General features: G+C 28.1%; 1 protein-coding gene across 1 annotated transcript; it reads left to right on the top strand.

The window, feature by feature from the left end:
- The first annotated feature begins 62,791 nt into the window (after positions 1-62,791).
- LOC107454446 (glutamate receptor ionotropic, NMDA 2B-like) lies at positions 62,792-219,040 on the top strand. Its single transcript, XM_071184913.2, has 17 exons — positions 62,792-63,066; positions 129,837-130,752; positions 169,919-170,106; positions 171,097-171,347; positions 176,413-176,596; positions 177,866-177,989; positions 179,022-179,242; positions 189,767-189,914; positions 198,629-198,815; positions 203,025-203,150; positions 206,327-206,344; positions 209,136-209,356; positions 209,884-210,044; positions 212,015-212,196; positions 214,080-214,315; positions 216,554-216,753; positions 218,630-219,040. Exons 2-17 carry the CDS (start codon positions 130,270-130,272, stop codon positions 218,796-218,798), a joined length of 3,099 nt encoding a protein of 1,032 aa, XP_071041014.1. The 5' UTR covers positions 62,792-63,066; positions 129,837-130,269; the 3' UTR covers positions 218,799-219,040.
- Positions 219,041-288,358: the final 69,318 nt, after the last annotated feature.

Below are 288,358 nucleotides of genomic sequence, written 5' to 3'. Positions count from 1 at the left end.
ATATATATATATATATACAGGGAGAAAGAGAAATACTTTAACATTTTGAAAAGCAGTGATAAAACAGAAATTGTGTTCCTGAAATGTTACAGTTTTGAGTCAATAAAAGCGTCATGAATTATTATTTTGTTACATTTTCTTTTGTTTCCTTTCTGTGTTCTTTTGCTTTAAAGTTAATTTCAGGTATCCTATATAATCTTTAATATATTTAAAAAAGTCCATTGATAAATTTGCTAATCTCTGAAAGTACCTAAATATTGTGCAAATCTTTAAAAGTATTTAACATCCTAAGTGGAAACTAATTATTCTGAGTGTTTTATAATACTTCGAAGTCTAGGGCTTATCACACCCTTGAGTAAAATTACTACTTCTCTTGGGAACTATGCAGTCGATTTCAGGTTAGTTATGAAGACTATCGATTAAAATCGTAATACTCATAGATTTCTCGAGGCGTATAATTTTATGCTTCCAAAACTATTGAATGTATCTATACTCACGGCAATTCTAACCTTTAAGCATTGTATATTATAAGATCTGTAATATTCTATCAATATGGAATAGTTCGCTTTACTATTGTTTATAACCTAGTTCAATGAAGAGATAACTTACATTTACATATTTTATTGATAAGAATAGTAGAAATTATGAATAATGCAAGGAAATACTTTAAAAATATATCATAAAAAACTTTTACGAATGTTTTTGATAAAAAAGAGAAAAAAATAGTGTTTGACTTATTAGCATGTCTTTAATTCCGGATATTCTCGCTTCGTTGCCCAGTCCACATTTCTATTCTTTTGTCCATTAAACAAGATAGAGTAGCAATATTCTACAACTATAAACTACGGGGAATTTCATCATAAAAAAATTCATCGTTATAAATATTTGATAATTAATTTCACGAGTAAAATATTAAAACTTCTTTTCTTCCGTAAAATGTCACGTAGCTGAAGATAAGCATATGATTTTTATTATCAGTGCTTTATACATTTTATATGTTTATTTTATTTTGCCAATTTCAATTTTAGTACTTTTCAGAATTGAAAATTTAATGAGACATTTTTATGTTTTTCATAATGTATGGTTATGCTAAGTAAGCAAATTACAGTTTAATAATCTCAAAGTGTAATTACTAAAATACTGTCTCCATTTATATGGAAACCACAGAGTGCCATATTTAATGTCAATGTTTAATGTTATTTGTTTTAAATATTATTTTAAATATTGTGTTAAATATTATGTTAAGTTGATTACCAAAAAAGATTAAAGATGAATTACTAAAATGGCAATAAATCACATATAATGATTAGTCATTCATTCCGATTAGAATTTTGAACTAAAATACTGTAATCAATCTATTTATATTCATGGAGAAAAGCTATTAAGCGCTTACGGGTGAAACAAGGTCAAAAATCATATAATGAGTACAAATTGTGCTTCACACAAATATAATTCGTTTCCAAAAAACGAACCTTCTCGGGAACCTAGCCTTGAACTCCGAGAGGTAAAGGTATAGCTTTCTGGCTATATTTTCAGATAAGAATGTGTCTAATATTTTTGCTAGAAATACTTAGGTTTAATTTTGAAAAGTTAATCTTGATTTTTTTAAAGAGCATTAAACTTATATTATAGAATATTGTGTGTACTCTTAATGGTATTTAGTATATCTTGTTGGAGCTTACTAGAAAGAAATCCAAAATTCTGGAACTCAATTACTAGTAACTACGTCTGGTAGCAAATCAAAGAAGAAAATTTTAGTCAGGCTCCGTAGAGCTCTCAGCCATCCTAACATTAGCTCTACATCAGTAAAACTGTGCTTCAAAGACAAATCTTTAAACACCAAAATGAGAGGTTTCTGACTACCTAAAGCAAAGCAAATATTTGTTTCTGTCCCCCAAAGATTTAATACATAGTGCAAAAACTATTTTATTAGCCAAAAACAACTCAATCTTGACAACAAGATTGAAAGCGTGGATGACTAGTACCGTGACTGGCACGTTGCAAAATGCGTCGCCACAGGTGTTCCAAAGTCTTGCGCTTGTATGACTTAGTTTGAAGAGGAAAGAATAAAATTTGAATAAGGGAAGGTGTATTTATTATAAAAAGACCAAGAAAAGTTAAAATTGGTCACGCCTATAAAAAATTTAACTTCCAATGAACGTAAGTAGTGAAAATTGATTTCTTTTTCGTAAAACAAACCTACATTAAGAAAACTGACGGTCGCCGTATAGTGAATAATATTATATAAATTCAAAGGAATGAAGATGCAGAGCTTTAACTAAAAACTTGCTAGTCATTCTGACAGGTATTAATAAAGATGACATAATTTGAATTTGAAATCCGATATACAGGGCAAAAGGGTTAAATATATTCAACATGAATCATTTTAATTTAAAAAAATTTGCAAGTTTAACAATAAAAATGTTTATTGACATAACCATTAGATAATAATATAAACAGGCAGCCGCCACTCTGGTAATGCTTAATAGTTAGTTTTGTCCCAAGTGTAGTTTTCTTCTTATAGGGATCTTTTAAACACAGTCCAAAAAATATTTTCATACATAAATTTAGAATTTTACAAATGAGCTATTTTTTTTGTTTTTAGTTTAATTCAGTGTCTATAATTATTTAATATTTTATGGCAGTTTTTGAAAATTGAAATAATTTTTTTTAATTTTTCTCTCTTATGAAACATAATTTACCAAAAATCCAATTTTTTATACACCGATAACAATAGTTACTATTTTAAAAATGATAATAAAAGGTTTTTGTTTTATAAATTCCAAATTTGATTTCAAAATTCTGAAGTTAAAAATATTAGGTCAAAGCCAACTGTACTATTTTTGGAACTTAGCTGCTTTTAAATAATTATATTTTTAGATTTCGTAGAATTAATTAAATTATGCTATGTGAATTCAATTCAATTGCTATTAGGACACACTTATACACCGAAAATAAAGTTGAAATTCTGAAAAAGGTATTAATGGTTCTAAGTTAAACTTTTATGGAATTCACTAATAGTGTGACAGTGGCAGAATTTAATGCTATACTAGAGAGGTTAATTCATATTTCATTTTCTAATTTTTTCTCCCATCCTTTTATTTATTTATTTCTTATAAAAAAAAAGCAATTTGTGCAAAATTTTAGGTTCCTCGGACAACTGCAAGGTAAATCTAATCGATGATGAATTTTTTAATTTTTCTACAAAGAGATATGCTTTAGTTTTTTATCTCATTTTCTAGCCTATTTTTATCTATAATGACTTTTATTCCTGGTTTTTGTTATATTTACCAAAATTATTCCTATCTATGACCATGTATGTTTTTTCCATGGCTCTTGTTTGAGCAATGAATTTTTAATAAATTTGAGTAATGATAGAACATCAAAAAGCTATTTAACTAACGAAGTTAATTTCGACTAGCAACTTCAAAATTATCCATGAGAAATATACGTCCGAATCTATCATCTCACTTTTAGAATTTTCCTACAAACTTAATCGAAATCATATTAACTGTATCAAACTATTTTTCATTTAAGTTTTTTTTCTAAAAAGTGTTAAGTCACCTCAAACAAGATCAATGTCGGGCAAATTATTTAACTCTTTAAATATTATAAAAATTTATTTTAAATTCAATTTCAATTTTTTTTCTCGAAATTACTTCTTTTCAAAGAATCAAACGTTTTATCAAACATTAACTGCATATTTATTGCATAAAATAACACAAATAGCTTGATAAAAATGGTAATAGCAGCTATCACAGATTTTAAAATCTATTTATTGCACAAAATGAAAATTAAATTTTTTTTTTTGCCTGAAGTAGGTACCTTGAATTGTAAAGATTAGTTTTAAAACAATGAGAAGAATATATACCTATAGGTCAGAAATTCAGCCGAATAAAGCTATTTTCATTCAAAAATATTTTTAACTCCTTTGCTAAAGTATTTGGCAAATGTAAAATATAAAATTGCTTACAAAATGAATTTTTTTTTACATTCTTAAACAAACTATAATATAAAATATACACTTTTTAACGGTGAAAACGTTAAGAATCTAACTACATGAACTAACTTGCGAAAAAAATTGTCTGAACTCAAGACACAGTCCGTATGATAGGTACATATGAACTTAGTCAAGTAATATGCATTAATATATATACCATTATTTTCCTAATATTTTCTAATTTGCTTATCTAACTAAGTAAATAAATGCAAAGATTAAATTTGATTACAAAATAAAGCATTTTTATAATCCATGAATAAATTATAAAATGAAGTATCTCCTTGAATACTTTAGAACTATATAATGCATATTTTTCAAATAATGACATTCCATGTCATGGTCCTTTATCAGTGACTGGTGTTCGATCATCAAATGATTGATTATCAAAAACTCTACCGTTCGATGTACAATAATTCCAAAGTGTTGCAGTGTTGAGACACGATCTACACTTCATTACTTCAATCGCAAAATCAATATTTAGTGTCAAGATAACTTCAAGAGTCATCTGTTTGCACTATCTGCTCTTAAATGTTCCAAATTTGAAAGCTCTTCAAATGGTATGAATTTAATGTATTTTTATCAAAAGGAGTTACCACAGTGGATTTATTTCACGTAACCAGTTTCATGTAATTGATGTTAATTCATACCCAGTCGTTCATACAGCAGTCATGAAGCTGCAGTAATAATTTTTTTAATAATTAATATTATTATTGATGAATTTTTAAACCCAGTATATATGCACCAAATTACTAAAATTGTTGAAATGAGCTTTGTTCGAACAATGTTTAAATATTTCTGCTCAATAATATAACATATGAATGTCGATAATTATTTCAAAAAAAATATTTATCGACAATATTTATATACATATCGACAATTGTCGATCTCGACAATTATCGAGATATATAAGAGATATATACACTGAAGAGCCAAAAAAACTGGTATACCTGCCTAATATCGTGTAGGGCCCCCGCGAGCACGCGGAAGTGCAGCATGTCTGGGGTTTTGGTGGTCAGCGGAAGTGTCTAAATTCAGAAGAGTGTCGCTGGCCACCAAAATCTCCAGACCTGAACATTATTGAACATATTTGGGATGCCTTGCAACGTGATGTTCAGAAGATGTCCTCACCCCCTCTAACTCCCACTGGTTTACGGACAGCCCTGCAAGATTCATGGTGTCAATTATCTCCAGCACTACTTCACGCATTGATCGAATCATGCCACGTGGTGTTGCTGCACTTCTGCGTGCTCGCGGGGGCCCTACACAATATTAGGCAGGTATACAAGTTTTTTTGGCTCTTCAGTGTAATTGTCGAACTGTCGATGTCTCGACAATTATAATGATCGATAATTATATCTCCGTGTAATTTTCATACGTAAGTTATTTTATGCAAATGATGTCAATTTATACATACTTTAGAACATTTAAGAAGCAATGAATCTTAACCAATATTATTTTGTTTTATGAAAGTCTGTTTGTATGAAACAGGCTACTAACATTGTTAAAATAATGTTTAATAATTTTTGTCTGGAATTAAGAATATAACTTTTGACTATGTATATTAATTCAGTGAGCTGATTTTGAGTTGTATTGTGAAGAAACTTTGAATGTCCGTGAGTGATGCAGGTAGAGCTTCATGACTTCATTTGCCGCATGCATGACTACGTTTATACATCTATAGTTTGCTGTAACTCCTACAAATTTCTAATTTAGTCAAATTAACACATTATATTATTTACTAAATGATTTAAAAAATTTAAAAAAAACAAGATTTTGAAAACAGTTTTTGAAAATGAGCCCTTTTCTAAAGTGTTAAAGCGTGATTTAACGATATCGAAAATCGGCTTTTAAACTTCACAAAATAATTTAATTGTTTCTGTAGAAAAAGTTTTTAAACACGCGAAGAAAAAAACCCGAGTAAAATAATCATGTTAAATAGTTATGACATTTTTAGTAAAAAAAAGAAAAACCGAATATACGATATATAAGCTATTTGGTAACTTTTCTCTTCATGTGGCAACGGTTTACCAGAAATTCTGATCTCCAAATTTATTGGTCTTATTACCATACAATTTGTAAAAAATACAAAATGGAAAAGTAAATTAAAATAGATAAATGTATGATGATAATACTAATCCCTCTGACATGAATAAAAAAATGGTTTCAATGCCATGCTCAAATGTATTTCGATCGATTATCAATTTTTCCCTCATTTACCAAAATTTATTACATATTTATAAAATCATATTTTGTTGTTTATTTCACCAAAATCATAACCACATGACTTCGGTAAAAATCACTGAGATTTTTGGAGTTTTCAAGGAGACGGAAACACGGTAAAATTTACCATATTCCTGCAGTTTTGACCATACTCTTTCTTTAGTTTAACGACTCAGAAAAAAGGACATCACATTAAACACGACTTTTTTCAGTGCTGCAGTGGTATAGCAAAAGCTTAAATGTTTTTAAAAGCGATAAAAAAACAGATAAGGGAGCATTTAATGCGTTAAATATTTTTTTCTCAGTGTGGACAAAAGTTGAAAACCGAATAATTGCATGTCTAAAAATAAATGATGCTTAACAAACATATAGAAAATTTAAAATTTTTTTGCAACTTTAAATGGTACAACTCATAATACTAAAAAGACATTTATGATAAAACGAAGTAGATAAAATTATAAACATACAAAATGTATTTTCCCCATGGAACAAATTTATTTCCTTAAATTTTATAAACTAGTGATGTTTTGTTTTATGTCTTTAATTGATCACTTGATCTAGTAAAAATGTTAATTATATAATATAAATAGCGATTATCTATTCTAAATTTTAAAAATATGACTCCATTTATTCCATTTTCTTCAAAAGATAAAAATTCATTTATGCATTTCAGCTGTAAAATTTGTTATGAACAACTCAATTATCCAGTTATATAAGCTGCATTTAATACAAATATTTGATTTATTCATACAGTTCTCGTTCAATAACCATTAGATTATCAACTTTTCAAGTTCAAAGATTTCACCTTTGATTTCTCAAAAGTATCTACTTAAAAGGGTTTTTTAAAGTCTCGATATTAAGATCATAACTATGCATTCCTTTTCCTTAATGCATATCATTAACGTTAAGTTGCATGAAAGCATATATTTGAAGTTCCTTGCAGAGGCAAAAGTCTTCCTTTTATGCTTTTTCAGGAACATGAAAGCGTTTAAAAGCTTAAAAGATAGCTTTCTTTTATAAGTGACTAAAATAAATGTCTGATTGTTTTATTGCTCTGAGCCAAACCTTAAACTAGAATTAAAAATCAACGTGACTTCTGCATAAACTAAGTTCACTGTATAGAGAAACTGAATTTGTATTTTACCTATACTAATACACAAATTTATTCAAAATCATTTTAAGATATTAACAGAAAAATAAATCATAGTGAGAGTAAGCATTTGCAGTAAAATTGTTTTTTTTTCACTTCCAAATAATAAATTATACATTGAAAAATACAGCGCTTGATGCAACAGCATCCATCTTTAAATATAATTTAAAAAAAGAAAAAGAATTTGCGTGTGCGTGTGTTTCTGTATACCGGATTGCACGTATACCGTACGTTCTAAAATTACGACATTCTATATGAAGCTAAATGTGTACAATTGTTAAAAAATTACGAAACCAACCCGATTTTTGGATTTTTTAAAATTATATTTTTATCTCAGAGACATTTAAAGAATGGAAATTTCTCAATGGCTTAACGGTATCCAATGCTTTAAAACAAATTATAGACGATTAAGTTTTGTCAAATATTTTAAAGATAGCATCAGTGATATTTGCTAGCTTGTAGCTCTAATCAAAAAAGTTGCTTATAGCGCGTTCTCTAATACTTAATTATTTTTTATTCGTTAGTCCTGGCTGTCTGAATGATCACGTGTTTATTTTGCTTACAGTTAAACGCGTCACTATAAAACTAAATAATTTGAAATAAACAGTAATAGAAATTTAAAAATAAAGTTTTGCATTGAAAAACGAAATTAATAGAGAAATGGAACTAATTCCTTGATGATAAACATATTTTTTAAAAAATTTAATTTTGACGCCAATGATAATAATTTTGTTAATGGTTACAAGTATAAGTAAAATAATAAGCTATGTACTAAAAGGTAAATTGAATGTAAAAAAAAAGTACTAATTTGGCAAACAATTATTGACGTCAATGATGCTTAATTAATTTTGGTAAGAAGTACTAATTAAAATAAAAAACATATTGCATGAGCTAAATAGAAGCATATTACAGCTGAAACAAACACTGAACATTTTTTTAGTAGATTTTGTACGACCCCTCTTATATATATGTACATGGTAGAGTAGCTTGATTTTGTTAAATTTTAAGTATCTTGAGTTGCCTCAAGCAACAGCATTATGTGAGATGATACTGAATACAGTTATTATTTGTTTTGAGGGAATGAACTACTAAATATGTGTATTGCTTAATTTAATAACGTAAAGTCACCGAGAAGGGCGAAAAATAAAATTAATAAAAATGAAGTTTGGAATTATTTTAGCTTTATTGTTTGTGTCGGGATCTATATTACCGTTTTGAGCACGATTTTGAGGTGTTGTGCAAGACTGATTTATTAATGCTTATTTTTTTCACCCTGTACAAACAATGGGTATTCAGCTGGTATAAAAATAGAGCATGACATTTGAAAAAAACTAAAGTTACGAAAATTTTGCCAGAATAATTTGATAATTGGAAAAAATTTCAAATCATACGCATATTAGTTGCCAATTGAAAAATTTATTTATTGCTGTTAATATTACTTCGTTTCGCCTGAGGTCTTCATATGCCATATTTATAGCAAAAATTGCAGTATCAAACAACTTATATCTTTTCGTTGCATTTCTTAAGAATATTTATGAGTTGTTGTATCGGAAAGGAATTAGATTTCGAGAATGAAAGGAAAATAATTTGAAGTGTTATTTGTTGTCAGGAATATTTCTATCCAAACTAATGACATACTAAAAAAGATCAAAAGAGAAAACAGTAATCATTTACAAAAATAATATATTAGTATAAACATTTTTTATAAATATTTATAAATATAGTGTTGAAGTTTCGTGATTTTCTTCCGGATATGTCTACATTTTGATTAAAACTCCTCATGCCTTGAACTAACTCTACATATTCCCATTTATCAAGAAGAAAACTCCACCTAAAATTTTCATTTCTATCCCAAAAATACATAGTCGTAAATTTTCCAACTTTTTCACCTTATTACTTTCTTTATCTTTTACGGCCGTAGGGCAATAGGAATTCTCGAAAGCAAATGAAAAGTAAAAGTTGTAATATATTCTCTCTTTCTCGAATGCAAGCTCGTATGTTCTTTTGGCGAGATACTTAAGTCATAGGTAGACGTATTATTGACGTTTTGATTGTAGAAATTGCCTCGTGGGCAAAAACGGATCCAGGTGGTGCAAATTAGAAAACTTGTTGCTACTTATGTTTTTGAGTTTTGAAGCAAATTTGAGAAAACAATTATTGTTGCATTTTAGCTTTAGAAATCGGCAAATCGTAAAAAAAACATGTTAAGGTAAAGTTTAATGTATTCTTTCATGGAAATCTTTAAGTCTCTAGATAAAAGATTGAATTCAATTTGCATATTATAAAACGTGCTTTAGAGTTTGAAATTTGAAACAGAAAATAAATCTCTCTTCAGTAAAAGATAATTTATAGTTAGTAGAAAAATAAGCTGAACTTGTAAATTAAGAAAGAAGAAAATCACGGAACAAAAAAAAAATCATGTTAATGTAGCTTATTTTACAAATCTTTTCTTTAGAATACAAAAATTAGTTTTTTTCCGTAAAAGTTATCAAGAAAATCTATTTTCAAAACGGTTCTTTACCAAACCGGAGCAAGTTTTTCCCGTAAAACTTATGGAGAAAATCTGTAGCCTCTACGGTTTTTTACCATATAAAAGCAAGTTATTTCCTTAAAAGATAGAAAGTAAATCTATTGTTGCATCAGTTTTTAATCTAACTATTGCAAGTTTTTTCTGTAAAAGTCTTGAAAATCTGTAGTCAAAATGGTTTTTTATTATTAAAAAAAGAGTTTTTTTTCGTATATGTCACAAATTAAATCCGTTGTCACAACCTTTTTTTTTTACCTAACTAGTACAAGTTTCCTTTGGGAAAAATTATGATGAGAGTCCGTACTCACAATACCACAAGATGACGTTAATAATTTCATTTTTACAAATTAAATTTTCTATTAATATTCGCATTGTTTTCGCCGAGGTAAGTTAAAGTCTCCATGCATTGGCTAATAATTGATTGAATTTAATGTCAAATCTCTTTTTCTTAGACTTACGCCTTGATATTAGTTGACAGGAAACTAAGTGTGTGACCAAATAAAGAATTTTAATGAAATCAGAACATCAGCAACCTTATAACGTATTTCGAATTTTATACTAATATGTTAAGCAGATGTAGTGGGAATCTCTAAAAATAGATTTTACTCTGCATTCCATTCAGATTTGTGGTATTAAAAAGATTAGAGATTACATTAAAAATGTGAGTCTTATGTGTACGTCGACATTCTTTTCTCCAAGGAAAGTTAAGGAATCATGCATTGGATAATAATTGATTAAATGCAATGCCGAAGCTCTATGGTAATGTATTAAACAGATGTAAAGGGAATCTCTAAAAATAGATTTTAATCTGCACTAAATTCAAGGTTATAATATTAAAAGGTTACACATCATACAAATGATTTGTACTTATTGAAAAAGGAATAAATAAGATAATAATTTGGTTTTCAAATGTTAGGAAATATGTTATCCATATTTTAACATGACTGGTTTCTGCGGGTTCGAAACTTGCTTAAGGCATGGATGTCACCATGATTCTCTGTGTTAGTTCTCTCTTGTGAAATGCTTGAATGTGGTCCACTCAGTGTAAGCCATTGAGGAAAAAAATTCCGGTCCAGTAATTATAGTAACAAAAAAAAAATGTATTAACGAAAAAATTAAGTATCCAAGGTATATTTTGGCAGAATGCTTTACTTGGCAGAATGCTTTGCTGCAAATCTTATGTTGTTTATGTTTGTGTTATGTATAATTATGTTATATAAAATTCGTTTTTCTGAAGAAAATTCCATGCAAAAAATATATTTTAGTAAGTATTTAATTTTTTTATCGTTTTATTTAATAAAAGTCAGCAAAATTTTGAATTGTAAGGTATAATATTTTTTACATCACTTTTAAGTATGTAATTTTATACTGCAAAATACAAAATTTGAGCAATATACGACGTTTTTTTTTTTTTTTTTAATTTGATTTCTAAGGAGCGGATTTCACCCAATTTTTGTATTTTATAGTAGGAATTTTTTTTATTTATGAGAATTATTAAAAAGTATGATAGTTTTCGAAAAATTAGCTGCTACGAAAAACTATATTGAAAAAAAAAATAAATAAAATATCATAGGGTAATTTACATTAGGAGTTAATAATTGATATTTCCCTGAAAAATCAAATGATAGAAGAAAAATATGCAAGTAACAAATATCTAAGCAGAATGATATATTGTTCTAAGAAAGAAATTTTAAATCAAATTGACTTCTAACTGCTATATTAACATTTCTGAAGAATTTCCAAAAACAAAACAGTTATTAAAAAATTTTACTTGTAGATTTTGGTAAATAATAAAATACAGCCATGTGTATTTAGTAAAGTCTCTTTTATAGTAAAGTCTTCTGTGTATCTTTTTAGTTGAAATCGCTAAATCTATTTATTTAAGACGAAATTCAATTTACATTTTAAATCTTGGGATTTACTGTTGAAAAAAGGTTTTGAAAAAAAAAGTGTATTTATTTCTCTAAAATAGTGTAACGTTTAATAAGAAGAATAAATTGAACTAGCAAACTACGAAAGGGAAAAAACAAACAAAAAACAAACAAAACTTATATTTTCTTATAATATTTACTAAATGTATACAAGTTAAAAATAACTAAGGAGTCATATATATATCTTTTGAAAAAAAATCTTTCAAAAGCAGTTTTTCAAGCTCTCAAAGGAGTAAAATGCATATGAATTTTTTTATTTGAATTTAATTTAAGCTGGAATATATATATTTTTTTGATGAAATTATTCCCCTAAATTGCATTATTTATCATGCACAGAATTCCAAAAAAAATATTTTATAAAATATTTGTTTTTATATTAGCTGTTATGATTTATTTCCTTTTAATGGAATTTTATTTAAGTCGGAATGAACCTAAAAATACATTTCAAAACAAAAATATTAAGATAAATTTTTATTTTTGTTTACGTAGTTATTGATTTGTTACAGTTGGTAAATAATTTTGTTTTGACGTTTTAAAGACCAAGATTTTTTGCATTAAAACGCATGTATTGTTACGATCGTAGTGCAAAACATATAGTGCAAATTAAGGTACGCAGAAAACATATCTACGATAAGACATCGCTCCTAGCGACGTAAGACGACATTTCCAGTCATGGGTTCCCTTGTAATTCTTAATCATTTTTCCCCTATCCCTATCTACTCTATAAGTTTGTCAAAACGTTTACGGAACATCTAATATACATAATTCTCTTAAGTGGGTCCCAAATTTTGGCTGTATTTCTTTTCCACCGGTGGCAACGTTTGCTTTGTTTTGTTTACGCTACTATTTCTCTTACACGGCGAATCGACCAATGATTGCCGCCAAAAATGTCACATGCCAAATCAAGCTGAGGTGGCTCAACATATAGCGCTTTTAAAAACGGAAACTGAAATAACCAGAGAGCATCAGCTGCGGCAATCTCATACTATTAAGCTAGGCAGAAGTGAGTTGTCTTTGTCGATAGATCTCTATTTTAGTATTTTGTCGAAAGCGCTTTTTTTCACGAATTTATATATTACGAATTTATTTGACGATTTTCGATTTATATCACGAATTATACTACAGCACATTTCTAATAGGTTTAGCGAATTACATGCCATTTATTTGAATTCAAATTTATATTAATGACTTAGTATTTACTAAAAAGATGTAATTTTTCTTTAAAAAAAAAGTTTTTATATGGATTTGAATGATTGTTTTGAATTCTTAGAATTTTGTGCATTTGCAATGTACCTAAGTTAGTAGCGAGCTTGGTTTGCGAAGCAAACCATATAAGATTGCGTAGCAATTTTCGGGAGTTGGCGATCGTTAACGAGCAGGGGCGCAGCCCACTAGTTCTTTATATTGTCACTCTTTTACAAAAGTTTGTCTGCTGTTCTTTCTTTTTGTTTTCTTCTTTTAGTCTTTTTAATAAGATAAATATTTACTTGGTCGTTTCATAGTACACGGATGACAGCCGAAGAGTTTTTTAGTCTATCGATTGTCAGTTCTCCAAGCTATACGGACCATTAATTGAAATTTAAAAATTCTCACCATATAATTAAATTTTTTAACTGTTGTCTTATCCATGTAACTTGCTTTCGGTTCTTTCCTCTAATTAGAATACTTCTACTCCGAAGATATTCTACTTCAATCCTAATTTCGTTGCTTTGTCAAGAAATTTAGATGTCTAAAAGGCCGCCGTATTTCTCAGAGAAAAAAAAAAACTATATATATATATATATATATATATATATATATATATATATATATATATATATATATATATATATATATATATATATATATATATATATATATATATATATATATATATATATATATATATATATATATGCATATATATATATATATATATATATATATATATATATATATATATATATATATATATATATATATATATATATATATATATATATATATATATATATATATATATAATGAAATAAAACATTAGTAGAAGTTAAAAATTGTGCTTAGCATTTATAAAGTAAAAAATCAAGGAAACCCACTTACAAAAGTGCTATATTTATTACCATATACTACAGCATTTGTGGCCCTCTAATTAAAGTTAAATACAGAGGTTGTAATGTCAATTAGAGCGAAATCAATTTATAATGAACTGAAACAATCTTAAAGTTTATCTAAAAAAACTACCAATTTAAAATATTACTTCAATAAAATACAATATTACTAGTAATAACTACAATAATTTAAAATATTACTAGAAATGTGATTTCAGAATTATATTTAACTTTCCTCCAAACCTTTACTTCGGACGAAATAATCCTTCAACATAAATTCCGGAAGCATAAAACAAACATTAAATGTTAGCCTTATGCTGCTAATATGTTCTTATCAAATGATGCATTTTTTTGCTCACGTTCGATTCCTCTAATCGCATCGCTTAAGCAATTGGATAAATTTTTTGTTCTTAAGTTGCAAGGCGGAATTTCGGTAAAGCTTAATGTGTTGGTGAAAGTAAATCTAAGTAAGGAAATAGCCTGCAAAAAAAATTTTACCATTATGGCTGATATCAGAACATGTTTTTAGTTTTCAACGTTTGTTTCCTCTTTTTTTTGCAGCCACGTAGGGAAAAACTACAATTTCTCATACTAAATTAATTTTATTATTTTTTGAGTGATCTATATTATAAACTACCATATAGTGTACTTTTGACACTAGTGCAAATACTTTAGTGCTCCGAAAATAAAAAGAAATTCAATTTTATACAGTAACGATTTAATTGCATCAAAATTTTTTTTTACCATTATGGCTGATATCAGAACATGTTGTTAGTTTTCAACGTTTGTTTCCTCTTTTTTTTTTGCAATCACATAGAGAAAAATTTCAATTTCTCATACTAAATTCATTTAATTATTTTTTTGCTTGATCTATATTATAAACTACCATACAATGCACTTTTGACACTAGTGTAAATACTTTAGTGCTCAGAAAATAAAAAGAAATTCAATTTTATACAGTAATAATTTAATTACATCAAAATTTTTTTTTACCATTATGGCTGATATCAGAACATGTTGTTAGTTTTCAACGCTTGTTTCCTCTTTTTTTGCAATCACATAGAGCAAAACTACAATTTCTCATACTAAATTGGTTTTATTTTTTGCTTGATCTATACTATAAATTACCATAGAGTGCACTTTTGACTCTAGTGCAAATGCATTAGTGATCAGAAAATAAAAAATAAAATTGAATTTTACACAGTAAAAATTTAATTAATTTAAGATTGTGAAAAAAAAGTAACAAAAGTTTAAAACGTATAAGCAATTCATTTGAGAGGGGAAAAATTGTAGCGGAAGGCGGGGCATATTGGCATAGGGGATATATTAGCACTTTACTTATACACTATAAATATTGTTCTTTAGTGGTTTGGTAAACAAACTAAAGGATTGAGTTAAGAAGCACTTTATCTCAAGTAAACTCCAAATTAACGTTCATTTACAATTAAAAGAGAGTACTCAAGCTACAAAACCAAAAGAGGAGAAATGATAAGTCAAGCTCTCCGCATTTCTGACAAATACAAATTATTTTTGCTTTGTATATCGTCAGGAAATTGTTTATAGTGAGGAACAAGGCGTTAGCATGTTGTTCTCATCAATGCTCCTGAACATCCAAAGGTTCTCCGTTTCAAATTGTATGTATGTGTTTAGTAGTGCAATAAGGAAAATTATATTTTAATTTTTAAATATATGTTAATTGTATTAAATAATGTTTAATTTATAATCACTTTTGTTCTGTCTGGTCCAACTAAATTCACTTTACGTTTCTCTCTGCAGTATGTATGATTGATTAACAAACTAATATTATTTTTTTTTAAAATTAGGAATTATATGCATCCTAAATTAATGATATTCATGATGTATCAGAAGAATGATATCATGATGTATCATGTTGTATCATATCCAAAGAAACAAAAGTTCTCCGTTTCAAATTGTATGTATGTGTTTAGTTGTGTAATAAGAAAAATTATATTTTAATTTTTGAATATATGTTAATTGTATTAAATAATATTTAATTTCTAATCACTTTTGTTCTGTCTAGCCCAGCTAAATTCACTTTACAGTTCTCTCTTTTCAGTATGTATAATTGATTAACAAACTAACATTATTTTTTTAAGATTAGGAAATATATGCATCCTAAATTAATAATAAACATGATGTATCATAAAAATATCTTTACTTACTCTTATGTGCATCATATCTTACTGTAATTATAAATATTAATGTAACCAAATACTAAAAACGGTGGCATCTGCTTTCATGCCAAGTAAGCGCAATTTTAAGAAATCATAACATAAACAGATTCTCTATGTTTCTCGGTTGCTTAGGAGGAAATTTATCGCCATGTTGCGTCTGATATCTGGACACGATTGCTTGAATAAACATCTATGTCGCACCAACATGGTTCCCGATCCCTTCTATACCTTTTGTGATCTCCACAAAGACAAGGACTTTTCTCCCCTGCTTAGATGCGTATCTCTTCCACGGACATCAATCTGGGAGCGTTATTAAGCTGCTTTCATTTAGAGATTTACTGTTATCTTTTTGATATTCAATTTTCTTTTAATGTGCAGTTGGAAGTAAAAAAAAAACACTTTTTGCCAAGTAGTATAATTAACTTTCTTGGTGTGGAATTATTAGTTCCTAGTGTAGTGAACACCAAGAACCGAAAGTTATTTGTGGTGTTTCACAGCACCACCCTTGCGTATAGAAGGGGCAGTCATCTTTGGTGGGAAGATATAATAAAATATTTTAGAGTGAAGTTTCTACCAGAGTGTGCACTGATATCAAATCTCAGAATAGGATTATAAGTTTTGGGATATTCTCACTGTTAAACCATCTCATGATTCTTCATAATCTACTGAAGTTTCACTATGGATGCAAAAATAACGTTCCATCAAATCTTTATTAGATTTTTTTCAGACAGTAGAGAGCAACTTTTTTGTAAACTTATAACATTATCTTCAGTTATGGTTTTATTGAACTTTCATCTATACTAAGTTCAATTATGATTTGATGCACTAAAATTCTTTACAGATTCATATTTAATCTGGGTTTTTTTTCTTTGAAGCCTTACGAAGGAAATATAAGGTATAAACATGTGAGTTCTTCTGACTAATGTGTTAATCCATTTAAGTCCAAACTGAAAGGAGGATTTATTACCTTTGTATTTTTAAAAGTTCCCAAACTTATATGATTGATGACATAATCTTAATTACGTAAAACTTTTAGGTAATAGGGTAAGCGTTAATGCTTTTTTTCCATTTTGATATTGAAATTATAACGCTAAAACTGATTTTCCTATAAAAGATAGTCTTAAAAACTTAACTGTGGGTTCTGATTTCTTAAGTTGACTCCCGAGTTTACACTGGTGCTAAATAACCTAATCTAACATGCTAAAATGATATGCATTATCAAATCTTCTATCAAATAAATAATTTAAAAATTCAAACATACCACTTCTTATTAATATGCAAAAAATGTGTTTGCTCATGGAATTAATTCTTTTATTTATTTAATTAATTATTTTTCAATTGAATTAATTCCATTTAGATACAATTAGTGCAACAAAGATTGCTAAGATGTACGTTTTCGCATTGTTAATCTGATACTAAGTACTAAGACTCTGGATGGACAAATTTTCTCTTATGGATTTATCCATTAATATATCCAAGAACAATAAAGCTTTATCTCTCGAACACAAAAGAACTCTTTGGACACATATATCACATCCAACAATAAGTGGGAGTTGACAGAACTAACCCAGCGTCACATGCAGTGCAACGGCTATAAATGTCTTCTTTTTCAAGGTAGAAAAGCTAATTTTTCAGATGACTGATTTTGTTTTCGTCTCTCTTGTAATTTGTTTCAGGTATCTATCGAACAAGGATTAATTTCCTTTCACGTTGTATGAGAAAATAATAAACATATATGGGTTCATTAGTTTTTAACTTGTTACGAGTTACAGTACAAGTACTAGAAGTAAAAGTATAAGAACTTGAAGTAAAAGTGCAAGTGCTTGGAGTAAAAGCATAAGTACTTGAAATAAATGTTCAAGTACTTCAAAAAAATTAAAGAAATTGTAGTAAAAGTACTTGAAATAAAAGTAAAATTGCTTTAAGTAAAAGGACTAGTACTTGAAAAAAGTACAAGAAATTGAATTTTAAGTAAAGTAACGCTGAAATAATACAACACTCTTAAAGCAATACTGAATTATAGAGATACATTGTACCTCTGAAATTTAAATAAAAATTAATTCTCATTTTACTCTTTTGTACCACTCATTGAGACACACATCTCACTGATATATGTTTGAATTATTCTATCGTTTACTTAGCATTACTTGTAATTGCACAATGAGTAAAAAAATTATCAACTTAAGAGATTTTGATTTAACGTTTATATTTTCAAGCCTAACCTTAACTCTTTTATCGTATTGACTGCCAAGCATACGTACCAGTGTGAAACGTTATCGGTCAGACTAAAAAATATGAGACTTGTTTTATTGCCAAATGTTGCCAAAGTATTTCTTTCGCAGTTTATTTAATGGCGGGGTAATAAAAGTTTTATTTATTTTATTCATCATAATCATTTCAAAATCAAAATTGTATAGTTTCACTTTGAACTATCGACAAATAGAAATGTTAGAATTAAAGTGAATTCAAAAATAAGTCTGTCAAATTAACCATGCTTACATTTTAGCTATCGCTTTTTATTTTTTCCCATCCTGATTCTCAAGACTGCAATTATCACCCATCCGTCTTGAAGAGGTTAAATTTGTTAATTACGTCGTACAGACGATATCTGACACGAAAACGTACATTCGCCGTATAATAGTTTTTTAAATCATTTTTTTTGACGTAACTACTTTCTGGATCTTCAAAATACGACCTAAAAAATGAAAACAGTTTAAGCAGGAGAGTCGGGTAACGTTTGGACAACTTTCGAGAAAAAAATGTCACTTTATCCTTGTTTTCCAATCGCAAATAAGTAGTATTTTTAAATTTTATTTTTCCAAGAGCTATTCAACTCATTTCTTTTAATTTGCCAGTTTTGCCGTTTTAAAATTAGTACATTCAATTGAATTAACGACTTCTGAACTATACTATTAATATTTTTTCGACTATTAATAAATTAAGGCCTAAAAATGCACATATCTTATAAAAAAATATTCAGCATTTCCTATTATTTTTGGATTACCTAGATTTTTCTTTTTTGAATCATTTCATTATTCATAAAAGCGGTATTATTATAAAAAGCAATATTATCATAAAAGTGGTAGTATTATCTACTAAGTAATTTAAAAATGATTAAACCTTCAAACAGATAATTTGTTGAGTTTATACAAGTACGTGATCTCACATAATTCGGGTTAGGAAATTTCAATTCTGAAATTAGTTTATTTTCGTCTGTATGTACAAGTTTATAAGGAACATATAAGTCCCAAATACACTTTCTACAATGCACCTAATCCTCCGTCACTTAATTCGAAAAATACACGTTTGAAAGTATTTCACAGTTTAAACGTCTCTCCTCTTATCTTCACTACAACGATTCGACAATCAATTTAAACAGGCTCACGATGTCAAATAAATGTTATCATGGTCTCAAAAACAAACTAAAATCTCGATTTATAAGTTTAAAAACAAAAAATAACATATACGTGACACTAATTGGACCTATTTTGCTTTAATAGTGAATATACTTGGCAATAGCCAAATTATATTAAAGTAAATTATCCATCTTTGAAAGGAAAATCTTAAGAGGAAAAATATTTAGTGCAGTCCATGTGGATAATAGCTGGAAATTCATATTTAACTTTGAAATTTCCTAAAAGAACTATCAACATTATATCCGACAGGCCTGTGTAGGGGGAATGGAACTGCCCTTGCATCAGAAAGGTTCTGGGCTCGATTCCCGGGCAAGGCACGGATGTTCTTTCCTTCTCTGTACTATCTGTACTCACTGTGGGAGCGATGTTGACCCACCTAATATAATGCTCCTGAAAGAGAGGTCGACAAAATTGCCCTGTAAATGCCTGAATTGACGGACTGAATTGACGGAATTTTTTCAATTATCATTACCGTAAACCGGGGCGAGTCTACCCATTTTAGTTTTATTTAATTTTCACTATTTTAAATTGCAAATAAAAAAAATTTTACCGACGGAGGACTTAGTTCAGACTCTAAGGAAGATGGCGCTGTAGTAGTTTGATCCGTTTTTATTTATTTGGTGTCTTTTTAACCGACCTGTTCAAACGTCTTTTGAGAGATTTGTATTGAAAATCAGCAAACTTTTAGTTGGTGCTCCGTAAGTATATTATTATTATTACTATTTTCACTTTGGTTAAGTGATAAACTTATCTAAGACTAAGATTACGTTAATTTTATATGAAAAAAAGCAAAAAGAATGTAAGTTTTGCTGTTGTAAACAAAAAGCCAAAATTCGCGGGGCGAGTCTACCCATTCGTATTTAGTAAAGCATAATAATATAATTTAGACCTTTGTTTATATTAAAATTAAGTCATTTTAAATGAATTTGAGTATATTATTTTAATTCTGCATTGATAAATTTATCATTAATAAGAAAATTTATAGTTTAAATATAAATGTAAATATAAAATATGCTTATTTTACCTATTTTTTCAATTTGTATATTACAAAATTAACTTTTTTTATTTAATGCAAGTTAAATAAATTATTATTTATAAATTATTATTACCTCCCAAAAGAGTGGGAAAAGGATTTTTCCTGATTCCCAATGTTTGAATTTCGATTTTGTTAATAATCTTTAATTATTATTATTTATTAATTATTTAATTGTAAATTTATATTAATTTTAATTTATTTTTATCAACAATAATCAGAAAAAGTGTTGTTTTATAATGTTAATGATTACAAAAACAAAACTGTGATCAAAATGTGATAATCGATCAAGTACTCAATTTGTGTTATTTTATGAATTAAAAAATGGAATATATAATAAAGTTATGAATTTTACTTCATAAATATCCTGTATAGTTACTAAAATAACAATTTAATAGTAAAATTTGATTATTTACAATGTTAACATTCATTTTAGAAGAATGGGTAGACTCGCCCCATGCGAGAGATTTGTCAGCAGTTCTATAAAAATATACAGTAACAGCGTAACTGTTAATATTTTCTAAAATCGATTTCACAGCTTTAAAGAGGGATAAATAGCGATTCCGAAACACCTATTAAAAGCCTTTTTTCTTTAATATTTACAAAAGTTTGACCACTTGAAAGTTGACAAACTGAAAAAATGGGTAGACTCGCCCCGGTTTACGGTATATAAAATATTACGAAATAATAAATATTTACTAAGATTTATTATTTGCATGGAAATATCCTTGGAAAAACAAATTTTATAATAATGTGCAAGCATCTTTCAATTCGCTTAAAAAGTTCTCGAGATATTTCGGAACATGCAAAGCGTAAAATTAGAATTACTGGTCCAAACTTGGGACTTCTCTCCTGACTAAACTATTGCGACCATATTCCCAAAAATTGCAGCTAACGTCTATATTTTGGAGCACAGAAATCTGAATCCGTCGAAAAAAGGTATGCTTATTCAGAGAAAGCACGTTTGTTTTGTTTGATTTCGTACATTTAAATATCACCTGCTCGTATTAATTAGAATATTTGAGGTCACGCCCTCGAACTGTTTAGATTGAGTCCTAGAACAGGAAGATCCGATTATTTGATCAAAACTTATTCAAGATGGTCAAATTTATTTGGTTCAGATGGTCATTTTGGGTGGTCCGTTTTTTTTTCTTTGCTACACTGCACATAAACAGATTAACAAAATGCGTTTGGAAAAATGATAATCCTATACGAATCAATTGTAGATAGTGATAACGAATCGTTTCATAACGTTTAATTAACTATTCAACTTAACTAAATCGATAACGTTTAATCAAATATTTATTTTAAAATACAACTTAGACATTCAACTACAAATCATCTTCTATAACAACTATATTTTTAACTATATTTTAGGTCTATTATATTGAAAATAGGTATGGGAATAACGAAATAAAATCATTCAATATATCATGATTAAGAAAAAGGTAATTAATATGGAAAAAGTGTTCATTGCAAAATTTAATAATCTCTTTGTAAAGGAAGTTTTAGAAAATAAGCTTTTTGCAAATTTATATGTGAAAAACCAATACATGATTTCAATCGGAGTATTCTGCTTGTAGTGCAATGCAGTGTTTAGAGATGATCCAATTTTAAAATGAATAATTAGACTAAATGGGATAAAATCAAGCAAAAAATACATATTTAAAAAAATAGAGTTGTACCATTTTTACAATGAGCAATGCATTTACTACTAGATAGATGTATTATTATTATCGAGTACAAGGATTGTACCTATCAAGGATTTTACTAAGTCTCAGTCATTCATTAAGGAATTTTTCTAATTTGGACAAGTCCTCGTATAAATCTTCCTCATGTACCCAAAAGTACTCTCCTCATTTTACAGTTATGCAAAAGTTATTCTATAAGAGAAATTGGTAGGGTGTTTACCCTTTTAATCAATAATAAAGTTGTAGTTAAGAAAAACACAACATAAATAGCAGAAAAGAGCATGTGCATGCATGTTGAAACTTGTCACGAAAGTATCCGCCTAATCTAAGCGGTACATCTCATGTACACATTTGAAGGTAAATTTCTGTACCTCGATTTTTTAACGACATCCTTGTTTAATGAGGTGTGCTAATGATTGTTACAATTCTAAAGAATGATTTCAAAATTACTTTTATTAACTCTTTCTCTCCTAATTTTGGTCATTCCGATTTTTGCAATGGTAAAAGTGAAATATTTCTGAAAACTGCAAGCATGAGCCATGTTAAATCATTCAAAACAATTGCAGTGATATTTAAATTGTTTACATAGAGCAAATATATATCTCTTTCAATAATTTAATATAAATCCTGTATTTTTACTTGATCTCGCATTTCCCCTGTTTTCTGGATTGGGTTTAAGCGTACAAAACTACGAAAATGAACATTGGTAATCATAAACTTAAAATTTGTCGGTTGTTCAAAGACGTCTGTAAAATAAAATAAAAAGCATGAAATTTTTCATTCAGTAAAATATTTTCAAAGATATTTTACAGCATATTTTATTTGGCTATTTAATATAAAATATTCAAGCATTTCACTAATTATAAAACGTAATGAAATGCAATAAAAATATATATGAATAATATATATATATATGTAATAAACATATTATAAACATTTTAATTGTTGAATTTTCTGCATTAATGGTATCAATATAAATTTGAGTTCTTCAGAATATTCTTTAAAAAAATACTCTTTTTCACTTTTTTCATACATTTTTTATAGTTTATTATTTTCACTTAGCAGCTTTTACAGTATTCCAATAAAGATTCTGGGATCGGAATTCTTTCTTAAAACAGCATAGGCTTTTCAGATCTGTTATTTATCGCATCATTAACCAGGCAATTACCCAACATTTCGTTTTGTTGTTTATATCCACATTCTATTAGATTGGCTTTCTAGATTCTCTAAAATGAAATATTGTACCAATGTAAGAGTAAATCTGAGTCCTTTATCTTTTTCTTTAGTTGAGTGAAATTTTTCTTTAGTGTTTCTTTTTATAATTAAAAGTCAATTTTGCTACTTAAAGGTGTGACAATAGTTTTTTTTAAAGTAAATGCAAGCAGTATTGGAAACAAAATTGCTCGGTCTATTTTAGCTATATTTTAAATATATATTAATTAAATACTTTCTAACATAGAAACACAGGAATTAAGCACAATTATGGAACACTTTTATCTTAACTACACTCTTTAATAAAAATTCGACGCACCAAGAAGGAAATGTTCGATTGAAACGAAAATTGATGGATAGGAAGACAATGTACAGAATAGTAAATGATTAAAATTTCAGAACAATTGAATAATTTATTGCAGAGTTACAGTAACAAGTTCAATAAGATGTTGACCCGCCTCTAGCCTGGAAACAAGCTGCCACACAGCATGGCATAGACCGATAAAGCTCCCGGATGGTCTCTTGCTGTATTTCCTGCCAAATTCGATCCAATTGTAGATCCCATTCCATGCTGGATGCAATCGCCTTCACATCATATCCCAGACATGCTAGATGGGAGAGAGATCTGGTGATCTGGCAGACCAAGGAATAGTTTGACAAGCTTGCAGACAGTTCACAGCATCACATGCCGTATGTGGTCTGGCATTCTCCTGCTGAAAAACCAGCCCAGGGCGCGGCAAAAGGAACGGTAGCAAAACAGGTCTTAGGATGTCGTCGACGTACCGCTGTGCAGTGAGTGTACCTCTAATGACGACCAAAGGGGTCCGGCTGTCAAAGGAAATGGTACCCCAGACCATAATGCCTTGTTGAGGGCCGGTGTGGCGTGCAATAGAGAAGGTAGGATCTCCCCTTTGCCCTGTGCGTCTCCAAACACGTCTTCGATGATCGTCAGGACACAGTTGAAAGCGGGATTCGTCGCTAAAGACGTCCCCAGTCGGCATCATTCCAGCCATTTCTGTTCAAAACATTCATGCATACGAAATTTCAGAGCAATCGGATGATTGCTTCTTGGTGTGTCGATTTTTATGTTATAGAGTGTATATGTAAACTAACATTTTTTTAACTGCAAATATTTTGGAATATTTCATAATTCAAAACTCTCGGAATTCAAAAGACCATGCTTTTAGAAATATTATTTTTACTCATAGAAATTTCTTATCGACCAAAATGAAAAAAAAAAAAAATTCTATTTTTAACACAAGCAATTTCGAAACTGTTTTATAGAATTGGAATATTTATATCGGAATGCTTTTTTAATTATAATTGTATAGAAAAAGGAAAGAACTAACTCCCTATACGCTCATTATGGTCGATGTAAGTTTTGCATGGGTAAAAAAGACGCCAATTCTGAAAGCTTTAAGGATGATCTTTCGAATTATATGACCAACTTTGCCATGTAAAATCTCCCAAAACATTTGCTGTGAAACGAAGTTTGTTCATTTTTAGTTCGTATAAAACTGCTTCCTAATTTTTTCTCTACTCTTTCTACTTCGAAATGATGAATGGGCTGTAACAAATACGACAAAATCTAGATGTGCAATGAAAAAACTCAAAAAATCCTGAAAGATGAAACATCTGAATTTTTTAAAATATTTTGAGGTGTGAAACATAACATATAATTTTGATAGAAGCGTGGAATTTAAATATTATAAAAAATATAAAATATAATAATAATCATAAACGCTTATCACAATATAATAATCATAATATCATAAAAACTTTCTATCAAACAAAATTTTCTAAGCATTTAATTCAAAATTTAAACTATTATAATGTATTGATTTAAATTATGGCAATTATTTTGCGACCGTCTGAAAAGTTCCTAATTGATTTAACAAACAACATTCCTTATTGCACAAAGAAATGAAGATTTTGAGTTGGAATTTTGAACTTAATATGCGATTCCAATCGTTCAATAGGAAAGCGCGTGTATCATTCGTTCAAGAGATCACCTGTTTAAAACCGATTATTTTTTTCTTCTTATTCTGCTGTCTTCTTTTTAGATTTATTTATTGAATTTCCATATTTTTTGTTTTTTCCCCTTTAAAACATGTAGTGCAATTTTATTAATAATATGGCGTAAAAGTCTATTGCATGGAAAAAACAGAGTAATTCGTGAAAATTTACACATTTTATGAATTTTTTGCATGATCATCTGTAATTATAGTTTGTTTTAAATGATCAAAAAATAAATAAAATCAAACACAAATGAAATTCTTCTAAAAAAACTCATCTCTGACATTCTCAAGTAGTTTTCTTTTCCAGGCTTTATTTCTACCTTCCAGTTGGAGCGCAAGTTTTCGTAAATTATCTAATTTAGTTTATATTTGGGTAAGGTATATTTGTATTGGGTAAGGGAGTGTCTGCAGTTTCTACAACCATGACAAGAAAAAAAGTTTTTCTGAACTATTTCATTATGTATTTGTTAGAAAGCGAGGATAATAATTGTTTGCCTTATGCTATATACGAGGGTTTCTATTTATATTTCTGGCCTTGGCAACAGCAAGTGTTGCTAGGCGACCCCAGACGATTTTAATCGAAAGTTTGATATTTTTAAACATAAATTCAGCAGACGATTTACCATTATAGCTTCATTTGTGCTGTTGACAGTAAATTGAAAAGTTCTTCTCTTTCAAAAAATGGAGTTGAATCGTGAACATTTTCGTGCCATTATTTTTCATAACTTTCGACGTGGATTGTCAAGACAAGAGTGCTTCGATGAACTTAATTCTTTATTCAGCGATAAAACGCCATCCTACAGCACCGTAAAAAATTGGTATAACGAATTTAATCGTGGTCGATGTTCGATCCAGGACGAATCCCGTGCAAGTCGTCCAAAATCCGTTGTTGTGCCAGAAAAGATCGATGCTGTGCGTGAACTGATAAAGCAAGATCGTCATGTGACATACCGTGAGATAGAGGCGTCTTTGGACATTAGTATGACTAGCATCAATAAAATATTGCATGAACATTTGAGCGTAAAAAAAATTTGTTCGTGTTGGATCCCGCATAATTTGACTAACGCTCAAAAAAAAGGCTCGTATCGATTGGTGCAAGGAAATGTTGGAAAAATACGTTCAAGGTACATCAAAGGCTGTGTATAACATCTACACAGGTGACGAATCATGGATCTATGCATATGAGCTGGAAAAAAAACAGCAATCAACTGTATGGGTCTTCCAAGACGAGGAAAAACCATCAAAAGTTGTTCGAGGAAGAAGCACATCGAAACAAATGATTACCTGTTTCTTCGGCATTAACGGTCATGTGGCAACTGTGGCGTTAGAGCAACGCAGGACGGTCAATTCTGAATGGTACACGACCATTTGTTTGCCAGAAGTCATCTGAGAAATTCGAAAAAAGCAGAAGAAGAGGCGAATCATTCTTCATCATGACAATGCGAGCTCTCACACATCGACTCAAACAAAAGCATTTCTGACGGAGCGAAAGATCAAACTGATTTGGCACCCAATGACTTCTTATTCCCACACATCAAAAATAAATTACGTGGACAACGATTTTCGACCCCCGAGGAAGCGGTTGATGCATTCAAAACGCATGTTTTGGAGTTACCTCAATCGGACTGGAAAAAGTGCTTTGAAAATTGGTTCAAACGCATGCAAAAGTGTATTGAACACCATGGAGAAAATTTTGAAAAACAATAAAACCAATTTCGATCCTACATATTTGTTTTTTCATTATTAGGCCAGAAATATAAATAGCAACCCTCGTACCACTACTTAATGTGAAATAAATTTATGCAATCATACTCAAAACTAATGTGAATATGTCACTCTAAAATTAGAGTGAAGGCGAAAGCAATTCTATATTAAACATGTGCATATTGATGCTACCACTGTACGTTATTTTGTACCCCCTTCATGTACCCCTTGTCCTCTGGGCCTTCTTTATATATGTCGTAGTCTAGTTAGAAAATTCATTTTTTTTTTCTTTTGTAAAACACTGACGTGTTTTTTTGTTTTATTGCAGTGAACATTTAAGCTCATTGCAAACAGCTTTTGACAGTCAACAAAGAGCCGGAATTTTTGATTAGCCTAAGACGTATACATGATAAAAAATATTCTTACGTAATTTAGTAAACTACGAATCGAGTATCTGCCCAGGCATTCCCTGAACATCTACTGGACTGCCTCGGTCTTTTAAACCAAGACCCTATAGAAAGACCCTTACTTATTTTAGATTTTTTTAAGGTGAACAAACTCATGGACCTTGTCTAGACAGGCTAGAAATGGGGATTTGAAAGAAGAAAGAAGAAGACTTTTAAATCCTTCAATATTTTTATGTTTAATCGAAAATCAAAATAACACTTCGTTTGATATATGTTCAGAACCTCTTTTAAAAAATCAAGCGTTTACGGTTTATCTTTTTTACCTCACTAAGTAAAATCTGTCTGATCTAAATATTTTAATTGAAGTTATAACAAATCATTTATAAACTTTTTTCTGTGTTTATATTCATTATACATAGAGAAAACTTTAAAAGGAAACGTTCAAATCAAAATAGCATTTCATTCGATAAAAATAGAAATAAGATTCTTCTTCTCTTCTATATTTAGAACTTCCCTCATTCGCCGTTTTATCACAACAATGTCGCTCAAAGGTTACAGCAGATAATTTATTAAAAATGCTTCTATTATACAATTCCAGAGTGTTTCTCTGTTCAGATATGATGCACAGCCCATTACTTTAATCTTAAAATCAATACTCCACGTCCAGATAGCTTCCGCGAGTCATTTATTTGCGTTCTCTTCTCTTCAACTCTTGAAAGCTGATCGCATCAAATAAGAAGATTACTCTTGCTCACAAGTTGCCACGACATGATGAAGCCTAGCCTATATGTTTAAAGGAAAAATTATAAGAAGATGATTAAAGCAAAGATATTACATCAACAGATTGGATGTTACGTCGACGCATTGGACAACTTGATAAAATACTTTTTATTAAGCGATTTAACGTGATATAAATTAATATTACACTCAAGTATTTAATCCAATAAAAAAATTTATCTTACCCTTATAAAAATAAAGTGTTTTTAAGTTGTTTCGAGGTTGACAGGTGAAAAAAAATAATCCCAAGATAGAAAATGTGGTTATGCTTTGTACAAAAAAATTTATTAATAAACCTCAATTTCAACTTCACAAAATCAACCTCATATGTGCTACTACACCCTGGCTCTACAGTCCATGAAGGACCTTGGCCTTCTTCACCACACAACTTCATTTTTTCCGGTCCTTGGCCTTTATCCTCCATTTTTGAATTTCATTTTTTTTTCAGATCAACCTCATCAAGTAATATTTTTCTAGGGCGTCCGACCTTTCTCTTTTTCTTTAGTTTTCTGTAATAGATTTTCTTTGTTGCTCTTTCTCCACTAATTCGCTCCAGATGTCAGAGCCACTGTATTTCTTTTGGTTTTATTAAATTTACTTTACTTATTTTTACTTAATTATAAATTATTCCTGATTCTCAAAAGCTCTCCATCTTTGGTTTGTCGATATATTTTCCGGAGAGCCTTTTTCTCAGAAGTAATAAGCATTTTTTCTTCATTTTGAGTGATGGTCCAAGTCTTTTACGCAATGGGTCTAATTATTGTTTTATATAATTGTTGTTTCAATTTCCTTGAAAGCAAAGAAGATTGAAACAACTTAAGTACAGAAATGAAAAAACTGTTTTCAACTGCCAGTTTAGCCTTTATTTCTTAAGTGGTGATTGAGACAAGGTATTTGAATTCTGTCCCCCTTTCTCTTTTTTAAGTTCAGTCTTTACTGCACTCGCGGTTGGTCTGTTTTCTCAATCCATAACAATGCATTTAGTTCTTTCCCTATTAACCAAAAGTCCCACAGTGTTTTCCTCCTTTTCCAAATCTGTATATGTTTTTATTAATTCATATATACCTCTTATATAACTCAGCAATATATATTTTTTGTTGAGAACAAGTAAAATTATTCGTATCTCAGATATAATTATTTGCTTGAAGTGTCGGAAAAATATCCCTAAAATCTGAAACAACCTTCCTAAGACAGTTGCCTTAAAGTGGATTTCAATCAACCTCAAGAGTGAAAAAAGCAACTTTATACATCTTTATAATACACCTTGGGAGGTTGATCTCTTAAGCTTCTTTTTGAAGTCAACGTCAAATAAACCTCAAATCAATCTTGACTCTTTGAAACAACCTCTAATATACCTCGAAAAAACCTTACATTTTGCAAGGGGCCATCTATACAGGCTTGATGAAATTGGATAAAAAATAAGATTCAGTTCTAGTGTTATTGGTATAAAACCTTTAGATTTTTCTAATCAGACAACAAGATTTTTCTGATAAATTCAAAAATTTTAAAGTAACTCCCTGGAACAGTGGTCCCCAAATGGTGTTCCGGAGTACTTTAGGGTTCCGTGAAAGATTTAAAGGTGTTCCGGGAGTTAGTACATTTTTTCTATCATTAGATGAGATTTCTAACCTCTGATAATACTTAGATACAATCTGTATTTCGAAATTTGCTTAATCTTTCTGCTGCCCTTATGAAATTATTTAAAGTCAAATACTAATGGAATAGAAAGGGAATTTTGGAAAAGAAAGTATATTTCTAATAACTTTAATATAACTAAATTATAAAAAGAAAAAAATATATATAAACTATTACATTAGTATTTCCAATCGCGCTTTTCAGATCAAAATAAAATGGCTAAATTTTTTACGAAGAAATATATATTTTTAGTAACTATTTTCAACATTTATGCCTGTTCCTTTAAGTTTTTAATAGAAAACCACAATTCAGCTTATTTTATCAATTTTCATCTTAAGTAAATACACTAAACACAAATTCATAACTTAACTAGATATAGCACAAGAACTGGAAATTTAACTGTCGGGCGTTAAGCCAAATTTAGGGTTATTAATGATAAAATAATGAAAACTCTTCATTCCTCATATTAAGTATTTTAAAAATAGTCTTTTATAGATTATACCGTTTACAATGACGTTAATAAACTTTATTAATAAAGTTTGGTATCCTCGGAAAGAAAGTTGATTATTTAGAGTTCCATAGACAAAAAAAAAATCATAACCGCTGATAAACTATACTAAGGAAATAATTGAGGAAAAAAAACATGAATTTAAAAAAAAAACTGTAAATATATTTTAAATTTCATTTTAAAAAGCCACTATTAATCTGATAATGTTTACGTGTGCAAATATGATACATCACACGGTTCATTAGTTTAATTTAAAAATTTTACGCCGTATCAAATTACCTATCACGAGTAATTTATTTACAAGCTTTTCTCTGGAACTCTTGAAAACTGATTGAGTCTAACAAGAAGACTAAATCTTGCTCACAACTTAGCATTACATGGTGAAGCCAAGTCCTAGTGTGTCCATATTCGTAAGAAAATAATTAAAAGGAGGTGCAAGCAAAGTTAGTACACAAATTAGAATCGACAGAGTTAAATTTTCTCGATTAAATCATATGAAAAAAAAAATGATTCGAATAAACAATACACGCTACATTATGTCCATATTAAAAACTTTTAAAGCGCAAAAAACCCCGAACACCTTAACAGCTTTTGGATTAATGCTCAAATTTTTACGTGACAGGAATCAATTTTAGTAGTTCGGAGCCTTCAAATAGATCTTAAGATATACCATTTAGTTACTTCAGACAATATTTTAAAATATCAATCACTAAAATTTAGCTTCTATGAATAAATTACGAAAATTTTTCCTTACAAATTTGGATTCCTTGCAATATATATATTCTATACAATATATATAATACATATATATACGACATACAATATATATAAAATTTTACAATATATACAATATACAATATATATGCAATGTTACAATATATACAATATACAATATATATAAAATTTTGCGATATATACAATATACAATATATATATGCAATGTTGCAATATATACAATATACAATATATATAAAATTTTACAATATATACAATATATATTTTATACAAAATGTAGGGGATAACAGTAGGATATGAAAAATGACCCCAATAGAATGAAGGCATCCCCCACTCTTAATATTTATTTCAATTTTTTCGTACTCTGGTATCTAAAAAATGTAGTGTTTTAATTTTCATGTCTCAAGAACTGTACGACCTATTCTCTTCAATTTCTTTTACATTTTGACTTTGAGAATTGGAGTAAAAGTCTGAATATCTTACAGTTCAAAAATGTTTCAATCATTAGAAAATTAAATGCTACAAAATTATAAATAATTTTAAAAAAAAATTATTTTCTACAAGGAATTAGCTTTGAACAAATACATTTTATAAATGTTTGTAAAAATTTATTAAAGTTACATTATTATTTCTAAAGATATGACAAAATATGAAAAAAGGTGAAATTAATATTAAAAGGTTCTAACTTCTTACAGTTCTCTTATTTTAACTATTTTACCTCCTGCCGAAATTAACAATAAAAACGAATAAATTTAACAATGGATCGAAAGCTTAAATTTTTTTTCTGAAAAATATACAATAACCCCCTTTTTTCTGTTGCAGTTAATCTTGCTTCAGAAAAACAGTTACATTATAGCAGTTGCATTATTGTTAGTTTAAAAAAAAACAATAAATATTTTACTGTGTTAGCAAGAAAGTCGGAGATATTTTAAATCTATACAATCTCCAGTAATGAAAATTCCAAATAAAACATCAAGAACTGTCTGAAAGTTTACATTTAGAAAACACTTTAAAACAATGAGTTTTCTAAATTTTACAAATAAATAAAAGAAGATAAAATTTCTCTTTCATTTTTAACCATCTAAAGACGTGGAATTTTAAAATATTGACATTTTGCAAATTTTGGTACCATTTTTTTAATGTTAGTGGAATATATAATCTTTAAAACTATTTTAAAACATTTTTATTAGTATTGTGAAGAAAACTATATCAATTTCTTTACCATACAGGCAATGTGATCAGCATTGCGCACAACAACGCCTTTACTTTCCATATCGTTGTTGCCTGGTTTGGCTTTAGGCCAAAACCAATTAACTTTCCCCTGTTTCTTACAACAATTGCTCAGTTTCGTAAATATTGAGCCCTCTCGGTGATTAAGTTTCAATTATTGAATTTTTCACACTAAGTCTAAAATAGTTAAGTCTGGATTAAATCAAACTGTAATTAAAAAACAGTGATAATTTTGCTATGAACAAAACTAACGGTATAACTAGGTCGAATATAATATAACTATGTACCCAAAAAACATTGAAACGAAAGTTAAAATTTCTTTAGAGGTAAAAAAAAATACAAGTTTAAAATTCAAAACAAATATTTCTTTTTTGAAGTTTCAAGAACGAGACACAGAATCATAAGAGATAAGTGTCAAGGGTAAAATAAAAAACACGTGGCTCTACTCGCAGTAATATACTAAATTGCAGTTCCTGAAAGCTATAAAACATAAATAATTCAGATACGGCTATTTTCTTACCCCACGTGAGTCAAGTTTGCTAAGCTAAAGATATATGAGGTTAAATTATAGCAGCATACTTTCGTATGATATAATTCATAACAAAATCTTTCAAAAAAGGTTTTACTGTATAAAAGGCTTACATTTTGGGAATATCTAAAGGCGTTATAAGCATATTTAAAAAATGAAATAATATATGAAGGAACTATCTTGTGATTGTTATACATTAAATAATGTAATGAGATTCACCAAAATTAAAATACTATTAATAATTATAATAAGCATTTGTATGATATAATTCAAAACAAAATCATTCAAAAAAGTTTTTACCCTATAAAAAGCTTACATTTTGGGAATATTTAAAAACTTTACGAACTTATTTACAAAATGAAATATATTATAGAGGATAATTATCTTGTAATTATTATGCAATAAATAATGTAATGAAACTCACCAAATTAAAATAAATTGCAGTTTCGTGTTTAGATTTTAAAATACGTGATATCATCAAACTTTTCTTCCTTAACTACTTTTATCGATATCAGTTAATTAATGAAAATTTGTTACTATAATTCATTGAGTTAAACGTAAAAAGAAATACTTTAATAGTTAAATAGAAATTTTGATCATGTATCAATTACTAAAATTAATTATGGCAAAAACTTTACAAGACAAATAACTTGCCTTTCAAAATAAAAATTAAACTATGATCTATTGTTTGGAAAAACAATTATCTGTTTTCAAAACGTTTCTAAAAATAAATGACAGTTAAGAAACTATTTCCTTTCTGGAGAAAAATAACTTTCCAAAAGCCATCTTTGAAATAAATGAGGCTACTATTTACTGAAATGTGTTATTAGTTTGCCTTAATGTCAATAATTTGGCTACGTTTTGAATTTCCTATATAAAACTTTTAAATGTATCAGAAAAAAAGAATATTGCTTGTTTTAAATTACTATTAAAATTCAATTATTGTTCTGAAATATGTTTTATATATGTCATGTACAGTGCAAGAAAGAAGACCATCCTTTAAAATTTCTGATCTAATGGTTGGATCTTCACGTTCTGGAACTCAGGATTTTAATAGCTTAATAGTGTGACTTCAAATGACCTGAATAATAAGAAGAGAAGATATTTTAAGTTCTGAAATCAGACATAAAAACTTACTTTTTCTTAGTAGACATACCTTTTTTTACCGATAGATTCAGATTTCTGACTCCCAAAATATGGGGGTGGGGCAGCCGCAATCTGGATGACATGGTCGCAATAGTTTGGTCAGGAGAGCAGTACAAAGTTTGGACCCCTTAAGGTCAATTTTACATTTTGCGTATTTTTCTAAATCTAGAGAACTTTTTAAGCAAATTGAAAATTTTTAACACGCATTCAATTAGCATAACCAAAGATAATGCAAAAAAGAAATTTTAGTAAATATTTGCTTTTTTTTATTATTTTATTCAAGAATTATGAAAAAAAATTGAGTTGTAAGATATAAACTTTTATGCGTAATTTGAAAGAATACAATTTTGCATGGCAAATTTGCTTACAAAATCTGAGTTAAATCGGTTGATTAGTTCCTGAGAAATTGAATTTTATGCATCTGACTTATTTGCTATTCAATTTCTCACGAACTAATCAACCGATTTCGTAAAACTTTTTTCTTTACCATGTAAAATTATAGAACAATTTAAAACTTTTACAGCCGCAATTAAATAAAATAATAAAAGATAATAAATATTTGATAAAAAAAATTTTTTTCGCGGAGATATCTTTGGGTAAATGATTTTCATAAGTGTGTGAATTTTTTTTTTTATTTTACTTCAAAAGCTCACGAGATATAGCGAAATAAACAAAAATTAAAATTAAAATAAAGTTGTTCAAAATTTGGAGCGCTCTTCTAAACAAAGTAAAGGAACCATATTTCCCAGATTGCGGCTACGCCTATATTTTGTGGGTCAAAAATCTGAATCCGTCGAAAAAAAAGTTATGTTTATTCAGAGAAAGTACAATTTTGTGACAGATTTCGTAACTTAAAAACTCGAAATATCGTCAGCACTAATTATTTCGCATATTTGACGTCCCCCCCTCAAACAATTAAAAATGAGTTCTAGGCGGTGAAGATTGGATCATTGGATCAGAAGTTATTCAGAATGGTCCGGGTTTTTTTTTCGTGCACTGTACATAATCTGGAACTATGAAAAAAGGTTAAAGTTAATTGTAATTAAAGAGATAACTAAAGTTAAGAATAAACAACTGAAGATAGTAAAATATAATTATAAGTCTATGAAAAGAGTATTTTAAATATACATTATTTATTTATTCATTGTTTTTTTACTGCAGAGTTTTAGTTCTGAATGTTGTTATTTGAGTCACTGTAACCTAAAAAAATAACAATTAGAAATACACTGAGAAAAAAACCGTATTAATTGCAACACGTCAAAAACATATAAAAACCGTTTTAGATGATAATGAATAACAAGAAAATAATAATAAATAAATAATCTATTTATTAAATAATCTAATAAATATCTCTAAATTCTAATACATAGGCCATCTCTATATCGCATCTAATTTTAAGTTTAATTCTATCTAGCTACAGATATCGCTAAATCCTATATTTTTCTTGTGTATTTTATAATTAAAGATATTTTAAAACAATCTTTAATAATAATGATTTCAAATAGGCGTCCTAATATTTTTTAAAGTAACAAATATAATATTTTTCCATGCTGAAATTAATGAACTTATAATTATTAAGAACTTATAATAAATTTTGTTATATAGTCAGGGTAGTTTAAAACTTCCAACATTATTTCTGCGATTTTAACAGAGATGGGTATAATGGATATCGTTAAAATTTTTGAAATTTATCATAATTCATATAGTTTAATGTGTCTGGAATGTCGTCTAGCAGAATTACGGGAACATTTCAGGTTATACTGATAATGTCTTAGCTTCATAAAATCTTTAAGCATTTACTGCTGAACTTTTATCAAAACAAATAATATCTTTCAAACTTTAAATATTTTAAATCTAGAAAGCTTGCTTAATATACAAGAAGACAAGTTACCATTTCATACGGATATGCAGAAAGAAAGATTTAGACATAAGATTGGAGAATTCATGAATATTAATTTAAGTGTGCTTGGAGAAATTTAAATCCAAAATGAAATTTTGAATAAAAAATTGCTTTTTAAATTACGTTAAGAACTTTTAAATACCACAAGCCATTAAAATTACAATTCACACTGTACTTTAACATTCCACTTTTAATTCCTTATTTTGATCTAGCAAAAGTTAAAATATGAAAAATACACCGAATGTGAAGAAAAGAACTAAATAACACAAGTCATTTAATATTTGTTTCCAAATCCATATTTCTAGCAATATCTTATTTCATTCCATGATCGATAAATTACAGAATTTATATGTATGTAAGTTCTCGAATTTAGATAAATTCTTTGTGGGTCAAAACTTAACTAAACCTGGCAATATATACTCGAATAGCTTGAGAAAAATAATTAACAATATTTTTAAAGATAGTTTTATTTCTATAACTCTTAATATTAAAACTTTTTTTAGATTTTTTAACTTTATAGCAATCTATGACTTGCAGAATCTCTTTAATGATATTCCATTTAATAAACTTTAAGATGATATTTTTAACTACAATTAAAAAGATATCAATTATTGTGATTGTCAATGTTGGGAAAATTTTAAATAATCTACAACCACTTGTTAATTATTTTATAATGAAAATAAATATTTATTTAAGTAGATGATATGTCACAAAGATCTAATTATTCTTCACTTTTAGTCAAATTTTTTCACAAAATATAAAAAATGCACTCTAAATGAAAATGTTGTTTTAGATTTACTGGCAACTTAATCATTTTTAACTTTTTAAGTTATATATAAACATAGACATTTAAAAAAAATATAATATTTCCGAGGAATTAATCTTGCTTCGTAAACGTAAGTAAAACAATTAAATTTTTACTATTTTTTTGGAAGATATAATCTGCATTGTTGACTTATATTACAAAAGGAATGATTTTAAGTTAATAAAAGTATGCTCCAAATTTTAATATTTCTAAAAACATTTATTAAAATACTATTTTCAGCCAATTTTCTGAAATTGAAATAATTTTGTAGTATTTTTTTCTAAAAAGCAATTTGATCCATTTTTCTAAAATATGATTTAAAGCAGCCATCATCCAACATATAATTTAATTAAATTCTATAAAAATTATGCAATTAAAATCAAATATAAAAAAAAAAATTTTTTTTAAATAAATTATTTCTTCTAGATTAATAGAACTGTTGTCATCTGCAAATCCTATTCGGGAAAATCCCCTACAAATATTAAATAAATTTAATTCTTAACTTCAATGTAAGTACTTATACATACGTTTTATAACTTTCTATATCCTCAAACATTTGGTTGAGATAAATATTATTCAATACATGTTATCAAATTATCTAAAAATCACTAAACTTGATAACAAATTAGTTTTCATTAAAACCACATTAAACGTAGAGCTCACGGAACGCAAAAATGCTCACTTAAATTCTAGGTTAGTACGAAATATTTAAGTTACGTAAACAGTTAAGATTGATAGCTTCAAAATAATTTTAATTAGAAAGTAAAAATGTATTTATCTACGTTGAATGTTTAGCTTCACAAAAGTGCTTTAATTGAATTTTCTTCGTGAAACATTTAACGCATTAAATGCTCCATTATCTGTATTTTTATAGCTTTAAAAAACAGCTCAGATATTGCTATACCTCTACTGCACTAAAAAATGTCGCGTCTCTTTTCCTGAGTCATTAAACTGAGGAAATAGTATGGTCAAAACTACCAGAATATGGCATAATTTACCGTGTTTCTGGCTGTATTGGAGTACCAAAAGGTTGGGTACTTTTTATTGAAGCACTTTAGTAATGATTTCGGTAAAACTAACATTAAAATATTGTTTTATAATCTGTGATAAAATTTGGTAATTTTATCATGATTTCACTTAACGCATGTCACATGAGCTATTTATTCGAATTTACTTTTTCGTTTTGTATTTTACAATGGAATCCAATTATGTCAGTGAAAAAATAAATAAATTTCAATGCATCTTTAAAAGGTACAGAAAATAGACAGCTTCCATGCGAATTCAGTATCTTTAAAACATTTGAAAGCATCATTTAGGCCCACTTTCCCACCATTATATTTGAGAAAAATACTCGGAAAATAAATAATTAACAGTCACTTAACTTCTATTAGTCATTTAAATAAACCATTACGTGTTAACAGCTAATTTAAATTTTATTTGTTAAAAAGACATAGACGTCAAATGGTTAAAATGACCATATAAATGGCAAAATGTATGATAGACTATTTTGGTAATTTTTAACACGTAACCTTAACAATGACACTAAATTAGTTTAGAATTTTGTATTTTTACTAAATGTATAGTAATAAGAACTATAATTTTAAACCCTATGAACATTACCATATGAACGGAAAAAATACCAAATGAATGATGCAAATACCGTACATTTTGGTTTCGTTATCTTGAATAATGTTTCTATTTTTACAATGTTAAAATACATTACGGTGATTTTACCAGATTTTTTCCGAGTATATTGAATTACTTTATCAGGTACTTTTACTCTTCGGGATGATAGATTCACTAGGAAATAAATAAGACGTTAAGGCATATTCACCAACAATAATGTTCTTAACGATGCTTAGAACAACGCTAAACTGGTCACTGATATTTCGTAGCAAACAGTTTGGAAATGACTGACCAGTTTTTCCCTTATGTCACTATGGCTTTTTTCAATCCAACCGAAATATATTTCACATTATTCATCTCCTGAATAGAAGAGCCTGAATAAGTATACTGAGTGGTGTATACTGAATACTGAATTATACTAAAGATACTGAATTAGTGTACTGAGTGGTTTTTGCTTTTAAATTGTTTTCATTTCTAAATTTATTTAATGCTTTTTAAATTACTTCCCGTGTTATATCAAATACAAGTATGTGATTGGTTAAATAGTACAGTTGAATATATTTAGGGTAAAAATGCGTGCAATTGAAAAATTAATTTTTTTTAAATGTAAAAAAAAACATAAATAAAAACAGCCAGGAATTTGCCTAAATGATAATAAGTATATTTATTTTTAATTGCATAAAAATAAATTAAGCTTATCTACTATACAAATTGAGATATAAAGTTATTTTTGAAAGACTTCAATGGGGTAGGATGATTTCAGTGTGGGGTAGATAAGCACTATCATAAATACCTACTGAAATTTAAAGTTAAGTATTTATGATCTTGGTCTTCGCCACACGATTCATGGAATCAATGAATACTGCAAGTTTAGCATACATACCATTTTTATTCCTGCTGCCTATGTGTAAAAGTGTTTATTTTCATTACTATCAGTCTATTATCTTGTTTTAAATTTTAAAAATGCCTAACTTATGTTAATATTGTTGCGATCGGAAACCCAGTTTATTAAAAATATTTCTATAAAAGTTTGGATTTGGGAATCAAAACTCGCTTACACCAACTGCCAATCTAGGACAAGATCTAGAGTGATTTGTAAGAGTTAACACTCATTAAACAATAGTTGTAATACTGTCGATAAAATATGGTAAAATAACCAGCAGCAGGCTATCTATAAGATACACCGTAAACGTAAAGGTAAAGAATATTTTTTACCTTTACCATTTTGAAACTGTTTACAACTAGTATGGTTATAAAACCAATAAAAACAAAACTATACGATTTTCTAACCATTTACATCTAATATGTTTTCAAAACCATAAAAAAAAGTAAGCTGGAACCCATTTCATAAACACGAATTCAATTTTTCTTACTTTTATGAAGGAAAAAGCATCTTTCGAAATTTTCTTTGACCATTTAATGCATTGCAATTTCAAGAATGATCTTAAGCAAAAGTCAAAGTTTTTTTTCGAAATGACCAATGTTTCTTGTTCATCTGAGGCCTTTAATTTCTAATAGTGAAGCTCTTATTGGAAAGATTGGCAATGTTAGTTTTAAACCAATAATACCATGCATGTTTTCCGGCTAACGGAATTTTGATTGTATTGCATCATAAATATCAACATTGTTGCAAACACGTGATTGCTATAAAGTATATAAAATTCGATTTTGATCTCCGCCGATATTGCACAATATACATCATGGTATATATGTTATCAAATGTCCTCAAAATTTAATGAAGGGATGGCATTTTTTTTGTGTTGTTACTTTTCCTTGCAAACATTTTTACGTTGCTATTTGCATGGGTAACTTAACCTTATTTTTACAACCACTATGTCACTACCCAATGTGTTAAACATAAACTGTGTGGGTGTTTCCATTTTTCCTATAAACATATTTTACCATGATAATATCTATAATATTTGATAACCGGAAACTATAGATTGCTATAAGTGGGTTTACTTTATATTTGTAAATTACTTAAAGGTAAGAGTGGTTCAATTTATTTTAAATAAAACAAACAATAGTTCTAAATAATAATTAATTTTTTTACCGCATTAAGGTGAAAAGAATACAAATGGGACAATTGCATCAATAGTTTAAAGAATTTTCACGACGTGTCATTTTTGTTGTATTCTTGGAGGAATTTATGATTTCAACTTCATAAAAAAGTAAAAAAGAGTTTTACAAAAAGCATTTTAATTTAATCTCAACGTAAGCTAATTTCAAATTGGAATTCTCTTTTCAATTGCATTCTTTTTTTTAGTTTACTTTGATACAAAGCACAATTTTTCTTTTTCTCGTAAAAAAATAGAATTTCATTAATCTTAACTTTTTTAAAAATCTTGTATTCTTTGCTTCATTCGAAATATATAAATTAAATTTATTCATGCTTTATACTGCAAATAAGCTGTTTCTTATCCTAAGTTAATAATTAAAAAATTTTCACCAAATAACAACTTGAAAGGCGCCGATAAAAATGAATTATTACGGCTTCTTTTGAGAACGAAATCATTTGCAAAATAAATTTATAGCCCTTTTAGCTGCTTTGTTATGAACTCATTAAACATTGTGATAAAACATTATAGTTCAAAATTGTAAATTTAATTAGAAAAAGCTTGAAATAAAGGCATTTGTTTTTATTTAGATCTTTTATGTTAAAACTATTATGCGTATTTTAATCCAAAGTGTTAATAAATTTTCTAACTGAAAATTTATATTGCATATTATATGGCTTTTATTATAAGCTCTGTTTTCAGAGTTCTTCTTTTTATAAACATAATATATAGGGGAAAGTCGGGTAGCCCCGCTCACTTAAGGAGTATTGCTTATATTTCTGTATAATATTGAGTAATAATCAATATTTTTGTATGTTTCTATTGTTTTATCATCTAATTAAATAATGCAAAAAGAATTAACCAAAAAAAGAATAGTTTAGCTTAAAAAAAAATCGAAATTTAAAAAAACATGTTTTTCAGCTCTTTTCAAACTGTGTCTGGTAGCCCCGCCCAGTTACAAAAATTATGTTTTTTGACAGTTTTTTCAGGTGTAAATGAAAATGACCAATGTATTGACAATAGGTAAACCTCGTTTATCATTTTTATCACAAAATTATTTTATTTATTACATATTTATATGCTTTTAGTGAATTCTATCATTTAATAACAATCATTTAATAACAACAATATTTGTTGTTAAAAATGCATCTAACATTCAAATTTGAAGCAATAAAATAAAAATCTTTGCAACCGTACATTTATCGACGAAATAAAATTGGTTGTTGATACCCGACATTCATGTGAGCGGGGCCCGAAATCCAATTTTTTTGTAAATTTGTAATTACTCGAACAATTTTTCACACATAGACTTTTTTCTTTGTGCAAATTAAACTTAAGACAACATACTTTAATGCTGTATGTATGGAAAAAATTATTTTTTTAGTATTAAAATGAAGTTTAATCGAAACATTCAACCAATTTTTCTTAAATTCAAGACTACTGTATTCAACATATTTTTAAAACTATTGTTTACCACGTTAACAGCTGCATAAATGCTTGAATCTTGGAAAATTATCTTTTTTTTAATATAAAAATTAATGTCCGATGGCCCATTGACTTAAAAAATTATTCTATACATCTGAAATTGGGCAGGGGTACAGTGGGCGGGGGTACCCACTGGGCGGGGCTACCCGACTCTCCCCTACACAATGTTTTCAGCAAGTTATTTTAAGTTTAACATATTTACGAAATACTGATATTTTAAAATTTGTCATGAAAACTATGACTTTATACATCATGTAAATATAAATAGTTCATACATTGTATAATTATTGAAAAAAAATCTTATTTTTATTTAATTATTTCAAAAGATAAACGCATTTGCAGTCCCAATATTAATAACGGCTCAAAAACCCTAGAAGAACAGAATAACAGAATAGAATAACTGATAACACAAATTAGGGAAGGAAGATAAATATGTACTTTATTTACGTCACCCTAGAGTTGCTCTATGAGCTAATGGTGACGGTCTAGGAAATATCCCTGAGGATGATCCGAAGACATGCCATCGCAATTTTGATCCTCTGCTGAGGGGACGGTTCCTCTTCTTTGGTAGTCCGATGACCTGCTCGTGAATTCAAGCACTTTACGGTAGAACAGTTTAACGAGGACCTATACCGTGCGCCTTCATTTCCTACGCAAGATGATGAAAGTAGTCACCCACCCGCTTACTGACAGCAGCCTGTGGAGCTTGAATTATGTGTTCTACTAGGAACCGAGTGTGTACGATCAGTTCACTGCGGGACGAGCAAATTAGTGATGGCAGCTGGAAGACAAAGCTAGGGTTTCGGAGAGGTTCGAACCCTGTGTCTCTATACTTTCGTGCTTTTGACGGAGCTGCGATACCGCTTGGCCTGGGATGTCCTTTTAAAAATTCTTACGTAACTTTAAAATTAATAATTTGTAAGAAGTAACAAAATAGTTAAAGTATTGTTATTTTTCCACATATGAATTGGCAACAAAATTGTTAAGCGATATTTTAACTTAAATTTTAAAAACCTGTGATACCGATTTCAGTTTTGAATCTTGCCTTCATTGTTTTGTTGACGGAGCTAGGCACTTGAGCACTCAGGGCTTTCCTCTATATGTCTTGAAATTTTGCTTGAATTAGAAATTAAAGTTATTTGTTAAATTTTTAATTTTAATCCAAGAAGAGTGTAGATTCCGTTGAATGCATAAACAGCTTTGCTTGGATTATGATCTATGTAGTGATAACAAGTGAGTTACGTGTTGAAATTTCGTCAAAGATGGGTTGCTTTTTTTACAGTTAGAACTATTTCATTCAAAGAAGCTAGTTTTTGAGAGTATTATTTTTTCTCTTCTGATTTACATATAATTTACATTTCCCAGTGAAGATACGTTTTAATTTCGATAGTTTTATTTGGTAATTTTTCGAGTTCTACTATTATGATCCTCTCAAATATTCTTGAAGCCATAGTTGAAAGTTAGTTAAAAATAAGTAAATAAATAACTATTTTGCAAGAACACTACCTCGTGACATCCTAGAAAACCTAGATCTGAAACTGCAGTATGAACTCAAAAGCGAAAAAAAACGCGAAAAGAAATTTTCTTACTTCTGCTAGGCAATTTAAAATAAACAGCTAATCTTTATAAAACAGTTTTAATTCGAACTTTTCTCATTTCATTGTTTTATCATATTGTCCCCAATTTATTAAAATATTTTTTTAATTTACTTCATTTTAAAATCGGTGTTGAAAAGCCAATTTGATTCGAAGTTTACAACGTTCAATGTCCAACTCTTATGTCATGTAATTTTGAGCCTAACGCAGAAGACAAAGAAACTGTTGTATTAAACATTGGAAAGAATAGACTTCATGGAAGACTTTTTGATGCAGCTAACCAGCATTTTCTTTACATGGAGAGAAAAACCACGAAACCTCCCACGGTTAGCCAGACAGCACGGGATCTCTTACTCAGGATCCGTCAAACCCTGGGGATAATTTACGTCTGCATTGCGGCTGGCACGAGCCTGTGCAGAGTTCATATCGACCAGTCATGGTTAGGATTCAAATTTAGGTCACCTCATTGAGAAACGAGTGCTCTATCCTCTGAGTCCGAAGTGCTCACACTGAAAGTTTTATAACCGTATTTGAACAGCCTATACAATTTTAAGTATACGACTACCAATGTTCAGCTCTACAGCCTTGTAAGTATAGACCCAACCTAAAAGAAAAGGAAACTGCTTTATCAAACATTGGGAAAAACTAGCCTTCATGGAAGATTTTTTGATGGAACAAAAAAGCATTTTCTTTACATGGAGAGAAAAATACGAAAACCTGCCATGATTAGCCTGACGGCAGGGGAACTCTAACCTATAATCCGTCAAACACTGAGGATATTTCACGTTAGAACTGTGGTATGTGTGAACCTGGTGCGGAATACTTATTGCCCAACCGTATCTGGGATTAGGACCCATGTCACCCCATTGGTATATGAGCGCTCTATTCCCTGAGCCACCATGGATATGGTAGATGTTTGAATGAATTTAAGTTTGAAATCATTTTCCTCTGTAAACGAACTACATTTCACCTACCTTAAGGGCCCTATTATTAACATTAATAGCTGAGATATTTATTACATTTTTTTTTAGTGAAATCTTGCACATATTGGATAAACTATAAGCAATTGTTTTTTGACTAAACATAAAAGGTATATAAAAGATCTGGATATTCCACAGCTCTACATAGATTTAATTATTAATCATAGGTTTGGGTTTTCTTCCTCTTTAATAATTCAGCAATTCGTTTCATCTACTGAGCTCGGTATCTGGGTATCATTCCATATTTTGAAAAATTCTGATAATTTTTCCTCATTCTTTTTCAATGTTGGTAAATCTATTATATTTTTTGGAGCTGTTTAAACACTCTGAATGTGTTTTTCTCTTTACTTTTCTACTTTTCTCACATGATTTTTTTCTCTTCAGCCAGTATTAATTATTAATTTTAATATTCTAGAATTAATTCTAATATTTTCAATTTTCCTGGTTGTATGCAAGGGATTTGAAAAGGATAATTAGGGATGGCTTATCTTTCAAACTTAATCAAAAGGTTTGTATCCAGATTAGAGAAAATTATAATTGCAATATATTTAATTATTGTTAATTGCTTTTTAGTAGTATCAAAATTTACACAATCCATTTTATTCGTCAAGTATAAGTGACAACTTGAGTTTTAGATCACGTTTTATTACGTTTTTAAATAACATTCAAAAGGCTAATTGTTCTATATTTGATAATGCGGAGTTGATATTTTCTACTTTTCGGAAAACTATGATAGCTGCCATATTCCATTGATTTAGAAAGTATAGTTAAGTTTGAGACAAGTATTGAGTGCAGTATGTTTGATAAGGAATGTGTATGTTTGATAACTATTATAGTGGCCATATTCCATTAAATTAGAAAGTAGTTGAGTTTGAGACAAGTATTGAGTGTAGTTAGTGTGTTTGATAAGGAATGGATAACTTCTCAGGTAAGAAGTTTGTTATTTAGAGGACAAGAAAGATTTTCTTCTTTTGAGTTTAGTCATTAGTGAAACTTTCAAGCAATTACTTTGTTTAATTAGATAGTTAATATATTAATGTGCCTGAAAAAAGTTTGTACTGTTTCGGTGACTAGATATTCATTACTTGAACTTGGCAAGAGTTGTACCATGGTATTAGTACACTACAAATACTATGGTACTACATGGTAAATTCAGAGCTTGAGGACGGGACTATTTTCCTGTGAAATTTTTGAACTGATAATGACATTTCTCGAAAAAAAAACATAATTCTGACATATAAAGTCAAAAAACAAAGTAAAACCATTCATTTGGTATTTTTCTGTTGATATAGCAATGATTTAGCAGAAATTCTGTTTTTCAAAGTTGTAACTCTTATTAAAACAAATTTAGTTCAAATACGAAACAGAAAAGTAAATTTAAGCGTATAAATTATTTTTACGAAATGCTCTAGGGTATCAATAAAAGAACCAAATTCTATTACACATTATAAAACTTTATTTTATTATTAATTTTATTAATATCATTCCCAATGCACTTCTGTAAAAACTACCGATATTTCTGAAATTTCCATACAGCCAGAAATCGAGTAAATTTTATCATATTCTGATAAGTATAACCATACTTGCTTTTCAATTCATACAATAATTCATTTCCGGTCTTAAATTGTATTCTTATCTCTTATGTTTTTAAATATGGATAAATAAGGTACCTTAAAGACTAGTTTTGCACATCAATTTTAACATGCATAAGTTATAATATAAATAAATAATCTATGTGCTTTTAGAGTTTAAAGTATTTAGTGTCATTTTAAGTTAATTATAAAATTTGAAGAGTTTTGAAAATTTTTGGTAAGTATTAACAGTTCATGAAAAAGAGTTACATCAAAATATTTTTATTCTTAAAGTTATATAGTATTTCCAAAGAAAATACATCAGCATTTTTCAGGTCTTCATCAGTGTTTCATGCTTAAATGTTAAAATCATATTATCTTATATTTTATGCTGATTGCATTGAATATATATATCTCACATTCCTCGTCTAATTTAGAAAATAAACTAAAAAAATTTTAAAACTCAATTAAAGCTATTTGTTTGTATTTAAGCTTGATTTTTGTTTCATTCGAACAAGATATTTAATTAGAATTTTTTTTCCATTCTTGCTTTAAAGGTAATAAGATAGATGTAATTACTTTTATTATAATTGCTTATTCATATTAAAAATTACCATACATATTTAGAAAAAAATCATCACTTATTTCGATTTTTCAAAACTGTTTAAATAATGCAATTAAAAATATAAATTCATGTTTCTTCAAATATTCATGTTTCTTGAAACTTTGCAATATTTGAAGGAAATACAAATATTTTAAATTTTACTGAAGAGTTTCACTTAATATGTTAAAATGCGTAGACATTATAGTGAAAAGAAATATTTCTTTTGCCGAATATAAATCAAATCATAGATTTTTATAACAATTCACTTAAGCGTCAAAAATGAGACTTTTTTTTAAATTTATTTTTAATAAGTCTAAGCCAAAATAATTTAATGCTCATATTTTACATATAATGATAAAATGGAAGCGAAGCACTTACCAATTCTAGATTTGAAGAGAAACTGATGCATATTTGATATTTGTTCAAAAAGCATTTTAATTGGCAGACATATTTGGAAATTTGTATTTAATTTTTTAAAAATGGTGCTCAGACAGTGAATATTTATGGTGTTATAAATAACACATTCAAAATTGATGTATAATGGATGAAGATAAAATGTATATTCCTTTAACTAAATTGAAAAAAAATTGTAAACTTAATATAAGAGTAAATAATGTAAGAGTTATTTTGTCATGTACATTTTTCTTCATTCTTGAAGGCGGTTTCACTTTTCTCCATCATTTTTAAAGTCAATTTAAATTATTAAACTCTTTAAAATTATACAAAAAAGGGGTTATGTTGGGAATATTATTATTGGAGTATATTAAATGTGATAGATGCAATGTTTGATTTTAGAAGTGTAATATGTTTATGAGCGTATTAATGTGTTATTAGCGTAACTTTATTGGTTTAATTTAACTTTATTGGTTTAAAATTTAAAGGAAACAAATAGTTACACTTGATTTTATGCTATTAGGTTTCTTCAGTGATACAATGTAGTGCCTAAAATTGCTTGACCTTGGACAGCTTTCTCATATATATTTTGTCTCAGAAGTTGTGTTGTAACTTGCTGGGGTTAATAGAGAGCAACAGTTTTTTTAAAAGCTAAGCCAATTAAGAAATTTAATTTTTAAAGATTAAATTTAAAAAAAAATAACCTTTGTGTTTCTTTAGAGATATGTTATTAAAATACAAAGTACTTAATTCTGCGTAGCTCAAAGATTGGATGGCAATAAGTTTGTCAAATGACAAAGCTAAATCTAAATTGTTTGGAGCATTTAAAGTTATTAAGAAAAGGTTGAGGAACTTATCAGCTCTTATAAGTGTTCATAATATTTGAAAAATCGACTCATCTAAAAAGTTAAATGTATGTTACGTTTATTAGATTCCATTTTAATTTTCTTGACGTTTAATTCCAGCTCAGTCAGATGAAGTTGGCAAAGAGCAAATTTAACTGAACACAAAGTTTATCGCGACAACATTAGCCACATTGTCGGTAAGAAAGATGTGAACGCCAGTATCTATGTTGATTATGCCAATCTAAATGACAGAATAAATATAACCGAATTGCCAATTTTAGATGAAATTCTTCCCAGATTAGTGAAATTGACTGTTTTAAAAGAACTTGATCAAAATTAAGGGTTTTTGAAAGGAACTCTAGCTGAAGAGCAGCAGGTACTCACATTTTCAGCACTATGTGGTCACTAGTATTTCACCAGATTTCATTTGTAATCAGTAGTGTTCCCGAAAACAATCAAGTACACATGAAGAAGGCACTAGAAAACTAAGATTGTATCATTTCTCTATAAATTAATGCAATTGTTGCGGGAAAAAATATAAGTGATCACGACGAGAAATTAATGTGGGGATGATATATTTAAAGGAAGCTTGCATAAAACGAAACAAGAATAAATATGAGATTTTCTTAAAAAATGCAATTCTTAGGACAGTTATTTAATAAAAAAGAAATTTGTCGAGATTCGGGAAAGATAGCTCCTGATATAAGATTGCTACGCAATCTTATATGGTTTGCTTCGCAAACCAAGCTCGCTTCGCCCACTACTAACTAACAAATGCACAAAATTCTAGGAATTCAAAATAATCATTCAAATCCATATAACAACTTTTTAAAAAAAAATTAAATCTTTTTAGTAAGTACTAAGTCATTAAAATAAATTTGAATTCAAAGAAATGACATGTTATTCGTGAAGCCTATTATAAATGTGCTATAGTATAAAATCCTAAGATAAAATGTCTAAAACTGATATCTCTATAAAAAGGTTAAAATTTTGGCTATAATTAAGTCTATTAAAAATTTAAATAAGTGAATTGCAATAGAAAAACCTGCATAAACAGATAAATTCTAGTAAAACAAATAAGTCAAAAATTGTCAAATAAATTCGTAATATATAAATTCGTGAAAAAAAGCGCTTTCGACAAAATACTAAAATGGAGATCTATCGACAAAGACTACTCACTTCTGCCTAGCTTATGCTCTTTCTGGTTATTTCAGTTTCCGTTTTTAAAAGTGCTGTATGTTGAGCCATCTCAGCTAGATTTGGCATGTGACATTTTTGGCGGCAATCACTGGTCGATTTTCTAGCTTTGCCATTCGGGGAGTTGTAGTGAAGCTTTTTTTGTCGTCTTTAGGAGAAATATATATATATATATATATATATATATATATATATATATATATATATATATATATATATATATAAATATATATATATATATATATATATATATATATATATATATATATATATATATATATATATATGTATATGTATATATATATATATATATATATATATATATATATATATATATATATATATATATATATATATATATATATATATATATATATATATATATATATATATATATATATATATATATATATATATATAAATGTCTTTACAACACTCTCTCTTGTGATATAACAACTAATGCGTCGTTAAATATTTGTCCGTTCTTTGATGATATTAAATTTTTTCAAGCCTGTTCTCTAATAATGCCGAATTGTGTTTTCTAGATCAGACTAGTCGTCTGTTTATCCGTTAATTATTCTACAATAATTGAAGACTTTAGTGGTAGAAGATGATAAGAGATATTTATTTAACTGCGCTACATTAACAAGTATCATTTATTAAGCAGACTATATTAAAAAAAATTTTCGAAGGTATAATAGCATAAAAGTATAAGAAATAACCTATATAATAAATACAACATATTAAAAATTTGAAAATCAATTTATCATAAGATTGTAAGCCGATCGAGGAAAGTCCCTTTTATAAAGTATATTGTACTGTATATATATTCAAAACTAATTGCTAATCTCAAATATAACTTCAATCCCGCTCTAAAAAACTCAGAGTTTTGAATTATAATTTTAAGCACTTTATTACTCGTGGGTTCACTTACAAATAAATTATGAATTAACAATTTATGGAGGAAACAACTGCGCGAATGTTAAGAGACTCGTCAGATTTCAAAAGAAACTTATTATTAAGAGCGATTCTATATATAATCAATATTTTAATTTTTTTTTTAACATTTTCCCACTTCTTTATCCATATTTCTTGTTAAGAATTTTTGATTTTATATTTGAACCCAAATATAAAAAGTTGAGAGAATCCTTATTTTCAATTAATGGTGTCGAAAATTTATTAATTACAATAAACTCCTTTTTGGTCGTTTTCAATAATCTAAAAGTGACTGCGAGATGGTCAATAGGTTGTTGTCCCCTACAATTGTATACATTATTGTATAAATTATTGCATAAATTGTATAAATTGTATAAACTATTGTATAAACTGTATAAAATATTGCGCTTTTTTGAAAAGGCATTACAAAACATGTATATTCCGCTTTTATGCGAAATAAAACATACAAACTTTAACTCAAATATCCTCTTTATCCGTAATTATTGTCTTTTTATCCGTAAACTGCCAATCACCTGTTGTCACTATATGAGTGACTCAATTGTTTCATTGAATACTCATTAAACTAAAGGTTACAAAATACACTATTTATTCCAAAATGAAATTTACATAAGACTGGTTTAGTTTAAGTTCAAAAAAAAAATTCTTTTCAAATGAATAATTTGGAAAGAAATATTACTTTATTAGTCTTCTATAAAAATGTCTAGAAAGAGTGCATTGATGATGACTCAATCATTTTTGTACTAATTGTACTGTATCGTAAATATTATTTTAACCATAAATTTCAATAAGCTGTTTTCACTATCTGAATGACTCATTTTTCCACCAAATGATTATGAAACTAAAGTTTATAAAATATTATTTTCCTTCCAAATCAAAATTCACAGAAGACTAGTCAATTTTCAGTTCAGACATAAATTTCTTTTAAAATAAATTATTTGGAAATAAATAGTAGTTTATTAGTCTTCTCTAAATATGTCTAGAAATAATAGAATGCCTTTATAAAGGAAAGCTTTCGTACGTTATTAAAACCATTTACGTTGTCTCAGTTATTTTTGTACTTTAAGACGGAACTTAACAAACGCAATAACATATTTTTTTTTAGAATTATCAAAATCAGATACAATGTATGTCTTGAAAAATGAACAATATGAACATAATTATGACTGTCAGAATCGTCTGCTTATGTACCATAAAAAATCCATTACTCCGATGATAATATAAGAGGAAATTTTCTTCTTTGGATTAATGAAGCAGATATTTAATTTGACAAATTCATGCTTAACCATTTATAACTGTATATTATAAATTTTAAGCTATATCATTTAAAAAAAATTAAATTTGCAGCTTTATATTTTGTATCATGTTACATTTGAAATATTGTATTTTATAGCAAATATAATGTTATGAGCATGAAATTTAATTCTAACTTGAGTGATAATCTGTTGAATAATATTTTTTTTGGATCTTGTAAACATGTCTAAGTGTCTTACTTTTCGTCTTTGGAAGATGCGAGCGTTTTTACTGAACACTGTATACTATACAGGCATTCAATCTAGAAAGCTGTGCTTCAAAATTTTGACAGACAAATTTAAAATAAATATTAAAAAATAATTAAACATACTGTCAACGAAAGTAATTATAAAGGACATTTGAGGGATAGAGCTCAAAAATTAAGTAAACTAGGTTCAAATCCTAGTGATAGCTGGTACAATCCAGTCCTCACTCGTTTCGCACCAGCCATAGTGCTGTCGTAAAATATCCCCAGCAGTAGACGGATCATGGGTTAGAGTCCCCTTGCCGTCAGACTAACCGTGATAGATTTACGAGGTTTTCCTCTCCATGAAATGTAAATGCTGGTTAGTTCCACCAGGCAAATTTTTCCCAATACTCGATCCAAGAGATCACCTTGTCTTCTGGATTGGGTTCAAAATTACAAGACTACGGAGTTGAACATTAGCAAACCTAAAATGGGTTGGGGTGTTCAACGGCGGTTATGAAACAAAATATAAAGGACGTTTTTTTTTGCACAAAAATAATAACAGATTTGAAATCTACAAACTGTAATAAAAAAAGATCAGTTTCTTGTATAAACTCGATGAAGAATACAGTTGTTCAGCAGCGGCTATGATATAAAACATTTTTATAGTTTGTATCAAACGTGAGAATATGTAACTGAAGAAACTTGTTTATTATAACGAAATTATAGTTTTTTTTAATAAATATTGACTATGTGGTGGCGTTTGCACAACTTAAAATTTGACCATTTATGTTACGTGTTTGGAAATACTAAGTGAGGTGAGTATATTTCTTGAACTTATTCGCTTTAAGTCAAGCAAATTTGTATTTCATCCATTTAGGAAAAAAGTATGGTACTATCAATATATGGTTGAATTTTAGGTGTTTCTGGCTCTATGCGAACACCAAAAAGCTGAGTTTATTTTACGGAAGTGCTTTGCTAATGATTTTTGTAAAATGTGGTTTTATAATCTTTGATAAAAATAGTAAATATGAGTAAAATTTGGCACTTTTATCTTGATATGTTTAAACATTACAAAAAACGATTTAATTGGTTAAATTTACATTTAAGTTTTGTAGTTTCCACTAATTGTGAGGTAATAATGCCTATAATTTTAAATACCCAAATTTTACCTACCCAATATAAACCAAATAATAGCCAACCCAATCCTATAAACCGTTACGGTATGACTAAAGAAATAATTAAATAAATGGTTTATATATCGTATATTTTAGGTTTTATTGACCAGAATTATGTTTTTTTTTTTTTTTTTTTTTTTTTTTTTTTTTTTTTTTTTTTTTTTTTACCAAAAACCATACTTTTTCCAGGATTTTTTTCTGAGTGCAATATTTATGTACTAAGAAGTCATTATAGAGATGAATATTTTGAATTTAATTAGCGAAGAATAGTTTGAATTTCAAAAAATTGCTCTTCGTAGGGAAACTGATTGAATATTATCGAAACATCATCCAGAAAAAATGATGCTTTGAAGTACAAAATTTGAAAAAAAAAGTCACTAATTTATAAAAAAAAACCTAATGATAATTGGCTTAAGAACATCAAAGTGGTTTGTAATGTTTTTATTTTGTCTTAAACTTATTAAATAAACACATTTACACTGAGAAAATTATGTACATAATTTTTCGTTAGAATTGACCAATGTTTGTACTTTTATCTGACACAGTTGTTCTAAATAAATATTTTGTAATATTTTTTTTCTCATTGAAAAAACAGAAACATGTTTTAACATTTTTTTACTTGCTTAAGTTAGATTTATTTTAAATCAACTTACAGACGCAGCATATATTTTCTAACACCATGTTAGTATCAATTAATATTTTAGATTTTGTAGACTTTTCTTGTCGAAAAGACTTTATATTATAAAATTTCAAGACCATAGAGTCACTTCACCAATCTTCATCCGAAAATAACGCAGCATTTCACGACATCATAGAGTAGCCACTTCCTTCAGCATTACGAAATTATTATTTCCTCTATTTTCGGAAAGCTTTGAAAATATCTGCTATAAATACCCTTTTTTATCAACACAAATTTATTAAATTTCAAATGTCATGAACTTATTTAAGTTTAAATTAAAAGTTTTAGACGTATTTTTGTTTTATTTTTACTATTTTAGAAAAAATATTATATTTTATTTTTCACAAGGAGTTTTGAAAGCTTTCACTCCACAAATAAGGTTGTATTAGCCCATTTTAATGATATAAAAATTACTAAATTATATTGAAAAAACAAAAAGAAATCTTTCTTCTACTGCCGTTTAGAACATATTCTTGTATTTTTCATTCATCCAAAGGAATTCTGTAAAGTTTTGATCTTCAGCCAAAATTCACAATCTTAAATTCCATCCTGATTTTTTTTAAATATCTTCACCCTAAAGGCATGAAGGTTCGCTCTAAAAGAAAATAGCGTTCTAAATTTTCTTCTCTTCTCTCGCTGGAATGAAATCTCTTGTAACTTGGGCTTTGTTCTGCAGAAACGGTATGTGGTTTTTTATTTCAAAAAAAAAAATATTAAATAGGAAATTACTCTTTTTTGTGTGATCTGATGTAAAAAATAAATATTATAAAATTTTATCTAAATTTTGTTTTAAATATATAAATAGAATTAAATTTATTTCAAACGGGTCATAAAAAAGTACCTATTAATATACTGAAAATAATATATCTATTGATTTAATAATGTAATGCTCTAACGTGGTATGTGGTTTATTATTTAAAAAAATGAATATGGAATTGCTTTTTTGTGTACGATTTGATGAAAAAAATAAATACTATAAAATTCTGCTAATATTTTTTATAAAATATGAATAGAATTTCAATGTATATTAAATGACTCATAAAATTATACTTGTGTTTATTGACTTAATAATGTAATACCGTAACGTGTTTTCTTCAGAAATTATATTACATTATGATTGAGTGATGCTTAAAGAATTTTTGAAAACAGATAGATTGGTGCCGAAAAATAAAAATAAATTGATAAAGCATTGCTGTAAATATATATTTTTTTCTACAGAAATCGTGTATGTTTCATTATATAGAAAAAAGGCGGGATTAATTTGGAAACTGACCTTTTCTGATCGAGCAGAAACAATACTATTATATTGCTTTTAAATTGCATGTAAAACATAAATGGGATTTATAACCAGACAAAAAATTAAAAAAATAAAATAAATGAGATTTTAAATGGGACGAAAATAATATCTATATCTATTAACTTAAAATGTAATATTGTACCTTTATTCTTGAAAATAGGTTGTATTTTATACAACTTAGAATAAGTTGTATATATTAAATAGGGAATAGGTATAAATGTATGAAATGTATAAACTTATAATTGTATAATGTATAAAGCTTGGCGAACAAGGAGCTAGGGGCGAGCTCATATGAGGAGAAAGTCGTTTCCCCTATCGTGGTTGCCGCGAGAAAAGTGTTGAACCAAGCAGACTCCTCAATTCTGCTTTTAACATGTAAAGTCTATGGCGGGCTTGTCATACTTTGAATCGATTTTTCTTGTTTAAGAATCGGAGTGATCAGTACTCAAAAAAATACTAATAATTTTTTCAATCTTTCCTATCCACGAAAACGTAGGTCAAATTTTTTTTATCTTTATTGCTTTTTGTTGCATTGCCTTTGAAACTCAAGTCACTTTCTACCTTTGAGTAAGCGAGGAAGGCAACTTCCACCCCCAAGTTCATTCTCCAAGACAGGGGTGAGCAACCTTTTTAATCAACGAACCAATTAAAATTTTAAAATTTTTCGGCGTGCCGAACATAAAGTAACACTTATGAATAATTTACAAAACTTTATTTATAATAAACATTAGAATAAAAAAATATATGATTTAAAAAAAAGTTAAGATTTCATATACAAATTTTAAGGCAAAATAAAAACAAACAAGAAAAGAACAATAAAACGAATTTACTTGAAATTTTTAATGAGAAATTTGGCACTGTTTTTTCGATACAAGCTGATCAATATCAGCCGGAATTAATGAGGTAGCTACACGTACGCAGCTTTCTAATAGTGCATCACTCAGTCTTGATCGGTGGTCATTTTTGATTAATTTCACGGTTGAAAATAATTGTTCCCAAACATACGTACTTCCAAACAGAGACATCATTTGCTTTGCATTTTTCGACAAAAGCGGAAATTTCTCAGGGCTCACATACGATTTATAAAAATTTTCTATGTTTACTGAGAAAAATAAATTTTTTAAATCGGTCTTATTCTGCATGTCAATCACTTTCATTTGAAAGTCTTCATTCCATTTGCAAGTATCCATATCGATATTAAATGGCAAGGAAAACATTTTCATGGAAACCACTGTCTTCTCAGCTTTGAACATTTGGAATCGTAATTGAAATTCGTTGATTAAAATGTCTATATAGCGCGTATTTTTGAGAAGTAGTAACGTTTTCTTTTTTTCAAATGTGGAAAGTGAGACACATTATTCTGCAAAAGATGCTGTTTCGACAATTTTAATTTACGCTCAAAGCCCTGAATTTTATCATACAAATTGTGAATAAACTGTCCTTTGCCTTGAAGTTCCACATTAAGATCATTGAGATGCTGAGTCATGTCGATAAGAAACCCAAAATCGTCACAAAAATTTTTTTCGGTTTAGTATGTACTACCATTTTATTATAATTAATTTTATGACAATACGATGGGAGAAAGTCGATAAAATAAATTCAATTTTAGAAATGCTTGGCGGGCAGCATAAACTTGTTTAACGGGCCGCAAGTGGCCCGCGGGCTGCGTGTTGCTCACCCCTGCTCCAAGAGATGATTGCGGTCTAATCTTCTAAATATTACCCTAAATGTTACCCTTTTCAATTTTATAAAGCAATGTTGAAATTTGTTTTTCATTCTCCAGAAATGATGTGTCTTTTATTATTTAAAATGAGAACTTAATAATATATTACCCTTATAAGTGTGAGTTTATATGAAAAATAAATGCTATTATATTCTGTTATTAGACTTTTAAGGTATAATATTGAAAAACGATCTATATGATAGTTTTGATATTAATAAAAAAAATATTTTAAAAATTTTGTTTAATTTGACTTAAAACAAGGGTTTTTCAAACAAACAATTTTTAGGGACAATCAATTTGATTCATTATCCCTATCTCCATCAATATTTAAGCTAGGTTTCCGAATTTTTGTGCAGTTGTTTCATATGATAATCAACGCAATGGACATGAGTTATAAACTTATGACTGCGTTTTTGGGCACAGGGTGTTCAAAAACAATATTTGTCGTTCGCTATTTTTGCCGGTCCCTTAAACTTCTAAAAGCTTTAAACTTTATTAATCTGTATAAGAAATCATATCACCAAAACACTTCTAACTTTTTAAAATAATAAAATAATTTAATATTTCAAGAGAAATATGAAAAAAATTAGTTAGCACAGAACCGTTTCCACTATTTTTCCTATCCCAATAATAGAGCAGTGCTTTTTAAAATAAGAAGTGATTGCCAAGATTTGAAGAAAATTATTTTAAGTATCGCTTATTAGCTACTATAATTTTTTTTTTTTAAATTCGGAATATAAGTTGTATGTGTCTTTCAATTTTTATTAGTAATGGATATATCAACAGTATCATCAGAAAAATGCTGAAGAAATATCTTAGCCATATTTAATTTTAAAAAAAATTAATATAGATACGATAAATTTTTTCTGAGGACTACCATTTAAGTCACTATTTATGAGTAAGTCATCGTACTTTAGAGCTGCTAACTTTGCCCGACCAAAAAATTATTCTTTTCATTTTTAAATAAAAATTAAATTCTATGATTAATTAAATATAGTTTTAGTTAATTTGAATAAACTAATTTATGCATACGCATATCGTGCTACTATGTTCTTGTTATCGTTTGTAAAAATTTAATCCATTATAGTTTCGCGTTCGAAAACTAGCCAGTTTCTTTATCCAAAAACATAAAAACTTGAAACACAATTATTTATTTCTTAGATTTAGTTTGGAGAAACGAAATAAGCCTACCCACAAAGATATTTCAGAAATTTAAAGCTTGAAAATTTAATCTATAATTTTATGAATTTCAGTATACCTACAGTCCTTAAAAATTTAAAATTAAGTAGTAATTGTGTGATGTTACGTATTTACCACTACGCTTACTATTTCCAAATAAATAAATCTTATTGTGAAATCAAAGGTTTTGAAATTTTAGTACTAAATTAAAGGCTAGCAAAAAGAAATTTATAACCACTTTATTAGAATATTGACATTATTGTTTTAGAATTTTAAGGACAGCATGAAGCCTGGACTTAAGAATTTTTTTAAAAATTATCGACGAAATAGCTAAAGTAAGAAACTTCTCATACTTTCTGCAATATAACTTGTCTAATTATTCCAACATGAAAAGACTGACGAATATGGGTTTAATTGTTGGAAAAGTCAAGTCCGCAATTAAGTTTTTTTTCCAACCATAACCATTTTGTCTGGTCTTTCGTAGAAAGAAACACTATAATACAATGACATTATATTAAATTTGAGTTCAATTCCTAAATCGGTTTTCAGAAATACATATAAATAGCGACCATCTCCTTTGATTTTAGAGCAGCATTGCTTTTATAACATTGAAAATAGTAGAAAAAAAAGATATAAGTTTGTGCAATCAATTTTATTTAGCAGAGCAATATTTGCATACTTCAATTATTTTATTAAACTATTTCTTAAATATAAGTGTTATTAAATAAATAATTTCAAGATGGAAGAAAATGAAACAACTATTTCAAAAAGAGGGCAATAAAAATGGAAATGTTTATTAGTTTCACCAAAATAAGTTTAATTATGAATAAAAGTTTTGATAAGGGCGAAGAACTGATTGTAAAGTCGGTTTGCATTTAGAAACCAACACGCTTCGAGAAAAATACTTTTTAATCCTTTCAGATAGATTCTTTTTTTCTTGAGTGATTACGTGGTTGAGAATATTGATTTTCGTATCATTCGGTCTACGTCGGTTATCTTAGAAGAGCGTGACTTACATTTAGACAAACTTTGCATAATCCTAATTTATGATCACCATTCTAAATTTTGAAGTTATAAATTAAATTATGAAATCGTGTCCTAATTTTATTTCACTGCAAGATAAAAATCACATACATTTTCATTTAACTAAAGCTTTATAGTGTTTTCTGGCTATTAGGAAATTTATTTTTATTTGGAAACAAAATTCTTATTTCATATTACCATTAATGTTGTTACTTTAAAAAAACATATCATAAGAATATTTAAACAGAAAATTAGTTCCATGAAAATCAGTCATATTAAACACTTAGAGTAGTGAATCGCAACCTTTTTAGTTGTGCAAGAAAAAAGATAATTTTTTTAATTTTTACATACTTTTGTTATAGTGTACTTAAGTAAGGTATTTTTGATCTATTAGCCATTTTAATGAGCTTAAAATAACACTTAAGTACCTAATATAACGTTTCATTGTTTTACATAATTATGAACCTGTTATTTAGAAATAATTGTTTTATTTCATGAAATGGAATTTAATTAAATGATATTAAAAAGAAAATAGAATAATTTTTTTTTAATTTCATGAAATAAAAGAGCCTTACATATTAACATATAAGCTTATAATCCTTTTTTAAAAATTCCAAATTTAGCATCTTGGCATTTTTTTTCTAAACTATTAAAATTTAGATACATTTCTTTCGATTTAAATATTATTTCTCTAAAATTCATTAAAAATTATTGAATTTTTAAATGTATAAAAATGCAAAGCACACGTTCTGTGCAATGTGCAAATTTTTTTAATCAGTTATAAAAGTTATTTGCATTTCTAAGGATGTTTGCGCATGTTTATATATCAAGCATGTGTTTTTATGCTATTAAAAACTACTTATGTCAAAATTTCAAATTTTACTTCATATTCACTTATTTACTACTTATTTAAATTGTTAGAGTAGATTTTAAATATTTCTAATTAAAAATAAACATTTATAAACATAAAGCTAAAAACTTTGTAAAATATTAATATTTTCATATTTTATTTTCATCAAAAAACTTATAATCAATTTTAATCACATTATGTTAGAACAAGTTGTGTAGATTTTCTGTAAAACAACCCGACAAAAATAATAAAACGATGCTAGCATAAGGAAGTATTTTACTATGAAATTTTCATGAAAAAGGTGACATTCTCCCAATTGATGATCTTGAAAGATTAAGTTTCTTTTGATTTTATTCATTTTTAGGAATTGTTGGAAGTGGGTGTTTCCTTCTATTAGAATTGATTATCCTCCCGTGAACTTTAGAGTACTTTATTTTAAATTTTTTGCTGCATGTTGTCCTTTTTTCTTACAGACATTGTCATTCAAACATGTTAAATGACTCTAGAATATATTCAATTTCAATCTTCTTTTATTTCTTAATCCATTATTTTTTCAATTCTTTTATGTTTGTTTTAGTAAAGTTAATAAATGCTAGGATCTACCCAAATTTTTAAAAATATTTGTACATTTGAGCTGCTGCTTCAAAATTAAGCTGACTTCATAAATAATAATTGCATAAATAATTAAGTGGCAGTATCGAATATATATATATATATATATATATATATATATATATATATATATATATATATATATATATATATATATATATATATATATATATATATATATATATATATATATATATATATATATATATATATATATATATATATATATATACTCAAGAGCTAAAACATTATGACCACCCCTACATTTTGCAATGAACTCTTCTGGATGACGTGGAAGGCAAGTGATCAGGTGGAAAGGTGGAAGTGGTATTTAACTGTTGCTGGAGTGTTTGAAAAATAATTCTTTCACTTATTTCTGTGTGTGATGGGAAAGGCTGCGGATCTAAGCGACTTTGATAGAGGGCAGATTGTAATGGCTCGAATTCTCGGAACAAGTATTTCCGAAACTGCACGACTCGTGGGTTGTTCGCGATCAACAGTTGTTAGTACTTATGCAAAGTGGATGATTGACAGTGAAACCAGCAGTAGACGACATGGTTTTGGACGTTCACACTCTATCAAAGGGAAAGGTTTTCGAAGATTGTCTCGCTTGGTGAAGCAAAACCGGAGCCAGACAGTGACTCAGCTGACAGCCCAATACAATGCAGTTTCACGTAGAATAGTATCAGAGCGCAATGTTCAGCGGACACTGTAGAATATGGGGCTACGCAGCAAACGTCCCACTTGTGTACCTTTGCTGACCAAGCGTCATCGCCAACCACGCCTTGAATCACGGTTTGTCATTAATCACGCCGATAGCCGTGTCAGGATACACCGTCTTCCAGACGAACAGTTGCTCCCTCAATGTACAGTAGGTCATACACATGGCGGTGGTGGCGGTAATATGCTTTGGAGGACGTTCTCTTGGGCATCTCTGGGACCCGTGGTAATGGTAGACCATGAATGCTGCAGGTTATCTGAACTTCATTGCGGACCAGTTGCACCCTTACATGGCCTCTGTTTTTCCAGATGGATATGGAATCTTCCAACAGGACAACGCCCCTGACACAAGGCTCAAATTGTGTTGGAGTGGTACCAGGAACATGATGCTGAATTCCCGTTATTGACCTGGCCTCCTAACTCACCGGATCTCAATCCGATAGAACGCATTTGGGATGTCATGGAACGGCAGCTCAGATTTCAAAGACCACTAAGTCGCAATATTTCGGATTTGCGTGACCGTTGCTTAAACATCTGGTACAATCTTTCTCCGGCCATCTACCAAGAACTTGTGGCACCCATGCCAAGGCAGGTTGTAGCTATGATGCGGGCTAAAGGTGGGCCAACTCGTTATTAAGAGGTGGTCATAATGTTTTTGCTCTTGAGTGTATATGGTGATATATGAGTGTATATCTTGAGTGTTGAGTGTTAAAAAGCACATTTTTTTTTACAAATATAAACCCATTTGTGCTTTAATCACATATCATCAGCAGCTGGCTAGAGTATCATTAGCCTTTCTATATAGTACAACTTTACTTCTGTCTATCAAAATCCAAAGAATTCAGAAAATTTGGGGTATACGATATAGGGTATCCCCTACAAACTGAGGAAATCTCATCCACAAAAATAAAACAAAATAGCCTTTTAAAAATTCACATTATTTTTAAACTGAACATAAACTCAAATGTACAATAATCGCATTTTAACTGCATCTGACAAAAGTATCATTGGCTTTTCTATGTACAACAGCTAATTATTTTATATCCAGTTATCGAAATCCTAAGAATCCAGCTAGTTTGGAGTATCGGAAATGGGAATTTGTTTTCGTCTACGAAGTCTAAAAATTACTTCTATAAATGTTTTTGTTTAAAAGGAAAATAAAATTAATAAATTAAAAAAAATAAGTTAAAAACTAGTCCTTCAAATATCTATATTTTTTTCAAAATTACTATAAACCCAAATGTACTGTAATTACCCTTTATCTACATCTGGCTTGAGTATCAGTAGCCTTTCTATGTACTACAGATTTATTTCTATTTATCTAAATCCAAAGAATCGATTAAATTCTGGGTATCAGCAACGGAAATTTGCTTTCCTCTTCGGACACCCGAAATCTCTTCCACAAGAATTCAGGAAAATGAAAGAAAATTGAAAAATACCCTTTTAAAAATCTACAATTTTTTTAAAAAATTAATACAAATCCAAATGTACTATAATCACATTTCATCTACATCTGGCCAGAGTATCATTAGCCTTTCTATGTGCTACAGCTTTATTTCCATTTATCAAAATCCAAAGAAACCAGCAAATTTGGGGTATCCGCAACGGGAATTTGCTTTCCCCTACAAACTGTAGAAATCTCTTCCGCAACTTCCTATTCGACGATCGGATGCGGGACCCTCATGGGTCCCATGAGATCCCTCCTTTTTTTCTTCTTCACATACCACCACACATTTAGAGGGGGTAGTGGAGGTCCGGAAGCTCTCCTCAGCATAATGCCCAGCAATCCGAGGGTGCCCTTTCGGGGGTCAGATGCGCATGCGCTTTGAATAGATGCTGGAAGTAGGGCAATAGCTTCCCCGATCTCTCTCCACTCAATTCACTTCAACAGTTCCTCTTTCGCATCCTTTCGTCCCAACAGCTGATGCGGAGGAGCAGGATGCTATTTCTCTCTTTTTAGCATCTTTTCCTTTTGTGTGATATCATGCATTTTTTTACGCTTCACGCTTCAATTTTTTTTTCAAATTTTAGAGTAGTATTAAAATAAAAATTTCAAATAAATTTTGTGTTATCAAATAAAATTTTTGAAACTTTATGATGATATTCAATTAAAATTAAAAAAAGGGGTTTTATTGAATTTCAGATAAAATTTGGACACTAATGTAAGTAAATATCTAACATTTCTGTATTATTTGATTTCATGATAGATATAAGGCATTTTATTTAAAATGTATGTATTTTATTAGTTTTAAATATGTTAACACCATTGTTAATCAATTTAATGGAAATATATTTAATTTATTGAAATGCTTGTAAAATAAATTCTAATTTTTTTTCTACAATATATATGCATTAAACTTGAAAGTTTAGCAAATTTTCTTTGTAAATTCTTGCATATTTTTAATTATTTTAATAATTCATTTTGTGGGACATTTCAGATTTGAGGTTCATTTATCAGAAAATCATATTTGCATGCATTAAACTGTGTACTACTTTATTTTACCAAAAACTGTGCATTCTGATTTGAATTCTTAGTTTTGCTGAGTCAATATTTTAATTAAAAAGTAAATAAATAAATAAAAAATAAAGTTTTTATACATTCTTTATCATCATTTAATTTATTTTAGCAATTTAATAATATAAATAAGCTTGCATTTAAAACTTCAATATTTTATGAATACGTTTTTAAATTATCGAATACAAATTACTAAAAAAATTATCACAATTTAAATTTTTATAAGAAAATATCAAGTCAATTTCTATTGAAAATTATTTGCATTGCAGATTTCTATAAAATAAAATTAATTCTGAAATTTTTGAAAAAAAAAATTAAAATTTAAGAAAATTTTTGCAACAATACTAGATATGAAATATACTATTTGTGATTTTCAATAAAATACAAAATTGGAAATAAATAAACTAAATTCAGTCGAACTTTGGAACTATCATTATGATGCGTTATTTGAGAGATACGATGGTTCAGTTGCGGAAATTCGAGTGATATTGCGCTTCAGCGCGTTTTAAAATTTATATATATATATTAAAAAAAAAACTTTTCATTCTTTTTTAATTTCCCAAATAAACTATGATAAAATTTTTCCAATTGAAGTTAAAATAATTTAAATGTTTATAAATCATTATGAATTTATGTACAGATTAGTTTTTTTTGCTATATATTAATATTTTAGAGTTTTATATTTCTCTATAAACCCGTAATAAAATCAATAATGTGCGTGAAGTAATATATGTTAATATCACAATACTTTTCAATTTAGCACTGAGTTAAAAAAACAACTTCATATGTTTTATTTTACATTCACTCACCAACAGTTATTTTAGAGCTTTGCGTAAATTTAATCTACAAAAATATTATCGTGAAAAATCGTTTAAGAGCTTTGAAAACCGTTTATTATTGTCAAGGTTTGGTTGGTATGTTTAGATCATTTTATTGTATTATCTTGAGTCTTTTTTCTAGCAAATGTTCACACTGTTTAGTGCACGCACACCAATTTCAAAAAACTAGCTAAAAAAGCGCATAATATAAAAATCACGATTTGCCGAAGAGTACAAGTACTAATTGGATATTTTAATTAATTAATAATTTATTTTTAATTTAATTAGAATATTTCTAGAATCTAAATTTTTCGAAAATTAATAAAGAATTGAAACTAAATTACGGATAATATATGTACTGAAAATTTTATGGATTTTTATTTCAAGCTAAATCTAAAATTTTTACAGCATCACGTCAATAATAAATAATATAAGTTGTTACTGGCCATCTCAGTTTTCTTGACCTTGGGTTCTAGGATGCAGCAGATGTTCCGGTTAGGTGGTCAGCCGAACACGAAACCCCCAGTGTTTAATTCCCAAGCATGCTTGGTACTCATTTATCGACCCAATGAAGGGATGAATGGCTGATACAGCCTTGCCCAGCCCGAGGATCGAACCCAGGACCTGTGACACGGAAGCGTGAATCGCTACCACTCAGCCACTGGGCGTCATAAGCTTTTGCGTGATGTTAAATAAAATTTCAGTTATTAAGAACACGCAACATAAATTGTATTAAGAACTGTTTCCGTTTAATAATATATATTTAAAATTTACTTTGAGATATACTTTGAGAACAAGTACTGAGTTCGGGTACTGATATATACTTCAACAGAAAAAAAATGTAGATTGTCGCTCATAAACATAAGCTATTTTACTAAAAGATGATTTTTGCTTTTTTAACTGTTAAAATTTTTTTTCTCCTTTTTGCCCTTTGTATCTTTTTGCGTTTGAATTTAATAGTTTTTTTATTATTTATAAATTTTTAATGCAATTTTTGAGATATCGTGTTCAGACAAAAATGAATTATTCAGTTTTATAATAGTTTCTTGAAAATGACCCGATTCGTCTATTTTTAGAATGAATCTTGGAGTACTATAACATGGACTATCTGCATGACGTAATATTATATACCCTACTACATATATAGAATACGTTAAGATGTATGTAGTATTAAATATGTTCGAATGTTTTTAATCAATCAAAAATAAATAATTGGTGAAGGCATGTAAAAACATTTTTAAAGAATCTAACTATTAACATAATATATATATATATATATATATATATACATACATATATATATATATATATATATATATATATATATATATATATATATATATATATATATATATATACATATATATATATATATATATATATATATATATATATATATATATATATATATATATATATATATATATATATATATATATATATATATATATATATATATATATATATATATATATATATATATATATATATATATATATATATATATATAAAATGGCACTCTGGGTGCATCTTCCTTAAAATCCATTTTGCGGTATAATTATTTTCAGCTTAAAATTTCATTCGGTTGCAAGCTTTAATTTCATACAAACTTTAATTTAATAAACTATAATGAATTTCACAGTTCTTCTGGATTCATGGTATCATAGATGGAGCAAAACAGTTTAGCAAAGAGCAGCAGCTTTACCTTGATTCATAGATGTTACACCCAACAGGTGTTAGAGAAAGAGATAAGCCAGATCGTAATTTTAGAGTTCATTCTGAGAATAATCTGTAACTGCAACAGTCAGAGATAGCTGTAAAAGATTCGTAAAGATTATTTAGCTCTAAAGAGGTCAACGCAACTTTGGACAAAGATATCTTTCATGAAAACACTTATTATTAAATTAAATATTCAAATAAATTTGGTTTCAGAAATCATATGAAAAACATAAATAAATAGTGCAATTTCTTTAGGACCATTATATGAACTGTTCATATTTTATAGTTTGCAACTTCTGCAAAAATTTTTGGTGTGCTACTTATTAAACGCAAATTTGAAAATTATTATTACAATTTTATGCATATGACTACCGATTTTCTAAATATATCTATACACATTTTGACTTGCTGGTATAAATATTAAATTATGTTTTATGAGAAAAAAATTAATATTCTTTTAAAATGGCTATCCTAATTTACGATAAGATTTTATTCTGCAAAAATCAAAAAATTAATCTTTAATGTTTTAATCCAATTTTTAAAATAATCGTTTTATAAATAAAGTGTTTTAATATTGAATATTTTGTTATTATATAATAAAAAATTTAAAAAGAAATATTCTTCTATTTTTTAATATAACTAAAAGTCTTATACTTCAATGTATAATATGTTTCAGACTTTTAATGATGATATATGTATTTAATTTTGATATAATTTGCATTGGATACAATCATTTAAAGTTTTCAAATGTACCCAAAAGATTGAAATTGTGTGCTCTACCTGTTTTTTCATTATTTTCTTCAAATGTAAATAATATCTCTTAATATAAAAAATTTATATATTTTATATTATATTTAGTTGTCTTTTATCGTTTTTAGGGTCCTCTTTCTTTTAAAATTGCAGAAAAAAATATTTCTGAAGCTAATATAGGATAAAGAAAAATTATATATTACTTTATATATCAAAGCATTGACGTTAAAGAAACCTATAATGGCATTCATAATAACGAAATTAATGCATACTAGTTGAACTGCTACAAATGAATTAAATATTACTTTTCTGTATCAAAAAAATTCCCTGAAACTATTGCATTATTTCAAATCCCAGATTTCATTAGATTAAAATAATCCTCAAAAACTGCCCTTTAAAAAATTAAAAATTAACTTAAAGTTTAATATAAAGATAATATTGGTCATATTGAATGTCTTAGTGTTTAAAAAATAAGAGTTTAAATGAAAACGTCTTTTTTCCATTAATGTTTATCACTAACATTGAATAAATTCATCTACTTTACATGCTTTATAACTGATTCTAACTCCCGTTCTATAATTGCTTTCATCCTTCCAGACGTATGGTTTTAAAATTTGAAAAATATTGCATTTTTCAATTTATTAAAAACTGATTTACCGTAAACCGGGGCGAGTCTACCCATCCAGGGGCGAGTCTACCCATTTTAGTTTTATTTAATTTTCACTATTTTAAATTGCAAATAAAAAAAATTTTACCGACGGAGGACTTAGTTCAGACTCTAAGGAAGATGGCGCTGTAGTAGTTTGATTCGTTTTTATTTATTTGGTGTCTTTTTAACCGACCTGTTCAAACGTCTATTGAGAGATTTGTATTGAAAATCAGCAAACTTTTAGTTGGTGCTCCGTAAGTATGTTATTATTATTACTATTTTCACTTTGGTTAAGTGATAAGCTTATCTAAGACAAAGATTACATTACTTTTATATGAAAAAAAAACAAAAATAATGTAAGTTTTGCTGTTTTAAACAAAAAGCCAGAATTCGCGGGGCGAGTCTACCCATTCGTATTTAGTTTTAATAAAGCATAATAATATAATTTAGAACTTTGTTTATATTAAAACTAAGTCATTTTAAATGAATTTGAGCATATTATTTTAATTCTGCATTGATGAATTTATCATTAATAAGAAAATTTATAGGTTAAATATAAATGTAAATATAAAATATGTTTATTTTACCTATTTTTTCAATTTTTATATTACAAAATTAACTTTTTTTATTTAATGCAAGTTAAATAAATTATTATTTATAAATTATTATTACCTCCCAAAAGAATGGGAAAAAGATTTTTCATGATTCTCAATGTTTGAATTTCGATTTTGTTAATAATCTTTAATTATTATTATTTATTATTTATTTAATTGTAAATTTATACTAATTTTAATTTATTTTTATCAACAATAATCAGAAAAAAATTTTATTTTATAATGTTAATGATTCTAAAAACAAAACTGTGATCAAAATGTGATAATCGATCAAATACTCAATTTGTGTTATTTCATGAATAAAAAAATTGAATATATAATAAAGTTATGAATTTTACTTCATAAATATCCTATATAGTAACTAAAATACCAATTTAATAGTAAAATTTGATTATTTACAATGTTAACATTCATTTTAGTAGAATGGGTAGACTCGCCCCATACGAGAGATTTGTCAGCAGTTCTATAAAAATATAGAGTAACAGCGTAACTGTTAATATTTTCTAAAATCGATTTCACAGCTTTAAAGAGGGATAAATAGCGATTCCGAAACACCTATTAAAAGCCTTTTTTCTTTAATATTTACAAAAGTTTGACCACTTGAAAGTTGACAAACTGAAAAAATGGGTAGACTCGCCCCGGTTTACGGTACCGATTTATCGAGAATTACCGATGCACAAAAGTCTGTGTTATTACATGGCTTCTCTAACAATTTCTACATCCAAAGCAGTCTATCTCACTCCTTTGAATTTAATTTTCTTTTTTTTTCAAGTTCTTAAAGTCTCTCTCAATCTCCCTCTCGAAATTCCTGTTTTTTTAGTTGATTTTGGAATTTATTATTCAAGTTTGTGTTGTTCTGTCTGTTGTGTTTCTCATCTGTGCTTCGGTTGTTATATTTTTATTTAGAAAGACTATAATTTTGTTTTTAAATTTCAGTAGAAACAGATGTAATCGCAACGTAAAGATAGTTAAAAAAACAGTTTTGAAGACATAAGTTTTTTTTTTCATCATGTACATTGTGAATGATTTCGATTAAAGTTCTGTAAAAAATTCCGGTGCACTGACAAGGGAAACTAGGGAAGTGTGACTCGCCAATTTTGAAATAAACTAGTGGGATATGTATGCCTTATGTGGAATAATTTTAGGAGACAACATTCGTTTCGGCCCATAGAAGGTCCTATGAGAGATAAAAAATAATTCAATATATAGAAAAATCGGTATTTTATTACTTGTTGTTGTAGTTCATTTGCATTGCACTATAGGTGCACAATGGGCTATTGGCGACGGTCTGGGAAACATCCCTGAGGATGATCCGAAGACATGCCATCACAAGTTTGATCCTCTGCAGAGGGGATGGCACCCCCGTTTCGGTAGCCCTACGACCTGCACGCGAAGTCGAGCATTTTATTACTTCAATGCAGACTATTAGTTATTGTAACTGCCTCATACTCCAATTAATTTGTTAACTAATTGGTTAATTAATTAATTTTCTAATTAATAAATTAATTGGCAAATTTATTAATTAATTATTAATTAAGTAATTAATAATTAATTATGTATTAATTAATTGCTAATTAATTCATTTATTTATTTGCAATTACATACTCCAATTAATTTAGAAAAAAAAAATTCAAATTTTTAAAAAGTTTGATGCCAATTTTTTTTTAAAATTAACCTTACAGGTTTTTCTGAAAAACTACAGATATATAAAATTTTCGAAATCAATTTTGACAATAAATATGCATTATATAGTACGTGAAAGTACCACAAAATTAATTGGAGTATGAGATAATTACAATGACTAATAGTCTGCATTGAAGTAATAAAATATCGATTTTTCTATATATTGAATTATTTTTTATCTCTCACAGGACCTTCTGTGGGCCGAAACGAATGTTACCCCCTAAAATTATTCCTCATAAGGCATACACCCCACTAGTTTATTTCAAAATTGGCAAGTCACCCTTCCCTAGTTTCCCTTGTGAGTGTCGTATCCATAAAATACATTTTTCAGTAAAATCCATGAATATTTATTTATTTGCAGTTATTCAGTGATTTTACAATTTATATTACTGTAAAAATACGATATATCAATTTATTTTTGCTCCATAAAAATGCACTATAAAAATAAATTCAAAAGTAAAATGCACCGATGTTCAGAGTGCTGGTACTTTTTACAGTAAATAAATTTTGAATTTTTACAGTGTACTGCAATTTTTAATGTTTCAATGACTTAGTTTAATTGTAATTTATTTTGTTTGAGATATATATTTCAAAAAACATTAACATACAATTTATTCTTTATTTTTGGGCATAAATTAAAAAACATTTTTAGAATATTTCGATTTTCTTTAAGAAAAGTAAACTTCATGCAGTGTCGATGATTTTCTTCTATGCATTTAAATGAGTTTTAGAATCAATTTTCAAAAAGAATTTCTGGCAAAATTTTCAAAGCTATGAGCAAAGTTAGTGTAATATATCCTTTTCATCATTTCTAAAGTAAAAGGTCAGGTTTATTACATTTGTTTGATTAAAAGTCAATGATAATTTTTGAAAACTCACCATAGATTTGAATTCATCATGGAGAAAAAGATTTCAGGTGAAATTACGACAGTTTAATTTAGTAATTTCACCTTTCGCTATAGTAACTGTTTGCGGAATCCTAAGTTATCAAAATTATAGTTGTTACTGCCATAAATTTAGAAACAAATTACAAACTGATAGGTATTTTTAACTAAATAAATGATTTTCATACCATATGCTCTGAAATATAACAACGAAATTACCAAAATGTTCTTTCGAGCAGTTACTCATTTTACTATTTAGTTGATAGTTCTTACTTTTTGATGTCTACGCCTCTTACCAAAATGAAATGGTAATACTTTGTTTACACTTCTATGGTCTATTTATAATAATGGTTTACTTAAACGCTTAATATGAATAATCGGATGACAAAATATTTCTTTTTGTAATATATTTTTCAATTATAAAAGGAGATAAAGGGATGTGAATGATGACTTCAAATATTTAATAACATTGTTTTTAATATAACAAGCTAACATTAATCCAACTATGGTGCCTGTTTTATCCTTCCTGTATGGGGAATGAGGGATAACATTCTCTTAGAAACTGTTTTCAGTTTAGAATACAGATAACACAATTTTTCCAAAATAGTAATGTTATAGGGGGAATCAACCCCACTATATGAGACAGAGAGGTTAGCGGAACAGCAATACTGCACGGCGAGGTGCAAATAAACATCCATATTTTATTGGGGTCTCATTTGCAGCAGGGTGTAAATCATTCCGCCAAATGCTCTGAAGTGTAGAGGTATCGAATTTAATGGCTTTGAGTTGTTTTCCTTGTTTTTGTGATACACATTCTGCACAAGGAAGAGACAAATCTTTCATTATATTAAGCACGTGAGCCTTTACATGTATTTGAACGAAATTTATTTCATTTACAGTTGCCCACGCGTTAATTAGACCCCACTACCTCCATTTTAATTTCCAGGGTTTGACAGAAAAAAAGAAATTGATGCAGAAAAAAATTATTGGTAAAAAGAATTACTGTTCCAAGTATTTATTCATTTATTGTTACACGTACATATACAGGCTTGTGTGCTCATTAAAAAACACCGTTTGCAAAAGTTTAGCATATTGCTTACTTTAATTTGAAAATGGCATTACATGCATGTATCTATTGTTGAGGTTTTGAATCCCACCATGCCCTTGGATATACGTTTGAGATGTCTTTTTCAAACCTGTTCCATCTGTACTTCAATTTGATAAAGGTGTGTAAGCATAACCTTGTAATGAGTACAAAACCTTTCTTATGTGTGAGTAAAAATGAAGTTATGTGTTATAATATAGTTTAGACTTGTCCAGAGATTATTTTGACCAATAAAAATTTCTTTTATAAATTTAAAATTTGGTAGTTGTTACCTTATAGCTTACATAGGAAAAAAGGCAATTAGCCAACGAAAAACAAAGTTAACAACTGTTTACTGAATAAAATCTGGATTATCAAACTGAACATCCAACTGAACTTTTTTGTGTTAGCTCAGATTTTAGTAGTAATGTTTAAAATACCAAGCTTTGGTAAAAATTAACAGATTTTACCAAATTTACTATCAATTAGCATGGTATTAAAACCATACTTTATTATAAATTTCACTGCAAAGCAATTACCAAAGTACTTCGGAAAAAATTAATATGTTTTTTGGAGTTCCCATAGAACCAGACATGGTAACATGGTAAATTTTACCAAATTGTGATGGTTTTTAACACATTCTTTTTTCTCATTTTACTGAACTAAAAATATACCAAAAATGAAGAGAGAAAAAATATATCTTAGATTATATCTCAGGTTTCGTCATGGAAAAGTTACTCGATGATTAGTTGCACTTCTGCGCTATATTATATCAGCACCAGCATTTGAGATTAATGAATCGGGAACTTTTATGTAATATGCTTGATGGACCACATACAGAGATCTTTAAGGGTATGCATAAAGATAATTTCACAGGTCATTGAAGTTTTCAATCCATTGCTGTAACTCTACAGTTTATCTATTAACGGTAGGAATTGGTCAGGATTTAAATTTCTTACATTCTCATTATTAATACTTTTTATGATCTATTTTTATTTCTATTGTCCCTAAATCCTATCATAATTTTTATTTGTGAAATACAAGTCTTAGATAATATTTTCAACAGCTTACACAATGAAGACTTTATTTTAATTTTATAAATTGTTAATTAATATCAAAGAATTATTTCCATTTCTGACAATTGTCACGTCTCATAAAAATTAAATTATCATTAGTATATAATTTATTTATTGTCAAAGACGTAGCAATTATGATTAAAAAAATCTTTTTTATTGATAACAGATTAATAAACAAAACCCGTTATACGCATTTGCCCTCACCGAAGTTTAAACCACTATCTCCAGAACATGGTAATATTATTTTAACCACTTAGCAATCTTCGATACAGTATTATTAGCAACGTATCATTTTCTTAATATTTTTTTATTCCTTTCATCTGCCTGTCTAAAAAGACTATAAAATTGTAGCTAAAATATACTTTTTAAATTTAAAACGTCTCGAAATTCATTATATTTTGTTCAATATTATAATATATAAAATTTTAAGATAACATTACCGGCATAGTTCAAAGAGTATATTAAAGTTATACACATATTTTGTTTTAAATATTGCGGTTTAAAATGTTACTATAATACAAATATGGCGTATTTAGCTGAATGGTAATGGTCCAGTTGAATGCTGGTCGAATAAGCATTTAAAGTGGTGATAATATGAAGGCTAAGGCATTTTATGAAATTCTTTAATATATTAACTTTTTTCAAAATTATTATTGATTTCACCATCAATTTTTAATTTTGCATAACATGATTCGAAATCATGATGTTTTAAACAAACTATTATTTGGTGTGCTAATTCATAAAACTATTATTAGGTAAAGATTTTGATTGTGACACTGATTATTGGCTACTAATTGTGACTGTCATTAGGAATTATGAAACGACTGCAATTATAAGATTCTAGATGATTTGGTATATATATATATATATGGGTCATTCTCACAAAAACAGTCATTTTCATGTCCCCAGTATACTTTATGTTTGTTTTACAACTTACGAAAAAAATTTTTTCAGGGAAAGTGTCCTTCAGAATGCAGGCTAACAAAAGAATAAAAATAAAATTATCAATTTTTATTTTTTATTTATTTTAGGTAATTAAAATAAACCAATATGTCATTCCCTCACTTGTCCCCACTGCTGATTTAGAAAAAGAAAAAATTGTTTCTGAAATAAAAATAAAAAAAATTACAAATTCGTGTTTTTTATTTCAGAATATTGAAATATAGAATTCAGAAAATCGATTTTAAATTTAATTTCTGATAAAAATATTAACACAGCACTATTTTAAACTTTGTCCCTAGTGTTTCGCGTCATTCCCTCACAACAATGTTTTTATCACCTGCAATCTTCTTAGAATAAAAATATTTTAATAAAAACTTTAGCAGTAACATTCCCTCATGTCATTTTTTAGAGTAAAATAAAATACAACATCGAGAAAGTGGATAATTATATGTTGCTTTCTTGTATGAATATAATTGTATGAATATAATTGTATGTGATTGACTTAAATGATGTGATTGACAGAAATTAATTAAGTCTAACTGTTATTTTTAAATCTTATTAAATTTGTCATTCCCTCACTAGTGTATAAAGTGAGGGAATGATGCTGAAGTGAGGGAATGATTCAAGATGAGTATATTATTGCATTTTTTTTTGTTCAATCGTGCCAGCCAATTTTATTTCCCAAACCTGTAAAAACTATTAAATATATAAAACTAAATTATAATAAATATTAGATATACTTAGTATGTTATCATTTTCAAACTTTATGTAGATGTAACTTAGATAAAAACATGTATTAAAATAAAATATCATTCCCTCACTATTAGTGTCATTCCCTCACTTTTTAAATAGTGAAATTAATTAATTTATTTATTAACTAATTTTAAAAAAATAATTAATAAATTAATTTATTAAAATAATTAATTTATTTATTAAATTAATTAATTATTAATTATTATAAATTAATTAATTATAAATTAATTATTTAAAAAAATAATTATTTAAAAAATTAATTAATTTAAATATTAAGTATAATTTATAGGATATATACTTTCGTTATAATGCCATTACATATTTCTATTAATAAAAAAGGTTTCAGAGCTTTTTATACACTTTACTTTTTTGGGATTTTATGAACTGAAAAATGACAGTTTTCGTGAGAATGACCCATATATATATATATATATATATATATATATATATATATATTAAAAAGGTGGAAAATAAAATAGTAAAAAGATATAATTTTTACATAAGCTCAGACGATTATATTCGCAAAAAGGAGTGCTTTCTAATATAGTATCAATAAAGCCAAAGCAAAATATATCGAAACAATAGCTTGTGAGGAGCACTCAAAAAATTCAAACGAAAATAGAAGACATTAAGTAAAAATAAATACGAATTAAAACTTATCAATCAAAAAGCACAAAAGAAAATACAAAAAGACTAATTTTACGGTAAAAGATAACTCGCTGTTCAGAAAATTGAATTTTTGTATATTTTTATAATTCTCGAATGAAACAAACTAATTAATCACCTACGATGCTTTTGTTTTTTGTAATTTCTTTGATTTTACTTTCATTAAAATATAAATGACATTCATTAAACATTAATTATTACCTTCATTTAATTATCTTCATTAAACATCTATTATCTCTACGAATTCAATTACATGAAATAAAAATAATAATTTATTTTAACAATGATACATATTTTTTTCGCTATATAGAAAATTTATAGAACACTAGAACTTTAGATTATTTCTCACCATAATGATTAAAAAAGGACAAATTTTTTTTTTAATTTTAATGTTTTGACATCAGGATGTTTTTCTATTATAAAACAGAGATTTATCGAGAGCCACGGGTTAAGACAAAGGCGTATATACATTCTTTACGACATAGTGTTGATTTGAGAGTATTTTATATGTGTTTTATGTGATATGCATCTTGACATTAACATATGTAACTTGCGCATTTTATTTATATTGAAAAATATTTTATTGTCCCGTTATTTGTTTAGATGTTTTACTTTATTCTTTTTTTATTTTAAATCAAAAAATAATTATGGGCAATTTCGTAACTTATAACTTCCGCGCTTAATAGTATTATTACACTCTTTGGATTTTCTCACACAGACTCAACGAAGTAAGTAATTTTTGTCAGAGAGATCTGATACCAAGCTGCATTTTCTTTATCTTATTTTATTCAAATTTTTATTATATACAAAAACTAGAAATAAAATGTTTTGTAACAATGATTAAATTACGTATCGGCGCGTGACGAAAGTGTAGTTTTTCTTTAAATCTTGAGTGCAGACAATTTCGTTTTATTAGACAGTTTATATATTTGGACAAATGTACAGTTGGAATTAAATAATTTCACTTCGAACATAGTCTTTAAACTACTACTAACAATCATATGAAACTGTATAGAAATTTAATTGCTTGGCACTTAAGTTCAACAAAAGATTCAAAAATTGCAATGTACTACCATTTATATCATAACAATTAAACCATTTATTACATTGTACTCTGTTTTAAAATCAATAAACTGTATACTTCGCATAAAACGCATAACAATTTAACTTACTCATTTAAAATATCTAAAACACTTAGTACATTTAAAATACTCATAAATTCTTTCGAAAACTATCCTTTATCATAATAAATAATTACGAATATAATAATTTGGATGGAAAGTCACGAACCGTAATAAAAATGAAACATACATAGAAATCGTCCTTCTGTAAATTCTTTAGTATGTACGATTTTAAAATTTAGCAAGTAATTAAGAATGTAGGATGAACTTTTATTATCCTTTAAAAGAAGAAATTATGAAATAAAATTGAGGCAGTATATTTTTCTTGGCCGCTAAATCTGGGAATTTAATTTTTGAACCATTTAAATAAATATGGAATGCGTTACTTTTATTAATTTATTTTTATGTTTTCTAAAATATCTTAAATAAATTTTGTCGTGTAGATTTAATGAAATACAATTTTACGTAAGTTTCTTTTAAAATGTTTTTAAATCAGTTTCTGTTGATATAGAAATTGTTAAAAATAACTTTATCTAAGTGTGGTTTAATCCCTTTAGATTTTGGTTTAAAATTAAGAATAATTGTAGATATTACTGTTGACTTTATGAATTATTTCTACTTGAATATAATTGAAAGTCCATCTGAATATATGTTCTCTAAAATCTCGAGTACAGGAACATTGATTTGGATCGCCATTTTTTTTCTACAGTCCGAAAATTTTTATGGGGAAGTTAATAAAGATTAACGATTTCACTGCTTCATTTAATGCCAGCATAAAAACAAAAATATAAAATTTTATTGTTAAAACTATTGTTACAGAAATATTCTTGCAATATTGCTCTAATTGTCAATCAATCTTATCATTGTTGCAATTTTCCCCATTGTTTTAATCCCTTCCTAAAATATTTTTAACAAATTTTGTCATGAAATTATTATGTATTACAGTTTTAAGTAATTTCTTTTAAGTTGTGATTTAATTCCGAGTCTGTTGACTCTGGAAAGATTTGAAACTGACTTAATGTAAGCGTGATTAATTCACTAGAATGTTCACTTCAGATTTCGGTTTAAAATTAAGAATAATTATAGAGATGTCTGTTTACTTTATGAATTATTTCTACATGAATCAAATTTAGAGTCTATCTGAATATATGTTCCCTAAAATCTCGAGTACGGGAGCACTGATTTGGATCGTATTTTTTTTTTTTACTGACTGAAAAGTTTTATAGGGGATTTAATAAGGAATAATGATTTTACTGCCAGCATAAAAGCAATCGTTTAATGCCAGCATAAAAGCAAACATAGAAAATTATTTTGTTAAAACTATTGTTACAGAAATATTCTTACAATATTGCTCTAATTGTCAATCAATCTTATCATTGCTGCAATTTTCCCCATTGTTCCAATCCTTTCCTCAATTATATTTAAAAAATTTTGTCAAGAAATTTTTATGTATTACAGTTTAGAGTAATTTTTTTTAAAATTGTGATTAATTCTAATTAAATTGAAACTAACTTAATGTAAGCGTGATTAATTCACTAGAATGTTCACTTAAGAATTCGGTTTAAAATTAAGATTAATTCTAATTAGTTAACGCAGATGATTTTAGATGGAGAACCATCTCTTTTTATATAAAAATATATATTAAAAGATCTAGATGCATGGTCTATATGCATGTTCGCTAATAACTCGCGAGCAGGAACACCGATTTGGGCTGTGTTTTTTTCCCCACAGTTTGCAATTTTTTATAAAGGGGAGAGTAGTAAAGAATAACCACTTCCCGGCGTCATTTAATTCAAGCAATAAAGAAAAGATGTATAATTTTATTGTTGTTTATTTCAAATGAATTCATTCCCTAATATTTTTTGAATGACTTCACCGATTGGCTAGGCGTTCATGTTATACATTGCTAACATCTTTTTGGATCATTTTGTGATATTTTCAGTTCCTCTGTGCTTGAGTTGCTCCCATTCATTATTAAGAAATGGGATTTTTACAATTTTAACGTTGTGTTGTCTCATTGTCATGAAAACAACATCGTTAAAAAATATAAGGAAACGAATCTCGAAAAAAACGCAATACCTAATTAAAGCTTATTAAGCTCATAATTCAAATGCCAAAGTAAAAACCTTGTGCTAGAAACAATTTCTCAGGCACACGTAAAATATCAAAAATTAAGGAAATATTATATTTAACCAGTCACCAGTAAATTTAGACCTAAATATTCCAATTCTTATTCGCTTGCAAAGAACATTTCCTTTTCAAGTAGTTTAAACATATTAAATTCTCATATTAAAACTATTTGTTTCTAAATATTAATAATGATAAATATTTTTTGACGTCTTCACTAAGCACATTATTTGTAATTTTTTTATTAACGTGCATGAAAATAAAGATCGATTTTAGTTCTTCCATTGAACTAAATTATTTTCTTTAAATTTATTTTTTGCTTTAAAATGTCTGTTCACTGTTTAATATCGGTGTATTCATTTAACCCCTTTACGATCGGTTAATTTTCAAGAAAACTGTCATAAAAGTGCCTATTTTGCCAAATACACGCATTTGATTAGTGATGACATCTAGTTTGAAATAAGCTAACTATCTACAATTACCTTAAAAATATCCTGGTACAGCCACCTGTTGTGTAAATGAGAAATGAAATGCTTTCCGTACAAAAGAAATGAATTAGTTTTATTCTAACTGGAGAGCTACTACTGAACTCTCCTGCCCAGAAATTTCATGGGAGCGAGAAATAGAGGGCGAAACCTCACCCCGTCATTTTCACGGGAGCGAGAAGGAACTGGTTAAATAAAAAATTGTTAAAATAAGTTCCGCTTTGGTGAAAAACTTTGCAAAGGAAATCCATTGACTCAGATAAATAATAATAGCTAAGAAGTGCGTAATTTAACTTGTTCAAAGTTTAAATTTTTTTGGAGCGTCTATTAACTAAACAGTCAGTTTAAAAAAATAATATGCTATTGTGTAGTGAATTCCGACCTATCACATAGTGTGTTCCATTCTAGTAAACTTTTGTTTTGCTTATCATGAGTATGACGGCTGCATTCCTCATTCTGTGGGATCATATTTCTCTTCTTATGAAGAATTATAAAGATTTTATTTAATTTTATAAATTATATTTATTTCCATTTGAATTGTTTTTATTAATTAGATTTGAAGTAATATATTAAATTCTATTTGAAATATATATAGTTTCCTTCTTCAATTTTAAACATTAAAATGTTACTGCACGGTATACATTTACCCAGTTTGCTATACGTTACAGTTTTCTTAAGGTTAAGTGCCACTACGAGTCATATTGCATTAGGTCAAATGCCACTGTCCGGTAAGTATATGATATTGCATAAAGTTGAGCGTTACGGCCCGGTATGTATTCGCCCGGTACACTGATTTTTTTTTGTTTTGTTGTTAAATTGATTTATATTTGTTAATTAACACTACCACTATCGTACCGAACCACAAAAATTAGTTTAATTACAATACCTCTACCGAACCGAACTAATACTTATAGATTATGTTCAACTAATAGGCATTATTGTCGGCAGCATAGAGGTAGAGATGCATTACCGATGATCGGTGCAATAGCCACTTTGTTGTATTATCCATCAAAAGCGTCATTGAGTGAGTCAGCAAATTATTTTTTTTTAATGCTGATATATGATATACTGAACATTTTAATACCAACTTCACCACGATAACCATAATACCATGCGAACATTTGAGAGTAAAAAATTAAATCCACTCTCACTCGAGCAAAATGATTTTTTACTTACTTGTCTTGGTTTTTGAATGCACGATTTTAAACCTCGAAATTCTTGAAATTTTTCTTATTAAAAAGGCAGACCAGCTGGTCACCGGAGACAGCTAGTAAATTTAAGTTAAAATATTATGCGCTGGAATATTCTTAGAGTAATCCCATTTTATAATTTCGTTGGGAATCATCTTATAAATTTTAGTTTGTTTAATTGAGTTGGAAATAGGTACTTTTCACGCAGGCATTTTTAAAAAAAAAATATATATATTAAAATTGGCTATCGACTTTTGTGCATTGTAAAAAAAGTTGCTTCAAACTATTATTTAATATTATTTCAAACTATGTTGAATAAAAGTGCTAATGAATCGTTTAACGTCATACATTTAAAAATAGAAAATTTGAAACAAACTTGTAAAATGTTACATTAGTAGAACTTGTTGCTTAAAAAATTATGTATGGCATTTTTCTTCGTAATGATAGTTTTTTAAAAAAGAAGTATCTAGTTTATTACTATTGTATAAATTATTCTACTGATGTATTTTAAGTTTAAGAAATTTAATGAAGAGTGCAGATCTGGTTTAAATGTTATATAGTGATACCTAAAAATACATTATTTCTTATTGGTTTTTTATCAATTCGACTAAAACCATTTTCAGGTGTTAACATCTGTAATTGGAGAGTTCAGGCACATAGTTGAAAAACTATTTTTGTCAAGCATATTAATAGATTTTACGCGTCACATGTTGCTTAAAATCGTGAAAAATCCATTGTAAGCTTTTTTCTCTCAATAATATAACAACACGAGGATAAAACCAGATCTTTATATTTTTTAAAGATGTTTTAATAATATTTCGACTGCTTTATTACTAGCTAGAACAATCTGATTTACGGCATTAATTCGAGATAGCATTGATTCATCTGATACAATGTATCTGTATTTATAATCCCCTTATTTTATAGGAATACTGAAAAAAAGTGCACGAATTTTTTCCCCATTATATCCATGGTTCTGTATTGTCTAGAACAGAAACGTTTCTTCGTCACAAAAATACTATTTTACAGATATTTTCTAAACATGATCAAGAAACACAGAAAAACATACTTTTTCAAATTTTTTATTACTTCCAAAAAAGTTTTTTCCATCATATATCATTGCAAAATTTAAATGGTAGAATAAAAAAAATTAAAAAAATATTCTCATAATTTGGTTAGAACAGTATTTATAGAAAATATAAACCTTGTAAGTCGTAAAAAAATATTTATTTGGTCGATAAAAGAATATTAAAAAAAATTAAAAACAGCAAAGAATTTCATAATAACAATCTTAAAAAATTGACAAAAACAGCACAACTTTGCCTAATACAATAACAATCTTATAAAACCACTATTGAATGAAAAAAGTGTTGAAAAATTCAATAACAAACTTACAAAAAATTTTGAAATGAAAACTTTAGAAATTTTTTTTGATATAAAAATAGTGACATTGATATGAAATAATTATAACAGAAATAACTAATTACAAATCAAATAAAATGGTAATTGCAATAAAGTTACAAATTTGCATTCGCATAATAACAGTAAGATGGAGCGATTTACATTTTAATCTAAATCTTAATGTAGGAGAAACAGAAATGAACAAATCACAATGAAACAGATTTTAATTAAAGGTATACAGTCGTACTCAAAATTAATGATATGAGGAAACAACATGAATTAAACAGTTTCCAAATTGCTGAAGATAAGCAAAAGATGCAATGGCATGAATTAAACAATTCACCTCCAAGGAAAATCTTAATTCCATTCAAATGAAACGATGTTTGTGGAACGTTTTTACAAACATAGATATAAATAATGTAATTCATTAATTAATCTATTATTTTAATTCATTTATTAAAGGAAAACATTCTAATTATTAAAAATACATTCATCATTTCGATATGAATTCTATTGGGGTATGTTTCACTTGTTACAAATTGTGGGATGTTCATAATCATGATAAAAAAAAAACGTTATATAAATAATAACACAACAACATTCAATTATTTTTAATATTTAATAGCTATATTTTTTATATTGAGGAATTAGCTTATTTGCATGAATAAATCTTAGTATTTTAAAATCAAATCACGTAAGAATATCTTAATGAATGAAATTCCTTTTTATCTACAGTAGAACCAAGTTTTTAAATATAAGAATGTCTTAATACTAAGCTAATTAAATCTATATATATTAAATAGATGTATACTGATTTTATAGATTTATGAATAATTTTCAAGAGTATTTCCAGTGTACACTGTAAAACAATTCCGAATCAATTATTACTTCAGAAATAACGTATATCACATTTTTTCCCTATCATGTGCGGGTCAACATTATTTATTAACACATTCATGTTCATAATGTTTATAAATCATTAATAAAGTATAAACATACAAATGTTGCCTAAGAAGAAATGAATTATTAAATATTGACTTCAAAGGCTCGACATAAATCAAATAAAAATTAAATAATAAATTCCCATTCTCTATGTGCTTATTTTTGAGTCTGTAACATTCGAAAAATAAAAAATAAAAATTTTAACATTATACAGTACAATGAAGGGAAAAAAATATGGTGTTAAAGGAGAAGAGAAAAAAAAATAAATTAAATACATTAGCGCATTATTTATACATTACATGAAAATTTCCAAATTATTTTCATTGAGCTACCAGAAAGCGCAAAATGTACTAGTGATAAATCAAGTTTGTGTTTTTTATGCTAATTGCATAGTAAAAACTAGTTCTTGGCTATTTTTCTGTCTTACTTAGGTCTACACTGAGTCGCTGTTAGAAATATATTTCGTCTGATGGCACTCGAAATTTATATATATTAAGTGCATTCAAACAAACACATTGCTCTGATTGCAACTCTGCAATCAAAAATAGACTTTGAGACAAAAGACTTCATTTTTTTCAAAGACTTTAGACTTTTTCCTTGTAACACCTGATTTTCTACATTGCAAAAAGTTTCTTATAAATTAACGGTAAAAAGTACTAACACTCTGGGTCTATTATCCGTTAATTCCATTTTACAGCAAATTCATTTTTGAAGTAACATTTTATACTGTAATTTAGTATTTATTTATTTAGTTAGTATTATTTATTTAATTTCAGTGATACAGAGATTTTACTGTAAATAATAGCACACGTATTATACCGTAATTTTTACGGTAATATTTACTTCATTTTAGTGATTTTATGTATTCTAGTGATTTTTTAGTGATTTTATCGTACATTTTTACATTAAAAAGTACCAAAACACTTACAGCCGCAACTTTTGACCCAAATTTAATGCAGAATATTTTACAGTGAACCATGATGTTTGCTTCGATATTACTTTTGAACACTAATTTTGCAAATATCTCTGAAAGAACAAAGTAAAAAGTTAGGAGAAATTTGAAAGTTTAAGTCAAAAGTTAGGAGGGCACAATATTTTATAAAACAATTAAACTATTTGTTTGTAACCCTTTTTTCTTGAAAAAAGGGTTACATACAGGATTCTGAGAATAACTTGAGCAGTTTTTATAAATGATAATGTATGTATGTTCCTTTTTTTTCTTTCCTGCGCCATTCTAAATCCTTCGCGTTACAATTAAATATATGATATATAATTAATTAACTTCGAAAGTTCATTAATTTAATTAAATTTAATTAATTTAATTTAAAAAACATAGATATTAAACATGTCTTAAAATGATTTTTTAAAATAAGTACTTACATTACCAGTAATTAGTTTATGTAAGAACATGGGGTGATAGCATATATTTAGTTCAAATTTCTATCAATAGATAGCACTAGTCAACATAATCATTTCACAATAATGTGCATACAAGTTTTATGATAATTAACGCTATTCAGAGATTCTATTAATGCGTTTGATATATTAGACACAATATCAAGCATAATTAACTACGTAATACATAAATTTATTTCTAATATTTAATTCGTTTGACTAATAATAAACTAATATATACGTTTCTAATATATACTAATAATAACGTTTCGTAAACTAATGAAGTTTTTGTATATAATGGAATATGAGTTCAATTTATCAATATATACTGTTTTAGAATGAAAAATACGAAAACAATAAACATCTTTTCATAAAATAATCTCAGGATAATAAAAAGGGAATGTATTTTTATTAGATTCTTCAGAAAGTTTTTTCCTTAATTTATGATCTACAGTTAACTAGGTTCAATGAACTTTTTATAGATAGAACTGGAAATAAGAGAGAGAAAAATGACGTATGATTCGGTATTTCTTTTTTTTTTCTCCTTCTTCTTCTTTGCATTCTTTCGGTTACATAATTATGGACATGCATGCATATTTATGAGGCTTATCTCTGCAGCATATTTTTATTTTCTCTTGAATCATATAAAAATAATCAAAATCTACAAATAGGATTAGCAATTCAAAGCAGATAAGATAATGGTAGTTAGTTGAGCTTTACTAATTTATGAAAAAGAAGTAAAAGAATATTACTTGGTGTACTTATGATATTTTTGCATAATTAAGTTTAATATTTTTATGAGTTTTTGTATACATTAACAATAAACAGATGGACTGAATGCATATACACAGGAACGTAAAAAATATGTTTGCTATATAAAGTTTATTATTTTCTTACAAACAGAACCATTCATATCGAAATCTTTGTATTCATGATAAAATTATTTATGATTGAATCTGATAGCATATGAAATAATTATTTTATTGAAGAAAAATATTAGCAGATAAACGAACAATATATCTACTTAGTAAATACATAAATATTTTTTGCATAATGCTTGGTTATTATCCCTGTTTTGTTAAATACCGGTATTAAGTCAGTTAGATTCACCATAAAATCTACTGTAATCGTTACTAGATCATGTAATTATATTAATAACTTAGTTTTCCTTACAATTACATTAAAAATATCTTATCTTATGAATTAAGTGGAAAATATTTAATTTATTTTCCGATAAGTTTAGAATACGAACATAACAGTAAACTACATGTAGTTATTTAAAGTTATGTCTTTTACTCATGAATAATAGCAAATATTGAAAAAAAATTATTAGTCTTTCAATATTAAATTGGCATTTCTTAGAATAAAATATGGGTGTCCAAAATTTTACTTTTAAATTTTACTTCAAGTTCAAAAAAAAAGATAAATAGAATTTCCTGCTTCAATAGCTTCTCTATCGTTTGCAAGGGAAAGACAAGTTTTTGCTCTTAATTTTAATTCTTAGATTTAATCTTAAATTAAAATTTCTTAGAATAAAAATTGGAAGCCTACTTTTTTTGGAAGTCCAAATTGAGGGTCAAAACATTCGGTTGTTCGTTTGAAAGAAGTACACAGCAAGGGTGAAAGTACGTTTCGGCTGAGAACCCTACGGATGAATGGCAGTATATATATATATATATATATATATATATATATATATATATATATATATATATATATATATATATATATATATATATATATATATATATATATATATATATATATATATATATATATATATATATATATATATATATATATATATATATATGCCTGACATAATTGCCATGTAATAAACGATATATAGAAAATTCTCTTTATAGAAAAATATGGAATTGGTATTTTGGGAAGATCAATTGTAACAATTTTAGGTTATTTTCATAACTAATATCATTGTGCTACATTTAAATGCTGGTGATATCTATTTTTATTCATTTTATGTGTATTATTTCCATAAAACAATACCTTCTAACTACATTATATCTATTTTTCTGATGTTAAACGAATTTTTCCCCTGAATAATAACATATATAAGAATGTGTATTAAAGTTTTGACAAAAATATAACATTAATGAGTAGCATAAAAATATTATAATAATAGCATATAAATAATAATATTAGCATAACAATATTATAATTATAATACATATACAATTCTATCTCAAACTACTTTTTTTCTTGAAAAATGGTGCGCTGATTATTTAAAAGAAGCATTAAATTAATGTGCTACATATAACATAAAACAATCATAACTATAATGGAAATACAAAGCTAATAGTTAAGTAGTCAAAGTAACTATGAAATGATAAATGAGTATTGATGTTGGCGTAGTTCAGGATTAGATAAATTCTAAGTGAGATAATGTTGTTAAGGCTTTTTGTTTCATTTCTTTGATCTAGATGTAGTGACAGACATTGTTACTTTTTTCATATCTGTGTTTATTTTTATTATTTTACTTAATGACACCATGCTTTTCGTCCTTCTCACTTGTTGTAGTCAACCACGCAGTTTAAAAATTATAAGCAAAATGTATCTCTTTAAAATAATTGTTTCATTACATACAGTCCAATTTATCGGCATGCGTCATTGTGTATAAATTGTATCTAGCATTTAAAATAATATCCTTTAGTCTACCAAAAGTTTGGAGTGGAATTTCCAAAAGAGTGAGAAAAATAAAATCGTTCTTTTCAAAATCTATTTATTAAATATAAAACTAAAAATATTTATTTTTCATTTTTAAAAAAATGTCACAATCCATTAACTATAAGAGAACAAATGAGTAAGTGAATATTTTATTTAAAAACAGAGTGGGTTTTAATTTTTTGAATATTTTATTGAAAAAGTGAGTGGGTTTATTTTTATGTGTTTCATTATAGTCTAACTATCTCTTTCAGACTCATGAATTTCCAGCTATTAAGAAGGAATTTACAAATGATGCTTTAATTTATTTAAAAATGAGGAAATAAGAAATAAGTAAAAAATTCCAGCATCAATGTGGCTTTTTTATGTAAAATACTATGTATAAAAGTAGTTAGAATTCAAAAGATGCTGATTTTTGCATTTTAATTTACATTTGAATTGATAAAAGAAGACTTTATCTTGTTAAAAATGACTTTAATCATGTTACTTTTATAAAATTAAACATTACATGCGGTTTAAAGAAATCAATAGAAAGTTTCAAATTCCAAAAAAAAAGTAGTTTTAAACTCAAATACAAATTTCTTGTAAACTGTCAAAAGTAATGGATTTATAAAAAAGTTACATTCAATTAAAAAAGCAATCATTATTTACGAAATATAATTTATTTCATCCTTCATATTAAACGTTGTATTTATTCTTTTTGCTACCAACAAGACCTCATTCCGTTCCTCCTAAACATGGTCCAGATATTTCTGACAGCAGCAAATATTTACGATTGTTCGTGAAGGCTAGTAATTTAGGTTCTTCAACCACTTTCACTTGCTGACCACAAAAAGCTATCACTTTTACGTTCTTTCGAAAAGAACTTTTGTGTAACTGAAAGAGTTATTTCCGATAAGCTGTTAATACTATGATTTATGTCGATTATTTATTAAGCTTTACTTTGAAACGCATTAAATGTTATAATGTGCTTTTGAAATGACGTTGTAAATAAAAGTAAATTGCTTAACTTCAAACTATTAAATTAAAAAAAGTTTCGAAGATTGTTTTTATTTAAGTTCTTTTATGCTATCACTTAGTTTAAAGGTATTTTTTTTATTTAACAAACGATAGATTTTAAAGTTTTCAATTTTAAGAGTTCAAATCTTTAGGCTTGTAATCTTGAACCCAACTCAAAAGATGAGGGAACTTCTTGATCCACCAATGGGATATTTTCTTGATCCAGCAGAGGATATTTTGATATAACTAACTAAGATTTAACTTACATGGAGAGATAATATATGGAAATCTCTCCTAGTTAGAGAATCAAACCTACTACTCAGGAAACTAAACGTCACCACTGTAGCTCATGCTGGCCGTAAAGCGATTTTCCAATCCAGTGGCCTTTAACGACCAGTTCTCCTGCTTGGCATTTTCTTAATTAAAAAATTGAAAAAAATAGATCTTTGACTTTTTATTTAGTTGGATTAAAAAATGTTAAAAGAAGTAAAAGCTTGCCTCATAATTCTTTTAAAATTTTATAAAGCTTGCCATACAATTCTTTTAGAAATAACTTCTACCAACTATAGCGAAGAGGAAAGTTTCAAAAAAGAGAGTAAGTCGTTAAAGGATGTTAGATTGTAAATTAGCATCAGGTGAACGGAATTAAGTTTGACCAAGTATCTCTGGAACTTGAATTTGGGTTATCTTGCTGCATGGTGATTGCCCAATGCCCTGAGCCACAGCGAATCAGTCTAAATATATGAGGGAAATAATCGGTAAGAAATCTGATTTTATGAAGAATTGTTATCGACTGACTTTAAATTCGAGTCCAGATAGTCTCAGTCTGAACCTCACACAGGCACGCAATTTTTAGCTGAAAGACCATATAAAGCCTGAAAAGGGTAGAGCTTACGATAATGTCACAGATTGTTTATAATTCACTTTAATCTACTAATTTAATTCAATTTAATCATATATACTATGAAAAATGTAAGGTTCAATTGCTCAGGATGGGCAAGTTAAAAATATTTCTAAAAAGAAACTAAGGAAAAATTATGTAAAAATAATATAACAGTTTTAAAAACACATCAATTCATAATATAAGGTGCTAACTTAAACCGAAACAATTAAAAAATATGTTCTGTTTATTACGGAACTATTGAAATATTCGGCTTAAATTTTAAAAGTGATAACATAGCTGAAAGAAAACATTAAATGCATTTTAAGCATACATTATTATATATCTAAGAGTCTTTTAAGGTAGTTATCGCATGGAATTGTACCTCTGAGCCTTTGGGATTAGGCCAAAGCATAACAGATTTCTTTTCCGTCCAGATTAAGTGATGGATTATCGAAAGTGTCATCTTGCACTTTCATTGTACGGAAAAAGGTACGAAAAAAAAGAACAGCTCACTTTTTGATTAATTCTGCAGAAGCTTCATTTTTCCGCAGTCTGTTAAGGATAGGTTACTATAAATAAGAAGATAGGATGGAATCCAACGACTTATTTATTCCTTATTTTCTGTAATGTAACTTGAATTCGTTCTGTATAAATAAAAGCTTGGATAGGAAAACTTATGTAAATAGTTTTCAATGTAAAAGCTTTATTAAAAAAATAATAATAAATAAATAAAAAACATGTAAATTTGGAATATTTTTTATTCAAAAGAAGAAAGGATTTCAAGTAAAGGTGACAAAAATCTGTAAATTCTACATAAATTTGCCTTCAATTCTACTATATTTGATAAATAAACAGATACTGAGATTTTTCCTCAACGAAAGTATGTGGACTTATAAATTAATAGCCACTATTCAAATTCTACAGAGATTTTTAGAATTTAATAAAATGGGTACTTAAATGGGTCTTAATACGGGAGGAAATTAAGGTTATTTAATTAAATATTTTTCTAATTACGTTTCTTTAATTTGATTGAAGTTAATAAACTAAAATTGTTGCAAAGCAATGGGAGCAGGTCTCTAGCATAATGTAAGAAAAATATCCTGTCATTTTTCACAGCAATGTATCTTTAAACATTATCCTTACCACTATAAACGGTTTTATTCACTAAAGGCATATTAGAATGAACAAAGCAGCGTTCCGTTCCAGATTAACAATCACAATCAACTGTGTCCTCCTTTTTTATCTTTTAATCCTATCAAGACGCTCGCTATTTAATTGGGGAGTATAAATCCTAATTAGAGCCTCATAATTTCTTGATGAGCCTTCCACTACACTTAATTCTTAGAGGCCAAACGACCAAGTGAAAACGACCGCTATACTGTTAATTCATTTACTCATGAAGGAAGGTACTTTTGATTTCAGAAAGGAACAGGAATCTAATTGTACTTATTTCCGTGACGAATAAATAAACAGTTTTTGAACTGTTTTACTTGTTTTTCTTTTCTTTCAGAATCCTCTTTAAATCTTTTTTGTTAATTAAAAAAATAAATATATATTTTTTCTCGTAAATATTTGTATAATTAATTCTGAGAAATCAAACGATCTAATGAAAACGACCGCAATGCTGCTATATCATTTGCTCATGAAAGAAGGTACTATTGATTTCAGGAAGGAAATTTAATTGTACTTATTGCCGGGAGAAATAAACACGCAGTTCTAAAACGTATTTTAATTGTTTTTCTTTCCTTCTAGTATCCACTTTTAGTCTTTATTTTGTTAATGTGAAGAAAAAACACAATATCATGTATATTTTCGCGCCTACTCAGAAATAAAACTCTAACACAAATTTTCTATAATTCTAATAAAACTCTAATAACTTTTGACGATTTATCAGTGATTGAGCTGTACTTCGTTAATTTTGAGAATCAGTTTGTCCCGAAATCACGTGATTTGCAGCGAAATGAGAACTCTCAAATGAAGGAAATTTAATTGTACTTATTTCCGAGAAAAGTAAACATGTAGTTCTAAAATGTACTTCAATTGTTTTTCTTTTCTTCAAGTATCCACTTTCAATCTTTTTTTGTTAATATGAAGAAAAAAAACAATATTATGTATATTTTCTCGTCTACTCAGAAATAAACCTCTAATACAACTCTTTTATAATTCTAATAAAGCTCTAATAACTTTTGACGATTCATCAGTGATTGAGCTGTACTTCGTTAATTTTGAGAATCAGTTTGTCCCGAAATCACGTGATTTGCAGCGAAATGCGAACTCTCAAATGAAGGAAATTTAATTGTACTTATTTCCGAGAAAAATAAACATGTAGTTCTAAAACGTACTTTAATTGTTTCTCTTTTCTTCAAGTATCCACTTTCAATCTTTTTTTGTTAATATGAAGAAAAAAAACAATATTATGTATATTTTCTCGCCTACTCAGAAATAAAACTCTAATACAACTCTTTTATAATTCCAGTAAAACTACCAATACAGCTCTTTTATAATTCCAAATAACTTTTGACGATTCAGCAGTCATTGAGCAGTACTTCGTTCATTTTGAGAATAAGTTTGTCCCAAAATCACGTGATTTGCAGCAGAATGCAAACGAACTTTAATAGTTCTAAATGAACGAAAATGATTATTCAAGTAAACCCTCATTGCAGAGCATTATTGGAGATTGTTAACTAGAATGAAGATTAGACGATCGGAACTAGAATAACAAAATAAACGAGCTGAACTGTATGGTGGCCAGGGAGTTGGCCTCATAACAGGAAGAGTTCGAGTCCTGCTTCGTGCATGGATGCAGTTTATCGATCTGTTCTGTTATCCTTTGCGTTATTAGGGAGACGTTGATCTATCTATATGATGCCCATGGAAGTGTGACGAACAATATCATCCGTTAGAACCATGAGACACTACGAGTTGCTCGTGGTAATTTTTTTGATAAAACATGAAAGGACCGAGGTATTTCTTTTCATTTGTTGAAATTCGTGTTCTTGAAGGAGTAACGATAGTTCTTTCGTTACTTTTACCAAATTTTTGGTCCTTTTAGCATTCATTTTCTACGGTGCGCAAATAGTTACAGATTATATCTATTGTATAACTATAAAAAATAATTATATTATGAATTCTAAATTTATATTTATAATTTTAAGACTTATAATGAAGCTCGTTTCAGAAATTAGAAATATTACTTTTTAATATTATCAATGTCAAGAGCCATGAAAAAAAAGCAGTTTTTACAATTTCAGTCAAACAACTCCTAGCATTAATGCTACCAATATTTTCCTTCAAAAAGATAACATTTATTTTCCATTCAGAAATATGCATCTAATATGTATCTAAAGATAATTTTCTTTCAGATAATTTTTTTTTAAATAATGCTTTATTGCAAATCACACATTATATTTTCTTGTAAGAAATTTTCTTTTGCCTCTAATGTAAAATTGTAAGAAACGGTCTGTGGGATAAAATTAAACCTTGTGAAAAATTTTAAATGAAGGGTTGCACTACAGCACTGCATATTTCGATTATTAAAAAATTTGAAAAATCTTCCAAGAAAATTTTGTTTTAGAAAAAGTAGATTTATCTGTCTTCACTCATTTTTATTAGTTAAGTTTGCTCTTAATATTTAACATATTAAGGTTATATTTTAAGATTGAAACATCGAAAATTGTTCTTTTGATAGAAATTGGCTCAAAATAAAAATAAAAAATATTAGCAATTGCAAAATAAAGTAACTATCAAAATTGTCTTTCTTTGAAATTCTAAACAAAAATGAAAATGTTTTCCCTTTCCTGAAATTCTTTGGATGAAATTTCAATAAGAAATTGAGTAATCGCGATGTTTCAATATTCATTAGTTATTGTAGACACTATCAAAAATTGCGTCAGTTGAATTAGCAGTTTTCTGATCAGGTTTAAGACAAAATTATTGCGTTTTTAAAATCTGTATTCAGCATACAAATTTTAAATATTTTTGAATTGCATTTATAATATTAGTAGTAAGCATTTCAATCTTCTTAAATTCATTTTATACTAATCTAAACCAGAATACTGAATATACATGAAAAACAAGTAGTAAGAAGCCAGAGTCCTTAAAAAAATATTGTCAAATATTTTCCTCAAGATAGTTTGTTTTGTAAATTTATTTGTTTCAAAATGATAAGCCTTCAAATAACTCATTTTTTGTGTACATGTTTTATTTTTATCGTCTTTATATCGTAACTAACTTCTCTACGTTTTAAGTCTCAGCTTTTTTGTGACATTACCAGTCACACATACATGCGTCTTTAAACAAGGTCAACAGCTATGTGACACCGGTAGTTATTTATGAGGCTTGCTGGCACCTTATAATTTAGCTTCTTCAGCTACTTACTTGCTGACCACAAGACTTCCAGCAACTTTCAGTAAACACCTTTTTATTACTGAAAGCTGGGATTGGAAAAAAAAATTCCCTTTTTAATCAACATAAAAGTTGCTAGATATTTATTTTTCTTTATAATTCTGTAACTACTGCAACTACTTATACTATAACGATTATTGAAAAATAATTTCCGATTTATGTTTTTAATTGAACTAGTTTTGATTAAAACAATTAATAAAAAAAAGAAAAACTTTTATGATGAAAAATTAATGGAAAGCAATGGTGGACTACGAAAATTTTGCAAGGAGAAAAAAAGCATGGTCGGAGAATTAAATTTTACCCGATTTAAACCGCGTTTATTTATGTAGCATTTAATAATTTATTTAACGTGCTTCTGTATCGATGGAGGCACTAAAAAGCTCGGTATTCTTTACCGAAGAGCTTTCATAATTATTTTCATTAAATTAACAAAAAACTTCTTTATATTATGTAATGAAATTCCATTTGGTAAATGAGGCAGAATGTGGTAGTTAATCATGAAACCTTAGAGAACATAAAAAAATATTAATTCGGTTAATTTTACTTTTCAGTTTTTTTATGTTTTACTAAATGCTTGTTAATAGGAATTAGAACTCTGAAAACCAGAATTTCTAGTAAACCGTTGAATAAAGGGAAAATTTAAATACTGTAAATGTTGGTTTTTATCACCAGAATTATACATTTACACATACATTATACATTACACATAAATGTGCCTCCATGTGATAAATTTACTTTTATTTATTTTTTTCGAATGCTTTTTTCAGTTAGTTTGATTAAGTAATGGTGACCACATTACGTCTATCACGACTTTGGTCATAAAAATTATGCAGCCTTAACCTTCATGACACCGCTGATTCCTTACGGGTGGTTGCGGGAGTGCTCTACTTTAATATAATTAAATATAGTAAAGCAAATCTAATATAATAAAGCATTAATGCAATAAAAATAAAACTCTGAAATAATTAATGAATTGAAAAAATATTTCTGAAACCATTTATTTGATAGGCGTCCCAAAGTTCTTGCAAGGTGCAAATTTAATGAAAACAAATTGATGGTTTTAATCAAACAAACTGATAAACAAATTTTAAACAAATTGCCGATGGTTATTTATAATAGCCTTTTTTAGTAGCCTTATTATTAAAATTTTCTGGCTTTGCAAAGTTTCAAGCCAAAATCTATTAAAGAAAGCAAAAATAAAAACAATAGAAAATGAAATTAAAAAACGAAGATGGAGCTGGCTCGGACATATCCTTAGAATGCCCAAAGAAAAAATTGCATCTGTTGCGCTTACATGGGCCTCTGATGGTAAAAGAACAAGAGGAAGACCCAGACTTACCATCCAGCGCATGTTTTTGGTCGAATTAAAAGAATGTGGAATATCTGGCTGGGAGGAAGCAAGATTTATTGCTAGAGACAGGAGGCGTTGGAGGGATATGCTAGAGGCCTTAAGTGCTCAAAGGCACGTAGAGGATAAGTAATAAGTATAATTAATAGCTTATTTTATGATTAATACTTATTTTGGGCTTAAACCTATTTCAAGTAAAAAAAATTAAATTTATTTCTCAACTTTAAAAGTTAAAAAAATCAGCGGAAACGTTTTATTTAAGAAGCTGTAAACGTTTTTCAATTTAAATAAATTAAAAAATAATACTTTATATCATATTAAAAACATATTTTATACTAAAAGCTGTAAAACAGTTTTATTTTATCCGAATTCTTTTTTAAAAAAAGCAATAATACTTATTCATATACTAAAAAACTGTAGCATCACTGCCAATGATTCTGAAGAACTCTAGACAGTTATTAGAATTCTGATTGTCATGTTATTAACTCTGTTGGGGGAAATATTTTATAAAATATAAAAGTATTTCAGAAAACTTGTCGATAAATTTAATATAAATTAAGAATAAATTTGTGAGAACTACTAAAGTATTAAAGAACTATTAAAGTAAAATAAGCCTAAATTTCATTTATTCAATCAATGGAACTTTCCGAATAGACATATATGCTCATATGCATATGTTTGTATAAATAGGGAGACTTATAGATACACAGACATATGTCGACTTGTATATAAATATGTAGATATGCGTACTCTTCATTAAAAATAGAAAAAATTCTGCTTGTATAATTTTCTACAAAACAATAATATCCTAAAAATAGGAACTTTTACGGGTGTTTCCTTTCTCACAATTTTGTTTGAAATGAAGTTTCCTTAAAAATAAGAAATATGAACGTAAAATTCTTTAATATCTCACTAAACTGTTTTGATACTAAAATTTAAGACTTGCATGTTGCTGTAAACGTTTTATTTTCAATATCAATCACTTTTTAAGCTCATGTAGACTCTAGTTACAATTTTAGAAAACTGTTTTATTTGCTGAATATAGTGTTCCAAAGCAATAACTTGCAAGAGTTTCAACTTTATCACCAATAAAAGTTGAAGCAAAACATAAAAGAGAAACGATATAAAACTCATTGAATGGAGAAGTTGTCTAGCTACCTTCTCTGAATGATACACAGCATTAAATTTTCGATTTCTTTAAAGAGAAATTTGAAGTGTTCTTTTCTCATTTGTGTGCAAAATAATAAAATTCAGTTTTTACACATGTGATTCTAAATAAGCAATTAAATTTATTCTAAGAGAAACGTTAAACAACAGATACTAAAACCAATTGACTGATTTTATGATTAGTATATTTCATTATATGAACATTCCATTTATTTCTTATAGATGATAAAGCTATTAAAAATAGAGAAAATATGCCATAGAGCTAAATCATTATTGTAAAAAAGTTTATAATTTTTCTTTTTTTATGTGTGTGGTTCTTGTATGAAACATGTCATGGATTTTACTTCTTAAAGGAATCTAACGAAATTAACAAAAAATAATTTTTATTGATTATATATATATATATATAACTTTTTTATAATAAATAAAGGAAATCAAAGCTTCATTGAATATAATGAAATATATAGTAGTTTTCTTTCAATCGTACATGGCATTATTTATTAAATCATTTTTTTATTTCTGCAAAAACCAAACACACGTGTGATTTTTCTATGTTTATGCAAGTTAAAATTAAACATGGGGATTTTATTCAGTTTTCTGAAATTTGGCAATTTAGATCTTCCAATAGGTCTGTTTACTTCCTATATATATATATATATATACATATATATACATATATATATATATATATATATATATATATATATATATATATATATATATATATATATATATATATATATATATATATATATATATATATATATATATATATATATATATATATATATATATATATATATATATATATATATATATCGTCCCGCAGTGGACTGATCGTTAGGAGACGGTTCCCAGCAGATCACTGATGTCAAGCATTACTGGCTGCGGTCAGTGTGCCGGTGGGTGACCACTTGGATGAGTTTAGGTAGGGGCCTATGGGTGTGCGGTATTGGTCCTCGTTAAACTGAGTGCTCGACTTTGCGTGCAGGTCGTCGAAATACTGAAGCGGGGGTGCCATCCTCTCCGCAGAGGATCAAAATTGTGATGGCGTGCATTCGGATCATCCTCAGGGATGTTTCCCAGACCGTCGCCAATAGGCCATTGTGCAGCTCTAGTGCGACGTAAATGAACAACTACGTATATATATATATATATATATATATATATATATATATATATATATATATATATATATATATATATTATAACACTTTTTAAAAGCTTCAGTTATAAGACTTTATTAAAAATGTTAAAACAAAATTTATTCATGGTACATTTGTAGGAGATAGTTTTTTTAATCTCCCTTTTAAACACACACTACTTGGTTACATTTTAAAACACATGGCCCCATCTCAGTCACTTGTTGCCACCCTCAGCAACAAGTGAAGGAAAAAAATCACTATGGTGATTTTGGTTGGTTGGCGCGGGGCCGGAGGCCATAGCGACCAACCCGTTTGTGATACTCTCCCCCTCTGATTCCGAGGTTACGTCCCGGGGAGGAATCAGAATTCATCTTTGGTCTGCCTCTCCTTCGGAGAGGTAAAATAGGTTCTGTTGCTTGTGTATCAGAGTTGCATTGTCTCAATGCTGATGTGTGGTAGGTCCCAACAGGAACACGTGGCTTATCTGGGTGGGCAAGTTCATAGGAGGTAGGCGACTTCTTTCGAAGTATGAGATACGGCCCATCTCTTTTAGGTGCAAATTTGGCAGTAATTCCTTTCTTAGCATTACTGAGTGGATGTAGAGTCACCCACACTTTCGAACCTACAGCATAAGTGGGGTTTTGCTGGCGTTTTGAGTCGAAATATGTTTTATGCCGATCTTGGGATTTTTCTACATTATCTCTAACAGTCAAGAGGATAGAAGAAAACTTTCTGAGATACGGGGTTATCTCAGGGACAAAGTTATCGTTTTGGATAACCGTTCGAATATCATGCTTTACCTCTTGAACTGTCCTGAGCTCTCGTCCAAACTGAAGGTATGCAGCAGTATACCCTGTCGTTTCGCACTTTGATGTGTTCATAGCGAATCGGATGACTGGTAGGTGGTCAACCCAATTTCTATGCTCTTGGCCAACAAGAATAGCCAAGCGAGGTTTCAGGTCCCTGTTCTTTCTTTCTACAGGATTTGCTTGGGGATGGTATACCGGCACCAAACATTGCTTAATATCAAGCAGAAAACAAAGCTGTTGCATTACACTGCTCACAAATTGTGAGCCGTTATCGCTGATAACTCTTCTAGGCAATCCATATCTCAAGATCACCTCCTCCAACAGAGTGATTGCACACTCCTTAGCTGTGGCTTGGGCTAAAGCGAATAGCTCAACCCATCTAGTTGAACAGTCCTCAACGATGAAGATCCATTTCTTTTTATCTTTACCTTAGGGCAATGGACCAAATAGGTCTATGGATAGGCTTTCAAATCTTTGATTATGTACAGGAGTCTGAAGAAGACCAGCTGGTTTTTGAGTGGAAGCTTTATAGCGGTTGCATTCGACACAGTTTTTAATATATTCGGTGATATATCTTCTCATACCAGTCCAAAAGAATCTTTTGGAGATTCTATCCAGGGTACCTTCTATACCGTAATGGCCAGCAGTTGGCGCATCATGAAATTCTTTAAGGATTTGACCTCTTTCTTGCATAGGGACTACTAGTTGAGCTTCGTCCGAGTCACTATCATGGGAGTATCTATAGAGAACTCCCCTATTCATGATATATCCACGTTCAGTCCATCGATTAAGGTCTACTTCATCTGAGCGATCTTCAAATGCTTCTATAATCTTTCGTAAATCATTATCCTTCAGCTGTTCAGTGCGTATATCACTTGGTGATCGAGTTGGAAGATCAATTGTAACTGAACAGAGACAACAAGGATTTCTCTCTTCATGAACACAAGGTGGGCGAGACAGCATGTCCGCAATGACATTGTTTCTTCCTGGGATGTACTGTATATTCAGGTTGTAAGATTGTAGTTGCAAGGCCCATCGGGCCAACCTTCCTGATGGAGATTTAATACTTAACAACCACTTCAAGGGTTGATGGTCAGAGGATATTGTCACCTGGGCACCATCTATGTACCCTCTAAATTTATTCAAAGCCCAAATAACAGCTAGAGCTTCCCTCTCTGTAGTCGAGTAGTTTTGCTCTGCAGATGTCAAAAGACGGCTAGCATATTCTATAGGGTGTTCATTTTCATTTTCCCCCTGTAAGAGAACAGCACCCAATCCATAACCACTGGCGTCAGTTCTTATTGTGTAAGGTTGGTCGGGATCAGCTTGTTTCAGAATGGGAGAAGAAACCAACTTCTCTTTCAGGGCAGCAAAAGCTTTTTGTTCCTGCTCAGTCCACTTCCAAGCAGCATTCTTTTTTGTAAGTTCACATAATGGTTTCGACAGGGTAGAAAAGCCTTCTATAAACCTACGATACCATGAACAAGTTTGCAGGAAGGATTTAACCTGCTTTATATCTTTAGGGACAGGAAGCTTGGTTATAGCTTCTACTTTTTCTGGATCTACTTCAAGTCCTCGGGTAGTTATGTAGTGACCTAAGTATTTTACCTTAGAGCAAGCAAAATTGCACTTTAGGCGGTTAGCTTTCAGTTGAAATTGGGCTAGTCTTTTGAACACAAGAGTTAGATCATTTAGATGATCTTCAAAAGTAGGTGACATGATGATTATATCATCTAAATAAATGAGAATTTTTACTGAGGGGAGTCCATTTTTAAAACGGTCCATTAGTCTCTGAAACGTTGCAGGGGCATTTTTTAACCCAAATGCCATCCTCTTGAATCTGTAAGCACCCAAAGGAGTTACAAACGCTGTTTTGTCTTTATCATCATCATGAATTTTCACCTGATGATAACCGGACTGGAGATCTATAGTGGAAATATAGCCTATGTTTTTAGCATCATGCAAGAGATCATCTAATCTTGGCAAAGGATAGGAGTCTGTGACAGTCACAGCATTAAGCTTTCTATAGTCGACACAGAGTCTGTGTTTACCATTTGGTTTGGGAACCAACACAACGGGAGCTGCATAGGGAGATTCACTCTCTTCTATAATTTCTTTTTTTAACAAATCATCCAATTCTTGTTTAAGAATTTCTTTCTTGGCTGGTGACAGTCTGTATGGCGGAACTGATATTGGTGCATGATTTTCAGTCTTAATTCGATGCTCGGCAAAGGGAGTAGGGTCTCCCCCTGGTTTAAAGGTATCTACAAATTCACTGAGAAGTATGGAAATCCTTCGTCTTTGCTCTGGGGTCAGAGGCTCTCCTTCATCTTCTCGTAGGCTACATTCATTTGCCACAACGTTGCTTATGGATAAACCAGGTTTATGGATATCCTTCCGGAAATAGATTTTATGATGAGGTTCATCACCAAAGTGCCATCTTTTACGTTGGATATCTAGGACGATACCAGTCTTTTCCAGAAAATCATTCCCCAGTAGAGTTCTATTTCCAGTTGCCTTGGGCAGGGCTAACAGTTCATGATTGAATTTTCTACCTTCGATGTTAACCAGCACCTGGGTGGCGCATGCTTCCACTGTAGTCTGACTTCCATCAGCTAAAGTCATGACTACCTCTTTAGTTTGGAATTGGGCTCCTTTTTCTTTCAGCATCTTAAACAATGTCTCTCCAGCAATGGAGCGGGTTGCTCCTGTATCAGCACAAACTCTGGCCTTGATGTCAGAAATCTCAACATCAAGCAGTGCTATGGGAGAGGAAGAAATATGACAAGCGTGCAGATTGATAGCACTTGCACAAACATTTGGAGAGCAGGTAGGGCACTTTGCCTTGATGTATCCTGGCCTTCCACAGCCATAGCATGTTAACCTTGGTTGAAGTTCAAAATTTTCCGGCCTAGAACGTTCTTGAAAATTCGGTCTTGTATCAGGGTATCCCCTTCTACTTGGTTTCGAATATCTTTTATAGTCAACTCGGGCAGTGGAGCTTGAAGTGGCGGGTTCCCTCTTCACTCTTACAGCTTCGTAGTCGTCAAGCCGTTTGACAAGCCCTTCCACAGTGTTCAACTGGCACCACTCATCAATAAAATGATCTTTTACATCTGCCGGCACTTTGCGTTTAATTTGGTCAGATATGATCAATTCTCCTAATTGACTAAAAGTGGTTATTTCCAAACCACTAACCCAACCTTGGAAAAAGTTCCTAAGTTCATAGGCAAAATCTTGCCAAGACGATGAGTTAGTCCTATTATGTTTCACAAACAGCTGGCGGAACTTTTCTGCCGTCAATTTAAATCTTTTTAGAAGTAGTAGTTTTACTCTGTCATAATTGCTAGCAACCTCGTCACTCTCTCTTGCAATTAGCTGCGCAACATCATAGGGCAGCAGTCCAATAAGATTGGATGCCCAAAATTCTTTTGGAACTTCACTGAGTTGAGCTTGGCGTTCAAATAGCACTAAATATAGGTTTATGTCGTTGTTATTTGGGTCAAATCGGGGCATTAAGGACAACAAATCAATCACAGGTTTTCTTCGGAAACCATCAGTATTGGTGGAGGGTCCACACTGTCTTGCCTCTATCTCGAGTCTAATCTTTTCCAGTTCCAATTTCATTTGCTCTGTCTTGATTCTTTCGTTGCTCTCGATGCTGGCCTTTTCTAACTCAGCAGCTCTCTTCTTCTCCTCAGCAGCATCCTGTCTTTGGGAAATGATCGTGTTAAGCATTTCTTTTACAAACTCCTCTTCATAGTTATCACTAGAGGTAATAACTTTCTTCAAATCAATAATTTTTAAATCAGGGGTGACATCTTCACCCAACTCACTAGCAAGGAGAATTAAATCCTCCTTACGAGCTTTTCCAAAGAACGTCATCTTTCAATAAACAAAAGAAAACGTTTTTATTTTCAGAGCACAGATTATAAATGTGAACACAGGGGCGATTCTTGCACAAGGGCACACTTTGTATGTAAACACTGGGACGATTCTTGCACAAGGGCACACTTTAGATTAATAACACTTAATGTAAACACTGGGGCGATTCTTGCACATGGGCATACTTTAGAGAATTAAAATAATACTGTAATTGTTATGGTAAAATGATATTAGAGAGGTAACTTGTATAGCATACTTGACAAACTTTTACAATACAAAATTTAATCAGAATTATTTTAGTAAATATAATACCTTAATCATATAAATGAAATACATGAGCACTTTTTAAATTATTAACCAGTTATAAAACATTTCTATAGGTAATGCAAGTAACCAAAATTATTTTAAAATATATTACTTAAAACACTTAAATAACATGACAATTACTGATTAAGTATTCTTATAAATTGAGAGCACTAAAACAAATCAAAATATTTATGTTAAATCATTGAAAGAGCTGTAAAAGTTATTATTTGCAACCACCGAAGAAACATTTTTCTCTCCCCAAAGGCGAAAGAAAAAAAAAGAATCACAGTTATTCAATGTCAACAACACGAACAAAACAAAAAACACACACGCACAGCTGCAGCGAACGGAAGAAGAAACAAAATAAAAAGAAAAGACCGTTGAAGAACGATCTTTCGGGTGACGCTATCACACATAAAATCGGATTATCGGGGATCCGGGCCTCTAGTTGGTGCGCCATTTATAACACTTTTTAAAAGCTTCAGTTATAAGACTTTATTAAAAATGTTAAAACAAAATTTATTCATGGTACATTTGTAGGAGATAGTTTTTTTAATCTCCCTTTTAAACACACACTACTTGGTTACATTTTAAAACACATGGCCCCATCTCAGTCACTTGTTGCCACCCTCAGCAACAAGTGAAGGAAAAAAATCACTATGGTGATTTTGGTTGGTTGGCGCGGGGCCGGAGGCCATAGCGACCAACCCGTTTGTGATAATATATATATATATATATATATATATATATATATATATATATATATATATATATATATATATATATATATATATATATATATATATATATATATATATATATATATATATATATATATATATATATATATATATATATATACATTGTTTTTTTTAGTTTATTTTATTCTGTTTTAATGACTGTTTTTTTCTAGTGTTGACACTCTTAAAAAACCGTTAAACCAAATTCTACGAAAATGTAATGCATCACAAGAGATCTGATTGGTGTGTGTTCAGTTTCAAGTAATTTTTCCTTTGATGAGGAACATTTTTCAGAAACATGCAATAATAAATCATCCACTGCATCGAGAAAAATACCCCTGCAAGTTTGTCTAGTGTGCATTGATAAAACAAAATTAATTAATTACTTACGTGTTTGTTGTTTTTATTTTTATTTCGTTGTATACTCTGTAATTTAACTTTAAAATTTCTTTTTTTGATGCAATTAAGATTTTGCTAAAAAAAGGAATCTATTGTTTAAATTAAAAAATCAGTCTTTAATATGCATTGAAATATCAAGGAAATGTATTTTTTACCCAGGAAATAAGAAACCTGAATTTTTAATTAAAATCATATTAATTACAATTCCACAGTTTAAAATTTGTTAATGAATAAGCAAGTGAAAGAAGCTCAATTGAATGCAGAGAGAAATAATGAATGGGGATTTATTTAATAGAGCATGAAGAAAATTCTTTTTTTATCTTTAAACTCTTTATTTTTTTCTTAATATTTTTTTCTTTCAATCTCTAGCAATTGCTCATTGAATTAAGTCAAGAGAAATTCGTTTAATCCCATCTAATTTTTTTCCTTCTTTTAAAATGAATCACATCTCATTAAAATTCTATGAATTACTTTCGGAAATAAAACTTTGTCCAAGCTTGCATTATAAATACTAAAACTTTTCAGAACAAATCAATATGCTGAAGAATCAGACAGAATAAAAAAGTACAAATTAAATATATTTTCCATCATTTAATCTCTTGATATTAAATTTTAAAATTACCAATACTATGCTCGTTTAACCAAATTAAGAATAACTGTTTTTATTTCTAAAGTATTTTATTTATCGTATGATAATTTCTTTTCGTAAATTGAACTTTCACAAAATCAAAGTTTAGATTTAGTTTAATCTCCCTATTTTGTTAAATCATACTTTGCAAGGGGGTCTTATTTTCTCATAAAGGTCTGTTTCGTAGAAAACAACGGAAAAATATGGCAATGACAGAGGACAGTAAAGAGTTTTTTATACTCTTCTTAGTCACTTAGTAACAAAAATATTTTTTTAAAAATTTCCTTTGAGAAGTGGATTATTTGATAAAGTTGACTCAAAACAATATAAAGTGTTACAGCTAAACCCTTTGTGAGTGTTTAAAACAATCTAGTTCCATTGCTTTCAAATTATAATTTTTATTTTATAACAGTCGTTGAACAGCCGTCCCAATTTTTGGGTTTAGGACAACTAATGCTTAACTCCGTAGCCTTGTAATTTTGATTCCAATCCAGAAGGCAAAGGAACTCCTGGTTTAAGTATTGGAAGAAATTTGCTTTCGTAGAGTACTTTTTAGATATGACTACCCCGAATTTGCGTTACATGGAGAGGAAGTCCACGAGAACCTCTTACGGTTAGCCTGACGGCAAAGGGAATCTAACCCGTGATCCGTCTACCACAGGGGATATTTCACGTCAGCACAGTGTGTGGTGCAAGCCGGATGCGGCTTTGTATCAACCAGCTATCACTGGACTTCGAGCCCGGTTCGCCTCATTAGAAGGCGAACTCTCTATCCTCCCAGCCATTCAAATTGTAAATTAGAAACGTAACATTATATGTTAATAACGTGTTGTCAAACATGAATACGTTGCATGCTAATTGAAACGTACGATTGTTTGCAAACTTCCGACGCCATCTGTTTAGCGTACTACGGTGAGTTTAATAGACGTATTGCATATGTAATTTGCACTGTCATACAAAATGTTTTTTAACTTTAATGATTGAATGAGTGAGTGGATGACAACGTTGATCAGACCGAGGTGCCGCAACTAAGAGAACGAGGTGCGCAGTACCGATTCCGTTAAACTGTTCTACCGTAAAGAGCGTGACTTTGCGCTGCAGCTCGCCGGTCTATAAAAGTGAGAGATCCAATATTGATTGCACGCCATCAGATTTTCCTCTGACATGCTTGCTATACCATCTCTGTAAAAACAGGTTTCGAAAAATTCAGCTAAAATAGGTCAAATTAGATCCGAAGCAAATATAGATGAATTTAAAAACACCATGCATTATTAAGTATAATAACATGCTCAAAATTGAAACATCTTAGTATCCGTCTTCATTTATAAACAAACTTGATAGCAAGATTGAAAAGTGATGATTACCGATCTGAATACATTCTTTATTCGTGAAATAAATTTGGATTGAAGGTAAGTGCAGTAAACTCTTGTTTAATTAAATTTTCTTTTCGAATATTTTATGACTAAAAAAATTAATTAAGTTTGAACTTTGCCATATTTAAAGGTTGATATGTCATTTCGACTTGTTATGTCATTTTTGGACTAATCAACTTGGATTTCACACCTATACTAAATAATGAGTACACGGGTTTTAAAATTTGATTATATTTGTTTCGGAATTAAATTTTCATTTTCGTTTCGAATATTTTATGATTATAAACTAATTAAGTTAGAAGTTTGCCATATTTGAGGATGATGTGTCATTTTGTCATATTATGTCATTTTTGAGACTAATCAATTTTGTCACTATATTCAATAATAAGTACACGGGTTTACAAATTCGATGATATTTATTTTAGAGCTAAGTTGACCTATTTCTGCTCAATTTTGTGGAATTTTTTTTTTACAGTGATAGCCAATAGTGCACAATGCGGCACACTATGCTCAGATTGGTGCGACGATAATAAAGTACTATTACTAAGTAAAGTAGTACTACTACTGAAATAGTACTACCTATCTATAATATATCATTTCTAATAATCGTATTTGATCAACAAGTGGCAACAGAATCGTAGCTAAAATTACTATACGTGGTTAGTAGTGCGGCAAAAACAATAACTTTTATAGGACATAAGATTTATGCATTGCAAAAAAGTTTTTTCATGAACTTTAAGAAGCATAAAAAATTTATTTGTATCGAAATGATGCAATAAATTTCCATATTGGTGTTGTTCAATAATTTTGATAGTTTCTTATAATAGGTGGAGGTTTTTACAATTTATGAAAGCCATTATTTATCCAAACGTTAGTTAAACCACATATTTATTCCTTTAAAAATACAGAAAACAAAAGATAAATAATATTAAAAATTAACCTAGTTTATATGAAATATTGCAATCGGAAGCTGTAGAGTGATTTAGATCCAAGAGAAGAAAAGAAGAAAATTTAATTTCTAACTGCTCTATAATTATCCCTGTTCCCTTACGGTTATTTTGTCCATTAGCTACTTATTTGTTTGATTATTATATTGACTTTTATAAAATAAATATTGTAAATATTGAAAACACACATTAAAAAATGTATGCAAACTTTAACAGACTTTTTTTTCTCTCAAATAAAATTTTAGAACCGGTAATTTTGACAATGAAAATTGAAAATGAATCAACGTTACTGTTTTTAATAACGTAAAATAATCGCAAGTTGAGTTTAATCAAAATATTTTGTTCTCTGACAGTTTTTTCTAAATTTTCTAGATTATGTTCCATTTGATAAAGCGTAGCCAACTATTACATCGGCAAAGTCATACAACCTAACAAACCTATTTTCTCACTTTCCTTTTTTTTTTTAAAAAAACTTTAAAAAAAAAAAAAAAAAAAAAAAACTTCAACTTCTTCATTATTTTTCTATTAATGCATGTTGCATTCGTATTACATATGTATTTCTAAACATGGTGCATATTACGTTTATATTTGTTTTCTTTCTAAATAACGTTGAAACTTTGAGAATTATGTTGAGCTAAACAAAACCAATTTAAGTGTTTCAATGTTGAGAGTTAATACAGCCATAAATGCCAATGGCAGTTTCAGACTATCGAAAAAGAAAGACATTTCTTCTTTTTTTCAGACATCTGGCTCAATTGAGAAGGAAGTGATAAGACATTTCTTTCCAATTTCCGATTTTTTTTCTATATATTTTTAAAATCTATTTCTTCCCGAATTCCTTGAAGGATTTTTAGATCAGTCCTATAAAGAAAGAAGAACACACATAGATCGAAATTTTTTTTTTCAGAAATCGTATGAGCGAGAGAAAAATACAAGATAATCATTTCATTTTTACCGATACTTTAGTCAATTGCTAATAGAACTTTATTTTCATAAAGAAGATGTATCGATTATTGTTGAACTCTTGCTTTTCTTTATTATCTTAGATGATTTTAAATCTAAATAGGTTAGTACAAACAATGCCTTCAAAATATTTGCCAGTTTCGTTCTTCTTGTATCAAAAACAGCCAATCTATTCCTTATATTGATCATGAGTTAAAAAAATAATTATAATGAAAAGTTAAAAATAGAAAATTTTGGCTGATTCTTCATTTATGCTTAAATAAACGAAGTATCTAAAAATTGGAATTATAAATTGTATCACTAGCATTAAACAGCCAATACTTCACCGAAGAGCCATTACATTATGACCACCCTTCGTCTATAACAATGGGCTCACCCAGGTATTCATGGTTTCTTGCCCAGGAACAATGTTATCAAGGGGCACATTGGGACCCATAATTCTCATAGAACAATTCCTGACGTCTGTAAGCTACTTGAAAATAGTTGCAGACCAGGTTCACCCATTCATGACAACAGTTTTTCATGCGGGGGATGGTGTTCACCAACAGGATAATGCGCCATGTCATAAGAGTCGAATCGTCATGGACTGGTTCGAGGAACATTCCAGTTACTTTCAAGTCATGTCTTGGCCCCCAAATTCACCTGACCTTAATCCAATAGAGCATTTGTGGTCCTACTTGGAAAACCATATTCGTGCTGCCATGCTACCCCCTCGCAATGTGAGGGAATTGCAGGACCAATTGCTGAGCGCTTGTACCAGATACCTCAGACTACCTATTAGCACCTTGTGGAATCAATGTCACGGCGGGTGCTAGCAGTTTTGAGGGCTAAAGGTGGTCCTACATGATATTAGCAGGGTGGTCATAATGTAATGACTTTTTTGTGTATATCGATGTAGAATAAAGCCGACTTGCAAATTTGAGTAAATTCCGGAGGACAAGGAGACTTAGGAACTAAGAAAAAGTTTACAAATATTGCGTAGGGGAAATTAGCCAGCATTTATCCTGAACAAGGAATAAAATCTCTGAAACTTCTAATGGTCAACTTAACGATAAGTGTATCATGATTTGCTAATTAATTGGACGTCAGCTCCATGGTTGGAGTCAACTGAGAGCAGTAAACGTTTTTGAGTATAGTTATCATCGGATTTGACCTAGGTTTGCTTCATTAAGAGGTAAGCACGATAGTCCCTGAACCATCCCTTTTTTAAAAACCATATGTAAATAATATGAGATGTTAGTAGCCACTGAGAAATGTGGAATCAAAGCTATTTTTTTTTCTTTTTTGGTGTAAGGTGTACCAAGTCTAGCAAATAGTTTTAGTTAATATTTGCTTACAGATGAAAATTAAAACTGTATGAGAGAAATATTTAAAAAATGAGCAATAAAATGAAATAGGGGACTAAATGCATTTGAATCATTTATATCTTAATTTATGTGTATATATGACTGAAGTAAATGCAGACTATTTTCCATATAGTAAAGAAATTTTCTCAGATAGAAATCTCTTTAAAATTCTTGTATCAAGATTTTAAAAAAAATGCAAAAAACACATAGTTTGTAAGGAAAGGAAAAATTATTTTGGTGCACAGTGTGTTTATTTGATTTTTAATTCCATTTTTTGTCTACTGCTTACATAGTATTAGCAATATTTGTCTTAGTTGTAATTGAATCATCATCATCAGATAAAGGTAAAATCACAGTTTCTTAACTGTGATTTTACCTTTATCTGATGCCAAATGGCCGGAGTAATCTAATTTTTTTTCAAGAGTCCTACAGTTTTCCCGACCAATATCCTGATAATATATCAGTTTGCGCATGACAATGTAATAATAATTAAAAGGCTTTGAATTTTTTTTTTGTTTATAGACTCAAAACTCAAATGTACAGTGCGCAAAAAAACAGACCACTCTAAATAACTTAACGGACCACTCTAAATAACCACTCTAATAAGCAATTAATGCTGTCGATATTGTAAGTTAGGAAATCAGACACAAAAACGCAGTTTATCTGAATAAACCTAACTTTTTTTCGCTCGATGGAATTGGATTTCTGATCCCTAAGATACAACAGCCGCAAGCTGAGAAATATGATCACAATAGTTAATTGAAGATGGTGGTCCAAAGTTTGGAGCCCTTAATGTTAATTTTACTTTTTTTCATATTTCACTATATTTCGAGAACTTTCGAACGAATCAAAAGAAAAACACACACAATTTTAAAATTCGCTTATCCAAAGATAACTCCGTGCAAAATATAATTTTTTGCAAATTTTTATTATTTTTTATTACTTTATTTAATAATAGTCAAAACATTTTGAATCATGAGTAACACAATTTTAAATAGAGAATACAAAATACAAAATTTGATTAAAATCTGCCAAAAAGTTCGTGATAAATCAAATTTTAAAAAATCGCATTTTTAAAATTCAATTTCTCAGAAACTATTCGACAGATTTCGCTCAAATTTTGTTTCTCGTTATGTAAGGTTACATTCTCTAAAATGATATAAAAAATGTTCACCTTAAGACCTTAATTATTATTAAATAAAATACTACAAAAAATATAATATTTTCTACGAGTTATTCCTTCTATAGAATTACCTTTAAATAAATAAATGTTATAATTTTTCAAAAATGTTTCGATTCGCTTGAAAAAATTTCGAGATATGATGAGCTAAGCACAAAATAAAATTAACATGAAGGAGTTCAAACTTTGGACAGCTCTCCTAATCCAACTATTGGAACCATATTTCCTAGATTGCTACTAAATCCTGTATTTTGGGAGTCAGAAATCCCAATCAGTCGAAAAAAAGGTATGTTTATTCAGAGAAGGTTTGTTTTTGTGTGATTTTTAACGTAAAATATCAGACCATCTACACTAATTTTCAGCATATTTGAGATCACCCATTCGAACCATTGAGATGGAGTTCTAGAACTTCCAGATCCGATCATTAAATCAAAAGTTACTCTGAGTGGTCCGTTTTTTAATTTGCGCACTGGACACATCAACAAAAAAATTACTTCATATTTGATTTCTTACCGCATTTATAACTAAAATTTATCTTGAATTTGGTGAGCACATAAATTACCTATTCTTATAATCCACCTGTTTTTGAAAATGATATGTATTTTTTTAAAATTCCATCAAATCATATTTAACTTCATAAATTTTTAGTTATCTTTTCGCAGAAAAGTGGTAATAAAAAAAAAAGAAAACAAAAAAAAAACAGGAATAGTAAAACTGATATCGTTGATAAATCTGTTTTCATCAATGACGTATAACTTTTTGTTACTTTTTGCCCAGAATTCCTTAAATTATTTATATAACTTTCTGTCACAAAACAACAATCAAGAAGTTGAAATAGGTCATTTAAAATAAAATTAAGTACATGATATCGGCAACAAAGATACAAGTTGAAGGAACCATTAATTTGATCTGAATTGCGTAACTTCATACTTTGAAAAGTGTCTGAATTAATTTCATATGTTACCTGTTATATAATTTATTCTTATATGTTTAGTGAACAACAATGACATTTTCTCTTTGCTGACTCTAACGATTTTTTAATTCACATAGAAAAAATTATTATTTTCCTTACTAAACACATTCAATGACAATCAGTAGTAAAACTGCATATACGTGTTTCTAAAAAAATCCTTTAAGCATTTGATTTAAACCTTTCTAAAATCATTTCGGCATATTATATTGATTAAGCTATTTAAAAAAAGATTCAAACAGATTTCTTGTCATTCAGTATTCGGCATTACTTTCCAAGCTATATCTTTACAGGTTTTTGGTAATATACCAAAATAAATAAAAGTGAAACAAACGCAACAACAGTTGCATCTTTAACTGAAGCGTAGAAATAAAGTTACAATTACAGAAAGTAAAGTAGTAATTCTTTGGGGAAATACGAAATAATGGCTTTAGTTACGATTAACTTTCTCTCGAGATTGAGTCAGGAGCGTAGATAAGGGAACTGTAATTTGTTGCGATAAAAAAAGACTCAATAAAACCTCCAAATGCAATTAAATATACAAAAAATGTTTTATGTACAAGATGTTACATTTTAGCTCCCTCTACTTCGTCTTGATATCTATAAAAATATTTTAATTGCAGAATGGCTTAAACCTACTTTAATTTCTCTAATATGATTAAAATAAATTTTAATTTTTGATCTATGCTATTACAAGCATTTTAATTATTTCAAAAATTAGCTCACTTGGTAGCGTCATCTATTGACAAAATTTATAAATAAATGTGAATATTGGTGGGAATCATTTTTCTAGTTTCTTTCGCAGAACTCTCCAAACGGAGTATTTTACTCTGCTTAAGATTTAATTAATTATTCAAAATAGCGTTAATAAGATTATTTAATTCCCCACTATATTACTCTACATTCCCCAATATATTACATATTTCTCTTTTGATCAAGTATATGTAATTTCTTTTGAAATATTTATTGTAGTTTAACCAATTATTCAAAAGACATGAAGAGAAACGTGATATATTAGGATAACATTATACAAACACTTTTTGGGCCGTTATAGTGGTTAAACAATAAAAGCTAAAATTTTGTCTTATTTTGGAGGTGATAAATTCAAATTAAACAGAAAAGTATGTTCATTTTTTGGTCAAAATGAGAAAATTTAGTCTTGGTTACAGTTAACTGCTATACCTAGGCTAAATGATTAATTAGAGATATTACCAAAGCACTTTGCAAAAATCCGCAACCGAATTACCAAACCGTATTACCAAATCAAAAATACGACCAACTGTCCAAAACTTATCATAATGATCCATTTTTTTTTGCTGATTGTCCATGTGACTTATAATGAAATCTGTTAATAAATTCGGGATTTTCGGATTTGGGCATCGTTACATAATTACTAAACTTGATAGAGGATGGAGATTTCTAGAATTTATCCCTAAAAGACTATAAGAAGTAAACTAAAAAATTCAACAGAGTATTAACTCAAGTATATTTTCTTACAGAACTAAATAATTTTATAAGTGTTCTGTCGTTAGTATTTAATTCAAAATATGCTATTTTCTACTCAAAATAATTTTTTTTTGTTTCTCATGCTCTCTAAAACAATATACCCTAAAGGCTAAAAATAAAATAGAAAGAATATAATGTGCTTAATTTGAATCCCTTAGCACAATAAGATAGATAAATATAAGCTTCAATCGAAGTGAACTGGGGTATAAATTTTATTTTATTGTTATATTTCTTGCTTTAGAGATTGTTAAAGATTTGATGCATTTTTGTCATAGGTTTTGATTTAATTTTAGAATTCCTTGGGACTAATTTTTTTTAAATATTAGAATGGGAAAAAAAATCTGGAATTTATGCAGGAAAAACCATTTTTTAATTTTAGATTAATATTATTCTCGATCTATATACTTTTTCCTGAACAAAATAAATAATATACTTTGAAAACTTTTATTTTGCCTTTTTTTATTCTATTATTCTTTAGACGGATTGAGTCTTAGCTGAAATCTCCGCAGCTCGTATTGACTAAGTTTGAAAAGGAGAAAAAATTAATCTCATGCCAAAGGAATTCCTTTCATCTTTATGAATGCCTCTCTTTTGTTCAGTTAATCAGGTTTTCTCAATTTCTGATCGAATACAGCTTAAAATACCTTTTAGTACCATTTTAAAAGTTATTGAAAAATGCACATAAGAAGAAAGAGTAAAGAACTAAATTAACTGGACGATTTAGACTAGCTTTCATTTAAAATTAGTCAAATTTGGACTTTTTATTTGAGAAGGATGATGTGCCATATTTTCAAAACAAAGAACCTTAGGATACTCCTAAAACATATTTTCCATATTTTTCATTTAAATATAAACTTGGATAAGTTAAAATTGTAAGGCTTCGATTATGTTTTACGGTTAAATTTTATATGATTAATTAAAAGAACAAGTAATTAAGCAGAAACGTAATGAACGAAGTTTATATAGTGAGTTACATAACAATTTTTAAATAGAATTAATTAAATTTTGACTCTTTGTTTAAAATTAGATGATAAGTCATATTTCCGAATTTGAGGACTCCGTTCTCTTGATGGAACTTATTTTTCATATTTTACAATAAATAAACTTTAGGAAGTGGAAAGGAATTGTAGAAAAGCAAACTTATAAACTCGAAAACTCTTTAAATCATGTTTTTAATAAGTAAACTTAAATGTTATTTTAGTTCCTTCTTAATGCTTACTCTATCTTAGCTTTTCTCTCAATTAAAACAATTTTTTCTCATTTTACAGTTAAACACAATATCGTATAGAATTTTAAATTCGAAATCTGAATTCATAATCATGCACCAATATTACATATATTATTTTAGAATTTTATTTATCATACTCGTCTTTGGATTGCGACAAATTGATGATTATTTTTGGGTTAAATTTAATAAATTAATGCACAATTACTGGAGCACTTTATGAATGATATATAGTTACAGGTACAGTTTCAGCTAAATCATTTTTAGGGAAACACACTTATTAATCACTCTTCTTTTTGTATATTTAAGAATTTGAAGAAAAAAAAACATTACAATTAGGAAGCAAAGGAAGCTTAGTTAGCTTCAGATATTAATAGGGAATTCTATGAATAAGCAAACATCCCAAATAATATCCTAACATACAGTAAGCTACCATAATAACATAAACAAGCTAAACTTATCAAATCTCTTTGCTGATTTTTTTGTGAAAAAACCTGAATATTTATGTATGGGTTAGATTTATAAACTTCTGCACAATAACTGGAATACGTAGTTAGGATATTTAATTACATCGAAATTAACAAGACATTGTCTTTAAACATTTATTCTGAAACTTATTACGTGATGTTTGTAATATATAATGCTAACTAATTTGAGATAAACAAAAGAGAATGCACATTCGAATTCGCTTAAAACGAGCAAAAAGGGACCGTAATAACTACTCGTAATAACCAAGTGCCAGTAAAAAACTGCTTTGGGAAAAATAAATGTATGTGAAATGTATGTTGTAAAAACTGTACGTGTATAAGTATTTCTCAGATGTACATAATATGTATAAAAGTATGAAACATTCGTTATGATGTATATGGTTGATACATCTCACCTTTAATGTATAAAATATTCGTAAGTATTAATATAGTTCATACATACATATGAAATTAAAAATATAGTATTTACTTATTTTATTTAATTTCTGTATAATACAGAAAGTTTGTTAATTTGCTTCGAATTGTTTCATTATTTCTTTAAACTGTGTCCATTCTTCAACTAAAACTCGTAGTCCGAAAAACAGATTCGGTATAAAAAAGTATTTCATCCAACCAAATTAAAAAAAATAGGAAATTTTCCAAGAAATGATTAGCTGAATGGTTAAAGTGGTGAAATTAAGTAGAAGTTTTATGCATCCCTGAAATACTGTTTGTTAATGCACAAGTTTTCTCGTTTAAAGCAAGCTATGCTTAAATAGATTTAACGTTATACCAACCAAGTTTTTTCTGATTTTTTACTTAACTCTGAGTTCTAAAGCAGGATTCGATAACTGAGTTCGACTTTGGTCCAAACAGTAATATGAACATCATTTTGATCTTTTTTAAGGTACTTTCTCTTTAGTATATAATTTCAATACAATTCCATATCATTTTAATGTAATTGAAATGTATAAATTGTCTTCATTATGAATTTCAATTTTTCAATAAATAAACAAAAGTAACATATTATTCGAGAAAGAATCTTATTTCATTGTTGAATCATTATTCGTTCGGTAACTCTCTCTTCCTTTTATCAAACTACTTTCAGAAGCGATGATCTAGACCCATCTTCTCGATCCTTGTATTAAAAAATATATATTTGAATACTAAATAATATAAATATATATTAAAATATTTTAATACAAGTCCAAAAAACAGAGAGTTGATGTAAAAAAATATTTCATGCATCCAGATGAAACAAAATAGGAAATTATCCAAGAAAAGATTAGCTGAGCTGTAAAAGTGATGAGATTAAGTAGAAGTTTTATGCATCCTAAAAATATTGTTTCTTAATCCAAAGGTTTTCTCGCTTAACGAAAGCTATTCTCCAATGGATTTAATACTATACAAACCAAGTTTTTCTAACTTTTTCCTTAAATCTTAGTCCTTAAAAGCAGGATAAATTATAATCGAATTCGACTTTAGTAAAAATAGTAATAAATTCATATTACTATTTTTACTAAATGCTTAGTATGCACAGTAGGTACTTAGATCATTTTTAAAGTGCTTTCACTTCATTATATAATATCAATACAATTCGATATCATTTTAATACAATTAAAATGCGTAAATTCCCTTCATCATATATTTCAAAATTTTCAAGAAATAAGCAAGTAATCTTTTATTTGAAAAAAAATTCTATTTTGTTGCTGAATCATTATTAGTCCGTTAATACTTCCTTTCGTCAAACTAATTACGTTTAAAAGCAATGGCATATACCTGTTATCCCTATCCTTTTCAAGATTTATTAAACAATACCTAATAAATAATTTTGAAGTAAATCATTATGTTTTGCCAAATTAATTCCATTAAATGTTCATTAAAATTGAATGCTTCAAAATTTAGCAAAAGTATTGTTTTTTTAACTATATAAAACCACGTAAAGTAGTTGAGATGTAGTAATTTTAATTGCAATCTTAAATAATTAATTATATGAAAATTTTCGGGACATAGAAGAAATTTTATGGATTAAAATGTAGCATATAAATAAAGCTCCAGATTTGCCACGAGTGATTTATTTCGTTTTTCATTGTGATTTTATATAATTAAAATTGATTTTAAAAGTGTTTTTATAAATTGCAATTTCTATATGTGTATATATTTAAGAATTTTGAAGTTATATTTTAAATAAGAAATGCTTTTATAAATATAGTAGAACTAAAACCAGTAGATATATAATTAATATTCACCGTAACGCATAAAATAAATTAATTAATTAGATGAGGAAGGCATAGAACATAGTCAAAAAATGGTTTACAACATAAATTACTACTGTTTAAAATGTTTAAAACTACTTAAGATTCTTTTAATCACTTAATACAAATAATAAAATAGTTTAAGTACAAAATACGTAATATTTGCCAAGTATTTTATTTCGATGCGAATCAGTTTTTATTTTTTTTATTTCTTCTTGTTAATTTATAATTTATATTCACACACACAGGCAAAGATTTAGCTTAAAACTTTAGGTTTCGAATTTAAGTTTGTACGTCAGGAAATCTTTGTTTTTCCATTCAATTCCATGAAAGAGAATATGTAAATAAGTAAACATTCAGAAAATATCTGACTGCACTTACAGCAAAAGTTATGAAAACACATGTTTTGTTGTGAGTACAAACATGTATCTGAAATTGAAAATTTGATTAATTTTATGGACATAATGTTTATCTAGTCAAAGGAGATAATTTTATTTAAATTTACTCAAAGAGGTAATATTTATACTAGGGAAGCGATAAGACACTGAACGCTAAATTGATGTTAATTGATGTTATTTGATGTTAATTAAATAACATTTTAAGAGGCATGAATATTTATTATGAAGTATGAGGTGTAGTGATGTTAATATGATAAACAGGCAAAATATGAAGTAAACTAGCAAATACATTGTTACACTTTATTCAACTTGTTTTGTTCTAAATAAAGGATTTTATGATGACTAAGGCAAAATTTAGTAACATTTCTAAAAAGATTAAAGATCTTAGATAAAATCTGGCAATAAAGGGTGAAGCAAGAAATATTTGCGTATTTTTTAAGTTTTTAAAATTTTTATTATAGTTAAATTAACTAAAAGATATAGAGGTATCTGTCACAGAGAAGATTGCTAAAAGGCAACATCACGCTTATTAAGTACTTACATATACTTCAGACACTGCTGTTCACTACCTACACATCCCTTCAGTGGTTGTAGTTAACTGTTGTAGTTAAGCGTTCATAGTTAACTATTGGTATCTCAGAAAATAATACCCGTAAAGATGTGAGCACCACTTTTTGTGCGAATTCAAAATGTGTGTTGTTTTTCGGAATCTCCAGATGAAAAATAGCAAATTCTTATTACCAGTGCAAATTTCATTTTCTAATGCTGAATTCAGCAAAACTGCAAACTGAATTTGACAAAAAATAATTTTAAAAAAGAAAAAAAATGACGGCGAACTATCACATACTAAAATTTGCAGATTTTGGTTATATTTGCAAGCTTCTTGAAGCGCTTAATATGACTTAACCGTAAGAAAGTACCGTATCACACAAGAATTTGAATTATATTGAAATAGTAGTGAATATAAACCCTATAAATCGAATTTATTATACCACAAATGAAGCATTAAAAGACTACCACTCAAAAATGTTCACCAGCTGCCCAGAGAAAGTTGGCATCTCAGGTTTTGTATGCCTTCTAATGTATGCATCTTCTGTATGCATTGAAGGGTTTAGTTATTTTAGATATGAATAGATTTGGGGATTGCTGATGCAGGCGTAAACTCAGTGGCGTAGCGAGCTTAACTCGCGCCCGGGGCACAATACCCTTTTAGCGCCCCCCCCAATCGAAAACCATATAATATTATATGTAAAATATACTCGCAAATTAATAAATAAATAACGTAAAATAAATAAAGTCATAGATTCAAGCTAGGCTTTAAATAGAGACAAAAAATGTAGTTGAGAGAACAAGACTAGATTTTGAAATGTATATGATCATCTAGAATTAGTTCAAAAGATACTTATAATTTATTTTACATATTTATAGAGAAATATTTTAAAAACTCGCAGTTTTAAAACAATAAAAAAGTAAATATTTATTATCTCTAAGGAGATACATATATTTAATAATCATATGATTATAATACATTAATAAAACTTATTACTATGTCTAAATTTTCCGTGCTTTTGATGAAGCAAATGTATCAATAATATCATCAAAATTAATCATTTAAAATTTTTCTCTTTCCACACTTAAAAATGCTAGGTCACTTAGGCGATCTGTGAAAATTAATTTTAATTTGCTGAATGAACGTTCGCAGCTAGCAATTGATACTGAGATAGTCAGGAGTATTTGAAATTCCGCTCTCAGATTTGGGAAAACATCTTCGAGATTGATTATAAAAGTAAGAAATTCTAATGGAGTTTTAGGTTTAATTTCTTTTCTACTGCGGAGTAACATTTTGCTGTAACATATTTTGATAAAAAGTTCTATTACATTGAAATCTGTATTATAAAATTCATCCAGATTTTCACAATTTTTTTTCAAGGTCGTTATCAACATTATTCTTGTTTAATAAATTTTCAACGTCTAGTAGAAATCCAAATTTGAAATTAAGGTCACTTAATCGTGTACACATTTCTTGTTGGAGACGATCAAGAGTGCTTTTCATAACGCGAGAAATTTCACTTTCTGCGGAAAGACCACCATAGCCAATTCTCCAGGCACGTATTGTTCTATCCATATCCTATTTTTCATAAAGAGACTCCGCTTTTTCTATTGCCTCTTTACAGAGCTTGTCTCAAATTTCGGCTAGTTCAGTTGCTAATGATTCGAGATCATGGAACACTTCTCTGAAATTCATTCTAGGATCTTGTAATCTGAGCTGCACACGATCAATCCTTCTTAAAATTTCATACCAGAAATGAACTAAAGTTATAAAACTATAGGTTAGTATATTTTGCAACAGAATTGTAGCTTCACTTCTGTTGTCACTTGTAGTGGTAGTGTGCTCTGCTAATTTTTCTATTAGTTCTTTTATATTCTCTAAGCCCATAGATGATAACGATAACCGCTTGTATTTTGGCGCTCTATCGCGTTTCAGATGTGTGACCTGCCATCACAGCAGCATAATCGTAACATTGTGATCTGCAGTTTGTTAATGAAATTTCATCGTAATTTAATTTCTCTAAAATTGTATTTTCGATCGAGGCTGCATCTTTAGCATGTATTTCAATAAAACTCAAAAAAGATTCTTTGATGGAAACTTTTTTATTGATAAAATCAGCATATGCATACCTAGCAACTTGGGACATTTGTTCTCGATGAGAGATATCAGGAGTTGAATCAAACAAAAGTCCATAATATTTATTTCTTTTGATATCGTTTATTAGTTGATTTCAAACTGTAGATGCCAGAAGATGAATAAATTCGTTTTGAATCTGTGGTGACAAATATGAGAACAACAAATTTTTCTGTTGACAAATTTTTTCATACTCTATTCACTTAATAATAGAATCGTCGAGTAGATGTAGTAAGTAATCTTATTTGATTTATTACTTATCAGGAATGTCTTGAGCTTGAAAGGTAGTAACATAATGAAATATACAATATAATTTATGCTGACATTAAACTTATATATAACATTTAATAACATTTCATTTTTATTCCAAGCAGAGCGCGATGGCAAGGACGTGAATTAAATATTGAAATATATTTAATATGAGTAAGAATTTAATATAATATTTATTATGAATAATATTTATGAATTATGTAACATTTATTGTAATACACTGGCACTAATTTAAAATATATTTTCCAGAAATTAACTATAATAAAAAAAAATTATCCAGCAATTTTTTGTTTTGCGGACCATTTGGCGCCCCTTTGTGAGTAGCGCCCGGGGCATGATGCCCCCCCTTGCCCACCCCTCGCTACGCCACTGCGTAAACTGTCACAGAATAAATTATTAAATGTTCATCCCATGCCTACAAAGCACTTAAGAATTTAGGCTTTTTAGATACGCATAGATTTAGAGATTAATGAGTTTAGCTATCATAAAGCAGATAGTAAAAAGTCCGTTTAATGCATACTAAGTTCTGAAGAATTCTGTTTTCTTAGACTCGCATAGATTTAGGAGATTATGAGTTTAACTGCCGCAGAATAGGTTTTCAAATATCAAAATATAGAAATTCTTAGACTTTTGTTGATATGGAAAAAAAACAGATAAGGAGGCTTTTGCTTCAGAGTAGGTTGTTAAATGTCCATTTTACATCTTCTAAACAATGTAGATTTCCGTTTTTCTAGACATGAATAACATATTTATTACAGACATATTTATATTCAAGACGTGAATACATTTATGGATTGCTGAGTTTATTTATCAGAGAGTTGGTTGATAAATGTCCGTTTTATGCCTTCTAAATAGTAAAGGTTACATTTATTATTTGGTGGGTGATATTTAATAGCAAGATTTATAATATTTCTAACACAACTATTTATAGGCATTTAGGAAAACTAGAGTTTTGTTTTCAGGAGTGGTATGCATTTTATAATATTTTTTTTCGAAGAAGGAGTGAAGGATCTTTTTTCCAGAAATTTTTATGCCCCATGCATGTAACATCGTAATCTCAATTAAAGAAAAATAATCATATTTACAACCAGACGTTTGGAATGGAACACAAATTATGCAGTTTGGTTGACGTGTTGGCAGCTGGTTCACAACTTTTTAGTGGACCCCATGTAATAAAACAATATCCTGATTCCAGGGGTTCACAGTCTCAAGCACCTGGTTAAGGGAAACCACCGGTTGCAACCCATCAGCAATATGCTAACACTGGCCACGTTCCAGAATGCAATATGCTATCTTTAAAATATAAAAGAATAGTAGAAACTTGAGTGGTTCTATGATATGAGTTGATGCACCCACAAAACTTCTGAGCACTGGCCACGTGTGCACTGAGCACTTCCAAAAATAATGTTTGTCATATCAATCAATCTCGTGTGAAAAAAAGTATCATTATTCTAGTTATTGCGATTCGTTTTCTCTGATATTCGTTTAAACTTTAGTATTAGTATTTTACAAAATACTAACAAGGATGCGACAAGGAGATTTGTATTGAGTTTACATAAATGTATAAAGTTTAACATCAAAAATCTGTGATCTCGTTATCAACCCACACGATTATATCCACAAAAACAAGCACTTTCTGATATTGCACTAATGCTGCCAAAACAAAATATATTAATACATATGGCAAAATATATAAATGATTCTTCTTATTTTATTAATAACAATATTAAATATTTTTTCTGCTTTGTTTTTCTTTGCTCTTTTCTTGTTTCCTTTGTGCAATCATCTTATATTGAAGGGTCTTATATACTTGCAGTCTGTGTAAAGTTATGACCCTTATTTATACTTTGCTTCTTTGTATATATATATATATATATATATATATATATATATATATATATATATATATATATATATATATATATATATATATATATATATATATATATATATATAAATAGATCGATAGATAAGGAGGAGTGGGAAACGACCGTGTATCGAAGTTTCGAAGGCTTGGCGGTAATAAACTGTTCGACCAAAAACTTGCCACACTTAATCAAGATAACCAATTTTGCTTAGTTCAAGCTGTGTACAATATTTAATTCCTGAAAATCTATAGATGAACTATTTTTGTAAATGACTTTTTTCCTTAAAAAAGTCAAATTTTTCGGTCTTACCCCACTGGTAAAATGAAACCGGGCACACAGGGTAATTTTATAAGAAAATTTGAAATACTCGAATTTAAGTGAAAAAAGTAGGAAACATATCTAATTTTTATGACAATTTAAGAAATTATGCGTGCAATTTATTTATATGTGATATGGTCAAAGGGGGCAATGGTCCCTGGGTAAGGAACTGCTGAGAGCCTGAACAAAATTTCGTACAAAAATTATAGTCTTTATAAACTACTTTTTATGATTAAATTGCAGAGAGTTTGAACTGGGAGAAAATTGCATTTTAAAAACTGCAATTATTTCAAAGGGGACTTTCAAAAATTCCACAAAAGAAAAAGGAAAGGTTTTTGTGTTTTGACGAAGGAACCTACAATAAATTCTGTTCTTGTTCCCGTAAAAACTTTAATCAGCAATTGCGTGTAGTTATTGTACATTTAGTGGCACTTAATATTTAAACAATAATAAAATCATCAAACTATATGAAATTTAAGATTAAATTAGATTATAATATTGGTCCTTTGTTATCCCATTCAATATTTGACAGTTAAGAACATTTGCATTGAAAGATATACTTAACATTCAGAGCTATTTAAACATTTGATTGTTTGCAAGCTTAATATATAACCTAAACACAGCAAAAATATTTTGAAATATTTAATACCGTATAAGGAATATTTGCTTAAATCATTTGCCTAGGGAAACATTTCACAGTTTTACTTGTTACTTAATGAATGTTCTGGATATAAATCAAAATAATAAAAGTAATTACATTCAGTGACAAGTTCTGCATTCATTTCTGCAGTTTATGGCCTGAAGTGCCATCGATCTGGAAGAAAATCTACGTTTAGTTACAATAGTTGACAAATTAATTAAAAACTTTCTTCTCGCTTTTATAGCACTTCTAATGAGTGGGATTAAATTGGGAAATATTTACTTAGGGATTGAAAATAATCTCGGATGCTTATGTGAAGTATTACAATAGAACTATGTGCTATGAGTTTCCAATTTAAGACAAATGGATTTTTCAATACTCATCTTCCCCTCAGTGGTGTTACGGATTATTTAAATCAACCATTTCTAAAATGTATATGGGCAGACTGCATTTCTTAGAAAAATGGAGACATAAAATTAAACAAACATTAGGTGGGGCACAATTATGTAACAGGCCAATATTTTGTTGCTTGATTCTAAGAGAATATTCTGGTGAATTGGATCCAGGTTAGGAGTAGGAAGCGAAATTGTATTTTTAATTTAAATACCATAATAAGTTATAGAAGTAGATTCTTTAAAACATAGAAACGGACGTTTAAGTTGAGAAAGTATTTAAAAACTTCTCATCCACATTTTTATAACAGTTCTAATCCGTAGTATTAAATTAGGAAATATTTGCTTAAATAATCTTAAATGTTAATGAGAAATATCAGAATAGAAATATGCATTGTGAGTTTTCAAATTAATAAAATAAAATTTCCTAACTCATCTTTCACTCTTTAAATTAAGTAATACTTAAATTTTTTAGTTTCTTAAATATGTATAGATAGTATTATTCGGAAAGATTGATGTTTAAAGTGAAATAATCATTCGTAATACAGAGATGGAGTTGGTCAAAAGTTTGTCCGTTTATTTTGACTTGAACCTGTAAACGATCTATCGCCAATTCAGTACCCCCAGAGGTATGATTTGTTATGGGAACATGGAGGACTTTATTTTGTGCTTTAATGAGTAGAATATCTGTGCACAAGTCACCATTTACTACAAGGGGAGTTTTCGGCCTGTGGTGATCGAACTCACGACTTTTGGGCATAGGCCCAACGCTCTAAAGATCAGGCTTTTCCGGCTTCATTAAAGGAAGTTTCTCTAAAACGCGTTTAAATGTCAAATTAATAAGAACTTCTTATTCACATTTTATCAAAGTTCTAATAAGTAAAGAATTAAATTGTGAAAGCTTTGCTTAAGTATTCTAAGGAGTCTAAAAAAGTTTCGTGGATTATCAAAATAAAAATACGTGTTACGGGTTTTTAAAATAAGCCAAATAAATTTTTCATTACTCAACTTTCACCAGCATTGTCACGGTATCTATAAATCAATTATTATTATTTTTTTAAATGAGTAAATGTATGCTATATTTCTTAGAGAAATACCTGATAAATCTAAGAAATCACTAGGTGATATAAATATGTAATTGTTCAAAATATTGTCTATCTCCTCTAAAACAAAATATATTGGTAAATTGGATCAAAACTAGGGAAAATGAATATTCTATTTTCAACAAAATATCACAGAGAAAAATTTAAAGAAATTATGTTAATTATATAAAACCACGTTCAAGTTGAAAACCAAATAAAAACTGATATTCCCGCTTTTATGCTATTTCTAATGAGCCATAAGTCTTAAAATATTTGTTAATTGATTTTAAATATTCTTAAATATTTATGTGAAGTATCAGAACATAAAATTGAATTACATGAATTTTGTTTAAAGATATACAGATTTGTTGTTAATCAATAATTTACAGTCAATCTAAGCTAGCCAACATTTAAACTAATTCGGTACATACTTTATCTGTTAAAAAAAACTTATACATAAATTTGATCAATTTATAATTCATACATATATGTAGTAGACTCGAATTCGGTCTGTTAATTACAAAAAGTATAACTATTTGGTACGATAGTAGGAGAAATAAATATTCTTTCTTTAAAAATATTGAATCAAGAGAAAAAGGTTAAAATGAATTCTTTTTAAATATGAAAAGATCGTTCAAATTCAAAAATTAAACAATCACAGTTCGTTTACGTTTTCAATTTTATACCGATTCTAATGATCAATATTGACTAATTTAAGAGAAGTATAAAATTTTTTTCAATATTTATCTTCTGGACATTAAATAACCTTTAGCAGTATTAAGGTTTATATAAATATTTTTTTTAAGTAATTGAAGAACACATAATACGTATCTTTTTGAAAGGAAGACATAAATTTGATTAATAACTGGGTGATATAGACAAGGAATATGTCAAACTTCCATTAGTTTATTCCAGAGGGACAGGCAGTTGTATGTGATTAGAACACAGAGAATAAAATATTTAATTTGGTTAACGTAATTAAAAAAATAAAAAAAAATTCTTCCAAATAGGAAACAAAACCATTTAGTAATAGACTTAAAAGAAGAAAATTACCTGTTATTTAATAATGTATATTTTTCTAGAAATATAGACATTGTAAAATACATAATTAAAAACAGGAATAGCTTTTTTTTCAAAATAACAAACAGAAAACTTTTTCAATAAATAAATTAAATCAAACGTTTAAACAATTAAAATAAAAAACAAATCAATGTTCAATCGTGTTTTACAGTGTATTTTTCCATAAATTCAGGAATTGTAAAATACATAATAAAGTTAAATATTAAATTAAAAGAATTTTTTCTAAACTTAAAACAGAACACATGTGTGCAAACATCATACTTTAAAGGGGAAAATTACGTGTTTTTTAATATTGTTTATTTTTCTAGAAATACATGCAAAATATTCTTGTTGGACACTTTCTTTTTGAAATGAAAATATGATCCACACATGATTTGTTCTTCATATTCTTCTTATACCGTTATATATATATTTAAAAAAAGGTTTCTGTCGTCCACCAATATTTCTAATTTTGCATGAATAAGTTAATCGATTCATATCTCTTGCGAATAATTCTAGCATTCAATAAATTGCCTCTACGAGAATGTAATGCACGAAAAAATGTAAACATACCGCAATACACGGAATTTTCTCATGTTAAAAAAAAATATATAATTGCTAAAAAAGGTAAGTATTTTTAACAATCAAACAAATTAAAGAATCGTAACAAAACTGTACAATATAAATAAGTAAAATCACAACTGCATTAACAGAACAAGTTATAAAAGAAAATTATACTGATTCTAAGAAACGGAAATTTTACACTACTTAGAACTGTGTTCTTTTAATTTGTAAATACTAAATTTGAGCACAATTGTTTGACTATCTCTATTGAGAAATAAAAATGCATATATATATATATATATATATATATATATATATATATATATATATATATATATATATATATATACCACAATGCAATAAGCAATATTTTCAATCATACACTCATATTGAAAATAAATTGTAAAATAACAAATAATATTAACGAATTATATTCTGCGTAAAATTATTCCTGGATAAATGAGCTTCTTAATTTGGTATCAGAGAGCTTTCATTATTGTACGAAATTTTAAAGGTATGTGAAATATAAAATTTTCATTAAAGAGACAATAATTCAGATCTATGAAACAATAACAATTTGAGTAATATTTTCCAGAATACAAATACATGTTGATGGTTAAATGTAAATCCATCTAAAAGGCACGCTTCCTTAAAAGAAAATATGTTTATGTTTCTGACTTCTTAATTTAAAATGAAGTCTATATTAATATTTAAGATAATCCCAAAAAGAACCATATTTTTACTATCCCTTTTTTATTGCATGTCAGTGCGTAATAGTTAATCCAACCATTAATTAAACGTTTTAAAAATGTTCCATTTTCATTTAATTATTTACAAGCTGTGTATTGCCAGTGTGCGTTCCTAAAATGCATTGCAAGAATTTAAAAAAAAAGGAACGCAAAATATGTATAAGCTTAATTACTGTTTTAAGCATATATAAACTATCAATTCATCTCTCTTAAAAAACGAAAAATTTGAAAGAAAACATTCCATGATTAAGTTAACATGGAAAAAGAAACTATCATACTTCATTTCGTTCGAAACACGTGACGAGTTTACAAAATCATGGAAGAAAAGCATTTATAAAATGAGCTTTCTTTATTATCGGAGAAAACAAGCTCCCCTTCTTATCTGAAAAAGCGAAATAGTCGAAACGAAAAATGCATTATCCTTATTTTTTAAACATCTGTTTACACTTTCACATATTTTTAACACTAGGATTGCATTTATTTCACATTCAGTAAGAAATATTATTTTAAATAAGTTGGGGCTAGATTCTAAATTGCCTTTCAGTTGTATTGTGGAAGATGTACTGCACTTAAATCTTCAACTTGCGTAGAAACTTAACGTTTTTGATACGTAATGTGCAAATATTTGTGTCAGAGTTAGATTACTTTAATAGATAAAGAAAAATTCTAGTTTTTTCGAGGCATTAATTTTAAATTTATCTCAATACCCTGTGCATTTAAATCCTAGAAACATTACAAGAGTTATTATGAAAAATGTTTCATGCTCCTTGCATTTTAAAATATTTATTTTCTGTTTTTTATTTATATCTTGTTACACATACTTATGCAGGCTTGCAATCATATTGCAAAGTAGGGCTATAAAACCCTTCTCACGAAGAAAATATAGCAGAAGTTAGTGGAGAACATCAAAAGGGTACCTTCAGGAGTAACGCGGGACTCGCATCCGCCACATTCACGCCTTGGAGCATTTAGTGGAATAATGAAACCATACCTACAGGGAAAATACTACTTTAAGAAAATACTAGTGATGAAGTTCATGATAAAAACATTTATTACAAAAATGAACTAGAAAAAACGTCTCATAGGGGAGAGTGGGGTCAATTGTAACAGGGTACGATTGTAACAGAGCAAAAATTTCGAGTGTCGGGTTCTAGATTTGGTTCCTAGGTGGCGCACAAGATGTATTTAATAAATCTACATGTACACACCTGCGGGCAACCATTTTTATGTGCTTTTGAAAGAGTTATATCACGAAAGATATTTTCCCGCTACGTAAGTACTTTTTTTGGTATTAGAATATTATATTGTAACAAAGTAATTTTCTTTATATTGACCGAATATGTAAGTGGACACCTTAATTAACATTTCAAAAAAAGATTAGTTTTGTTAATTAACTAGCATTGTTTTTAACAAATGAAGCTGAAATCGCGTCTTGGGGACGATTGTAACAATAAGTAAACGGACGATTGTAACAGCTGAAAATAAATAATCTTATGTTTACACACCATTACTTAACTCTTTAAGGACCACCAATAGTTTCCTATATCATTTATGTTATGTTGCATGCGCATTATTTTATTTGTCACCTTTCACAGCATAAATTAAAATTTTTAACCCCTTAAAGTTAAAAGTTTAACCCTTTAGGTGTCTGCTCATTATTATTTTTACTCCTAAAATATCACTACCATTTTGATCAATAAAAAAATATATCACAACTATGATAATATGTATAATTAACTATGTTTTAGTTGATTTTATGAACTGTTACAATTGACCCCGTAAGGGAGGGCAATTGTAACAAGTGCACGATTGCCAAAAACTGATAATAACTAATATAATAACATTTAAAATAAGGTATTTATTTTTTTTTCTAGTTGAGGATAGTCTACTTTACTCGTCTGTCAATTAATACTAATAATATATTGGATTTTTTGTTAGTTAAAAATAATTAAGTAAAAAATTTTACAATTGACCCCACTCTCCCCTACACTTAAAAAATTTTGCTTTTTGATCGAAATGTTAAATCATAAATTGTAAGCTTCGAAAAGCTCTAAAATAATTTTAATTTTTTATTCTACGTTTCTAAGAATACCTTTATACCTTTTCAAAAACTCGTGTGCTAGTTTTCCAAAAAAAATCATTATACTACTTTTCGTAATACGAATTTTCCAAATACTTCAATGTTTAAATATATTTTGACTATTTGATACTGAGTTAAAATAACCATTAGTAACCATTACTAAAATTTCAACCACAAATCTAAAATTATACCACATACTAACTTATATACAATATTACCACAAAAATTTCTTTTTGCTCAAATATCTGAAATTAACCAAATAATTATTTTTTTAACTAATTGATAAATTTTTTATTAATTAATTTTCTTTAAACTTCTTGTTCTTGAGGTTCTTTCAACGTCTTAAAAGACCGATGTAACTCAATATTTACACACAAGTCGTGTGGGGCCGTGTATTTTTCTGTTACCATTTATATATATATGGGTCATTCTCACGAAAACTGTCATTTTTCAGTTCATAAAATCCTAAAAAAGTAAAGTGAATAAAAAGCTCTGAAACTTTTTATATTAATAGAAATACGTAATGGCATTATAAAGAAAGTATATATCCTATAAATTATACTTAATATTTAAATTAATTAATTTTTTAAATAATTAATTTATAATTAATTAATTTATAATAATTAATAATTAATTAATTAATTTAATAAATTAATTTATAAATTTTTTAATTTATTTTTCAAATTAATTAATAAGTAAATTAATTATTTTCACTTCTTAAAAAATGAGGGAATGGCACTAATAGTGAGGGAATGATATTTTATTTTAATACATGTTTTTATCTAAGTTGCATCTACCTAAAGTTTGAAAATGATAACATACTAAGTATATCTAATATTTATTATAATTTAGTCTTATATATTTAATAGTTTTTACAGGTTTGGGAAATAAAATTGGCTGGCACGATTGAACAAAAAAAAATTTAATAATATACTCATCTTGAATCATTCCCTCACTTCAGCGTCATTCCCTCACTTTATGCACTAGTGAGGGAATGACGAATTCAATAAAATTTAAAAGTAGCAGTTAGGCCTAATTAATTTCTGAAATCAATCACATACAATTATATTCATACAAGAAAGCAACATATAATTATCCACTTTCTCGATGAAGTTGTATTTTATTTTACTCTAAAAAATGACATGAGGGAATGACAAATGTAAAAAATTTTACCTGGTTTGATTCATGCAAATTTATTCCACAGCAAAGCTTCTTTAAGTTGAAGATGGAAACATACTGCAATTTTGTTCTATGATGCCAGTTGTAAACTTCAGAAGTTTTTATTAAAATATTTTTATTCTAAGCAGATTGCAGGTGATAAGAACATAGTTGTGAGGGAATGACGCGAAACACTGGGGGCAAAGTTTAAAATAGTGCTGTGTTGATATTTTTATCAGAAATTAAATTTAAAATTGATTTTCTGAATTCTATAATTAAATTTTCTGAAATAAAAAACACGAATTTGTAAAAAAAAAAAATTTTTACTTCAGAAACAATTTTTTTCTTTTTTTAAATCAGCAGTGGGGACAAGTGAGGGAATGACATATTGGTATATTTTAATTACCTAAAATAAATGAAAAATAAAAATTGATAATTTTATTTTTATTCTTTTGTTAGCTTGCATTCCGAAGGACATTTTGCCCGAATTTTTTTTTTCGTAAGCTGTAAAACAAAGATAAAATATACTGGGGACATGAAAATGACTGTTTTTGTGAGAATGACCCATATATATATATATATATATATATATATATATATATATATATATATATATATATATATATATATATATATATATATATATATATATATATATATATATATATATATATATATATATATATATATATATATATTATGATTTCATTTAAAATATTTTTTCCTATCACAGAAAGTTCATCTACTGGAGTGGTCTTTTATTCATTTATGCTTTAACTGCTCATTGTATTCGAATTTTGAACAACGGTAAAAATAACGAATAAACTATTTAATTTTTTTAATAATATAATATTTACACACATTTCCTGTAGACCACTAAGTAGTTTGACATTTTAAGTTGTAGGTAATTTATAGGTAACCTGAGGTGCCTGAGAGGCACTCTTGGGGTGACTAGGGTTAACATAAACTATTTATTTTTCTAAAAAAGTAATGCTAAAAATTTAAAACTGGGTTCAACAATTTACAATATTTTGAACAGAGATTTTCATAAATCTAGATTTTTAAAATACACTTTGGAATATAGCTTTAAAATTTCTGTTTCAGCAATAATTTATATATGATGTTGTCTTTTATGCATTGATGCTACTATAAATAATTTTTTGATAATTTTTATATTTATAACAGACATAGGATTAAAAATATTAATTAATATTTTTTTCTTTCATTTAGAGTCTACAAGAAGAAGTGGATTATGAAGTTATCTTTCAAATCATTATGGAGCAGTGTCTGTGTTTTGCAAAAATTGTTACAGGAAATATATTAATTGAGAATAAATAAATGTAGAGTAATAAAAAACCTACCATAGCTAAAAAATAAATATAGAACTCAATTTTATTTCCGGCAAATAAGAATTAAAATGATCTTAGCAAACTTATTTAACTTAAATGATGCGATGTTCAAACACAAATGACTATAAAAGAATTTTTAAATACAAAAATGTAGAATCTAAATTTATTCTTCTATTTTACTTTATAATTTATTTAAATAAAGTATTATGAAGAAAATAAAGCATGACCTGATCTTGTAGTTAATAAAAAATATCGATTGTCAGTACTAGATAAAAAAAAAAGGGTGTCTTTTCTTGAGAACAATTGTCGACATCATGTTTCAACTGAGAGTTATTGTTGTTGTACTAACTCTTATTTCGGTAATCCGATGTTCGACATTCCGTCAAAGACAAAAAACTTTATTGCTTGAAAAAGAAACCGATGACAAACGAATTCCAATTACAATAGGTGCGATTTTGCCCTTATTTTCATTTTTAAAATTTCCTCGAGCCTATAATAAATCTTTGGACGATGCAACAAAAAGCATCAATGAAAATAAAAGATATAAGTTTGGATTTACTCATAAATATAGATTAGAGGCTCGAAATACTATGATGGATTTATCGGCTAGCCCTCTATCCGTTCTTAGAACTTTATGTGATTCTATATTAGCCCATAACGTATCTGCTATCATGTATATGACGAATGCCCAGGTCTATGGGAGTAATGCTGCAACAGCACAGTATATGCTGCAACTAACTGGCTATCTTGGATTACCTGTGATTGCATGGAATGTAGACAATGTTGGTTTAGAACAGGTAAGAAGTTTTAATTTCAGATATAGCTTTTAAATATATTATTATCATGGAAAAAATTATTTTCATGTAATAAAAATCATTAGAAACATAGGTGTTTATAGAGTGATTATAATTTTACTGAACTATTTTTTTTATTTAATTGTGTATTTGTCTGTAATCATATATCACAGTTTCAACTTGCCATAACACTATAGTTCACTATCACTGCATAGTAAATATTATTATTTTTTATTTATTTTTTTTTGAAAAACAGCATATAATTAGAAAGCAGTAACTTAAAAAAGGACAGCTATACAATAGTTCAGAACACAGCAAATCTTAGATTATATTATTATCTTGCAAAAATTATAAATCGTGTTGTTTTACGATGAGGCACCTGTATCTAAATTTTTCCAAGAAATATTTATTTATACATTTATTTTGATGTTATATTTCTCAAGAAATAAAACAAAAAAATAGGGTCGTACGGAATAGCATGCTGTATTTTGGTAACACGTACCATTTTTTAAGTGTTTCTTTAACTTTAAATTTTTGGTGTAAAAAAATAACTAATATAAAATAACTTTAATCCTTTTCGGCCAAGTGTACCCAGTCTAGCAACACTAATTTAAAAAATATTACAAACCACTCGAAATGTTAAACGAAGTTTTAAGCATTTAGCAACTACTATTCTTTGAATAACAAAGAGCTAAAATAGTTCACTTCACTTAGAATGTGCTGTCAAAGGTTGCACTTACTAATGAATTGTCTGACTAAAGGTTTCGATCAAAATTTGCTGTTCCGGGACGGATTAACCCCATAATGGTTGCATAATTTTGAAGAAAACGGTAATTAAAGTGCAAATTTTCTTCATTAAAAAAATTATACAAGACCAAGTGTATATACAATATGTGCTAATTTGTAATGTTTCGGTTAATTTTAGGCTTGTATATGTTTGATGAGTGCTGACATCTAGTTTACAATGAACTATCTCTAAGTGTATGGCAAATAATCTGGTGCTGCCATCTAGTGTAGAGATTGCGAAATAAACATGATTCTGGGCATACGAAATCGAAAGCGTTAATGTTTTTGCCACGTTACTTCCGAGCACATCAGCCCGGAAATTTTATAAATGGAAAGAGAGATAGAGGGCAACAATTTACCACGTCATCTTGACGGGAGCGAGAGGAAAGGGGATAACCACCACAAAATAAAATATTAAGTTGAAATATAGAGAAAAACAGAAAATGGTGCAGTTGAGTTACTGAGTAAAGTTGTATTAATGCCAAGTACCACTGTCCATGTAAAAAATATTTTAAAAAGCTTTTGCTAAAAGTTGACAGTTATGATTTGAACATTTAAAAGAACGTGACTGAGTATATTGCCCTGAAAACAACATCAGATAATTTAGTCATTTTTACATTTGTAAAAGGTGGCTAATATGCTGCGAGAAATGCGTAGAATATAAATACAGTATTCTTTAAAATAATTTTAGTTTTAAAAACAAAAACTGTGTATTTGTTATATATTTACTGCAGTCATGCGGTTTCTGCCAGTACTTTATGCATAGTTGTATAGCAACTTGATTAATACTCAATAATCGAATAGGTTTTGTTGTATTTATTTATTTCAAATCATAATTGGAAAAAAAAATATTTACTTCTTATTCTTATTGTGATGCGATACATATAATTGAATTACTTTTGAATAAAAGTATTTTGTTAATGTATAATTGTCGAAAAAATATCTAGTTGCATTTTAGTAATGGTATAAAGAAAGTTATTAAAATTAATTCTTGATGAACTAGATTTTTTTTCTTTTTTCATGAGATTATTTTATGTCAATCCAAATACCGATTTATCATAAATATATTTTATCCATGAATTCCTTAAAATGAATTTTGAGCTTTAATTTACTTAATTATCGAAAAATATTTATTTTTTCCGACCAACAAACATTTATCTTTGTACATGACTGTTTCTAAGTCATTATAGCAAATATTTCTTCCCCAAACATTCTAAAAATAAATAGCTTTACTGTCTTAGCTGTTTCTTTAAAAAAAAAAGAAATTATAACAGTACCATTATACTTAATACTGTGGATTAGCTATGACAGAACTAAAATGAAAATAAAAATGAAAAAAAAAATTATTCTTATTATTTTGTAAAATCGTTGAAGATTTTGGCACACATAGCTTTGTTGCTTTAAATGGTTAGAATAGCAACTTTTGACTAAAAACAGGGTTGTTATTGCCAGGAAAAAAGAAAAAGGTGATGGCAAATATTTCATGACAATGATCGAAATTATGATTATTCCGATTTTTCAGAAACTGTCCATCACTTTGCAACTTTTTTCAGCATTGTAGTTGGCAGCCCAGTAAAAATATTTTCTTTTACGAATATTTAATTTTTTTGAATATTTCATTAATTAAATGCTATATTTAATACAGTGTTGCTACATCTGCATCTACGTTCTTTCTATCTATCAATAAATATTTATGTTTCAAATTTCTTAAAACAAATAGAATTTTAATTAAGATTTATGAATAAGAGAACTTTTCAGTGCGAGGAATTTATTTAAATCAAAAATCTTTAAATAAAACTTATTTCCCTACTGTCGTTATACTAAGGGTTGAGAATTTTTATTCAAGTCATTTTTTGAACAAAAAAAAAAGGCTTGCAGATATTATTTTTAAATTGTTGACAAAACATTTTCCTTCAACAAGAAATATTTGCTTCTAAATATATTTTGACTGATGGCCAATATTCTATCTTATGGTCATTCCATGAACTTCCATCGTAGTATAGTCTCTTTGACTTGTTTTCAACGAACAGCAACGTTTTTTTTTTCTTTTTTTTCCTAGTTTCATATACTGCTGTTCTAATAAATAAACGAATATTTGGACAAAAAAATAATATTACTTTTTTATTATGTAGTTGTATCTTCGATGTAATATATTTATAGTTTATATATTAGATTTAATATCGAAATGAAGTCAAAATAACTGTTCTAATAAAAATCATATTTTCCATCCATCTATCTCAGATCGCCATTTATTTCATTTATCATTGCAATTCAGCGAAATATTGATAAATTTGAATAATGATTAAAAGTATTAAATAATGATTATTTATCAACTGTTGAAGAAAAATTTTTCTCACGAAATTTTCCTTTTATAAGCTCGAGTTACTGACAAAAAATAAATAAATGTGAAAAAAAATGAGAGAAAGAGATTAGATATTGTCAGTTAAAATGTTAACAGTTACACAGAGATGCCAACTTATTCCGGACAGCGAATAAATATTTTCGAGTGGTAGTCTTTTAATGTACAATTCTAGGTTAATTAATTCGTTTCATAGTTTCTTTACTCGCCGATAAGTCTAATTAATTCAAAGGCCTGTGTAATACGCTACTTTGTTACAGTTAAGTTCTTCTTGGCCCAGTGGTATCGTTTGCCATGAGTTGTGCGAAGCGTGAAGGTTGCGGGTTCGAATCCCGCATCTACCCTAGATGTATCTTCGTACTATTCTTCTCTGTATTGTGTTATCAATCATTCTACTTGAATAAGTTATTACAAATTTACTTGTTTATGAGTCTTAACTGAGCACACAAGCCTGCAAATGTATGTTTTACCAATAAATAAAAATACTGTTAAGTCAAGTTGAGCTTTTTATGAAGGTGGCATAATTACCGGTAAACCTGCTAATTTTACTTAGTGGTTCGCTACGATTTAAAAAAATATATTTTGTTAAATCAGCAGCAATTGGCATTGAAACTTTTAGAAATACAAAGACTCAAAGATATCTTAAAACAGTTTCCATTTTGCATTTTTATACAATGCAAGGTAATGGCTACATATTCTTAACAAGTAAAACTCCTTTTCGTTTATAATGCCACAATTTCTGCTTTCATAAGTTTAATTTTTTTTTCATGTACAGTTGATATTTATTTTTAAATAAATATCAACTGATATTTCAATGGTCCATTTTGTTGCGACTAATATATTGACAGAATGATATTTTTTTTCTTCTTTCTGACCAACACCGGCGTAAAAACGATGAATAAGAGGTGACTAAGGAAATTAATTAGCGGAAACAGATTTTATTCAACTAAAAGGAATAAAATATTTTTCCCTTGGTTGAAGCGTTTACTGATAGAGTTGATTAATGACTTTTCAATGCGGCTTTTGAAGGAATCGTTGAAATATTGTTTCTATATCTTTACTCTTAACGACATAATTGGTCATATCCAGATCATGCTTACTCTATCAAAATATGCTCAATTATAATTTAGACATAATTCATTCATAAATTCCTTCATGTAACTTTGAAACCAATTAGACACTAACTTTTATATTAGAGCAGGTTATCCAGCCCCAAAAATTTTATAAATAACTTGTGGTTATGTATAGTGATAAGTATCGTTTTTAAAATGTTCAAGAGAGAGTTTTCTAGCCGCGTTTGTGTTGAAAATACCACACGGAAAAAAATTCTGGCAAAATTACCATACTGTATGGTGATGATATATCTGGTAAAAAAACACAATTATGGTTAATAAAAAACCAACATATGTGTTATTTAATATGTTATTTTTGTTATTTGATAACTTAATTATTATTTGCTAATTTTTCCGTTTAAATGGTAATGGTAAAAAGTGCATTTAGATACATGTCAGGCTTTTTATGCCAAGCTCTAGGGTAAAATGATAACATTACCAAATTTTTTTGACGAACAACATTATATTGTTGATTTTACAGACTTCATTAAAAAAATACCTCGGAAAAAATTACTGACTTTTTTTGGTGTTCCAAATTAAAAGATTGTTAAATATGTTTCTACTATCACAGGGTTCCGATGACTTTAAATATTTTATAGTTGCAGCAATTTTATTTTAAAGAGAGCAGGCATTTTTTTTTTTATGATACCTTCTTAAAATTTTCGCAAAATGAAATCAGAGGCTCTGCTGGCAAATATGTTTCCTTAGAATAATACAGAGTATTAGATGCAATTGAATGTTTGTTAAATACAACAGGTTGTTAGATCAACCCCTGAAGACTCGAAGTCACAAAGCAATACAGGGTCGGGAATACCTAAAATGGGAGGTAGTTTTTCATAAAAATTGCGAACGTCCTTTCGAGGAATCAGTATTTCTTATATATTCGGATTTCAATGTCAAATAATAAAGAATAAAGTAATAAAAAATAATAAAATGTGGAGTGAATCGGTGGAAGAAATATTGAATGGCGCAGTCAGTGATCGAAACTTCACACAATTTCTTCCACGCATGTTCTTTTTATTTAAGCATGTGCACTATTAAATCGAATATTCACTTAAAATTGTTTTTTCGTAAAGTAAGCCAAAAAAAACTGTCCATCCTATCTAACCTTTGATCCAATGATCAGATCTTCACGTTCTAGAACTTGTTCTTAATGATTCCAGGGAATGACCTCAAATATGCAAATTAATTTGTGCCAACGATATTTTAAGTTATGAAATCCGATACAAAAACGTACTTTTTTTAAGAAATGCACTTCTTATTTAATGGATTTGGATTTCTGACCCCCAAAATTCAAGGGGCAGCCGCAATCTGGGAAATGTGGGCCCCTTAGTTAGGTCAGGAGAATGGTTCAAAATTTGAACCTCTTAATCTTTTCGCAATATCTCGTGAACTCTTAAAGCAAATTGAAAATGTATTGCGCACGATTATAGAATTTGCTTCTCCAAATATAAGTCTTAATGAAAAATATACTTTAGTATATATTTATTATTTTTTATTATTTTATTTAGTAACAGTGGGAAAATTTAATTGTAATTTAATTGTAATAACGCAATTATTTAAATAATTTTAAATTATGTAATTTTACGTGATAAAATATATAATTTGAGTAAAATCGGTTGAAAAGTACCTGAGAAATAAATTTTAAATATTCTACTTCTTTAAAAAAATGTGAAATATTACATACCTCACAACTCAAAATTTTTTAGACTATAATTAAATAAAAAATAATAAGTATGAACTGAATTTTATTTTTTTGAATCTTTGGATAAATGAATCTGATAAGTGTGTGCCAAAATTATTCCATTCGCTTAAGAAATTTTCGAGACATGGCCGAATACGCAAAAATAAAATTAACATTAAGCAGTTCAAACTTTGAACCGCTGTCCTGGCCAAACTATAGGAATCATATTTCCCAAATTGAATATTTCCCAGAGAATATTTTTCCAGAGAATATTTCCCAGAAGAATTTTCCCACAGGAATATTTCAAAGATTTCGTCCACTCCCTATATTTTAGGGGTCAGAACCCCGAATCCGTTTTTAAAAAAAAACATGCTTATTCAAAGAAACTACGGTTTTTTGTCTGATTTCGTAACTTCAAATATCGTCTGCAAATTAGCATATTTGAGGTCACCCCTTAAACCATTAAGAACGAGTCCTAGAACGAGATGATCTGATCAATAGATCAAAAGTTTTTCTGGATAGTTTATTTTGCACACAGTACGTCATCACTTACAGAAGATACTTCCGATTCAGTATTGCTGCGGGATCTCGAATCGTCAGGATACACTATACCCCTTTCAGGAGTTCTAAAACGCTTAGCAGAGACACCTTTTATGGTGGTCTTATAAATGCATAAACGTATCAAAATGCTATTCTCTTTAATGATCACTTTTTGAAGACTCGTGGGAAACTTGTACTAGTTTGCTTTTTCAAACTTACATAATAAAAGTTTATTTGACATATGTCAGGTTATTGACCTTAATATCATTAGGCAAAAGGTGATGGGTAAATATTGGAATATTTACCAAAGCTGCAATAAAAATAATTTAGAGCAGAACTCACATCCCGATAAATTTAAAACAAAACACACATCTGGATAAATTATGACCAGATTTACATAAATCACAAGCAGATCAGTTAATGAACTTAAAATGGAGCAAATAGATGCTGGGGAAATCATCTCCAGTCAAAAGTTCGAAAAGAGGTGAAAAAAATATATTTTAGTGAAAACCATTTTATTTCTTTTTTGTTTTCGGGGGGTGCCAGCATTTTTTTATAGAAACAGTCTTATATGAATATTATAAGAATATTGTATGGATTTTATAACTATTAACGAGTTGTCACAAATGCTTTATTTCTCCCAGGAACAATCTAGAAATAAATAATTTTTAACTGCCTGTTTTTTTTTCCTCTCTTTGCAGGAAATTAAAAAAAAAACTTACTTATCCAAAATGTTTTTGCAAGTAGGCAGTTTTATGCATGTATTCTGACGAAAGTTTAATGTTGCTTAATTAATTGTAATTCCATTGCCACTATAAATATTGTGGAGAGATGGAACTTAAGTGCTCGAGTTTATGGCTTGAAGTTCTGTAATTCATTAATTCTTAATAGCAAAAACGCTCAACTTATTTTATTTAGTCTCAGCATGCTACTTAAAGTAATTAAGGCTCTTTGGTAGATTTTTAGGATAAACTAATATGTATTTTCCACATAAAAAAAATTGCAAAAAAGGAATCGTAACAGTGTGTGTGTTTTTGTCATTTCTGAAAAGAAATATCTTAAACTATCCGAGAACAAAAAATTAATTTAAGAAAAATCTATCTTTATTTATTTTTGATATATTACTAAAAACGCAACTATTTTCTTAGCTTAATTTTGCATTTGTTTCTGAGATATGGATTCTTACAAAAAATATTACGATTAGTATCATGGTTACTGTTGAATTGCTAATTTGTAGGATATCTAATGATTTTTGTTAGCAGTTGCAGTTAATTTCATAAGTGACATTGTGAGCACATCATTTATTATAATAGCTCTTTTTCTAGAATTTATCAGAATAGAGCGTTTATTTTTTTTAAAAATATTTCAAATATATAGTAATGAATGTTTCTTATCTGAAAAGGTTTCTAGTAACAAGCTGAAATAAAAAAAATGTTTTATTTATCGAATATTTTGTTTGAAACAATTTTTAATATGGTTTTATAAAGATTCTCATAAAACTAATTAAAAACGTTCGTAACTAAGTCATGACTAATAGTTACATAAAACAACTATTTTCGTCCAGAGGAAATTTTAGCTGATTATTTTCCTCGCGTTTTGTGATTGCAGCAATGCTTAACTTGGGATTTTTTTTCTTTTTTTTTAAATGATATATTCTGTTTCAAAATAAAAGCTTATGTTTTTAATGATACACTTCAGTGAAAAGTTTGAAATTCGGAATTTTATCTTTACGTTTCATTCTATTTTAGTTTATCAGATGTTTAATTATGCAAATCGTAGTTTTTAATCCTGAAATGCATTTCCTTTAAAAAAAGTTTTGATCTTAACCCATATTAATTAGTTTTTTCGCCGCATTATTTTTGAATTATTTGTTTCACCATTTTAAATTCATATTTTTTTCATATACTTTCTTAATCTACATTTGGAATGAAACAAATTTTCGCAATATAATTGCAATTTATTAAAACAATTAAAATAAAAGATAATAAAATATTAGAAATATTTAAACAAAGGAAATAACAAATATAATGAGTGAACAAAATAATGAAGTAAATAAAAGAACAATAATAAAATATTTAAAGTAAAATATGTTATTTTTTCTTTGTATTTTTAATACGTTTTATTTTTTGAATAAAATACGTTCTTTTTTTAATTTTTTGAAATAGTTCTTATTTAAGATTACATTTAAAAGCTAATTATTTCATATGGTATTACCATAAGGATTTCTGAATTTGATAATTTTTGTCTTGATTATTTTAATATTTCGGTCTCATAGTGTCTCCACATAAGAAGTTACATTTATGCATTAAAGTCGGTAAATATTTTCAAAACTCAATATAAACTTCGATTATCACGATTCGATTTTCGCATTGTTATTCATATGTAGCAAAATTTCTCTGTATTTAAACAGTCCATAGAAATGAAATATAAAAAATTTATTTATAGAGAGAATATATGGGTGATTCTCACGAAATATGACAATCCACTGTCCCTTGCTTCAAGATCTAATACTATAATACTAAAAGAACTTTTAAAAAAAAAATTAATAAATAGCATTGCTGTTAGCATTTTAAAACGTCTTTGCACTAGCATTGACGGTTTTGTATAGTTAAAAAATTCAATTGAACTTCAAAATTTCATGTTTCTGGCATGTCCCAAACATTGTTTCCAATAATAACTATAGCTTCAAAACTTCCTATAAATTTTTCTATAGGCAATTTTTTTTTATCTCAACCGGTGTAAGCATTTCTATATAAACGTGTCTTGTTGCGTGTATAAAGAACCACTTTTCTGGTTTACAATCTATTTCAAATATTTTTCAAGGTGAGAAGGTTTTTGTGTTGTCATTTTCCTGGCTTCTGGAAATCATTAATAACATAAACTACATAGATTTATCTGAGTAATTTAAGAAATACTGCTGTTTTCTGCAGAATATAAACGTTTCAGGCGAAAATATTAAAGTAAAGTTATACGCTATAAAATGGCGAACTTGTCATTATCCTGGCTGTCATTTTCCTGACCTATGAATGCCAGGACATTGAAGTGTTATCAGAATTTTTTTAAATGCTAATACTCTAAGGAAGGAAAGCAAATATTAACCTAATTCCAAGTTTATGTATGATTGTAATATGCCTGGATGTTAATTGCAATATGTAATATGCAAAGTTATTTATTTATATAACGATTGATTATCATACACAATTTTATTCTGTACATATGAGCAACAAAAATATTTTTGATTCTCTCTACAGTGGATAAAAAGAATTAATTTAAGCAATTTATCATCCTTCTAACATAAAGGCTGAATTACTTACTATTCACTTAAAATGACTGTTTTCTAAACTGCTAAGCTAATATGTCTTTTTCCTGGCTTTCAAGATTTGGTGAATTTCTATTTTATTTTTTTTTCTCGAACAACTGTAAATAAACTGCCCTGCTGCCTGTAAGATATTAATAAGTTTAACTAAAAAAGTATACAAAAAAATTTTTAGATTGTTTTGTAGACTTTAAATTTGAAGAAATTTTTTGGTCCGAATTGTCATGTTTAAAAAGAATCACCCATATATATCTATATTTAAATGAACATATATGATGTTTGGTAGAATCTAAATACCTAACGACGACAACAAACTTAATCTCGGCCCATCTTTCACTACACTCAGGGGACGAGACCCAGGAAGAGAAATACATAAAAAAGAAGAAAAAAATACTGGAAGTCAGACTCCTTCATTTTTAGCTTAATATCGAGAAGAGTAAAATAAGCTCTTACTATTCTAAACTATACTGTTCATGACCATTTACTTTTACGCGATAAAAGAACAACATTTCATACATGACAAAACTGAAAGAAATCTAAGTAGTCATGTTTGTTTTGACCATCAAGGAAACCAAAATGTCTTAAAAATATTTTCCTTCCCATATTAATCCTTGATTTAGGGAAGAATGTAACGTCATTACTTAACCTGTTTTGTCCCGACTTTATATATCGAAATGATACAAAAAGTGGTTTTATGGAAAAGGTGGAATAATATATTATCGAAATAATTTTTTTTTTTTTTTTTTACTGTTAGGGCATTCAAAGAGTCTTTGATAGATCATAAAGTACTTGCTCCTTTTAATTCTAGATCTACTCAGAAATAACTAAATCATTGTGGTATCTGAGAATCTTTTACTTCACCCAGACAAATGAAAATTCTGAAAAAAAGTTTCCCACTACAATGTCTTTGAAAAAAGGAACTGTCCTAAATATATGATGCTGGGCGTTAACCGGTTGAGTGAACAAATGTGACTATGCAACGCCTCCTATAAGTGAGAGCCTCCACACGGTTTTTTAGACGAAGTCCGATCAGACCACTATAAAGGATATCCACTTACCGAACGATTCATTTAATACAGAAAATAGTTAAAGTAAGAAAGTGGTAGCAACTATATGATTAAAAATTTATTTTATTTATGAATATTATTGGCTTGCCTTATTCACTTGTCAACAACTACTGATTCAATTCTCAAATATATAAGATAAATTTATCTCAATTACTTTTATCAAACGTTTTAGGTTCATGCGCACAACTGGTTCACTTTTAACTGTCTGCGCGGACTACTTATAAAAGACCGTGTGGAGGCTTCTTGATGTAGGAGGTGATGGACTATCCCGATCATACGTGCATTTCACAAGATGTATTTAACAATGTTTACAACAATTTCATTTTCATAATATATCGCTATCTGAGAACCAAACTCTGAAGAATTGGGAATCGAATTGGAGTATTTTTGTCAAAGATGTAAATTTGCCGAAAAAAAAGGAATTTTGTATTTAAGATTTTGATGTTTCTCTATGCCCGGTGGTTTGAGAAATGAGAATGAGTCGGGTATCATTTATTTTCTTTTTGGAAATATTAAACACGTTCACATACAGCTTATTCTATCGTTGCATAAGTACTTAAATTGGTCGCAGGATAAGGATTTTTTTGTTTACTTTTTCAAGTACTAAAAATCATCTCTGTATGATTATCGGGTTATACATAGTCCAGTCACATTAATGTGACCATCTTTCAAAAGTAGCGCACCGATGCGAGATGTTCTCTGAGATTTTGAGCTGAGCCGACTCCAGTGCCGTTGCCAGCTGAGCTAGGTTGCCACTTGGAGATCTATAGAACGAAATATCCTATCAAGGTGGTCCAACAGATTAATGATTAGGCTCATATCAAGGTAGTTTGGTGGTCAGGTGAGAACAGTAAATTCAGCTTGGTGCTCTTCAAACCTCGCAAGTGCATTGCGAACTGTATGACACGTCTCACTGGTAGAAATAAACAGCTAAAAATAAACTGCAGAAAATCTACAAAAAATGTAGTTTGACGACTGTGGTGAACTGCACTACAGAATTTTTGTGAATTTTGGTGAACTACCCTACAGAACCCTTACACTACAGAACCACTTTTAAAGTCGAAACACTGCAAAAATTTTTACTGTTAATGTACAAAATGTCTGTACTTAGCGGTGCTATCTATCGTGAGCGATAGGAAATACTACAGTTTTTGTTAAAAAAAATTCCTTTAGAAAAAAAGTTTTTGATGCAATTCTTTTTATCTTAATCTACGCTGAAATTATTATCTAATTAGGAAGTATAGTACTTGTGAAAGTTTTCGTTGCGAAATGTCGACACATTGCATCCTGGGACTCAAACTCGCTGCCTGTCTGGCGTGAGATTGACCGATTAGCCCTCTCGGCTACAAGAATGTGTCAAGACGGCTGCAAAGAACTAAATAGTTTCAAGAGCTGGGTCTTGTTGGCGAAGATAAAGTTTTTGTTTGTTAAATCAAATAAGGCGAAAGCACAGCTAATAAATTTTCTCAGAGTTAACAATTTAAATAGCTTCATTTAAAAGTTATCCTATCATTTTGGTTGTATACGGTAAAATAACAATTAAATGAATTATTACTTAAGTTTAGTTATTTTTCTCTATGTTTAGTTATTTTTCTCTATGTTTAGTTATTTTTCTCTTATATTTAATTTTTAAGAGCAAGGAGCTCTAAATGAATTTTTAAAGTAAGCAGTTTTATCAATATTATGCTCATTTAGGTTCAATTGAAAATACTATGAGATAAAATTTTTTTAAACAAAATTATTTCTTTAATTTATAAAGCTTTATTTTCAAGCAATAAAAAAGGTATATTGTTGTAAATTGCCTAAATTTATTTAAGACGAATTTCTGAAGCAAAGTGAAATTAATAAATTTTTGAAGGAGAGGTTTGAAGCTAAAAAATAAATTAAATATCCCTTTATAAATTCAATTTTGTAAAATCTTTTGATATCAATTTTTTTAAAATCCAAACTAAATATTTGTTTTGATTCGAAAAAATAAGTATAATTTTTTGTTCTGTAATAGTCATAGCTTAGTATGAATCCGAATTAAAAAAAATTAACTAATTAACATTAACTACTTGCCTTTACTTTAATATTGTTTTTACCATAAGACATCAAACTCTTTCAATTTTATAACAATGCAAAGTAACTGCAGTTTTTCTGCAGATTCATCAGAAAGTATGCTTCTGAAACAATGGCTGCATAATTACTTCAAATTTACTGCAGAATAACCACGGATTTAAAGTTTCAGATTTTTCTAAATTTATGATTTTAAAGTGAAATCACTTAAACTACCGTAACTTTGTAGACAATAGCTAAGGGTTTTTCAAAATAAATTACTGAGAAATGAGAAAGTACTTCACATTAGCTGCAAAATAACTGCAGTGTTTATACAGTTAAGATTGCGCTACAGAAAATATGCAGTTAACTCTATAAAAACTACAAAATGACTTCAGTTGTGTAGAAAAACTGCAGTAAGAAAAAGATTTCGCATATAGGGGTGGGCAAGATCAGTAGAAACAGCCACGTACTTCTGTCGATCCATAGTGCCTTCCACAATGATGAGTGGTTCCAGAGAATACCGCGAAAAAGTTATTCAGCCTATAGTGCTCACTACTCCAGTTTGGATAATTTTGGCGAAATTCGCACTCTGTCCGCGTTCGTTATTTGTCAGGAGCATAAAACGGAATTCATCGGAAAAAGCCACCTCTGTCACCACTGAATAAATGTTCAGTGCCAGTAATGGTTTGCAAATTCCAGCCTTCGTCGCCGGTGAACAGCTGTCAGCCTAGAGACATTAGATAGACTTCCGCTTGGAGGCATCTGCTAAACGTAGAAAAATTCCCGAGAACCATCGTTGAGGAGATATTGTTGTATTGTTTTGTCTGGGCTGAAGTTAGCTCAACGGTTTCATGTTAATTTGCCAAAACGCATCTCCGTTACCGTTGTTCGCCTATATGAATGACATTTATAGGGACCGAGGGTATTGGTCCTTGTTAAACTGTTCTACTGTAAAGGGTTCGACTTCGCGTGTATGTCGTCAGGCTACCGAAGCGTGGTGCCCTCCCCTCTGCAGAGAAGCAAAATTGTGATGGCATGTCTTCGGATCATCCTCAGGGATGTTTCCCAGATCGTCACCAATAGCACATTGTGCAGTTCCAGTGCGACGGAAATAAATTACAACAACAACTATGATCCACGGGGTAACAAATTTCATACGTCGTGAGTTTTGAATAGTGTCATCCTGCCATGGACGATATACTATTTTCCCAAACAGCACTCAACCAGTTTAAAAAATTGTTTCGGAAACACTTCCCCCCTTGGCCTAAAACCAATGATCATGGGTTCTGCACAACAATAACGATTGCGAGGTTTTCGATTCCCTCGGACATCCTTTATACACTCTCCGCATAAGCTATCACCTTCTTTCTTTAAGTTGTTTAATTAGTATGTTATGTTGACGTAAAAATAGGTGGTAGTCTCATTAATGTGGCTGGATTGTGTATATACATACTAAAATTGTTTTTGTATACTAAAGCTATAAATTCAGGTAATGAAATCGGGTGTATTTCAAATTTGAGGCATTTTTGATGTCCAAAAAAAATATTTTTTTTTACATTAAAGTTTAATAGCTCACAGGCTTAGACATTCGCGTTCACCAAAAATACATTTGATTGGGATTTATTATGTATAGCATTATAAGAATTTACCGAATGCTTCATTTTATGTAAAATATAAACAAATAGTATTCCTAGAAAATGAGCTGTCCAAAATAGAAAAGTCATTTTTTTATATTTTACCGATTTCCATTATATAAAAAAATTAATTTAAACTTTAAAACACGTACCCAATTTAAAACACTTATGTATTTAAAAAAAATCAAGTAAAACGAACTTCAAAAAAATAATTTTTTCATCTAGAAAAACCAGAAAAAAACATTATAAATATTTTTTGTAATTAATACTATTTTTATTATATTAATTGGTGTTCTTTAATAATTACTAAATATACTAATATCTGTACCAAGATAGCTGTGCGAAATTTTTTTTTACATCCTACCGAAAGGGATCTGTACAAAGGAAATTTGTTGCTTATGATAATTTTTGACTATCAAGAGTTGACGTCAAAAATGGCACTACACCAAAAGATACTGAATATAATAGTTTATTTTTTGAAAAGATGAAATTAAAAAAACATGATATGCTTAAAATGATAAAATAAAGTGAACGAGAAGGACACAGATAAGGGAAAGGTACCTAAATAGTTTATTATGCAACTTCATGACTGTCACGAGACTTCAAGCAATATGTCAAAAGATACTGACAATCTAAATTTTTATGAGTTGAACTTCAGAAAACATGTCTAAAACAAGCTGAATCTGTAAACATAAAACTAGCGAGAAGGGCAATAAATAATACAAAGAAAATAAATAAAAGAATCTGCAACTGTAAATAACTGAATCAATAAATGTCTCTAAATTTTAACATGTTCTGGTAGTGTTGGCTAATACGAATTTATTAATCATTTACTTTTTTTCATCCCGTACGAAGAAGTGGTATACAGCTTGTCAAAACCAAAAACTAAAGACATAAAATTTAGTAAATGAATCTAAAACTGAAACTCAATATTCATGCAATTACTTTGTAAGTACCGTAAGTTGGTTTCTCAAGTCACGTAGACGTATTTTTCAGCAATCTGAAATGATAAATAAATGTTTCAAAAATTACACAGATGATAACCTAACATGTTCAATTATTTTATTTCTGTAAATTGCTTTTGAAAGAAATAATTTAAAATAATTCATCTAATACTAATAAAAATTTACATTGCTCTAAAATTTAATTTCCGTTGATGCAATTATAAATTCCAAGTAAATATTTGGGATATATATATATATATATATATATATATATATATATATATATATATATATATATGTTATTGCAATTACGTTGAAAGTTACACAAACATGTCACGAAAGAGACGTGGTCACTGAAATGACAAGAAAACATTTCATAATTAACAAGATAATTCGAAGATAATTAACAAGACTAATTTTACCACTGTGAAAATTTTTATGATAAATTTATTTATAAAAGTAAATCTTAATTTAATGTAAATGCTTATTGTTTCATTTATGAAACTCAGTGTTTGATTATTACACAACTCTCGAGCTCAAAAATGTCAATGATTTGAAAAGTCATTAAATCAACATTTGCTTCATTTCCATTCACTCCCCATTAGAAATTTCCTTCTAAATAATGAACTGTAGACTCATTAATTAAATTAAAAATACTGTTTAATATTCTAAAGTCTATCCCGTTTGTTACATTTATCTAAGTTACTTCAGTCATTGTTTGTGTCATACAAAAGCTCCTTTATATCTACTTGAAATTCAATAGCATCAAATAAATTCCATTTAATTTGTCCCCTTTCATGTGAAGATGCGTCTTAGACCATTTCGAAATTATTCTTCTGAAGCAATCATTAAATTACTTCATCTCTAGATGCCTAATCACATTTCATCCGTTTTGAACAATTCCATTTAAATTATTGTCTAGCAAAGTCATTACGAATAAATTCTCTCAGAATAACAGGGAGAGAAATCATTACGCGTGAGAGTTTCCAGTCTCATTCTTGTTAGTTGATTTCTACAGTACATGTATTATCTGTGCTGAGATTAATCGATCGCGTTTTCAAATCTGTAATCTAGTTAAAAATATTCCTTCAACAATTGAACAAAAAAAATCCCTTTGGAAAAGATTGAGACTGATAGCTTCATTATCTCATTCTTGAAATTTATCAAGGTACTCGTATTCACCTACTTTATTAATAATTTAAGTACCTATATTTCGATCTAGAATTGGGCCATTGTGATATTTTAAAGTACTAGCTGACGCTCGAACATTTTGAATTAGTCTAAACATAACAGTGCCATTTTTTCCCATAATGTGCATTTGACTCCACATCAAAAATAAATGTTGCATTTTCGCAACAGTAGTCTAATTTTACTGGCATCTGGCTAGGGATAAAAGTTTTAGACTTGTCTATTTTTTCAAACTTCTTCCCTATGTAAATGAATTTTCTTTACATGTGTAGAAGGCCTGCTTGCAATTTTTTTTAACTAGTACAGCATACAAAATTTATTTTCGGCTTCTGAATATCGAAGCAGTTACTTTAATTCACTCTCCCCAGACTTGATGTTGGCTGAGAATTTCACACTTAGAATAGTTAAGAGAAAATTTCAGAATAGGATCTTAACCTTCAACCAAAACCTTTTTCGGGCAATAGCCCACAAATCGGTTAATCCAATAATTATTGATAGTAATTACGCCTTTCGGTAAATTTGATGAAAATTCCACTATAATCATATTGCGCGACATACATTTTCGTATTATTCGGGGCATTGGTATTCCATCTTCGCGCAAATGAATAAATAATTATGTAGGCAAATAAATAAATTACTCAGATTATATATATACTAGTGGACTGCGCCTCCTGTTCGCTAACGCTTGCCATCCCCCGAAAATTGCTACGCAATCTTATATGGTTTGCTTCGCAAACCAAGCTCGCTTCACTCGCTACTAACTTAGGTACATTGCAAATGCACAAAATCCAAAGCAATAATTCAAATCCATCTAACAACATTTATTTTTACAAAAATTACGTCTTTTTAGTAAATACTAAGTCATTAAAATAAATTTGAATTCAAATAAATGACATGTAATTCGTTAAACCTATTAGAAATGTGCTATTGTATAAAATCTTTAGATAAAATTCCTAAAACTGATATCTCTTTAAAAAGGCTAAAATTGTGGCGTGAAAAAAGGGCTTTCGACAAAATACTAAAATAGAAATCTATCGACAAAGACAACACACTTCTGCCTAGCTTAATAGTATGAGATTGCCGCAGCTGATAGGGTGAATTTCGGAAAAGATCACATTTGATGAGAATGCTCTCTCTGGTTATTTCAGTTTCCGTTTTTAAGAGCGCTATATGCTGAGCCATCTCATTGCTTGATTTGGCATGTGACATTTTTAGCGGCAATCTTTGGTCGATTTTCTACGTTGCTATTCGGGGAGATGTAATGAGGCTTTTTTTGTCGCCGTGTAAGAGAAATATATATATATATATATATATATATATATATATATATATATATATATATATATATATATATATATATATATATATATATATATATATATATATATATATATATATATATATATATATATATATATATATATATATAGATAGATAGATAGATAATATAAGAAGAGAGTGAAATGGCATCACATAGCCAATCACAGAAAACTTACGGTTAGTAACGCACAAAACAGCCAATCAAAATTGAGAACGCATGAGTGTGAAGAAGTAATAATTTTAATAATGCTGTCTGCTGAATTGCTAAACTTACTAGCTAAAGTTTGTTGAAATTATTACTTTGTTTTGAGTATATCTAATGATAGTGTACCAGTTTTACATTACTGACCATGCATTTTTATTGGCCGGAAAATCACGTGCTAGGATCCAGTTTTTTCTCATTCATTTCCTTTTTTGTTTCGGTTGTCATCAGTATAAAACTAATATAAGTCGTAGAGATATCGCTTTTCTATAAGCAGTTTTGTATACCTAATTTAAAGTTATTCTCCTGCATAAGTATTATTACGTTTTTAACTCAATTTTCGAGTATAAAACTAAGAGAATAGTTGTATGTTTCATCATTATTATAATGTAATTATGAGCTACATTTTTAAATAAAATTAGTTAGAAATGTCGTCAAATCTCATTAACCGTCTTACAATTATTATTGTTGCGCAAATAACGTTAATATACTGTTATAAGTTACAGTTAAAGAGATCTGTTAAATGATTTAAAACATAATGATCAGCTTCATGCGCAATGAGATGCAAGCAAAAGTAATCTTTAAAATATCCGCCCAAACTGATTGCTTAGAAAAATTACTCCTGCTAAAAGATCTAAATATTTATAATACTAATAGATTATAATATTTGAACTTCTGAAGTAGAGACACAAGAGTTAGCAAACAGAATTTCCTTTACAACATATATGTTAAGTGGATAATTTTAACTTTAGTGGAAAAATTGTGTTCTGCCAAGAAACGACAATAATTGCGAAGCAATTATTGGAGTTGGTGAGCGACAGCGAGAGATCGGTGGAACAAAATCCCTTAACCAATAACTATCGACCTAAAAGAATAACATATTAAATATATGTACTATAACTGACCTACTGATTTCCAAAATTGACGTAAGATTAAAGCCTATAAGATTAACATAAAACATCGTCGACTCTTGCCAAATTGAGGGCACCAAGTTTCTGTTTGAATAGGTAATTAATTCGAAGCTACATTGAATAATTTACGGCAAATTTAATCTTAACGATTTTATTCTTTATACTTTCGTATGAAAATTTAGAATTACTTCTAATCCAATGCCTCAAAATAAATTCCTCTTAATTTTGTCTTTTATCCAATTTGCAGCGGCGTCTTAGACAATTTTAAAGTTATTCTTCAAATGCAATTATCGGTGTATGTCATTCGAGATTCCAATATGGTTAATCACAATCCATTCGCTTTTGTTCCACTCCAAACTTAACGATAGTCGACCATCATCATTACGACTAAACTCTATCTGATCATCAGTAAATGGAAGACAAAATCGTTTCCCGAAGGATTCAAGTCGTTTAGCCAAGTTGTTTCGACGTGCTATTGTCTCACATTAACGGCTTACGTTCTATCGCACCGCCAATATACTCTGTTATTTAAACATTTACGTTCATACAATGTTTCATGTTTTAAACATTTTCAAGGAAAGGAAGAGATAAAATAATATATGAAATACTTGTAAATTTAATACCAAGCATTTAGTTGTTATTAAATTTGCATGCTCAATTTCTTTTTCTTCAAAAAACAAAATAAACTTCTGATTGTGTGAATTTATTTATAAACATCATAAATTTCAAAATATTATCTATTTCAAACATTCCGCCATATTTTGCATACTATGTATGTAAGAACTAGTATAACGTTCTCACATTTGAGGGAACCAAAGACAACATGATTAAAATCAGAGGATTAAAATAAAAGATTTTTTTTCCGGAAAAAGGTACAGTCACAAAACTGAATAACTAACTTGTGCATAACACACTGAGTAGTAGTAAATAGTTTGTGATTTCACACAGTTATATATGCTGAGAAAAGTGCGCCATAACAAAAATGACAACTGTATCTTGCAGTCGGTTGCAGCTAATTTCCAACAGTAGATCGATGACAGGTTGCAGGTTTGGTTTGCAATTTATTACCTTTGGTTTGCAATTTATTACAGGTTGCAATTTATTACCTTCGATCTAGCGACGTGGAACTCAACACACTGTTAAAAATTCCGAGCCACGTTCCACAAAAAATTGGTATTCATTTTCTGGCTACATAAAATGGAGCTCGATTTACCATATTTTGGTATTTTCAGTAGCTTTAAATACCAGTAGAAACAGAAGGAGGTTGCAGAAAAGCGGAGGGAGGTAGCAAATTTATTAGGTACTTTTAAAACGCTCAAATGCAGGCAAGGATTGCTATTCACTGTAACAAAACTATTTACCCTGAGTAGGTTATTTTATAACATACCTCTAACGACTTTATACCGCCAACCAAATTTAAAAAGGCAACATAGAAGAAATGAATTTTAATTAATGCAAATAAGACATTTACCTACCTTGAAAAGTTGATATTTGAAACAATATGCATTAATCATTCCCGATACATCGTGACAGAGTTCAGAAAAGTAAAATATCATTGCGCCAGCCGAGAATCGTTCAAGTGAAAAAATCATGGCGTCGTAAACATATATCGTTCAGTTTGAGACTGTAAAATGAACAACTGTCAGTTTACGACGGTCAAAAATTTGTGTCTTTTTCCAAATTTTGGTGCAGTTATTTGCTCCATGGAAGTGTTTCTCGATCATACTTCATAATTGTAACTAAAATAACCAAAATAACTAAACTAAAATGTAATGCGTAACTAGAACAAAATGATCCAATCCTTTTTGATGATTTAATGATTCCAAATCGTTTTTGATTCACTTGAATACCATGGGTATAGTAAAACATTGGAAAAGTAAATAGCATGAAGTGTCGAAATTGTTTATTTCATAACATGCGCTAAGCAGCTGATCCATTTTTAGGGACACCTGAATCAGGCATTGGAACTAAATAGTCTACATGGAGAACTTTTCGATGTAAATTTAATTCCCGTTACATCGGGTGGAAAACTACGAAATTTTATTATGATTAACCTACTGACAATGGGGATTCTAAACCATGATTCGTTTATGACTGAGGATATTTTACGTCCGCTTTGAGGTAGGAACGATTCGGGAGCCTAATTACTATTGATTAGTCTGTTTCAACTCATTGGGATTCAAAAGCTCTATCACCTGAATGACCGTGACTCGTGACATTTACCACTTTTCTGATAATATTATTAACCATAACACCAGAGAGGAGACTTTCATTTACCACTGTAAACTATAATAAATACCACTCCGATTTTTTTTAATTTTATATTTTAGTGTTTAGTTACTGCTTTATTTAATGACTTCGAAGTAATATATTGTAAGAAGGCAAACAAATGAATTTTTTCGTATAACAAAATGTAAGATAAAAAAAAAAGAATCAGAACAGCCATCTGCTGGAAAAGTTTCGAACTAAAAACAAATACTCTGCGAAAAATACTGATACTTACTGACATGAATTTGCAATGATTGTGTTTCTAACCTTAACTATTTTCCTCTTATAAATTTTTAAAAACCATTACTCCATTTTAGGATATTATGCATCAACTTGAACTTTATTTTTAAATACTTTATTTAATTAAACGTCATTAATTGTGAACATTTATTCCAAAAATATCTCAGAAATTTTGCTTAATTTTATAATTTTATGTCACAAGCTGTTAAATTTAATCAATAAAGGTAGGTTTCTTAAGAAAAATTAGAAAATGCAGAACACTTGCTGCATAACTAATTAAATGTCTGAGGGTGATTAAATAGCATTTATCCCGAGGGACGTCTCAAACCATTTAGTTTGATAAAATCTTTTAATGAAGTAATTAGTAGTTTAACTTTTAGGAACTCAGAAAGAATAATTAAGTATGAAATTTTTGTTTTAATTTAATAATGGTAAGAGATTACTTAAGCCATCATTTTGTTTGAAAAATTCATATTAGCACGATACATGAGTACTTCATAGCTGCCAACAAGTTAGGTCGTTGCAAAAGATTTTGCGTAGTAGTAGTTAAATAATAATTAAATTCCAAAGAATATTCTAAAAATTAAATTACTTGACTCAAAGTTAAAACGTAACGTCTTAGCTATGATATTTTATATAAATATGCTTGATGACAATGATTTCGCAATTTATATTCAGATCATTAAAAACCTAGTTTATAAATTAAAACCTAAGCATTGCATCCACTATAAAAAATCATTTTTGCTAGTACCAGTTGGCAATTTTAAGAGATGAAAAAAAAATTCATTTAAGAATGTAATAAATTGTTGTATGGAATAAATTATTAGCGTAAATCCATACTTTTTAGCTACAATCAAATAAATTTCTACTGATTCAGAAACAATTTTTATTATTAAAAGAACAGGTAATGTACTAATAATTTGATCAGTATAAATTAAAGGAATTTTTTTCGGAAATTAAAATGAATAATTTATGCAGATATGTAATAAAGTCCAGGTGAACTAATTGTCTTGTACTTAAGTTTCTATAAGAAAATGTTTAAAAAATCTTATCTTTTTTAAAACATTTCTGACTTATTACATTACTGATGGAAACGAAATATTTTGCTCAAACCTCACAAGTTAGGGGGTATCTATATTTTTTTTTGTAAGATCGTAAGTAGAATATGGTTAGTCGACTCGACTGTTATAATGCAATACCTTACAATTTGACAACCACAATAAATTACAATAAATACAGTTACAAAAAAAATAACAATGGCATTAGAGTACAGATGATTTCATTACAATAAAGACAGCTGAAGTAAAAAAGCATGAAAATAACTCTTCGAAAGGTTTGATGGTTAAAATTAATTAGAAAATTTATAATTGTTTGCCAAAATACAATAAAATTAATTTTAAAAGTAATAAATTTAAAAATAGGTATACAGAGCAACAATTAAAATATCCAGAGCAATTCAGGATCCAATAAATATAAAAAAAGCACCAAAAATAAAAGCATCAGTGCCCAAAATCATTAAAAAGGGTAAAAATAGGAATCTAAACCAGAGTATAGGTATTTAAAATCAGTGAAATCAAAGTCATTTAAGCTAATTACAAATTTGAAATTTAATAATAGAATAGTCTAAGCAACAGAGAGATGTAGGTCCAATACTAAATCTGATAAATTAAAATACTTATGGGATCGTAAACAAGAGGTCCATGAGGTCGTTTGGGGACATTATGTTTTCGACACAGTATTTAATGATATTTCTTCTGGTTTGTTTTTGTCTCTCTGTTCTGCACCACGACCTCGTGTCTCCCTGGTTTTTAAAAGCGATGTCACTGAGTGTTGTAAATTTATTGCATTCCGTTTATTAAATTAAGATCGCAAGTATTTTGATTTTAAGTGTTTGGGTTTTTGAAACGTAATTTGAATTTAGAAAAATTATAAGAACGGCAAACAGGCTTACTCTTATGCGGTATGTAAATACATATTTTTGGAACTTTCAAAAATATTAGGGGAACCGGAAAGTTTCGGTGCATTTGATATTTGTTATCAAGATTTTATTTTTAATCTATAATGTATTCACCCTCGTTAGCTACAACCTTTGAATCCCTGATCGAAAATGAATCAATATGGATCGAAAAATATTATCTGGTTTTTAAGACTTACGAATATTTATTGCTCCCAAACGACATTACTTACCGGTCCCCCAATATCTAATAAAAATTGTTATTTTTAGAGCGTACTTAACAATTATTCAGAAATAAACTCATGCTTATGTAACTTTAGGACAAAAAAAATGTTTTGATTTGATTGTGCTTAAATTCAACAAGTGCATCACCTTTAAAAAATTATTTTAATTTGTTTAATTAGTATATTACCATTCAGAAGAAAAAAACTCACAGTAAAGATTCAGAAAGCGCATTGAAAAACTCGCTAATTTACCTTCCTAATTACAAAAATACTTTCCGTCAAATGTTCCTTTTCTAGAGATTTTGAGTTAAATAATATAAGCGTTAAGTTTCCCAATATAAGTCTCCAAATTTTGCAAAGAATTATTTTAGTTTTCTCAGGAAAATGACAAACCTAAATGTTAATAGCGCCCACTTCGTTGCAGTTGTATTAATATTAGCTGCATATTCATTAATTAATTATATTTTAATTTAATTTAATTTTTTTAAAATATAGTTATTTTTTTTATAAGCAATATCAATATTCAAAATATTTACTGTAAAAAAATCCAAATCAGATTACGGTATAAAGTATCCAGTTACAATGGATGTATCAGCCATAACATCCTTTTTTACAGTAAAATATTAGGCCTTAAATTTTACACCAATATTTATTTAATTAGAGTGATTCACTTATATTACGTTATTTATTACTAGAAAATTCACAGTATGCAATATTTTTTGTTCCACAACATGTTCCGGTCAAAATGGATTTTACGTTAGAACGTACCATCGCCCTGAGTACCGGTACTTTTTACCGTGATATCCACCTTAATTTAATCTGGAATACTTTACAGTGTATAAGCATTACACAAAAAGGAAACGGGTGTAGTTTTTACTGGCAACGTTGAGTTTCACTAAATTATAGAAAAAAAGGATTAAAACAAAAATTTCATTTCCTTCTCTTTTATATATATTAAATACCGTTGTTCAAACCATCATAAATGGTACTAAATATATAAGTTGAAAGAAAGCATAAATATTAACTAACAACATTAACATGAATATTAACTAACAATGTATATTTTAATTGTTATAGTAGTTTTAATAATAAAAAAATATAATAATAAACGAATTTTTAGATTTAAAGTTTTGGATGAACCCTTAGGCATAAAATTTCTCCAAAAGGCTGAAAAAGGAAATTATGAAATAACTTTTAGAAATATTAATTTAGAGCTCCATTTTCGTAATTTAAGTTTTCGTCATTTTTTTTTCTTTGTTTAGTTAAACTTGCATTAAAAAACGAGAACATTTATTTCTGCACATTTTGCCGTGAGATATTTCAGATTTTTTGACTTATGTATAAAATACAATTATCAAAATAAAATACAGATCTGCGACAGATTAAATTTCGTTAAAACTATATCGTAACGTGTTTTAAATTTCCAATTTTTAATAATAAGTAAAAGCGAAGTATCCTTCACCTTTTATTATTATTTCATTAAAAAGGATAATTAACTGAAAAATTTTGCAACAACAATGAATATATTATAAAGCGAAACAAAATGTTGTAATTAGCAAGTGCTACAGGTTAAATAAACCAATCATGTATGTTTTTATAGTTACGAAAACTTTTTTATAACTTATACTAAAAGAATTTGAAGTTTTAAACATATAAACTATTCTTTAGATATGGGATTCTGAACAGAATACTCAAAAGAGAGTTGAATCAAATTTGAGAAAAATAGTTTTAGAGCTTTCGATTCGTCATTCAATTTTTTCCATCCATTTTTCACTTTTCTTCTGAAAAAAAGTACGAAAGAATTTTCGATTTATATGCTAATACTTTGGTTGGAATGATAAAATGCAAACAAACTCTGTTTTATGAGAAAACAAAATGGTATGGTGTTTACTCAATTCTTTAGTTATATGGAATTTAAAGAATGTGAAACAGGACGTGAAATGAACAAGAATAGAATAGAACATTATAGATTTTAACAAAGTACGTTTTTTGTCTTAAAAAAATTGTTTAAAATACTTTACTTACTTATATTTTAAAGTATTTCAAATACGAAATTTAATCAAAGAAAAATTGTAATATGACAAACTCCATACGCTGTTTATGGAGATATTTTTAGTATTATTTTATAACAATATATTTTTTTCAGACAAATACTATTCCAATAGAAAACAATTAATAGTTTAAATATTCTGCAAAAAGACATAAGAGAATTTAAAACGCATTTTTTAAATTTAGGTTTGGGTGACATTTACTGAAGCAATTAATGTATCATTTAAAAAAATACAGATCTAATGTTTTAAGCAATTGAAAAATAGAGTATTTAGATATAAACATCTTTTACGGATATTGAAGATAAAATCTATGCAGAGCTTTGACATGTAATTACTAATAATTGCGAAAACTGACATTTTATTAAAACTCAGAGTAATTAAACTTCGTACATCATTAGTATGTGTAAATATATTTATATCTAAACTTAACACTCTTTAAATTATTTCTCAAACTCTTAATTACACTACTGCAAAGAAAAATTATTTATTGAATAAATTAATTATATTTCCTTCAAAAAATGATTAGAAAATTTGAAACTGTCATATTAATCATTTTAATTTGTCATATCACGTCATAATATTTAGTTAATTAAATTTATTAAATTTTATTTTCATTATGATTTTTATCCAGAGTTAAATATTTTACTATGAACTTCAATATCTTTAATTAAAGGTGACGCAACCTGTTAATAATTTCAAAATTCAATTTTGAAACCCTTACTACTCTATTATTATATTTTATTTTAATTTTAATCTTTTTCAAAGTTAAGTTATAATGATAACAAAAAGTTTTGCTAACAATATAGCACGTTTCAGTCTTCAGACTCCTACAGCGTTTTCTTGGAAACCATAGTTTTCAACTTATGTAAAACAATTAAAATATCATAGTTCAATGTATTAGAAACATTTTCTATGCTTAAATTGAATTGAGTGCACCAATAGACGTATCAGTTTAAATAAAGTAGGCATTTCTCTGTTTTTAGATAATAAAAATTTACGTGCATTGCAAATTGTTAGGAAAAGACACATTTTTGAAATAATTTCTGATAAATAAGTGTTTAACTGGGTAAATGTTTGGGTTAATAACATTTGTATAATCAAACAGGCTCTTTTAACCTAATTAGGCCTAGCATTTTCTAAATTGAACGGCTCTTTTTTTTAAAAAGAAAATGAAAAAGAAAAGAGTTGTGACGCAAGTGTCTGTGTATAAGGACTTATTATGCAGAAGAAAGGCAGTTAAATCTGTCATAACTTATTAATAACATACATATGTTTATTTGGATCTAGAGTCTAACCAAAATTTTGTTTATATATATATATATATATATATATATATATATATATATATATATATATATATATATATATATATATATATATATATATATATATATATATATATATATATATATATATATATATATATATATATATATATATATGACATTAATATATTTATATATTAATGATTATTTAAAATTTTTAATCACTTAATCAGCTGACGAAAATCAGAGTAAAAGTAAAGTTGTTGTTGCTACTAATGACGCTTGTACAAGCAAAGGTCGACAGCCTTTGGCATTCTAATTTAATTTCGGTGGATGCGGAAGAGCATCGTAAGAGTGAGAGGGCGTCTCAGTTCTGAATCCCATGAATAGACGGAGGTATCACTCATTTCTGAGGCCGCTTCCTCCATTTAGACGTAAATCTGAAGGGGAAGGAAAGTGTCTCCAAATACCTGCACTTCATGGTACCGATAAACGACCAACCACAGGACTTTCGATTCCACAGATTTTATGAGGACGTTTATCACATGTTCTTGGTGGATTTAGAGGAGTCGAGGATCGATTTGTGGCGTAACTACCACTACGAATATTAAACATCAATTCACTGGTATATAAGACATGCAAACTCGATTCTATCATGAGGTACCTTTTGATAGATGACGGTTGGTATTGTCGATTATCTCCGCCCCCACATTGGTGACCTTCGGAAGTGATTTGTTCACGCAAGTAACACCCACTTCGCAATCTCTTAACGGTAACGCCTACTTCGATGGATAACGGTTGACTTGCTATTTGTGAATGCATCATTCACCCTCCTGCGCTGTTGCTCAGTCTCGTCTCAAACTCACACACAACGTCAGCCAGCATACACTCGACTGCTAAAGGTAACACAGGAGCGACCACGTCTGTGTAATACACCTCTCACATTCAGCACTCTAAAAATCCGGTGACACTCTCCCAGTCTTTTACAAGTACAGCAACTAGTGAGATCTGTTCATCGAATTATATCTCTTATAAAATTCTGGTGGGGGAGTACTGTAGCGTAACTACCACTACGAATATTAAACATCAATTCACTGGTATATAAGACATGCAAACTCGATTCTATCATGAGGTACCTATTGATAGATGACGGTTGGTATTGTCGATTAACTCCGCCCCCACAGATTCCCGACTCGATCGGACTGATGTCTTATTAAATATCTAATCATATCAATAAAAAATTGCATAAACTCGTCAGCACTACGTACCTGAATCTGGAACTGAGAAGTTTTGCTCTTACAACTTTATGAACGGCTAAATCTATCGTCCATACTGCGTATGAATGTACCTTGCACAATTAACTGAAAACAAGAGCACAATAAACATACTAAAATTTTCAAAAGAAATTTAAACACGGAGAATTGTTAATGATTCTTCACTTTGAGCCAGAAATTTTTCTGATCACTTAACAAATAGACTACAACATCAACAGACTTCCTTCGAAATTGTTGAATTGAATATATCGTATCATATGTATATACAAGTGTCGGTTTTAGTTAATAATTCTGCATCGTGCAAATCATGATAATGCAAATGCAAACCAAAAAATTACGAGAATTTTATTTGAGCTAAAACTCTATTTATAGAAAAGGATTACAATTGTATTGGAGATTCACTCAGTCACCAACATAATTGTAGATTTATTGCTGTAATTACACTTAAGTCTATTAATTTGAAAAATAGTAATTTATACGAGCTCTTTAATAATGATGCAACTAAAATAGTTTGCCAGAATAAAAATTTTAATTTAAAATCTTTAAGTTCATTATACACAGAGATAACGGTCACGTGGCACAATATCATATGTAAATATAGAAAATATGCAAATAAATTTTAAAAAATTTCAGTAAATCGCCTTAATTGTTCAGATGATGTTTACACAATTCTTAGCCAACGATTAACCCTAAGGCTCCTATACTATGAGAGCTAACCTATCAAGCAATATTGGAGCAAAAAAGTTCACAAGTTAACGTTATATTAGTATTGTGCTTATGTTAGCTCTTTGGAGCAAAAATAGATGATGAGTCGGCCTGTCTAATTCAGGGGCTCTAATTAACCCAATTAAAAGAGGGCGGACATATTTATGAAATATTTATTTATAACGGAAAGAATTTTTGTTTGCACAAACAGTAATGAATATTAGCATGTGCAGTTCAATAGCTTAAATGTTGGTAAATATTTAATGTGTGGGTTGCAGAGTGTTCGTTATCTTTGTAATACTGTTTAATATTGTAGCTGTTGCACGAATATTGCTGTATTTAAATATAAAATGCAATGGATAGCTACTAATTTTAATATTCTTGCGACACAGTAATGCTGATGCATTTTGGAAAATGATATTGGATTTTGAATGTGTTGTATTTTGTTATTTATTCAATATGTTTTATGTTTTGCTTTTTTTACAGAGTTATTTTTTGTAAATCAAGAATTACCCAATGGTTATTTTCTCCTTAGAGGGATGTGCTTCTTAAATATTTTTTTCTCAAATATTTTTTTTACCGACTCCCGATATTTTTTTAGTAAAATATAATGAAAATTTGAACATATTTATTTTCATCTGTAATTTTATTTTGGCCAATATTTTGACTAATCGAATGTATGTTCTACTGTAATTTTATTTCTTTTAAATCTTAGATTAGTAACGTTTTCCATGAAGATTTAAAGGAAATTTAATAAATGCATTTTACACATTATTGCATTTTGTTTTTAGTTGCATTAGAAATCTAGTGGATCGTATATACGGAAATATTTCGAGATGGTTCAGCAATAATAAAAACTTTAGCATTTTTTGCATGGATGAATATTGATTCAAAATATAAATTTTTAATCGTGATCTGTAAACTTTCTCTTTTTTTAGGTAACCAATATTACTCAAAAGTGAAAATACTTGATCAGATAGTTTCCATCAATAGGCAAATATCTAGCCTGCTTACATATTATCTCATAAGCGAAAGGATGCACCAGAAACTTTAAAAATTCCGTTCCATATCTAAAACCTTGTCCTTATATGAACTCAGTAAACCAACCACACCAATACGTTACATTAAAATATTCAGTCATTATTTTAGCCATTATTCATTCAGTCATTACCCTGATTAGCAGGCAGCCATACGGCAGCCGTTGTATTTCAATTTTCCTTTTGTTGGCATAGAAAGGTTTACTAATTAATCATGTTCTTAAACTTCGAAGAAATATTAGTAGATGAAGCTTGTTCTCTTAAATATCGAATAAAGGCATGCAGAAAACTTTTGAACATAAAAGAAAATTAATAACTTCTTTTTTGTTTTTACACTAAACCTTATTTTTTATTTTCCTTATGATGGTTTTGTCCAGGCTCAAAAAAGCAAAGTTTTTCTTTCGTTTAAAACATAATGATCAGGCCAACCTTCACAATAAAGGTGTTAAAGAAAGTACGCCTAAGCAAGTGCAAGTATACCTTGTTTCAGAGATAATCATTAAATCTGAAATAAACTTTGAGAAGGTGAATTTATTTTCGGTTTCAGAAGGTTTTATTTTTTTGATTTGTGAGTAATGATTCATCCTTGATTTTAGAAGGTTTTTCTAGCACTAATTAGGGAAGGCAGATTCAACCTTTATATAGAATTGCTGTTGATGCAGGCTAAATACGAACCTTATGGCGCGTAAATTATCATAGTTAAATTTAACATTATTTCAAACTTGCATTGTTTATTTGCTAATCATTTATAAACCTTGTTTTGCTCTCTGAAAAAGATTGTTGCTGATATTAAAATCAACCTTACACTGATATATGAGTAGTATTTTACATCTTAAGTTTTGTTCAGTCATTATATATTAACAAATTTTACAAAATTTTTTTTTGTTGGCTCTTATTAACCTTGCGTTACAATCCTGGAGTATAAGATAACTTAACTTGAATAAATTAAATAACTCTAAAACTGGTTGATCTTTAGGAGTGCGACACGAATAGAAAGATTATATTTTTAGGTGCGTCATCATTAAGGGAAGTATATGAAAAAGTGGAAATTATTTGATCAAGATATATTGATGATCTTGTTATAATTATGACCTGTTTATTTACCAAGAAGTTATAAAATACATTTTAAATTAAAATAAATTTACTTTCAGAATTTTTTGTAGAGAGTGCATGCTTGCATAAATAAGTTAGAATTCTGAATTTAATATGATTTCGAATTAAACATTTTAATGTTTTTGAGAAAATGTGTTGGTTTTGAGGATTTTATATTTTTCTGAAGTAACCACTTATATTATGATGGAACTTTCTTCTTACATGAAGGATGAGCAGGAAATAAAACGATGTATGAATAACGAGGTAGAACATTGTATAGCAAATGCAAAATTGTCGAATCAGATGTAAGTAAACTGGAAGCCATTCCTGTAAAAATACAAAATATTACAATATTGTAAACATTTTATAGTAATTCTAAAATTATTTTTAGAGGAATTACCTTGTTTAAAGAAATAGGAGGCTTCTTTAAATTGAGGAAACGTAAGATTGATGTAAAAAAATTTGATTTTTGCAAAACTTTTAAAAGAAGAAATTTTTATTTATTAAAGGAAAAGTTTTACACCAATTTAAGCTTCCATTTCTCTAAAGAGAATTTTTAAGAAGATTTTTTTTAAATTTTATGATAGTTCAATATGTTTTTTTCTCTTAAAAGTATTCAGAAATTTTCCATTAGCTGGGTACTAGGAATATATCCCTATGGGATCTTTTGCCAAAGTGGTCACCAATTTACGGAAAATGGTGAATTCATAAGCACTGCCAAATCAGGCTTATATGCTTTTTTTCTTTTTTCACATATTTTTTTCTTTGGCTCATACATCTTTCTTTTAATTTTATTGAAATTACAGAGATTGTGCAATGGCACTTAATCGTTTACAAGTGATCTCTGTCAGAAACCAGAATATGAAGATGTTTTCAATTAAAAATTTCGCCTTCCAATGAGGTGACACGGGTTCAAATCCCCGTGATGGCTGGTCAATAACAACTCCGCATCACACCACAGTACTGACGTAAAATATCTTCAGTGGTAGACGGATCATGGGTTAGAATCCTCTTTCCGTCAGGCTAACCATAGGAGGTCTTCGTGGTCTTCCTCTCCATGTAATGAAAATGCGAGTTAGTTACATCAAAAAGCCCTCCTCGAACACAAATGTCTACCAATACTTGATCCAGGAGTTCCCTTGTCTTCTGTGTTGGATTCAAAATTACAAGGCTACTCATCTGCCTTGTAATATTAAGTAAAATTGGTTCGGTTGTTCAACGACGGTTATAAAATATAAAGTATAAAATAAAATGATACTTAGTCGATTGCAATTGTTCTCTATTTGAATCTGAAATATGGAGAAGTTCAGCTTAAGATTTTTCACTTGGCTCACATATTTTGGTACTCAGCTAATGGAATTAAGCGATAACAAGGAAACGGAAAAAAATCCATACTCAGCATTAACTGCCTGTCTATAAGTTTACAATAAATAAATCAACAAGTAAATCCCGTCATAAAAAAAATCATAAAATATATCAACATATATCATATATCAACATCCAATTATATAATAAAAAGTAAAAAATTCCTATTGGACACATTAGAGTATTAAAAATAAAAATCGATCAACGAATCTTTTAAAATATTTATGCTTAAAAAATTTAAATTTATTTTTTTTATAATTTTAACTATCTTTTTTAAAAATTTTGATCAGATTTTTAAAGCAGTTAAAAATCATAAAATATAGCATAACTAAAACGGCAAACAAGTGTTTTATTTCTTTTGAATTTTCCGATAGTTTGTCCCTAAAGAAGTCATTATAGAAACCTACAAATTACTTAAAAGTTCTTAATTCCCTCTGCGTTCTCTAATAAAATATTTTCTCATGAAGAACTTTCCTCTTTTTTGCTGCCAATGAACAAATATGGATGCAGAATCAGGTAGAAAAGCACAGCTTTGCACTCTTTTTCGAACTAAAATGTACTGTGTTTTCAAACTTTCGATGTTTGAATGAATTTCAATTTTATTCCCCTTAGAAAGCCCTTGTTGTGTAAAAAGAGGTATTGAAAAGTATTACACAAATTTAAAAACTTATATTTAATATATGTATATACATTTTGTAAGTTTCTAGACATCGCGATAGATTAAAAACGCTTTGGAAGTTTATAGCAAAATATATTGAACCAGTAATTGTGACACCTTGATAAGTTGATGTTATTTTTAATTTTCCTACAAAAATTACCAATTTCTGGTGGAGTGATTATGTAAAATAATATAATTAATAGTAAATTCTTTTCCAATGTTTAGAATAATATACAAGTATAATATTAAAATTACACTGGTAAATATACAAATGCAATATTACAAGTACACAAGTGAATATACAAGTATATTATAAATTCTTCTTATAATATTACTTAGTTGAAACAGGGATTTATATATGTTTCCAAGAGACAGACTGGAAGCGTGAAATTCGTAGCTATTTCCTGTCAAGTTACCATTTACATGCTTCAATTAAATAAAAGTTAAAGAATTTTGAGGTGGAATTTTGGTAGCTGTAGTTTGTCTCTAACATGATCCGACACGGGTATATCCCCAGTAAAAAAATCTTCTGACACAAATATCTTGGTACCCAGTGAATGGAATAGAATCATTGCTTCATATTCAAAACTTCAATGAAAACTACCTGTGAGTGACTTCAATATTTTGAGACAACCTATTTTATATTTCATTCATATAGGATCAATAATGAAACTGAAACAGTGATACTTTATGTTTGGACATTTATAAATTGAAGTTAATAGCATTCACTCAGAATAATAGTTAGAAAGAACTTAATTTAATTTAACCTAATAAATAATGAAACAGAAGCAGCGATGAATAATTAAATAAATAATACCAAGAAACTTAAGTGGTGAGATATCATTTGATTACAGAACTCCACTGGCTTCAAATATATGCATATGGAAACAAAGTCAACCTGTATAATGCGCTCAATTACAGGCGCCCATTCTCATGACTTGCCAGACTTGAATCAGAAAAAATTCTGATGTGATTTGCAATATTAAACTTTAAATTACTAACAAAAAAATTGATAATAAAGGAGAGAACCAAAGTTAGAAACACCGCATTAGCTATGAGTGAAAAAAATAAAGATGAGGAAACAAAGCATGACACTCAGGCCAAGAAGGGCTGTTCAAAGTAAAATGCATTTTCACCCCCTATGGAAAAATGGTGAGGAACTATTGTCGTTAACAAGTGAATCAACATTCATATGAATAAAACAAGATTCCAAGGCATCGAGATGAGCTAATGTGGAAATGAATGACTGAGGTGGAAATGATTTTGACAATGTTGAAATTGAATTTATGCCAAAGATTCCAACAATGTGCAGAAATTGATGATTTCTTGTATTCTTCTTAAGTCTAAATTTAAAAGCAAGTCTGGTTTGTCTGAGGTAGACAAGGTAAATGGCAAAAACCTCAGCGATTTCCTAAACTAAAAAGATCTTTAAGAGACGTAAATTTAATTTTATTTACAAACCAAAAAATGATTTTTAAACCAAACCGGGGGTAGATATAAGATATAAGCAATTATATTACAATCAGGAGAAAAAGACGGTTAAGTAGCAAGTTGACTGTAAGGATTAAAAAAATGAGAGACGTTTAAGTTTAACGAATTTAGGAATAGGTGAATCAACTATAATTGGGGTGAAATTCAACTATAATAGGGTTAGCAAACGGTAGGAAGTTAAATTCGGAGTTTAAAGAAGAAGAGTCAGAGCGTGTGCGGAAAACAGAAGCATAGACTGCAGAAATTTCCTGAACACGAGGGTGATTAGACTTAACAGAGGGTGACAAAGAGACGGCAAAATGCTTACAATAAACATAGGTGGAAAAATGAACAGGATGTTTAGTTACAAGAATATCTTAAAAAGGTAAAGTAAAGTTTATTCCCGCATCTAATGTAAATTGAATATTGGGATCAATCGAGTTGACTACAGAAAGTAACTCTTGAATATCTGTATCACTGCTCACTAAAACAACCGTACCATACATATATCTTTTCAACCATAGAGAATTTGAAAATTTTAATTTTTTTCTCAAAATAATACATTAATATGTCGCAAAGAATGGGATAGAGGGGGTTCCAAACCTTCAATTTGTCTATAGAATTTACTGTAGAATTCAAAAGCATTTTGCTGAACAAAAGAATTGACGAGAGAGATATTATTAAAGCCAATGAAATCTTTTAATCAAGCAACAACTAATTATTGATTACTTTGATAGTTCTGTAGATGACTATCAAAGTAAACTTAAACTCGCTAATAATGATGCAGCATTCATTTTTATTGTAGAAAATGCTGTTCAAGCGCGCTAATTCTTCGCATAACATAAAGATGTAAACGAGTTTCATATTTTTAATGACAATGCGTATTTTTAAAGTGCATTAAAATCTTTTATGCCTTTATAATGCTGCAATGTTTATTGTAAGAATGTATAAATTTCAAATTTCAAATCATAAATTTAGTTCAGTTATGCATTGATTTTAAGATTTTGGTTCTCGAATTTACAATTTGTGATTTAATGTGCTAGCAATCGGAAATCAAGGAAAACGTCAATTAAATTTCTTTAATACCTCTTTTGAATAGCGAATTTTTTCTCCTTTTTGTGATTTTTTCATGTCTCTGTACCAAATAATCTGTTGCAAGTTTTTGGGTTTTCAATTTTTAATTTTTTCTTAATAAAAAGAGAATTTTAAAATTTTAATGATTTTTATTTGGAGTTTGTTTTAAGAAACAATAAATTTACATTGTAGTAAAAAAAATTTAAATTGCAAAAATGAGATAAATAAAAAGACACTTAGTTGAAATAAAAAGTAACATCATAAACATAAAGTAAGCATGTCTTAAAAAAATCCCATTTCAAACTGCATGATTTTTGCTTCGATGTTTTGAAGGCATGTTTTTGCACAGTTGTGATTGAGGTTTCTTACAAAGCATCGTGTTTTTTTTTTCTATTTTTGTCTTTTTTGCATACTGTATTTTGCATGCATATGTAATTGCATGTGCTTGTTTATAAAGATGGTCAACCACACGTTTTATAAATTGAATGATCCACACTTCAGCCTATTTTAACCAGTGTTTAGATTTCCCTTTACTTATAAGCCAGAAAACCAGCCGTATGAATTTTTTGAGAAATTTTTTCCAATGATATGGAATTTTTGCTAATGAATATATTTATATATTCCAATGCTCATGTAAGACGATTCCATTCCTTTTCTATGTTATATTAAATATAATGTTTAGTGTATTATTATGTATACAATACTGTTGTTTCTTTATTACAAGAAGTAAATAGAGTGGTGAATTAAAATAATTTACTTTTTGTTAATTAAAAGAAAAAACTCAATAAATAATTTATTATTAAATAAGACTTATTCAAATACAACAAATATTAATAGTGATTTTAAAAAGAAAGGTATACATTTCTGTTATTTTTAAACGCAAATCTGAATATTATATCTTAAAATAAAAAAAAAGAACAAATAGTTAGAAAACAGTAACAAAACCTATTTAACGAAACCTAGTGTAATATTTTACTAATTTTGATTCATATTTTATTGCTATTGATTCATGTTTTTAATATTACATTAATTTTAGGTTCAAAATTTTTTTGTTCAGTTTAAAAAAAAAATTTATGTCGTAGTATATAATAAAATACAACTGTTTACACAGACACAGTTTTTGAGCCATATTTCTAAGCAATTAACAAAAATGCTGGTTAAACGTTAATGTTTTAAAAATAACTGATTAAGTGTTGAAAAAATTTAAAATGCACTAAATATTATGTTGCATTAATAGTTTGAGTTGAAACCGTTGTTTGAAACTTCTATTGCTTATGAAATAGGGCTGTAAATCAATAATAAATTGCGAATCTTTATGTTTATTTGTGAATGTTAAGTTTTACACGCTGCTTGTGTTAGGCCGTAATTTTGATTACAATATTGAAGCAGGCTGCAAAATGATAAAAATCACAGATTTAAGACAATAAAAATCATTTGTTGCATTTTATTTAATATTTAAGAAGTTGAGATGTTAGCATTTAAATAATTGAAGTAATAAAAATATGCAGTTATTGATAATGAGATTATTGATTTTGATAGATTTCATATTGCTGGATTATTACCAAATAGATTTTTTTTTAAAAAGAATTTTACTTTATTTTTTTTAAATATTTGCTCATATTATATGCAGCTTAAACTGAAATCTTTGATTTAAGACACTCTAAAAACATATCTCAAAATTTAATAAATAAAAAGCATAGGGTGCAAGGAAATTTTAACAAAATCTAAAAAAACTGTGAATAACACTGTGAATAACCTTTGATCTAATGATCGGATCTTCTCATTCTAGGAATCAATATTAATCATTTGAAGGAGTTACCTCAAATATGTTATTTAATTAATGCGGACAACATTTATATTTACAAACTCAGGCGCAAAAAAACCTACTTTCTCTGAATCACCCAGAATATGAGTCCCAAAATACAAAGGGTAGCTGCAATTTCAGAAATATGGTCCAAATAGTTTGGTCAGAAAAGTGGACTTCAGTTTTGACCCCTTAAATTAATTTCACTTTTTACAAATTTCGCCATATCCTAAATAACTTTTTATGTGAATTTAAAAATACATTTTTGCACACAATTAAAACATTTGTTGATCTAAAGATAATTCTATGAAAAAAACTCCTTTTAGTAAATATTTCTCATTTGTTAATATTTTACTTAATAATAATCGAAACAATTTCGAAGTGTAATGTATACAATTTTTACATAATTTGGAGTGAAATCGGACAAATTGTTCCCGAGAAATTATAAAGACGAAATCATGCATTCAAATTTCAATTTTTCAAGAAATATTGATATTCAGGGAACTAAAAGCTACTCAAGGTGATCAATTATTTCCCGCACAGTGCAACAATGCACAATTTTTATAAAATTACTGAAAATAGGAGTTTTTCTTAAATAAATCTCATTTGTTAGTATTTTATTTAATAATAGTCTAAACAATTTTGAACTGTAATGTATACAATTTTTTATATAAATTGAGTGAAATCGGACAAATTGTTCCCGAGAAACGGAATTATAAAGGAAAAATCATGAATTTAAAATTAGATTTCTCAGGAACTATTTGCTATTCAGGGAACTAAAAGCTATTCAAGGTGATTAATTATTTCTCGCACAGTACGGCAATGGGCAATTTTTATGAAATCACTGAAAAGAAGAATTTTTCTTAAATTATTCTCATTTGTTAACATTTTATTTAATAATAGTCGAAATAATTTAGAACTGTAATGTATAAAATTTTTTATGTAAATTGAGTGAAATCGGACAAATTGTTCCCGAGAAACGGAATTATAAAGGAAAAATCAAGAATTTAAAATTAGATTTCTCAGGAACTATTTGCTATTCAGGGAACTAAAAGCTACTCAAGGTGATTAATTATTTCCCGCACAGAGCAACAATGCACAATTTTTATGAAATCACTGAAAAGAAGAATTTTTCCTAAATAATTCTCATTTGTTAACATTTTGTTTAATAATAGTCGAAACAATTTAGAACTGCAATGTATAAAATTTTTTATATAATTTGAGTGAAATCGAACAAATTGTTTCCGAGAAACGGAATTATAAAGGAAAAATCATGAATTTAAAATTCGATTTCTCAGGAACTATTTGTTATTCAGGGAACTAAAAGCTACTCAAGGTGATTAATTATTTCCCGCACAGAGCAACAATGCACAATTTTTATGAAATTACTGAAAACAAGAATTTTTCTTAAATAAACTGCAGTAAAAGTTATTGAAATAGAAACTATTTATAGGGTATATTGCGAAAATCTTCAAACATTATTCAAGTAAACTTTATTCACCATTCTATTTTAAAATATCGCTTTTTAATAAGAATTAAACAATTTAAATTGTATAAAAACATGTGTAGGGATTGATTGTTTCAGCGTGTTTCTGACTCAAGGATTCTTCAGTTAGCACCTACAGTAGAGCACCAGGCACAAGTAATGCTCAGTATACTCCGAAGATATTCTTGGCATACTTTTGCCGTCGTAACATCCCGCATTGGTGGCCATGACAACTTTATTCGAGCAATCAGAGATCTCACGCAACGAGGATATATAAAGGACTTCAAGTAATTTATTGTATATTATTTGAATTTTATATTGTTAATTTATTTCCCATTTCAAAAATTTATATTCTTAATACGCGTGTCCAATTAATAAAATACCAGCGTTAACCTCATATGGGTATGGGTACGAAAAGATGTTAATTTTTCTTTTTCAATCAAGCATTACAAAGCATGTGGAGGACCAAGTAATTAAAAAAACATTTTAACTCCGTAATAAATAAAAAAAATATTTTATCTTTGAAAATATAGCAATGATACAAACTTGGAAATTTGTAGTATATATTAAATATATCTATCTTATAATACAAAATATATATAGTTGGTAATTGTGTATGATAAAATACTTATTGCAATATTTTCCAAAAAATAATTTTGTCTTATCTGCTTTTTTAAATTTTTTGTTAGACTTTATAGTTGCTAAGATAATTTTTTAAGCATTTACGTAGTTATTTTTTTAATTTGAATGCAATTAATTACTGAGAATTAATTTTTTGAGAATTAATTGTCTTATACCATACAAAATAAAACGAAATTTTGACTTAAATTTAGGTAAAGACACAGTATTCTACTTAACACGTAATAATAATTATTAAATCTGTTTGACATATAACGTTTGTTTACTATTCAAAAAATAACTTTTACTTTGTTTCAGTCTACTTTAATTAAGAAAAGGGTGGAATATATTAAATATGAACAAAAAGTATGCAGTTTTTATTTGTATTTTATTTGTAGTTTTAAAATCTTAAAAGTAATGATCTTTTTGCTATCTTATCAATTTTCTCAGAGATTCGGGTAACAAAAAATATTTCAACAAAATAAATTTTTCAAACCAACTTAACTAATTGATTAATAATAAATGTATACATATATGGTGAAATAACTAATGTGTTATTTCGTAGCAAGACTCACTTATTCATGTGAGCGCATTAGACCCGAATTGTTGTAATTTAGACTCTCTCTCATTCATATACTTATTTTTGTTGTATATTTTAGATTCGACATCTTAAATATTGTTACACTGAAGTCTGAACATAGAGAAGGTTACGTCAGTGAGTTGGAAGATGTAGCTGATTCCGAAGCAAGAATATTTTTATTATTTGCAACAAGAGAGGAAGCAGGAGAAATAATGTTAGCAGCGAAAGATTTAGGAATCACCGGAAAGAATTACGTGTGGATTGCATCTCAATCTGTTGTAGGAACTGAAATTGAAGTTAAAAAAGATCAATTTCCCACGGGAATGTTAGGTGAGATAAATCTTGAGGAAAACTTAAAAATGTCAGAAATTTTATTCGTCTTACTTTTTTTAGGTGTTACAAATTCCAAACTTATCCAATACCCAAAACAAATATAGCTCTTGAATATAATTAAAAAAATAAAAATTCGAAATTACATCCTTCTTTTTAGAAAGATAGGGGTTCAGTTTTAGATTAGAAAGTGAAATTCTAATACCCAAAAAATGACCGAAGTTTCAAAACTTTTTTATTGCTTATTATAAAACTTAAAACTATTTCAAACGCACTGAAAAAAATTCATCTCTCTATCTACAGTTTTAAAAAAGTTATGAATGATTTTAGATTATCTTAATATAGAAACTTGCACAGCAGATAGACTTTAGAGCGCTTTTTCTCATAGTTGATAATTTTGTGTTTTAATCTTATTTAAATCCCTAAGGAATTTTTTCGATTTAATATAAAGCTTTGAAGTAAAGTTTTTATCTTAAGTATAATATACTTATTTAAACTGCATATGGAATAAGCATTTTATGAGGCATTACAATTTTTACAGCATGTTATATATACCTAACAGGAATTTTTAACCTTTTTTTTTCTACATTTTTACAAAATAATCTATCAAAATTATTCTAATTAATATATCAACAAATGAATATACAAAATTGTCATGATGAATATTGCAGGAACTAAGGGAATTTTTTTTGAAAATACTATATTGAAATAAAAAAACCTTAGGAATTTAAAAATTTTGAATTTTTTCAACTTTTTTTTAATTTAAAAAAAAAAATAATTCGAAGATAAACTTTTCGAAGATAAACTATTGATTATAAGTTAAATGAGCATGTAAAGCATCCACAAAATGAATGATTATACCTTTATTTTAAAAAAATGATGCAAAGGTACTGTGACTCCTTAAAAAAGATGAGTTTCCTTATGGAATGTTACATAATATCTGAAAGTGATGACAAATTTATTCGTTTCGCTATTACAGTTAATTTAATCTAAAAATCAAATTCGCAAACAAAAATGACTTTCTAATATAACAAAAGAAGTAGAAATCTAACATTACATTATTGACAAGTTTATGCGTTTTGATATTTGAGTAATGTTAATTCAAAATTTGATTTAAATTTAAATTTAACTTCAAAAGAAAATTTGCTTAAGAATATTTTATTGGGAAAATAATAGTCTAAAATAAATTTCTTGTTTGAAAAAAATAGGCCTTCAATTTTAGAATTGAAATCAATAGTAAAAAGGAGATGAGTTTCTTAATGGAATAATATACAAGATAATTATCTGAATTTAAGAAACAAGTGGTTAATAAATTTATTCATCTTGCTATTTTTTCTATTATATTTAAACTAAAAATCAAATTTTAAAATATCATTTCTGTTGAATACAATAAGAGAAATAAGAATTCAAATATCACACCTTTCATAGTTTGAAAAACAAACATTTATTTTTAGAATTGATGGTGAATGTAAAAAAGAAAAAGATCACTGAAATGCTGCGTAATATAAATATTTTAAAGCAAAATATAAATTGTAAACAATTTTACATGTTTGTTAGCATTTTAAATACAGAATAAAAGAAAATTCAAATCCTGAAATTAATTTCAAATTGAATTGAATTAAATTGAAATAAATAAAATTCATATTCTGAAATAAATGTATCATCAAAGAAATCAATTTGTGTTTAATGGAGTCGACTTCATAAGATTCATTAAATTTCTACCATTGTGTGGTAAAAAAAAAATCTTGTAAAAATGTAGGTTGTTACGTTTTATCCTCAAGATCAAGCACTTTTTATTATTGTAACGCGAACTCCTCAATAATTTAAATATTTTATTACATAGCAATTTGTACTGTAATGTAAAATTGTACTCTTTTTAAATTTGTCCATTCATCTTTATCGAACATTTTATCTTTTTTTATCTTACCAAATCTATTGCATTTTTTTAGTTAACTAAAATTGAATGTTATTTCATCATAAAAACATTACAGTATTAGAAAAAATACTTTTAGTAAACGAATTGTCTCTCAAAGCCGATTTCGATTTTTTTTTCGAAATTCAAAGATTATCTGCCGAAACAAAAAACGAAATAGGATGCTCTTGAGATTGTCCACAAAAAGGTCTCCTCCTATTTTCGTATTTGAAATTAGAAATCCCTCTCGATTTTGTAAACGGCAAACGGAATGAAAAGTTAATGCCTTTACTGTTGTCAATAGACACTTTTTTTGTGGGCAAAGCATTGTAAAGTAGGAATAAATTCGTTTAGCCTAGAATTCCTTAGACTTTATGTCTTTTAATGCTAGTTATTCCCTTTTTTTCTCTGAAATTTCATCAAAGATCGTTGAAAACAAGATTGATTGTAGCAAACACTTAGGCATTTTAAACTTATGTGCAAACTTAAATTTAAAGTTTTTGCAATCTCCTGTTTATATTCTTTAATACTTTATATTTGAACTATTCTAAAATGAGTTATTTAATTATTTAACCTCTGAATTATTTAAATATTTAACCTTTGAATTATTTAAATATTTAACCTTTGAATTATTTAAATACTTAACCTTTGAATTATTTAAATCATTTTACCATTCTTCCAATAATATTAGCTGTTAGAAGCATATAATCGTACTTTTATAACTTAATTGCACAATTATATGATTTAACTTTAAGTCAACGCCATATTAAAGAAACATAAAACTTGTACCTTATAACAATTTATGTACTTATATTAAGCATCAGTTTTTAACTGATTTCTTTAAAATTGTAATACAGTATACTTCAGATATTTTTGAAAGATCACCTTTCATAAGTTGTTTTTCAGCATGATTAATTAACAAAATATAAGCAAAGAGAGAGTTAATTAATTTGATTTTTTCAAACACTCAAATTTTGAATTAGCTTGTTATTAGCTTAAAAAGTAAATGAATTTACTTGTTGGCCAAATACTTAATGTTTCTGTGCTTCATTTGTTAGTTATTTATAATTCGTTCCATGAAAACCTCAACCAGAATACAATTTTACCAATATTATTTTTTTAAAGTAATATCTGTTACAAAGTATTCATTCTAATTCATGGTGTATCAAAATGATTGTAATTTTTAATACTTTACATTGCTAACTTTGCTAAAGGCTCTTTCTTTATTTTTTATTTATAAATTTTTTTTTTTGGTTGTTTGCCTGTTTAGGCAGTGGGGGTACCATTGCTCCTGTTTTTAGGTGGCGCCATCTATGGCCAGGAATTCGACTTTTGCCAAGCCACTCACACAACCGCAACCTGTTTATAGGGCGGGTCACATTCACACACAAAGGAGAAAGAACATAGAGCACACACCGAGAGAAAGAGATATTTATGCCTTGCCCGGGATTCGAACCCAAGACTTTCTGATGCAAAGACAGTTCCCTGCCCCCTACACAGGCCGGTCGGCGTAAAAGGCTCTAAGCACTATAAAAAAGAGTTTTTTAAACAAGAGCAAAAATATGTCGAAATAATATAATCTAACTTATAAATAATATAATATAATCCGAAAATAATACAATCTAAATAAAAAACCTATATGTTCAAATTTGAAACAACGCTAAAAATTGATGTGCAGGAAGAAATGTGGGACAAAAATGCTCATTTGATGCTGGCAGGATTTGAACCTAGGACTTCCAGAATCATAATTGGACGTTCTTACTACAATAATAACACAGCATCCCAGTTCAGGGAGAGTTAGGAAGCTTTATCTGGTGGCCACAGTGTTGCATAATGACGTACATTCCATTCGCTGAAAAAATTTTAAGATCTAGTGAAATAAGCAAAAATTAAATTTGAATTATAGATCTCCTGACGAAACAATCAGGTCCATATTTTCTAGATTACTATCCTTTGTAGTATTGAAATTAAAAACTGGATTGCGGTGGCACTAAATAAATCTTTCTATCTCTCCCTGGATTGAAGTGAAAACTATGGTGTTAGAACATCCTATTACGAACCGGAGGTCTTTGGTTCGCATTTTGCTGGCTGCAAAAAACTTCTCTCTCACATAATTCTCCATCCACTCCCCTTTTGAGACTATGATTTATGCTTAAAAATGAGTATATGCTGTTTCAATTTTAAATTTATGGGGTTTTCAAATTCGAATATATTTGTCTCAATGCTATTTTGAGAAATATTTTTTTACGGTATGTATGTTTAAAATTTTCTTATTTAATTTAGTATAACTATGCGAAAAAAATTAGAACACTTTTAATTCAATTAGAGGGTTGAATGAAAGAGACTAAATAAATAAAGAAGTCTTTAATAATGGAGGCTACATCAAAACATTTAATGGGCAGAATTTAAAATTCACATGCTAATATTTAAAAACTTAAATAGCTTTTATTATCGTATTATTTGGTTTGAATATGTAATTCTCTTTTTATTATTTTTAGCACGCTAAAAAGAGCGATAAAAATTTCACTATAGATTTTAGAAAATAATTTTTATTGCATTTAATTTCTAATTTTTTTTTTAAAAAAAACTAAATTTCAGCTAAAATTTATCCCAAGAAAAACCAACACACGGTAATAGCCATTATATATTATATAAGCAATAGCATTCTTAAAACACTTTTTTTTTCTGCTCAAAAATTTCAAATTTCCTTCTTTTTCGAAACAAATGCACACACATTTTAGAGTACACTAATCTAACCAGTTCTTACAAATCTTAAAAAAAATTCACAGAATTTTAAACATAAATTTTATAAAAATACGTCAAGTAAAATATTGCAGATATAATATGGAATTAAAAAATACAAGAACTCTTTAATATAATTATTATTATTTATTAAACGACTCTTTAAAATTTTTGAAACCAATATAACTTGCATAAAAAAAAATTCAATAATCAGTAGTATAATATTTTCCTCAAAACTACTTATGCGTTTAATAAAATTCTACTAACTGCACTTCTATTTCCTGGGTGACTGATATCTAACATGGAATTCCAGAATTTAATTCCATCCGTCAATTCTTTCTTCATTATCATATATCATTCTGTATTACGCGGTGAACTGAATCCCTCCAGCAATTCTTTCTTTCTGTCCAGGCATCTACATCAACGTAACGATGGAGAGATGCTACTTAGAGATGGAAAGGGCGGTCAATATATTTGCTTATGGCCTCGAGTCATTTTATCAAAGTCCAAGGGATGCTAACGTGAGCCTTTTTCCTGATCTCAGTTGTAATGGTAATGAACAACCAAGATGGAACAGAGGTGATGTCATATTCAGGTAATCACTTGTTGATATTCTATTATGTAAGCTTTCTAGTATTGGTTATATAAATTATATATGGAGATAAAGATGCAATAATTTGAGATAATGAATGTAATAATTTGAGATAATGAATGTAATAATTTGAGATAATGAATGTAATAATTTGAGATAATGAATGTAATAATTTGAGATAATGAATGTAATAATTAAAAACTGGTGACTTTGATGGATTTCAATCTCAAAATATAATTTTTATACGAAATTCATTATAGATAGTGGAGTTTAGGATGCAATCCGTGATCAATTTTCAAGCGTTTATAAAAAAGAGTATGCTGAGCTCTCATCAATTCTTATTTTCATTATAAAAAAATATTAATTTAACTCAAAACCTTTTTTAAGAACTAAAATTATTTTTAAGTGTTAAAATAATTTTCTATACTAATGAAGAAAAGAAGTGTATAAACAAAGATTACTAACGCGGATTTAGTTGTATCCTGGTAGAAAACTTATCTATTATAATACAAATTATTATTAAGGGATGGACTCTGATTATTTTTTTATTTATTCAAACGTCATTGAACAGCAGACCCGATTTCGAGTTTACGACTACCAACGTTCAACTTCGTTGCCGTGTGCATTTGAACCTAATCCAGAAAGTAAGGGAACAAGTGTCGTGAGATATTTACCTTCGTGGAGGTCTTTTTGAGAGAACTAAAGTGAATTTACGTTACATTGAGAGAAAAAGCACGAAAACCTCCCACGGCTAGTCTGATGGAAAGGAGATTCTAACCCAAAACCCGCTTACCACTGATGATAGTTTATGTCGATGATCGATGTGAGCCGAGTGCGGAATTTGCATCGACTAACTATCGCTGGGATTTGAACCAGGGGCACATCATTGGGAGGCGAGCCCTTAATCCCCTGAGCCTCCACGGCTAACTAAGTTTTAATTTATTTATAATTTTAATCTTTATAGTTTTAGAGTATGTAGGAGTAAAAGCATATAAGGAACATATAGGTTTATGTACAAACATATAGACTTCTCTGTTCCATTCAAAATAACACTTAATACATCCTACGAATTGCATCTTAAGCTGAAACATGATATAGTGATGGCATCTATTATTCATTCGAATGATTTCTTAAAAATCTTAGTTTGGAATATATATTATTAAATTACATAAACTGTAGCTTTTACAGAGAAACCAGATGCAGATTTAAAATCAGGGGCACGAAATTATCCATATAATTCATTAATAATCAATAATGATATTTATTTTATAGGCATATGAGAGATGTAAACATTCAGTACAGAATACAGGGCAGGCCAATTTCGTTCAACTTAGATGGGACTCTAAAAGATGTGGAGATACATGTTATGAACCTTAATCAAAATGGATGGGAACGGGTAAATTTAATATTTTTATTAACTATGTCATCATTAATATTATCATAAAAAGGCATACATTTGAGTTTTACCAGTTAAACGTTTCTTCACAATAGTATATTCATACATTTAACTTATGATTAACTAACAATTTAAAACTAAAACACTTTTTCTGACATTTGGTAAATAATATAAAAATAAACAATGATAGATTAGTCTTAGGACAAACACTTTATTTTCATTTTTAATTGGTTGGCATAAAAAGGTTGTCTAATTATAAATTTTTTTAAAATTAAGACATGCGATTAAAGCATACAGAAGAACTTTACAAAAACATATAATTTTTCTTAGATTTTACACCAACCGTATTTTTGTCTTTATTTTATTCTAGTTTTGTCCACGCTATCAAATACAACATTTTGATTTCGATTAAAACTTAATGATCATTTATACAAAACGATGCAAAAAAAATTGTGTATGTTATATTAAGAACTATACAGGTTGCTTATAATTAATGCTGCTTATAATTAATCTCTGCTTAATCTCTGCCCCAACTGCGTATAATTAATCTCTTCACATTAGAATGACAGCAGATTTAGCTATGGAAATAGTGTATTATTGCAATAAAATGAATATTTACTTAACAATAGAGCTACTTAAGGCGCCACCTTGTGGAAAACATCAAAATGAGTGTTTATTTCTAAAAAACTATACAAAGTATAGGTAAAAAAATTGTAACAAATAGACGTTTAACCTCATTAAATCATAGAAAGACATTTAAGAGACGAACATTTACAAATCGTATTTATTTGCTTAAGAGTTTCAATACTTTTACGAAATGATCGCAAGAAAAAGAACAACTACTTTTTATAATATAGCATTTTTTAATTCCACCAAATTCCAAAATTTAATATTCTCATTAAAATTCCTAAATAATTCCGAAATTGAAATTTTTTCCACTCTATGAATTATTATCAAACCTACCAAATATATAGTTTTTATACAATTTCTTAAAAATTTTACTTTAATAAGATTTTTATTTCATTCCCAAAGATAGGTTTGTGGGAAGGCAATAAATTAGATATCAAAGACATCGTATGGCCAGGAAACAGTCCAGTTCCTCCACCAGGAGTACCTGAAAAATTCAATTTGAAGATTACTTTTCTAAAGGAACCACCCTATGTCAACTTGCTTCCTCCTGACAATGAAACTGGAGAATGCAAAACTAGCAGATCTGTCAGATGTAGAGTCGCACCGGAACATAAATTAGTTGGGTAAGTAATTCTTTCTACAATGTATAATAATGATGGTGAAATATGTAACTAATGGTTTTAACGTATTGAGATATTTTTATCTTTTATTTTGTAACCAGCCATCCGATTTTTTGGGTTTACGACTACTAGTGTTCAACAACGTAGCCTTTTTAAAAAAAATGGAGACCAAAGAACATCTAAAATGGTTCGAAGCCAACAAAATATTTCTACACAGTGAAGTTCTAAATTCGGAACGTTATGAAGATTCGGTGCATTGAAAGGGTGTCCAAGCAAATGTGGCAAATCTTAAATGAAGCAATAATTTGAAAATAAGGATGCGAGGCAATGAAAATTTTATTTTCATAATCAAAACACTATTACTATACTATGCAAGACTGGAAAATTTTATTTTCATAATAAAAACACTATTACTATACTATGCGAGAAAGGAAAATTTTATTTTCATAATAAAAACACTATGTTTATACTTTACTTAGCGAAAACTGATATCAAACGTAAATAATGTCCTCCTGCACTTTTGGCTGATTTACAGCAAAGTTATGTCAAAGATCATTGATATGATTAACATTCAGTAAGTAAGAAATCAATCAATATCAAATCAATTTTTAAAAAAATTTAATTTAAATTCAAATATAAGTTCCAAATCAATTTTTATTGTACCTATCCATTTAAGGGGGTTGTGAAAATCTTTTTCATATGGTAGCTATATCATAACTGCACATTGGCGTTTTAGTATGAATTAAATATATTAATATAATATTTTTTCCCATATTAGTACGCTTAATACTCATTAAAATTGCTCGAATTATCATAATATTTAAGTGCCCATTACGCAAAATAATCAAGCATCATTGGCGTTAATGAGCGTTTCTCAACCATTCAGTATTCGCGGCCCAGTTTTCAATCATAATTTTCATCGCTCCCCCCACTTACAGTAAAATGTATACAACAATAATGTATATTGAGTATTTTGAATTCTGTCTTTAAATTATTTTTAACTAACTGCCAAAATAAAAGTAGAGCCAGCAGCAATTTAGGTTGTAAAAACTATGTTTGGAGTTAATTTTTCAAAACAATTACAGTCCATACCTCTTTCAAATGATAATGTTGCTCGTTGAATTGGTGATACAGCTGAAAATGTAGTGTCAGCTTTTCTCGATGTTGCGTGACAAAATGTTTTCAATACAGTTTGATAAAGCAACAGAAATTAATAAAGATGCTCATTTAATTGCCTATGTTTGATTTTGTGATAATATGTCAGTAATAGAACTACTTTTCTGCAAATCAATAGAACTCAAAACAACAGCGCTAGCATTATTTGCTATTTTAAATGATGTTATGAATGAGGCAAACAGAGAATGCAAAAATTGCATCGGAATATGCACCGATGGTGCTCGTTCAATATCCGAAAGGTTCGAAAGTATACAAGCACTTGTAAAACAAAAATCGCGTCAATGCGCCTGGACACATTGCATGATCCACAGAGAAGTTTTGTCTTCGAAAGAAATGCGTCCTGGTTTAAATATTAAACTAACTACGGTTGTAACCGTTGCAAATTATATTAAAATGAGAACCCTGAGATCGAGAATCTTTTCCGCTCTTTGTAATGTCATGGGTTCAGTACATTCAGGGTAACTATTTAAATGCGAGGCAAGATGTTTATCAAGTGAGAAATTTTTGCAACGTGTTTATGAATTAAGAGAAGAAATCGTAATTTTCCTAGAAGAAGATAACAGACCGGAAACCGAGAATTTTCCCTATTGTTAATTTGTGATGAAATTGAGCTACTTGGTCGTCATATTCGGGAAATTAAATAACTTGAATCTTCAACTCCAAGGAGCAAATACACGTATGTTGGATACAAGTGATAAAGTTAATGCTTTTTGTTCAAAATTGAAATTGTGGGGCAGAAATTTAAATCAAAACAACTTAACAATGTTTGCAAATGTGAATAATTGTACTATAACTTATAAGGCTGAAGAAGAACATGTAAAAGTTGTCTTTGTAAGCATTGAAAATCATTTAGCCATGCTGGCAAGGAATTTTAAAAAGTATTTTCCTTCTGACCACAAACTGATAGAAAGTTACGAGCTACTTTTTAATAAATAATTTTAATACTTTTGGGCTTTTTATTCATCATAATAATATTGTTACAATAGTTTGTGATTTTTGAAGTAATTTGTATTTTAGTTACTTAACGCTACCCTTGAAATTTCAAAACGAATAAATTTTCGCCTTTGTAAATTATAGCACCATTTTCTAATTATAATGTAACTAGGAGTCTTGCTCCTCATTACAGCGTTGTTAACGTCAACGGAGTTTTGCTCCTTATTACAGCGTTGTTAACGTCAACTTATTTAAGGAAACTTTTGAGAGAACTGATTAGATTTTTTTCTTAGGATATTTTTAGGGGAGTATTAAAAGCAATAGTTTCTGCTTATATTGCTATTTTCATGGACATCAGGTATCAATGGATTTCTCGGAAAATATTGTTCGGCATTATTAATAGGCAAAATGTTCGTAGTTAAGTACTTTTGATGCATAATGGTTAGTATATGCATAGCTTCTATAAATACTGCGTATAAATTGGGCAAGAGCAACTTAAATTTCAATTTGAAATGTTTCAAAAATTTTATATCTGAATATTTTTTTCCAACTGATGTTGTTGTTTCTAACACATTAGTTCAATAACAACTATAGACTATACTGTCCTTCACAATATAGCCTCAGCTATATCAAATCAACTAGTCTAAACGCTCGGAAAAAGTCACACACAAACATTCGTTGCATGAAATTACCCTCCAAATTGCGGCAGGTTGGAGAGAACAATCACTTTTACGTCAAAAATACACGTACTTCACCTTTAACTTTTCACCTTTAAATTCGTAGAAATTACAATAAACTGAAATTTCGAATTATAGCACCGAAGTCAAGCATCACTGGCTGCGGTCAGTGTACGGGTGGGTGACCACTTGGATCAGCCTGCGTAGGGACCGAGGGTGTGCGGTATTTGTCCTCGTTAAACTGTTCTACCGTAAAGTGCTCGACTTCGCGTGCATGCCGTCGGGCTACCAAAGCGGGGGTGCCGTCCCCTCCGCAGAGGATCAAAATTGCGATGGCATGTCTTCGGATCATCCTCAGGGATGTTTCCCAGACCATCGCCTATAGCCCATTGTGCAGCTCTAGTGCGACGTAAATGAACAACAACAACAACATCGAATTATAGCAAAAAATGGTTATCCACAAAAAGTTAATTTTAAGAATACAAATTCATGTAATAACAGGCATACGTAATTCACGAATTAAACGTAAGTGGATTCGAATTTTTTTAGCAAATATTTTACTAAACACTTTTTACTAGATAAGAATGAGTACGTTATTTTTACATAATATTTACGTCAACATTGCGTCAAAAGTTACGTAGTTTAAATGTTGAATTATAGCAACAAAAATTTTTCCAAAAAGCGGGAAATTAAAGTACAATTTTACTTAAACAAATTCGTTTACTTTAAATTCATTTATTTTTGCTTATTTAATATTTTACCAACCAGTTTTTACATTTGTTGGGAAGACTTCAAAACCTCATCTTTTTAAATGGCCACTGATGAATCTTGAAACTGCTGTTTAATCCGATCTATTCCCCTTGAGCCTCACAAGGGCTTTTTCTAGCCAACTAGTAGTGAGGTTTCAACCAAAGTTGCCTGTAGCAGTTTTTCCTCGGGGAGCAAATCTTTTTGATAGGTTTTGATAATTTCTTTTCAACTCAAATACACAATGATCTGCAAAATAACTCTTTCACAAATCTCCCTTACGCAAGTCTTTAACAATAAAAACTATTTTTAATTTTTATGTAAAATATCTGCAGAGGAAAATTGATTTTCAACTTCAGTTGTTTATAATTTAAAATTCTGCACTACCCACATTAAGTGGAAGGAACCCGTGATGTTCCTATGAAATTAAAAATAAAGCATTGGGTTCAATTACTCTTAAACAGATGATATGCTCCTTGATTGCATTAAACACAATTAAAAGAAATCAATTTCTATCTAAAGTTATTTAAAGTATTTAAACCGCTACTAAACACACCAAAATGTCTCATAGGGCAGTAAAAAAATTTACAGTTAAAGTAATATAAGCAAAAGGTATATGGAGTGTTAATGAAATGTGTAAAGGTTAGGTTATATTCTAACATAAGAACAGAAAGCATTTTTCGAAATATTTTCTTTTTAATATTTAAATAAATAAAATTAAGAAAATTGATTGAATTTTCGCAGATTGCAAACACACTTCTTCCAGAGAGTACGACTTACAGAAAGTTAAAAAATAAATGAAGTAAATGAATAAAAGTAAAAGGAAATGAGAGAATGAATTGATAAACCTCTTTCAGATATTCCCCTTTTAATTTAATTTAATGAATTCCAAATTACATTTGTTAAATTACAAATTATATAAAGTAATTTGCAACAAATAAATACTTATTAATTATCGATATTATTGGATAGTCGTTTTAACTTTTTTACAAAATTTAGTTGCATTTTATCAGAGGTCTGGTTTCTTAGAACAAGCGCCTTATCTGGGCGTCAGCGGGACGTCAACGTCACGCTGACGCCTAGAAAATACTTTTTTGTAAGCAGTCGGTCCAACGCAGACATTATCTCTCATTGCGCTTGCGTTAATAACGTAAACAAATATTTATTTTGAATTTGTATTGATTTTGTTATTGTCGACCAGTGTTTTAGAGAACAAATCAAGACTTTGTCCAAGAAAAAACACATTATAGCTGAGCTAAATGAAGAGTGCTATGTTTAATGAAGAAGCTATGTTTAATGTCAAAATCAAAATCTTGGCTGATTTCAATGTGCTGTTGGATGTAGTTCGCCATTGCTTCTATGGTTAACGTCACGTTGTAATCCAACTGCATTTGAGTTGGATTGCAATTGTAGTTCAAGATGAGCGTTCGATGACGTATACTATCAAACTCACAAATGGACCAATCAGAGGTTAGGGCTGATTTCCAGCTGACGGCTTCCTGTCCTAAGAAACCAGGCCTTAAAAACAACGAATCAATCTAAAATGTAATTAATGAATTTTAAATTTTATTTTCAAATACTACAGTAATCGTTTTTATTTTAATCTTTTGAGAACTCTCGAAAAAGTTTAGAAAAAATATTTTCAATTTATTTGAAATTTGAAAGGGGAAGTTTTCTGAAGAAGTCATATTAATACTTGGTATAAGGATATAAGCCTACAATAAGAAGCAATATGAATAGAAAGTAAAATATTAAATTTTACGTTTGCACAAGAAAAAAAAAACTCATCAATTCAAATATTCAAAACGAGTATACCAAATCATTCCTAATTTAGGTTTAATTCTATGTTTCGAAATAAAATTGAAGGTTATTACTTCTATTTCTTCAAATGAAAATATTTGAAATGGGGCAAAATTTCCTGCTTTCATATTTAGGAGAAAAGATATTTCAGTTTAAAAAGTTATTTCAGTTTCAAAAGTTATTTCAGAACGGAAGATGAAGCTTCTGGGAATCCTAAAGAAAAATATTTTTGACGAAGAAAATAATAATACCAGTTTTCTAGAAAATAGAAAATTAATTAAAAGCTCTATAAAAAAGTTTCATCTTATAAATAATATTTCTACAACATTAGTTACACAGGATACAATAAATTACTAAACTGTGCTACAATCAAAGGCACAATTTTTAATACTTTCAGCTCTGGAACCGAATAAAAGATTACTTCTTGAATAAATGAATCTTGAAAAAGCAGAGAGTTGAAAAATATGCTTCTCCATTGCTTGAAAAAGCAATTTAAATGTCTTCGTCTGATATATAAAGAAAAATAAATTTAAATGCATGGTATTATGCCTCTGGAAAAGTATAATATAACAGAAAGTCATAAAGACGAGTTGTAACTTTTCATGCCAATGAATACCAGTTTATTAGAAACGGCAACATATTAAACGGAATGATTGGATTTATTCAAATAGATTGAGTGTTGATGCATTTAGTTTTTGAATAAATGATTTAAAGATCAATAAAAATGAGTTAAAAATAAATTCTTTTTCGCGGAAGGAAAGTGTTTGATTCGACTTTATTATTAAATAATACATATTATTTGGATGTAACTTTCTCGTTGTTTTAATAATCGCTTAAAGGCATTTTAGCAAGCAATAACTATCATAATACATTTTTTTAGTCTGGAGCGAATGAATGATTGTATATATATATATATATATATATATATATATATATATATATATATATATATATATATATATATATATATATATATATATATATATATATATATATATATATATATATATATGTAATACAAAAATTATAAATACTTTTGTATTAATAAAAGCATTAAAACTCTTGTTTTCATAAAATGTCTTTCTTAAAGAATAAGCGTAGAGATATTCTATGTTGGGAAATCAAGGCAGAAAACATACCATTGAATTATAATTAGATTTATATTTCAAAGGAGGAGTTTTTTAGAATCTTTCCCCTCCTTCACTTCCATATTAGGAAACATTAAATGATTTTCCTTAATGCATAAGGTTACAAGATTGAGCCTTTTTACTCATTTTCTATTATTATTTAATGCGGGAGTGATGGTTTTCGCATGTCTCTTGCTGAATAATGTGTTCCCTGTAAGATCTCATGGAACCATCCGGAGTTTCGTCCACAGCCATTCCCTTGTGGAGTGTGGATCTGAACTGTTATAACCACCAGCCTGCCATTGAATAAACCTTTTGAAAACGTATATGGTTTACGACTGACTTATTCAAGCTGAATACAACAATGATAACAAGGATGTAGCCCTGTTATTATTTATATATATATATATATATATATATATATATATATATATATATATATATATATATATATATATATATATATATATATATATATATATATATATATATATATATATATATATATATATATATATATATATATATATATATATATATATATATATATATATATATATATATATATATATATATATATATATATATATATATATATATATATATATATATATATATATATATATATATATATATATATATATAGCACAACGAAGTAAAAAAGGATAAGAAATTGTAAAAGCTAAAATAAATTTCACAAAATGAAATGAAAAATTTAAGTAATTTATATTTCTTAATCGACTTTCAAAACCCTACTTTCGAGAAGATCAAATTTCATAATATTTTTGAAAATTTTTAAAAAATGTTTCCATTAAAAGACTTTAACATAATTGAAAGATTTTAATGTAACAAATCTATTGATCGAACTATTTTCAATTATAATGATATTAGCAAAAATTTTGGGAAAATTAATATATCAATGTATCCGATTATGAATGTCACTATGAAGAAGAGAAAAATTTTAAATTTTTTGATAAACATCATAAACATATTATTACTGGTATTTTAAATATTATAGAAAACTTAGAACTTTGGAATTTAATTATAAAAGGTACAAAATTTAGACCCATTTATCATATATCAAATAATAAATTTCCGAAATACTTTTTTATGATTTCAATAATTTTTGTTTAAAATTATCAAATAGATTCTCATTACCTTCAGGTAGGTTAAAAAAAAAAGGAAATGGGATGTTTTGTATCATTTTAAAAACTTTGTTTTCAATAATCAGGAAAACTTGACTCTTTCTAAAATTGATCGATCAATAAAGCAACTGTAAAAAAACTGTAATTTCCCCAGTGGACAAAGATAACAATAATTTTGCAATAATCTGTAAGAAAAATTATGTTAAACTATTGAATTAGGAGTTACAAAATAGTAGAAATTTTAAGCTTAGTAATTTAAATATTATTATTATCATTAAGAACTTTTAGCATTATATAAGAGGTTAAATTTTCAACATACAATTTCCTTTCTTAATTATCACTCTAAACTTTCATAAAATTCCTATTAAATTCAGAACAATCACAAGTGGGTCTTAAACTTACCCAACTGATCCTGGCACCAATTTCTTCAACTACTTAAATGAAATTATTATCAATATTATTAAAGAAAGATTTTTCTTGGATTATCACTAATAATCAACCAATTTTAGAATTTATTAAACAAAATGAAACTAATTCTAATGCAACTTTTAATTTCCAGGATCTCTTCAATAGCATTTCCCTGTCTAAACTAAAAGATATTCTTTACAGTTATCACTTTGATTTTAAAATAATCCTTAGTTGCCATTTTGAGTATTGGGAAATTCTAATTATATTTATCATTACAATGCAAGACTTACTTTTATTCATATGATGGAATATCGTGAGGATCATTTTTTAAATCAAAGACTTTTAGCTATTTCACTTTTACACTATTATGAAAGAAATTTTACTCTAAGCATTAAATATTTTTTTTTAGATTTATAGCTGATTTAATTGTCTTTAATTTTCAAGATTACACAATTTTGTTAAAAAAATATTTACCCTGAGGAATAAATCTTGCTTCCAAATCATGATAATAATATAAGGTTTGATGTTTTGGAATAAGATATTAAAAATAAGAAAATATCGGCATTGTTGTGTTATTCAATAAAAGAAATTATTTCAATTTTAATCCATTTCTAATGTATTCATTTAATTCTTTCATTCATTTAAATACCATTTTTTATCAAATGAATAGAATTAAAGGAATCCGTAGTCATGTTTATTTAGAATAAAAAAAAATAGACAAACTCTTTCAAAGTTTGTCAAAAAAACAGATACTCAACTAATGTAATTAAGTTCTTTATAAAATCATTGAGTGAATTGTATGTTATTATTAATAATAAATTTACTAAAAACTTATTGTAGAAATCCAATTCGGATTAATCCACTTCCGTGGCTAAGAATCTGTGCCGATCGGGCAAAACATGTTTGGTTTTTTCAAAGAAAAGTTTTATTTTCCAAAATTATAAAAATTGTATAATTAAATACTAAGTCTTATTAATTCTAAATTTTAAATTATACAATATGATATTATTACTTTGCACACATATAATTTCAGGCCGTGCAAAGGGTAACTTACAAATCAAACTCACTTCAGTACTGCAGTAAGAACGAGCCGTAAAAGGACCCTCTATTTATGTTTTTAACCTCTATTGAGTTAAGTTTTAATTTACTTTTAAATTAGTTTCATTAATATGTTGTTAAGTTTTTCTTTTTAATGATTTAAGCAAATAAATTTAAGTTTACTTTATTATTGAATTAATGTTTTTTCTATTTATTTAATTTTATTTCTTATTCTGGATGAATAATTTAACCTCTCTGTCAAATAAAGATCAAATCATTAGTTTTAATTTTTTTTTTATCGTTTTTACTGAACTTACTATGCCAGATCAAATCTGACCCTAGCTTCATTTTGCAATTTTGTTAACTGTTTTATTAGTATATCTACTCTTAACATTCTTTATTTTGCTTTCCGTTGTAAGCTTATTTCCTTTTTTATTTCTTTTTTCCGTTTTAAATTAATTTACAATTACTCAATTTTTTAATTTTTTCAGGCATCTTGCATTCTAGAGAGTAATTTTTATCTTGGGGGATTTTTTATTATTATTTTTTATTTTAAATATCTCATTTAGCAAAGGAATGCAACTTGAAGAGAACCTTTACGTTTATTTGAATAAATTTTTATTTGGAACATTTAATTTAAAAGTTTTAATAATTTTGATGAAATAATCAGTTTGCTGTTCAGAAATGATAGCTAGGCAACCGTGAGATTTTGAGAGTTATAAGAAAAAAACTAGATTCCTTAGTAAGGACACAAAACGGTTTGAACTAAAATATGAAAATTAAAGTAACATGGACTGAATTTTAAAATAAGAGCTAAAAAAGCAAAATATGATTTTGCTGTATTCCTCAAAACGCAAATAAATTAAATAGGCTAATTTGAGTAGCCTGTTTAATCAAACAGCTGTAACATTTTACAAAGTTTTTTAAGCTCAAAGAGACTGCACGTAGATAAATTGTAAAAATTACATTTTAACAAGCATTTTATAATTTTGCAAGCGTAACTTAATGCTAACGAAAAAGTAGTAGTTGTACGAATTTAAAACCCATATCCCCAACCCATAAACCCCTTATAATCCCATTTATTTTTTCATTTAACAAACATAATTTTTGTTTATAGAAACTAATTTATCAAGCAACACTTAATAAATAATTTAATTTTCATTAAATTAAATGTGGAAAAATTTAAAAAAAATTTAAATGTGGAAATGGCTATGTGGTAAAATTTAAAAAAAAAATGTGCTACTAATGTGCTATGCAGAAAAATTAAAAAAAATTGAGAACAATACAAAAGAGTTTTTAGTTGCCCAGTGAAAAAGTTTTGATTCTCACACCTAAATTATTGCAAAAGTCATGATACTCATTTGAAAAATATTGCTTAAGTTTTGGTTCTCATTAAAAATGTATTAATAATACTTCATTTTTTGGTGAACCGTGAAGCGTTTAAAAGATACATTCTGAAGAACTCTTTTGTTTTAGAATAAACCACTCAGTTGCTGTAAGAAATCCAGATTTTTATAAATGCTGTTCAGGATTTTGCATTGATCTTCTGCAAAAATTTTCAGATGATCTCAAATTTACATATGATTTATACCAAGTAGAAGATGGAGCATGGGGTGTAATAACAGTAAGTAATCATTTAATTTAAATTATATTTATTATTCTGACACGCCATAGAGTGCTTCGTTTTTAAACTTTCATTCTAAGCAAAGTATATTACCCGAAAAAAGCGTCCTTTTCATAGGAACATTACAGATGTAAATTTATTTTCAAGTCAAAGAATATCTTCTGTGAGAAGTATTGCCTCAAAATTTTGAATTTCCACTAAAAATACTGAAACTTCCTTTAATTTTAACACATAGTTTTGTGTTAGGAAGTACCACTTGCGTTAAAAACTGTTTTTTAATGTTCATAATGCAAGACAAATATCTTTTAGGATGTCCCTTCTGGAAGTTAAAGTGTAACTCAAATTTCCAATGCAAGGACTTTAGTTAATTGACCAGCTATGAACTCATCACGCGAAAAACATTGCATCTAGGGATGACGTTAAATTCAAGACAATTTTTCGTTGTTAGGAAGTACCACTTGCGTTAACAACTGACATTTTATCTTCAAACTGCAAGACAAATATCCCTTAGAATGCCTCCTCAGAAAATTAAAATGGAACGCAAATTTTCAATGCGAAGACTTCACTCAATAGGCTAAAGATGAACTCACAAAGTAAAAGTGGTTGATATTTAAATTACGCTCTTTAAATCGTATATAAAAGCTGGATTTGGTGTTAAACCGGAATAAATTTTTTCTTCACTCAATCGTTTGGTTGTTCGACGTTTTATTCGAAGAGATAAAGCACCACAGTTTTTACAGGATATCTTTAAATAACTGAAACAATACACTCATTTTGTTATTGAGTTTTCTAAACTCATACCAGCTAAAGTGAGGCACATTTAATTAACATTATGGTACTACTGGAAGCATTTCAAAGGAAAATAGTTTTGAATATATCTCGTTGAAGGAATGGGGAATTGATATTTTTATCTTAACAAGAGCCCAAACATGCACTGTTGTGCAGAATACTTTCAAAATTGATGATCTCATCACGTCTAAATATTTGACAAGGAAATAAATATCACGACATAGTTCATGCAGACAAATACATACTTCGCCCACCCAGGAAATATTCTTCGCTCTAGAATGATTGATTTTTGACTTGCTGTCTTTCAGGATGTGGCGAATAAGATTTAAAGCTTTTGACGAGACGAGGTTTGTAATCTGCACTCCACCACTGAACTTTGGAGAGAAAAATTACATAGAAGTTATTCCTTTTCAAAGTACTAAAGTGTTTACCTGATTGAAAGCTAACATAATTCGTTTCGAAAATAAGTTAATAAGAATAATAGAACAATCAATATGTTTTTAGTATTCAAAAGTGGGCACCCACTTTCAAAACTCGCCAGACGTAAATGAAAAGAAACAAAAGGGATTTACAATTTAAAAAGAAAAGTTTCCAACGAAAAATGGAAAAATAAAGGAGAGAGAAATTAGAAAAAACCACACTAGCCGAGATAGAAAATTAAAGCTAATAAACAGAGCAAGAAGAACCAAAGCGACCGAGAGAGGACTAATCAGAGTAAGATGCGTTTTTTCGTACTCGGGGGAGGTGATGAGGAACTAATGTCGTTAACAAAGGAAATCAGCATTCATATGAATAAAGCAAGATTTCAGGCTACCAAGATGAACTGATGTGAGTAAACTGTGTTGGTGCTGGGATAATAGTATAGCTACTACAGGTTGTACAGTAATAAACACAGAAGTTTTTATCCCAGTACCACCAGTTCTGAGGACAGACTGAAAAAAACAAACGAAGGGCTTATAGACAAATTTAAATTTGTCGACAGTATCTTGGGAAGCGGAATTGAATCTATTCGAGTAGAAAAGACATCATCAGTCTAATTAACTACTTTTAATTAAAAAATAAAAATTTATTTAAAATAAATTTAAAACAATTAAAGCAATTGAAAACAATTGAAAACAGTTTGAAACAATTTAAAACAATTGAAAATAATTGAAAACAGTTTAAAACAATTTAAAACAATTTAAAACAATTTAAAACAATTTAAAAAAATTTAAAACAATTTAAAACAATTTAAAACTATTAAAACAATTTAAAACAATTAAAACAATTTAAAACAATTAAAACAATTTAAAACAATTGAAACAATTAAACAATTTAAAACAATTAAAACAATTTAAAACAATCAAAACAATTTAAAACAATTAAAACAATGAAACAATTTAAAATAATTTTTACGTGAGACCAACTTAGCTGTACTGCAAACTGCTCGGAATTCTCACTACAATCAAAATCCAATTTAGGGGCAAATTAGCCAAAATAGTGTTGTTTCATTAGTTAAACCAATTCTACATATAGTTTGTTTTGCAGGAGTATTTGAGGATATCTAGTCTTAGCGTGGTGAATTCTGAATTGCTTTCATAACATCACTAGCCGAATGAGCAAAATCTTGCAGTTGTACTGAAATCAAATCTAAACGCTTAACTATCATAGAATAAGCCTATCCAAAAATCTTGATCATTCACACAAAACGAGAATTACTTTCTCCTCTGAAAACACAGATATGTTGGCACGCTTTTCTTATCACTTGAAATTGGCATTTGAAATTGAGAATAAGTCGGCGAGACTTTACTATTGATAGTAATTTGTTTTGACTTAATTAAATCATTTGTTTTTCGTCGTTAAAATAGGTATGTATATTTTAAATTGTGCTATAGGGATAAAAATATTTTACTTAAATCTCTGTGAACTGTTCGAATTGGTTTTAACGTGTAGAATTTCGATCAGCTTTTATTTTGTTCAGCCTTTTTTCAAGTTCGTCTTTATCTTCACTCAGTACTTGTAAGATTGATTTTCAAATTTATTTATTTTGAAAATTAGTGTGTAAATCATTCTAAATTAATGAATCTTAATTTATATTGTATCTTAATAATACATTTACGGAATCTTATGTGTCTCTTATTTTACTATAATTAATAATTTCAGAGCAGCTGAATGCAAAAAATGGTGGCGGCTACTTTACAGTGAGTAGTGTAATAGAACATTCTTACTGTAGTGGAACACCACATTGGTGAAGAGTATTTTCGACAATTTTTGGAGTTAAGATACACAATTCTTTTTGCGGTATACTTCTCACAAAAGATAGTATTAGATATAAAAAATATCTATATATTTGAAATATTTAACTGATGTTTACTTTACTTCGAAATAAAAGTTTAAAAACAAAGGACCCTATTGTGCAATAACATATATTTTACGTATTTTGCGTAAGGAAAAAAAATTCAAAATCCCCCCCCTTTTTTTTTTTTTAAAAAAGCCATAAATATCTAACGCTTTACAATAAATTAGGAACTTGTAATTTTGTTGGAGAATTGCCATTGAAGATGAAATTCATCAAATTAAAGCCAAAATTTTAAACAAAATAGAATTCTTTGAAAACCTTTATAGTGACTTTGGAGCATTGCCATTTCTATATCATACCTATATTTACTGTTTAAATATTTATAAGTAGTGATGGAAAAGTTATTTTAATTCTAAAACTGCTATTGCACTATCTTTGCTATCACTGGAAAAATATTTTCTGAAACTACGGAAAAACCGTTGACGAGTTTTTATAAGAACTGCATCAATTACCATAGATCCAGTAGTAATTACCAAAATTATTTAAGCATTGTTGTCAACAATAATATGACGAATAATAATATTCCTAGAGCGAATAAATATTTTTACTCCATTAGCTTTGCTTTTAAGCGGATAGGTTATTTTTTTATTTCAATAAATACAGATTATCAACATTAATTAAATATCCTTGTCGTCAATAATAGTCAGAAAACCTTTTGCGGATAAGTGCCTTTACTCCTTGAATTATGCCTTTTAGTTCATAGCTTATGTCTTTTATTTAAGTATGCATGCATCACCTAAATTAGTTAAGAAACATGGCCGTCAATAAGAGTTTGGTTATTTTAAAATAGTATCACGTTTCTCCTAAGCGAATTACTAACCACTTTTCTATAAATTTTACCTTTGAATACATAACTAATTTTCTTTCCTTTTCAATTGCTGTAGATTTTAAACTATTTAATTTAATGGAAACACATTTTAAAAGAACTACTATAAACAAAATAAACACGTGATATGGAGATATAATTCACGAATGCTTGCTCATTAAATTAACTTGACATAGCGGTTAAAAAATAATTAAATATCGAAATAGGTACAATTAACTTTTTCTGATCAAGTAGAGCTGTAAGCAAACACATGTCATTGATGATATCTTCAAAATATTTGAAAATTTGAATTGTCTATAGTTAAATTTAAAACAATGACTAAGACTTTACAGATCGTTTTTTGCTCGTTTTCGTTCGAACAATTTGTTGTAGAATGTTTTGATGTCGACTATGATCCATGCTTCGAATTATCTGTATGCCAAATTTCATGACTTTCGGTCGAATGGCTCAGGAGTCTATAACTGGCACACACTCCCAGATTCACTTTTATTTAAATAAATTCCTTAAGCATACATTTCTTCTTAATGAAGCAGAAATGCAAAAGCAATTTGCATTTAGTTATAAAAGTTAAAAACATTTTGCACACATTATTTACATGTATTATTAAGTAATTATACAACAATACTGGTATATTAAATAAATAACTATAGGATTATAAAGATGAAAGGCGTGCATAATTTATATATAAAGTTCTTGTTTCATCATTTACTTTAAGTAAAACAAATGCACATTGCACATCACATTAACATTCAATGTAAAAATGCTGATAGCATTTCATTTAGTTTTAGGTTTAATATTTTGATGAAATTTATTTAGTTCTCAAAATAATAAATTGCTCATATTTTGAAATATAATTCTGATTTATTCATACTGAATAATTTTTTGTATAAATAAAAATTAAGAGGAGAATTTAATGTTACATTGGTATAATAAATATCATCATGAATCTTTGTTTTCAATAAAGCCATTGTAGGAAAAAGAACAGAGGAAATAAAAATCTGAATTAAAATTTAATTTCTTGTGAAAGTAATATCTAATTAATATCATCGAAAAGCATTTTATAGGAATTCATTTATAAATTTAACTAAAGTAATTGAACGCAAATTAAAATTATGTTTTAGCATTTCATCTTTACATATTGAATGCAATTAATTAAAATATCTGTATCATAATATCCATAACTAATTAATAATTCTCTGGAGTTGCGTAAAATTTGAATAACATCATTAATTAGTCTCGATTTATGTCTAGAAAACTTGGGCTTTTATCATAAAATTCGTTTATGCACGAAATTCATTTTGATATTAAGCTCTTTTCAACTATTGAGGAAATAAAAGTGAAGGGTACATGTATTTGATTTTAATTAGTGTCACAAATAAAAAACGCATGATTCAAATTATAATTAGCAAAAAGCTTTTGATTTAATATTTGAGATCCGGACAATATTTCCATGTGATCTCATTTTAATTAATAATATTAAAGAATCAATTAATTTAATTACTCTGCTATAAAGTAGAATCTGACCTTTTTACAATGTTAGAATTTTCTTTCTGAAGTTACGTCAATAAAAAGCGGCAACAGTTTGTCTATCTAATTCACCATAACGTTAATTAAAGGAAAATTAAAATAAGTTAAACTATCATTAGGGGGTCTAAGCTTCATTGCTCTCCTGACCAAACTAGAGGGACCATATTTCCCAGATTGTGACCCTTTATATTTTGGGGTCCAGAAAACCAAATCCGTTGTGCTTTTGTGTCTGATTTCGTTACTTTAAAATAACATCTTCACTAATTAATTACGATATTTGAGGTCAGCCCCTCGAACCATTCAGTTAGAACGTGAAGAAATGATCATTAGATCAAAAGTTATTCAAGGTGGTCTGCTTTTTTTTGCGCACTGTACAGTGCTTAAAATTAAAAAGGATTACATTCGTTCTACTGATGGGATTCTTACGAATTAAGAGTGAATTTTAATTGTTTCCTAGGGTGACCACAATTATGCTAATTAATTAGTACTAAATTTTATTTAAGTAACGAAATAAGAGACAAAAATGCACTTTTTCTGAATAAACATATATTTTTTTATACAAATTTGAATTTATGACCCTTAACTTTTAAGTAGCCTCAATCAGTAAGCCATGGTCCTAATTGTTAAGCCAGGAGGGTGAATGTAAATTTGGTTCTCTTAATATTAATCTCAATTTTTGCATTTTCTGTCATATATTTAAAATTAATTGCTCAATTTAAAATAAGCTTGCACAATCTGAAGAAAATTTTTTACCCAAATATTATTTATAATTAATAATTTTAATAGGTATTCATTAGTTTTACTATTTCATTTAGTAATGGCGAAAGCATTTTGAATTATGAGACATAAATTTTTTATACCATATTAATCTACGTATTTATTTAATCTATTGCATTTCAATTATTTCATTTAGTAAAAACTGAGAAATATTAAAATTAATTACTGTACAAAAATAATTTTGAGACACTGAAAAAAATACTCAAATAAACAGATTAATGCCTGAATATGATAAACTTAAAAAGAACTTGACTTAGCGTAGCGTAAGCTCCATTCACGATTTTCCCTTATTTTGATTCGATATCCTTTTCTTTCTTTAATTATAAAATGCGACATTTCTTAAGTCGTCTGCTTATTTATACTTATTTTAATAAATATGTGTGAATAAATTACAATATTTAACGAATGTCGTCAAGCTTTATAAAAACATGTTTTTGATTAAATATAGTTATGTCTCAGCTTCTTTTATCTTAGTTTTTAGTTTATTCATTCGACAATTAATACAATTTCAATAATACATATGCGTAAGCATAGATTTGGAATAATATATTTATCAATTTCATCAGTATATGTATATATTTTTTTAATTAATAAGCAATAACGACTTAAATGAAGATGTAACTTTTATGATAGATATCTTTATAAAATATATTTAGATCACCAATGATTATCTGAAATACCGTTGATATCTTAAAAGCCTTTACGACGAGGATAGGGATGTCGAACATACACCGAAGAGCCATTACATTATGACCACCCTGTTAATAACATGTAGGACCACCTTTAGCCCTCAAGCTGCTAGCACCCACCATGGCATTGATTCCACAAGGTGCTGATAGGTAGTTGGAGGTATCTGGTACCAAGAGCTCACCAACTGATCCTGCAATTCCCACACATTGCGAGGGGGTAGCGTGTCAGCACTAACTTTTTTTCCAAGTAGGACCACAAATGCTCTATTGGATTAAGGTCAGGTGAGTTTGGGGGCCAAGACATGACTTGAAAGTCGCTGGAATGTTCCTCGAACCAATCTTTGACGATTCGACCCTTATGGCATGGTGCATTATCCTGTTGGAAAACACCATCTCCAGCAAGAAAAACTGTTGCCATGAATGGGTGAACTATGTTCAAGCAGCTTACAGACGTCAGGGATTATTCTATGAGAATTATGGGTCCTAATGTGCCCCATGAATACATTGATCCTAGGCGAGAAACCATGAAAACCTTGGCGAGCCCATTGTTATTAATGGAGGATGGTCATAATGTATTGGCTCTTCTGCGTATATTTCTGTCGGGTACATAGCCAAAATTAAGCGTTTTAAAATATCTCTGTATCTGAAATATCATCTTAACGTCATTGTGTATTTCCATTTTGAATTGCCTGACCACGAGTGATTCGCAGAACTATTCAATTACATTTTCAAGTTCTTATTCTTTTTGCAACCTCGTAAATTTCCTTCCGATAATATGCTAATATATTTTGTTTTGTGTTCTATAATACTTGAAGTTTTTGGTAAAAAAAAAAATTTATCTAAATAATCGTAACTTTTTTTTTAATTCTCAAAACTATAGCTAATTTTCTGAGAAGAATATAAGAAAATTTTACTATATAAAAATTACTCGGTGAAAAACATCTACCAGATTGAATTAATTAGGCTCACCCTTTTCTCTAAATCATTTATTTATGAACAAATAAACAAATTAATTAATTATTTATTTCATTATTTCTTATTTGTTTCATTTGTAAAAAGTCAATGCATATTAATAAAACCCAAAAAACTACAACTCTTTGCCTTTTTTTAATGAATAAATAAGTATACTTGTATGTATATAAACTTATACATTCTTATTATTTTGCACATTCAGACAAAAAATATATAAAATTAAAAATATCATTGTGAAATATCTATTTCACAAATTTTTGAGAAGAATGTAAGAAAATTTTATTAAATTAAAACTACTGGGGAAAAATGTCTCACTGATTGTATAAGTTAAGCTCACCCTTTTCTCTGAATTATTTATTTATGAACAAACAAACAAATTATTTATTTTATTATTTCTAATTTGTTTGATTTGTGAAAAGTCAAAACATTTTAGTGAAACTAAAACACACACAACTGTCTGCTTTGTTTTTAAGTGAACAAATAAGTATACTTGTATGTTTATAAACTAATGCAATCTTATTAACTTGCACAATCACAGAAAAGTATACATAATTAAAAATATTGTGAAAACATCTGTAGCTTTTGGATCAAAGCAAATTTGAGATTTGAAATGCCCTCACCCGAATAACACAAAACCAAATGAGTGTTTATTGGAACAAAAACTTTCACTGACCAGTGTAATTCACAGAACCAATTTAAACAGAGAGAGATTTTACAATGATTTAATTATAATTATGATGAATTGTTTTAGTGTATTTACAATGGCTTTGTTACATTTTATTTGTCTTTATTTCAGGCTAATGGTACATGGAATGGTTTGATAGCAGAGATTCTTAGTAATAAAGCAGACATAGTGGTAACATCTATAAAAATTAACTCTGACAGACAAAAAGCTGTTGATTTTACAGTACCTTTTCTTGAAACAGGGATAGCAATCGTAGTTGCTAAAAGAACTGGTATTATATCTCCGAAAGCTTTCCTAGGTATGCTATTTTAAACAAAAATATATTCAATAGGATAAAAAAAGCAGAATATTTTTTTAAAAATCTTTATATTTGACATTTTTATGTGTAACATTTCGTAACACTTATTTATATAAAAAATATGCAAAAAAAATTATCAAAGATAAAAGGATTTATTTTTTGCTAATTGTTACAATATTAATATTTTAAACAAATGTCAGTGAAAGGAATTATGAATGATTTATAAAAATAATTTACAAAATAACTGACAGAAAATTAATAAAAAAGTAATTAATGAAATATAATTAATAAATTGAAGCAATAATAAATGCGTAGTAAAAAATAGTCTCATATCTAAGTTATTAAACACAAAACATTACTTTCTAACGTACTCTCCTCATGTTGTATTAAATACAGATATGAAAGTTAAAAAAAGTTTGTTTTTATTTTTGAATTTTATATATCTTAAAATAGTTAAGTTTCGGCAATTGTTCCGTGCGTTATACTAACGGTTTATCAAATATTCTGATTTTCAGCACCACTATTTCCTCACACTTCGTAAAAATGCATAACTGGATAGTAAATTTAACCAAATAAATAGTTTTATACCATGCTTTTAGTTATCAGGAAAAAATTGCATGTGAATCAGAACAATCTTTCGATTTATCATTTATTTTGTAATTTTAACTTTTTGATATCTATGTTCTTTAACAAATATATCAGTAATAATACGTTTACACTTCTACGCTGAATTAAAAATGACTGCTTATTTAAATAGATAGTGGGAATTAAATGAAGGATAATTATTTTCTTTTCTGATATATTTCTCAAAAATTGAAAGGGAAAAAAGGACACGAATGATGGCTCCAAACGTTTCATCAAAATCATTTAAAGGTACTTAACTCAGATTTATAAAACTACGGTGACTGTTTCATCGATCTTATATAGGGGTAGTGAGGTTTGTTCATTTATTCACGTACATTAGTGAACTTCTTTGTAAATGCAAAAAAATGACTTAAAGACTCTTTTCAATGGCTCAAATTTGATAAAGACGGCAAAAATATACATCAAGTGTTATAGCAGGATTTAATCCCACTACTTCAACGCTTCAAAGCAGTTAGCGGAGCAGCGATACAGCATAGCAGAGAAGACACGTAGAATTTATTGCGAAGAAAGCAAGCATATCTTATAGTCGTGGGATATCTTCCGCCAAATGCTCACAGGGGTAGCTGATTTAATTCTTCTCAGTTGTCTTTCCTATTTCAACTCTATCCGTTCTTTGATTTAAAAACAGGCAGCAATTTTTGTATTAAGCTCAACAAGCCTATATATGCCTATAAATCAAATTTATTTTTTAATTGTTACAGATTTAGAATGACGGTGGGATTCGAGCCGACTTTTTGCCGTTTTTGACTGAAAGTGGATACTCCTTGACCAGAAAAGCCCCTGTAAAACCAGCAATTAAGAAAAAGTTAACTAATTAAGAACAATTAATGAAAAATAGCACACGTTAGAGAAGAACGCTACAAGGATGCATGGATTATAGCATAGAGTTATCGGGTTTGAATCTCGTCGTACTCTCGGATGTATCTTTGTTGTTGTTGTCGTTGTAGATTATCCTCCAATTCCTGAGGAAGTCAGACAAAGTAAATCAGACCATTGACCCTAAGAAAATCGAGGACCAGAAGGGGAAATAAGTATACTTCCTCTTTGGAAAATCCCAAAGAGTTCAGAGTGTGTTCGGGAGAAGCCTGCTCAGTTTCACAGTTGGGGCCGAACTCGAAGCTTCTCCTGCCTTCAAAAAACAAGAGACTTTTCGTGTGACCGCTTGCTAATCTGGAAATTGCAGTTTTAGAAGCTATGTCACAATTGAGGGTGAATGAAGAACCTGACTCTTTGCCCGCATTCCAGTGATGGCAAGGAGGAATCTTCCACCCCTTCGAAATTTCAGAATTAACTATGGATTGATGTTCTAGGAAGGTAAGAGCTGAAGAGGAAAGATTATCGTGGCAACAGCCCTCCTTGATCAGTCTGTCCGCCTGCTCATTGCCGTATTGATGGGATGGATCCACTATAGGAAGGATCCACTATGGGATGGATGGGATGGATCTACATGAGATGGGATCCACTGAAAATAAACATCGTGGAATTTCGAAATGAGCTTAAGTTTAAAAAGAATAGAAATACTAGTTTGATCTCCTATTGCAATCCAGTTGTGGAGGTGTTGGAGAGAGCTGCGACTGTCCGAAAGGATCCAGAGGTCCCCGAAGTTATTTTCATTGAGAACAGCTTCAAGGCATTGTTCAATTGCTATTAATTCACTCTTGAAGACCGATGAGAAGTCAGGGTTGTGGAGGCAGATAGACAGTTTTCCCCCCGGTTTCTCGTTGTAAATGCAGCTACCTGCGTGGTCGTTCAGTTTACTGCCATCCGTAAAAAATTTTTATGGCATTGTCGGGGATCTCATTTATTATTTCTAAGGCCAACTGTCTGAATATCTTTGTAACGTCTTCAACCTGATAAGAGATATTACGTTAAATATTGTAAGGTAAACTTTGTTGATAATATCTACTGAAATAGCATGTTCTAAATAGCAAACTTAACGAAGAAAACAATTTATTCGATTTGGGGATCAATAAAATATTACCATAATATTAATGATACCAATGCTTAATTAGTATTAGTAATATATAATAATTGAAATAAAAAATAACCTAGATGCTAAAAAGCAAAGTTAATAGAGAAAAGGTTAGCGGAAAATTCGTCTGCTGGAATTTAGAAAATCACCATATGTTATATTAATTTTGGTAACACGTTCTACTAGTATCATGGAAATTTTTGTAGTTTTCAGAAGAATTCTACAATGTATCTTTTGTATTCTTAGAAAATAATTTTGCAATGGCAGAAAGATGGCGCATTGATATTTTACCGAACTAGATTTAAAATAAATTTTTTACAACACTACTTATAACTAATTTGAACAGTAAATTAAAGTCCAGATAGAAAATGGTAAGGCTCCAAAGCCCTTAGGTCCTATAAGAATTCCATTCGTTTTTGAAGCTCCGGTTTTCGTTTGAAATGTATTTTGCACAAAAATCAGATATTAAAGAGTTACTGAATCACCCCAAGGGATTCAGTTAACGTTTATACCGATGGCAGTAAAAAGGAATTAAATCACCCTGGAAGTGGCATTTTTATTGGAAGTCATTCTATTTTTTTTAAGACGAAATCAAGATAATTGCTTGGAATTCACAAGCGAACTAATAGCCATTCATGAAGCTTTAAAATCTATTCTTGAATTGAATGCTTCTGGCAACATCTGGATCCTCACACTGGCAATCGCAGTGTCACTGGCAATCGAGGTAATGTAAGTATCGTAAAGAATTACAATACTTACATTACTGGAATCGAGTAACTGACCATATGGTCACTGAAATAATCGGCAAATTGAAACAACTCAGCAAAACTCTAGGCATCCACTTACAAAGCATCCCATCACATGTTGGTGTTCCTGATAATGAAGTCGCAGGAAGCCTATCTAAACGTGGCATCACTGTGGTTGCATTATGCGACTACCTCATTACGTATCAAAAGATTTTCTCCCTGAAGAAAAGCTGCGACAGGCAGCTATGGATAACCACTCCCGTTCACCACTGGTTTGGCAGAAAAAACCCTGGTGGTTCTCCGGAGTTTCAATGAGATAGATGGGATCAAACGGGAGTTTCGTGATTTATCAGTGTCCAGTTAAAATGCTTAAATTTTAAATTAGGGGGCAAAGTCTTCCCAACGTGTATAGCAAGTACAACTTGAAACCAGAACACATCCCCCGAACACATCCTCAATTGCCAGGAATTTTCCTTAGAGGACATTCTCTTGCCACAAATTTCGGTGTGTGACTTTGCCAGAGCGTTTGGACTCGTGGATTTGATATAGCTGAGGCTATATTGTGAAGGATTGGAAACAACAACATCATCAAAGATCAGGCATTTAATAATAGTTTATTTTGCTCAAATAAATATAAACTTCATTTTATTTTTTTTCTTCTGTTAAGCTGTGGCATTTTATCTATTACGTATCAGATTTTACTTCTATACATCCAAGTAGTAGTAAAAATTTGTACAATTCAAATTGGATAATTCAAACCAGTCTATAACATACTGAAATACTTCTTTCTTAGAAATTTGACATAACCCTGTGCTTTTTGCCTTTAACTATAACTTTTTTTTCTAGAACCTTTTGATACATTTTCATGGCTTATGATTTTACTAGTATGCATTCAAGGAGCAGCTTTAGCAATATTTCTCTTTGAATGGTTAAGTCCTTATGGATATGACATGAAAATGGCACCCCCAAGAGGTAAATCTTTATTTGAATTATTTATTTTTAAAAAAATATGAATAATATTTTTTAGAAATTTAACAAAAGTGTAAAAATATGAAAAATACTATAGACGTTTATATATTTTTTTTCCAAATGTTGGGAAGGAATTGAAATTTTTCATTTCAGTGAGAAGATACTAGAGATTTAGTATAATACATAAAATAAATCAAGATTATTTAAATATTAGTATCAATAAAAAAATATTTTTTCTTTGATAACATTTTCAACTAAGTGATCAAAATTAATTCTCTAGTTATATAATTTTGTTTAAGATGGTGTGAACCAAAGCATGCATGATGAAATCGTTTTTTTCTTCTTCTTTGTATTTTAATATTGTATTTTTTTCTAATAAAATATCAAAGTTTGGATATTATATTAAGTTTTACTAAATTTTAAGCAAGATATTAAAAAAATATTGTTCAGTTTCAAAATCCAATAGTTATATAAAATAACAATATCTATCATAAAATTGAATTCTTTAAAAAAAAAAGTTAAGGATGTCTAATGATAACTATTTCAGGAAACATTTTTAAAAATGCTCATTTTAAAATTACAGTAAACTAAGCAACTAAAATAATTTACTGCAAATACAAATCAGCTATGATAATTTTAATCCCTCATACTTTATTAATGATAGTATTTTTTAATTAATTAATTTAAATCTTAAGATATAATGTACCAAATATAATTCTAATATATTAGAAAAACATAACGCCAATGCAAAACTTAATATTTATGATGATAATATATAGTGTGTCAAAAAAGAAAAACGACCCACGCTGAATTACTTTTGAAATAATAATTTGATCGTCACGTTCTAGGACTCATTCTTAATGGTGGTCTCGAGGGGGTGAGCCCGGATATACTAATAAATTAGATCAGTGAATATTTTAAGTTACGAAATCAGACACAAAAATTTACATTCTCGGAACAAACATAAATCTTTTTTCAATGAATTCAAATTTTCGACTCCCAAAATATAAGGGGTAACCGCTAACAGAGAAATATCGTCCCCATAGTTTGGTCAAGAGAACGGTCCAAAGTTTGGATCTCTTAATGCTAATTCTACTTTTTACATATTTCACCATATCTCGAAAACTTTTTAAGCAAAGGAAGAAGTTTTGCCCACAATTATAAACTTTGTTTATCCAAAAATGATTCCATGTAAAAAACAAAATTTATATTTCTTAATTATTTTTTTATTTTATTTTACTTAAAAGAAAAAAAATATTTAAGCGATAGGTATACAATTTTTTACTTTAATGACTAATAAATGACTTTTTAATGACTTAATTCCTTAATGACTTAACAATTTTTTACTTAAATTTTAAAAATATGTAATTTTACGTGGCAAAATACAAAAAGTGAGCAAAATCAGTTATTCTACCAATTTCTTTCAAATTTTACATTTTAACATGAAAATTATATACTTTAAAATAACATAAAAAATTGTACACCATGCAATTCAAATTTTTTTCTACTATTATTTAAGAAAAAATTTTAAACATTTACTAAAATTTAGTTTTTGTATGGAATTATTTTTCGATAAGGGAATTGTCATAGTTGTGAGTAAAAACTTTTCAGTTCGCTTATAAAAATCTCGAGATTAAGCGAAATACGCAAAAGTAAAATTAACATTAAGGAGTCCAAACTTCGGATCGATTTTCTGACCGAACTATGGGACCATATTTTCCGTTAAGGAGCTACCCCGTAAATTTCGGGAGTCCAAATCCATTAAAAAAAGGTATTTTAATCAAAGAAAGTACATTTTTATCTCTGATTTCATAATTTAAAATATCGTCCAAGCTAAGTAATTAGTATATAAGAGGTCAAACCCTTAAGATTGAGTCTTAAAACGTGAAGATCCGATTACTGAATCATAAGTTATTTAAGGTTGCATGTTTTTGGTGCACTGTATATAAAATATAATTACTAATCCTCTATTTATGTTTTTATTTTCTCCTGTCTCATTAATGTAAGTATCTTGGTTAATGAAGTGCTGTATGTAATAAGATTCGTTTATTTACAATACTTTGCTCTTTTGCAAAATAATTTATTTTATTAAAAAACAATTTTTTTTTAAATAATTTAAATATAAATGTTTTTGAAATAATTTCCTTGACAGATATTTTTATGCTATTTTATGGATGGTTTCCTAACTGTAGCGTATTTGTTTAGAGCAAAAATGGTTAAATTTACGTTTCAGATACAGTTAGATCTACACGATTATTTAGACATTTAAATATAGATATTGAAGCCCTCTTCAACGACTACTGAAATATTTTTGAATTTTTTCTGATTTACTTGAAGTATTTTTGAAATATCTAATAAATATTTTTAGAAATTCATCTGAGGAATAAGGAAAAAATAATAACTCAAACATAACATCCCAGAAATATTTCAAAGATAACATCCCAGAAATATTTCCTTGATAATCAAAATGAAACCTTCATATAATTCCATTCCAAACATATGTCTGAAATTATGAATTAAATGTAACGCAAATACTCCCACAACAGCGAGATTTCGGTCAAGTCTCCTCCATTTCGAGGTCAACGGCTTAATGACCACTAACTAAATAATTTTTTAAATTTAATTTATGTAAAAAGTAATTTCAACGCTGGTTGTTCACAGATTTTAAATGAATTTTTAACAGGTTTACAATTTTATTGTTCAGAAGGATGCAAAAATTAACGCAAGTCGCAAATTTTCTTTTTGTATGTTACGAACTATATCCAACTTAAAATATATTAGCAATAATAACAGTTTATAACATTTTATTGGATAGATGTTGTTCGGAAATAGCACGTATTTAAAAAAAATCAAATGGCAGATTTTATCAACATTGACTTATTATTATTTTAGCACGTTTTACGCTATTTCTAACAATGTTTTCACTGCATTGTTATTTAGATATAGAAGTAAATTTTCACGAATGATTTTTTTAATTATTTATTTTCGATCAAATTTAAAGCACTGAACACACACATGTCTTTAATATAATAGCATTTTTCAACCTTTATCTCTAGCACTTATTTTTTCAGCACTATCCTCCTTCAATTTTGTTTTCTTTCTTTACTTTATTTCCTTTCAACCATGATTATCATTTATTTCTCTGTTACTTGCATTCTTCTTTGCTCTTCGGATAACAGAAGATGAGAATGGACCAGGTATGTTTTTGGTGCTTACGAATAAATGTGTGCTTTTTTGGCAGATTTTTTGGCTGCTTTATGATTTGCTTTTGTAACAAACCGCATTGCATGGTTGTAACAGGAATCTGTCATGAATGTGTTTATGTGTGTAGTGAATATGGGAAAATTAAAAAGAAATCTTAAAAAAGACTAAAGCACTACTCATATAGATGTTTTAACTTAGGTATCGCAATAAAAGATTAAGTTATGTAGCTGTTTTATATTTTAAATGTCCATGAAATAACGGAGGGTTTTTTGCATTTGATATAACAATTTTCGGTTATAAATATCACTTTAATTTTATAAGCAATTTAAAATAACTTGTATTACATTATATTTTAGTTTAATATTTTAATACAATATGTATTACATTCATAAAAGTAATGGATTTTAAATAAGCTCTTTTAATTAAATTTATCTATACCTCTTTAGCCAAAATAAAAAAGCAATTTGACGATGTAAAAATCAATTACATACTGTTTTTAACTTCATTTCATTTATCTATAGTATTAAAATTATAACAACATTTTATTTTGCCCACTACCGTTTATTTTCGATCAAAGATTATCTTGTGTTTTTAGTTCCTCTTGAAAATAATTGTTCACGAAAATTTTGAAATGAAAATATTCCTTCTATTAATAACAAAAAACCTGTTTTTACGGTCTTTTTCCTTACGATCTTAGAGGTAAAATTAAAACAAATTTTCTTCTGAAACAAAATATTAAACCGCTTTTGTTAGTAATTAGTATGCTTTGTTCAGTAGAGCAAAATAAGCTTTGACGCTCTTTTGTTTCATAGAAATGTATTGCTACATTTAGGCTATTGCTATTCTAACAAAAAAAGAAGTGTTTGTGAACGTATTAGTTGATGTTTATATTTTTGTTCATAAGTTCGTCTTATATTGTTCATTGTTATTAATGCCACAGGTATTATCTAATCTTTTTTGGTGACTTAAATAAGGAAGGTTGCTTAAGTGGTTTTAACGCCTATTTTTATTACAAATTGAAAATATGGCAAGAGTATAAAAATGCTTTTAATGTACAGTTTTCACATCAGTTTTGATTTGTATTCACTAAATATAAAACCATATCCAACTAAAAGATGTCAGTTTTGAAATCAGTTATTTTAAAGGTCTAGGATTTTGAATATTTATTTTCTATGTCTCGGTTCCATAAGAACTGGATTTATTTTAAATGAAAAACATCATCCACCTTCAAACCTAAAGTAAGAGCAACATTTTTCTCTGATTTGAACTGAATGAAAATACCATAGATAAAAATAAATATATTCTATAGGTAATCCTTCACACGAAGTATGCTTTACTGCATTTCATATTTAACAATTTCATTTCTTACTAACTTTTCTGTTTTTCTTAAAATAGTTTTATAAATCTATTCATTTACAGGAGAGAGTTTTTCAAAATATAAATTTATAAAAAGTATTTCTGAATCATTTAAACTTTGTAATATTTTATCATCATAAACTTTGTAATATTTCATTGTGTTTAACTCTGTCCTTTGAAGATCAAATTATCATGTAATATATCAATAATAAATCAAAACTATAATACAAATCAGGTTAAGAAGATAAGCTTTTAGGATTTAAAAAAAAATTATTTTCGAGTAAATAGAAAGAAAATAAGCATATCTTATGTAATTTGAATTAATTCGTACAGGATATGCTACAGAGATTGAATTCAAAAGTAAAAATCTCGAAAGTAAAGGATTATGTAGGAAAAAATAGGATGATGAGTATGTTTATTGTGAAAGTTGTAAAAATTATGTACATAATTGTTTGAATCTAGTTACATAAGTTGCCAAAAAGGTGGTGTTGTGAGATATGCATAACCAGAGAAATCAAAGAAATTGTCATACCGGATAGTGAGGTAGGTTTAAACCATGTATTCAATTGAACAAAGTATGTTTCTGGAACTGGAATAACACAGGTTAGATTAATGTCTTATGACATTTGCATTCTTCAAAAAAAGTCGAATAATGAATAACATTTTTAAAATACTGTCGAATATTGTATAAAATTTTAACAGCTTTCACAATGAAATAAAACTGTTTGTTTCATTCTGTCTTCCTTTTTTCCCCAGCTTTAAGTTTCAAATCAGTCTATATTTTGCTGTGCACCTCATAAATACAATTAATATTGATTACTGCATTCACTTAAATACACCCCATGTCAAATTTTGCCAAATATTTTCCTCAAACATTAAAATAACCACAGGATGGGTTGATCTATAACTTCAACTAGATTTTTATTATGAAATTTATTTCTAGTTTAAACTATAAAGTACTTACAGTTTTCATGAAATTTTGGAAAATTAAATCTTCAGTGTAAGCAAATTAAGGTTTTAACAATAAACTAAATCTTTAGAGTATGCCCTAAATTCGATTCTCTTAGATTTTCACTAAAGATTCGATCGCCACAAAACTACATCAAATTTGATCTTTTATGAAAAAAAATCTATACATTTTAATAGCGATTTAAGCTTAGAAAATTAATTTTCTACATCGAGTCTCCATCTGTAGAGAACAAGACATAGATCTTGTGTAAAATACGATTTATTGCTTTAATTTCAAACGTATGAAATATTGTTTAATTACGAATAATTGGCTGTTTTTATTTGTGCTACTTGTTCAGGAGTATCTAAATGTTACTAAAATTATTAATACCATCTCTTCACATGATTCAAATAAAACTGAAGAAAATGTGTAAACACAGATTATTTAATCGCAAATAACTGTAAAGTTTTTAATTTCAGAACACAAGTTTTCATTGTTTCGGACATACTGGCTAGTCTGGGCTATTTTATTCGGAGCTGCTGTTAATGTCGATTGCCCTAGGGGATACACGGCAAGATTTATGTCAAGTGTTTGGGCAATGTTTGCTGTTGTATTTCTTGCCATTTATACTGCCAATTTGGCTGCCTTTATGATAACCAGAGAAGAGTATTATGACTTAACAGGGATCGACGATAAGAGGGTAAGTATTTTTTTAGTGCTGCAAAAGTCTATAGCTGTCAGTTTTCTCTCATTTTAGGACATAGTGTTCTTAGTTTAAGTCGTAGGCTGCCTATGTTCTCAATAATTGAGAAATAAATCATAAACTTTTGAAAACATGCAAAATATGTTTCAAATTTTGCCAGCATTCTGGAAGCTTTTAAAAAGTTCTTTTGAAAAAAAATTTATCTGGAAAAAAGCGTGAATTGTTGCCACATAAAGCAAGTCATACATAAGAAAAAAGCATCTTTTTCATAAAGCATGTCAAAGGAATGCATGCTGAAGAATTTTGAAGTAACTCACCAAAACTCAAGGCTTCCACTTACAAAGCATCTCATCACATGTTGGTGCCCCTGATAATGAAGAATTTTCCTTATGCTCACTTGTTATTTGTTATATCTCCCATTCTTTTTAAAACCATGCAATTGACGAGATATTACTGTGTATATTAAGTTTAATATCTGAAGCATGGTGGCAGTAAAATAAATTGAAATGTATGCCATATTTCAGCTTGCCAATCCTCGTCTCATCGAGCCCCCATTCCGTTATGGAACAATTCCTTATGGTAACACTGAGGCTATCATCAAAAAGAATAAACCCCACCTTTTTACATGGATGAGAAAGTTCAACAGAACAACTGTTTTAAAAGGAGTGGCAGCAGTTAAGAAAGGGTAAGTATTTCATTAAGTTCCTGATCATGCCAGGTATTATATTTAATGAAAGTCAGTTTTAACTATTAATTCAATTACATACAGAATAAATCAGAAACACACATTTGTTTGAAGAAACTGTTAAAGTGTATGAAGTAGAGGAATGAGGAGTGTCTCACATAGCGATCAAATTTAATACAGCGTGCACACCACTATAATATTCGTCCTCATACTGAAACCACATGACTGTAGGGCGAAAAAAGAGTAGAGTATTTTCAACATTCCGCGTCTCCATGTTATTTCAATGGGAGAAAATTTACGCTGGGATATTAATGCCAGAAATCTTGACACACGGTACTTTATTGTGTCTCATTTGGTTGCACAGAAATATTTGTTAAAGAAGAATTTTATACATTTCACTGGTAAGTTAATTTTACACTTTTTGGAAATACAATTGTTTTACTTATTATCTAAATGAACTTCTTTTAAAGTTCTTCTCTTCCTTAAGACATTATATTTATCCCGATTATTCCATTTTATTAATTTTAAAACCCAAACTATAGCTTTTAAATCTATATTATCAGCAATACAACTGAATAAGTACACAAGAAAACCATAATATCATGATACATAAGATCATGACATCATGGTTTTAAAATGGCTATGGTATGGCTATGAAATTATTCATTATTAATACATAAGTATTTTTAAATATCATGCTAAAATGCAGTAGCAAAAGTTTGGCGACTTTGTTGTTTCTTGCCTAGTTTGTTTATTTATGTTGTATAATTTTTCTCTCTAATATTTTTGGAAGAAAAATAACTATTCTTTCACTTATTTTAAGAAGCTTGCTTTGGGTTAGTTCAGTTTATAACACACAATTGCTCATGCTAATGAAGGGTTTAGAAAGATTAATACAAAACAATTTGATAAACAGATTAAAGATTTTTATAACAAATTATTAGTAAATTATCATCATATCTTTTTTAATTGAAATGGGTTTCGCAAAATTTAGCAAAAATGTGTCAAAATAGCCTTGAGAATTATATAGTATATCTTCTTAATACCTGTTATTGAAGCCTTTGCATAACAAAACTATATGTCCCCATTAAAGATTGTAAACAATGCTTTTGCAAATAGTGTCAATTTTGTATCGATCAGGGTGGGCGTGGAAACCTGAACTTTGCTTTACATTATTAATCTTGCAATAAATCTAAAATTACACTTCGTATAAATATCACAACTTACAGAAAAAGAATTTTGAAATTATTGGTATTAAAATAAATAAAAAACGTTTGTTAACTCTTCTATTCTTATTGGTTAATACAAATTTTGAATGGGTTGAAAATAAATCATTTATAATAACTTTCATCACAATTTCTCAAAATTTTCAAAATCAAATCTGGGTCTATAGAAACCATTTTCATAAAATTAATGCAGCATTGTTCACAATTTTGTCCTATCCCAATATTTTGCATGACATCGCATCAAGAGTTGAAAAAATTGTTGCACAATGGTAAGTTTTGGAAAGCAAAACGAGTGTAAAATACTAAATTGAAAACAGATTTGCAGATTTTAGTTATGAAACTTCGTCTAATTAAATAAAAGTAGTAAAGTAATTAATTTTAATACTATAATTTTATTTTCATTGTTTTTTAAATTTTTTTCAACAGACTATTCTCTTTTAATTTAATTACTATAAACTTATTTCCTATTTTAAGCAGATTTTCTGAACAAGTTTGGTAGATGCTTGGGTCCAGTAAATTTTGATTAATTAAAAGTCAAAGGATTTTTTTTTATAGAAATAAATGTCAAAAGCAAATGCAAACTAATATGAAAAACCAGATTGAAAATTCCAGGAAATACTAATAAAACATAAGAAAGTAAAAAATATAACAAAATACATTGAAGAAGGAATGCACTAACAAACATGAATTTTATAACAACTAAGTCACCCTGATATAGCTGATATTTTTTTATATTGTTTTTAGGGATCTGGATGCGTTTATATACGATGCTACCGTGCTTGAATATTTAGCAGGTCAAGATAATGAATGTCGATTGTTGACTGTTGGAAGCTGGTATGCCATGACTGGTTATGGATTCGCCCTTTCAAAAAATTCAAAATACCTTAATATGTTCAACAAAGCTATGATTCAGTATAGAGAGAACGGTAAATTTTTATTTTATTCTCATGGTTGTTATTAAAAAAGAGAGAAAAATTTGATAACATAACATATCTTGCTTACCGATGAAATATTTTAGTTGAGACTAACGAACACTTAGGCCATAATGACCCCTCTCGTTTTTTTATTGCTATATAATTAAGCGATAACTCACTAAAATTATTTTGAGTATAAGGATTTTCTATAATTTAATTCAATTTAAGAGCCTATTCAATCATTCATGTACTAACCTTACAAAAAATTATATGAAAAACCTTAGGCCTAGAATGACAGGAAAGACCAGAGTGGCCCATTAGTTATAATGGTAGGTATCCAAAACCTCCAGGTAGATTTGAATATAAAGTACCCTTTAGTAGGTATAAAGTACCCAAGTCTAATTTAAGAAAGAATATTTCTGAATATCCTTAATTATTATTCATATGGAAAAGGAAACTCAATTATCTAACTAACTAATGTATAAGTATTATGGAAAAGTCAGCGTCCCGTTATTTAAATATTTTCGTTAATCAAATCGAATAAAATAACATAGAATTTTTAAGGCCAAGGCCCTAATATATTTCTTATTAAATTTATCATGAATAAATTTGTGATTTTGGATGTTTAATTGATCTATACTCAAACAATCTTGGAAGGACCAGACTGACTCTGTCAGTCTGTCTAGGTTTTCAGAAAGTTCTATCTTCCCAGTTTTATATTATTGATGTAAAAGATTTCGAAAGTTCATTTAAAGTTAAGAAGAATATCACTCATATCTTTGAATTGCAATGCACTAAAATATTTCCATGCGATACATGTCACCTTCATTACGTAACTGATAATTATTTATTTTCTGTTATTTATAGTCTAATTATTTGTTTTAATATTTATTCGCTAATCGCTATTTGTATTATATCGCTATTCGCTTCACATTTTTATTGTTTCAAACATTGCAAAAATATTTATTTATTGTTACACATACATATGCAGACTTATGAGCTCATTACAAAGATAGCTTATAAGTCATTGGTTAATGGAAGAACATATAGCAGAAGTTAGAAAAAGACATCACAAAGTTATATCGGGATTCTAGCCAACTACATCCATGGTACAGAGCGTTTGGCGAATCAACAAGACCGCTCGCCTAGCCCCAGCAGAAAATTGTATTAGCTATGTTTTACTTATAATTTAATGCAACTTTTTTGTAGAGGTATACAGAATTTAAATAAATATGTATATTCTTGCGGAACAAAATAAATTGATTTTGGTTGACAACTAGTATTGAAAATAAAGTTCGAAAGACGTGATCCAAGACATTACCTAATTTTTATTTATTTATAGTTTGAAGTCTCAATAAAAATATTCGTTCTCAGCAAAAGAGTACCGACACTTTGGGTGTATCTTCCGTAAAATCCGAATTTTTTGTAATATATTCAACCGTCATTTTTACAGTAACATTTATTTAATTAGACTGATTCAGTGATTTATGGTATTTATCACTGTAAAAATTATGGTATATCAGATTTTTTTTGTTCCATAACATGTTCGGTAAAAATTGAGTTTATGGTAAGAAGTGCCGGTTCTTTTTATCCTAATTTAATCCGAAATTTTTTACAGTGTATTTAGGGCAGGTCAAATGTAAGAAAATGGTAGAAGCAAGATATTGAAGTACGAAATATCATTTTGATAAACAATGTTTCATTATGAAATGTCGTTTTAAAGTATGCAAACGAAAAACACTTTGCGGGTTTGCAGGGAATAATTTATTTTTATTTACATAAATGTTGTAAATTTAATTTCATTGTATCCACGAATAATTGCACTTAATTTTATCCGCTTTTAACAATTCGATCTAACTAAATGAAAATGACATTTTTAAATTTTGTATTATTAGGTGATCTCGAGAGATTACAGCGCTTCTGGTTGCAAGGAGCTTGCAAGCCAAAACACAAAAAGAGGAATGTTAGCAAACCACTCGACGTAAACCAGTTTATGAGTGCGTTCCTCTTACTCGGATGTGGAGTTCTGTTCACAATAATGGTATTATTACTGGAACATATTTATTTCAAGTATATTCGTAAACATCTAGAAAAGACAGACAAAGGAGGTTTTCTGACGCTTATTAGTCTGGTAAGTCATTAAAACATATACTTGTTCTGAAAAATTAAGAAATAATTAACTCTAAGCATTTATTCTTATTTTACAAAAAAAAAAATTCTCTATCTCTAAAAATATAAAAGTTACTCATACATATTCGCTATAAATGTAATTATGAGTTATGCACAAATAAGAAACTATAAATGTATAAGTGAAAAGAATAACTCAAGTGTTAGCAAATATTCTTATAAATAACGTTTTCTAAGTTATTTTCTCTTTATTTGTATCTTGTGCATATGTAATATTAAGTTTCGTAATTGTTAGTTATTAACTGCATTCATCAATACATGCGCATTTTGACCTTCATAAAGCAGTTTTTTTGCGCATCTGTGCGGAGGAAAGAAGTATGGTAAGAACTACCAGAATATGATAAAATGGATTGTATATGATAATAACTATGATAACCCCAAAAAGCTCGGTAATTTTTTTGAAGAGCTTTGGTTATATATAAAATACATACATATATATATATATATATATATATATATATATATATATATATATATATATATATATATATATATATATATATATATATATATATATATATATATATATATATATATATATATATATATATATATATATATATATATATATATATATATATATATATATATATAAAATTTGATAGAAATTTTTTTAATTTTATAATGTTATCTTGATACCTTTGTGATTTGCATAAAAACCATTTATTTGTTTAAATTTAATTTGCAGTTTTTATTTTTTATTAAATGTGTGGTAATAATAACTATAATTTTGAAAACCAAACTTTTCGGTAAGCCTTTTTATACGAACAGAAAAAGTACCAATTGAATGGTTTAAATACTGGATATTTTTGTTTTTAATAATCAAAATAGTTTTTTTTATTAGAATGTCATTACAAAACAATACTATAATGCGGTAAGTTTATCAGATTTTTTTCGACACATGGTATACAATATTCATAATTTAAAGAGCTGGTTGCATTCGTCATTTTGGGTTATATGTATAAAAAAATTCATATTCGTTTTCTTGGAGTATTATGTTCCTAAACACTTTTTAACCATACAACATCAGTAAGCAGTTAATACGTTTTAAAAAAGATGAAGTTTCATAAATGCCTTGATTGAAGGATTATTAGAATTTTTTCCAGACAATTTATGAACAAGACGCTTGAATTACTGTACATTTGCCTGTTTTTAACTACGCTTTCAATATTGTTTATACTGATAGAAACTGATTCAGAGGAAATAGGTAATGATAAAAAGAAACTCTTAAACCAGACAAACGTGCAATATTTTTTTCTTAGTTTACTGAAGGGCTAAAACTTTACCTAATTATTGCAAGAACTGGGATTTATATTGGCATAATTTTTTTTGTGAACATTCCATCCTTTTATATTACCCGATTTGAGTATCCTGCAACCTTGTAATCAACCCTTTAAAAAAATTCGGATCAAATTATGATGTGAAGAACAGGCACTTTGGGTGCATATGCCATGAAATCCATTTCAATCGTAAAAAATTAAAAAGTAATTTTTAGAGTAAAACTAATTTAGTTAGAGTTTTTCAGTGATTTTACGGTAATTATTACTGTAAGAATTATGGTATAACTGTTTTTTTTTGTCCCATAACATGTTCTGGTAAAAATGCATTTTACGAAAAAAAATAGTGCGTGGAGTCCCTCCGCTCGGAAGAAGTTAAACTTCGCAACCTGCGACGTTAATTGTAGAAGAATCAGCAGTCGTAGAAGGATCACTAGTTATATTCAACGACTCTTTTTCCTGCTCCGTTCGCTTCCGTGCTCTGTAATAACGATAATATAGTGCATTTTTCCCTCGTGGACCTCTTGAACCAGTGGAAGTGCTTGTGGTTGCCTCATCGTCTCGCCATGGAAAATGTATTTGTATTAATAATGTATGTGAATGTGTCATAACGTAATTTCAAAAGAGAAAACCTAACAATCAATTGATATTCACAAGAAACGTACCTTGACATAACCTTAAATCCGTCGCATTGTCCGTGGGATTGCTTTCACTCATTTATCACAATTATTATCCACTAAATTTGAAAATAAAAAAAACTACCCTATTAAATTATATGTGTATCAAAACAAACTAAAAAAATATCTATAGAAAAACAATACTTTTATGACTTTTATTATTTTTATGCTAGTGAGAACCAGAACAATATGGAAATGAATGAGTCTGAAAAATATATCTTTTTTCAGAGTATGGGAAAGTCTTTATCATTTCGTGGAGCAGTGCAAGAAGCTACAGATATGATTGTCCACCATAAATGTAAAAATCCCATTTGTGATACAACATTGAGGAAAACTCGACGTGATCTCTATATGGCAAAATTGAAAATTCAAGAACTTCAGGCAAAAAATAATATGCTCGGAATTACTGTTGTATCATCAAATAACGAGTAAGTTGGCTTGCAGTTTTGTTTAAATTTTCTACTTTCTTAGCAAAACATATTTTCGTAAAATGTAATATAAATAAATACTTAATACTAAATAAATGATGCTTAATAGTAAATAAATACTTAAATAAACAAAAAACGTTATTGATATTTTAAAAAAGTACATCTCGAGCATAAATAATAATAACGAGAAAGTATACTTGAGTATTAATTAACTATTACTTTTAGATAAATTTAAAATTTGACATTTATTGCAAAATTTAATTTCATTTTGAATTGAATTCAAATAAAAAGTAAATGCTTATGCTAACAAAAATTACTTTCTGAAGTACATTCCAAAAATTGCAAGTTCTTTCAGATTAGTTTAAATTTCTGAGATTCATTGCTAAACTTACTTACTTCAGAATGTAATACATGTAAGCGTACTATAAATAAAATGGTAAATAAATGGTGTAAGAAAAAAACACTTTTTAAAGTAAACTCCGACAAGAACGAGTACTTGCAGATTAATTTTCATTTCCGAAACTCATTTAGAATGTAATGTGCAAACTCAACGTAAATAAATTAGTAAATTAATATAATTGCAATTACAGAGTACTTAAAACGATATAGAAGGAAAAAAAAACATCTCATTTCTTGTAAATTAGTAAGACTATATATTCGATTCTTGAAAATTATCTTTATACAACGCTTAGTTATTTAAATATTAAACTTCGTATTATTTTTTTATTTAACTTATTTTTAATTTTTCAAAGTTAAAAAAGATGTAACAATGTGCCTAGATTACAGCGTAATTACAATGTAATAGCGTGTAATCCAGTGTTTCTGAAACTACAGTTTTTGCTCTTAACTGGGGTACCGTAGCAAATTCGTCTGCTTTCTGGAAACTTGTATTCAATTTTCTTTCAAGAGAGTTCAAGGCAGAATTTCTTATTTTTTTTTTATTCTTTTATTTTTGTTAATAGAGCAATGTCGGGAAATCTTTATATATGCTTATATAGGCTTTTATAACGCCTTTTGTTGTTTGCGTCCGTCGTACTATATCTGCACAATGGGCTATTGGTGATGGTCTGGGAACATCCCTGAGGATGATTCGGAGACATTCCATCACAATTTTGATCCTCTTCAGAGGGGGTGGCTTCCCTTCTTCAGTAAACCCCACATCCTGTGCGCAAAGTCGAGCACTTCACGGTAGAACAGTTTAGCAAGGACCTATACTTCACATCCACGATTCCTTTACGGGTAGATAAAATTGCTTTCAATTCCCTTTAACCTGGATGGTTACGTGTCTTTGAAATGAGTATGCGCATGTGGTTTATCTGAAACACAACCTATTTTCCATAGTTAAATCCTTCTAACTCCTGCTTAATCCTCTAAAAATAATTGAATGTTTTGAATGTAATGTTCTGTAGGGATATTCAGTTTAATGCAAAACTACTTCTGCAATTACGCATCACACATTTTCTTAATTGAATAAGGAATCACCTTTATATAATAATAATAAATGTTATTTGCAGTTATAGAATGCTATTGCCTCAGGTTTCCTCTCTTTTTCCCTTTTCAATCATATCATAATTGTGCATTAATTGAGGAAAAATGACGCATTACCCATATGAGGGTGAAACTCATATAGCAGCTATAATCCCAAAAAAGACAACTCTTTTGTATCAAAAGAAGTTGATAATTTTTTTTAAATAATATGTAGACGATATATTATTAAATGCGATAATATGTGAGCGTTTTTAACTAGACTCCTAGCTTAGACTCTAGATTACAAAATCATAATCAATCTTTTTTTATTCTTTTTTTATCTTTGTGAATGTTTTACAGTAAACTTGTATGTATTATTAAATATCGAATTTTTTTCATTCGAATATAGATTCAACTCCTCTGTTCCTCTCAAAACAAGAGATATGACAAGAAATATGATTATTTGTAATGAATCTCAACCCGGTTATAAAACCCATCCACTTCATTCCTACGGCCCACATTTCATCAAAACAAGTACTACGCCAGCTCACGTTGCAGAGATAGAAACTGTATTATGATAACATAATCAAGAAAAAAAATCATAATAAAGATAATTACTACAGCAAATCAGCACCCAATCGAAAACTGCGAAGATTTCTGGTTTTGAAACAATCAAAATGGTGATGATTCAATCAAAGTAAAAATTGTATCAGTATTGGATGAAAAGCCTTGATCGCATCAAAAAATCTGGGTGATCATTAAATATCGTTTTTTGATTCCTCTGTGTCTCTCACCTGAATTCATATGCTCAAAAAGAAAATTATTAGCAAACTTCTAATGTGTTCCTTAGGAATTAGTTAGAATGGTCTGTGAGTAAGTGTATTGACTATTTGAAAATAATACTGGATGATACTTTTTGTATGTTTTTGAGAAATCGCTAATAATGATAATGAACTTATTAAAAATGGAAGATCGAAAATCTTGAATGTTGCAGGGAAGAAATATAATCCCTCACTTATACGAGGTTGAAAAGCATTATAACGTTTACTAAAAATCATTGTTTCATTTAATTTATTTAAAGTCAAATTCATACTGAAGTTACTTAATACTGAAAAGTAAAATATTTTTTTCGGAAATAATAATATGTTGTAAATTAATAATTGATGAACCAAAAACATTTACGTATATTTTCATCAATATACTCTTATTATCTTTCAGTACTACATTATGATATGTAATATATTAACATAAAACATTAAAAACAGTAACATTAACATTATAAACATCTTTGTTGTTTGATTTCAGAGGGAAAAAAACATTTCCTGATTTTATCTGAAATAACGCCGTAAAACAAGACTTTTATTACCGAGCGTAAATTGTTTTATCTATATTTAGTAATGGTTTGATAAGGGAAAATGGTTCAAGCTTCAGATACACTACTCAAAAAGATAATTAAAAAAAAATTGAAAAAACACTAATGGTGTTCTCCATCTAAAATATCATTAATTTTGTTGAAAAGGTAATTTTACCCTCGACATGTACTTTACGACGAAATGTTAAAAATATGTTTTTCAGCGAAGCACTTTTCCATAATTTTTTCACAAGTAAATGAATTAACTTTGTAAAGATCGACATTTTTCATCAAGGGGAAAAAAAGGAGAATTTTTTTTCAATTTGTTGCGTTTATTTTTATTATATATAGTGAGCGATGAGAATCATTATTATGTATAAAATATAATCTCATTTTTTACATAATACCTACTTGTCGAAAGCATATTTATGTAAAATGCATAAACTGCAACAAACAGTATTGGACATACACAAAACATTGTAAACTTTATTGTGCACTCCATATACATTTTGTGATTTGTACGATGTTTTGTTTTAATTCATTATAATCATGATCAAGTGTTTATTCATATTCGTCAAGTAACGTCTAGTGTACATCAAATAAACAACATTTTTACTGAAGACGTGGCGTGAAAAGATGTGTGTGAAATTGCATAAAATAACATTCCTGAAACGTGGTACAATACTTAGCATAAAACTGTTGTCTGTCCATCTTTTATTTAAATATTTTTGAAAAATTGTTATGAAGTATTCCATTCTACAGCTTTTGAAAATGCCCGTAAACTACAGCATGGGAAAGATTCAAATTTTGTTTTGAAAATGATATCTTTCGAAAATAAATATGCATAAGATTTAATCTATTGTCTTATGGGTGGTTTGATAAGAAATTTACAGTCGCGAAAAAAACCTGAATTAAATATAATTCAATAAGTAAAACAATTTTACTGTTTATTCTGTGAAAAGCAAGTACATAAATGCAAATAATGTTAATTTTTTACGAGTTGAATTTTTGTGTGAACTTAACAATTTACTTTTAACTTTTATTGATTTCTTGAAAATTTTTGCACTATTTTTTAAATATTACAATTCAGTTTCTAGGAACGAAGTTTGAATAACCTATGTTTTCTAATTTTCTAATTTTTCTGGCTCACTTCGAAGAAATCTAAACACGTGTGAGAATTTAATATTGAAATAAAAATCTTCCTTTACTAAAACATATCAACCCTGAAATATTAGCACATAATCATCTCTGTTACTACAAGTAAATTCTTATTACTATTAGTTACAGTAGGTTGAAACGTAGAAAAAATAATTTTGCTATTTTTAACTTCTTTTTTCCCTTTTCAGAATTTATCACGTTGTATCTAATAGTATTTTATGCGTTTTAAAATCAATTTATAAAATCTTAATAATACTAACTTAATTTTTGATGTAGAAAGCCTTTTTCATCTGGCCATTGAATCCAAGTGAATTTAAACGAGCAATGTAAGCTTAATTGCAGTCACTCATTAATAGTCTGTTTTATCTAGTATCAACTAGCAAAATGTATGGAATTAAAACAAGCTGAAAATAAAAAAAAATATAAACTTAATTTTTTATTGACCACTTATAGTTTAGAAGTATTTAGTTGTTATTGAGTTTACATTTCATTTTAAAACACGTTTCCCAGTTAAAAATAGACTGTGGCGAATTGGCCCAAATCCGCTACAATATTTTTTAAGTGGAAACACTGCAAAATTACTGCATTATATAAGCTGCAGCAATTTTGTAGTATTACCAACCTTAAATTTTTTACAGTAAATATATAGAAATACCAGAATTCAGTGGTGCCATCTAACGTGAGCTATAGGAAATATTATAGGTTTTGTTCTGAAAAAAATATGGCATTCATGGAACTAACTCGCATTTCCGTTACATGGAAAGAAAAACTACGAAATCTCCCGCTGCTATCCCAACTGCAAGGGGATTATGAACCATGATCCCTAAAGCACTGAGAGCATTTCAGTCACTCAACACATTTGCCCGCCACCTACAATAAAATAGAATTCGTATCGGCATGCCAACTCAGGGAATAGAACCTGGGTCACGTCATTGGAATTCAAGCTCTTCTACCATCTGATCTCCTTAACCGACATTTTTAATCAGTCTGCGACAATAGCATGTATGTTTATTGCCTTCAATGTGTGTAACACAATGGGAAACACATTTTGCGCTTACCTAAATCTTAATGAATGATGGACCATATGCTGTTCTTTAGACTTAGACTTAGAGGTTGGGCAGCTCTGACGAGCAGGGCACATCGACCAGAGGTCTATTGTACCCAAACCCTAAAATCATGATTAGCATGAAATCCCTATGGCTGAAATAAAATTCAGCAAGCACCTTACAGGAACATCTTGCAGTTCCCAGGCATTGACAATATGCTGCCCTAAATGCTCAAATCTTTGAGCAGAATAGACCTCACAATCACAGATATGCTGTTCTTTAGTTCCTACTATCTTCTATCTCTGTCGGTGATACGCAATGGCTTCTGTCGTATGCATTCAATGTGATGCGTTAACATGAACAAGATTCAACAAAACAATCAGGCTTCCTTTAATTAACAAAAATGTTTAAACCTGTCATAAAGCATATTCTATTCCTAACATCTATTCAGTTGCAAACTTTGAGCAGCATTGGACCCAAGTGTGCAATGTTATTCACCGTCACATTTGTTTGCGTGTTATCCCAAACATGGTTTCGTCAACACGGTTTACATCCTCCCCCGAATAGTTTAAACTTACCATGGAAGAATAATTCTGCTCACTCCATCTGTTCCGTACATCCGCATTTTTGCGGTTGGATTAGCCAATTTATGTTTTTCGGTAGCTTTATTTCAACTTCATGAGAGTTTTTGCAAGCACGTAGTTAGACTGCTCAATAGTCTTGTCCGTATTGGATTTTTTGCATGGTTTGCTAAACGTGACATCCTCATTAGTTTATCTTTATCTCAGAGCTTTCGCATGCCAAGGTTTTTCATGTGCTCTGCTTTTGGGATATGCAGCCATTTATATACAGGAGGTGGACAAAATAATGTAAACATTTTTATACTCATGCATTTTTTTCTCCTGTCTCAAGAAATTCTTAAAGAATCATTTAATGATTTCAAAAATTCTTGGCCATAGATGGCGCCATTGGAAAACAAGAACAATCGCACCCCTCTGCCTTTGCAGGCATACGTCAACAACAATAACTTCAATAGTATTTAGATCATGCTATTTCTGATACATATCAATGAAGTTTAAATCTTTTAAGAGTTTGAGGGACTGACAATAAACTACAATGGACAATAATGTTTTTGCTACCCAATGCCTAAAAATGTAGTAAAAAATTTGTAACGTGTACCAATTATTTCGTTCATTATATGCAATAATTATACAAAATTTCATTAGCGAAGAATACTTATTTATGGAAATATGGAATTTTAATTAAAAAAAAATTTTTTTATCTAATATTTTTGTTATAACTTTCCAAATATTCAATAAAATTAAACAAAATTTGTTGAGCTATTTAAAAATAGTTACCAAATTTTTACTTTAAAATTTGAAAAAAGTTGTTGAAAAACTGTGCAATATATAAATAATCAATGTAGTTCTCTTAAACTTCGGAACATTTTCTTCACACTTTTGTAGAGAATCGTATTTGGCAACTAATGAAAAAAAATCCAATTTAGATAACTGAAAAATTTTAAAAACTTCAAGTAATTTTCTAAGTAGTTTTTGTTCCTTTTAATATAAAGCTCAAAGTAATAAAGGGCTTCTTACTAATATTAATTTGAATCGTAAAACAAAATTGAATGACAAATACTAATGCGTTACAATAAGCGTTCATACACCGAAATGTGATTATATAAGGAAAGAAATATTCGAAAGAAAAGATTCTTTCATTGGGGATGATTTCCAACAACGACGGTGTTATTTTTGATAAATCTTGTTTCATTTTCTAAAATGAAATTTGAGAAAAGCCCCTTATCATTTTGAATTTATTTTTAAAAAGTACGAAAACTTCTTAGAAAATTGATTTAGACCTTTTTTCATTTTTAACATATCCAAATCCAAATTTTGTAATAGCTGCGGAATACCATTCACTAAAAAATTAATAAAAATAATTCTTCTTGCTCATGCACAGCATAAAAGAACCACTTTAATTGCACATATCTTGAGCAGTTTTTAACAAAAATGTCTATATCTTCATAAATATTTAATCTAGGTTTTAGAAATTTTGTGCACTTATTGCAGATAATAACCCAAATAATTCTTACAGGTTGCAAATTTATAGCTTCATTTTTGGCAAAAAGTGGTCGGAAACACTTTCTCCGTTTGTAACTTATTGTCACGTCCTCAATCCTCTAAAAGCTTTAAACTTCATTGATAAGTATGAGAACTTCCATAACCTAAATTTACAAATTTTTAAATTTAGGAAATTATTTTGCAAAATGAGTCTCTAAGCATTTTTAAGAGAAATCAAAACATGTGTTAGTATAGAAGTGTTTCCATTATTTTGTCCATCCTCTGTTCTAATGGGAAGTGTTTGTACAATTACACTATTCAATTCAAATTGAGTAGTGCTATTGTACAAATCACTACTCAGATTAAACTAATCAACAAATTTAATTCTAAACTTATTGGAGTCTTTTTTTTTACGTAAGAGGGCTTTCTACATCATTTTTTCTTCTATCGAATTATCCACTACTGTTCATTATAGCCTGTTTTCTTGGTTTAAATTTAGTTGTAAATAAAGCACACTTAAAGTTTTATTTGGATTATGGTTTAATCTCTTAAAACACAAAAAAGTGTAGAAAAAAACATTCCAATCAATAATATATTTGAAACAACTGGTGGGTTGGTGCTATCATATCTTACCCATGCTGACACATGGCAGCTATCACGGAATTAGTATATGTAAAAAAGGGCTTAGTATTGTTAGAAGTAGACTCCTTTTAAATGTTTATGGTGCTGCGTGGGTGAAATCTTAAATGTTTCACACATCCTTCATATGCATTGTATTGAATGCATAAATGAATTAAATTTTTATAAAGTAGCATTAAATTTTTGTTTTTAGATTCTCAATGTGAATAAGAATTATCATAAAAATTATCTTGATTTGAGAATGTTGCTAAGAGCTATAACTTGTAAATATGCATATACTATGAATAATTAAAGCTTCGCGCTTGCCTTATATTGTTGTAATTGTTAATGCTGAAGCTAGTATCCCTATTGTTCCTGATGTTATGTTGTTTGTAGTCTTTGCACAATCGTTTCGATTCTTAAAAGCATAACAACTTGTGGATTATTTAAAAATGAATTAATACATTAAAACAACTCATTTTTCATAAAAAAATATTATACCTGTCTGATTTCATAAGCACATTAATCAATTTAAGTAAATTGATGATGGAAGTAAATTCATTTTGATATATTCTATTAATTATGCATTTCAGGATTTAAATTTTATTTATTTAGACTAATATATATATATATATATATATATATATATATATATATATATATATATATATATATATATATATATATATATATATATATATATATATATATATATATATATATATATATATATATATTTATGTTCTAAAGCTTTGTCTAAATATTGGTTTTAGTAAATAAAATGCTTATTTTTACTTCTGGACAAGAAATTAAAAAAGAAAATTAAAGTTTATGCTAGCTAACTAGTAGGACATTGAAAAAATAAATGAATATTTAATTACTATAAGCATTAAAATTATTAAGATTCCCCATCATTAAAAGTCAGCTTGTTTATGTTAATTTTTTTTGTTGATCGTGATTGCATATATTTTTGATAAAAATGCGATAATTGTAATCTATAAAAATAATTAACTATGAATAAAATGCAATTATTTTAATTGGAGAAATAAATAATAATTAATTATAATTAAAATGGAAAATGAATAAGTAAAAGTTAACAACTGCAAGTGATCAAAATATATAATTTCGAAGAGAAAAAAATCTTAACTTACTGTAGTTAAGAAAAAGAAAATATTTTTAGTTTTTTTAACTATTAGATATTATTTCATTTAACCTATATAATGGATTTCTAAATAATATTAGCACGTATGTTTGGTACACGCTTTATTGCACAACTTAATTTATAAAAAACATTTATCGAAATGAATATCAAGACAGAAGCCTGGATCAAGTGGCAGCTATATGTAATATAATATCTCATAATATATATATTGTTTATTGCTTCATAATTTTTGTTCACATTTATTTAAAAATGATTGTGCTATCTATAAGTGAAACTGCTATTTTGAAATAAAACTGTTAAAATATGACTTTTGCGTTATTTTCTTTCAAAATATTAAATAATCACGCACACATTATACTTGCAAATGAATATGGCATTGATTTCAAAGCAACAAAGATTATTTTAAAATGAATCTTTTTTACAATAGACTGTTATCTGAATTCTTTATTATAATATTGCACTGAGGAAAAAGTATGGTCAAAACTACCAAAATATGGTAAAAATTACCGTAGGTACACCAAAAAGTTTTACTGAAGTACTTTATTAATGATTTTCGTAAAATTAAGAATAAAATATTGTTTTTGAATATAAAATAAAATTTTGTAATATAGTAAAATGAGGTAATTTTTAGACATATTTGAGCATGGTATAAAAATCATTTATTTCTCAGTTACGTATTCTTTTACTAAATGTGTGGTAATAAGAGCTATTATTTTGAAAACCAAAATTTACGCTACGACGTTACAATATGAAAGGAAAAATCACCAAAATAGCCGGATTAAATGAAGTACATTTTTGTTTAATTAACCAGAATTACAGATTTTTTATGAGGAGAATTCTCATTAGCATACAGTACGGTAGTTTTACGAGACATTTTGTGGTGCATTATTATAACATAGTTACTAAAATTTTGCCATCGTTCAAAAATTATAAATTAGAGAATTATAATTTCAAATTATTTATCGTCAGATTAGTATCGTCTAATATCGTATATTGTCTGAACATAACGCTGAAAGAAAAAAAAACTCGCCAATTGTAATATTGCTGCTGTGTTAATATGCAATATACTTAGAATTAATTACCGAAAAAAATAATATTTTCAGTTTCGTTTTTAAATTTAATGTTTTAATTTTAACCTTTTTAAGCGTTAATATTAAAGTTTTTGATGACGGAGAAATTATAGCAAACTTTTATAGCCAAAGTTATTTTCGTCTGCGGGAGAAACTGAACTTCGCGAAGAATTTAAGGAGGTGGTTACAGTTTTTAACGACTCCTAGATAAAATGATAACTCAAATAGACAAAATAAATTTTATACATCTTTTCAAACATTTAAAAAATCTGTTTGGTTAGGTTAACAATTCGGGTACCTATCTTTTTAGTAAAAATGCATACATTTTTGCATTATTTTTTGTTACGCCGTCACTGATTATAAGCGTGCAGTTGAAACCATTTTGACAAAATTAATAGTTTGACAGCAGTTAAGAAAATTAAGGAAAGTCATTTTTATGCCTATTTAATTTTGGAATGATGAAAATAGCATTTCATATATTAAAATAGAAACATTAAAGGGCCAAGTCAGATACAATATTACAGGACTCTACATTGATATGCCTGCCTAAGATCCCGAAGTGCTTAATAGTCCCATACAAATTTGCAATTTTGTGACTCCTTACTTATTAATTTTAAACTTGGGATTGAGAACAACGTAGTATCACTTAATTTTTTTGTAACTGCAAACAAAAGCTATAAATGTTTTTAAACCAAGATATAACATTTCAAATAACTGAAAGGCAGAACAATATGTACATACTAGGGGGTAAAGCCCCCTGTTCGCCACCGCTCACCAACCTCAATGATTGCTTCGCAATAATTGTTTTTTCTTGGCAGAAAACAGTTTTCCTACTAAAGTTAAAAATATTCACTCAGCATCTATGTACTAAAAGGAATTCTGTTTACTTACGCTCTTGCACCTCTACTTCCCACGTCCAAATATTACTATCTGTTTGTATTATAAACATTTAGATCTCTTAGTGAACAGAAGTGATTTTCTTAATTATCATTTTTTTAACTATCATTTTTTTAAATAACATTTATATTCTTAATACATTATATAGTTCAAACAAATTTGATGAGTTCTCAACCATAATCTGAAATTTTCGCTAATAATAGCAGTACTGAAAAATAACTTTAAATTAGGGATACAAAAACATTTAAAGGAAAACAATACCTTTACGACTTTTGTTAATTTTATGCTGATGACAACCTAAACAATATGGAAATGAATGGGGGAAAACTGGATCCTGCCACTTGATTTTCCGGCCAATAAAATGCGTCGACAGCAATGGAAAATGGTATCAGACCATTATGATTTTATGTTATACTATTGGGCTGCGCCCCCTGCTCGTTAACACTCGCCAATCACAGAAAATTGCTACGCAATGTTATATGGTTTGCTTCGCAAACCAAGCTTGTTTCACTCGCTGCTAACTTAGGTACATTGCAAATGCACAAAATTCTAAGAATTCAAAACAATCATTCATATCCATATAACAACTTTTTTTTAAAAAAAATTACATCTTTTTAGTAAATACTAAAATATTAAAATAAATTTGAATTCAAATAAATGACATAAAATGCGTTAAACCTATTAGAAATGTGCTATATTATAAAGTCTTAAAGAGTAACAGCACGATTGAGACTCATTTTTCAATGAATAACTAATAACAATAATAAAACAAATAAATTCGCGATATAAATCAGAAATCGTCAAATAAATTCGTAATTTTTAAATTCGTGAAATAAAGCGCTTTCGACAAAATACTAAAATAGAGATCTATCGACAAAGACTACTCACTTCTGCCTAGCTTAATAGTATGAGATTGCCGCAGCTGATGCTCTCTCAGGTTATTTCAGTTTCCGTTTTTAAAAGCGCTATATGTTGAGCCACCTCAGCTAGATTTGGCATGTGACATTTTTAGCAGCAATCATTGGTCGATTTTCTAGCGTTGCCATTCGGGGAGTCGTAATAAGTTTTTTTTTCTCGCCGTGTAAGAGAAATATATATATATATATAGAGATAGAGATTTATAACTGAAGAAAATATAGCTGCTTTAAAGTTTAGAATTGATCCTTTTTCAACAAAATTGAATTTTAAAATGACAGCTTTTGAATTCTAACATCAAAATTGAGACCATTCGAAAATTCCCATGTTGATATTACCAGAAAGTTTGAAAAAGTAAAATAATTATTATAGTAATTCGAATGAAAAATTCCACACCTACCATCATGGTAAATGTTTAAAGTGTCAGTATCATAGTTAACCCATAAAGCGACGAAGGTACACGCAAACTCATCCGAGTCCATTTCAGTCCCGTAATGATTAATTATCTTGACGTAGAGTCTGAAAATCACGTGATGAGCTCCTAGTGAAGATTATGCAAGTGACGTCAAAGGCTCATCTCGTGATTACCAGACAGTATGCAGATATAAATAATATATACATGTATAGAGATTTGTATTATATTTATGGTATATCAGTATTATCACCAAATCTAATAACTGATTGAAGCATTTTACATTTTAAAGTTTCGCTTTAGATCACTGTTTATATTTGTATCTTCTCTTATATAACGGCATCCTGAAATTCATACTTACTATTAAAGCATATAATCTACTTCCCATCTTATTTTACCTTCATCAAGTTCAAAAGCATAATGTTGATTGGCAGAATTTTGTAACATTAAAAAAAATTAAATAATAAAGCAATATTAAGTGATGTCATATTTTCCTGGATAATTTCTAAGGCTAATAAATTTTGCTCGATTTACTTGTTAGTTATAATTATAAGTACTTCTTGACTTTAAGCTAACTTCAATAAATCATTAAATCAATTACCTGTCATATAAATTAAGAGTGTAATGCTATTATCTTAAAGATCTTGACAGAATTTTTTCAGACTAGCAGCAATAAATCTCTAAACTTACAGAACTGTTATTAATTTTGTTCTTCCGAATCAAATAAAAATAAAGTAAATTCATCTAAATTAAGATTTTAAAAATAGTTAAAAACATAAAAACAAAAATCACAGAGGATAAGTCACGGAAGATCCCTTAAAAGATTGATTTTATTGAGGTTTTAAATATTTTAGCAAAAGTTTTTTTTTTAAAAATGTCGTATGTTTAAAATTCGATTTCTCAGGAACTATTCATCCGATTTCGCTCAAATTTTTACTCTGCCCTGCAAAATTTATTTTTTTTAAACGATATAAGTGATTAAATACCTTATTTTTCAAAATAATTTATTTCAACTATTATTAAAAAAAATAATGAAGAAAAAGAATGATAAATATTTACTAAAAGTTATTTTTTGCATTTAAATATCTCAAGATAAACGAATTTTATAATTATATGTAACAATTTTTCAGTTCTCAAGATATGGCGAAATATACAAAAACAGAAAATAGCATTAAGGGGTTCAAATTTATAACTTCTCTCCTGATCAAATTATTGTGACCATATTTCCCAGATTGTTGCTCCCCAATATATTTTGCGTGTCAGAAACCCGAATAAACTGAAAAAAAGCATGTTTATTCAAGGAAAGTAAATTATAAAATTTTAAATTATAAAATCAAACGGAAAAATGTACTTTCCTTGAATAAACATGCTTTTTTTCAGTTTATTCAAGGAAAGTACATTTTTCCGTTTGATTTTATAATTTAAAATATCGTCTGCAGTAATTAATTAGCCCATTCGAGTTCATCCTGTCGAACAGTTTAGATAGAGTCCCAAAACGAGAAGATCCGATCATTAGATCAAAAGTTATTCAGGGAGGTTTGTTTTTTGCTCTGTTCACATTAAAGCAGAAGCACTAGAACAGAAAGATGGTTAATTTAAGTGTCTTAATAAGTTTCAAGAGAATTTTCTCTGAAACTTATAACTTATAACTTGTACTTATAACTTGTGATTTGAACAAGTTGTTCAAATCACAAATTATAAGTATTAACATTTAGCTGATTTTTCTGAGAGTGTATATTAAGTCTTTTACAATGTGTTTAAATTGAGTTTAAATTCAGCTATTTTACTTCCATTAAGTACAATAAAAATTTACGAAATCGTACAAATACGCTGTGAATATTTTGAGAACGTGTCGAGCTATAAATTTACACAACTTTTTTACAACCGTTATTTGGATCTAAATTGATCCAATCATTTTACATGTTAAATTTGTTTACGCGATGTTGTGGGTGAACTTGAACGGAACGTACAATCTCACAGCGTAATAGGATTGAAGATGATTTGCTCTGAGTCTAAAGGCACAATAAGTTTAACTGACTTTATGATTACAACACTGAGTGTGTGCTAACAATATGATAGCGTGCTAAAGTTAAGTTTAAATTCAAATATTTTCATTCTCATATAAAAATCCAATATGAAAGTACACCACGATACATTTGTTAGAAATTATGAAGCGTGTTAGACCATGATATCGAACTTTCTGTGACTGTAATAAGAAGCTAAGTTGAACCTTGTTATTGCAGATTTTAAAATTGCTTACCCAATATTATAGTTCAAATTTAACGAAAACATGTTTCAATTTGTCAACTAATTAACGCAGAAAATTTAAACTATGGTGCAAAGTACCGATAATATAAATATATGTTTCACCTATTACTCCAAGAGTAGTATTCCTGGGTTATTCTCTTATCTAATCCTAATTGGTTTAATTTGTTATCCTAATTATCTCGGTGTTTACTAAATAATAAATCCTGAAAACTGCATCGAATTAACACTGACCCTTTGATTTTAATAAAGTGATTTTTTGATATTTTTTTAAGTAACAAATAAGTCGAAAACTAAATTTTTTCCATTTTAAGTCTTTGTATTTAATATAAGTTCAGTTCAAAATAAAAAAAAATTAATGAAAAGAAACGAGAGGTAGGTATTACTTTCGTTGATGGATGTGATTTAATTAACAACCATCAAGATTAACAGCTACGTTTCTTGTTTTTCGTGTCCTAATCCAATCTCCGTTTTTAGTACTTGATTGGAGTAAATAAATCATGATTAGAAGATCGTATATTCTTCGAGACTTTCCACACCACCACATCCATTTACAGCAAGTGCACTATATTATTAACTCTCAGTTGCTAGATTATTTCTTGTGGGAAATATTTTTGATCTTTGTAAGAAAGTGGTTACAGTATGATGTTCTATAAATTCAGTAAATGCCGAGATATAAATTACAACGATATATAATATAACAAACTATTTATTCGAGAAGAAACTGATTAATTTAAGCAAAATAGCTTTATTTTGTTTCATTCTAAGGAGAAAAAATAGGACGCATCGAATTGTATGCGAAAATTGGATTTTTTTTGGTTAGAGTATGAGGTTCTATAAATTCAGTAAATGCCGAGATATGAATTACAACATCTATAAATTAACAAACAATAATTTTATTCGAGAAGAAACTGATTAATTTAAGCAAAATAGTTTTATTTTGTTTCATTTCTAAGGAGAAAAAATAGGACGCATTGAATTGTATGCGAAAATTGAAAATATTTCTTCCACACTGAAAATTGAAAATTTGCTATTACAATGTTCAAGAACAAAGTCTGTTTTGTCTGTGGAAGGGGCAGAGTTTTTTAAAATTTGAGTTACATTACAATGGGTGACGAATATTTGTTAGTCATCGGTTAGAAAAGTTAAAAATAAATATGAAACAAGAAATGGGGGAAAATGAATAAATATGAAACAAGAAATGTATTGACGTGTTATTGATTTATTATTAAAAAAAAATATTTTATGTGAAAGGAACATTAATAAATGAATATAGAACATTAATAATTGATTGTGGAATATGGCTTCAATACGACGTTTGTGGAGTAGCGACAACGATTTTCAGCGCGATTTTTACACGTCCCTTTCGCTTTATTACATTTTCTCCAGTTAGTAATCTCTAGAATGTCCATACACCTGCTTGCCGGCCTTTTTATCTTCCATGCTAATTACCATGTCAGTTCAGTAAATTTGTGGGATTGAGTGGCAGGGTAGCTGAAATTAGTGGTAAAAAACAGAAAATAACTGCTGCATGGTTTAAAAAATATGACTTTTTCCGGAGGGCAGAAAGAAGCACCTTGTACCTTAGGCTTGACGTTGAAAAGAAGATTATTCCAAGCCTTTTAATGGCGAAATAGGCTTCAAAGACTTGTTTTCCTCGTAATAATTTCTTTGTCTTCGTACAAATCGCAAAATTCTTCGGATTCAATCACGATAATAAAAAAAATTAAAAAAACTCACTCCTAAATCATGCGAGAGACATGAGTAAGAATATGACTTTTTAAACAATTACTACTTGTTAGCAAAACAAATGAAATTCTGAACTTTTAGACAAGGAAAATTTATAGACAAGATTTATTCCGATCTTGGGAACTTCCAAGCTTTAAAAATAATTTTTGTAATATAGAAAAGTATAAAAAGGAAATTTGAAAAAATTATGACTTTCGTGGATATTTTAAAATATTGACACTAAAATTTTTAAAAATAATTCTTTGCTTACATACATAAGGAAAAGCGGGAACAATATATCTATCTATCTATCTATCTATCTATCTATCTATATATATATATATATATATATATATATATATATATATATATATATATATATATATGTATATATATATATATATATATATATATATATATATATATATATATATATATATATATATATATATATATATATATATATATATATATATATATATATATATATATATATATATATATATATATATATATATATATATATATATATATATATATATATATATATATATATATATATATATATATATATATATATATATATATATATATATATATATATATCCTATTTATCCAGTAAAAAAATATTTACAAATAAATATTTATATATATATATATTTACTTTATTTATATATATTTATATATATTTATAAATAACTCATTTTCCATAAAATTATCTTCTAAAACAAGCGAAATTTTAATAAAGAATTATGTCTGATAAAGTGAAGATTCCTTGCAGCTTAGGAATTCAGTCTTTTGTTGATAAGTTAATCATCTTTTTGACGGGAATTTCCTTTAACTGCTGCATAGAGAATTCCAAAAAAGAAGAACACGAGTAATATAATAATACATTATAACAATTTATTTGAAAAATTAATATATTAATTAAAATTAATATAATATTTTTGAATTAATTAATGCATAAAAATAATTATTGATTCATAAATGTTTATGCATTTAATGTCTTTAAATAAAAATAAATTATATTTTATATTTTATTGTTATTTTAATTTCTATTTTCTTTGTTATTTTTACTTTAAATTTTTATTATGTTATGTTTGCGTTAAATTTTAATTTCCAGTCATCATTTACCTGACCTATTGTAAATAATACAAACTAAAGACACTCACAATTGCTTGCTTTCAGCATGGGAATCCAGAAAGTTTCTTCCTTCCTTATTTCAAAATTCATTACCAAGTTTGTCAAAAGATGTCACTACAAACAGTTTACATTTATGAATCAATGTTATCAAAATAGTCACCATTTGCAACAAAAGCATAACTCAGTCAGTGGACAGAGTTCAAGGGAAAGTGTAATAGCAGCTTGATTACTCATTATTAATTTTGAAAATGAAAGGAGAAATTATTTAGCTTCTAGCTTCTTAATAAGGTTTTAGCGGATGTGCAAAATATTACAGTTCTCTGAACCAATTTGAGAGTTCCACGACAAAACTGATTTTTATAAGTTTGTAGGTAACTTTACACAGTAGATTCAAGAGAAGGGTGTTGTAAATGTGTTATAACTTCTTTATAGTAAACCATTTAAAATCTTATTAATATAGTTTTATTAAACCATTAGTAGCCATTTAAAATCGCATTATTTAAAATGATGTATACCTTATGTTAAAATTGAGTACATTAAATTTCAAAAGGTTTCTTAGCTATTATTAAATAAATTAGTAAAAAATAATAACTTAATAGTAAAAAATATAAATAAGTAAAAAACAGTAACTAAAAGTTATATTTTGCATGAAAATATCTTTGGGTAAATATGTATCTATGTTTTTGGACATTTATAATTATGTGAATTTTTTTTTATTCGTTTAAAAAGATCTCTAGTTGGTGATATACGCATTACACTAACATAAAGGGGTTCAAACTTTGATTGGACCGCTCTCCTGACTAAACTAAGGGGATTATAGTTTCCCGATTGTGGCTCAGAAATTCAAATCAGTCGAAAGTTTACTTAGAAAAAGTACCTTTCTGAGTTTGATTTTGTAACTTAAAATATTGTCTGCACTAATTAATTAGCATATTTGAGATCACCCCTTCGAATCATTAGTATTGCGTCCTAAAACTCGAAAATCGGATTATTAGATCAGAAGCGACTCATGGTAGTCCATTTAATTTTTTTGTGCACTGTACATAAATAAGAACGTGATTGTATAAGTAAATTACCGAGATTGCGCGTATTTCTTTAACCACAAAATTTCAGTACTTCATTTTGAGTTAATATCTTGCTTAAGTTTTCAGAATATGCCAACTGATTATGTATCCAACAAATTTAAGTTTGTTAAATTGTATAAAGTGCTAATTTAATCTAATGTATATTAGCATCACAGAGCCAAGCTGTATATGCAATTATCTTACGGAACAAGCATAATTTGAACAGAGATGAAATCATCAATTTCTAGTCAAATTAGAGGTTTTAACATCATGATGTCATGCTTGCTAATTAAAGTTCGCGTTCTGACGCATGGCATATTAGCAATTACGCTAGTTCTAGTGACTTTTAAGATATTGTGTAATCAACTCTATTTATATAACAATGTAAATATTGCAATCGAATGGTCTGGAACTTGTAATTAATTGCTGAAAGTAAGCTTCAATTTATATATGTCTAGACTTTGAAAAAGTCTCGATGCTTCGTCAAGTAATGTTATAATTTTTTTAAAGTTTTTATTGAAACGTTATTTCAAGCTATCACGTAAAGAAAATCAGGAGATTACGCAACAGAATAAAGAAATTAAAAATTTTTTAATCATTAATGACATTTTTAATAAAAAATGTCGACGCATGATATAATGAATCTTAAGATAATTTTTAATGAGGGTATATAATTATCATTTCTATTTATTTTTAGACAGATTCTGAAACTGCATTGCAGCTGATAAAATTTCCTTTCATAAATATATTTTACAGAAATTATTTTAAAAAATTAATCGCTTTAAAATTTTTAATTTCATGTCATCATGTAACGGATTCATTTTAAATATTTGGGGCACTGGAAAGTAATTTAATTTTGATGCATCTGATATATGTTATCAAGATTTTATTTTTAATCAATAATGTATCCATACTTGTTAGCTACAACCTTTCAATGCAAGATCGAAAATGAATCGAAATGGATCGAAAAATTGAATTGGTTTCTAAGACTAACGAATACTTATTGAGCCAAATCGACGTCACTTTCCAGTCCTCCTAATAGTACAAACTAAAGAAAATCACAATTTATTGCTTTCTGCATGGCAAGTTTTCTTCCTGCCTTTTTTCAAAATTCATTACAAAGTTTGTCAAGAGATGTCACTACTAACAGAGTAAATTTATGAAACAATGTTTTCAAAATAACCACCATTTTCAAGAAAAACATGACTCAGTCAGGGGATAAAGTTCTAGGGAAAGTGTAATAGCAGCTTGATTACTCATTATTGTTGTTCAACATGAGAGGAGAAATTATTTAGTTTTTAACCTTAATAAGGTTTTAGCAGACATGCAAAATATTATGGTTCTCTGTAGCAATTTTAGAATTCCACTACAAAACAGACTGTTATGAGTTTGTAGGTAGCTTTGCGCAATAGATTCAAGAGAAAGGTGCTGTAAATTTTCTATAGCTTATTTTTATTAAATACTATATAACAATTAAGTCGTCCTTAAAAAAATATGATTTATGACATTGCAATTTTAAATTTGCACTTTTTAAAATAAATGTTTTCAAACACTGATTTATTTTTAAAAAAGCTTATAGTTCCCCAAAATAAAAAATTTTGTGGAAAGTGTGATTAAACAATTTCATCATTGTCATTAATACGATAATTAGAATTTAAAAATAAGTCTACTTATATTTTGAACAATGTAATTTTAGCACTCTAAAGCCTTAAGAACTGAAGCGTTAATCTTGCAAAAGCTTTCTCTTGATAAAGAAATTTATATTTGCACAATAAATTGAGATTGCGTCTTTGCAACGGTTTTATCGCCTCAACTTTTTCCATTTAGTCAGCCGAAAAAAAAGTAGTTTTTCATTTTCAATCCCCAGAGTGTATTGACTTCACTTATCACTACGGAACCTACGTGGTCGCATTTAGAAAATCAATGTCATGTTTTTTCAAGAGTTCGCGAGAATTGTATTGATTGCAGCATACACCAAATATATCGGAGTGCCTTCTTTAGAAAGAAAGTATCAACTTAAATCTTTTATTCCTAGTTGAAACTAAAAGTTTTCAGGCTCATATTTTCTATGTGTGACACTAGTGTTGAATTATGCATGCTTCTTTATCTCTATTACAAAGGGGTTAAGCTTGCTGCCGCTACTAATCTCGATGATTACTTCGCAATAATTGTTGTTTTTCGGCATAAACAGTTTCATTCCTACATTCTCAGAAATAAAATTCAAAATTTTTGACAATTTTGCCATCCTTGTATTTCGTTAGTTTTGATAATAATGTTTTTTCACGAAATCGCGTGATTTGTTATGAAACAAGAACTCAAATATATAGCGAAAATGTTTCTTCAACTCGAATCCCCGACTTAGACCACTGTGGGAGACTATTAACTAGAATGACAAAATTGAGATAAAGACCAGACAGTTGAAAATAATTTGACAAAATTAGCCAGCCTGAGTTGGCCTCGTACCAGGAAAATCCCGGGTTCGAATACAGCCTCGGGAGTAGGTGTAATCCGTCCATGTTGTGTTGTTTGGGGGATTTTGAACCTCCTATATGGTTCCCATGATAAATGGATTATTAAGTTAGATACATTATGGCGAAGTTGTTTTCTACTTATAAAGAATTTTGTTTCCTCGAAGAGGTGATGATAGTTATTTCATCACTTTGACGAAATGTCCGCTCATAGCATATACTATGAAGCGTTTTCATTAAAAAAAAAAAAAAAAACAATGAAAGTTTCATGAAATTTAAGCATCTACTTTTTACATTGTACGAAAGTTGAAACTATTTACGTAAAATATATGTATTAAAAATTTATGTTATACATAAGTAAAATATATGTATAGTTCTGTTTGCTTACGTTTGGGCCCCCGCGTATAAGGGCTTTCCTTATGATTCTATTAAAATCTATTAATGAACATAAATAATTTTGTTTCTAAATTATTTTTAAATCACATTAAATGCATATTGTTATAATAAATTTTTTACGTTCCTGACCTTAATTTAATATTCTCAAATGTTAAATACAATTTGTATATGATGCTGATAGTGAATGGAGCTGCAGCTGATCATTAAGTTCTTAATCATTTAATAAATATCTAAAAATGTAATTTACAATAATGTATTAATGTTTTTAACATCAAAAAAATAATAGTAAAATTGCTAATAATTTTAGACATTGATTTAAATAAGCTGGCACTAAAATGTAGAAAAATAATTATCGAATCACCCTATTAAAAAGGCAACTATTTTAGCAGCTTTTCTAAATAAATATTAGCATACTTTTTTTATGATTTCAGCCCTTAATTAAAAAAAAATAATCAAAATCAAAAATTTATTAATAGCAGAGTATAATAAAAAAGTATTTTTAAAGTAAGAATACAAAAAAGTTCGATTAGAATATAATAAAAAAGTTGCTTTAAGAAGTGTATTTTCTAAAGAAAAAAAAACAAACTTTGATTATTTAATTTGCTACATAATGCTGACCGAAAGGAATTACGTTAATGCACCACCTTGAAACACTTGCAATCCTTTATTCAAATAAAAAAGTTTTACAAAGCATCAAAAGCATCATATGAAGCTTGCAGCAATGTTTACCGACATTAGAATTCACACTGAAGGAGGAGTATTAACTGCAAAGAAAGGCAGGATCAAAAATTGTATTGCCCAGCATGCCCGGAAAGTGTAAAAGTCCTGATTGGGTATGTAATTTGATCCTTACATGCCTGGCCCCAGACATGTAAATATTTAAGCAAGTATACCTTACAAAACAAGCTAAGCACCCTTCTAATATTGATGAAAATTTCATAAATTGGAATGAATAAACAGCACTGAAGGGAGATAAATTAAGACCTAAATATTATTTGTAAATCTTAAATATTATTCAATTTACATAAGCAAGGATTTTTTGAAGAAAATAAGTAAAAAATAAGTAATCTTTAATCCACTATGCAATGCTTAGTGGATTAAAGAATACTTATACTTAGATTAAGTAAGTTTTAATCCACTATGCTATTCTTATTCTTATTAAAAAGTCTATTCCAACTCCTATGCTTAAGAAAATAATAAATACAAATAATGGAATAAGTAAGTTTATTTCAATATTTTGAAGTAAATTCTGAAAAATACCAGATCAAATAACGGTAAAAAAGTACTCGTGTCCTTAGTCTAGCAAACATAAATTTATTTTACAGTAAAATTTTCACCATTAAATTTTATTCCGTAGTTTTTACAGTAATATTTATTTATTTGCAGTAATTCTTATAGCATATGTATATATATATAAATTAAGATATATCAGATTTTCTTGTTCCGTTAAACTTAACTGTAAAAATAGAATTTACTGTAAAAAACCACTGGCATCCTGTGTGCTGGTGCTTTTTATAGCAATATTTTACATTGCAAGAGGTTAAGTGACATGCACTTACCATTTTAGTTCTTAAAGATTCTGATAGTATAATTTCCTTGTTATAAAGATTGCGCTGCATTAACTTCACTAATGTATATTCGTTCTTCGTATTTAAAGTACTTATTAATACGCTTTACTTAATTATAAATGATGTTTAATATTTCTAATTCGTACTTAAAATAAAATTATTGATGTATATTAAATATTGTTAATGTCATTTTTTATCGACAAGTTATTAATAGGTACAATAACGTGTTTTTATTGTAGTGAAATTAAAAAAAAGACGTTAAGACTTTTCAAACCATGGTGTATCGTATAGCTTAATCATCAGTCAAATAATTATTTTATTATTAAATTTCGAAGATAAATGAATTATTGAATCTTTGAGTGAATAACTAAAGAATTTAACGACTATGAGTTACTTCATCCTTTGGCCCCTGAACTTTTTTGTAAGAAAATAATTCTCCTTAATTTAGTAAAAAAGCATATAGTACAGATTCATTGAAAATTAAACAGCATTCTGCTGTAGATATAAATAATTTGAGCTTAAAAAAAGCCACTAAATTTACTTTCATACTCAAACTTTAAACAAAATCTTAGGATATGTTAAATTTGAATTTAAATTAAAAAAGAAACTGACGCAAGCCGATTTTTCAAAATGTGTTTTTGTCAAGCATCAAATCTTTTATAAAGTATTTAAAAAGTAAGACATTTTCATAGCAAATCTTTCCATTAATCCTTGCATATAAACTGCTAAACCTAATGCTAATAAGTGCTTTAGAAAATTATTAGTGGTTACAATAAAACTAAATTTATAAGAAAAAACTAAAATTTTTGATTTTAAATTTTAAAAAAAAGAATAATCTACTATAAAACCGGGTTTTTTTACATTGCATCGTTGAGTAAGCAATGTTAAAAATAAAAACTGAATCGAATCAAAGGGCAATGAACTCTAACTTTCTCTCAGTGCAAGTAAAATGTAATGTCTAGATGCATTTACTTTTCTTTCAGGCTTTCTGTTTACTCTCCTTCTTGTATCCATTGAAATGCCATTTATTTGCAATATCTGTTTAATAAATAACGTACGAAAATATTTATAACTCATCTATCTTAATGCATACATTGAACATTTTCCTACTTAAAAATTAATTATATATAATTTCTAGGGCATATTTTCAATGACTTTGTTAATACAAAGTAAGTAGACATTGTCATCAACGGATAAGTAACCAAATATTTGCACTAGATATCGCGTCTCGCTATTTTAAATAAATTATATGATAATATACGAGATAAATGTTATTAATAGAGGAGATCAAATATTATTGCACAAGAAGTGAATTATAATTTAAGCACTTTATTCAAAAACAAAATAAAAGCGAAATCGCTTATTTACATTTATATCCTATTTGTAATAGCTCTGTGAAAAATAACATGATAAAATGTTCGAGTTATTATTTTTAGTATTGACAGAATAAATTTATGAATTTATGATGTTACTCAACATTAATCATCTAAGTGTTTGACATGCAAGGTGTTGGCTATTCGTATACCACGTTTTCTTAAGGTGTAAGAATAAATTCTTAAAAACAATATATTCCGTAAAAAAAATATCACTATTACTGTCCAAGAGACTAGTTCCAGCCGCGATGGCTCAGGGGATAGAGTGTTCGCCTTTCAATGCGGTGAACCGTGTTTGATCCCGGAGCTGATACAAATTCCGCTTCCAGCCTTGCACCGACCACATTGCTGACGTGAAATATCCTCAGTGGTAGACAGATCATGGGTTAGAGCTCCCTTGCCGTCCAGTAGTTTAATTTCAGACGAGAATTATGCGGGTAAGGATTTTACGAACCTAGGAACGTATCCGCGTCTTGAAGGAAAGAAAAGAAAGTCCCCTTGCCGTCAAGCTAACAGTGGGATGTTATCGTGATCTTCCTCTCCATGTAACGCAAATGCGGGTTAGTTCCATCAAAAAGTCCTCCACGAAGGCAAACTTCTCCCACTATTTGATCCAGGAGTTCCCTTGTCTTCTAGATAGGGTTCAAAATTACAAGGCTACGGAGTTGAACATTGGTTGTCGTAAGCCCAAAAATTGCATCGGCTGTTCAATGACGGCTATAAAAAAATAGGAGACTAGCTCAAAAAAAAATAAATAAAAATGCTTTAGCAGTAAGATATTCTTAATATTTATAACAGTATTTATAATATCTTTATATCCAAACATGTTCAGTGTCCCGAAATTTATTTTCCTCATATTCTTAAATGATCTTACCTAACCACACGTATTTTTTATATATGTGTTACAATAACACCAATTACTATTTTTAATATTAAATTCAGATAATATGAATAGTTTGCATTTCTACAATTGTAATTTTTTGATCAATTTCACAAAAGTTTCTAAGCTCACAAGACTTTTTAAAACGTACTCCTTTATAAGAAACATTTATTTTTCACGGAAAAAGCTTTCAAGTGACAATTCTTACAAAAACGTGAAGAATTTCTAAAGTTATTATATGCACGTAAAAGAAAGCTCTTTTATGCATTTACTGAAGTTCAATAAGATAAAATAAAATATTTGTCGAACTGGGAATTCATAAAATATTTCATATAAAATTTTCACAATACCAATTGCATAATTTTAACAAAAGTAATAAATTTATAACTTTGAATTTAAATAAAATAGCCACTTTTTTAAGACCAGATTCCCAGATTTAATTCTGAGTTAAAGATTATCAAGAATTTTAAAAAGTGTTTACATATATATAAAAGTAAATATTAAGTAAGCAAAAAAACGTTTTCACTAAAATTTTAAAATTAATTTCTATGTATAAACCCTAAAAAATTCAATTTAAAAACTAAAATACTTATTTTTCATAAAAAAAAGATTCATTTTTTATTGAAGTCACATATTATTTATGACATAATTAAAGTTTAGTTCATGGTTACGTATGCTGATTCGACATTCGAATAAATAAACTTTATGTTCTAATTGGATAACTACAAATAATGTCATTGTAGATAAATGGCGGCATTTGTCGATGCAAAAGGTAATCGAGTTCAACACGCGCTCGTGACAATTCACACAGGTATCCAATTAAATCAGATTTAGATCACACACGTTTAGATATAATCACTTTACTTCTTCTCGTCTCTCAAATACCCAATTGCACCACTTAAGGTGCAGACAATCCCTGGCCAAACTATTAGACGCACTATAAGATTCTATGTGAAATCTTAATTATCAGGTGATATTATACAGCTTTATCGATTTTGCGTGGCTGAAACCGGTTTGCATTTGTTTACATCCGTGTATCAATTGATTAACATTGTAATGTAATAATGTAAAAATAAGTTTAAAAATAATCTAATAAATAAAATCCCATTACATGTATGTTTAAATATAAAGGCATCGCATACAAACGCGTGCAAAACGTGTAATTATTACAAAACGTCAGAGACTCTAATGATTTTTTCTAATTATTATAATATACTAAGATAATATCTGAGATAATAAATATTCTATATTTATATTATATATAGTCTAATTTAGCCAATTGATACACGAACGTAAAAAAGTGCAAACCGGTTTGAGTCGAGTAAAAACAATAAAGCTGTATAGTATCATCTGATAATTAAGATTTTACGTGGAATCTTATAGTGCGTCTAATGATTTAAGCCAAGGGCTGTAGAAAGCATTTTATTGAGATGTAAGCGTATTTTAAAAAAACCAATAATTGGATTTTTTTTTTTAATTGTACGTGTTTATTTAACATGTATTCATATTTATGTTATACAGACTATTTACTGTATGAAAGTTTCCTTTAATGAAGTGTCCATAATTTATGATGTTTTATTTTAACAGGTATCTTACTGCTATTTTATGTGCGTAAATATTTATTTGTAAAGTGGGTTCACTTATTTTAACCTTCCTAATTGGATCATGATTCCTTGTTACACACATTTTTTGTTTTTATGCTTAAAACTTGTCTTTTAAGTAGGTTTAAAAAAGAAAAGAAACTAAAAATGTGATAGATCACTATTTTGCTAAGCTTTCTTCGCTACGTGTTCTTCAGCTACGTAGACAGCTGAGCATGACACGTCACGATAATAAAACTTTTTTTTCTTTTTTCCTCATTTTTCACATTTTCCTAAGAAATAGCAGATGCATTCTTTATTAAATATACAATAATAATAAAAAAGCAGTAGGTTGCTGATATGAATTCGAATCTGGTCTTGACAGGCTATGACCTAACAGTTATAACTTTGTTTCTGTATATAGAAGAGTTAAATTAATCGAAATTTTAAATGTATAGTTAAAATATTTTCTATACAATTTCAGGTCATTCATGTAACACGTAATAGATTATTAAAAAGCTGTTATAAAAATTACATACGCAATATACTATCTCATTTTCTGTTTCAAATTAAAAATTTTGCACACGGTGAAAAAAAATTTTGGTAAATTTACCGTTCAGTATCGTAATAACTTCTCTGGTAACTTTTTTTCTAATTTAATAAAACCAAAACGTGCGGAACTTAAACCAGTAATTTTCCCTTTATATGAAAACTGTTCTCCAGAAATTCTCATTCTTAAAGTTACAGTTCTTATTACAGCTCATTTAGTATGAAATGCATAGTGAAAAGAAAATATTACTGATTGAATATTTTGAATACCATTCTCTAAGATATCATAATAAAATTACCTAATTAACCACATTTTACCAAATAATATAAAACCATATTTATTGTTGCTTTTAACAAAATTAATATCAAAGGGATTTGGTAAAAATGTTTCTAGCTTTTTGGTTTTCCCACAGAGCCAGAAATACGGTAAATTTTACCCTATTCTGGAAGATTTACCTTTTTTTTCTCATTATAGTGACATGAAATCCTCATGTAAAGGGGTTGGACATGTATGCTAAAAAATATAAATAAACAATATTATTAGAACCCACCTTTTTAAAAAAAATCACAATCGAATTATTTCAGATCGTTATGAAAATATTAGTGTTAACAGCGAACTATTATGGACATATGTGTCGTAATTTTGTTTTATTAAAGCTAAGAAAGGAATTAATAAATTACTACACTGTACTTTTTGAAGTCAAGATATGTTCTTTAAAAGGAAAAATTGTCCCCTAATATGCTACGTACATATTTACATGTTGAGGTATTGTTCTGAGCAATATTCTTTCATATTTTTGCAAAAAACGGAGTTTTCAATCAGGAAATCTCGAATTAAAATGACTAAAAAACTTTTTATTATTTTTCATTTATACTCTTATTATTAACTTCTGATTTCAAAGTTTTATTGGAAATATCCAAAATGCCGCAATGTTTACAAGAATAAATCTTTTATTAACTTACGGAAATTATTTATTGCATTGAAATCTTATGACAAGAGAATGAAAATATGTAATTAAATCTCATTTTCTTCCAGTCTACTCAATTGTTGAATTTATCCAAAAATAAAATTATGTACATAAATAGGGATATTTTAAACAAAATTTAAACTAAACTTGTATATTTAAGACTTAAATAATGTTTAATGTTCATAAATGATCTGTTTAATATTTATATGTTATGTAATATGTTCAATATTTTCATACTACAATCACGCAGGGATCAAATTTTCAAGCATTTCAGTTTAAATTCAATTATTAAAAAGTGCTTAAAAATATTGATTTTATTTTATCCTGATCACAAACATCAGCAGTCTTATAAGTACTATATTTACGTCGCACTAGAGTTGGCGATAGTCTGGATAGTCTATTGGCGATAGTCTGAAAAACATCCCTGCGGATGATTCACACAATACATGCCACCACAATTTTTTATCCTCTGCAGAGGGAATGGCTTCTCTACTTTTGTAGCCCACCTGTGAGCAAAGTTGGCACTTTACGGCAATACATTTTAACTAGAATCGGAGCCATGCATACTCGAACCCTTCGCAGGCTTATCTAAATAGTCATCTACCTACACATATCACAAGCAGTTAACTTTTCAATACAACTTTTATTTGTCCTAGATTAATCAAACAAAAAATCATTTTGATTTCAGTCTGATGATCACGGGGACCATTATTGTGCTTTAAATTATAGAAAAACATTTAAATTTTAACATAGAAATGGAAAAGTATAAATATAAAGTAACAAATATGCCAAGATAAATATTTAAAGTAAAATATTATAAAACTCATTTGGGTAAAAACATCTAGTGAGAATTTTAATTTTAAATAATATAGTTAAGATAAAAATCTATAAATTCAGCAATAAACTTTCTTAAAACGACAAAAAAATTAAACTATAAAAAAATCTTTAAAATATAGCAATATATACATGTTTTCATTTCTTGAAATATTCTGAAATTAGCCTAAATTAATTTAGGTACCTTGAATGAATAAATCATTTTATTTTATGCTATAGGATAGAAGGACAAAATTCTGAGTTGTTTTTATCTACTAGAGTAAAAATGAGCTGTCCAATAAATAGTGCGCTGGGCCAAAACTGGTTTGATATAGTTTGTTAAGACAAAAGGTAAACATTTGAAGTATTATTACTTAACTTTTGGCTCGGTGAGCTAAGAAATCAATTTCATACATTCCTGAAGATTTCAGAGAAACTGTATTTTAATCAGATTATTGACAAAAAAAGCTAAAAATAATATCTTTTCTAAAAATATGTTTAACAACTTTCTTACTGTAAATTGCTTTTTATTTTTAAAACTAATTTCAACAAAATCAATGAGCTTGCAAGAACTAATTAAATGTGAGACAACTGTTCTAAACTAATTTCAACAACAACTTTTTTTCACGTTCTTACTAATTAAAATTCGTTGATTTAGTGACTATGGGTTTATTTATATAATAATTTTTTTTAATATACAAACCAAAATATTTTAATGCAAAATTTACAATAAAAAATTTATACATAAAAATGATTTTTTTTATTTTGTATGATAATTCGAAATAATTATAAAATTTAATTCATTCTTTTTAACTCCAATATGCTTTCGAAAACATGCTTTTTATGTGATTCAAAACGGAAATCTTATTTATCAGTAGCAAAAATCTTTCTACAATGTGTTGTATGATTTAGGTTTCTAAATTGGAGGTGAAAACGTAGATCATGTAATTCACATCTATGGTTGTTTTACTGCCTAGATAGATATTTAAGATCGCAGAGTTTTTAGACACTTAAAGTAGTTTGTTTTTTCCCTTTGTGAATTTTTTTTTTAAATTTTCCATATTTCTTACACTTTTACTACCTTTATTTTAAAAATTTTGTTTTATTAAAGGATGTAAGAAAAAATTATTCTGGTTTTTAAATATATTGCATATTAAAATATACATGAGAAATTTTGTGTTGATGTTCGTGCTTGTATAATGTTTACAAAATATTACTGTTGTGCATAGCAATAAAGCTAATATGCTATACACACTATCTTAGAAAGTATTTTGTTGCTCCTTCTGTTTTGATTATGTTTTCGAGCGTCCGTCTATTATCATAAACTTTTATACAGATTGTTTTACGTTACTGTATAATCAACTGATTTGCGATTCAAAAAAAAAAATAGTTTACTTATATTTCAATATTTTATAAGCAACGGGAACTACAAAAAATTTTCCATAAACCATTAAAGCAGCCATTCTCTGACATCAAAAGCAGAAAAAAATACAAATCATGTGTGTTTCATTTAAATTAAATTACTTAGCATTGATAGAAGACGCCCGGTAGCTGAGTGGTAGCTTCGCGCTCCTGTGCCACAGGTCCTGGATTCGATCCTCGGGTCGGGCAAGGTTGACTCAGACTTTTACCCCTTCAGTGGGTAGATAAATGAGTACCAAGCAAGCTTGGGAACTAAACACTGGGGGTATCGCGTTTGGCTGACCACCTAACCGAAACATCTGCTCCTGCACCCCAGAGCCCAAGGGCTTTGCCCAAGGTCAAGAGAACTAAGATGGGTACAGTAGGCCTTAGTCCTCTATGGGCCACCGCGCCACTGAGTTTAGTTTAGTTTTAGCATTACTAAAAGAAAAGGAAACAATTATTTTTATTTCTATCAATGACTAAAGTTACTTAAACTAAACACAGAAAATGTACCAAGTGTAACGAGAAAAACAAACAAACAAAGAAAATAAATAATTGCTCTAAGATTTTATTCTAACTGTTTTGCTTCTATTATACTAAGCTTTTATTTCAAATGTGTTTCGTTCTCATATTACCAAGTGATTAATTATTATAAAAAAACAATCTAAGATAATTCTATTTTTAACCTTTATGAATATTCAAAAATAAATATTATTTTCCATATCATTAAAAAAGCAAAAGAAACACGTCAACTATATGAAATAAATTGTTCAACACTGCAAAATAAAAGAAAAAATCTTTTCATTTTTACCACGAGAAAAGTTACATAAGTCAAACATAGCATCGATTCCAAGTATTTCACTTTTACACTAAGTTTTTATTTCAATTGTGTTTCATTTTCTTAAAAGCAGCTGATTAATTATTATGAAACCCAATTCAAAAATATTTATACAGTCGGACCTCTTTTTAACGAAGTAGCTAAATCCCGATAGTAAGTTCGTTATATAGAAAATTCATTAAATGGAAAATCACCTTTTGAAATACTTAAACGATAAAACATATTAAATTGATAAACACAAGGCATAATTAAAATAGCGATGGATACAACTTTATCTTGTAAACTAGTACCTACTATTTATTTTATAAATCTTAACCGCAACAGAAATCTTCAATGAAAGCAAGAATCGGGCAGAACATTATCCGATGTTACACCATCACGCTACATACATCTTCTATTAAGGGAAAAAGATAAATTTATGTTTAAAATTATAGCGGCATTTATTATGAAGGTGATTTTTACATTCATTACCACATGCTTTCTTAAGTTTATTTGTTAGTGATAAAATCAGTTAATTTTGTCTGAGTTTCTCGCTTGAAATGCAAACAAAAAGGGAAAGAGTTTTATAAAAGCTAAGTGGCTTTGAAAATCAATTTAAGGTCATTTGCCCTATAAAATGCTTTCGAAATGTACTGAAATATTTTGGGAAATAGGGAAAGTGGATCTCAAAGAAAATTTCGTTAATCAGAAAATTCACTTCGTTACATCATTCACAAAGTTCAAATCATTCACCTGGAAGTTATTTTACGAAGAAATTTTCAAATTGTTCTTGGCTCCTCGAAGAAAATCGCTAAATAGAGAAATTCGCAAAATGGAAGTTCGTTAAATAGAAGTCCCACTGTATTTCCAACCATTCTAAATAAGCAAAATTCGAAATTATCTTTCATTCCATTAAATTGCTCCAAAGTGAAAAGGAAAAAAAAGAGAGAAAAATTAAACGTTTTCCACTTGAAATAACTTGTTTAGCATTGCCATAATAAAAGGAGATAATTTGTTTCACTCCAACACACGACTAAAATTTTAGAATTCACACGCAGTATCCCTTACACAGTATCTTCATTCGAATAACTTAACCCTTTAATGGAACACACTAAGGTAAATGCACTTTTGGTGAAAAGGGCAACACATTAATTAAGAAGAAGTCAGCCAAGTGGGGAAGTCAACAGCAGCATTGAAATATCTGTTTAAACAAAGAATATTACGAAGAGCAATTTAACACTTTACTCATCTTTGAAAGCATTGTTTAAAGATATTTTATAACGCAGTTAATTAAATGTAGTAGAAAATATACTATGCGAATTAATTAACAATGACAAAAATAGTGAGTTAAATTTAATAACTTGGCATATTTCAACTCTTCTTTCGTTAAAATATTTCTGATCATAAATTAATAAATTGTGTAAATTTTATTAGTGGCTAATATTGACGTTTATATACCGTTGATTGTTCGGGGTGAATTATTGTAAAACTGCAGCTGAAGGTGAACATTAATTAATGTGGAAAAAATAGTGAGTCGGATTTTGTTACGTATCATATTTTCTTATTTAGTTTGTTACGATAGATTTGATTATAAACTAAGCAAAGTATCTCGCAGATTTTATATATAAGACTGCTTCGAAAAGAATTAAGAAAGGAAAAGAAATATTTTTCAAATCATTTATTGTTTTTAAATTTCTAAACATTTTATGTTTAAACAAAATTTCAATTCAATTATTTCCCCATTTTCATTTAAAAAATTTAATGAAAATATATAAAAATATATGTCTTTAGAAATTATAATTATTTTTAATCTTGATTCTTAATATTAAGAAACATTCAAAAGAAAATAAACGTTTTATAAATGTTGAAACTATTTTGTTTTATTAAAATCGTACAATAAAGTAAAAGAAAAGCAATGTGTGTAAGAAGTCAGTGTGTTAGAAAAGCTAAAACTCAAAAACTAGATAATTTATTAAATTATTATTTACTTATTTATTGTAAGTTTATTGATAATGCACCTTAATATTTCTAATTTTATTCAATGTTTGTCTTGGATAAGAAGCGAATGAAATTTAGCATTAAAGTAGCGCTTGAGCATTAAAAATAATATAAATCAAAATAATAATTAAAAGATTTTAACAAAAGATCACTATATAGCTTGTTTCAAACGTTCACTACTGAAATTAAAACTTATCTCGTGATTAGGCAAACTTGAATAAACAAAAAACCATTTTCTATTCGAAAATACCTGCTTTAAAAGACACATTACAAAGGGAAAAAAAATTAAAAAGTTTCTATGCATGCAATTTTTATGTTTCATCTAAAGATTCTCGGATAAAAATAATCTATTAAAGTGTATATACACTGAACAGATTCTAAAGAAATGTTTAAATAAAACAATGTTTAAAAGTACCTCAGATTAAAGTTACTTATCAAGTGCAGATAAATTTTATAAGTTAGTATACTAGTTAACTTAACAGTATCTAACAAAATGCTTAAGGAAATATCTAAGGTCTTAGAGTTAAAATTTCTAGAAGATAATCTACAATTTACTTTAGAATATCTCAAAACTACTTTAACTCTATAGAAAAACTGCAGCTATTTTTCAGCTGGAAAATATCCCACGGTTAGCCAAAACCTCAAAGGTACTCAACCGTCTATAATTGATTATATAGCAAGTCACTACAGTAATCGGTGTGAGCTGGGAGCGAAATTCGTATCGACCAACCATCCATGGGATTCGAACCCTGGTCACCTAATTGGTAGACGAGCCTTTTATCCCATGAACCTGGAGTCTTCTTTATATTTCTATTTACCTTTATACAAATTTCAAACAACATTGAAATAACCTATATATGTCAATTAAATATTACATGTTACTATTTTTGATAATATATAATATTATTATATACCCTGTATAAAAAGAGTTATGCTTGTGAAAGGTATTTTGAATCTTCGACGTCAGCGTTCAATAGAAAACTATATGTTTTGTGGAAATACAAATCCATTCAAAATCTTTGCGAGAAATGTCAAAAGTGATATACTGCTTTTGTGAAGGAAAACGGGTTTTTTACTCACGAGGAAAGATTCAGAATAGACTGTGCTTTTGACATCGTGACATGAATGCTTGAAATAAAACTTCTATTTTAAATTCAGTCTTGTTATTTTTGTCGTATTTAATCTTAAGCAGAAACGTCAATAAAATTATAAATTTTGAATAAAAATTTGCAAAAAATAATCTTCATTTTAACATTATTGTAATGGTCTGCAGAAATTTAAAATCGAGTTAAAAAATAATAAAAAATTATTATAATAAAAAGAGAAGAATTTAATGTGCATAATCACTCGTATACATAAATACTAATAAGCACAAAGATCATGAATACTAATTACAATAAAACACTGCATTATTGAAAAGGTCGCTTTGAATTTTTTAGACATATTATAACACCTACAATATTATTTATTATCTATATATTAAACTTTTCACATTATTTTATAACAACCTATTCGTTATAGCATTATAGTGTGAAAGTTATATCTTTAGATCACTTTGCTCTGAATATCACAGATAAAAAATTTTTAATTAAAATACTCCAATTAATTTATGAGTAATTTTAATTGTTGAATTCCATAATTTAGAATTTTAAATTCTTTGTTATTCTTTCTTCCAGAGCTCAATAAGAAGCAATTGTAATTTTTAAATGTTATAAATTAACATTTTAAATGATATTACTCTTCAAATTGATTCGAAGCTATTGTTTTGTTATTTGGTATAAAGAAACGTTTTTAATGCATTGTAAAAAGTCTCGTAAAATTTATGGTCATAAACGGACAGCTGGGTTGGTCTTGCAATAGGCTGGTCGTAAAATTTCCGAAGTAAATCCGCAATCTTAGCAGTTTTCATACAAGAAAAGGTGTTTTCGTTAAAATTACAAAGAAAATACATATTTAGACTGGGTTTTTTTCTATAATAAAGTTTTACAATAAAAATAATTCCGTCATAAAGCAAACTTTTACTATATGGGAACAAGTTTTCTCGGTTGAAGTTGCGAAGAAGTATATCTTTACTTGTTGTGAAAATTTATGTTTGCAGAAGTTATACCCATCAGTCATCTTTGGAATTCGAACCTAGGCCTCTTCATTAAGAAGCACGGGCTTCGTTCCCTGAACCACTGTGGTTCAGATTTTTTTAATAATAAAGAAATTGTGATGGTGCGAATTTTGTGTCATCACTGTCTCAATTTGACACCAGTTTATTCACTGTTTTCATTCTACGATGTTAAAAAACGTAAAGTAATTCCTAAAAAATAGTTAATGCAAATGATCGTAAAATGATTGAATAAAATGTAAAGTTATATCAAGGAATCCAAAACTGCATATCAAAACTTAGAATTCTAACTGATGGTTTTAAACTGTTTGTGATGTCAACCAAACGGCTTTAAATTTTAATATACGGAGAAATTCGGAAAAACAACGGGTATTTTGTTACAGTTTGATATTATATTTCTACTAATTTTATTGAATTTGAAGCAACTTTTACAGTTAAATGCAATATATTAACCACTTTTGACAAATTAATAGGAAATGAAAAACATTTTGAGACGAACACTTAAAAAACATATTTCTTAGATGTGTCTATATTACTTGAAATTATTCAATATCCATTTGATATTCTTAAGAAAAATCCCAATGATAACCTTTATTGAGGAAGATGTACATTTTTTCAACCGCTATTGTTAATGTCTCATGAAATATTCATCAGAACGGTACATTTCCAGAAGCATTTTTGGGTACTGTTATAAACGTCTTTTTTGATAATACCAAAGTATATGCATAAAGAGTTCCTATTTTTTCGGTTATTTATTCTAAAGAAGAGTTTTATCAGAAGAGACATTTTCATATTCATGCCTATGAAAAAAGTCGATTTCCTTTGAGTATTTGATTTTTTGGAGAAAAAAAAATGAGGAATTAAATATTTTTGGTCATATTGTATTTCAAATTGAACTATAATTATAAATTTATTTACGCTATTTTTGCACAATATATTCACAAGGGAAATGAGCATACAATATTTTCGATTTTTTTTAAATACTGAAAACTTCACTATTAACGTTTATAGCTATAAATAGCATAAAATATATCCGTAGAATATTTGATTCTTTTTAAAAAATATGCAACATTAAATATTTTTGGTCTTATTCTTTTAAACTGAATAATAGTTATAAAATTATGTACATTAAATTCATACTGCACAAAATATTCACTAGTAAATTAGGTTTTCAATATTTACGGATTTTTTTTAAAAATAATTAGAGAATATCGAAAATAAATAAAGAATATCGAGTACATTCAAACTATATATTATAGTTTATATGTATAAATATCATAACATATTTTCGAAGAGTATTTGATTCTACGGAGAAAAAAAAGTAACATTAAATATTTTTGCCATATTCCTTTAAACTAAACAATAATTATAAAATTATGTACATTAACTAAATATTTTACAATATATTTATTAAGGAATAAGGCATATAATATTTAAGATTTTTTAAAATAATAAATGGACAAAAATCAAAAACTTTAAACCATATATTATAGTTTGTATGTATAAATAACATAAAAAATAGTTTTTTTTTACTTTGAAACTAAGTAAAGAAATGCAATAATAATATTTACAAATGTTTGTTAACGAATAAAAATTCATTTCGTTATTTAAGTAGTTTTTTTTCTTCAAAATCCAGGTTTAGTAGGTTTGCAATCATATAGTAACTTTTAAAAAACGTTTATAAGTTTGGTTCAAAGCAATTTTTCAAAATGTAAGCTCCATTAATATGTCTAATATAATTTCTCTTGAAATACTGCGAAAATTTTATGCCTTCATTTAAAATTTTATTAAAGATGACTGTTTAAAAATACCATAAACATATAAGGACCAGTCCTAATACTGTTAACCGTGACAACTATTAGGCCACGTAGTTCCTTGCATATGGTTACTTACTGTAGATAAGATTGTTAATCTGTCACTTTCATGACCAACTGAACGGGATTTTGAATCCCAGCATTGACACCCATTCCATTCTTTCAGCGAATGAAGACATTTTAAAGTACCTTCTTCCTAATTGGTAACCCTGGACTATTCGAAAAGCTAACTCACGTTCACGCATAGATGGTATCATCACACAGTTACTTACCAAAAAAGCAGTATTTCTCGATAGATAATAAAACCAGGAAAACGAATTAATTCACATTCCAGAGTACATTTGGGAAAAAGAAATTCAACCGCTAAGTAACTCCAATGTTTATTACCTAGCTAAAAACCTAACATAACCTAACTATGTCTAGTTAAATATTTTCTTACGGTTTTTTAGCCACACCTGTTGTTAACGATTTCAAAGTTAAGAAATGTTCCTAAACGTAAGTTTCACGATTATTTGAATGGAAAGACTGCTTCCATGGATGGGCAGATTGCTAATTTTATGTACCATCGATACTTTAGAATGAAATTTCTAACAGTTTTATTCAGATAGATGAACGCTAGGGAAGGCCGTTATAAAATGTTAAAAATAAACGAAAATGTTAAGGCTAGTAATTTGCTTTGAAAATATAATTATACTTACTTTATCACCCACTGTGATAAATTATTATAATTATGTAATCGCATATTATAATAAGTTTGTAGGTTAAGAAAACATGGGAAAAATTAGAGAATAATAAAAAGAGAAGAAGAAAATTATTAAAATAAAATAAAATGAAAGAGCATTATTTTTTTTTCTGAAAAAATTAATAAAAATCTGAAAAAGAAAGATATAATCTCTTTATCAGCTTTCACGATTATATCCACAAAAAGCAGTGCTGTCTAATATCATATAATAGAGCTAAAGCAAAATATATGAATACAATAGTGTGAGGTGCAATAAAAAAACCTTTGAAACAAAATAGATCACTTTAGGAAATAAATAGCACTTAAAAAGCAGAAAATGAAATGTAAAGAAAAAACAGTACGAAACTCAAAACGAAATCTATGAAGCAAGTAGCAAATTTAAATGAACTTACATGAACTGGAAAATTTTCAAGAATAATTTAAAATATTCTTGTTAGAAAAATGCCAGATTACAAAACATGAAAACAGTAGCGCAAATTGAGCTAAAAGCGTAAATAGAGGGATTTTGTTTTATAGCACACTCTTACAGAAGTACTGAAGCGAGTTTGTTTGTTAGTTACCAAGGATTGGCAAGAAAATGGATGTGCGTACGGTAAGATTATACTGGATAATTAAAAGAAGTTAATAATTAATAAGGTTGATAGTTAATTTTAAAATTTTAATGATTTTAGAAAATTAGCATTTATTTCAGAAAAAAGAGAGAGAGAGAGAGGAAAGAAACATGAACAGCTCATTTTGCACAGATTTTTTGCCATAGATTTGCCCGAAATGGATTTGCATACGGTTAAAATAATTAAACTGAGAAAGAAGATTTAAATAAATTAATTTATTATAACATGCAGTTAAATCAATGATTTTATATAGAATTTAATTACATTAGTTAAGTATCCACTGTTCTTATCAAATTTTGAAAGAGTTTGTCTATTTGTTTCTTTTTTTTTTGTATAAATAAACATTATTACATATTCTTTTAATTCTATTCATTTGATTAAAAATGGTATTTAAATAGAAGTTTAATTAGAAACATTAGAATTCCAAGTAATTAGTTTACTTAAAGCAAAATTAGAATTATTTCTTTTATCGTATAAATCAACAAAGCAGATATTTTTTTCTTTTAATTTCATTTTTTTCAAAGACTAAAAATTTATCAGTTCAGTAATAATATCAGCATCTTTCAAAACTGCCGACGCTATTGCAGTAGAAGATCTATCAGTCAGTTTATACTTATCCACAATGCTTGCAACTGAAGGTAGTTGAATTCAGTTTTTTGCAGTCCAGGAAGTGGTTGCTTCTTGTTCAGTTTCTTCTGTGTCAGAAGATTCAAGTCTAGATAATTGGTATTGGTTATTTATAATACCTTTGTCCATTTTTGCTCTAGTTACATACTTAGTCAATTTTTTTGTTATTATTTTTAATAATTTTCGTATTCCACTCTTAAATTTTTTCAGTTTTCTTCGCATATCTGTCGCATTGACTTTGCCAGATAAGCATTTTTCTGAATTTTTTTTTTGATCACTCGTTAGAGGGAACTTCACTCCTCCTTTTATAATTAAATTTTTCTTTATCTACCGATAAATCTACCTCTCTACCAGAGTTGGCCAAAAATATAATCGATTACATTTTTTGATTACAGTAATCAATTACTTGTAATCATGATTACAATTTTCAAAAATTTTGATTACAGCTGTAATCATGATTACAATTTTGATTACAGTAATCAATTACTTGTAATCATGATTCCAAGTAATTGCGATAACAAGTAATCACAGCAAAAACGATTACGAGTAATTATGATTACAAGTAATCAAAATATATGATTACATGTAATTCGATTGCATGTAATTTGATTACATGTAATTCGATTGCATGTAATTTGATTACATGTAATTCGATTGCATGTAATTTGATCACATGTAATTATGATTACATGTAATCTAAATACACGATTACAAGACTATTGTATTCTTATAAATGATTATATTTTACAGTAGATAGTAGAATGTATTTTATAATGATACATTTTGCACGTATTAACATGTACTGCATTTTGTACGTATTTGTATACGTAATTAATAAGGTAATGAAGGTAATGAATGTAACTAAAATGTATGTACATATGATTTTATCTACTGCATATGTTCAGACATTTTAGTTTCACACACATGTATATATACATATATTGTAAGTATAAAATATATGTACGTATGTATATAGATAATAATTACGTATGTATGTGCAAACAATATAGACATGAACATTTATGCACAATGAATCTGTGCATTTTGTGCAAATATTTGTGTATGTAAAATGTATATCTATGTTCATGTACGCATGTATATACAAGTACTTGTGTTTGTACGAACATACATACATTGTCTGCACAATGTATGTCCCATGCATGCATGTGCAATTTATTTATGAACAGTATAATATATGTATGCATGTACGATATAGGTATATCTGTAAGATGAACAATATATGTATGTATACATGTACATGATATGCATGTCCAGTGTATTTATGTACATATACATAATATGTTCATGCTCAATGTATGTATCCATATATGCATAATACATTTGTGTACGATTGTACGTACATTGGGCTTATTTATATTTTACATATAATCATACTTACATTCGACATACATAACGTACGTACATATACACATTTGAGATGCATACATTGCACAGATGTATATACATATAGCGTACAGATGTATATTCATGTAATGTACATATGATGATATGAACATATAATGTTCATATAATGTACACATGTGTGTACATATACAGTACATATGTGCATAAATATATTGGGTATAATTCTTTCGTACAAATTTTACATGTGTACATGCATGCTATCCCTATCTATGCATATGGTGCAATGTATATATGTCCAATGAATGTATCCACACATGTACAATACACGTATGTTCCATGTATGCATATCCATATGTACTATATAAGCACGTACAATACATGAATGTATGTACATACATTGTACATGCGTACATACATTACACGTATACATATGTACATTAAATTTATATCTAAATATGTGTACAATGCAATAAATAAAATGCATGTAAGTTAACTTTCAAAGACTCAAGCAAGTTAAATGACAAAATCAAACGATATTTAAATTTAGTTTTCAGCTTTAATTGTTCTATATAATTTTGAAATTCTCTGAATAAAAAATTATTTTCAGGTATTTTCATGAAATGTTTGACAATACAGATTTATTTTTTTATAACATAATGCATGATTCATAGAAATTTTTTAAATGGTAAGAAAAACGGTAAATTTTATGTGTGGAATTAATATTTAGAAATTCAAAATAAAAATATCGTTTGCTTTCTAAAAAATATGAGGTCGAGTTTCATATGCCTTAGAATAAATTTTAAAACAAATTTTAATAACTTTACTCATATAAATTTTTTTAATGTATGCACAATGTATGTGTATATTGTAATTACATATATTTAAATGTACGCATGTATTTGTACATTACTTGTAATTATGTACATGTATACGTTGGATGTATATGCGTACAGTATGCATATAACTATTTTTTTGTACATCCATGCATTACATGCGCATAAGTATTAACAAAGTATGTAGTTATACAAGTACATACGTAAGTTGTACATAAGTACATACTTTGCGTGCACATATATCGATGTACATATAAATATGCATGTATACATGTACGCCTTTTTTATACGAAACTATGTGCATATATTGCACCTTTAAATAACATTCTTATATGTTGTACGTAAATACGCACAATTTTATATACATATGTACATTGTATATACGTGCTAATATCGCAAATTCATACAATATATGTACTTAAGTACATAAAAGCATGCAAACGTATAAACATTATTTTCATATACGTTCATACCTACATTGTCTATGTATACAAAGATACAAAACATTGCCTTTTTGCACAAACTAACATACATGCGTACATCTATCATAAATGCATAATTATATGTACTAAGCATATGCGCATTGCATTAAGCATATTACAATATAATTATGAATATTGTACGTACAAACAACGTTTGTGCATACATTGTATGTATAGGAATCGCAAATTGAACGTTCATGCGTGCGTACATTCTATTTACATAAAAATATGTAAACACATTAATACTTACATAAAAAATTTTACTATAGTATACAATCGTAATAACTTGTAATCGTATAGTTTGATTACAAGTATTCACAATTACATGTAATCAAATTACATGTAATCATGATTACATGTAATCATATATTTTGATTAGTTGTAATCATAATTACTCGTAATCGTTTTTGTTGTGATTACTTGTAATCGCAATACTTGGAATCATGATTACAAGTAATTGATTTCTGTAATCAAAATTATAATCATGATTACAGCTGTAATCAAAATTTTTTGAAAGTTGTAATCTCGATTACAATTAATTGATTACTTCTAAACGTGATTACAAGTAATTGATTACTGTAATCAAAATTGTAATCATGATTACAGCTGTAATCAAAATTTCTTGAAAGTTGTAATCACGATTACAAGTAATTGATTACTTGTTCTTGCTTTATTCTTCTCCAGAAAAATACTTACAGTTTTTTTTTAATATTTAGGATATTGAATCAAATACATATTTCCCTTATGATAATCACGAATGAGTTGCAAAACGCGGATATGACATACTGATGAAATTTATGTGCTCAACCTGATGGCTTCGATTTTTCTTGATACGATGTGGCTAATATCAGAAACACTAAGATCACTCCTCAGAATGTAAACAATGATTTAGGTCATATTGAACACATAAAATTTTATTACATCTTCATATTATTTAATCATATGATTCATATCATTCAATTTGTATGTTCAACCAGATTACTTCGATTTTTCTCGATACGATGTGGCAGATATTAGAAATACAAGAATCTCTTTTCAGAATGTAAACAATTATCTAGGTCATATTGAACATATAAAATTTTATTACATATTCATATTATTCATATCATTCAATTTATATGTTCCACCAGATTGCTTCGATTTTTCTCGATACGATGTGGCTGATATCAGAAATACAAGAATCTCTTTTCAGAATGTAAACAATTATTTCGGTCATATTGAACATATAAAATTTTATTACATCTTCATAAGTAGGAAGTACAGAATTGCAAAATCCTGATAGTGAGCCAAAAATAGGAAAAAATTTTAATTTATTGCTACTTTAACATTGTTCAAACTCAATATTTAGTTTTAAGTCCAATAAATATCTACTTTTAAGCAGAATAATGTGAGTCTAAGATTTTTTTTTTACCAAGAACACGAAATCTTCGTTCACAAAATGTGTTTTCAAAATTAAATAAACGGAAAGGAAAATCAAATGATTTTAATGGATCGCTGTTCAGTGAGTAAATTTAATAAAAAGATCCTGATGTTAACTTCATTTATGACATTCAGTTCAGCATTAAAATTATAGTTTGAAAGATTTTAAAGAAAAAAAAGGAGAAAGAAATTATTAATTTTTAATTCGAAAAATTCAACATTTCTAAAACTCTCATGCTGATAGAGACGTGAGGAATTTAATGAAAATTTTTAAAGATTTATGTATTACCTATTGGTATCACAAGGCAACCTTGATGCCAATTGCGATACATATTTCAAAAAATATTTTTCAGCCCTACTTGTACGCTTTATTTGTCTAATTATACGAATTTTTTTCATAATATTTTGACGTTTTGTAAATATTTTTCTTTCTTTCAAAACCTATCACGACTGTCATGACATGATATTAGACAAGAGTTTTAAAACTTTAAGTTAATCAACAAAGTAGTGAAAATTTAAAAAAAAAATTTAAATATTCAATACTTCACAATTTAAAGGAATATTTATTTATATGTTTCTTGCTATAAATGTTTCCGAAAGCTTTAAATGTTTCCGTTTCCTAATGCGTGATGAAATTCGAGAAAACGTATTAAAATTTGGTAATTTCATCATAGTACTTAAGAGCATGCTATAACATCCCTTCATTATTTTAAAATTGATTTTTAATTTTGTACTTTTTACGTAATGTATGCGTATGGTAATAAGAACTATAATTTTTTTCGGTAGTTAAATTATAATTCGGTAATTAAAATTAAATTTTTTCTATTTCTGTTAATTACAATTTCTATTAATTTTCACACAATTCACTTACTTTTTATTTTAATCCATAAGTATTTAAGTATAATACATTTATATCACTAATGAAAAAAAAAGAAGCTAAAAGAATTTAAATGTGTTTTGTGTTTAAAATATGGAACCAATAAAACATTTTAACAAACGCTGGAGTTGCCTGTTACAATTGCGGCTAAAGCACACTTAACCAAAAATAAATTTATCAAAGAGTCAAATTAAAATCTTGGATTACCTCCAGCTATCGATTATGGTTTAACTTCAGCAACAAGCCTCCTCTAGCGTTAATTACTTTTCTTGAATATACTTTTTAAAAAATTTATTATTGTCCTATAATTGCAGTTCTTGAAATATTTTAAGCGAAATAAATAAAGAGAATGAATGCATTAAAGGAAAAATAAGAATTAGATATAAATAGTTTCTGCAAAATTAACATAATACAATGACAATTTGGGTGAAAAATATTTCGATATTGAAACCAAAATACACGGCATTAAAACAATATATTTGGTAATTTTACTGTTCATATGGTAACAGTTTTCCGCAAACTCAGGTTTTTAAAATTATAGCTCTTAATACCACACATTTAGTAAAATATGCAAAACTGAAAAGTAAATTTAACCGAAAAAACTCGTATTTATGTCATGTCATGTATTCTGTAGTTAGGTGTACCGAATATATATATATATATATATATATATATATATATATATATATATATATATATATATATATATATATATATATATATATATATATATATATATATATATATATATATATATATATATATATATATATATATATATATATATATATATATATATATATATATATATATATATATGTGTGTGTGTGTGTGGGTGTGGGTGTACGCGTAAGAAAATAAGAAAAATAAAGAAAAATAAGTGTGCTATTTGCTGCTCATCAGCTGCAAATATGTAACAAATATGTAAAACTAATAAAATTAGTTAAAAATATAGATACAACATGGAATTTAAATTTTTTTTTAAAGTCGGAGAAAAATCATTGAAAAAATTTTTAATGGTGAAGAAAAACTATTCAAATGTTTTTACAAACATATTCAATTATATATTTTGTAATATTTTCTTGAAAAAAATTATTTTTTGTCCTCTTCTTTAGAAAAGAAAATATTTTCATCATTTTAAAGTTGAAAAGTTCAAACTGGTAGTTGAAAATAAAGCTAGAACTATCTCATTATTTGAATAATAATAATACAGTCATACAACTATTACATTCAAATCTCAAAGCTCTGACTTTTAAAAGCCTTTAAAAGGAATACTTCCTCCTTCAATGAAATGAAATTTCATTAAAGGAAGTGTTTTTTTTCCAATTGTGTGTGTCTTCTTCCTTAATTTGCAAGAAATGTGCTGACAATATGAAATTTAAAATGTCTTCGAACGTATATATAGCACTTTGGTGGTGCAGTTGGTTAATATATCGCTTACACTGCTGGTGATGAGCTGGGTGCTAAAAATTTGACCGACTATACGATCAATGTGTTTATTTGCTCAAAGGTGCAAAGGTCTATCATGTTATTGGCGCTGTTTCAGTTTTGAGAGAGGTATGCCAGTCTAAACGCTGTCCAGGTTGTCTTACCTTGGACAAAATTATGCGATCGTGAAGAGGTAGAGGCCTTAAAAAAGAAGCAATTTCTTGACCATAAGGTTGAGTTGTGTGTTTTCGACGTAAATATAAAGATAAATGTGTCTGTTTCATACAACAGTCAACAATGCTAAAATTTCAAGCAATAGTGGGAAAATGTTTCCTCAAACTGTCTAAACATTGAAATAAGTTTGTTATGTGAGGTAGTTTTTTATACTTATACTGGAAAAAATCGTTTTTTGTCACACGAAGCATGAAAAATAATTAAATTTTTTTGAAGCAGATTGCAACAAAAAACATCTTCAGTTATTATTTATTCCTAAAAATGTTTTTATTACTTTCTCTATTCCATACTTTTTACTTAAGCTTCCAAAACTGCTAAATTGTAAATCAGAAATTTATATGGATTTGGATTATATGATGTGAGAAATCCAAAAACGGAAAAAAGTTTATAATGTAAAAGAAAAGTTGTCAAAGAAATCTTTCTAGAAGAAGATAAATGTCTTTAAAGGAGAAAGACTTTTTTTATTTTATGAAATCTTAAGAGAGATGCTGACAGATTTTATTGGAAGGTTGAGTTGAAAAAATGTAGGTTGAAATATTATAGAACGAGGATTCTTTACTTGAACATAATAAACGTCACATTATTCATTTGACGCATATTACAAGAATTTAAGAATCGAATAGAGTTTTAAAGTATTATATTTAATCATTCAAAAAAAAAAAATTTTTTTTTGGCATTGTAAATCCATGCACAGTAAAAAAATGTAATAAAGACAGAAAATATTTGTGTTAAACTCAATTTTACTTTGATTTATTCCTTTTTCTTTTTTTGTATATTTTTAAGCGTCGTCGCATGTTTTACCCGCGTGCATTATCCCTATTTGATTTTGAGCTTTTTAACATAGTATCTAAATTTGTATAATAATTGTTAATTAAAGCAATGGCATACCATTTAATTGATTTCTGCAAACAAATGCTCCGTTTGTTTAAGTTGGATTTAAAAGAAAAACTTTTTTAACTTGTATCAGACATTTATCTAAATTTTTGTTTCCCCTAAAAGTGAGTGATTTCGAAAGAAATGTTTGATATCAAACTAACCAAAATGTTAATTGAATTATCTCAAGAAACTGAAGCTGAAAGATTGATAACATCTTCATTTCATTAAAAAAATATGTTTCTTTCGTTTAAAAATAAACATTCATTCTCAAGACTTTAAGGACGAAAATGGGAACAAAACTAGATAGATTAAGTGTAGAAAGTGGAGAGTTTCTAACAAAAAAATGGAAAATAAACAGATAGAGAAATAAAGCAATAAAAACAAAAGTGGCTAAGAGAGGCTAACAGGGCAGGTTGCCGTTCATCATGCTATAAAGAAGTGGCGATTGCTCATGTCGTTAACAAAGATAATTTTCACGATGGTAGAGGATCTCTAAGATTCAGGAAACATGGTGACCTCAGATACTGCAGGTACATTACATAGTGACAGAGGTGAACAAAATTTTGGCAGCTTTAGCCGACATCTTGAATTTACTGGAAAGCAGTAGGAGGACAACAAGAAAACTATATCGATATTCTTCAGACAAGTCAGATACAAGTCACATATGAAGATATGTGCTTTTATTGCTAAATCGAACAATAAAAGGAATCAAAATACAATTGAACAATAGAATAATACGAATAAAATGATATAGAATGCAATAAAATTATGTATATTAAAAAAGTCGGATTAGTATATGTGTATAAAGAATACGGTATGATTTTGATGTATAACAAAATATTTGACCCCTTATACTATTTTACAATGAATTTAATGAAACAAAAAACCACATTTTAAACAATTCTGGAGGAAATTACTGTAAAAAATACTGACACCCTGAGTGCACCATCCGTAAAATCCATTTTTACCATTTTATTTCGAATTTTTTTACTGTAGTATTTATTTAATTGCACTGATTTATTGATTTTACACTAAATATGTAATAGTAATAATATTGTTGTAGTAATAATTTGTTAAAATATTATTACAGTAATAATAATACTAATACTGCAACTATTATGATTTATCAGATATTTTTGTTTCGCAAATGGATTATGGCAAAAAAGCATCAGGCTCCTAGAGTGCCAGTACTTTTCACCTTAATTTGAAGCAGATTTTTTACGGTGTAGTCAATTAGATTATTAAGTAACTTATCGATAAATTTTGAAAATATAATAGGCTACTCGAGGTTACTCAATTTTCCCATTCCTCACAGTTGCCCCTTCTGAGTTACCATGATTTCAATATCTTGTTTTTCCCCATATCTGCATATTCTTATTTCGTAATGACATGCACTGTCATGAGAAAAGTCTACGATTTTCCGAGACAATGGTAATGGAGAAGAGGTAATCTAGCAATATGTTCTAGTTAAAAAAGGAATAGCTAGTTATGTTTAAAGTCTTCTCAATATTGACTCCACCCTCTCTTAGCAAATGTAAATTTATGTCAAAAGCTCTATTTCATAGAGTGGGGGTTCTTATATTGGATATAAACCACAGTTTTAAAAGAAACATTATAACTTTCCCCACATTTTATTCCATTCTATGTTACTTAGAAACAGGCTAAAAACACAAATATTTCATTGCAGAGTTAGGAATCTATAATGTTTTAAAATCACCAATGGACTTAATAGTCTGATAATATATAACGGGGACAGTATGACCCAGTTTGGAATGCAACGATTAGGGTTAAACATGCTCTCGAAAGCATTATACTCAGAAATGTAATTACTTCTTTACAACAATAACTTTGTAACATGTTTTGTAATTATATAAAAAGCAGTAGTTATAGTTTTAAATATTTTTTTTAAAAAATAAATTTAAAAAAAAATATTACATTGGTGTAGTTAATTTATTATTCAAAATAAATAAAAAAAAAAGAAAATGTCAGTTATTGCATGCAGGTTTAAATGTAATTGCTATGCATAGACTCACTGATGAGAAGAAAAATATATTCATGTTGATTAAAAAATGAAATAGTTATAATTTTGCTGGTTTTTGGTAAATTTCTAGTCTATGAACTTCTTTTTTAATTTTACATACATAAATATAATTTGTATCGTTTCTTATGTACATTATATGAGATTATTTTATCTCATTCCTCATATTCTTTAATTAAGTTATATAATATAATGTTTTTTATTTACACAAAAAATAAAAAAAAAGCATTTTTTTCATTTAGGTAATGATAATGTTCACGTAAGTACATAGACCAAGAGAAATTCAGCATATTCTTGTAAGTTGTCGTCTGATGGAATTCTTACGTGTCGTTTCTTGCAAGTAACAGGTGTTTCTTCCCATTAATTTTATCACCACTCGAAAGAAAACTTTTGCTTTTTCCTCGAAAATAACTTTATTCCGGTTTGTGATTAATGACCTGGACCAGTTTATTTAACGTGTTTGTATACCTAAAATATAAAGTATTACTTAATATTTCATACAACTTAAGATGTTAATTATTGAGACTTATTTAGGACACAGCTTGTTCATAAATCCTAAAAAAGTGTACACTTAAATTTAATATACAATACAATGCAATACAATACAATACAATACAATACAATACAATACAATACAGTACGGTACAGTACAGTACAGTACAGTACAGTACAATACAATACAATACAATACAATGCAATGCAATGCAATACAATACAATACAATACAGTACAGTACAGTACAGAACAGTACAATACAAAACAATACAATGCAATACAATACAATATAGTGCAATAAAATACAATACAATACAATACTGGAGACTTGTTTTGTCATTTCTATGGTAGCCTAATCTTTTAGATAGTAAGTTTGTTTTCTAATTTGTTTTTAATTTTTTCTAATATTTTCTTTGAACAGCTATAAAAATTTTTTTTATAGGTTTTAAAAAAAAATTATATGTTATTTCATATGTTTAAATAAAATAGTAATTGTATAAATTTAACAAAAAATATAAATATTGTTTTGTATGCTATTTTATAAAAATATGCTCGTAAGAGGATGATTTATGATTCCAAGATTTTTTAATTAAATTTATTTAATATTGCTTAAAAATTGCTTTCCGCATTACAACTACACTGTAAAAAGTTCAGATAAACTGTAAAATTCACTTTTTGCCTCCTCATATTACGGAGGAAAAATCAAATATACCGTAATTTTTACTGTAATAATTACTGAAAAATCATGAAATCATTCTAATAAAATAATGTTACTGTTAAATAATATTGGAAAAATTACGGTATCATATTTTACGGTAATATGCATTTTACCAATGATGTACCCGAAAGGCCGGTACCTTATACCGTAATTTGTTCAGGAGTCATTTTACCGTGTAATAGAAGAGTTTAACATACACCATTTGGTTAAAAAGAAAATACTCATTTTTGAATTTATGAATTCGGTTCAGATGGAAAATAATTTAAAAAGACTCGGTATAATGGACTAAATATACAAAACAAAATAGAAAAGGATAACTAGAAATCTTAATTAGTTTTATTCTTAAAGTTCTTCGTCCATGAAATTGAGGATGCTAATTTTAATTGAAATTTCAAAAATAATTGTGTTTATCTGATAAAATATTTTCTTCTGAACGAGTTAAAAAAAATTCTGAATTCTGATTTCATATCTGATAAATTACATTTTGATACTATAGGTTACTTCGTACAAATTATATTTAGACAGCAACTTATTAAAATAATTTAAAAATGTGAGGAATAAAATTTGCAACAGCTGCTTTTTTATTTGTTAATGATAAATTTTAAAATTCGAACATAACCTTAAATATTTGGAAAAAAACATTTCAGATTATATTTAAAAAAATTGAATTGTTAAAAGAATTGAATAACAAATAATTTTAATAAGGATTTATTACTTTTTTCAGTTTTTAGTTTAGAGGTAAGGAGTAGAAAGTCATACAGTATGAATGGCAAAGTAATTTCTTTTTCAACACTCTTTATCTTTTGTTTATGAAATATCTTTTTGTTTATGATATGATGAGGAAAAAGCAGAAAGAAAAACATTTTTAATACTATTCAAAAAATATCTTCCGCCTGAATACGTTTCTTTATAAATCTATCAATGGATTTTTACTTTTCACGTTTTTTGCATTTTACGCAAATATTCGACTTTTTGAAAATTCGATTTCTCAGGAACTATTCATCAGATTTAGGTCAAAATTCAAATTTTGCCATATAAAATTAAACACTGTAAAATGGTGCAAAATATTTATATACGTTAACAATAGAAAACTGCTTCTGCTATTAGTAAATAAAATGATATAAAATAATAAACATTTACTGAAATTTATTTTTTGCTCGGAATTGTCTTCAGGTGAACGAATTTTATAATTCAGTGTTAAAAAATTTCAATTTGCTTAAAAAGTTCTCAAAGTATAATGAAATATAAAGAAAGTAACGGAAACATTAAGGGGTCCAAACTATGGACCGCAATGAGGACAAATCTATGGAGACCATATTTCCCAGATACCAGTGTGTATAACAATGTGTATATTGTAATAACATTACAACGTATTATTTTGTTACATCTCATGGCTAACAGCACACAAATTTGTTAGATTTAAAAAAATGAGATATTTATAATATTATTGTTCTCAGTTTTTTTTTACTTTGCGTCGATAAAAATAGATGCATTTTTGTAACTGGGTTTTTATGTTAAAATCATTAAAAGTTTCCATTAGTGTAACAAACTGCGATGAAAAATAGCTATTCTTGTAGGATTAACATTAGTATTTTACAAGATACATACTTATAAATAGATGCAAAAAAATATTACATTTATCTTACGTAAATAGGTGACATTTATGTTTTATAAATGACTGAAATACTCCTTTTAACTTATAGTAATTTTGTTTAAAAAATAGCATATCTAAAACTAAAAAAATCGACACAGAAAATAATTCATACCTTATTAAAAGCAAACAAATTATAACAATGAAAACTAATTTTTCTTATACTTTTTTAGGAAATTTGACACATTGTAATGTCTTTTCAACTTAATAAATATTTTTAAAAGTATAAATAAAAATCACCTATATTTCACAGACATAAAAGATGTGATACACTCTGCCATTCTCATGTTGTCGAAACTTTACATTGATCAAAGATAATGGGTTTTTTAGCACTATTTTTATCCATTACCAAAGCATGGAAGTGCCGAACATAAGTTGTTTATGAATATTCATATTTTTTATTAGAATGATAATGACTATCATTTTTAAATTTTTCTTCTGAAAAATCTTCTCTAGGAACAAAACGAATAAAACGTAGTTTTCCGCGAAGTAATTCTGGTGGTAAATATTTTTGCTAAATATATATATATATATATATATATATATACAGTAAAACCTTTTTTTGTGCGGTAGATAGGGACCGCATAAAAGAAATCGCACAAAAAAAAATTCGAAAATTTTATAAATTCTGACATGTAATAAACAAGTTTGTACGATATATCACCAAAAACTTTTTTTATGCGGTTGATAGGGACCGCATAAAAAAAGTCGGACTCAGAAAATACATCAGTGATTTATGAAATAGATGAGAGAATGCTTTCAATAAAATTAAATAATTAAATTAGACCTAAAGAAATTTTAAAAATATTTAATTCTTCATTGTACATATACATGGAGAAGTTTTCAAACTATACTTTAAATAGTTTGCCGCTACTCGTCGTAATCCAAAACGCGCATCTTCTTGTAATGAATTGGTTGAAAATCGCTGTCGTCGCTTGAAGATAGGGTTTCAATTGATTTGTTTTTTGGTACCATAAAGTCAGTGATCAGTTTTTGTGACGACGGTCGACTGGTCAATTGCATGTAAACGTCACGATAGCGAGACATGCATGATCTCAGTTCTTTTTGGAATTTTAAGCGTCTTTCCACATTTTTATCTATTTTAAGAAAATGCGTTTCCAATTTTTTCGAAATCTGGATCCCTGCATATATTTTATCTGCTGTAATAGATTCCGGTTCTTCTTATCCATTTTCATAATCTATCAAACTATTGATAATGTCACTATCGTCCACAGTTTGGTCCTCAATCATCTCGTCCAAGTCATTAACGCCGAAAGAATCAAAGCCTTCTCCGCCGATGTTATGTGCGAGCGCACTAATTTCAGATAATAACGTTGACGCGTTTTCGGTGACGTTTCGATTAATTACACATTCAGGCCAGATCGCTTTCCAGCACGAATTTAATGTGTGTTGTTTGATTTGCCCAATTGCTGCAATAATATGGTGTATGCAGTCTAAAATTGTGAATTCTTTCCAAACTTCAGTCAGGTTTAGTTTATCGCTCTCCAGCTTTTTCAAAATGTAGCTGAAAGTTAATTTGATATAATGTTTCTTAAAATTTGCGATTATGCCCTGATCCAGTGGTTGTATAAGGCTAGTCGTATTTGGTGGTAAAAACACTATTTGTACATTAGGATGTTCTATACAGGGATGACCGGGTGCATTATCTACAATTAGCAATGCTTTAAACGGAAGACCCATCTCTTTCATGTATTTTTCAACTTCTGGTACAAAAGAATCGTTGAACCATGTTGCAAATACAGCTGATGTGACCCATGCTTTTTTATTGGCCATGAAGTGTACTGGATATTCTGATAAATTTACGCCTTTTAGAGCGCGTGGGTGTAAAGCTTTATTTATAATAAGTGGTGTTAACATCTTTGCACCAGAGGCATTGCTGCAAAGAAGAAGTGTGATTCGATCCTTTGCCGCTTTAAAACCACTTGCAATTTTCTCCGATTTCGCAATGAATGTTCGGCTGGGCATCTTTTTCCAGAATAACCCAGTCTCATCTGCATTAAATACTTGATCTGGGCAATATCCACCATCATCAATGATTTCCGCTAATACTTTGTGATAATTCATTGCAGCTTTTTCATCGGCGGACGCTGCCTCGCCTTGTATCTTCACATTATGAAGTGCGTACCGTTGTAAAAATCCAGCAAACCAGCCATTGCTCGCAGAAAATGTCACTTCTCGTAAACAGGAAGACGAACTTGGTTCTAAGTCCTTCAGTTGGTTGAAATACTGTCTAGCTTTTTCTTGAATTAATTCTTTGTGAACGGGGATTCGTTTTTTATTTAAATCTTTAACCCACAGCACGAGAGCCTTTTCCGTCTTCTCTATTACAATATTTCTCGAATACGATGCTCTTTTACTACTGTCGTTTGTTGTATTATTAAGAGATTCATATATTTTACTTGCACGTTTGTGTATAGCTCTGATCGTGGATTCACCTAATTTAAATTCCTTAGCAACAGCTGTGGATCCTTCACCATCTGCTAGTCTATTTAATATTAGAATTTTTGTTTCTAATGGAATTGTCTGTCTTTTTACTTTGTTTTGGCTATAATTATTCATTTTAAGGGAGAACTTACTATGTCTAAAAATAAAATAAAAATCATAAAAACTACATATAAATAGAAACAAAAGTAATTAATTTATTTACCTTTAATCTCACTATAAAGTGAATCCTTAATCACATGAATCGTGTAAAAAACTCTGAATACGAAGCGTATATTTGAGATACGCGCAGACGAGAATTTACAAAATAAAAATAATGGTTTAATTTTAAAATACAAAGTATTTTAACACAGCAGACGATTTTTTACTGACTTGTTTAGCGTGGAATAAATTTTAAACAGAAGAGAAAATGGAGTTGACGATAATAAATGAACTTATTAAAATAAATAAACAGAGCATCGCGAAGTTCAGATACATCGTTGTCAATGAGACCACGTAATCAGAGTTCGTCCACAACATGCATATGCACATTGATAGGAAACATTAAACTGGTGCTAACGCCGTTAAGGTTCATATACCGCATAAAAATAATTCGCACAAAAACAGGTCTCACTATATATATATATATATATATATATATATATATATATATATATATATATATATATATATATATATATATATATATATATATATATATATATATATATATATATATATATATATATATATATATATATATATATATATATATATATATATATATATTAGGAAGTGATAGTAAGTACACATCCAGACAAACAATTTTTATCAAAGAATGCATGGTCGAAAACAAAACGCAAAGGTACTGGTGCATTTGGAAAGTTTTTTCATGCAAACGAAAGAGTTCCATTCCCATTGCGAGCTACTGCGCTAAGTTATTTGTCGCCAAGCTTTCGGCTGCTGCAGGGAAAGTTTACCTATCTTTTCTTCGCCGTTGTACCTGCATAGCCGCTGCCGGCCACTGTTTTGAACACTTATTGTAATCACATGCTATTAAATTTGCTTTTATAACTTAACTTCATCGTTCAAGTCACTTATATATATATATATATATATATATATATATATATATATATATATATATATATATATATATATATATATATATATATATATATATATATATATATATATATATATATATATATATATATATATTCGATATTCGTTCAAACAGTTTAAAAAAAATGAATATCAAATCCAAAAACTTAGACGGAAAACGCAAAAGACGCAAACCTACATTGTTCGAAAAGTTACGTAAAACAAGGTAAAAAAATAATTCATTCAATTGTTATTTTACCATATTCAACCAAAACAATCAGACAACTGTAAAAAAGACGCTATTAAAACTGTAAACCGTGAAAAAATTGTTTATTAACTGTGTTTTCATCTAATATGATTAAACAAGCAAGAATTTTTTTTTCATGTAAGCTAGACCCAACTTATAAAAACATTTACTTCCTTAGAAAATGAGAGACACTGAGCTATAGCCTAGAGCAGGGGTGGCGAACCTTTATACAACAACGTGCCATTTTCTCTATAAAATTGCTTAATGAGGTCATAGACGTGCCGTCAAATAATTTTGACTTCACGATTATTGGGAAAATAATAATACTAAATACTATCAACTCAAAACTCTTTACTTACATTGAAAAAAAAATACATTTTGCAATGTCTCAGTTATACAAGTAATTCAACTTAAAGTAACATCAATGTGACTTCTGTTGTTGCAGATTAGATTACCAATAAATTATATTAGGTTCTAAGATGTTAGTTTAAGCAGGACTGTTGATTTTTTTTGCTAGTTATTTATTGTTAGCTTGTTTTTTACGGTTATTAATTGTTTTTTAGTATTAATTTTTAATTTTTTTATTAATAATTTTTTAATATTTTGTTTGTTTTTTGTGAATTTTAAATTAATTGTTACATATGCTTCATGGAGTAATAACATTGGTTTAATAACAATTCATAGTGTAACAACAATTGGGATTAGTGGAGTGCCCAAAATATTGTGTCGCGTGCCAGAAATGGCACGCGTGCCATTGGTTCGCCATCCCTGGCCTAGAGGGATAATCGGTTATTCTCCCTCCCGTTCAAATCCTAGTGTAGACTTTTTAATATGGCTTACATTCCTTCCACATGCGAACAGTTTCTCGAGTCTGTATATAATGATACTCTCAAATTGTTGTACCACATTGTGATAATAGAAACAAAGAAATAGAACTTTTTTTTTCAAAACAAAAGCATGGTATTTAAAATACCATACTTTTCGATAGCGATACTTTTGGTGAGATATAAGAAATAATTTCCTATCGCTCACGAAAGATGGTACCACTAAATAGTCTGATTGCAAAGAATATTTACTGTAAAACCTTTGAGGTTGGTACTACGACCAAGTTATTGCTGTTTACTAACTGCAGTAATTTTGCTGTGATACGACCTAAAAAACTCAGTAGCGGAATTGACTAAATCACCACAGTATTCAAATTATATTTTTTTACAAATTTCCTGCATTTTGATTTTAGCTGGGTAAGCATACTTTTTTGAATAAATAAGCTTTTATCAATGGATTTTTGATCATCAGAGTTTGAGGAATAGCCACGATCTAGAAATTTCTGAACCAAAAGTTTCTGTAAGACAGCGAACGGCTGTTGGCTTTTTTAATGTCAATTTAATTTTCTGCCAATTAATCAGTATCTCGAGAAGTTTTTAAAATAATCCTGATTGAAATAATAATTTACAAATTCATGGCATTACGAAAATTAAAATTTCCAATTTGTATTTAGTGAAATATCCAAAATATTAAGTTGTGAATTAGAACTTGAAGTTAAAAGTTATTTTTCTTTAGATATTTATTTATTATTATTTTCTAATACATTTATAGAAGCCCTTGTGGAAAAGTTACTTGTTATGGTCTTTCATTTCAAATTTTACGCATGCATTGGAAGATAGCATTAGTGAAGGAAAACTGATAGTATCCCTGGATAATCAAAATTTTTTAATACAGAATTTTTTTTTTTATTTATAATATCATTCAACAACAAACAGAGCATGTTTTCTATATTTACAAAGCTAAATTAGTTTTTCATTTATTTCTTTTTACAGTAGGAAAAAAACTCCTTAATATATTTTAATTTATCAACCATGATATGCAAGGGAGAATCAATCTATTTTTTAAGATTCCTTCTGACAGAAGTTGAAAATCATTGCACGATTCCTAATACTTTTGTGTTGAATCCATTCTGCTTTTTTCATGACTTCTTTCTTGCCAATATCTTTTAATGAGTAGCTTTAAAAAATGGTCTACGCAATAATTTATAGAAATTAATAGCCAATTCATCAATCCTTTGCTATTTTGGCAAAACTTGCTTTTACTTACTTCGGTAAGACAGCGGCCGGCTGTTTAGTTCCTTCAATGTTAATTTAATTTTCTGCGAATTACAAAGGGACGTACTCTGCTTTATTTTGTGTACTTAGAACGAGTAGACACTGTCCATCCCTTAATTTAAACATTCTTTCAGTATCTTGGCTTTCCGTATTTGTTTTTTAAATATCTTTTTCTTTTTCAATAATAAAGATCCTTGTTGTTTTAAAAAAAAGTTAAAATTTATTACGAATAATAACTAATATTCTTCAAATATGTTATCTAGAATTTATTTTATTCTGTGAATCTGGTTTATTCACCATGCTTCAGCATATGGTTATTATCTACAACATGTTTGATCTACATTTATAATCACTATAACTACAATCATCATCCGCACACCATCATCGTTAAATAGAATCACCATGAAATGTATCTTTTATATAAAAAAATCATCCTTAAAAAAAAAAAATAAGAAAAAAAAGAATCCTTAGCAACTATTACATTTCAAATAGCATTCAAAGATCTTAAATCGTATTTTACATAGTTTTAAAAATTTGAAACTAGTGTAGAATACTTAGTAAACGTGATCTTTTAAGTGATGTTCACCTCTGAGTGGTCTTTTAATTTATTTTCTGAATGCACTTAACGGATAAAAGCACTCAGCTCTTCGTCGCATAAAAGCCTGAAAAATTATTGATTTCTAAGATAGTATTTCTCTCATAATTATGATGAGCTGTACCAACTTTTGAATAAAGAAGTTCTCAAATTCAAATTGGGGGTTAGTTATTCCTTTGTTGAATTTTCATTGCTTCATCATATATTATTCATCATATATTAAAAATTTATTGATTTTAGTTAACTTATAAGTTAACGTTGATATGTGGGCTGATTTAAATATATAATTAATCGACTATCCCTTTTAAAGAAGGAATTTATTGAGCCTCTAAATATATATTCCTACATATTTTAAGAACACATAGTTTCTATAATTTACTAAGATATAAACTGTTAGTTAAGGTAATTGAGAAAATAAAGCCATTAAAAGACGTAATGATATATTGATGGGAGTTGATGATATATTGTAGGAGGGATAATGGGTAATATATATATATATATATATATATATATATATATATATATATGTATATATATATATATATATATATATATATATATTATATATGTATATATATATATATATATATATATATATATATATATATATATATATATATATATATATATATATATATATATATATATATATATATATATATATATATATATATATATATATATATATATATATATATATATATATATACTTAAAGTTCAAAATGTAGAGAAAGCTCATGGTAAATTACAGAGCGATTAAAAAAAAAAGAAATGAGAAAAATAATAAGAAAAATCCGGGGGAGAAATCCAAAAAAAAAGGAAAATAGAATCTTTATGTTTTATTTTCTGTTTTTACGTGATATTTTTACTTTATGTGTTCTATTTTATTTGAGGTAACTTTTTTGTAAATTTTTTTGAGTACTCCTCGCACTATTGTAGTGATATATTTTGCTTTGGCTATATAGCAATATTAATAAAAACACTCCTTTTTGCCTATATAATCGTGTGAGCTGATGAAAAGATTATATCGTTTATTTTCCGGATTTTTATTTTTTTCTCTCCGTTTTTCGGAATTTTTCTTCCGGATTTTTTTATTAGTTTAATTATTATTTTTCCTTTTTTCCCTTTTTCATTAATCCGTAATTTTTCCATGTTTTCTCTACATTTTGAACGTATTTTATTAGTTCTATTTACCTGCAGTTTATGCGCAGTAAATAAAGCTTATTGCTTTTCTTAATTTTCTTCATTTTTTTTTCTTTTTTTCCTTTTTGTATTTATCTATTATGATCTATCTATTATCTGTTGTATTTATCGTTATGTTATATCCATTTCGGGCAAATCCGTGTTAAAATTATCTATTAAAATTTTTTTCTTTGATAATTTATATAATTTTTCCATGCGCTAATCCATTTCGTGCAAATCCGTGGCTAAAATTATTTGCGAAACAGGCAATTTATGTTTCTCTTTTCTATTTTATATTTTTTCTTAAATAAACATCTATTTTCTAAAACTATTTATGGTCAATTTTTAAAATTATCCAGTATAATATTACCTTGCGCACATCCTTTTCAGGCCCATCCATGGTAACTAACAAATCAATGCACAGAATAACAAATCACTTCAGCAGTGAAGTAAGAACGACACTTAAAAACCCTCTTGTTACACTCAATTTTCGCTTTTGTTTTCATATTTTGTAATCTGGCAATCTCTCTGCGAAAACATTATTAAATCATTCTTGAAAAATTTCCGTCCATGTAAGTTTATCTGATTTCACTACTCGCTTTATAGTACAATTTTGCTGTTTTTTCTTTTTATTTTATTTTATTTTCTGTTTTCACATGTTATTTTTACTTATTTTTACTTTTTGTGTTCTATTCTATTTGTTGTAAGTTTTATAAAAAAAAAAATTTGAGTGCTCCTCACACTATTGTATTAATATATTTTGCTTTGGCTTCATTGATACAACATCAGAAAGCACTCTGTTTTTCGGATATAATCGTGTGGACTGATGAAAAGATTATATCTTTTTTTTCCGGTTTTTAAATAAAATTTCATCCTTTTTTTTTTCTTTACTGTTGTTTGTTATTTTTTTACTTATTATCTCCCCCTTTTTCATATGGCTTTAATTTTTCTTTGTTTTATTCTTCATTTTGAAATCATCATAATAATTACCAATTATCAAAAATAAATCCCTTGAAGGGATCAAGGAAATATAACTTCCACATTAAGAAGTTTTAGTCCACATTTTTGTTACGATTGCATATCTTTTTGAACCGTTAGGATGACTGGGACAGGAACCCCCCAAAGGGGACTCCTAGTCACCAAAGTATGGATAGGAGATCCATAATTTGGCGATTTATCATAATATATCATAGCCAAAACAAAGTCAACTAGCATATCAATATGGGTTTAAAAGAATACCTTGGCGATCACAAATCAGCAACAAATTTATGAGAATTATTGCAACCATGCAACCGAAGCATTCAGCAGTTGGAAATTTAGACTAAAAAGTTATAAATAGATTTTTGTTTTCGATTAGAGGCGACAGTGAATTAATAAGTCTGCATAATAATGAAATAAAAAGTATCCGTTACATTGATTTAGAAGAGAAGAAATAAATATTTTATGTTCGTTTAAGAAGATTACGTTTTTGATTTATTTTAAATATAATTCTTCTATTAATAAAAATAAGCTCAAGTAATGAGAGATATATTTTTTTTAAAAGATAGGAAATAAATATGTAATGCCAATTGTGGCATCACTATATATATATATATATATATATATATATATATATATATATATATATATATATATATATATATATATATATATATATATATATATATATATATATATATATATATATATATATATACAGTGGGTGATCGGTTAACGAACACTTTCACGAACGATTTTTGTGTTCGGTTAACGAACACATATTCGGATAACGAACATTTTCAAGAAATATTTTTTGTGTTCAGACAACGAACACATATTCGGATAATGAACAAAACGAATTCTAACGAACATTTCTCGGCCTGAAAAAAAAGTACTATTAAACGTTTGTTATCATTTTGCATACAAAATAAGATCACTGAAAGGAGAAATATTTAAAGCATGCTTAGTAATATTGATAATTACTAAATGAAACTTGAATTAACAATGAATTTAAATTTAAAGTTCATTCAATAATTATTATTATAAAGCTTAAAACATTTCTCGTTTACCACTCTGAGAATCCCAGAGCATTAAAAAAAAAATTCCACAATTAAGAACAAACTGCCAGTAATGTGGAGATCGAATCAGAGGGCACGGGTCACGCAGTATCTTTTCAAAGAATGGCTATTTGAAGTTTGTGCCCCGAGCATCAAGGACTACTTTGATACCAATGACTTGCCGTTGAAATCACTGCTGCTATTGGACAATGCACCAGGACATCCAAAGGATCTTGAAGATAATTTGTTGACTGACTTTCCCTGGCTGCTGACAGTTCAGTTTTTACCTCCGAATACGACTTCGCTGATTCAGCCGATGGATCAGGAAGTTATTGCGGCTTTTAAGAAATTGTACACTCGCGCACTGTTTCGTCGGTGTTTTGAAGCAAGCCAATTCTCCTCAACAATGACTTCAAAAAAGTTTAGGAAAGAAAAAATTGACATTCTTGAAGCTACTCGTATCATTCAAAAGGCGTGGTCAGAAGTCACACAGCGACAGTTGATTTTTGCTTGGCGGAAGCTGTATCCATCCTTCGTTCAAGGTGACGGAGGTGATCAGGGAGACACCCCTGAAATTATGGATAAAATTTTGACAACTGCTAGAGATCTTGAATTGGAGGTGAACGAGGATGACATTGAAGAGCTCATAATGGGACATGTAGATAGACTAACGACAGAAGAACTCCAAGAAATTTTGAATAAAGAATACCAAGAAACACAGCGAAATGTGTCTCCTTCTGAGCAAAAGGAAGATGAAAGAGGATACCAATGCCGACATCTGCCGTTAAAGATCTTTTGAAAAAAAGGGAGGATGTCAGAGCAATGGTCTTAGAATGGCACCCAAACTAAGCTGATGTCAGTAAGATTGGGGATTTTTACAACGACAATGCTATTAATTACTTCCGGAAAATCCTGAAAGAGAGAGAAAAGCAATCGCCATTGGACATGTTCTTCAACGCCCCATAAGCAAAAAATGAAAAGGACTGATTAATATGCATGACTATATGTATGTATTCTTTTTTAAAAAAACTTAATGGTCTCCAGAACGAATTAATCGATTTCACATAGAAGTCTATGGTAAATCGATGATCGGTAAACGAACAATTCGGATAGCGAACATAGTCTTGGAACGAATTATGTTCGTTAACCGATCACCCACTGTGTATATATATATATATATATATATATATATATATATATATATATACGACACTTTCTTTTAACTGTCACATAAATACTAGGTGTTGTCAGAAAATGTTATGACACTTTAGAAGTAAGTACAGGCTCACCAAAATTATATCTCCCTCAGAAGTTGCAGTTTATGTCACGCTATAAGAACTATTGCTCTTCGAAAGAAAAGTATGAAATGAAGCTTTTTTGATCACCAGTTATTTGTTGAGTATGAAATCAATTATTTTTTATATTTTTAAATAAATTTGTTTTAAGAGCCAAAAATGGTTACTAAAAATTTAAAGCTAGCTAAGTAGAAAAGTAAGTAAATTATTAATAATCATATAAATCAAACATATGCTGAAACAACTATAGATGACGCAGTGAGTTCCAATACTCGCTCCTAATTAATCTTTTTAAAGTACTCAGTTCGAAGTTCTAAAACATGCTGAAATATGTTGAATTTTTTCAAATGTAGCTGTTGTCTTTAATATGGCGATAAGCTAAGCTTTATTATCATGTTTCGAAATTGTAATTATAATATACTACGATTGAACAGAAAACTGTCTCAATCTTAAGGTTACAATAAACGTAAAACAAAAATACAGTCACTGGTATAGATAATAAGTCAATATTTCATCTCGCTTGCAACTGTAATGTTAATAATTTTCAAGGAAAAGTAATCCACAATGTTTCATTTGGTTACAAAGTTTTAATTATCTGAAATTTTGTAAAGTAGCAGTTTTGGATTAAAATAGTTAGATTGATTAAAGCAAATGCTTGTAGAAAATATATATCCGATTTTTCATAAATTTATAAATTTGACGTTTTTTGCTTAAATATTGTTAAAAAAATTAAAGAGTATAAAAATTTAGATACTAAATAAATTAAAGCTTCTGTGTTATTTTTATTAAAATCATAACTAGTATTCTAAAGCATTAAAAATTAAATGTTGCAGAGGCGTTCAGAATTATATTAAAATATTTGATGAATGAACCTTTAATAAAGCTAATGACTTCCAAATGCTCATTAATCTTATTTTAGAAAATGCAAACAAACCGGAGATAAGCTGTTTTTATGCAAAAAAAGCTTGTGTATAAAAAAAAAGATGAATCTCTACAGGATAAAGGAATTTTCAAATTAGCCAGGTTCTTTTTATTTCATTCGATTTTTTTTTTAATTTGAATTATTATTTCCTCATTCCATCTAAATGAGCTGAATTATTTTAAACTTAAAATTCTATAAGTGCTTCAAATTTCATTTAATTTCTCAACAATAGTTTGTAAACGCTCTTGTCTTTCTAAATAAAATTAATCAGAATAATTTCAACATGTTCTCTAAAAAGAGAAAAAAAATGTCCTTACTGAAAGGGATTTGTTTTAAAAATGCGGGTTCTCTGTTATTCCATTTGCTAAAAACTCTTACTGTTTTAAAAACATGTTATCTCTTTGTATTTCATGTATCTCAGCCGGCAAAAATGAATCCTAGCCTTTATTACATTTTTTTTCTTCAAATAATTAATTCAAAAATTAATAATATAAGGGAATGAATGAGGCGTTTGAAATACCGAGATTGAAAAAAATTTTTTTTAACATGAGTGTTGATCCAACATGTTTAAATAAGTTATAGGCAATGTTTAATAAGGATTGCTATAGTAAATTTAAAGATTCGAATTTTTTTTATTAATTTGCAAATGAGATAAAATTAACAAATCGTAACAGAAGCTCTACGTGTACACAAGCTCCATATTTTATTAAAACTTTAATAAAATTTAAAGTTTAAAATAAATGAGGAGAATTGGATGATCAGTAAAGCATTACCTACTTAATGACTAAAATTATTAATTACTAAATGTCAGTGAACGAACTGCCAATGTTTCTGATGGTGGAGATGATGGAATGGAAAGATTAACGAGCGTAAGATTCTCACTCATTTAATTCATTAAACTCTCTTCACACATATACAAGAAATACATTCATTAATGTTTCAATGCTTTAAAAAGAAACTGCTAATATATTTTACATTATTTCTTGATAAAAAATAATGATTTAATTAGAATTAGAGATTTTTTTTTCTTTCGGATCCTCTGTAATTAATAGTACGATAATTAATAGTATTACTGTTTGCTTCAGCGCCTTTAAAAGGAATTAAGTGTTTACGTGGTTTTCTAATTAATTATGTTGAATGGCGTTAGATTATTCGATTCAAGATTAATTATTCCAAAAAATTTGCTAAATCTTATTTTGCCAAAGAAATACGTTCGTGTAATTATCTTTATGTACTTACACTAATTAAAGTAATCGACAGTAAAAGACAACAAGGGTGGACAACAAAAGACAACAAGGGTGGACAACAAAAGACAACAAAAGACAACAAAACAATTTAACTGAAACACATGCTGTTAATTTGTCAAAAAAGAAAAAAAAATCAAACTTCTTTTTTATTGACATAGCAAAAGTAATATGTTGTTATTTAAGATTCTATTTTGAAAAAAGAAACTTTTTAATGTTTCAGATTAAAACAAGTTTTGACATTTTAAAATATTTAAATATTTTTATTCATTGAATGTATTTTACTGTAGCGAGACCGTAGTTTTGATGCAGCCTTTAATGCTGGGTAAAACAAAGAAATCAAAATCATTTAATCCAAAATGTTTCAAAGGTAACCATCGTTCATACTTATATTATTCCTAGAAATAAATTTACTAATTGTTTTTTTTATATCAGAATTATTGATCTAAACTAAATGTAACTTTTAAGGAAAGAAATATAATTTGAATTTTTATGTTTATCAACATTGCTCATGTAAATACCATAACTGTAACTCTACATTGCAAAAGGAATTCCGTATCAAATTAAGGTATTAATCATCATTATTTTGGATGTCTCAACCGTAAAATTCATTTTTCCTTAAAATCCCTTTTTGCACTTAATTACAATAACTTATTGATTTTATGGTAATTATTACTGTAAAAATTACAGTACATCAGGTTCTTTGTTCCGTGGCAAACTGCAATAAATATGGATTTTACGTTAATCATGAGTTCAATACTTTTTATTATAATTTGTCCAGAAAGTTTTGCAGTGTGTAACTCTATATAAAGTATGAAAGCCATTACAAATGGATTTTAGATACGCAGAACTTATAAATAGTTTCAGCTTATTTATTGAAAGACATTTAAATGTAGTTTACTGTATCGAGACCACATATTTGATGCAACATTTAATGTAGGGAGAAAGAGAGAAATTGTATGGAAATTGTGAGCACGTTAATCCAAATTGTTTCTGAGGTATAAGTTGCTGATATTTATATTATCCTTACAAATCTATGAATTGTATGTTTGATATCATAGTTCTTGATTTTAACTAGTTTCTACTTTCAAAAAAAAAGCAATATAAGTAATTTGAATTATTATGTCAATCAACATTACTCATGTAAATAGCATAACTCGAACATTGTAAAAAAAAATTCGGATCAAATTAAGGCATAAACCATTGGAATTTTAAATGTCTTATAAGTAAAATCCATTTTGAAGTTTGCAATAAAATACACCCCAAATTTTGCAGTAATGATTATTTGATTAGAATGACTTAGTAATTGATATTGTTAAAATTACCGTATAACAGATTTTTCGTTCCGTAACATATTCCGATAAATATGGATTTTACGGTATATGATCCTGAGTTCATTACTTTTCATCATAATGTGTGCGTAATTTCTTAGAGTGCATAACTCTATAAAATGTATGATAGCCATTACAAATAGATTTTAGATACGCAGAACTTATAAATAATTTTTAGCCTACTTCTTAAATTTCATTTGAATGTCACTTGTAATCAAAATAAAGATAAATAACGAAAAGATTTTACTCTCTTACTTACGCTTTTCCGAATTCTCTACTTAGATATCCTATAAAATATTTATTTAAAAAGTATTTTGAAGTTATTAATATTCTACCATGGAACTATCATATCCTTTAGAAAATATAATATATAAATTTTAGCTCAAATTCTTTTTTTCATAGAATGAAAAAATTCTGGAGTGGTTGGAAGGAATTTATTTTTTATGAAACATTTCATTACTTCATTTGGGAGCGATTACTTTTATTTTTCTATCTCTATGGTATAGATAATGATTTCTACACAAAACAAATAAGAATTTATCTTGAGTTTGTACAAACACGTTAATACTAATATTGTGAAAATACGAATGTTTATTATTAATATAAAAAGTAAAAAAAATAAATGTTTCTTTACACCCTTATTAAATAATTATTTCTTCTCATAAATCAGATACACTTTTTCATATAGTAAGATTATGTACAGTTGTAAAAAAGCATAATAAAATGTAAAGATGAAACCGATAAACAAAGCATGGATGGAATCTAATTATTAAGATTATATTTCGTTTTTTTTTGTACTTGCCATTATCTTTTAGATCAATTATATTAATAAATTATAAATTCATATAATTTATTCAAACCTTTTTGCAACATTGAATTATATATTTGTAATAATAAACTGATTTTTTCCTATTTTGAGAACTTTTAGCATTTTTGTGCTACAAATATTTATTCATTCAGATGGATTCGTTGAAATTTCCTCTAAACTATCTAAAACTGTAAGTTCCATAAGTAAAATTGGGAAACAGAATAAGATTGAATGTGTATGTATTTAATATATATATATATATATATATATATATATATATATATATATATATATATATATATATATATATATATATATATATATATATATATATATATATATATATATATATATATATATATATACATATATATATATATATATATATATATATATATATATATATATATATATATATATATATATATATATATATATATATATATATATATATATATATATATATAAATGAAAATGCATTTAAGTATTTATAACTTATTTACACATGTTTAATGTCAATCTAATATTTACGCAGTAGTATTTAAATCAAAATATTGCTATACGGAGATTTATGTCCCTATTTAGAATTTAAGCTGTATCTTATTTATATTAGTTAAAATAAGATGTAATTATATATTTATAAAGTTATATAATTACCCATTGTTTAATAAACAGTATTCAAAATTAAAAACTATTTAAAACTGTTTAAAAGAGACAATGGCTAGAATAAAACAATGTCTAATTATCTTGTTAGTCATTGTTTTTTAAACTTTATCTTGAACACTGCAAACTATGCATTTTTGAATTTTTATTTAATACAATCAGCATTTTTTTACAATTTGAATATATAGAAATGTATTTTTGCAATTCCTGTAAAAGCAAATTAGTTTTTCATTGTAAGGTTAAAGATAACATTAGCAGCAGTCTTCAGTGCCACAATCAGTAAAATAACTTTTTAGAAATCTGTAGTTATGAATTAAAGTTTAAACCTGTTTAAACATGTTTATTTTACAATAAGTACTTTTGTCTTAAAAACCTAAAAATGCTTATATAGGGTGTCTATAAAAGAACTCCGGGGTTTTAAAAATTCATATCTCACTAACTATAAAAGATAGCAAAATTTAGTCGATTTCTCTGAAAAGAGTAGCTCAAAAAGTTTTACTCATACCAATTGGGAATGTTTTTATCAACTGTTGGCGGCGCTGAGGGCGTTGACCTTGAAATGACGTCGGGAAATTTGAAATGATGGCGACTCCGCAACAAAAGGCTCAATGTGTTATTTGGCTCATAGAAACGAAGTCTTTAGTTACCGTACAAAGAAACTTTCGACGTAACTATGATGTTAACCCGCCTTCTGACAAAACCATTCGTCAATGGTTCAGTGCATTTAAGAAAACAGGAAGTGTTTTGAAGCAAAAGTCGCCGGGTAGGCCGAGTGTGTCTCAAGAGAAAGTGGACAGAAACCGAGCTTCATGCCTTCGAAGCCCTAAGAAATCGTTGACAAGATGCAGCCTGGAGTTGGGGTTACCAAGATCTCAGGGAACGAATAGTCAATTGTGTAGCAACCGTCCCCCCAGACATGCTCGCCAGAACATGGGAAGAGGTAGAATACCATTTAGACGTTTGCCGTGCCACTAACGGGGCTCATATCGAACTTTACTAAGTGTTAAAAAAAACTTTATAATGTAAGATTTTCAGTCATGTATAAAACATGTATGTATGTTTTTTATTTCATTAAAATATTTTGCCTCAAAACCCCGGAGTTCTTTTATAGACACCCTGTACTTCATTTTTGGAGCACGAATGGGAATTAAGTGCTTATCCTATTTATATTAGTTAAAATAAAATATAATTCTATATTTATAAAGTTATATAATTACCCATTGTTTAAAAAACAGTATTCAAAATTAATAACTACTTAAAGCTGTTTAAAACAAACAATGTCTAGAATAAAACAATGTCTAATTATCTTGTTAGTCATTGTTTTTCAAACCGCATTGCGTAGTTCTTTTCCTTGAACACTGCAAGCTATTAATTTTTTAAATTTTTTTTAATGCAATTACCTTTTTTTTTATAATTTAAAAACATAGAAATGCATTTTTGCTCTTTTTGTAAAAGCACATCAGCTTTTCATGGTAAGGTTAAGGATAACATTAGCAGCGATCTTGAGTGCCTTAATCAGTAAAGTAACTTTTTAGAAATCAGTAGTAATGAATTGAAGTTTAAACATGTTTAAACATGTATATTTTACAATAAGTACCTTTGCCATAAAAACCCAAAAATGTGTATACTTCATTTTTGTCACACGAATGTGAATAAAATGGTTATAAAAACTATACTCCATATATTAATAAATTTTAATTTAAAAACGCACATATATAAAGAATAAATAAAATGCCAAGAAAATAGAAAATAGAAATTTTGTCAACACAAAGCAGGCAAAATTTTATTAATGCTGATTTTAATTTGCTACCATGAAAATGAGACACACACTTCAAATACACCTGACCAAGTTTTCTAAGAAAGACTAAAATTGATTCATTAATCTATTTTGTTGGCAAGTGGCACTTAAGCAAAGAGGAGACTAAGCTAATACATTTCAACTCCTTTAAATGCATCTACTTAAAGTAGATGCTATTTTTAATACAAAGTCGGCGCATTAATTAGCATCCGTTTTACCCAGCTTTCAAAACTTGACAGGTAAATTAGGTTCTATACTTAGAGGAGAGGAAGTACAGCTCATGAATATTTTGCATCTGTGATTTTTGAGGTTTTTATTTTTTCTGTTCCAAGTTCTTCAAAAATAAAAAAATTATAATAAATGCATATTTTTTGTTATTTTATAATTCTATAAAGGAGTTAATATGAAAATTGTAGCTTTGATACTATGGATTTAATTTTTTTTAATAATTAGTGTATAATTATAGCACACAACTATAGCATAGCCTATCATAAAAATTTCGCAATCTATTAGAATTCTGTTTATAATATAAAATCAGCACATAAATTATCATCCATTTTACACAACTTTCAAAACTTGACAGGTAAATTAGGTTGTATACTTAGAGGAGAGAAAGCACAGCTCATGAATATTTCGCATCTGTGATTTTTTAAGGTTTTTATTTTTTCCGTTCTAAGTTTTTCAAAAATAAAAATTTTCTAATAAATGCATATTTTATGTAATTTTATAATTCTATAAAGGAGTTAACATAAAAATTGTGGCTTTGATACTTTGGATTTTAAAAAAGGATTTTATAACTAATGCATAATTATAGCACATAATTACAGCATAGCCTACTACAAAAATTTCAAAATTTTTAAGTATTTTAGTTTATACTATAAAATCAGTATATAAATTATCATCCATTTTACACAGCTTTAAAAATTTGACAGGTAAGTTAAGATTTTGCTTAGAGGAGAGAAAGCACAGCTCATGTGTATTTTACATCTTTGTTTTTTTAGGTTTTTATTTCTTTCCGTGATAAAAGTCTTTTTATAATAAAAATTTTATATTATACGCATATTTTATGTTTATCTACATAGATGAAAATTGAAGTTTTAACACAATAGTTTTTTTTTAAAAAATTATAATAAATGCATAATTTATTACATTTTATAATTCGATTTTGAATATAAAATCAGCACATTAATTAGCAGCCATTTTAAACAACTTTCATGTCTGACATGCAAATTTGGTTGTACACTTAGAGGAGAAAAAGTAAAGTTCATGAATCTTTTACTCCTGTGATAATGTTAGGATATTGTTTTTTTCCTGTATTTAAGCATTTCATGAAAATTTTAGAAAAAAACGCGTAATTTATGCTATTAAACAGCTTTCATAAAAATTGAAGCTTTTATATTGAAGTTTTAAAAAATTTTTGTATTAAACACATACTATAAAAACTATTTATTATCTCGTATGTAAACTAGCCAACAATAAATCCACAGATAAATAAAATTTAAAGCTTTTATATTGAAGCTATTTATAAAAATTTATAATAAATGGTGCATAATATAAAAACTATTCCTCTAATCACGTATTTAACATAGCCATTTCTAATCAACAAACAATTAAAAATTGAAGCGTTTATATTTAAAAGCCATTTCTATACATTTTAAAATAAAAGTACACTGTAAACAATAATACAATAATCGATTTAAAAAATTTTAAATTATCAAATTTTTCCTTTTTATGTAATGCTTACTTACTATTCCGATTGATTTTTAAAACGTCTAGAAGATTATCGCCCAAAATATGAGAAGAATATATTTCATGTGCCTAGAATATTTTTGATCTAAACATATCCTTTGAATTGAGGGCAAGATTGTAATTTATGATGGTAATAACGAATTAGTAATTAGCTTAAATTATTATTAATTCAAAAGTTAATTTTTTTGTCTCGCACTCCAAGTCTGAAAATTATTTCTATTATTAATTTCAAATTTTATCAAACAAAACAGTATTGAAAAATATAGACATTAAACAGCCCTCCAAGTGCCAATAAGGACCATATTGCACATCCAAAAATTATAAAATTGCATCTATTATATAAGTGTACAGATATTTCTGTTTTAAAAGCATTTTTGTTATTATTAGTTAGCAACTTCAGTTTTGTTTAATGACAATACTGTCAGATCGATGTAATTTAGTGATATTAGAAAAGTATTATAGCGTTTATTAACACGTTGAATGCAATGGGCGTCACCGGTGATCGAAACTGAGTTTGTTCGTAGCTCCACGTGGGTCACCTGTGACCGGCGAAGAAAAGATTATTAGAAACACATAATTCAAGTAAATTTTTAA

The sequence above is a fragment of the Parasteatoda tepidariorum genome, chromosome 5 (genome assembly GCF_982258835.1).
Source record: "Parasteatoda tepidariorum strain Cologne lab strain chromosome 5, Ptep-v5.0, whole genome shotgun sequence".
Classification (NCBI taxonomy): Eukaryota; Metazoa; Arthropoda; class Arachnida; order Araneae; family Theridiidae; genus Parasteatoda; species Parasteatoda tepidariorum.
Note: the sequence above shows the minus strand (reverse complement) of the source record. Positions and strands in the feature narration are given on the sequence as shown.

Bases quoted from the DNA above. Each gene is read 5' to 3' on its own strand.
- LOC107454446 (XM_071184913.2), top strand. From the start codon at position 130,270: ATGTTTCAACTGAGAGTTATTGTTGTTGTACTAACTCTTATTTCGGTA. The intron at 171,348-176,412 runs GTGAGATAAATC...CTTTCTGTCCAG, and splicing joins ATTTCCCACGGGAATGTTAG to GCATCTACATCAACGTAACG. The intron at 176,597-177,865 runs GTAATCACTTGT...TTTATTTTATAG, and splicing joins AGAGGTGATGTCATATTCAG to GCATATGAGAGATGTAAACA.